Source organism: Dromiciops gliroides, chromosome 1 (assembly GCF_019393635.1).
Source record: "Dromiciops gliroides isolate mDroGli1 chromosome 1, mDroGli1.pri, whole genome shotgun sequence".
NCBI classification, from domain to species: Eukaryota; Metazoa; Chordata; class Mammalia; order Microbiotheria; family Microbiotheriidae; genus Dromiciops; species Dromiciops gliroides.
The window spans coordinates 350,783,131-351,071,488 of NC_057861.1; the positions used below are offsets into that span (position 1 = coordinate 350,783,131).

Genomic DNA, 288,358 nt, shown 5'->3' on the forward strand with positions numbered 1-288,358 from the left:
ACTGGCTCACTGACATGGATATGGTCAAAAATGAAAGAGTTGTAACAATACCTGAATCCTAATATGCTATTGTAGGATCTATGAATTATTCAAAATATTCTACTAAACAATTAGGAATTATCCAAGAAAAGTAACCAAAGCGTGTGTGTGTGTGTATGTATGTATGTATGTATGTATATATGTGTGTATGTATATATACATACACACACACACATATAACCTAGGCAGCCTTATTATTTTGTTTATATTCCAAAGAGGTGAATAATAGAAAGAAATATTCCAAATGTATCAAAATATCCATGGCAATAGTATTATTAGTGGGGTAAAAACAGGAAACAAATTATGAACTCAACTGAGGAATGACTGAGTAAATTGTGAAATGTGACTATAGTAGGATGCTACTGAATTATAAGGAATGACAAATATGAAGAAGAATTTGGAGAAACATTGCAAAATTTGTCTGAACTTATGCATATCTAAGAAATCAGAACCAAAACAACATGCAATACTTTCAGAATGGAAATGAAGATACAGTTCAAACACAATGAAATTCAAATCAAATTCAGTGGCTATTATCAGAACCTCTAAGACACAGGTTGATTCTTTTTTTTTTTTTTTTAGTGAGGCAATTGGGGTTAAGTGACTTGCGCAGGGTCACACAGCTAGTAAGTGTTAAGTGTCTGAGGCCGGATTTGAACTCAGGTACTCCTAACTTCAAGGCCGGTGCTCTATCCACTGTGCCACCTAGCTGCCCCTACAGGTTGATTCTTAGAGGAGGGTGTTGTTTGCTTGCTTTGATTAATAATATTGCCACATTGAGAAGTATAATCCTAATTAGTTTTTACATCAACTAGTTAGAATAAGTAACAGTAAATAGATTACTTTTGTGTAACATATGTCACACTGACTCCATCTCCAGCTGTAGTGGATGAGGGGGAAATAGTATTGAATGGAGAGAGGATAGGAGGAAATATGGTAGAGAGACTTTGATTTGAAAACTGGATCATAATAATGGTTGTGACTCTGGAGAGTCCACATGACTTCTCTGCACCTTAGTTTCCTTATCTCTTGAATGGGGAAGGAGATTCGTTTTTTCTTTTGCAAGATCTCTCTTACGAATATATTCAATAATGTTTAGAGATATAGATGGGGGTGGCACATCTCCAGTCATTCTGATACACACACACACACATATATATATATATATATATATGTATATGTATATATAATCTTTCCACTGGACCCAGATGGCTCTGGAGGAGAGATTGAGGCTGGTGACTTTGCACAGCCCTGCCTCCCTCAAATCCAATACACTGAAAGTCATGACATCACCCCAATGTCATGGTCCTCTTTGAGAATGAATGACAAACAACAACCAACGTTCTGTGAGTAACTGGGGAACCAAATGGTTAGCTACAGCTAGGCAATGCAGCTCCTTCCTTTCTTTTTTCCTTTTTCTTTTTTTCCTGCCTCCCTTCCCTTACCCTCTCCCCCCATAGGGAATGATATCCTTACCTGTGGGTGCTCAGCCCAAAGGAATAGAACTTTGCTGAAACCTTAGACCCAAATAATTATGGCTCTCATTGATTGGCCAACAATAGATTCCAGTCCATGCCTTATTTTGTCGTTGTTTGGTCTCTTGATGGCTCAGGGTGCCCTAAATAGCAATTATTTCTATTTTGGCCAGAAACCTCAGGATATCCCTCCTTCAATATATTTATTTATTTTCTTTTTGACTAGGTAAAAGAGGTCTTTCTTTGCCTCATTTCTTACCTAACCTTAATCACTGAGAGGGCATTGCTTCAGGCAAACTGAGTCCTGTGAAAGACCTTAGCTTAAAAGTCCAAGGTTTCCCTCTGCATTCTGATGTACATCTTGCTACAGGACCCTGATGGGTCCAGAGGAGAAAGTGAAGTTGGTTACTTTGCACAGCCCTCCCTCACTTAAATCCAATTCACTACAAGTCATGACATCACCTCCCTGATATTATGGTCCTCTTCAGGAAGGGAGGACAAACAACAACTATGCTGCTAACACAATACAGAATAAATCAATTAATGGGTATTTTATAAAGAGAAATGTCAAAGGGGCAGCTAGGTGGTGCAGTGGATAAAGCACTGGCCCTGGATTCAGGAGGACCTGAGTTCAAATCCGATCTCAGACACTTAACATTTACTAGCTGTGTGACCTTAGGCAAGTCACTTAACCCCAATTGCCTTACAAAAAAAAGAAGAGAGAGAGAGAGACAGAGAGAGAAATGTCGAAGTCCTTAGCAGGTACATTCTGGGTACGTGGTAAAAATTGACGAAGTAAAGTGTTCTAGTAGACTGACATATCAAAAGTGATCACAATCCTTATGTCTACAGTGGATTCTTTTTTTTGGTGAAGCATTTGGGGTTATGTGACTTGCCCAGGGTCACACAGCTAGTAAGTGTTAATTGTCTGAGGTCAGATTTGAACTCAGGTCCTCTTGAATCCTGGGCCGGTGCTCTATCCACTGCGACACCTAGCTGACACTGTCCTTATGTCTACAAAAAAATTGATCATGATATTTAGTTGATGTGGCTGGTAGCAATACCAATTTGGTGACTAAGAAGGAGAACCAAAGAGAAAGTAAAAGTTTCAATGTCACCCTGGACATTTAAGAAAGAACATGTAGATGCAGCATTGTGCAACTCTGTCATTGCTAAATGAATAAAGCATCTAACCAACCTTAGCAGATGTATTTTATATTTATTTTTCTAACTGTTAAGCTATGTTCATTTTATATATTATTTTGCATGTGCTAGAACCTATATAATGTGTTGTTGGTTTCAGAAATTGTACTTTTGTCTCTATGTAAATGATTACTTATTAATATAGTGGACCTATTAATATAATGGATATGTATTTTCTCTCTCTGAGTTATGGAAAAAGTTGTCTGGATTTTAAATCTGTGGCAAGAAATTGCATTCAGACTTAAACTTGGAAAAGGTCTATGCCTGAGATGATTTTCCTGCTGCTAAGAAAATAAAAAAGACTATCTTTTTAACCTTGCTATATCTCAGTGAAGAAAGTGAAATTTGGAATATGATAATAATTTGGAAGAAACCGCATTAAACAGTTCTAAAAATTATAAGTAAAAAAATGAACATCCACAGTAACAATAAATGATAAAATAGTTAGCACTTCCTTAATAATTAAAACCCCATAATTTCATCAATATAGAAATCCTTTGTCACCAATGGAAAATACTACTTCTACCTGAGTTGCTCTGGTGGGGGGGAAATTAATTCCATTGTGATGTATGTATGTATGCATATATATATATATATATAATATACTGACATAATACATACATATACAAAAGAGATGGGGGTGTGGGGAGAGAAAGGTAGGGAGGAAAATTAATGTTGGATTGTATTATTTATTACCAATATTTCTATAGGGATTCATCCATTTTCTCAGACCTAGATTTTGAAGGTCAGGCAGTTTCTGAAGGGCATAACTGAGTAAGGTATTTATTCACAACCACCAAGGCATCTTCTCTAGCTTGGGTGGGCCCCTTACTTCTGTTTACCCCATAAACAGAAACCAGCTTAAGCTAAGGCCCTCCCCAGGGGATGTCTTTGCTGAAGTAATAAGGAGCTGAGAGTTCTTAGCCTACCTCCTCATTAAAATGTCCACTAATAAAAATTGTCTTACAAATGATCCAAGTGATGATGTGATCCAAATGATGTACTGTCAGGCCAATCAGAAGGAAGACAGAAGGTCTTTTGGTACAATTGGAAGGTAGCCAATAAGACCCCTTTGTTACCAGGTTGCATACCCCTCTTAATAAAGAATATTTCACTTGGAGAAATGTTTCATTCTGGCGTTAGTTAAATTCTGCTTCTTAAGATAGATGGATGATAGGGGGCAGCTAGGTGGCCCAGTGGATAAAACACTGGCCCTGGATTCAGGGGGACCTGAGTTCAAATCCAGCCTCAGACACTTACTGGGTGTGTGACCCTGGGCTTAACCCATTGCCCTGGAAAAAAAAAAAGATAGATGGATGATAGATGATAGATAGGTAGGTAGGTAGGTAGGTAGATTGTAGATAGTATACATGTCTAAGGATGTATGTATATATGTGTATGTATATATGCATGTATGTGTGTGTGTGTGTGTGTAATGTGTCTATATATCTCCTACTATCTTTTATCTGCTCTTTTCAAACTGAGACTAGTTAGTTCTTGGACAACATGTTTTTTTGTTCAACACATACACAAAGTATTTCCAACTTGATTAGACTTAAACGGAGCTTATGCGACATTGATGTATAATGTTTGAGAACCCATTATAATCTCTATGCCACAACAATGAATTTAAGTAGTTATTTTATGGGGAAATTAACAATTTATGAAAAGCAGTGAAGATATTTCCTGCTTTAGAAAGAAAATGGCAGATCCTTCAAATTCTTTTTTGAGTTATTGGTTGGTTGTTTTGTTTGAACATTTTGGGGGGATTATTAAGTCCCTTGGTTTGAACCCAGTATTTCTCTAACAAACATTTTTAGTTAATTTTAAACTAGTCTAGAATAATTTCTCTTCTACACTTTTTTTCTATATGAGAGACTGCCTTTAAAGCTTCTTTTAAATGCAACAGATAAAGGCAACTGGATATTCTTTGCTTTGCCACATTTACTATACTTCTGAGATGGGCACAGGGAAGAGCTGGGGGCACAAACACACACACACAAACACGATGGAATCATTATGGTGTGAATTTTGGATATTTAAATGTCAATAGTCATTTGCTTTCTTAGAAAAAAATAATGGGACTCATTGCATTTGTACTCATGTTTAGCCAAAATCAAATTTTTTTATCTCATCAAAAAAGGCCTTTGCAAATTTGAATCAGAAGATAGACTTTAGCATAAAGGAAAGAATGCTGGGTTTTAATCTGAGTATTTTGGGTCAAATCCCCATTCCACCACTTACTACTTGCATGGCTTTTCACCAATTGTTTACCCTTTTGGACCTCAATTTCCTTATCTATGAATTAAGGAGGTTAGAATATATGTGACCTCTAAGTTCTCTTTCAGGTATAAATATGAGTGTAATATTGTGCCTAGTAATACCTCAGCCTGAGTATTACAGGATCTGTGCCAGCCTTTTTTATTCACTGCACTTCAGAAAAGAGAATTTGAAATCATTAATTATTCATTTATATAAAATTTTAAGGTTTACAAAGTCCTTTTATCAAAATCACTGTACCTTGCTCATAGTAGACACCAGTTAAATATTCATTTTATTGGTTGAACATGTACATGAGATTCATAAACCTCAAAATATTATGAATATTTAATCTCATTAATGTGGATCCCAACTACAATATCCTTCTTGGGCAGCTAGGTGGCACAATGGATAGAGCACCGGCCCTAGAGTCAGGAGTACCTGAGTTCAAATGCGACATCAGACACTTAACACATACTAGCTGTGTGACCCTGGGCAAGTCACTTAATCCCAATTGCCTCACTAAAAAAAAAAAAAAAAGAATATCCTTCTTGATTCTTTGTCAATTCTGCCCACCAGTAACTTTTCCTCAAAGGGCCTACCAAATATGCTAGGGGATTTTTTCACTATTTTTCAAATGACAAGTATACAAATAAAGCACAGTGAATGCCCATCATATATCTATCATTCACATCATTTTAGTCTGTCTTTTTGACCCATTTATTTCTTTGATGACATCCTTTTCACAAATCCTTCATAATTCCTGGTTCAGAATATATTTCAGGGGGCAGCTAGGTGGCGCAGTGTATACAGCACCAGCCCTGGATTCAGGAGGACCTGAGTTCAAATCCAACCTCAGACACTTAACACTTGCTAGCTGTTGTGACCCTGGGCAAGTCACTTAACCCCAATTGCCTCAACCCAAAAAAATTAAAAAAAAAAAAAAGAATATATTCCAACCAACTACGCAACTCTTCCTTATCCTTTGGACTGATCTTCCCTTTCAATTCTTTGGTGACAATAGTGTTCCATGCTTCACAGTTATACATCACTGAAAGAATATTGGTATTAAAATGATAGGTCTTTTGTTTCAGTTTGGGATCATTAAAAACATTTTGCAATATCCCAAAGGCAATCCAGTGCATTATTTTATTTCTATTTAATTCTAGGCTTAACTCATTGCCATTTTCAGTGTATGCTTTTGTAATGGATAAATTCAATAGTTTTTTCATGCAACTGCCTAGCATGATTTAACTGCTATGCATTCTTTATTCACTTGTTCTTTTTCCTGTGTGAATAGTTTAGCCAAATTCCATTAAGTGATTGTGTCTCTCATTTAGGAGAATGCATACTGTTCCAGGGCTTGACTCAATCAGTGAAATGTCATTGGTTAACTCACAGCGCATGTGGAGACTCTCAGCACCCACTAGGAAATACCTTCTCAACCTGAACTCTGAATTATATCTTCTCCATGACATTAGTGAATTTCATTATCATTGGCTAGAAATAAGAGCTAGAGGGAAATGACCTTCCAACTAGAGAATATCAATAGTGAAGAACTGCTAGAGGAACTACATTCACTTTGATTCTAAAGCTATTTAGTAAGAATCTATCCTTTTAAAAATAATAATAATAATAATAATACTGATGTACTGATGCCAGTACTATGGATTGGGCAACTGAGTCTTAGGAAGGTTAAGAAATTTATCCAAGGTTTCAGAGCTGGTAAATATTAGAGCTGAAATATAAACCCAGGTCTCCTGCCTCAAAGTGTATTTATCTTTTGATTGTGCCACAGCAACTAAAGAACAAATTGAATAAATAAATACAACTATAGTTAATAGGGTCATTCTTCTTATAGCTCCTTTGGCTATTCATCCCTTTTGATAACAGATAGGAAAACCCCTAATCTTCTCTAGGTGCCATTTTATGCCAAATCGAGTGGGATTGAGTTCAAGAACATTCATTTCTAATTATATTTTCACCTTTTGTTGTAATTGGTAAATTATTTCTTGTAATCTCCTGTGTTTGAAGTGAATATATGAGGCTTTTAATACCTACAATAGGTATCTAGTGGAAAGTAAAATGTAGCATTGAAATAACAGAATTACCTGTTCGCCAAATCTAAACTAATACAAAGTGTTGACTAATATTCCCTCAAGAAGAAGAAAGTTATAGTATGCAATTTAAAACAGAGTTTTGGAGTTATCAACCACTTAAAAAGTAATGACAGATAGGATACTTTAGACAAAAGAAAGTTCCTGATTTGAGCTTAAATAGACAGCAAATTAACCTGGAGTAAAGTTGTTGTTGTTTGTTTTCATCCCCTTTATCACTTTTTCTTCCTCCTTTAAAAGGGCTTATCTGCAAGTTAAAATATAATAGTTTCTTATTTTGACTTCAAGTGCTCTCATTAGATGTTCAGTAATCCAAAACATCTATCATGTTGCACACCCAAAAGCATCCTTGGTGAACAAACAAATATGAGAAAAGAACAAGCAGTCTTCCATAGATTTTCTGGTGCAGTCCACCTTCAGTCATGTTACCTACTGGGGTGTATGGAGATACAGGTCCCACTGTGTTAATAGTTTACTGCTTTAAAAAACGTACAATGTACTTTATGGACAAAATGCAGCCATTAAGATTTTTGTCAGGCAGGATGTCTCCCTCACATGACATAAAACTATATAATTTTCTATGACAGATGCAATTATAAACACACAGACCTTCTATGACCAAAGAAACATAAATTCATCTAGGTGATTCACCCAGAATAATGTAGAATGTCATTCACAGAATCCAAATAGAAGAAATATGCCCTACTGATCATGAGGTTCTCCAAAAAGATGGATTTCATTAATTTAATTGTGTCTCAAGACACTAAAGACTTAACTCAGGGGAATTCATATTAGGGAATCATAGAATCACATAATTTGAAGCAATTTTAGAGTCCATATAATAAAACCAATTTAGAAACATTTCAGAAACTCCTCTGTGTAACAAGTTAGTCTTTGGTGAATCTACCAGTCTCAGGATATTAGAGCCTTAGAAGAACCAAAATTGCTTAGAACTCAAGGGCAGTGGGAGACAAATAGACAAACTGTGGTAGGTTTAGAAAAAATAAAAAAATAAAATTATTAGCTGTGTGTAGAACAAAAGGCCTCCTAAGCTATAAATTTCCAACCCTAGTTATTATACTGATACTTGAATGAGTGAGTGTGTTAGACATCCAGGTGCTGGGTAGTTCTTAGGGAGTCTATGAGAAGGTGGATCTAGAATTATTAAGTGATTTGCAAAATGTATGGAAACAATGGGACTTAGTAGTTAACATGATTGTAAAGAAAGGAAGTGTTTTAATGAGTTTATGTTTGTGAGAAGGGTGTTCAGGCAATTTGATGATACAATTTGGACTTTTGGATATAGATAAAAACCAGTGCAGCTAACTCTCTTGACTGAATTTCCACTTTGGGAGCATGAGGATGGTTAAGAATTAAGGTTACTTGCAGAAGCAGGAACCACTAGCCACCAAGACTGAGAGAATACTGTACTTATGAATGAGTGAATGAATTAAGAAAAAATAAGTAATTAGTATATATAGGCAAAGTGCGAAGTACTGGGAATACCCATCCATAAAAGAGCCTGTCTCTACTTTCAAGGATCCTATGTTCTGAAAGGGGAAATAACGTATAAAGAGAAGCAATGGCCACAAAAGGGAACTTGGTCTAGTGATGTATCAGGCAGTCAATTGTCGTCATTTTTCCAAAAGCAATATTTTGGATTTACTGTTCCCAGAGCAAAACAGGCAACATGATATTGTATATAGAGTGTTCGACTTAAAGTCAAAAAGACATGGATTCAAATACCATATTAATCAATTAATTAACATTTATTAATCACCTACTATGTGCCAGGCACTGCACTAAGTGCTGGGGATACAAAAAGAATAAAACTATCTCAAGGAGCTTGCAATCTGATGGGAGAGACAACAAACCACACCATCTACATAAAAGCTATTGGACCCTGATCAAGTCACCTAACTTCTTGGAGCCTCTATTCCTCATCTATAAAACGAGGAGGCTGAATTAAATGGCCTCTAAAGTCCTTCCTGCAGCCCAAAGCAAAAGTTGGAAAGCAGAGGAAGTACTCATACAGATCACAGGCAGATGGCAAGATGACACAGATGGGTGGCAGGAAGCATGGTCTTGGGGCTGGGGACAAGCTGGTATGCACTCATTCAGTAATCAATCCCAGCAGACCCCCCCCCCCCAGCATATAAGTATTCCAAATGTCAGCAGATTAAGTTCTTCAAGAACTAGAGATATGGATTTTGTCAGTTCTGAGGTTCAGTACAGAAGATTCTTCCATATCTAGGGAGAAATTCTGATATTAAATGGAAGTGATTCCAATTGTGTTAGAACCACTCTGAAACTGTAATAGCTTTTCCATGGGAAGTCAGTAATCTGTGCGAAGGCTAAAAAAGTCAGAACCAACAAATCAATGCCTGAGTGGATTAGTGCCACATAATGTACATAACTGATCTGAAATATATAAATAATGACATGCCTGTGAAAAGTGTCATAAGAAGATGTGAATCAGCCAAAAAATATGGCAAGACTTAGGGGCAACAGATGGATAGTTTCAGTCAGGCATCGGTACCCCCCAAGACACTAAAAGAATTAAAGGAAGGCCAATAGTACATTGTTGTACACTCTAAGGGAGACTTATGGAAAGGAATAAAATAAAACCACATAGGAGAAGACCTGGATGGACTATTTGTATTGGTGAAGCAAAGAGTACTCACAAAGATGAGCTCATTGATCCATTGAAGTAACTCAGTAAATTGCAACCATGGATCAAAGTAATAATGATCCATATTGCAATGAGGGTACTTCCTCATGAAGTTCAAAGAATAAGGAAGCAAACAAATGTTCATGCCTCTGTTGTGTATAGAACTTTCAAGATATATCAGATTTTATCTTCATCTACATAGCATTCTACCTCCACAAGGCAGAAGTCTAAATTCCTTTATCTGACCATATTGTCTTCTTGTCTTTCCTTTTCAGTCTCTACTTCACCATAATATATAGATCAATCTCACCTAGGTCCTTAATGATGCATGCCAGTTCATTTGGACTCACATCTCAAATTTTCATTTACAAGCTTCAGAGTTTATCACAGATTATAAGAGAACAACGATTCTTCTTCATACTTTATAGCTTCTAGCCAAATTAATCCACTCATTAAGAACATTTCATCAACCATCTCTATGCATAGCCACTATCTTCCCTTCCCTTGTCCCATAGTCTAGAAATAATTCCTCAACTCTACTCCTTAAAATACTCATACAAGGCTCAGCTTGGATGCCACCACCTCTTCAATATTTGCTCTGATCCCTGTCTCTCCTCATGCCCCAAAGTTAATATTCTCTACATCTTCAAGTAACTTATATAGCTTATGCCACCTTCTCTTCACATGAAGAGTGTAAATTATTTGAGAATGGCATCTGTTTCCATTTTAACTTTGTATCCCCCAAGGCCTAGCACTATGTTTTGCACAAAGAAAAGCAAATAAAGTCAACAACTGTGTCATCATTCCTAGAAGTTTTGTCTCAAAAGGGACAAGAGATAGGACTCTAGCCAAGAAGGGCTGAGGGGTCAAGAGGAGGTTGTTGTTGTTATTGTTGATGTTTGAAGATGGGGATGTTTGTATGATATTTGAAGGAAGTAGAGAGAGAAAGATGGCAGATACATTAAATAGGAGGTACGGTTGATAGAAGATGATATTGTTCAGTCGTTTCAGTCACATCCAATTATTCATGACCCCCTTTAGGGTTTTCTTGGCAAAGTTACTGGAGAAGTTTTTCATTTCCTTCTACAGCTCATTTTACATATGAGGAAACTGAGGAAAACAATTAAGTGACTAGTGCAGGGTCTCACAGCTTATAAGCGTATAAGACCAGATCAGAACTCAGGTCTTCTTAACTCCAGACCCATCACTCTATTTAGCCATATAGCTGCCTTTGATAGAGTACAGTCATGGAAAATACATAAGGGGATAGAAGCAAGGGCAAAAGTAGAAAGAAATCTTTGTTTAGGAATAGGGAACAAGATTTTGAGCAGAAAAGGACTCAAATTATTTTGCCTTCTCTCTCATTTTTTTCTGAATACAGAAAGAGTAACAGACTTGCCCAAGGACATACAAACATTAAGTGGGAAAGCCAATATTTGAACCCAGACCAGTCAACTCCAAATCTAATGTACTTCCCATTGTACCATGTTGTTTTCTCACTGTATTTTGTAATGTTATTCAATTTTTGACTTGTATTTCTCTTGCTCTCTGAACTATATTTCAAGTTCCTAGAGTACACAACAATGAGAGACTCCTTGTTAGCTCCCTCATCTCTTTGCATAGCAGTTTGCATAGTATAAGGCCTCACTATGTGTTTGGTAAATGAATGAATGAATGAATGAATGAAATGGAATAGAGGTCTATTTTCATAGGGCAATGAATGTCCACTAGTTCTCCTGGGTCACTAATATGGGAAACCTCTCAGTATTATTTATCTTCAAGATTCACAGAGCATTCTGGCAGGGCTAAGATGCCGTAAATAGATTTCATAGTCCATAGCATTCTTTTCCTCTGGATAGCCTTAGAACATTTGCTACATTGCAACTTTAAAATCTGTTTACTTATGCAGCTTATTCGAGGAATGCTGCTAACTTGATTATAATCCTCAGGTTGGGAAACTAGTACATAACTGCACCAGGGACAACCGAATGACTTGCATATCTCCCATGTCCTATCACTGATGGCTGGGGAAAGGAAGGCAGCCAGTGAACGATGGCTTTCCCTACTTAATGCAGCTGTAAGCTTGAGCACCATAAAAGACATAGAGATTCAATTTCTATATCATCCCTGTGTTTGTTTAGCCCACCTGCTATCCATTTTATCTACATCTTTTCTCTGGCATCCCCAAGCTGGCTTGGTGTTCAAGCTACCAATCATTCAGCCCATGTATTCCCAAAGCCATTGAAAGAATGCAGAGCCATGTTTCTGTGTTAATTTGCAATTATCATACAGGGAAGGAATTTGTGCACTGCCAAAAGTTCCATAACGTATCCATAGCAAAACTGATTCTAAAATTGATTGCATCGTGTCATTTTCTTTCTCCTATCCCCTCAACATTTCCCATAGCAGAAACACATTTAAATTATACATTTTATGGACATATCTGAGCACCATGATAACACATTACTTCATTTCATTTAAAAATTGACTCCTCTGTAAGCCAGAGCACACACATTTTTATGATATGATAAAACATGAAGTTGACTTTTTAAGAATTACACTGTTAATAATGGTATAGGAATCACCTTGGCAACCATGGTGACTCTTGAGAACCTGACAAATCTCCATAATTCTCAGTTCCAAGTCTAGAGAACCAATAATTAGCAAAAGGGATAAACATAAAAACATTTTAAAAATCAATTTTCATTTCTTTCTCTGGTTCCTCTATTTCAACATCCATCCAGTGTGGCTCATCTGTTAACTCTGAGATTCATAGGCACAGCTTAATTATAAGAATAAAAAATATTGTGGAGAAAAATATACTCTGGTTCCTATGACCAGATTAATTATCAGAGCTTCAATAAGCAGCTTGTGAGAGATGTTGTGAAAATGCTTGTCAAAGCCTTATCACCATAAACCTGAATGTTCCTATTAAACTTGAAATAAAAACACAGGCCCCTGTAGAAATTTGTACCATCTCATTTAGCTGGAAACCCAAGTTTTCATGGCTGACAAAGAACAATAACTGAAAACAGGCCATACAGAGAAACAAACCAACTTTGCCATATTTTAATAGGAAATCTGACTGGACCATATACAAAGCAGGGCACAAAGATAGTAAGGCTTCTGGGAACACATTGTATGAGAAATGTTTAAGACCTAGAGGAGATTAACTTGCAAATACTGACAGTGAGAAAATACCGATGAGATATGATGGCTGGTACTCTCTTCAGCTCTTTGAGGAAGAGGATGCTATAGAAAGAGAAGCACAACACTAAAAGTGAGAAGACCTAGGTTCATGGACCTGATCAGGTACTTACTAGCCATGTGACTTTGGGAGTTATTTAACCCTTCTAATCCTCCTTTGAAATACTGGAATTGGAGTAAGAAGATATGTGTTTGAGACCTGGAGCTTATGAGCCAGGTGGATATGGAAAACATATTCAGTCTGAAGGAAACTGTTTCTAAATCTATTGATGGGGATAATAATGCTTATACTACTTACCTCTTGGGTTGTATAAAAATTGGAATGACACCACCTGCTGGAGACTTACCGTAGAAAAGCTCTGCCATGAGGAGAAGACCTCTGAGGTCAAGCCATGCGGTCAAGGTCCTTAGTGTCAGGAAGTGACTTTTGATCCTGGGTACTGTCTATCAAGGCTACCAGCCAATCAACTTGAGAAGCATCCCATTTCTGGGAGGAGGACATGAAGTGGGAGGCATACACGGGTGAAGGGGTTCTGTCTCTTTTGGTTCCTGACCTCACCATAGTGGGTCAGATGATAGGGTCTCTTAGAAATACTTAGACTTTTACCTTTCTCTCTGATCCTAATGCTCTGTAATAAATACTTAAACACTTAAATACTCTTGCTAAAGCTTATAATTTATTGGTGACCACTCATTAGATTTTTAGATGGTATAGATACAATTTTAGCCCCTTACAGTTGATATAGGGAAGACACTTTATATACACTTAAATTGCTATTCCTTATACTCATCTTCATCATCACTCCACTTTGCATCTTCTCCTCTGCCTGGTTTAAACTCCATAGAACAAGATGCCCCTTTTTGGAGTAGTGCCTTATGACCCCCTTTCCTGCCACTTTGCTGTGTTGTCTCCTCCATTAGGCTGTAAGCTTGTTAAGGGTAGACACTGGCTTTCTTTTTATTATTTCTTTTTATTGTATTTCAAGCACTTAGCACAGTGCCTGGAATGTTGTAGGTGCTTAATAAATGTTTATTATTACTTTTCATCTTATTTCATCTGCTATCTATTCTTAGGTAAATGAGTATACCAGATGAACCAGACTAGTCTATGAACCTGATACAGTGATCTTTAAAAATTTAGATGAATCGAGGGGCAGTTAGGAGGCATAGTAGATAAAGTACTGGTCCTGGATTCAGGAGGACTGGTGTTCAAATCCAGCCTCAGAAACTTGACACTTACTAGCTGTGTGACCTTGGGCAAGTTACTTAACCCTCATTGTCCCCCCACCCCCCAAAAAAAATTTAGATGAATCACCAGAGGTATAGCAGCCAAGCCTGGGAAGAAGCTACCTCTGAGAAGGGACCTGACTGACCCAGCCTTGTACAGCTACCTACAAAGCCATGATATTTTATAAGAGAGTGACTTATCCATTGACTATGCTGCATCCAGAAATGAACTTGTTGGTGGGAATGTGTGAGCAATCATGTTAAGTTTGAATCTGGTCTACTCAGAATCCAACATGGTAGAGGGGAAAGAGTACCCTTGTTTTGGGGGGCAGCTAAATGGCACAATGGATTGATTGTTGGTCCTAGAGTCAGGGAGACCTGAGTTCAAATGCAGTCTCAGATACTTCTTATATATGTGACCCTGAGAGAGTCACTTAACCTCTATTTGTCTCTGTTTCCTCATCTCTAAAATGAGGGTGATAATAGCACCTACTCCTCAGGGTTGTTGTGAGGATCAAATGAGATAATTACTTTAAAGCACTGTATATATTTCCTGGCTAAAGTGAACACTATGTAAGTGCTAGCTATTTTTATTAGCTATTATTCAAGGAGAATATGTTTTTGCTTTTGTTGCCATATTTTCCCAGTTAACTTTTTATAAAAGCAAAACATGAAGAAATAGATTCTGTGTTGATTCAGAGGACAGAATTAGAATCAATGAATTAAAGTCATAGGGAGGTAAATTTCAGTTCAAGACAAGGAAGTATTTCTTTCAAAGAGAACTTCCTATGATTGGATCTGGAAATAACAGTATCCTGAATTAAAAAGAAATGTAGAGGCTCCTAATTACCCATTAAATAAATATAAACTCATTTGCCTGGGTTCACTACAAATTTGTTACATAAACTCCAATAACTCTCATTGTTGCTAGTCAATCCTTTTATTCCATTGTTTGTTTTTTTTTTTCCAGTTGTGTCTGACTCCTCATTACCCTATCTGGGGTTTTCTAGACAAAGATACTGACTGGAGTGGCTTGCCATTTCTTTCTCAAGCTCATTTTAAAGATGAGGAAACTAAGGCAAAAAGAGTTAAGTGAGTTGCCCAGAGTCATACAGCTAGTAAGTGTCTGAGGCCAAATTTGAACTCAGGAAGACAAATCTTTCTGACTGCAAACGAAGTACTCTATCCACTGTACCACCTGGCTGCCCATAATCCTTTTATACCCCCTAAGTAACCCGCTGGCACATTTACCACATCGTCTCTTCCAAAACTTTTCTGTACTCCTCAAACCTCCTGTGGATGGATCCTCCTCCCATTATACTTCATACTTCACTATGGGGGACAAAAAAAGGCCATTCACTAGTAACTCCCTTTTCTCTCATCTTGCTCATCCCACATCATGCACATGACTTCTGGCATTTCTCCTCATTCAGCCCTATCTTACATGAAGAAGGGTTTGTTCTACTTGCCAAGACTAACCCCCGTATGGGTCCAAGTGATTCCATTCCATCTTGTCTCTTGCAGCAAATTGCCCCCTCCATCTATCATCCCCATTCTCTCACTTATCTTCAATCTCTCACAGGATATTGGCTGCTTTCCTGCTGCCTATAAACATCCCCATGTCTCCCCAAACTCCAAAAAAAAAATCTTCACTTGAAAAAAAGATAAAAAAGTAAATCTTCACTTGGTCCATCCATCAGCACTAATTACCATGTCATAGCTCTCCTGCCTTTTGTAACTAAACTTCTTGAGAAGGCTCTACAATACTTAGAGCCTATTGTCTACAACAGGTGACTCTACTTCCTTTTTCCTGTCACACTCAATTCTTTATAGTCTATATTCCAACTTCATCATTCAATCAAAACTACTTTCCCTCATATTTTCATTGATCACTTGTTTTCCAAATCTAACAGCCTTTTTTTTCAATGTTCATCTTTCTCAAGCTCTCAGCAGTCTTTGACACTGTAAATCACCCTTTTCTCTTTGATAATCTTTTCTCTCTAGCTTTCCAAGGTAGTATTCTATCCTTATTCTCCTTGTACTTGTTTCTTTTTCAGCCTCCCTTTCTTGATTTTCTTTCAGGTCATGTGCTATAACCATGGCTATTCTCCAATATTTTCCCCCTGTCCTGAACCATCTTCTCCCTCTATACTATTTCACAGTGACCTCATCAGGCCCATGGTTTCAATTATTGTCACTATGTTGATGATTCTCAGATCTGTGCATCCAACTTTAACTTCCAAACTTGTATCTCCAACTATATGACATATCTAATTGGATGACCTGTAGATATCTTACACACAAGAAGTCCCAAATGGAACCCATTATCTTTCCTCCCAAACTCTTATCTCTTCCAAATAATTATTGCCTACTACTTTTATTTTAAACAGGGTAACTCTTTTATTCTAGTACATTACAAGAGGAATAGTTACAAACACCTGGAAGCCAGAGGTGAGGGATACATAAACTTAAACATTTGTCTCTTTTTTTCCCCACACCACCCCCAAATGTCATATTATCATACCATTTATTTCCCATCCCACATGTCATGGATATATTTGGAGTCTCGGTGTCTTAAGCAAACAGGATCTCCCCAAAATTCACTAAATTAAACAAATACCCTGAAGAAGTTCACCAGACTAACTCTGAAGTTAGATAGGTTGCTATTTTTTAAATAAGCTATATCCCCCAAAATGACAATTTAGAAATGCACTTCTACTTAAGACAAATATCTGAGAAATAACAAAATTAACAGAATTACGTTAGACTACAATTTTTAAAATTTGGGATTTTTTTAAGTAGCTACCAATATATAGCGAAAAAAGAACAAACATTCATTCTCATCTTCAAAACGAGGTATTTTGCTGTCCTTTTGAGAATGCGTACTTTACATTCTAATTGCTAAAAGCAGACATTTTTATTAAAAGATAATATAAACAGACTTTTTTTTTTTCGTAGAAGCACAGAATTGCTTTCCATATATAGGCTCAAATCAATTCTTCCCTTCCTGGACTGGGTGACAGAAAATTGTAGAAGAAGGAATAGACGTGCTGGAGAAGGACGTGGCAAATGAGGAGGAGGCCTCTGGGGCTAAGTTAAGGCATCTCAAGCTCAGGATACTGCGCTGGTCCCAGCTCCAGGAGGGCGGTTGCCACGCCCCCTGTGACTCAGCGGGGGGGAGAGGGGCGGGCTGTGAGACTGGCCTGGGGGGCGGGGGGTTACACGTTTTCTCTCCCGTGCGCTCGCTTTCCAGACTCCTGTGAGGCCGGCTCAGGACAAGGTGCCCTCTCCCTGTAAACACGATGAGGGGGAAGCAAAGAGGCCGGCGCCCACGACTGGGCAGCCCGGTGTCCGCGGCCGTGCCCCTGCCGGACGTCTAGCGCCTCGGCGCCCCGCGCTCGCTGGGGAGCAGCTCCCCGAGGCAGAACTGCGCGAGCATCTCCCGGGCGTCGGCCGAGTGTCCCGCCGCTTCGAAGCTGTCGGTCGCGTCCCGACCCGCCTGTTCCAGCAGCACTTGTTCTCCCCCAGGGTGCTCGCCCAGGAAGCCGGTGATGTTGTACACTCGCCCGTGGATCACCAGCCACGCGTCCTTAGCCGAGTTGTGTTTCGCCACCTCCTCCAGCTGGTAGTAGGTAACCCCGGCCTCGGGCTCTTTGCCCGCCAGGCTGCCGCTGCCGCTGCCGCCTTGGGCCGTCATAGTGACCAGAGGCGCCCCCTTCCGGCAGTGAGACGGCTTTCGGGCTGCGGGCTTCGCCCCTTCGCCCTCCAGGCTTCCGTAAGTGGCGCCGCCTATTACTCTTGAGACCACTACCGTCATCCTCCGCGGCCATCGTCAGCATGTGTAGAGGGTTGAGCCTGCGCTTACTGAGGCTTGTCGGCCTGAGACCAGATATGGCTTCAGACTCATGCTAACTGCGTGACCTGGCGGGTCTCTTAATCCTGTTTGTCTCAGTTTCCCTCCCATCTTTGCCCCAAACCCACCAAATAGGGTTATGGGACCCAGCAACAAATACTACAAAATCATCCTCCCAGTCTGATCGGATCGCGTCAACATCAACTCCTTGCTCTCTTCCACCTCTGATCTATGGACGCGTCCTTTTGATTTTTCTTGTATATTTTCTAACCTTTTCTAACCTTGCCACCACCTTGGGTCGGGCCATCATCACTTGAACTATTGGAATAATGTGCCGGATAGTCTTCCTGCCTCAATCCATTGTTCACTCCAGGCCTCCATCCTTCCTTCAACTGTCAAATCCATCTCCCTAAAGCACAGATCTGACCTTGTCACTCCTCTACTCAATACCTCCAGTGGCTCCCCATCACCTCCAGGATCAATTATAAACTCCTCTGGTTGCCATTCAGACCCCAAAATCCTTTATAATCTGTTCCCATCCTATCGTTTAAATCTTACATTTTACTCTCCCTTCTCCCCATACTCTGTAATCCAGTGACAACCAGTCACCTTGATGTTCCTCCCACAAGACAATCACTTTCTGGCTTGAAACATTCTCCCCCCTCATCTCCACCTCCAGCTTTTCTTGGCTTCCTTTAAGTGGGCCAGGGAAGGCTTTCCCAATCCAGCATAATATTAGTGCCTTCCCTCTAAAACTACAACCAATTCATCCTCTTTACCTTGCTTGTACTGTACATAGTTATTTGCAAGTTGTCTCCACCATTAAACTATTAACTCTTTGAGAACGAGGATTATTACCTTTTTTTTTTTGGATCCAAAGAGCTTACCACTGTGCCTAACATTTAAGTGCTTATGAAATGCTTCTTGACATAGACTGAATGGCATTTAGGAACTTCCATATTCTGTCACATTATTTAATATGAATCAGACACATTATTTAATATAAATCATCTCTATAACCAATACTTAAGCTACACTCCACACTGCTCTTTTTTATGCCTAGCACTGTCCTGCCTTTCTACCTTTTCTTGTGCTATTCCCTTGTTTGAAATAGCTTCCCTCACTGTCTTCACCTATTGAATCCTTACTCATCTTGTAAAGTCCCAACAAAAATGCCGCCTCTTCTGTAAATACTTCACTGACTGCCCAGCCCTTAGTAGATAACAATTACCCCTCAGACCCCCAAATTGTATGTTTTTTCCACTCTCTAGTACAATATGTAATATTGTATAGAATACAACAAAACATATTACTATATTTATATACTGAAAACCAAAGTGGTATAGAGAGCTGTCTTTGGGTTCAGCGAAAAAGCATGCAATTGAGGATTTGAACCCAGGCCCTTCAAAGCCAGATTCAGGGCTTTTTCCCCTGTACATTCAAACCAAAAACTAGAAAGTTTCTATGGAGGGTATTCATGGGGTGATCTTTATCACTAATCTTCTATTTTCTAATTATCTATTTATTTATCTAACTATTTGTTTATTATGCCTGTGGCCCTTAATACAAGACTTGTATTTTGGCTGTCAGCAGATTAAAAAGTAGGTTCTTTGGTGGAGAGGAGTGAGATTTGTTTTTCTTTCTAAAGCATATAGGGTATTTCAGTTGTCCATCACAGGTTTAAATGAACTATGGTAACTGAAGGCCTTCAGATAATAGACATGCTTTTAAATAACTAACTCAACAATACTAAATTATATTCATTGAGAATATAACAAGAACAGCTCTAGCCCATCCTTAATTAAAATGCCATGTTTCCTACTAAGTAGGGATACTGATTCTAATGGGTTATCACCAATTAAACATGATAGATAAAGAGGTAGAAAAAAGAAAAGAAAGAAAAGAATGCTCCCAATTTGCAAATTGCAAATGTCCAATTTGCAAGTGGCACCAGATTTCCATCCTCCATGAATGTCAGTAGATAAAATTTAAACTATACAAACTGTAAGGTTTTTATATGTTCTTCTATTTCCTAGCTATTTATATTTGTTCTTATGTAAATATACTTACATCTTAAGACACATTACTAAAAAAAAAATAAAAGAGATAAGAAAAAGTAGTACAATTAAGAAATGAATAGGAGTAGAAAGGTGCCTCAGCAGAAATAATTCTAGTTCTTGAGAAAGAGCTCACTGATCACAACAATGAGGAAACAATAAATTTCCTTTTTGAGACCACTTGATTCTTAGTCTGGAAGGCCCTTGTTGATCATCTTTAAAATGTTACTTTTAATAAATGTTCTTTCCTTTTCATTGCTTTTTTGCTAGCTTCCCCTCCTCTAGGAAACATTGCCAAGAGCCCTCTGGACCCACTTGCCCCCCTCCCCCACTACCCATATATAGAGACAGAAATATCAACTATTTTATTCACAATAATGGGGAAGATCTGAGATTTCTTGTATGTAGGGAGATCTTTCTATTAATACAGACTTAGGAGTTGCTTAGAAGCAATTATGTGGCACAGTGACTAGAATGATGGTCTGGGAAGATTCATGTTCCTGAGTTCAAATCAGGCCTCAGATGTGTGACTCTGGGCAAGTCACTTAACCTTGTTTGCCTCAATTCTTCATCTCTAAAATGAGTCGAAAAAAAAAAATGAGTCGGAGAAGGAAATGGCAAACCAATCTGGTATCTTTGCCAAGGAAACCCCAAATGGAGTCATGCAACAGAAAATGACTGAACAACAACCAACAACGAATGTGGCCAATTAGAGCTTAATATACTTGTCCAGGGGTATAAATAACTAATATATGTTGCTGGGGAATTTTAAACCTAAGTCTTCATTACTAAAAACAAAACAAAACAAAGCAAAAACAAACAAAAAAACCTCTAACACTATATCTCTTCATCATACTACCTAACCTTAGTTCATAATAAATGATAATTCTGATTTTATTCAGGTATTGGACATGCGGCTGATCAAATACATTCAAGAAGACCATAAAGCCACAATGGGTTGAATGAATTTTAAGCAATCATAATATGTAGGTAGAGATGGTTAAAGGGAATGGGGTGGTTTCTGACCAGTTGATTACCCTTTCCCAAGTAATCAGAGTAATCACAGAAAGCAAGGTACAGAAACAGAGATAGTTATTAATGTGCTAATGAAGTACAAAGATATGTTAAGACTTTATCATTCCTTTTCAAAGAGTAAAAAAGTTTTCCTTCCTGGAGTACCTATTACACTCTATCATTCTTACTACCAAATTAGAAGGGGACCCAGGTTTTTGGCGAGACAAAGACAGGTCATGATCCTGAAGGCCTTTTTAAAGGCTGAACTTAGCCCCTCTGGAAGAAATCTAGTCAAAAGGCATAAGCTAAAGAACAAATTCTATGAGGGAAAAGATCATTCTTCTCTTGGGAAGAAAGGGATCTTTTTTCACTTTTCCTTTAGCTCAAATAATCATAATGTTTTGAAGCAGATATGTTCATCCATATAAATGCCTTTGGTTTGAAAGAATTGTGGTTTATTGGCTAAGATTTAAGGGGAAGCTCACTGTTTGGGGGATGACTCATGATTATAGACCCACAGATTGCCTCCTAGAACCTGGGAGAAGCAGCTCCCTTTGGGCCCTGTTCTTGAGAAGAAGTACAAGTTGATGGAACATACCAGGGTGGGTGCTACAATAATCATGACACTTGGATTAGACACAAAGGCATCCCAAGAATGAGGGAAGAGAGAAGCCTATTAACAACATGAAAAAAAAATGTATCTTATTATTTTTTAAGTGCCTGAAAAAGCATATGTAACTTTGGACACATATACCTATCTTTCCCATTTCTACAATATTATTTTTTATTTACTTTATTTATTTTGGGTTTTTTGCAGGGAAATAGGGGCTAAGTGACTTGCCCAGGGTCACACAGCTACTAAGTGTCAAGTGTCTGAGGCTGGATTTGAACTCAGGTACTCCTGAATCCAGGGCTGGTGCTTTAACCACTGTGCCACCTAGCTGCCTTCTACAATATTATTTTATGAATATAATCTTGTACTTGCAGTTAAGAAGACGTCTTCAAATCCCATTTCAGATACATACTATTTGTGGCACCTAGGCAAGACACTTAATCTCACTGGGACATAGTTTCCTCATCCATAAAATGAGGGGGTTGGGCTCTATGTACTGAAATGTCTTTTCCGGCTTTAAATCTCTAAATCTATGATCAATTCATGGATGTAAGGCAACTATGAAGAAGGTATGATGAGGGAACAAGTAGTCTTTCAAAAATGATATTCTACAGCAGACCATATTTTTATAATTTACAATTTTGTAAAATTGTAAAAAAATAATAATAATTAGAGAGCTATTGTACCAGGAGCCAAGGTGGCAGCATAAGCAGTAAATCACAGTAACTCTCCCATATTCAGCTCCAAACTACAATAAAATAGCACCCCAAAAAATCCTGAAACAACAGAAGCAGCTAAAAGACAGGGTGAAACCATTTTTTAGTCCAAGAAACTCGGAAGATTGGCAGGAGAGGTCTGTCTCATTGGTGTAAAAGGGGAGCACAGTCTGGGACAGAAAGCATCCCAACAAGCCAGTGGCAAACCTGATCTAAAGATACTAGTTGGAAATGCTGAGCCCCAGTGTAATGAAGCAGGACAACACCAACACCAACACCCCTCAAGTACCTCAGTATAGACAAGGGAATGAGCAGATTCCATCTCCAAGAACTGCCCATGCTTCAGGATAGCCCAGGTCAAACAGGCAACTTCCAGCAGCCAGGTGAAACATATACTTCAATATAGCCCCAAAGAAATGCAGAAACACTACACAAGCCTCAGCACATGCCAGACAGCAGCACTAGGACCCCAACTCAGCACCAGGTAAGGTTTCAGACACCCTATAGCCTCCAGCAGTGCCAAGCACCCCCCATCTTCTAACCCCTCAGTCAGCACCAGAGAAAAGGGTCTCCTGTGGGCTGCAAGGCAACATCTGCACAGCAGCAGTTAAATAGCCAGGGCCTGTAGCCCCTGGCACAAAAAGCCTGAGACAGTGCCCCTTCTACCTCTGGAGCAGAGCTCATATTTAAAGAGAAAGGCCAAAAAAAAAAAAAGATCAGCAAAAGAACAATAAGAATCTGACCATAGAAAGTTATGGTGACAGGAAAGATCAAAACACAAACTCAGAAGAGGACAATAATGCCAAAACATCTGTGGGTTTCCCCCCCAAAAAGTGGTCTCAAATGCAGAAAGAACTCATGGAAGAGTTCAAAAAGGAGCTTAAAATCATGTAAGAGTGGTAGAAGAAAAATTGGGAAAAGAAATGAGTGATACAAGATGATTATGTAAAAAGGGTCAACAACTTGGAAAAAGAAAACTTCCTCAAAAGTACAATTGGCCAAATGGAAAAGGAAGCACAAAAGCCAACTAAGAAAAATAACTCCTTAAAAATTAGAATTGGACAGTGACTCTGAGACATCAAGATTCAATCAAACATTATAGCCAAATTTCAGAACTATCAGGACAAGGAAAAATATCGCAAGTGGCCAGAAAGAAACATTTGAAATATCAGGGAGCCACAATTAGGATTATGCAGGATTTAGCAGCTGCAATATTAAAGGATCTGAGGTCATGAAACATGATATTCTGGAAGGCAAAGGAGCTAAGACTACAACCAAAAATCACCTACCCAGTGAAATTAAGCATAATACGTCTTCTTTTTTTCTTTTTCTTTTCTCTCTCTCTCTCTGACTCTCTCACTCTTTCTCTCTCTCTTTTTGGTGGGGCAATGAGGGTTAAGTGACTCGCCCAGGGTTACACAGCTAGTAAGAGTCAAGTGTCTGAGGCCAGATTTGAACTCAGTTCCTCCTGAGTCCAAGGCCAGTGCTTTATCCACTTTGCCACCTAGCTGCCCCAAAGGCATAATACTTCAAGGGAAAAAATGGCCATTCAATTAACTAGGATTTCAGGCTTTCATAAGGGGAAGACCAGAATCAAACAAAAAATTTGATCTCTAATATCAAGACACAATAGAAGCCTAAAAAGGGAAAAAGGGAAAAGAAAACATAAGGGATTCAATGCAGCTGAACTGTTTACATCCCTACATGGGAAGATGATACTTGTAATTCTTAAGAATTGTACCAATAATAGTGTGGTTAGCAGAAATGTGCATAGACAGAGGGTATAAGTATAAGGTTAATTTGATGGAATGACAAAAAATTAAGGGATGAGGAAGAGGAGTACATTGGGGGCAGAAGGAGGGGGGAAATAGGATGGGGTAAAAAATTTCACATGAAAAGGCATAAAAAGCCTATTACAGTGGAGGAAAAGATGGGAGAGTGAGCCATGTAAAACAGTTGAACCTTACTCTTGTCAGTATTGGCTCAAAGAATGAAAAATACATAAATTAATAGAATATAAGAATCTATCTTATACAACAGGAAAATTGGAGGGGAAGAGATTAAGTGGTGGGGCAAAGGGAGAAAATAGAAGAGATGGCAGACCAGGGGAGGCAGTAGCCAGAAGCAAAACACTGTGGAGTAGGGAAAGGGTGAAAGGATAGGACAAACAGGAGGAAAATAGAATAGAGGGAAATACATAGCAATCATAACCGTCAATGTGAATTGGGTGAACTCCCCCATAAAACAGAAGCAGATAGCAGAGTGGATCAAAAACCAGAATCCTACAATATCATGTTTACAAGAAACATACTTGAAGCATAGAAATACCCACAGAGTAAAGGTAAGGGACTGGAGCAGAATCTATTATGCTTCAACTGAAGTTAAAAAAAGCAGGGGTAGCAATCTTGATCTCAGACAAAGCAAAAGCAAATTTAGACCTAATTAAAAGAGATAAAGAAGGAAACTTCATCTTGCTAAAAGGTATCATATATAATGAAGTAACATGAAGAATAAACATATATGCACCAAGTGGTATAGCAACCAGATTATTAAAGGTGAAATTAAGTGAGTTATAGGAAGAAACAGGAAAACTATACTAATGTGGGAACTTCAACTGTCTCCTCTTAGAACTTGACAAATCCAATCAAGAAAGAAATTAGAGTGGTGAAGAAAATATTAGAACAATTGACAGACCTTTGGAGAAAACTGAATGGAAACAGAAAGGAATATATATATTTTTCTCAGTAGCATATGGGACCTGCACAAAAATTAACCATGTATTAGGGCATAAAAACCTTAAAATCAAATGTAGAAAAGCAGAAATAATAAATATATTATTTTTAATCATAATGCAATAAAATTAATTCAACAAAGGGCAGTGAAAAGATGGATTAAATATTAAGTGGAAATCAAAGAATCTAATCCTAAAGAATAAGTGGGTAAAATTATAGAAACAATAATTTCATTAAGGCGAATGATAACAGTGAGACAATATTCCAAAATTTATAGGATGTACCCAAAACCGTATTTAGGGGAAGATTTATTTTTCTAAATTCTTAAATCGACAAAATATAGAAAGAGCAGATCAATAAATTGAGCATGCGTCTAGAAAAACTAGAAAGAAGAACAAATAAAATACCCTCAATCGAATACCAAATCGGAAATTCTGAAATTCAAAATTGATATTAATAACATTGAAAATAATAAAAAAACTTGAGCTAATAAAACTAGAAACTGGTTTTATGAAAAAGTAATAAGATAGATAAGCTATTGGCTAATTTGACTTAAGAAAAAGGAAGAAAAAACTAAATATTTATTATCAAAAATGAAAAGGGTGAAATTACTGCCAATGGAGAACAAATTAAAGCAATCATTAGAAAATATTTTGCCCAATTATATGCCAATAAATCTGACAAGCTGAGTGAAATCAATGAATATTTGTAACAATGTAAATTACTGGATTAACAGATCAGGAACTAGAATTCCTAAATAACCCATTCTTAGTAAAATACATTGAACAAGCTATTAATGAGCTCCCTAAGAAAAAATTCCCAGGGCCAAATGGGTTTACAAGTGAATTCTACCAAACATTTTGAAAATAATTAATTTTAATACTATATAAACTCTTTGGAAAAATAGGCAAAGGAGTCCTATCAAACTCTTTTTATGACACAAATATTGTGGTGATACCTACACTAGGAAGAGCTAAAAACAAAGAAAATTATAGACAATTTTCTTTATGAATATAGGTACAAAAATGTAAATAAAATACTAACAAGGCAATTACAGAAAAATATGAAGGATTATATACATTATGACTAGGTGGAATTTATACCAGGAATGCAGGGTTGGTTCAATTTTAGGAAAAGTATCAATACAATCAACCATATCAATAATAAAACCAATAGAAATCATATGGTTATCTAAATAGATGATGAAAAAGCTTTTGATAAAATTAAGCACCCATTCCTATTAAAAATACTATAGAGCATAGGAATAGGGGGAGCATTCCTTAAAACAGTAATCAGTATTTATCTCTGTAGTGGGGATAGGCAAAAAGCCTTCCCAATAAGATCAGGAGTGAAGCAAGGATGCCCACTATCATCGCTATTATTCAAGTTGGTACTAGAAACATTAGCTCTAGCAATAAGAGAAGAAAAAGAAATTGAAGGAATTAGACTAAGCAATGAGGAAAAAAATATCACTCTTTGCAGGTGATATGATTCTATATTTAGAGAACTCTAGAGAATCAATTAAAAATCTACCTGAAATAGTTAACAACTTTAACAAAGTTGTAGGATATGAGATAAAACCACATAAATCATCAGCATTTCTTTCTATGTTCAACAAAGCACAGCAACAAGAAATAGAAAAAAACCATTAGAAATAATTGCAAATAATATTAAATGCTTGGGAAGCTACTTGCCAAGAAAAACCCAGGATCTATATGAACAAAATTACAAAATCACATAAGTAAAGTCAGATCTAAACAACTGGAAAAAATATAAATTGCTCATAGGTAGGTTGAGGCAATATAAGAAAAATTATATTTCTACCTAAGTTAATTTACTTATTCATTACCTTGCCAATCTAACTACCCAAAACTTATTTGATAGAGCTTTAAAAATAATAAGATCCATTTGGAAGTACAAAAGATCAAGAATATCAAGGAAATTAATGGAAAAATACAAATGAAGCTGGTATTGCAAGATGAGATATCAAACTATATTGTAAAGCAAAAATCATCAAAACAATCTGGTACTGGCTAAGAAATAGTCATGGATCAGTGGATTAGATTAGGTATCCAAGAGAGTAGTAAATGATCATAATAACCAAATATTTGCTAAACCCCCAAACCCCAGGACCTTTGGAAGAAGACACTATTTCACAAAATCTACTGTGAAAACTGGAAAAAATAGGGCACAAAATAGAAATAGATCAGTATCTCACACTATATACCAATAAGGTCAAAATGGTTACATGGTTTAGACATAAAGTATGACACCATAAGCAAATTAGAAGAACAAGGAATAGTCTACCTGTCAGATCTTTGGAGAAGGGAAGAATTCATGACCAAACAGGAAATATAGAGCATTACAAAATGTAAAATAGATGATTTTGATTATATCAAATTTTAAAAAAAGAAAACTTTTTCACAAACAAAACCAGTGCAACCACGATTAGAAGGAAAGCTGAGTCTTTACAGCAAGTGTCTCTGATAAAGGTTTCATTTCTCAAATATATAGAGAACTGAGTCAAATTTATAGGAATCCCAGCCATTTCCCAACTGATAAATGATAAAGCATATGAACAGACGGTTTTCAGATGAAGAAATCAAAGCTATCAAAAGACATATGAAGAAGTGTTCTAAATCACTTTTGATTAGAGAATTGTAAATTTAAGCAACTCTGAGGTACCATCTTACATTTATTAGATGGGTTAACATGACAAAAAAAGGAAAATGATAAATGTTAGAGACGATGTGGGAAAATTGGGACACTATTGTTCTGTTGATGGGGTTGTGAACTGGTACAACTATTGTGGAGAATAATTTGGAACTATGCCAAAAGGGCAATCAAACTGTGCATACCTTTGATCCAGCAATACCACTATTTGGTCTGTATCCCAAAGAGATAATAAAAAAGGGAAAAGGACCTACAGGTGCAAAACTGTTTATAGCACCCCTTTTTGAGGTGACAAAATATTGGAAATTGAAGCAATACCCATCAATTGAGGAAGGGCTGAATAAGCTATGGTACATGAATGTTATGGAATACTATTGTGCAATAAAAAAATGAATAGCCAGATTTCAGAAAAACCTGGAAAGACTTACATGAACTGATGAAAAGCAAAGTGAGCAAAACTGGGAGAACATTGCACAAAGTATCAGCAACATTGTTTGATGATGAACTATAAATGACTCAGTTCATCACAGAAAAACATCCAAGACAAAGGACTCCAGAAGAAAAATGCTATCCACATTCAGATAAAGAACTGATGCACTCTGAGTGCAGATAGAAGCATACTTTTTTCACTTTACTCTTTTGTTTGCTTTTTTCCCCTTTTGATCTGTTTTTATATTCTTTCACAACTATGACTAATTTGGAACTATGTTTTACATGATAGTACATGGATAACATATATCAAATTGTGTACCATTTTCAGAAGAGGGGAGGGGAGGGAGAAAGGGAGAAAAATTTGGAACTCAAAATCTTGGAAAAATTAATGCTAAAATTATCTAGACAAATAATTGAGGAAAAATAAAATACTGTTAAAATTTTTTAAAATGACTAGAACACATGCTATTTTAAAGGAATTTTGCTGACTTTGCTTTGAGAGAGAAGATGGACAATGCCAACTTACTTAAGGTTTCTGAATAGAAAATAAGACTCTGGGAAAAAGCTGACTTGAAAGGACCTAATAATCTTCATCATATCTTTATCCCCAGCTTCATATACTAGAAACTTTGAAAAAGTTTCCCTAGGCTGAGATTTGCGATCTTCTTTCTTGTTTGACCTTGGTTGGTTAACTCACTCCCAGTGAGATAGCTTCTTCACTCTGTGCTGTCTGGTATATATTCTCTTATGTATACTTTCTGATTCCTATTTTGCTATCATATTGGGAGGAAATGAGTTTCTTTGCTATGTTTGTTCATTGTCTAACTGGTCCCTATTAATGAACAGTGGTTAGAAGTTTATGCTGAATCTGAAAACCACATCCCTTAGACTAATAATATTGAAGGGAACTGGTAGATATAATTCTAGCCTTATCTTCCCTTACTCTGAGGACAACAGAGTGGCCAAGCTTCTGGTCTCAAACCTCTGCTTCCCCTCTTGGTGGGTGAGAAAGAAGAGCCTAGATGCCTCTCCCCTGATATATGTGAGGGAAAGCCTTTACTACATAATAATCATATAAGGTTACTTGAAATATGTACCAGAGTTTACTTTTTCTGATGACCCTCTGATTATTAAAAAAAAAAACAATTAGGTAAAAAACAAGGAGATGGGATATGTTCACCACTCCACTCTGCATCTGCTACTTTGTCTGGTTTCAACTCCACAGGACAAGATTCCTCTCCCAGATTAAGTTTACCACCTCTAATCTCAGGACTATGCTACCAACTCAAGGTTTGATTGAAATTCTCACTCATCCTTCTCTATTGGAAGGATGGAGAATAGAGTAGCAACTCCTCTTAATTCCTTCCTTTGTAGAGGACAGAAACTGGGCTTTTGGCTCATTCCATTCTGCATCTGCTACTCTGCTTGGGTTTCAATTATATGGAACAAGATGCTATTTGACACAGTACACCCTAGCCTTGCTCTTCCATTTCCTACCTCCTTTTGTGTGTCATCTCCCCCCATTAGATTGTAAAATCCTCAAGGGCAGAGATTGTCTTTTTATTAATGATGTTCCCATCACTTAGTACAGTGCTTGGAACATAGTAGGTGTTTAATAAATATTTATTGGATTAGAAAGGGATCTTCACTGTAAGGAGGAGATATCATACAATGGGATTTTCCTATACATGATGAGGACCTGCAGATGTTCCTGTCTGAGACACTGCGATAATAAGATCAAGTTCTAGAGTAATGTAGAACCCCCTAACTGAATTCTCTGATAACTCTAAAGAGTTTGATCTAAGTATTAGTATCAGAAAAACCAAGTGACTACAAAAAAAAGTGAATGAAAAAAGTATTTATTTCCCAGACTATGATATACAATTGAATAAATAACCTATAGAATTTATCCAGTATATCTTGGAGATAAACTGCATTAACAAGGCCCAGATCTGAAGAGGAGGTGGGAAGGGACTGAGCTGTCTTTGGAATGGTGCACAGTCCTTTTTTATGACCCCAGTATTCTCCCTTAATCTGAAGCCCTCATTTTTTATTATCTATTTTTCATTAAATTGTATTTTTTTTAAATTAAGAAGCATTTATTATCACTACCTCCTACCTCTCCCACCCACTGGAAAAAAGAAAAACAAAGACAAACTATGTGCAATTATTCCTAATCAAGGAAAACAAACTCCTTCATTGACCATATTCATATTTTTTACACCAAAAACTTTATATCGATGTTTTACATATGACTTCAAGCATGTCTCTGAAGACATGAGTTTTAGGATTGTCCATAGGGCAATGAATAGTCTATATTATGTTAAAAATGAGGAATTGTGTGATAAATACTGCTATAAAAGATGTGTTGCTTGGGGAAAATGGACTAAGTATACAGCAGCATTGAGAAAAAAACTCAGTCCTAGCTGAGGACATTTTCTCATCTCCTATGGCCTTCTCACACAGGAACATAACTCTACCCCTGCAGACTCTTTCTCCCCAATGTGGCTTTATCTCAAAACCTCCATTTTGAGGAAGAGCCAGGCACCCTGCATTCATCTCCTAGGTTTGCCTCTGCCTCTCCACCCTATGCTGGTATATCCCTCACCTGGGAAACTTCCTGCCTCAGTTGCCTTTTATATATTGTCTTCCCCAATAGAATGTAAGCTTCTTGGGGGCAGGAGCTGTCTTTCTTGTATACTTGTTTCCCTAATACTTAATATGGTGCCTAACACATAATAAGAGGTTTTTTTTTTTTAAATGCTTGTTAATTTGATAACTAACAAGGAGCCCAAGAGCTCTTTGATATGTTCCATTATAGCCAGAGAAATAGAGAAAAGCCACAATATTTTTAGTAGACACATAGGGTCCCAGATCTAGAATTGGTAAGGACCTCAGAATCTATCTGGTCGAAACCTTTCATTTAACTAATGAAGAAACTAAGGCCCAGGGAGATTAAATGATTTTCCTAAGTAAGTATCAGAAGCAGAATTTGCACCTAGATCTTTCGCCTCCAGAGCTAGTGCTCTTTCTGTTGTACCACCATTATACTCCACACTGTTCTATCACCCTGGTGTATTTAAAGGATGAGTCTCATAGGATGGAGAGGTCTAGATGATTGATCTCATTGGGAAAAAAAAACACCCAGATTTTGTTGTTATTCAGTCATGTCTGATTCTGTGACCCCACTGGGGTTTTCTTGGAAAAGTTACTAGAGAGTGGCTTTTTCCTTCTCCAGCTCATTTTATAGATGAGGAAACAGAAGCAAACAGGGTTAAGTGACTTGCCCAGGGTCACAAAGCTATTTTCTGAGGGTGAGTTAGAACTCAGGTTCCCCTGACTCCAGGGCCAGTGCTCTATCCATTGTGCCACCTAGCTCCCCACTCCAAATACATTGGAGGATTGCAATACTGGAGCTAGTTTTAAAGATCACTCTAAGATTTCCATAAACAATAGAGCAAGGAGAGCCCACTCCACCATCTCTAATGTCTTAGAATGTTTCAAGAGTAAATGGGGGCAGCTAGGTGGGCAGTGGATGGAGCACCAGTCCTGGAGTCAGGAGGACCTGAGTTCAGGTCCGGCTTCAAATACTTGACACCTATTGGCTGTGTGACCCTGGGCAAGTCACTTGGCCCCAATTGCCTCACAAAAAAAAGAGTAAACAAATAGTAACTCATTTCTGGTGGCTCAGTAGATAGAGCACTTGCCCTGGAATCAGGAGGATCTGAGTTTAAAGCTGAACTCAGACAGTTGACACGTACTAGGTGTGTGACCCTGAGTAAGTCACTTAACCCTGATTGCCTCATCAAAAAAAAAAAAGTAGTAACTCATTTCTATATTTTTTTATCTTTACATTGTCCTCCCTATCCACTTTCATAAATATGAGGAATATTCTCCCACCAACATAAGGGCAAATGAAATATGTTGAAAGAGAATAAATGCAGTAAGACTCCTGTCCAAATATAATAACCTGGAAAACAGAAACAGTATCAGTCTCCTTGAGTTCTGAATCAATCTTGCCAGATTGTCTCTTAACCATGAATGGTTGATGAATTCAAAGTGTTCCATTTGCCAAAACTCAATGGGATTTAAGGGAATTGTGATGCTGAGTAAAAGAATATCATTTTCCCAACTAAACCAAGACAAAGAAGTCACACCCCTTTGGGGAACAGATTGAATTGTGAGCAACTCTGACCTTGACAAAATCCCTTGTATATTTCTGGTTGGGAAAAAACTCAGGAGGCAATGTGGTGCAATGGAAGGAATTCTGAACTTGGAGTCACAGGGCCTCTGTTCATATCCCAGCTCTGCCATTTGATAAATTTGTGGCCTTTGGCAAGTCACTTCAACTCTCTTGGTTTTGATTTCCTCATCAATAAAAAGAAAGTATTGGACTACATGACCTCTAAGTCCCTTTATACCTCTATGACTTATGATCCAATGAAACTGGAAGTTGTCTGGTGAATCTAGCCTGAATTCAGATGAAGGTGGCTATCCTATTGTGCACGCCTCTTCTGGTACTCATTGTGATTCTATTCTGAGACTTCCATACAGCCCCTCATCCCTATCAACAACCTTCCCCTATGTATTGAAAGGACAGAAAAGTTATTAATCATCTTCTCTACAAAAGTTAACATATCTGTAACTGAATTGCTATGAAATCTGAAGGGAATGCAGAATACAACAGTGTGTCCTTGGAGCTCAGGAATAATAGTGACGGGTACCATTTGGCACCACATGGATAGCAGTAGCCATCCAACAGGGCTGTAATTGGGCTCAAAGAGGCATCAGCAACCTAGAATCAATAAGGGTCTCTTTAAAGGATTGAAACTCATTATGTATTTTCCATGCTCATTACTGATCAGCACTTCCAGCAGTGTCAAAATGAGCAGTAACAGATCCTGAAAGCTTGCCTCATGTGGGAGAGACAGCCCAGGATAATGGCCAATATAAGAGCCGAGGATTCAGGAAGTGATAATTCTAGTCCGGGTCTTGATTGGTAATCACCTAGTAAAGGCTGTTTAACTACTGAGCAGCTCTGCTTCTGCACCATTAAAACATGGAAATTTTATTTCCTCCTGCTTGGGAGGTTAATAATGGGATGTCTTTAAGACTATTTCTTCTATTCAAGGAAAAGTTTTACTGAAAAAAAGTATTTTCTTTCAATGCAGCCTATGTGCTTGACAGATTCCTAATGTAGGCCTGACATGACAACAGCTTTATTTACTGGGAGGCCTTTTGACAAAGTTATATATCCCAAAGTTAGAAAATGGAACCCCAAAGCATTCAGGTTGTGATGACTGAAAATGAAAATGATCTTAGTTCTTGAGGTGAAGTGCCACCATTTGGGAAACATTGGAAACTATCTGGGGGAAATACAGACAATAACAACTTCTTAGGCACTTGAGGAATCATGAGTCTATACATAGGATGGCAGAAATGTCATTTATCCCATTGAGTACATAGTAGTTTCCCCCCCAAAAAATCATCATTTAAAGAGTGAACAAAAGAATAGTGTTCTATCTGCAAAACAAACAAAAACCTTCAAATGTTTGGAAAAGCAGGATTTCTATCATTTAATCACAATATGATTTAACTGAGGGGGCAGCTAGGTAGCGCAGTGGATAAAGCACCAGCTCTGGATTCAGGAGGACCTGAGTTCAAATCTGACCTCAGACACTTGACACTTACTAGCTGTGTAACCCTGGGCAAGTCACTTAACCCTCATTGCCTTGCAAAAAAAACTCATATATATATATATATATATATATATATATATATATATATATATATATATATATATATACACACACATATACATACATATATATGTGTGTGTGTGTGTGTGTGTGTGTATGTGTGTATGATTTAATTGAAAGATAGTATAAGATGATAGAGAGACACCCTTGGAGTCAGGAAGGAAACAGTTCAAATCCTGTGTTAGAAAGACAGTAAGTAGTAAACAGATCTGTGTTCAGTTCTCACCTATGACCCTTCTTAGATATCATGTCTGAGGGCAAATCACTTACCCTCCCTAGTCTGTAGTTTCTTCATCCGTAAAATGAAGGGGTTGGACTGCATAGATTATATACCATCCTAGAGGATCCCTTCAGCTCTAAATCTGTGTTAGAAATCTCACTTAAACCATTAGTGCCTAGATAATTGTGTAAGACTCTGTGTTGCAAAATAGACATTGACATTGGTAGTTTCCTCCTTACTTGGTATTCTCTACTCCAATGAAATCACAGGTACATAAAAACTGCCCATCATATAATGATGGGCGTCTTGGAGATGGAAATTATTATACCAGTCAGGCACCATGGAGAATACTGATATATATAATATAGAATCTCTTGGGACAGCTAGATGGTACAGTGGATAGAGTACCAACCCTGGAGTCAGGAGGACTTGAGACCAAATCTGGTCTCAAACACTTACTAGCTGTGTGACCCTGGGCAAATAGCTTAACATTGATTGCTTCCAAAAAGAAAAGAAAACCTTTTTTTTTTCCTGCAAAGTGAACTCAATATAAATCTTATTCTGATCTCCAAGTCCCTTATCTATGATACGGAAAACACAGTTGAGGCTGTGTATCCATTGCTCACTAAGGTATCCATAAGACACATTGCAGGTGAAAAGTTACTCCTGACTTCAGCACAATTGACAAGAAAAAAGTACCAGATGTAGTAACAGGAGAAGTTAAAGATACAAATACATATCTCCATGGGGTGCTACAGTTTCCAGAATCCTGAGATGCAGACATCTGGATAATCATGGGAAACTAGATACCTATAGAGGCATGGCTGTTAATGCTTTTATTTATTTAACAACTAAGATAATAAGATGTTATTATTTAAAAGACCTCCTCTTCCATAACTCTTGATTTTCATCCAAAAAGGCCAGATCCAAAGAATTTCTTCCTGAGGATGGCCAATGATATACTTGGATATATAAACCCCATAATCATGATGTAGCCAATGGGGAATTTTCTCTATTAATTATTGAAAAGTGTACAGATTGTACTAACCTTGAATTGATTGAACTCCTTGAGTTATCCCTGATCTTTCCTGACTACTGAGTTTACATTCAAGTCTCAGTGGCATTTGAGATACTGAATGTTTTGTTGTTGTTGTTGTTGTGGTTGTTTTTTTGGCAGTTAAGTGGTGTAGTCCATAGCATTCTGGGCTTGAAGTCAGGAAGCCCCAATTTTAAATCCTGCCTCAGCCACTCACTAGCTGTGTGACCTTGAGTTAGTCACTTATTTGCCTCAGTTTCCTCAACTAAGTTGCTACAAGGATTAAATGAGATAATAATTGCAAAGTTCTGAGTGCAATGCTTGTCACATAAGCACTTTGTAGATGTTAATTATTATTACAATGTATTTATTATTATAGGAATGAAGTATATTAAGAATTATGGATAAACTTTTACCATTTAATGTTACTTATGATTTGTAAGAAAATTCTGAAATAATACATTTCAATTGATATGAAGAAGTTTTACCCTTCACTAAGGCCCTGCTCCATTGCCTCCATGTGATTTTAGAAATTACCCTGGGGGAAAAAAAAGAAATTACCCTGGGTCCTCAAATGGGTCAGAGGAAAAGTATAATGGCAGGGACTCAATGAACCTCCAGTGATTAAGACTGAAGTTGATCCACGCTTGCTTTTTCTGAGTAACTTTTATTCAGATCCTCTTGTGAGCTCTCCATGGAAAGTTTACTCAGCGAGGAAGACACTCTTCTTTCTCTTGATATCATGAGGGTACCAGTAATGTGCTTTGGTATTTTGATGTCATTCCTAATGACAAGAGCATCTTTTCTTCCTATGTATAATATGTTTATTTGTTGATGATGATACTAATATTTATCTAGTGCTTTTAAGTTTTGCAAAGTGCTTTGCATGTAGTATTCATTTGACCCTTACGACAATCCTATGAGGTAGGTGCTATCATTATACCCAACTGATAGATAAGGAAATTGAGGTTCCAATTTGGTTATACATTGTAACCTGAGCTTTCCCACCATGCACCTCTCCATCGCCCTCTGTATGCTATTCATTTTTTTAATTCTTCAGAGGCTTCCTTATAAGGCTACTGTGAAGATCAAGTGAGATCATATTTGTAAAGCACTTATAACAGTCCCTTGCTCATAGATGACACTTAGTAAATGCTTATTCCTTTCAAGTTTGGTGTCAGCCTGCAATAAGCCTGGAGATGAACTACATTGCATTCATCCAAGGATCAGAGTGCTTAATTTTGGTGAGGCCTTCAGTAGAGCCACTCATTAAATAGACTCTTGAAGACCATCTTCTAAGAAGTGAAGAGGATTTTGTGAAGGTAGAATTTTGAAGTATGAAAGTAAATATATAGATATATGTGGATATATAAACATATATGCACATGTACAAATAATTGTAAGTATACAAGATATGTGATAATATGATCAATAATGAGTTCAGAGCTATGCTCCATGCCAGGAATTCACTCTCTTCTCACACCTGTCTCATAGAAACTCTAATTTACTTCAAATATCATCTCTAGCTTATCCTGCAGTAGGGCCTTTCCTGATTCTATAGTTGCTAATGCATCAATCCTCCCCCAAAATAAAGTTCTAACAGTTCTACTTTAATGTATATAGAGAGAAAACAAGGAGTCACTTATAGAGAAGTGGCCTCAGAACTAGGAAGTCCTGGGTTCTACTCCTGCCTCTGAGATATTATGTGTGTGACATTAGTGAAGTCACACTTTTTAATATTACAGACCATTCTCTAAGATTATAAGCTAAAGAAGAGGAGTTTTCTCAACCAGTTCTTAGTATCAGTGAAATCACAGGTCCAGTTCCTAGATTTTGTTTTGTTTCTTTCATGGGTAGGAGTGGAAGCCAATTATATACTTATATATGTGTCTGTTGTCACCCTCAATAGAATGTAAGCTCTTCAAAGATAAAGACTTTCATTTTTATCTCAGAAACCCTGGCAATTAGCACAGTGTCTGTCAAACAGTAGGTCTTTCAGAAATGTTTAGTAATTTATTGATCAAGTGAGATAATGTGCATATATATATACATATATATATATACACCTTTTTTGTAAATTTTATAGGAATAATTTGTAACTTAAAATTGCTTTTTAGGGCTTACATTTAGTCCTCAGAGAACTCTTAGGATCAAAGGGTTTAAAAAGACAAAGTCAAAAATTCAGTCTTTAAACTGTACTTTGGACATAGAAGTTTTTATAATATGAAATCTTACATACTATATTCCTTGCAGTGAAAATTGGTCATCAACTGCCAGGAAGCTTTTGATTGTACATCAATGTGAGTACAGATGTTCACTGGTGCTATTGCTTTTTGTCCTAAATGAATTACTGCTATGAGGAGCCATTGACTATGATTTACATGAAGAGATAAACATTTCAAATCAAGTGTCTCAATAGCTTATAGAATTCTCTCTAGTTGAGGGGCTGCTGAGGTTTAGACTAAGATCATGTATGGTCTGGAGGCAAAATGTTACTTAATTCTGAATAGCCTAATAAAGTGAGATCCTTCCTTTTCAGGGAAGAAAATTACACCACCTCTCTAGAGTCAGTTGTGAATAGAATGTAGCTATATGGAACATTGTGCTGCTTACCTCTTACGATAGTATTATTTGGGGAGCTTCGTGGTGTTGTAGCCAAAAGGGATCTGGATGTTGTATGAAGGTTTGACTCCACAACTGATTCCTCACTCACAGTGTAGCTTGGGGTAAATCACTTAACCTCCCTCAGGTTCTGTTTCTCTATTTTTCACACCATATCTACTCATCTAACAGAGTTACTTATTATGAGGATCAAACACAATATATGAAGCAATTTCTAAGCACAAAACTCCATAATGATGGATAAGAGCTGTTAGTACTATAGAGCAAAATGATTGATATGATTGTTGTCATTGATCTGCTAATATTAACTGCAACTGGTGGGTTAAGGCATAGATTATTCTGAAACAGAATCTCCTAAATCTTTTACTAACCTCTGATAACCCAGGTATAAGTTTTGGAAGGAGGATCAATATAAACAGTAATAGATGTCATAACAAGGGCAGGGCTACAGGGCTTTATCCCAACACTCCATTATGGGGGTGAGAAATGAGCACATTTTCTACTTAATGTTGCTCCATTCAAGGAATGGTAGAGGATCAACAATCCAGGCTGTTATGGGTCAGCCCTGGGTAAAGAGTACAAAGGGATTGATTAAATACTTGAGAGAGATGTTGCTCCTTCAGTCCAAGTTCAGGCCCAGGCAAAATGGTAATAAGGCTACTTAGCAGAAAGGAGACAACTGGTGATCAAGCTGTATCCCCCCAGGACCATGTTCCACCCAAAAAGAGATGTCCCTTGAGGGACCTTACTGCACATTCTAGTCTGAGAGAGGGCAACAATTGTTGGGCTCCCCAGGGGTAAGTGGTTGTTTATGAAACAGAACTCACAAGCAGGATTCATTGAAAGAGTAGAAATAGTTTGGAAGCCTAACTCTTTTGAACAGATTTGTGCTATGGTAGAAAGAGGACTGGCTCTAGAATCAATGTACCTAGGTTTAAATCATCCTTCTGACATTTGCTATACGTGTGACTGGGTACATCTTTTAATCTCCATGTACTTTACTTTCCTTATCTATAGGGAAGATGACCTCTGGGAATCTTTCCAGCTCTTGTTCTATGATCTTATGACAAAGGCAATGGGTTCAGGAGGAGGAAGAGATTTCTTTGACGCAGGAGACTCTTCAGGCCCTGTCAACAGCTTTTGTCTTGGCCAAGACGGAATGTTTCATGGCCCTTGCCCTTCGTGGAACAGGAACTAGGCTACTTCAGGAAGGGAGCTCCACCTCTCTGCATGATTTAATCCTTTGAGATGAACAGAATAGGTATTCATTCCTCCCAGGACAAATAGCAAACTGCAAAGCAGTCACCCAAACCGAGGTCGTCTTCTTGTGGTGACTCTGCAGCTGACTTCAGCTAAATCAAGAAAGCTAGCATCAAAAGACAATACAACTAATAGCAAACACTAGGGACAATGTTGGCCTTTTCTAGGTTAAAGCACAGCCTTCAGTTCTTTCATCAATAAATTGCAACAGTCTAAGGGTACATGAACTCACTACAATTTTGTATGCTGCTATGCTTAATTATTTCTTGCATTTTGGGTGTTTTCTTTTTTGTCTTCGTGGTTTTCATTATTTTCTTTATGATAAGTTTTTGTTTGGCAGAAAATAAATATCATAGAAAGAATATTAAAGCTATTGTAAATGGAAGTAACTTTTGAACCACAAGGGTACCATGTAGTACACCCAAGGACTTAATAATAGCTCTGCTATTCATCCTTCATGGGCATCTAGGTGGTACAGTGGATAGAATGATGTACTGTGAGTCAGGAGGACCTGAATTCCAATTCAGCCCTAGATACTTACTAGCTAGGCAAGTCACTTAGCCTTGTTTGCCTCAGTTTCCTCGTGTATAAAATGAGTTGGAGAAGAAAATGGAAAACCACTCCAATAACTTTCCAGGAAAACCCCAAATGGGTTCACAAAGTGTCAGACATGACTGAAAAATGACTAAACAACATTCAGCCTGTGAACTAGGAACTTCTCAGTAACAGGACAAAAGAGAAACAAAAGTGGTTCCTTTGGGTAAGTTTCTAACTAGGTGAGATAAATAGGATTTGCATGTTTTCAAATGTCCAACTTATAGCTTAAGCCCCAGGAAAAATCAGTCCATTTTATCAGTTTAGGTAATTCTCTTTTCCTCTTCCAATTCCCCATTACTTTTCCAAAACTTATAACCAAATTTTTTTTGTGTCCATTTTCTTAATCTGTTGATTTTAATTATTTTATTCTAACTCAGGCTTACAGATGTTCTCAAAAAACCATTAAACAGGGGAAATCCTGTTGGGCCTAAAACAAATCCCACTGATGCTTGCTTTACTGACATACTCCTCTCCCTTATCATAGTTATTCTTATTCTTCTATGGAAAGCCAACTCTTCCAAGGCATTTTCTGATGTGTCCTAGTAACAGTAAATTCCCAAAATAACAAACCAAACCTATAGAACAAAGAAGTAATTACATTCATGCAGATTTGATTGTATTGTTATTGACTCACTGTGGTTTCTTTTACACCCTGCTTATGCTTCCCAACTATAAAAGAAAACTAGTCATGAAATGACCATTCCAAAAAAGTTTCTTTCTCTCATTTTTAATATATATTTAATCTCTTGTTACCTTAGATAACTATTTAAGCAAAGACAAAGGCTAACAATAAGTTTTATATACATACACCTTACCAAAAGAGAAGACTTGCAGCTAAAATATAGCTGGTACCCTTTACTTGACCTTTTCTGTATTTGGGCTTTTGCAGAAACTATTTGGTGCAATGGATAGTGTGCTGGACCTGGAGTCTGAAAGACTCAAATTCCTGAGTTCAAGTCTGGCCTCACAGACTTACTAGTTTTGTGACCCTGGGCAAGTCACTGAACCCTGTTTACCTCAGTTTTGTCATCTGGAAAATGTGCTGCAGAACAGAATGGCAAACCCTTCTACTATCTCTGCCAAGAAAACCCCAAATGGGATCTTGAAGAGTTGGCCATGACTGAAAATAAATTAACAACAAAAATGGCACACATAACCAGAGAGAATATTCAACTCTGTATTCTGCAATACTGTGTTGGATATAAAGTGACTGGCATAAACTTATACCTATTTCAGATATTTAAGTTCTTTACAGAAGGTCCTATGGCCCTGTATATTATATGAGTATATGTGTTATTGAGAATGTGTTTTTCTTCCTTCCATAACAAGTCTTCCTGGCTCATCACCAGTTGTCTTGACTTAAATATTTCTATTGACCTTCTGTGACTGAAGGAGAGAGTAAGACTGATGACTGCGGGGGGCAGCTGGGTGGTGCAGTGGATAGAGCACCGGCCCTGGATTCAGGAGGACCTGAGTTCAAATCCAGCCTCAGACACTTAACACTTACTAGCTGTGTGACCCTGGGCAAGTCACTTAACCCCAATTGCCTTGCCAAAAACAAACAAACAAACAAACAAAAAAAAAAAACACGAAAAAGACTGCATAACTCTGCCTCACTTAAATTGAATTCACTTGCAAGTCAAGACATCACCTGCCTGATGTCATTGGTCCTCTTAGAGAACAAAAGATGAACAACAAGCAAAGTGGAGTCATAACTAATATGAGGTTGAAAGGGACTTTCTCTCTGATTGCCAACATGAAAGAGGGTATATTTTCTCCTCATATTAACCACAATTTTAGTGTCTTATTCCACAATATCCACTTTCTTATACCATTTTGCAGAAACAAACACTCGTGATCAGACAGTCAGTAAACATTTGATTAATGACTACTATGTGTCAGGCACTGTGTTAAATGGTGGAGAAACAAAGAAGGATAAAAAATATATACTTGTTCTCAAGGAGCACAAGTATCTTTGGAGGGACAACATGCAAACAAGTTCCCTATGGGACATATTGTTAATCACTAAGAGAGAGAAGGCAACAGCAACAAAGGAGATTAGAAAAGTCTCCTTGTAAATGAAGGGATTTTATTTGGGATGTGAAGGAAGTCAGGGAAGCCAGAAGACAGAAATGAGGAGGGAGAGAATTAGAGGAATGGGGGACAGCCAGTGAAAATAAAGCCTCAATTAGGCTGTTGCCTTTTGTTCTACTGGGCCTTAACCCTCTTATCTCCAGGTCAAACTGTCTTCTGTGCCATCACATCCAAATAAATTTTCATCCTAGATGAAATAATTCCCTGTTAGATTAATAAAAAAGGATTGTAATAATTTAGAACCCCTGATAAAACCAGACACTTCCATTGTTCATGTCAGTATTTAGGGGATACCCCATCGCTCAAACATCCCTCTCCCTCTTGACATAAACTTATTTCAATACTTCAGTGGTCTGTGATTTCCTCAATGTGGACCACCAATATAGAGCACAACTTTTCTTTCTGTAAAAGGTCTTAAGGAGTTTTTGTGGTGAACAAATTCAAGACCCTGAGGCTAATCTGGTGTTGAGCTCCACTAAATCTGACTTGGCTGGTCCTTGGATGACAAACACACAGTCAATCATCAGGCTTATGTAAGCTTCTTAAATCAGCAGAATATCTCAGTGGGTTAAACAGCAGCCTGGGGAGGAAAGGCTGGAGAATTCTGATTTGTAAGATATTCCTGACTAACTGTGTGCCTTTGGGCAAATCACTCTTAATCTTTGTGTGCCTGAGTTTTCTCTTCCCTAAGCAATAGTAATCTACATAGCAAGACTGCAGTGAAAAATAACCAAGACAAATAAATACAAAATTCATGTCAAAGTTTTTGTGACAGGAGTTTTACTCAATCCTGCTGCCCCCTGTGTACCATGTACTACTACTGAATGCTCTCAAGCACAGAGAAGACTTTTCTTCATGGGCTCTCCACAAGGTTTCAGGGAACACAATCTTGGCTCACTGCTGACTCTTGAAAGATCCTAACTGTGACACATCTCTCTGTGCCTCCGACAGATTTACCAAGAAGTGATTAAGTGGGCTTTTATAACATTGGACCAATGTTGATGTAGCTAAGTGGCCCTGGATCTGTAATCAGGAAGTCTTCAATTCAAATCTGGTCCCAGACATTTACTAACTTAGTGACTCTTGGCAAACCACTAATCTTCTGTCTGCTTCAGTTTCCTCAATTATAAAAACAGGATAATAACACCTATTGTGCAAATTTGGGGATCAAATGAAATGCTTATAAAACGATTAGTACAAGGCCAAGGACATAGTGGGCATTTAATAAATGCTTGTCTCATTCCCCTTCTAAACAACCTGGTATAGGACACACCCTTTAAATGAGGTATCTTTGAAAGGGATTATATGAATATTATTTAAGCGTAACTGGGGGAAATGGGACTACTCTCACCCTATTCGGTATGAAACTGTAAGTATGTGTGGAGTGAAATGGATGAAGGGCCAATGAACCTAGTCCTTGCAAGCATGTGTGGAATGTTCAGCTGATATATTCCCACCTGGACTTTGGAGCACATGTACATATACTATCACTCATTCCTAGCTGTTAACCATCTAGTGAAGAGGAGCCTTTCATTGGCTGCTTAGCCAGAATGGGAAATACATTTAAATGATATCAGTCATCTGGAGCCTTGGCCCTCTTTTTGTCTGATTTCCTGCCTAGAGGCATTCCAATGAGAAAAGGCTGAAAATGCTAAAAGAAAAGAGGCCTTGTGCCCTCCCTATCAGAGGTTGAAGTGGACATTTGCACATGAATATGAGCTTTTATTTTTTGCCTTGGTTTTTGGTCTCTCTTTTAGGCTAAAGATATTGATTATTTTCAAAAGGTCAGGAAAGTTAGCTGAGATCCATGAGGACAGACCATACCTAATTTAGTAGCCCATCTGATTTTGAGGCTACAGGGAACAAGAAGTAATGCTGGGATCCAGTTCTGTAGTAGTTAAGATGAGGACTCATCTAGCACTAATGAGACATTTGGACATGAAACTGAATGGACAGATGATATCTAGAAATTGTGTTAAGTGCCCACTCTTCCAAGAGACCAATGCAGTATAGGAGAGGATGCCCCAAGGTGTTGAGGGGGGATGTGCTTGTATGATTGTATCTTAAAAGTACACTTTTTTTTTGATTAATTGGTTAGCTGGAACTAGGGATGCTAGTCACTGGTGAGTAACAGTGGAGGGATCATAATGGGAACTCAAGATGATGGTATTAGAGAAAAATACTTTCAGCCCCACAGGAGTATGCTCTGGAAGGGTGAACCCAAATAACTTGTTACATGGCCCACCCCAGCATATCACACACACACACACACACACACACACACACACACACACACACACACACACACATGTGTGTATGCATGTATGTGTGTATGTATGCATGTTATGTAGCTATGTGTGTATATGTATATTATGTGTGTACATATATGTTATGTAGCTGTATACGTACATGTATATTATGTATGCAGGTTGTGCTATATCCCCCAGGACCATGTTCTACCCAAAAGGAGAGGTCACTTTAGGAACCTCACTGTACAATATACACACTGACATATATGCACATATACACATGCAAATATCTGTATATGTATAATGTGATGTTTAAAATCTAATGTGTGCCCTTACCTACCCCCCCCCAGTTTTTTGGGGGAAACTGGTTAATATTACTAATAAATTCAGCAAGAGTTTAGGCTTTTAAGTATTTATTAAAGTGTATTAGAAGTTACTGAAGAGAGAGAGAGTGAGAACAGATCTCTTATAGAGTGGAAAACTCTAGCTTAGATCTATGCAGGGTATCCAGAGAGAAAACTTCCCTTTACCTAACATGAGAAGTTCTGCTAGCACACTGAAGTCCTGGACGAAAAGAGTGATCCCCTGCGGCTTCTCTCAGAAGCCATCTGTGAAACAGGAAGCAGGGCCATCCACAGACATAGCTCCAAGGTAATTGGCTGGTAGTTTTGATTGACATGACTACAGGAGGCTCTATAGATGTAACTTCCGGATGCCAAGTTACATGCTTTCTCTTCAGAGTGGAGCTGCCCTGGTTCTCACAATGTCTTTCTCAGCAGGGGATGGCTCCCTGATTCTCACACTAATATACACATATGTGTTCTATATGTATTGTGTATGTATGTATGTATGTATATACACACACAATAAACACATATCACACCCACGTTGTATATATAACAAATCCATGCACATGTGTATACACATATATTCATGTGTTTATATTTCAGTGCTTTTGTCATTGTTGTTTTGTGTGCATATAAACAAAATAATTATCTGCCACATTCAAGTCCTTTAAAAGCTAGATGGGGGGAGAACAGTAAATGCATCCTATATATTATACTATAAGCCCCTTTAGGGCAGGGGTTATCCTTCCTTGTATTATTGGTATCCCCAGCACTTAGCACAGTTCCGGGCACATAGAAGGTGCTTACTAAATTTTTTTATGGTATTGTATATATTTGGATCAATATGGATAGTGCATTTGTATCCACCAAATGGATCATTGCAACACAGAAAACTGTGCAGAGAGTTGCTCTATTAATTTAAGGTGAAAGATGAATTTTTTCCTTTTTCTTCTTTCTCTCTCTATTCTTCCAGCTATTGGTTTATGCTAACATCCTGACCTATAAGTCAGAAGACATGACTGAATATAATTTAAGGCTAAAAGATAGTAATTTGTAAGCTGAGCACATTGAACTCATAGGCTCTGCTGCCACCTTTCAAGAGCTGAACTGTTTAAAAAGCTACAGCCTAAATCCCCAACTGGGCATCTTGAGGCCACTCACCAGCTCTGATTGCTAGTATAAAGGCTCAAGGATAAAATCTGTAGGCTTAGAATGGTGGTAAAGGATAAAGAAAATCAAAGAGACTTAGGACTGGTGAAGTTCAAGAGCATTTGTAAAAGTTTAGCAAGGTCTGACCTTCCAGACCTCGTTTTTTTGTTTTGTTTTCCTATCAATATTTTTCACACTAGTCAATGCAAGGAAAAGGGCCTCATGAGAATATAGCAAGCCTTCTCCTGACCTAGATTGTATGACTCATTCATTTGTTACAAGGATTTTGTTAATATAGACCACCAAATGTTTGCCCTTTTTGCTTCTCTCTTCACATCTATTGTCTACTGTCTGATCCACCTTCATTTGGGACATGAAGGCATTCAATGCACAACTTGTAGAAGATCAAGTTGTTCTCAGGAGCCTTTCTTAATCAACAATTTGCTTTCAAATGTCCCTTTCCTGGAGCAGCTAGGTGGCACAATGGATAGAGCACCAGCCCTGGATTCAGGAGGACCTGAGTTCAAATCCAGCCTCAGACACTTGACACTAGCTGTGTGACCTCGGGCAAGTCACTTAACCTCATTACCACACCAAAAAAAAATAAAAATCAAATGTCCCTTTCCGCCCTCCAGGTTAGATTTTGGTTATAGGTTTATTAGATGTTAAAAAAAAAAACAACACTTTTGTCCTTTAAAAAAAAATTGTCCCTGCATGACAACTGTATACTCACTCAGTTCAGGCCAAAGCTTTTCCTTCCATTGTTACTATCATCATCTAATCCAATGTAAGAAAACAGACTCACACATCTCCTTACCCACAGACAGAGATAACAACTGGTATGATTTTAGCAAATTTATGAAATCCTTTTTCCCTAATTATTTTTTTCTTTAAAATCTCTTTTTCCATATACTTAATGATGACTGAACTTTTTCATTTAGAATCTAGCCTTTTGATTCAAGTTTCCTTGTACCTTGTTAAAATGTAAATATCCCCTAAAGGTAATAACAAATTAAACATTAGTAGGCATTTATACCTAATAATGTGTGAATAATTATATCAGGATTTGTTCAGATTTAGGTAAAGGGTTGAGTGGAGAGAACATGAGGACAACAAGCAACCAAGAGGAAAGGAACAGGGCCGCACTAGATGGCAAATGTCACATACTTCAAATCCATCCAATCTGAGCAATCTTTGAGCATGTGCAACCAGAATCTACCATTAGAATCAAATTTATGAGTCCCACATGTTTTGTTTCCTTTGCTCCCAGCAATGTCAAAACATATTATTTGCCCTTAAGCTAACCAGGTCAATAATGTGAGGTCTCCCTTACACTCTGATTCCAAATACTTTTCCCCTCAAATTCAGTTACATCTCCCTAGACACAGTCTTGTGCTGCATTATCATATCCTCAAACAAGCATATTCCTTATCTGCAACCTGAAAGAAAATTTCAATGTGGGTCAACATGCTCTAAATAAAGTCTTCCAAATTTTTGAAGCTAGAAAGTTTGAGAAAAAGCTGATAAAATCAGGAACTGAAAGGAAATATACCAATACCCTCAAAAAACACTCCAAATATGTGGCAGCTAGGTGGCACAGTGGATAGAGCACCGACTCTGAATTCAAGAGGACCTGAGTTCAAACCCAGGCTCAGACACTTGACACTTACTAGCTGTGTGACCCTGGGCAAGTCACTTAACCCCGATTGCCCCCCCCCACACACACACACACAAGAATCTTTAAAAGAAAAACACTCCAAGTAGCTAACAAATAAATAAAAATATAAAGAGGCCACTTGTGAAATATGATGACCCATTTTTATATCCAAAGCCATACAGTTTTACTAATCTGGTGTTTGCTAAACTGTCATTTGTCACAAAGGAGTTCTATCATGATTAGCGAAAATTCTTGATGTGGAAGAAGAAAGAGAAGAAACAAGTGTTATAGAAAGTAGACTGGAGTAAAGATCTGTTAGTGAGGGCATGAAAAGGTATAGATAATGCTTGATTCATGCATTCATTCATTTATTCACTCATTCACCAAATGTTGCTTGAATATTCACTATGGAGACGAACATAATATGGACTTAAAAAACAATAGGATGAAAGAAATCATTTGAGCCAAGAGATATTATTGTAAAAGAAAACTTAGAAATGGCTAATCAGATGCACAGCCTGTGCTGGAAATCCATTGTGGTTGTCCTTCCCCCATGCTTTCTTCTTCACTTCAATATTGACTGATAACAATTCATGTAACCTCTGAAATTCTCTTTCCCATCTATCAGGGAAGGATAAGAAGAGTTGTTTGGTAATCCCCCTCAAAAGGAAGTTGGAAGGATTAATGAAAAAAAAAGTCTCAGAGATCCAAGTACTTCAAAAAAAGATATCTAAATGTGCCATCCATTACCTTTGTGTCTTGTATGAACAATAATACCCTTAATATTTTTTACTTTCCTTGAATATAAGTTGTATTTTTTGTTCAGTATAAAGCCCTAATTTTCAATGTCATATAACTATATTTCTTCTTAGGAGACTTAATTTTTTTCAGGCAGCCATATACATGTCCCTGCTTTATCTATCCTAGGACCTTGACAAATGTATTATATGAATTTGTGATGAAATCAAAGGAAGCACTTTAAGTATAAAAAATTTGGAAATCATGCTGAGAGCATCATGCAGACATTATTTTAATATTCCCAAATCCATAGTTTTCATAAATTTCACCTATGGGTTAGTTTCCATGTCAGAATCTCAATGTCAAGTTGAATAGTGTATTCCCCATTCAGAGTCACTTCATCCAGTGTCATTCTTAATGATTCATTGAATGCTGTTGTTCAATTTATTTTCTCTTCTCAAGTCTAGATTACTCTATTTTCTAACTAATTTTTTGTGTTTTTATATATTTTATGCAGTTATTTCACAGATTTATAAAAGGCGTGAGCCTCTAATATTGACATTGATAAGTCTCAAAAATTTCAAAGGGATTTAGATATACTAGAGTTGGACAAAATCTGGCCAAAACCAACATTATTGTAATATGTCATGGTTCATTAAAGTATTCCACACTAGGTTTAAATGGATTGTCACAACCGGAGACCTATTGGGATAGAGCAGGTAAATGAAGATCAGGAACAGCAGGTTAGTACTAAGGACAGTAAAGCAATGCCTACAACCAATAAGCCCCTATCTCAGGGCAGAAAAATAGAGAATGCATGACATCTAAGAAATAGATATCGAGGGAATAAAAAAAGCAGTTTTTGTAAACTGGGGAGAGAGGAAGTGTCCTGATAGAATAGGAAATGAACCTGAATTGGAAAACCATGGAAACTATTTCAACAAAATATTCTGAACTCAAAGTCACAAGTCAAGAAATCAAATTGGACCCAGAAGACTTCTTAGTAGAGAAAACTGTGATGGTCAAAAGCAATTAAAGGCAACTTAGTAGTAGAAGATAAAAGTTTCTGATACACAGTCTGGGTCTCAAAAAGACCCACTACCTCTGATAATTCAAATATTCCTTTACATTGATCTGACAAATGCTTTAAAGGAGTTCATTAGTCTATATTCAACACAAGGATTAACTAACAAAAAAATTAGCTTTTCACAACTTGACATGCTCAATTCATTTCAATGGAGAGGGAATATGGTGCACTATAAAGCAACAGTTATAAGCACACAAAGATATGAGTTCAAATCCCAACTTTGATACTTAACCCCTTTGTAACCTTAGGCAATTCTCTGATTTTAAAAAATATATATATATATATATATAATCAATTCATTGAACAAAACAAGCATGGCCATAACAGTACAATAAAAATGATGATTGCACAGGAAACTGCAAATCTATCATATACAACTTGTTATTCCTCCCAAATATACAACGGAAATAATCATGTAATTTCTTTTTTTCCTTTTTATCTTCCTTTCCTACCTAGAGAGGACTACTGTTTAGACAGGTATGTAGATATATGTGAGTATTATATAGTGTACATATTAAGTTTTCTATACATCTATTAGGTCTTTCTCTGGATGCAGATAGAATCTTTCTTGATTTGTTCTGTTATTTCAATTTTCATATGCCTGAACCTAACCAGAGGTCAAAATGGATAGTCTCTCAAAGTCATTTTAATAGTGCTATTACTGATATATAAATATTCTCTTGGTCTGCCTCACTTTGGCTCTTTATCATTGCTTAATTCTCTTAACTTCATTGGGTTTTGGTTCCTCATTTATAGAAGGAGGGAGTTAGACCAGATGGTGCTCCCAGGTCCTTCCAGCTATAGGCGATGATTACCATGAACAAGTATTATAAGCCTTACTATGTGCTTGAGCACTAGGCTAACAAATCAGATATTAAAACAAAAAATGAAAACAGCCCTACATATTCTGTGGTACCTTCTCCATGAAACCTATCCAGATTCCCAATGATAATGTCCCTCCCCATCATTTACCTTGCATTCATTTAGGTGTTTTTTAAATAAATTTCTATGTCTATACCCTTTCTCCCTTGATAGAATATAACTTCCTTGAAAGCAGGGATTGTTTCCATTTTATCTTTGTACCCCAATCCCAGTGTAGTGCCTGACATATAACAGATGCTTAATAAATATATGTTAGTTACTTGATTTATTTTACAATCTGAAAGACACTTTTGTTTAAATGTGTTTGTATAAAATAACTTTGTTCTTATAAGTCTTGTCATTAAGTGACTTGCCCAGGATTGTCTGTGGCAGAATTTGAACTGAGATCTTCCTTACTCTGAGTCCAATACTTTACTCAATGAGCCATGTGCTTCCTCTGTGACCCTTGGCAAGTCACAACCCCAGTTGCCTTAGATATCTAGGGCCATCTCCAGTCATCCTGATGTATACCTTGCCCATAGACCCAGATGGCTCTGGAGAAGAGAGTGAGATTGGTGACCTTGCACAGCCCATCCTAACCTAAATCCAAGTCATGACATCACCCCATGTCATGGTCTTCTTCGAGAATGAAGGACAAACAACAAGTCTTGCCAGGTTTTTTAAATAATACCCTTTACATTCTTGCAGCATGAAAATATTCCATTAAATGCATATTCTGTTATTTGTTCAGTTATTCCTCAATTGATGAGTATCCCCTCAGTTTCCAACGCAAAAAGAGGTATTATAAGTATTTTATGCATATGGATCCTTTTGAACTTTTCCCATGATCTCCTTGGAGTAGTGATATATCTGAGTCAAAGGGTAAGCATAGTTTAATAGATTTAGGGGTTTACTTCCAAAGTACTTTCTAGAATGTTGGATTTGTTCATGGTTACACCAACAGTGGATCAGTGCACCTATTTTCCCATAGACCTTTCAGAATTTCTCATTTTCCTTTTTTGTCACTTATGCCAATTTTGTGGGTGTGAAGTAGAAACTCAGTTGTTTAATTTGTCTCTAATTATTAGTGATTCAGAAAAAAATGTACATGGCTATTGATAGCTTGGATTTCTTCATCTGAAAATTGTCTCTTCAAATCCTTTGACAATTATGTATTAGGAAATGACTCTTACTCTTGTGATTTGGCTCAATTACTTGCATGTCTTAGAAATAAGACCTGATGCAAAAGGAAGTAAGTAAAACTACAATAATTCATGCAATAATAGCAATATTGTAAAGATAATCAAGTTTGAAAAACTTAGTAACTCTGACCAATGCAAGGATCAACCATAATTCCAAAGGACTCATGATGAAACATGTTATCCACCTCCACATAGAGAACTGATGGTTTCAGAGTGCAGAGTGAAGCATATTTTCTTCTGTTTCTTTCTTTTTAATTGTTTATGTCTAATGTGGAAATTTGTTTTGCATACATAATTGTAATGGATTTTCTTTTTCTTGTCTTAATCAGTTGGGGAAGGGAAAGTAGCAAGAGAGAATTTGAAAAAAAATATTTAAAAGATTTTTTTTTATTTAAATATTTAAATAAATAGATGAAATGGTTTCATAAATTGTCAATTCTGTAGTAGCACTAATATCTTTAACACAGTCAACATTTTTTTTCCCATTCTCCTTCTAACTTATTAGTAATTTGACCAATTTTAAGTACAAGGTTAAACAAAGTGCTATCTATTCAAATAGCATCAATTTTTAAAAGTTATTGTGTATAAATTTTAAAAAGAGGCATATTCTGATGATGAATAGAAGACATATTACATCTCCTGTAAGAATATTATTTAAAATACTAAACACTTTTAAAGACTTGATTAGTATCTATCTTTATAAAATTAATCTATTAACAAGGTTGTTCGGGTTTATTTGAAGAGAAAAAGAATTAGAGAATTAAAAATAAGATCTTATCCATAGTAAGTTATCTGTACTGATTATCAAGTGAGAAAGTAGAGAAGAAGAGCAGAATATTTCAATTACATTATAATCTTCATTTAATATATTCCCATACCATCAATGTCCCAGCTCCGTACCTTCCTCAGCAGGGAAAAAGTGCTATCTCTTAATATTACTTCCTGCTTCTCCTAAGCTGTAGCTTGAAATGAGTTCCCCATATGACATTTGTCTATTTTTTTCTGTCTAACCCCTTATCAGGCTTTGTTGATATCATTTGGAAACATGGCTGACATCTGTGGGACAATCAAATGAATGGTCAATTTAATTTTTAAATCTGAGCTATGATAGTCTCTGCAAAAATCCAGATATTGCCAAAGTTTCATCCTCTTTAAAAAAAAAAAACATACCAGAATTGCTCATTGTATAGGCCCAAGAAAACTCATTTTGATTACTTTGGGGTAATAACTATCTGTAATATTTGCCTTCTTAGAAACAACTGTGTATCAGAGTTTTTTTCATTTCTGTTTGCCAAATTTCCAACTATTTCTGGGTAGACAACAACTGAATCATATACTTAAGCAACCCTCCATGGTCTGAACCAGAATACTGTATGAATAATGAGTCTAAATACTTATAGACTGAATATGGTGGAAAAGGAGGAAAATAATTGTGCTCTTGTCTCCCTAATCAGAAATAGAGATATTCTCTATGTAGTCTTGTAGAGCTGTCCAAAAGCGGTACATAGTTCATGATAGTAGAAAAATAATGGGATGGAGATGCACATCATATTTACAAAGAAATATTTCTCAAGAATTTTATTTATGTTGACTTGCTACAAGAAAACATTTAATTCAATAATAATTTCATAAGTGTTTGGCTATGTCCCAGGCTCTGTGATAGTCAAAAGGGATACAGAATTGGATTGATGGCTCCTGCACACAATCTACCAGGAAAACTAAGATATTTACACATTTATATATATATATATATATATATATATATATATATATATATATATATGTGTGTATATATATATATGTATGTATGTATGTGCATGTATGTATATATGTATATATATGTGTGTATATATACATACACATATATATACAACCTATACCTATATCTATATATCTATACTATAAATGAGGCTCTTATAAGTGCACAAATTAAGTCCAAACAAAGTGCTACATAGGAGCCAACAAGGAAGATATTGTTTCCAGCTAAGGGGAATAAGAAACACATCAGAAAGAAGTTCTTACTTATGTGGAACCAGAAAAAAAATGGGAAGTTTTTCAAAAGGAATAGAGCCAGACCAGGAATAGACTGGACACCTACAAGAACTCAAATTTAGCTAGAATTTTCAGCTGTTAAAGAAAATGAGTGATACGATTTAAGGATCGAGAGATAATCAGGAATTATGTCCTTCTATACGAAGACATATAGTTCCCAGAAATGGAAAGGTGATATTTGCCTATGCATTGGAGGGAAGGCAAAACGTAAGGGACTTTGCAGCTCTCCAGACCTTCTTAAGTAGGCCATATACTATGTGCAATAATTTTCAAAAGGTAGTGGGGGCTCAAAAATTCTAAACTGTGGTAGCTAGATAAAGTAGTAGATAGATGGCTGGACTTAGAGAGAGGGAAACCTCAATTTCTATCCTGTCCCAGACACATACTACCTCTATTACTAACCTAAGTAAGTCATGTATCCTCTCTCAGATTTGGTTTTCTCATCTGTTAAATGAAGATAATATTAGCAGCTACTTCACAGGATTATTATGAAGATCAAATGAGATAAAGCAATCATATTAACTGTTATTATTTCTGTATCAAATTATTCCTTTCTCATTTTGTAGGAAATAAAACCATTTTCAGTTATAGGAATTCTGTTACAACTAAGTTATGTAATGAGCAGAAATTTTAAAAATACTCTAGTTTATCATAATCCTCACCTTTAGTTCATAGTCTTCAAGGACCTGTAGGAGACAAGGTATGTACTGAGCTGATGCTTGCTATTTTATGCCTTTGATGTCTTTCTTCAATGCATTTAAGCTCTGTGTAAAGGACAAGAATGGCATCCAAGGAAGGCATGGCTCGAGTGTTTACAGAGGGGAGTAGCCCACTCTTATCTATCACAGGATGTTTCATAAATGATTGCTGCTATTTGAAGGCTTATTCACACTCAGTGCTCCATCAAGCTAAAGGCTTTTCTGCTACTGTTGTAAGAAGGAACTATTATCTTCAATAAAAGAGTCATTACAAATAGGTCCCAATGTAAGCAAATAACGAATCCAGTGAAGTAGTCATATTATTCACATGCATTCTGCATATTTTCATTGGGCTAGAAACAAAACATATAGTATATTTTCCATGATTTTAGCTTTGTGTAGGGCAAATTTAAATATATACAACCATTTTACAAGATTCATTATCTATACACTGATCCCAGGTGTAACACTGTGCTTATATTTATTTATTCATTCAAATAATTATCTACTGCATGCCTACTATGTGCAATGTACCATACCAAGTGGTGTGGTGGATAAAATTACACATATACATATATATATATATATACGTGTGTGTGTATGTATATGTATATATACATACATGTATGCATATTAAATAATGTCACATACAACAGAACCAGGAACATCACAAGTACAAATTAATTGAGTTTTGTTCTTGTCCGGTCCTGATCAACTCTTCATGACCCTATTTGGGGGTTTTCTTGGTAAATAAACTAGTATGATTTGTCATTTCCTCTTCAGTTCATTTGTAGATGAGGAATGGAGGAAATTAGGGTTGTGACTTCTAGGTCACACTACGTGGTGTGTGGCCAGAGTTTAATTCAGGAAGAGGGCTTCTTGATGTCCAAGCCTGTGAACACTATCCACTGCACCACCTGGCTGGCTGGCCAATTAATTTAGGTTATGTTTAACAGTACAAGCCAGTGAGTTCAAAGAGGAGAAAACGCCTTCTGGGCGGTATGGGGATCAGAAAGATTTAGTGGATGGAAGCAGCACTTAAGTTGAGCCTTATAGATTTCTCCTTATACTGCTTAGCATTTCATTCTATTCCTATTGCCATCACCTTGGGGTTGAGCTTCTCATTTACATTATACCTGCACTATTAGCATCCCCTCCTGAAATGTATCTTTATCCTCGAACTCTGCTATTATCAATTTATCTTGTGTATCACTACCAATTTAATCTTATCAAACAAGTAACATGACCTGGTGATTGATTAACAGTGGGGGTGATTCTGGAGCAATGCCCAAATGGGGGATGAGAATCTTACTTCAAGGTACTATGGCTTCACACAAGTACCACTAGAATGTGGGTAGATAGACTCTCAAATCAATTGCCAATCCCAGGCAGCACCCATTATAGTTCCCCAATTATCCCACTTTTCCCTTTTTTTTTGGCATACAAGTTTCCAAGTTCTCCTTTTCTGAGGCAGGTGTCAGCACCCCAGGGCAGTTATAACCTAACGATTAGGAATGGTAATAAGATGGCAGAGTGGAAGGAAGAAGTACAGCCTAGCTCACAACCACTTCCCCTCAACTATTCCAAAAAAGATCAAAGATCTGAGTAGTAATTGGGAACTCACTACTGGACCAGACCAATAGTGATTGGGAAGTATAAGGACAAACTGTAACCATACATTCTGGCCCAAACAGGATCACAAGTCTGACCTGTATGCAAGTAGTGGCCAGAGCCTATAGAATAATGGCAGGTCTTGGTCATTGAGTTGGCCTTCAGGGCTTCTAACAGAGCAGGAAGTGGACTCAGGTCTAGGCCTAGACTATGTTCTGTGTTTAGCCAAAGGGTTGAGATGGCTAACTAAGGACCTGGGGCACTGAAAAGGCAATATTCCACAATACCTAGAGCAGGTTGAATACTGAAATCCTGGCCAAAAAGAGAACTATTTCAGCAGGTCAAATTACCCAGACAAGACTGGGAGCTAAACCTAGGTCTAAAAATGAGCATGGCCAATAGCATGACTAGGTCACAGAGCATATAGAAGGGAAAACCCTAGGCTCAGACCAGCAGCCTGGGGTCTCTCAAAAGGGCCAGATCTGGGAATCAATACCCCCAGGGCTCCAAGAAAAATATAAAAAGTAAATAGAAGTGAGCAATTAAAAGAGGTTGGAAGTAATGGGACACCAGGTGTGACAATGAAATAAAAATAATTGTATATTTATTCTTGAATGTATTCTTTATATAATAAAACAGCCATTCAAATGATTACAAGTGAGCTGACATGTTACTTGGCTCAGCTTCTACTACTGACTGAAAGTAGTGGCCCTGAACATTATAGTTTTGACCCAGTCAAATTATATTTCTTATCTTATCTCATACTACTTATAATACATTACACTTACCAAATAAGGAGGCTGTTGCATCAGCAGGGAATTCTGTGATGCTATTCAGGACACAGAGCACTAGCTGGCACAGCCTTAAGAATAATTATCTTATATACTACAGTAGCATAAATCAATGAATAACCACAATGAAAAATAGATCAATAAGGATTAGCCATTATAACACAGACTAGCATAAAGGCTTCTTAATCTTATTAGAGGAATCAGGTATTATTACAACTATTTGTATAAGCACACAAAAATTCAGAAAAAGGAATCTTAGCATGGAATAGTTTAAATAAATCTCCATGGTCTATTCTAAACAGGGTTTCTTGACTTTTACAGTAGAGTTTTGCCAAATTATGGAGGTTCTTTAATGACAAAGGAGTTTGACGTTGATGTGGTAAGCAATAGAAAGTTACTGAAGTTTTTGAGCAGAGCAATAACATGGATGAATCAAATATATTTATTAATTGCTTACTATTTGCTAAGCACTAAAGATAAAAATACAAAATCAAGACAGCCCCCACCCTCAAAGTCTTATATTCTATTGGAAGAAACAACACTCTAGGGAAGCAGTCAGGATCACAATCTAGACAATCAGTAGGTCATTCTTTTAATGTTAGTGTTGATTTGATTAAAGTTCTCAGAGAAATTGTTGGAAAGGGGTATTTGGCCCAACAAAAATCTTAAGCCAGGAGGCAGAGCCAAGGATGGGCAGAGGAAAGGGAGTGACTTTGCCTGAGCTCTCCCCAAGAGCTCTCCAAATACCTTCCAATAATGCCTTAAGCGACAATTCCTAGGCAGAGAACCCACAAAAAGACAGAGAGAAATTGATTTTCAGCCAAAGATAACTTAGAAGGTGGTATGAAAGGTCTGTAGTACCAGGGAGAGAGTGGAGTGCAGCACCAGCTAAGACCTAGCTCCAAGGCAGACGCAGGCCATACCCACAGCAAACGAGGCCTTGGGAGCGTCTGAATCAGCAGTAGCCAACAACTGCTTTAGGTCTCAGGGCTCAGATTGGTAATCTGGTGAACAATTGGTCAGAAGGAGATTATTGCAGATCTCTTGCGAGCACTGGGTAGGACTCTGGTGTTTGCCCATAATCAGGGATCTAGGGTCATAGTCTTGGGTGGTGTGCCCAGGTGGGGAGGAGCAAAAAGCCACAGAGCTTGCAGCTACAGTGGAGCTGGATTCTGTCCATAGTTCCAGTGCAGAAAAGGCAGGCATTGTGGTTGCTTGAAGACCAAAGGATAGGCCAGAGAAAAGTAAACACAAACCTTTCTTAAATCATACAACCTTGGAAGAACTAAAAACTTAAAAATTCCTAGAAGTATTTATGAAAACAGCTTCACAAACTCCCTGAATTTTGGACAGTGCACCCGCCACCCTGGAAGCAGGTTCCACTTTAACAGAAATCCTATATCCTAAGCTTCCAAGAAAAATATGAATTGGTCTCCAGCCATAGCAGCACTCAAAAAGGACTTTGAAAATAAAGTAAGAGAGGTAGAGGAAAAAAATAGAGAAATGAGAGTTATGCAAGAAAATCGTGAAAAAAAAAAGTGAACAGCTTGGTAAAGGAGATACAAAAATATACTGAAGAAAATAACACCTTAAAAAACAAATTGGGCCAAATGGTAAAAAAAAAAAAAAAAGGTACAAAAAAAGCCAATGAGGAAAAGGATTCCTTGAAAAGCCAAATTGGCCAAATGGAAAAGGAGGTACAGAAGCTCTAAGAAGAAAATAACTCCTTAAAAATTATGATCGAAAAAACAAATAAATAAATAAAAATTATGAGTGAGGGGGCAGCTAATGGCACACTGGATAGAGCACCACCCTGAAGTCAGGAGGGCCTGAGTCAAATCCAGCTTCAGACACTTAACACTAGTGTTGTGACCCTGGGCTAGTCACTTAACCCCAATTGCCTCACCAAATATATATATATATATATATATATATATATATATGATTGAGAAATGGAAGGTAATGACTTTACAGAAATCAAGAAACAATAAAGCAAAACAAAAAGAATGGAAAAAAATAAAAGGCAAATGTGAAATATCTCCTTGGAAAAAACAACTGACTTGGAAAATAGATCGTAGGGGGCAGCAAGGTGGTGCAGTGGATAAAGCACTGGCCCTGGATTCATGAGGACCTGAGTTCAAATCCGGCCTCAGACACTTGACACTTACTAGCTGTATGACCCTGGGCAAGTCACTTAACCCTCATTGCCCTGGAAAAAAAAGAAAAAAAGAAAATAGATCCAGGAGAGATAATTTGAAAATTATTGGACTACCTAACAGCCATATCAAAAAGAGCCTAGACATAATCTTCTAAGAAATTGTCAGGAGAAATTGCCCTGATATGCTAGAAGCAGAAGGTAAAATAGAAATTGAAAGAATCCACCAATCACTTCCTGAAAGAGATCCCAAAATTAAAGCTCTCAGGAATATTATAGTCAAATTCCAGAGCTCCCAGGTCAAGGAGAAAATATTGCAAGCGGCTAGAAGTAAACAATTCAAGTATTGTGGAGCTACAGTCAGGATAACACAATTTAGTAGCTTTCTACATTAAAGGAACAGAGTGTTTGGAATATGATATTCTGGAGGGCAAAGGAACTGGAATTAGAAACAAGCATCACCTACCCAGCAAAACTGACTATAATCCTTCAGGGGGAAAAAATGGGAATTAGATGAAAGAGAGAACTTTCAGGCATTCTTGATGAAAAGACCTGAGCTGAATAGAAAATTTGACTTTCAGATACAAGACTCTAGAGAAGCATAACAAGGTAAACAGGAAAAAGAAACCATAGGGGATATCCAAAAAGAGATAAAAAACAAAAGGGAAAAGGACCTATATGTACAAAAATATTTATGGCAACTCTTTTCTGGTGCAAAGAATCTAAAATTAAGAAGATGTCCATCAATTGGGGAATGGCTGAACAAATTGTGGGGTGAGATTATGATAGAACATTATCATGCTATAAGAAATGATGAATAGGATGTTCTCAGAAAAACCTGGAAAGACTTATATGAGCTGATGCAAAGTGAAATATACTGTAGACAAAGTAACAGCAATATTGTAAGGTGATCAACTGTGAATGACTTAGCTATTTTCAGCAAAACAATGATCCAAGGCAACTCTGAAGGACTTATGAAAAATGAAATCCATCTCCAGAAAAAGAATTGATGATGTCTAAATATAGATTTAAGCATATTTTATGTCTTTTTAAAAGTATTTTTGTCAGTTTTATTTTACAACCTAATATGGAAATGTTTTGCATGACTACACATGTATAACTTATATTGAATTGCTTGAGTTCTTAAGGGGAGGGTAGGGGAGAGGAAGGAAGAAGATTTGGAACAAAGTTTTTAAAATGGACGTTAAAATTGTTTTTTATATGTAATTTGGGAAAAATAAAATTCTAAATTAAAAAAAGGAGTATTTTCAGTGAAAGGGATTGTAAAGTGGAAAATGACAGAAGTCAAGACAGATGGTCCCAAGTAGTGTAGAACTAAATGGTTCAACTCTTCTATGGCAACCAATATCATTAGATTGATATGTGAAAATGATTATAGGAGCATAGTATAAGGACAGATTAGAGTGAGGAGAAAGCAGAGGCAGGAAGATTTCCTAGAAGTCTATTAAAATAGTCCAGAACTGTATTAGGGTGGTGGTACTAGAAAGAGAATTAAAGAGTTAGATATAAAAGGCATTATAGGGAATTTATCATTATGATTGAGTGATGAGTGATGTGCTGGACAGGAGCTCCATGGTTATTTAGATCTAATCTTCCCATTTTGCAGATTGTATGGACTTCCTGAATGTATTTGGCTGTTCTCGTCAGCCTCCATCAGAAAGATGAAGAGCCCAGAGAGGAATAATGTCACACAGGAAGTGGAAACATCAGATCTACAGCCATATCATCTGATGTTTAGATCCATTTTTTTGTTTGTTTTTGTGTTCCCAGTGCAATACATTAGATATGGAAAGTGTGAAGGAAGCAACAAAAAATGTGGAGATTTCAAATCTGGTAACCTGGGTTAATGGTGGTGCCATAGAGACAAATATTTAGTTAAAGGAAGAACGGGTTCATGGAAAAAGATTTTGTTTTAATACCTATTTTAAACACTGATTTTATGGAACAGGTTGGCAATTATGAGTATTAATCCAAAATTTGCCTTACATGCCCAATTATCATGTATTTCTTTGGATATATTTTATTTCTCTTACATATGCACATATTTTGTCTCCTTCTAGAAGGGAAACTGCTTAAGGGAAGAGAATGTTTCATGCCTGTCTTTGTATCACCATCAGTAGTTCCATACCTTGAGTATACTAGTGCTTAATAAACACTTCTTAATCAGTTGGTTGATAGGTGAGATGTACTAAAACCTAAGAACAATGGTGTGGTGGTTCAAAATAAGTCAGGCTATAAATACACACTTAAATAATCTACACTGAAGTCATGAAGGTGAAGAATGCTAAGGGAAAGAATGTAGAAAAGAAAGACAGGCCAAGGATAGACTCAGAGTTAAAAGGCAAATCAAAGGCTACCTAGTAACTTAGACCACCTAGAAACTTCCTCTAGAGATCCCCTCTACATCAACAATCAGTAGTCATCTAGCCTTCACTTGAAGAAGTCTGATGAGAAAAAAATCTGTGACTTAAGAAACAGCCTATTCCACTCTATATTACTCTAAATGTTAGGAAGTTTTGCAAATATAATTGGACCCATTCCTTCTAATTTTGCCCCTGATACCAATAAAACAAATTTTAATCTATTTTCTATACATTATCTCTTTGATTACTTAAAGATAACTCTCAGGCAAGCCCCTAATCTTTTTTATTCCTTTTGTTTAAACAACCAAAATAGCAACAACTCACATTTTTATAGAAGGTAGAAGCAATTTTCAATTATTATTCTCATTTAACAAGTAAGAAAATTGTGCCTAAAAGATGTGTAGTAGCTTGACTAGGAGCACATGGCTCTGAAGGATAGTATTGCAAACTATATAAGGATATTGGAAAGAAGATTAAGTTGATAAAGTCATATTAATGCATATTGCTTAAAGTCATAATGGAAGGTACTTGCCAAGTACAGGAGTATTATGTTAGCTTGGGATTCAATTTTACACCAATGAATCAGGAATTTTTTTAATAGATTAGGGTGAGTACATTCAATACATTGTAATGTTTAACTGGCCAGTGGTCAATACCAGAGGTTCTTAACCTGGTGTCCATGGATTTCCAAAGGGTCCAGGAAAGATTTCAGGGGACCATTATCCTGGATGGAAAATAAATCTTTTATTTTTAGTAACCTCCAACTGAAATGTAGATTTTTCTTTCAATTATTAAAAAAAATATCATTCTTGCAGTCCAAAAGTTTTTTTATCAGACTGCCAAAGGGGTCTATGACAAACACGTGTAAGAAGGTTAAGAACTCCTAGTCTGAACAAATAAGAGAAGCATATTGGTCTTCAATTCTAAGAAATACTAAACTGCAAACCCTTAGATGACCCTCATTTAAAAGCCAAAATCATATGCAGATGAAGGGTAGTATCAAAGACTATAGGTAGCTACAAAAAGCTGCCATACTGATACGATACTTACTAGTCCTCTTATGGACAATATGGTCATATTGAAACATTTGGCCTCAAAAGTTTCTTGAATGTAGAGGTGCTATACTCTCCATTTCACCAAAAAGCTCTCATACCCCGTCTTCTGGCCTGCTAACAATCATAATCCAGGTGAAACAAGGGATCTTTGAAACCACTGTCTTTGACTGACTGAGTTATCATTTCCTCTACAGTGGTTCTTGGTGCCTAGAGGTCCAAAACCACCCTAGCAGCTTTTAGACGGAAATGTTCCAACAGTTGACCTAATATGTTACTTGATCAATGTAAAAACAAATGGTAACATGCTGGCTTCTTGGATGTCTAAACCTTGTAGTGTTATGGGCTTGTTAGAGATAATGGCAAGACCCAAGAATAATTGAGGGGACTAATTTCTTACCCCTTCTAAGAGGAATGCTAGGCACTAGTTTTAACTTCTTTGTTGACATAAAAATTATAACTCAAGGGGGAAATGCCATTTTGTAACATCTACCATTTAAAACAATGATTTTCTTTCTTTCTTTACTTCCACTTTGAATTTAGGCATTGTGAGCTAGCAACATCATCTCGAGGTGTTCTAGAGAAATTTCTCTCATGTTTTGATCTTTTCTGGCTTATCATTTGGAAGAAGTGAAATGTGTGGTAGGTAATTATATTTTGAAATAGAAATACCCTCATATTAGTTAACGAACCAAGAGAAATCTTCAGGGTTTTGGTAGTTGCAGGTCAAACATAAATGAGCAAGAAGCATTCATTCGATATTACTAAGAAGCCATATTTAGCTCAGTTCTTGGTTACCTTGGAGATCACCTCTTACCACCCACCCACACACATACACACACACACACACACACACACACACACTAGTGGCAATTAAGATGAACTGTCGTGTCTTGATTAATGCTTGCTAGATAAGACTCACAGGCAACCAGCCTCAGGGGAAATTATGCTGAGAAATGCATATTCTAACATTTGGTTGCTCTCCTTGTCTAACAGAGCTCCCTTTTGTTAACATCAGAGCCCAGTGTCCAGCTTCTATTGTGCAGATTCCCCCAACCAGTAAAATTCCCTGATAATATGTATAACTATCATTCATTATAATATGTGTCTCAGAAAAGGCATAGCAGGTTGACTTTTCTATAGTGGGCATAGAGAAATAATAAATAGCACCTAGGTCACATCTCTATGCCCTGTGTATATATACACAGGCATATCTTATATGTGTGCATATCACACAGGGCATATAGAGATATAACTGAGGCTTATCATTCAATAGATATTTATTTATTGACTGTCTATCACATATGAGACACTGTACTAGGTGATGTAAGAAATACAAAGCAATCTCTACATAAATTGTGTTTGCTGTTATTCAGTCATTTCAGTCGTGTATGACTTGTTGTGACTCCATTTTGACTTTTCTTGGCAAAAGACATTGGAGTGATTTGCCATTTCCTTCCCAATAACTTATGTGGAATTATGACAGATGCAAGAATCACTGTAATACATAGTGGGTATGTGGCAAGTGAAATAGAGTAGCTGAAATATTGGGATTGTGATTGGAAGGATGTAGATGTATATTTTAATAGCTGTGTCAACATGGTGGATACCAGAGGCACTTTTGGAAAAACATTGACCCATAGTTATCCAACAGATGTGGCAATAACAAAGCTGTCTTGAAGGAACTTTAAAAAAAATTATTTAGAATTTTCCACAAGTTAAATGTTAAAAAAATTATAAAACATTTTTTTTCACATTGATTTTTTTTAGAACTTTGCCTTTTGAATTTTCTTCCTCTCTCCCTCCTCAACCCTCCCTATGAAATCAAGTAATTCAATACTTCATACATGTGCCATTATGCAAAACATCTTCACATTAGTCAGGTTGTGAAAGAAAATAGACAAAATAAATTTAGAAAGAGGAGCTAACAAATATAATTATACTTCAGTCTGTATTCAGATACCATCAGAAGCAATGCATCCAGAATTAGAAGGGAGACAGAAAACTGGGAAACAATTTTTATAGCCAGTATTTCTGATAAAGCCTCTGCCATTCAAGTAAGCCCACTGCTTCAGAACCTGTGTGCTTCACCCCAACTCAAGCAGAGCCCACAACCACTTCACCCCAGCCAACCACTAAAGCCCCTCACTGGTCTGTGAGCTGAGCCTCAGAAGAAGCCGCTGGCACTGAATACTCTGAGGCCCTGTCCTGGGCTTTGTCTGCACCACATGCTGAGTTCTTCTCTCAGCCCAGTGAGCAGGTGGTCCCAGTCATCCAATTAAGCTGTCTTTGGCTGGAAAATAGTCTCACTCTGTTCTTTTGTGGGTTGGGCTGTTCTGGGTGTTGTCCTATGGCATTATTTTTGGAAATGTCTGGACAGGTTGTTGGGAGCTTGGGGGAGTTACAGCCTTTCCTCGGCCATCTTGGCTCCACCCCCTTGAAGGGACTTCTTTGGGGAGCCACTGAAACCTACCTTCCTCTTTCTGTGTTAACATTGCTATTCATAGAACATCGGCATATACTATTTCCCTATTCCTTTTTCACCTGTTGGGAATTAGTGTTCCTGATAAAGTATGCCTTGATCAGACATGAGAATGAACCTTTTTTTTAATCTTTCCATCACAGCTTGGTACACATCACTTTTCCTCTGGGAGATTGTATGTAAAGTTCATAGAAAAGAAATTGGCCTAGACTAGAATGTAAATTCAAATGTATGAAGGGGAGTATCAGGAAATCATCCTGATAACATATCCTAGAATTATATGGTGAGGAGTTCTAAAGACCAAGTTAATAGCTTTGTATTTTCGTTTAGAATAAATGGGGAGCTACTGAAGGATCTTGAGTAAAGGACAAGGGGCACCCAAGCTTTCAGAAAATTATTTTGATCATTTTCTAAAGGACTGATCAAAAAAGAGAAAGACTGGATGTTATGAATGTACTTAAGGGGCTGTTGTAAAAGTCCAGGTTAGGGTAGATGAAAGTTGGAACAATGGCCATGTGAGTAGAGTAGGTACAGAACTAGCATAACTAGCTCAAGGCAGATTAAAATATAATTGAGAGGGGCAGCTAGATGGCACAGTGGATAGAGCACCGGCCCTGGATTCAGGAGTACCTGAGTTCAAATCCGGCCTCAGACACTTAACACTTACTAGCTGTGTGACCCTGGGCAAGTCACTTAACCCCAATTGCCCCTCAAAACAAAACAAAAACAAGACAGGATAGACTAGTAGGACATGTGCTCTCTTAGAGACAAAATATAATTGAGAAATATTTTTAAAATAAATAAAATATACAATATAACATAGATAATGTTAATTTGTGTCTTTCTTAGTCAATATATGGCCAGCAGGACTCCTTTTCTGTTTTACTTTGAAGCCATTAGAGTAGAGGATGCTTGGAAGACATATTGTGAAGGTAGATTCTAAATAATAATGAGAAGAATGTTTAGTACTAGGGGCAGCTTGGTGGCACAGTGGATAAAGCACCAGCCCTGGATTCAGGAGTACCTGAGTTCAAATCCAGCCTCAAACACTTGATACTTACTAGTTGTGTGACCCTGGGCAAGTCATTTAACCCTCAAACTTAGCCCTCATTGCCCAGCCCCCCCCCCAAAAAAAAAAACAACTTTAGGACAGTACCGGACACATGAAAGGCACTTAATAAAAATTTGTTGATTAATGATGATGATGATGATAATTGTATTCCCTAACACCTATTCGTACACATTGAAGAGGATACAGCAAGAAATATCTTTTGGAGTTAAGTTAATCAGGGAAAGTTTTATGGACAAAATATTATTTGAAGTGCATATTGAAGAGCAGGTAGATTTTCATTAGGTTGAAATAAGTGAGGGAAAATTCCAGTCCAAGGCAACAGCATGCATAAAAATGATAAAGCCAAGGTTAAATATGAGATTATGGGACTATTGCAAGGTAGTTGGTGTGCACTAGAATGCTATGATGGTACTTGCAATTGCTCTAGGATTTCTAGTAGAGTAGTCTCCCTAAAACAATCGTCCACCCTCATTGATTCTACTGCCTCACCACCTGCTCAATTGGTATACCTTTCTAAGCTGGTTTCCATTCCCATCCCTGTTCTGGAGCCACTTTTTCCAGATTCTGCAATGACTTCCCAAATACCAAAATCAGGGGCCTTTTCTAGTCCTCTTCATTGTTTATTTTTGCCACATTTGACAATGTTGACCATTTCTCCCTCTTTGCTTTCTTGGCTACTATGACATTTTCCTTTCAAGATCCTTCCCTGAGGGAAAAAAGGGGGCAGCTAGGTGGCACAGTGGTAAAGCACCAGCCCTGGATTCAGGTGGTCCTGAGTTCAAGTCTGGCCTCAGACACTTGACACTTACTAGCTGTATGACCCTGGGCACGTCACTTAACCCTCATTGGCCCACAACAACAATAACAAAAACAAAAACAAAAACAAAAAGATGCTGCCCTGGGGTAGCTAGGTGGTGCAGTGGATAAAGCAGCGGCCCAGATTCAGGAGTACCTGAGTTCAAATCCGGCCTCAGACACTTGACACTTACTAGCTGTGTGACCCTGGGCAAGTCACTTAACCCTCATTGGCCCACAACAACAATAACAAAAACAAAAACAAAAACAAAAAGATGCTGCCCTGGGGTAGCTAGGTGGTGCAGTGGATAAAGCAGCGGCCCAGATTCAGGAGTACCTGAGTTCAAATCCGGCCTCAGACACTTGACACTTACTAGCTATGTGACCCTGGGAAAGTCAGTTAACCCTCATTGCCCAGCTTAAAGAAAATAAATGTTTCTGCCCCTACTTCTCTGAGACCTCCTCAGTTTCCTCCCTTGTTTCTTAATCCTCCTTCTGTACCCTACATGTGTGCATTTCCCAATACTCTGTGTCTTCTCTCTCAAAATCCTTTCCCTAAGTCATATAATCTCATTCTTAGGCTCCTTTCTTGATTTTGCACAAGTCAACCTCAATACATGGAAAAAGGCCTCTCAATATCTCAGTCAAAATTATTTTCTTCCTTCAAGTTTCATCTCAGTTACCATCCATTCCATGAAAGCTTTTTTGATCCTTCCTGAGTGATCTTTTCCTCATTTATCTCATCCCTCTCTGATCTGCCCTATGTACTTAGAACATTCCATTACTATAAGATGCTCAATCTTATAAGATTAATTAGTTCCTAGAGATACTCTGCATCCATGAGCCCCCCCCACCCACACCCAATATCTGTAGGCCACAAAGAGAATCCTTATGACAGTTTCATATTCCTATGGAAAGCGCTGTTAAATAGACAACACATTTGAATTATTGGGGTCTCAATTTCCACATTTGAACCAAGGTTACTTTTAACTCTAGAATTCTATAATCTATATGCCAAATCCAAACTTTTAACTTCCATAGGGTCAAGTAAGATGCCATGAACCCTATGAAAATTCCATGGCTATAAGACCAAAATGCAATTAGTCGTTATGACTCCCCATAAAAATAATATTTCTGTCTGTGACAATTATCAAATTCTTTATAAAGCAATTTGGGAATTTACATAGTGGAAAGAGCTCATTTAAATGTGCCCCTGGACTTGTAAGCTCAAAGATGGGAACTGGTAGTCTTGTGTTCCTTATGCAGATTGGTTCTGTGGTGGCACTAGATGTAGTATCAGGTTTTGCTCTATTTTTGCAATTCTGGCTGGTGATATAAGCCAGAAAAGTCTATGGAACTTGTAACATTGCCTCATAGGAGCATGATAAGGCCAATTTTCCCCTTTGTGATTTTATCTTATTATGTTTGACATTCTGTGTCTGAGCTCTGTTATTAGCTAACAGCTCATGGCTGTGAACTGGGTGGATGATATTCAGCACAGCACACATGCACAACAAAAGATACATGAAAAATTAAAATGACAAGGTTCATTTAACACAGCTGCTTGTTATGAGGATACATTAATGATGAAAGTATTTGTCTTATAATGCTGCCTTTCACCTGAGGCTCTGAAAGCAATTTATTAACTCACCAAGAGAAAAACATCATAGCCATTTAACAGATGGGGAAAACTGATGCTTGGAATTATTTCCAATCACACTGCATTTCAATTATTTTATGGTACTTAGGAAATGGAAATGAAATTACTAACAATTTTTATGTGGATAAGTAGAGATTCTACTAATGAGAATATCTTCTGGTTGCTGTCAGTCTGGGATTACTTTGAATTTGAAAATCCCATTTGAAAGTCCTCAGTGCCAAGACAAGTCTTTCAAACAGTAAGCAGACCATCTTCCTGTATCCTTTCTAATGCATTTTTTCCCTATCTTTTCCCATGGTTTACGCATTCTAAAGTAGATCAAAGAAATACTAAACATGCCTCCACTAAACTTCTGAATAACAACTCCATCAGTAGCAGAAACTGTATTACCTTTATTCTCTTTGTGCTGAGGATATTAGAAGGTGTTCAGGTAACCCCATTGCCTTCAGAGCTAAAGAAAGTCATGGCATAAGCATGATAACTGAAAATGTATTTTTCGCCTCTACCTAGCTTTGGTAGGGCATATTGGTTCTGTAGAATTGTGAGGCTGGAATAGCAAAAGATGAAAAAAAATGTTCCTGTTTAATCTAGTCTAAGCCGATGTGTGTGTGTGTGTGTGTGTGTAAAAACCAAGGCATAAATCTGAAAATGTGATGTAACATAGTAAAACAAAGGGATAATAATGATGGATGGGCCAAGGTGCTGAAGGCAAAGCATTAAAAGTTCTTACTAGTTAAAGGAGTCTTCAGATTAAAAGCCAATGAGTAATTTATTTTCCCCTATCTCTTGTGTATCCTTTGTCATCACTCACACACTCCCCTCTACTGCCCTGGTTCAGACCCTCATCATCCTCACCTGGACTACTGAAATAGCTTTCCCCTGATCTGTCTGCCTCAAATCTCCCCGTACTACAATGCACAGCCTCCACTTAGCTGCAGAAGAGATTTCCTTAAACCTCAGTTCTGACCATGTAACATCCCACACACATCCACATACATAAAAACTTACTCAATAAATTCTAATGGCTCCCTATTAACAAATATAAATTCCTTTGGCATTTAAGGCACTTTACAACTTGAGTCTTGTTAAGTTTTCTTACATGTTTAGTTTTCTTACACATTATACCTTCCCAAACATATTATAACCCAGTCATATTGGTCTACTTTTTCATCAAACAGGACATGCTACCTCCTATTTCCATGTTTTTCCACTGGTTGTTTCCCATGCCTAGGATTCTCTCCTTCCCCACTATTTCCTCTTAGAATCCCTGGCTTCCTAGAGGACTCAGATCAAAGATCACATTCTACAGGAAGCCTTTCTCAGTCCCTTCATCAGTTACTGTCTTCCCTTATGAATTTACCTTCCACTTACTCTGTATGTACCTCTAAGTTTATCTCTGCAGGACTCATTTTGATTATCTGTAACAAAATGGAGTGAGATGAGGTAAACTCTCAAGTCCCCTTCAGCTCTAAATCCCACTCAATGTGAGAGGGAGAAAGGGAGAGTGGTTATGACTGGTATGAAGATCTGAGAAGACAAGATATTGTAGGCCTAACAAATAGAGAGCCAGCCTCATAGTCAGGTCATCCTGGGTTTCTATCCAGTCTCTGCCACATTCCTGTCTTTGTGGCACCAAACAATTTCTTCAACCCCTAATTGGAGGGACAGAGAAGGTAACAACCAATTATGTAGTGCCTACTATGTTCCAGGAACTGTGCTAAGTGCTTTTTGGAAACCTTATCCCATTTGATCTCACAATAACCTGGCAAGGTAGGTGCTATTATTATCCCCTTTATACAGTTCAGGTAACCAAGGCAAACAGAGGTTAAGTGAGTTTTCCAGCATTATACAGCTAAAAATCTAAAGCCAAGTTTGAATTTAGATGTTCCTAACTTGAGGAACGGTTGCTCTATGAACAGCATACACAGGCAGACCACTCTCTACGAATATAAATTGCTGAACATTGCCAATCTTCATTGATAGAGGGGTCTTCTCATGAAAATTTCCCTTTATTAATAAAATCACAAGTCTGATCTCTCCCCACAAAAATCAACAAAAATATGGATATCATTGTGTACCTACCATATCAAAAATAGTTTCAAATACTTTGTGTGAGTATTTTTGATGTTATCAAATGGGATAAGGCCATTGGTCCTTGTCCAGTATCAGCTGCTCTCCTTGGGGGCATTTTAAGGAACGTAGCTTTGTAGAGTTAGTCAGAAAAATAAAAGTAGGTACAGAAAAAGTAGATATAGAAAAGTAGATGTAGAAAATAAGTACATACAAAAAAAGTAGTTACAGAAAAAGAAAAGTAGATACAGAAGACCATGCAACAAACTTCCCAGCTTGCCAAGACTATCTTGAAGCTTTACTGACCCCCCTGTTTGGCTGAATTCCAAATGGATCACCTAATGAACATATCTGCACTAGCCCTTTACTTGTTCCCTGTTTCAGAAGAACTAATCCTTGGCTCCATTCTGTGCTTCCTCAGATTCTTAATTCCACTCACCCACCTCCCACTGGGCCCAGGATTTTGTTGGTATAGGGAGTTCCGGTGCAAAAACAAACAAACTCTATTTTGATCTTTCCTCAGCAATTGTTCTGCAATTTGTATTCTTAGTGAGTTGCCAGGGACATTAAGAGGTTAAGTGCTTTATCCCTGTCTGTGACAAAGATAGGACTGAGACCTAGGTATGACTGACTCTGAGTGTAGTTTTCTGTTCTGTGATGAAATAATGGGATTTAGCAGATACTCAAAAACCCACCTGGAGATTAATCAAGACTGATTGAATCAAGTGAGAGTAATTGACTGCTGATTAAACCTACTTCAAGTTAATTGGCTTGTAATCACACCTGGCTATCCCTTAAGAAGGTATTGTTCTCAGAAACTAGACTGTGAACTCAACTTGAGAACACCTTCAAAGCCAATGGATTTGGATGACCCAACCAATCACCTTGAAGCAGTGTGTAAGGACCGCCTCTGTTCCAGATCTATAAAATAGCTTCCACAAACAGCTTGCTAAGGAGTTCCTGATTAAAACAGGCTAGTTGAGGAGTTCCTGATTAAAGCAGGCTTGTGGAGGAGGACTTGAGGAAGAACCCAACCAAGCTGCAACTCTAGGCTAGGTAGGACTTCTTTTTCATAACCTTCTGAACTCTTTGTAAATATCTGTATACTCTAATAAATGTTTAAACTGGTACTGAAGCCTTTTAATTTTTGTCGACCACAATTAAGATTTTAAACATCACAGTTCATTACTGATTTCACCATGCTACCTTGCCCACCTCATTCTCTCCCTTTGGCAAGACTTTGGCTTTGAATCAGTGCACATCTTCTACTTGGCCCACTCATCTTTTATGCCATCAAAGCCAGCCTAGTCAAAAGCAGTCCAATGCCCATATTTTCTGGAGGGGGCAAGGAAATGGCTGGAAATTTACTGATTGCTTTGAATGTTTTCAGGTAGGGGACTGTTAGAATCCTAAATCAGTGACAGAATGGGGAACCTGCTTTATATCCTAGCACACCTTTGAGGATAACCCCAAAAGGACAGGGGACATAACACAAAATCAATGAAATTCATCAGACTGTTATGTTTCTGTATTATAATCAAAGAAAGAGCAAAATGGGCAAGGGAAATGCAGCTTTTGCTCTCTTGAAGTTAACAATTTGATATCTACTTTAATAGAGTTCCCTTCCAGTCAAACTTTGGTTAAAAGAAAGTACTGAGATGTGATACAATAACCCAACTCCCCAGTATACCTGAAAGGTAAATTAGTAGCAGAGAGTTTTAGAACTGGATGGTATCAATTCCAGACCTGATGAAACCTCAGATTTTTAAATTGAGCCCTAGAATTGCAATCAAAAGACCTATAAGAATTGACCTTGAAAATATGACTCATCCTCTCTGGACTTTCTTATAAAAAGTATGGGTTGGGACTACATGCCATTAAGATCCTCAAAATCTCTTATACAGTGAGGTCTGAGGGTAGTGATAGCCAAGTTGGGAGCCCCAAAACACAATTTCATGCTCATAGAAATGTCAAGGGGCAATCAGTTTCTGTTGTTGCTCCCTGACTACTTACCTATAGTTCTCTGTTCCACCTTATTTCTCATTCTGACCCAGATTGATGGTTTGGGGCTTTTTTGTCTTTTCATTATCTTGTTCTTCAGCTGTCTCTCAGGATCCATGGATCTTAGTGTCCTTACTTCATTTTGGCTCTAGAAATTTTGTGTTTCTATCCCCTGCTCCTCTTGAGTTCAACTTCTGGAATATATGATTACTACTTTTTGACTATGGTTTCCCCATGACTGTAGGCACCCTACACCTGTGAGCATCTCAACTCTACAGCCTCTTGGCCATATTGGTGCTGACAAAAACTCAAAGTCACAAAGTGATCCAGCATAGGTCAGGTTAACCCAGTATATCATAAAGTCCCACGTTGGTCTGAAATATCACATCACAGGTATCAAAGTAGTAAATTTAGCAAAAAAGGAAAATATTGGATGTTGGAAGGGTTGTGTAAAAGCTGGGATGCTAATCCACTGTTGTTGGAATTGTGAAAAAATCCAACCATTCTCGAGAGCAATTTGGAAACTTTGATCCATCAAGACCACTGCTACATTTATATCCCCCAGACATCCCCAAAAAGAGAGAAAGACCTATTTGTACAAAAATATTTATAGCATGTCTTTCTTTGGTGGCTAAGAATTGGAGATCAAAGGAATGCCCATCAATTGGGTAATGACTAAACAAGCTGTGGTATATGATGGTACTCACTTCACTATCCATCAGTTAATATGTCTTTCCAGGACTTTCTGAAATCATCTTGCTTATCATTTCTTATAGCACAGTAATAGTGAAGTGAGCAGAACCAAGAGAACATTGTGCACAGAGACAGCAATATTGTTTGATGAAACACTGTGAATTACTTAAGTATTCTCAGCAATACAATGATCCAAGACAATCCCAAAAGACTATTGATGAAACATACTATCCACCTCCAAAGAAATAACTGATATTGATTGAACACAGACTGAAGCATGCTATTTTTCACTTTCATTCTTTTTTCTCTTATTCAAGTTTTCTTGTACAAAATGACTAATATGGTAATGTTTCACATAATTGCACATGTATAACCCACATCTGTTGGCTTACCACTTCAGGGAAGGGATAGGGGAGGGAAGGAAGGAAGCATAAAATTTGGAACTCAAAGCTATAAATAAAAATGTTTATTACAAAAACAGTTCCATGTTGGGTTATCAAAGAAGGGACAATAGAGCTCAGCTAGTTCTCATGCACTTATCTACCCATTTTCAGATGTGCACTTCTTATTTCCCCTTAGTAAGAGCAAGGAATCTTTCATTTGTGTCTTTATAGCTTGTGTCTATTATAGTGCATAATGCATTGTAGAGACTTTAAAAGCTTACTGCTTCATGCATTGATTGAAAAAATGGTTGATAAAAATTATTCACATTCATATTCTATCCTTCATGCTACAACTCACATCATGCTTCAAAGATTAATATGTATTATTGATGCCTTTTTTCAATTGAGGAAACTGAGGTGCACATATGGTCACAGAAATGACAAATATTGGAGTCATGATATAAATTTAGGTCTTGAATGGTCTGGAGCCATGAGTATCACTTCTATTTTTCTCTCTCATTCCCATTCCTCATTCAGCCTGAGGCAAACAGCCCTGGAAGGCCACTGGAGTTGAGGCCAGAGAAAGCTTTTACCCTAAAACTTTCCTGCCAATGGCCCTTTCCCCATTCCATTTGAATAATGATCTTCTCATCTCTACTCCCTCAAGAAGAAACCTAGAATCCCACTTTACTCTAAAGCTCAAGCCTATTCCCTACTTCCCATCAGTTATAGGCCAAAACCCTCCAATCTTCCCTCCCCAAACCACTGCAAAGTGGACAAGGCTACATAATACTTAGATAAGCCGAGCATAACTGAATGCAAATGCTTCTGTAAGATGAAGGATCCCTTTACATTGACATAGAACCTGAAACTATACTCTCCAGATTCCAAGATGTTTCTAACCAACCTTGTAATGCATTCTAAGAACTTCTGGGCATAGTCATCCAACCAATACTTAGCATAGTGCATGGAAGATGTTTAATAAATTCTGTTGTTGTTGTTGTTGTTGATCAAGCTTAAAGATGAACTTTTCTTTATATTTGTCTTGAAACATAAAGAAATATTAGCTTCTTGATCGCAGTGATGGTTTCATTTTATTATCTATATTCCCAAAGCTTAGCATAGTACTTGGCACACACTATGTGCTTAATACATTATATACTTATTTATTCATTTATGAAAGCACACATGCATGCACGCATGCACGCATGCATCCCTAACCTTGAGTTCTGGACTCTTTCCATCATATCGCACTGCAGAAATGTAGAAATAGTGCCCACTGCATATTCATTTTTTTCTTAATAAATCATCTTTCCTATCCTGTCATTCCACAAAGAATAGCCTTGTCTCTTATAGTTACAGTCAATAAATCCTACTCAGGTCTTAAATATTTTAAACAGTGATCTTAAACAAGTGTTTATTTATATCTTATTACAATAAACTTTTACTCTGATGCTTCATTGTGGTGAGAAGGTGACTATGGTTCCCAAAGGCTTTGACAAGGAGACCCAAATTATGACAAGTTCTACTCTACTGGAGAGTTGCTCAGTATAGGTCTAGTGAAGGGTTATATGTCTATAGCACTAGTAACAGTTTAGCTGCATTTCAGGAGACTATTTATAAAATATTTGGAAAACAAATTAGTTTTTAATCCAAGAAATTTGTAAAGATTGTATATTCAGAAATGTAGGTTCTTTACAGGTTGGCAGAAAAGAGGCAGAGGAAATACACTATTATAATTACAGATCCCTGAAGAATTACAGTGATTTTTTTTTAACCTGAGCTCACACAATTTATTTGGAATGTATGTGGGCTTCTTCTGGAGTAAAAAATGGGTCAAAATTTGTCAGTCTTAAGGGAGAAAGGGGGACTTTATCTCCATTAAATTTGCAAAGCAAACAATTCAAATTCAAGAAATAGTTGTAGAATATGAGAACATACTTGGCCTCCCCATGGGAGGAAAAATGAATTTTCCGGCTGAGTTTAATGACGTTAGCTACTTAGTAAAAATATAAATGCCTGAAAGAAACTCCTGAAAGGTCACCTTTCTAATTTCTTTCTTTTGTTCAAAAGCATATAACTTCTTTGATGTGAGGTAGGATTTTTTAATTCAAACAACAACTCCATCAGTCAGGATATGACAGCGATAGGTGTCTAGAGAGCATGTACAAAGATTTTAAAGCTTACGGACTGGAGAAAAATTAAGACAATAAAAGAGAACTAAAGTTGAAATGTTTGAATTTCCACAATGATAGTCTGAATGGACAAGAGGGATAGCTTTCTTTGAGCAATTGGAAGAGAGGTGACAATCCTTCCTCCCCGATTCCTCCCAATCCCACCTTGCCTTTCTCAAAAAGTATAGCTAACACACTGCTTCAAGAAATACATTTTTGAAAATGTTTAATGTTGGAGGGTATGTGCAAAAACTGGGATGCTAATCCATTGTTGGAGAGCAGTTTGGAACTATGCCCAAAAGGCCATAAAACTGTGCATACTCTTTGATCCAGCAAGACCACTGCTAGGTTTATATCCCAAAGACATCCCCAAAAAGAGAAAAAAAAACCTAATTTGTACAAAAACATTTATAGCAGCTCTTTTTGTGTTGGTTAAGAATTGGAAATCAAAGGAATGTCTATCAAATGGGGAATGGCTAAAGAAGCTGTGATATATGATTGTAATGGAATATTATTGTGTTATAAGAAGTGACAAACAGGGTGATTTCAGGAAGGCTTGGAAAGACATATTAACTGATGTATATTGAACCAGGAGAATGTTGTGCATAGTGACAGTAATATTGTTTGATGAAGAACTGTGAATGACAACTATTCTCAGCAATGCAATGATCCAAGACAATCCCAAAGAACAAATGAACACAGACTGAAACATGCTATTTTTCACTTTCTTTCTTTTGTTTTTTCTTGTATTTGAATCTTCTTCTACAAAATGACTAATATGGCAATGTTTTATATAATTGTACATATATAACCTATAACTGATTGCTTGCTACCTCGGGGAGGGGGCAGGGGAAGGTGGGAGGAAGGAATAGAATTTGGAACTCAAAACTGTAAATAAAAATATTTATTAAAAGACAAAAAAAGGGGGCAGCTATGTGGCACAGTGGATAAAGCACTGGCCTTGGATTCAGGAGGCCCTGAGTTCAAATCCAGCCTCAGGGGGACAGCTAGATGGCGCAGTGGATAGAGCACCAGCCCTGGATTCAGGAGTACCTGAGTTCAAATCTGGCCTCAGACACTTAACACTTACTAGCTGTGTGACCCTGGGCAAGTCACTTAACCCCAATTGCCTTACTAAAAAAAAAAATCCAGCCTCTGACACTTGACACTTAACTAGCTGTGTGATCCTGGGCAAGTCACTTAACCCCAATTTCCTCACTAAAAAAATAAATAAAATAAAAGACAAAAAAAAAGAAATATACTTTTCTCTTTGAGGTAAAGGAAAGAATGTTTGCTCCCTCAGGGTCCCTGGCCCTCATGGCCTCATGGCCTCCAAAACAGAGCCCTAGTGTAGGAATGGTATAAACTGTTACTTTTTGACCTGGAACAAAAATAACTATTTTGGTATTAAAGGATTCATGACAGTCTGTCTTCTTGGGCTTTTTCCATGAAAAGGGAGACTCTTGTTCTTGTTCCTGTAGGGATTAGGGGGAAGAATATGGAGGAAGAGGAAGTGGTAGTGGCTATGTCACTAGGCCATGAGCCAGGTGCGAGAGAAAGCAGATATTAAGGAAAAAGTGCTCCCTTCTCCAGGAGGAAACAGCATACCCCACTTCTAGATGTCAGTACCCTGGATTACTTAATCCATTCTAGGTCTAGTGCTAGTCTAGGGTAATAGGGTGGAGGAGATAACAGCACCAGTAAGGAATTGGCCAGTCATTACAATATTAATGTGCTTCAGGAAAATGAATGAAAACAAAATGGAATGGCGAAAGATGAGAGAAAAGTTCTAAAATTGAAGCCATTGAAACCTCTCAGAGAGTGAAGTAGCTAACCAACCACATGAGGAAAAGAAACCTGAAGTCTAAAGAAAGAAAATAATATAGGCAAGAAAGAAAAAGATCTTTTTTATGCAGAGATCCAGAAACCAAATGGAAGACTTTTTCAGTTTTTAAACTTGCCCCACTACCGCAGTGTAATACACTATTTCCCAAATTAGATACAGCCAGGTAAAGCAGCAGAAAAAGGTAGTTAGGCATAGAGTCAGAAAGACCTGATTACAAAATCTGGTCTCAGATATTTACTAGTTGTGTGACTTTAGTCAAGTCTACCTTAATTTTCTCAGTTACTAAAAAAAAAGATCATAATAGAATCTACCTCATAAGGCTGTTGTGAGGATCACATGAGATAGTATTTGTAGTGTTTAGCCCAATGATAGTATATATTAGGTGCTAAATAAATGCTTCTTTCCTTTTCTTCCCCCCTTCTTACCTTAACACATATTGGTCACCAGAAAGTACAATGAGGGAGACCAGAGGGTGAGACTAGGGGAGAAAATAGTGTTTATAAAAGCCTTGAGGATCCCCTGAGAATAAATACTGAGAAATCAATTCTAGGAAGGCTGAGAATTTTAACATTGTGTGAATCACTTAAATAATGAAAGCAAAACATTGATAGTTGCAAGTTTTGAAAGAATTATGGGAAGACCTGAAAAAATATTATTTTCTATAAAGACATGGGTAAGAGTTACACATCTGGATTATGATTTGCATTGGTGAGAGTAGCACCATGTTGAAATTATGAGTCTAGAAAATGATGTTCCCCAATAGAACTTATTGCTAACACCTATTTAAAATACTCTAAAGACTTCTATAATAATTTCATTGAAAGAGGAAAGAAAAATGGAAATAGTCCAGTTTTGGTTCAGTAGGATGGTCCGGAATCCCAGGTCATTAAGAAAAGACACATGAAATACTTAAAAGCAGAAGGTTCTATTTTGGGTCAAATGATCAGCAAATAGGCAAAGTAATTGTTACCAACAGAATAACTTTAAAATAAAAGAAAACTTTTAAAATTGTATATATTATCATAGCTCTATGACCAGGGAGAAATGAAAAACATATCTGCTTAAAGTAAACCCTTGTACAATAACATCAGAGGACAAATTATGTAAACTCCAATTAATAGAGAAAGTGAAAAAACTGTTCTTTAGTCTTCACTCTCTCTTCACTTAGTTCTCTCTCTCTCTCTCTCTCTCTCTCTCTCTCTCTCTCTCTCTGAACATATATAACAATTTCCACTATGTTTCCTCTAGAAATGTCTTCAATTACTGTGCTGATATTAGTTATTAAATCTTTACAGTTGATTATCTTTACTGTTACTGTACACAATGTTCTCCTGGTTCTGATGACTTCGCTTCATATCATCAGTTCATGTAAGACTTCCCAGGTTTTTCTAAAAACCATCCCACTCACTATTTCTTAGAGCACAATAGTAATCCATCACAGTCATATAAGACAATTTGTTCAATCATTCCCAAATTGATGGATGTTCCTTCAATTTCTAATAATTGACACTACAAAAAGAGCTAACATAAATTAAATAGATAGATGATAGATAGATAACATAAATTAGATAGATAGATAGATAGATAGATAGATAGATAGATAGATAGATAGATAGATAGATAGATAGATAGATAGATAGTACAAGTAGGCCTTTTTTCCCTTTTGGCTAATCTCTTTGTGGCACAGATCTGATAATAGTCAAAGAAAGGGTAGACACAGTTTTGTAGTCCTTTAGGCACAGTTCCAAATTGTTTTCAAAAATGGTTGGTGCAGTTCACAACATGCATTGGTGTCCCAATTTTTCCACATCCCTTTCAACTGTGGGGACCAATTTTTAATTGGGGAGTGTTAGCTAAGCGGCTCGCTGCAATATTGGGGCAAGGAAGGAGACTGGCAGCTTCCCTCAAAACAGAACAGGATTTATTTTAACAAGAACGAACTTAAGAAAAAACAAACCAGGATCAGTAGGATCAAGGGAAAGGAAATAAAATGAGGAAAGGGAAATTATACAACCTGAAAAATACCACCACCCATGAATTAGTTGAGAATACACAGCAGAGCTCCTGTCACCTTCCAGCTTCTAGCCAGAACAGCGAAAATCTCCTCATTCCCAGAAACCCCACACAGCCCCCAACCAATTGTCTGGCCTCTCTGACAGTCACATGACTGCCCTCACTGGGCTTCCAATCATTATAATTTTGCCAGGCCCATGTAGGCATCAGTGAGTGGTGATGACATGAGGTGCCAGTGCCATGGCAACGGCTACAACCAGTGGATGGAGCACCATGTGGTTTTCGGAGCCACAGGCCAGTGGGCTCAAGGCATAAAAACCTCAAATAGCAATTAATTCTTTACGCAACATTTGTCATTTTTCTTTTCTGTCATGTTAGCCAGTCTGATAGGTGTGAGGTAAGACCTCAAAGTGGTTTAATTTGCATTTCCCTAATCAAAGGTAATTTAAAGCATTTTAAAATGTGATTATTGATAGCTTTTAGTTTTCCTTTCAAAAACTATCTATATCCTTCTACCATTCAACATTTGAAAGATAGGTCTTATTTCTCTAAATTTGACTCAGTTCTATATATATTTAAGAAAGGCCTTTTTCAGAATAAATTGCGGCATCTACCCCTACCCCACCATTTTCTTACTTTCCTTCTAATTGTGGCTGTATTAGTTGTGGTTGCATAAAACCTCTTTTTTATTGAAATTAAGATTACCTATTTTACTTCCCATGATCCTATCTTGTTTTTGTCATAATCTCTTTTCTTATCCATAGATCTGACAGGTCATTTTTTATGGGTAAATTAGTTCTATTCACATTCACAGTAATGATTATTAACTGTGTTATTTCCCTCCATTCTATTTTCTTGTTTTTATGCTTCTCTCTCTTTTAATCCTATCCCTTTGTCTAATATCTGTTTTGCTTTGGACCCCTGCCTTGCTTTATCTGCCTGCCCTTTTATTCTCCATCCCCACTTTTCTTATCCCTTTTACCTTCTGCTTCCCTACTTGAGTAAGATATTTTCATACCCAATTGACTGTGTATATGCACATGTGTATACACACATGTATGCATATATGAATGCATGTTTTATGCATGTATTATGTATTCTTTTGTATTTGAACCAATTTTGATGAGAATGATGTTCAAGTATTGCCTTCCTCCACCCTCTATATGTTTCCCTCCACTGTAAATGCTCTTCCTTGGGTGCCTCTTTGGTGTGAGGTAGTTTTCCTCATTCTTCCTATCCCTTCCCTTTCTCCCTTTGTATTCCTCTTTCTTGGTTTTATACATACACATACATACATACATCTGTATACATATATGTGTATGTATGTATGTATGTGTGTATGTATGTATGTATGAATGAACCAATCATAATTGACTCACTTCAGTGCTTTTTATACATGTAGAATCCTTCTAACTACTCTAATAGTGATAAAGTTCTTAGAAGTTACATGTATCATCTTCCCACATAGGAATGTAAACAGTTTAGCCTTATTAAGTCTCTTATGATTTCTATTTCATGTATGCTTTTTATGCTTCTCTTGAATATTATATTTAAAAGTCTTCTTTAAAAAATCATCTGTTTTTTTCAGCAGTAGTTCTTGAAAATTTTCCATTTCATTCAATGTCTATTTCTTGTTGCATAGGTTATCTTTGCTTGTGATCCTAGCACCTTTGCCTTCCAGAATATCAACACCCTATGCTCCTTTAAGCTGGTATTTGCTAAATCTTATATGATCATGACTGTGGCTCAATACTTGCAATGGGTTTCTTTCTGCACCCACCTTAAATCAATTTTCTCTTTAACCTGCGAGTTCTGGAATTTGGCTATAATATTGCTAGGAGTTTTTATTTTGGAATCTCTTTCAGGAGGAAATCTGCATATTCTTTCATTTTCCATTTTCCATTCTTTTTCTAGGATACTATAGCAGCTTTCTTGTATAATTTCTTTAAATATGCTATCTAGGGGCAGGTAGGTGGCTCAGTGGATAGAGCACCAGCCCTCAGGAGGACCTGAGTTCAAATCTGGCCTCAGACCCTTGACACTGTGTGACCCTGGGCAAGTCATTTAACCCCAATTGCCTCACAAAAAAAAATGCTATCTAGGCTTTTATTCATGGCTTTTAGGTAGTCCAATAATTTGTAAATTATTTCTCCTCAATATATTTTCCATGTCAGTTGTTTTTTTAAATGGCATATTTCATATTTTCCTCTACTTTCTCCAATCATTTGACTTTGTTTTATTGGTGTTTTTTTATATCTCATGGAGTCGTTAGATGTTACTGGCCAATTCTAATTTTTAAGGAATTATTTCCTTCACTGAGATTTTGCACCTCTTTTTCCTATTAGCCAATTTTGCTTTTTAAGGAATTATATTTAGTTCTTAAGTACCACCTCAAATCTATCAGAAATGATAAATGCTGGAAGGATAAAAAAATAGGTACACTAATGAACTCTTGGTGGAGTTGCTAACTGCCCCCAAACATTATGGAGAAAAATTTAGAATTATGGTTACAGGGATATAAATCTATACCCTTTGATTCAGAAATATTACTAAGTCTGTACCCTAAAGAGATCAAATAAAAGGAAAAGGACCTCTTTGTATAAAATTTTTATAGCAACTCTTTTTGTGGTGGCGAAGAATTAGAAATTAAGGGATGTTCATCAATCAGGGAATCACTGGACAAGTCATGGTATATGATTGTGATGAGTTCTATTGTTTTATAAGAAATGTTGAGGGGTTTGTTTTTTAAAAACATGGGAGGGCTTATATGAACTGATGCAAAGTGAAATGAACAGTACCAGAAGATTGTTTTACACAATAACAGCAATATTTAATGATGACCACCTGTGAAAGACTTAGCTACTCTGATCAATACAATGATTCAAGAAATTTCCAAAGCACTCATAATGAAAAATTCTGTCTACCTCCAGAGAAAGAACTGATGAATTCTGAGTGCATATTGAAGTATAGATTTTAACCTGCTTTATTTTTCTTACTTTTGGGGTTCAAAATAGGGCTGAACTGAAAACATATTTTGCATGATTTTACATGCATAATTGATAATCATATCACTTGCCTTCTCAGTGGTTGCAAAATGGGTGAGAGGGATGGAGAACATTTGGAACTCAAATTTTTATTTATGTGTAAAAAAAAGATAATAAATATTTTAAAAGAAATAAAAGCAGTTATTTTCTTCAGTGAAGTTAATACCTCTTTTTTCCATTTGGACAATTCTGGTTTTTAAGGTGCTATTTTCTTTGGTATTTTTTGTTCCTTTTTTACCAATCAATTTTTTTTCATAATTTTCTTTCTTTGCTCCCATTTCTTTTCACATTTTTCCCCTAGCACTCTGATTTTGAAAATCATTTTTAGCTCTTCCAGCGATTCTTGTTGGGCTTGTGTCCAATTCACTTGTTGTTGCTGTTTTTTTTTTTTCATTTGAGTCTTTGCTTTTAACTATTTTGATACCATTGTCTTTTGCATTTATATCTTCAAGTACCCTGTCACTGTAGTAGCTTTTTATGGTCAAATCACTGTTGTTGTTATTTGTTCATTTTTCTAGACTATTTCTTGATTTTGAACTTCATATTAAAGCTTGGATCCTGTGACTGGCATGTCTCAAACTTCAGGCTTTTTTCATGCTGTTTTCAGAGTAATTCTGGGAGTTTGTAAGTTTTCAGTTCTTTCAAGGTGGTGTGACCTGGGAAGAGGTCTAGTTATTTCTTCCTGGTCTGGTTCATGATCCTTACCCTAGGACCATAAAATTGACAATAGCTTCTCAGGGCCCCTGCTCTCAGGTGACTGAAAGACTTTCTCTCCTTCCTTCCAACTGTGACCCAGTAAGTAGTTATAGTCAATGGGCTTGCCAAACAACTTCCAATCCTATTCCCAGTGCTAGCAAACAAACCCCTCATAACCACTTTGTGAGCAGCTTCTCAATCCCCTTACCATTTCTGGCTTGAGAGGTCTCAAAACTACTGCTGCTGCTGCTGCTGCTGCTGCTGCTGCTGCTACTGCAACCACTGCCAAGTCCCACCATTGGCACTGCATCACTGTGGGCTCTGGGTCATCCTCTGCCCCTATGTCCCAGATCTCTACTTTTGACCTCCTAAGTTGTTTTGGGCTAGAAGAATGTCTGATCCTGACCTTTTCCCCCCTACTATTCCAGAATTCAAATAATCATTTTAAAGTTATTTGGAGGGGGATATCGGTAGAGTTCAGTTGTAATGCTATCTCTACTGTCATCTTGGTTCTACCCCAGAAGTCCCAGGGTTATATCTTTAACTTTGACTTTGTTGGCTTCCCTGATCCCTCTGATGCTGTGATTTATTCTAAAACTTCCCACCTATATCCCAAAATAGGAATATATTGATCATTCCCAGTCACATTATACAAGTATGGTCTAACTCTTTTGGGGGGGGTGGTTAAGGTACAAGGGGGTAGAGATAGCATTGGTCAGTTAGAAAGAGAGGAAGGAGGAAGCTAGGTGGCTCAGTGGCTCAGTGGATAAAGCACCAGCTCTGGAGTCAGGAGGACCTGAGTTCAAATCCAGCCTCAGACACTTGACATTTACTAGCTGTGTGACCCTGGGCAAGTCACTTAAACCCAATTGCCTCACCAAAAAAAAAAAAGGAAAAGAGAGAGAGAGAGAGAGAGAGAGAGGAAGGACAAGGAGGAGGAGGAGGAGGAGAAGAAGAAGAAGAAGCTTCCTTACATGAAGGTTAACTGTAAATAAATGTAATTCTGGTAAGTTCTATCCTAAGGGATTTATATAGGGCCAGGGCCCATCCAAGACCCCACACTTCCCATCCCTGGCAGACTAAAAGTAAATATAGAATGTTCACACATTCTAGAAATGAAAGGCTGAGAAGTTGAACAGAGATGATGAAAGCAAAAGATAAATTACAAAGAATAGAATAAAAAGACTAAAATATGGATCCCCTTGTTGGCAGTTAGGGAGACTGTTAAGAAGATGACTGGGGAGGATGGGGTGAATTGAAGCATAGCTGGTGCCTCCCAAGTGAAAGCATTCCCCAAACAGGATAGCAGGGCCTTAGGGCAGAAATTCTGAAGATTAACCAGATGAAAAGAATAAATCAAATAAAAATATCATTTAAAAAGCATAATAAGTAAAAAATGAAAATAAGAATTTGGAGGAGATGAGAAAGGAAGACTTTTGAAATAACAACTTACCTGAATGGGGAAAGAGAAAGGACAAAAGAGGTCAGAAAGTTATTTGTATAAATAAAATCATTCAATTAAAACTCAAGAAGTAGTGTAAAGGTAGGGAAATAGGAGTCAGGTTGGGGAAAAGATGTAGGAATTATTAGAAGTACTTTAAGAAAAATTGTCATGAAAAATACTGATTTGAAAAGGATGAGGACTTTCTATTTATTATTTATTTTATAAACATTTTTATTTATAGTGTGGGGTTCCAATTTTTATCCTTCTTTCCCTCCCTCCCATCCCCCAACCCTGAAGCAGCAAACAATAAGATATGGGTTATATATGTATGATTTTGCAAAACATTACCGTATTTGTCATTTTATACGAGGAAATTTAATTTTAAAAAAAGAAAAAAAAGTAAAAACTAGCATGCTTCAGTCTGTGTTCCATTAATATCAGTTCTTTCTTTGGAGGTGGCTCCTATGTTTTATCAATAGTCCTTTGGGATTGTCTTGGATCATTGTATTGTTGTGATAGTCAAGTCATTTACATCTCATCATCAAACAATATTTGCTGTCTCTGTGTACAATATTCTCTTGGTTCTGCTCACTTCTACAATACATCATTGTCATACATGTCTTTCCAGGCCTTTCTGAAGTCATATTTCTTGTCATTTCTTATAGCACAATAATATTTCATCACCATCATATAACACAAGTCATTCCCCAATTGATGGTCATTCCTTTGATTTCCAATTCTTAGCCACTACAAAAAGAGCTGCTATAAATATTTTTGTACAAATAGGTCTTTCTTCTCTTTTGGGGGGATGTCTTTGGGATATAAACTTAGCAGTTGTATTGCTGGATCAAAGGGTATGCACAGTTCTATAACCCTTGGGACCATAGTTCCAAACTGCTTTCCAGAATGATTGGATCCTTTTCATTGGTGGATTAGCATTCCAGTTTTCCCACATCCTCTTAATATTTTCCATTTTTCTTATATTTGCCATTCTGATAGGTGTGAGGTGATACTTCAGATTTGTTTTAATTTGTATTTCTCTGATCAGTAACGATCTAGAGCATTTTTTCATATGATTATATATAGTTTTGATTTCTTTGTCTGAAAATTGCCTGTTTATATCCTTTGACCATTTATCAATTGGGGAATGACTGAAGAGGATTTTTTTAAAAAAGCAAAATGGAGGAAAACACAAGCTTTTACACTCAAGTTTAGATGGGGAATGGACTAAATGATACAATAATGTTCAGAGAGTGACAAATGCATAAGAAATAGAATGTAAAATATATTGTATAAAGAAGAGCATCTAAAAGTAAAATAATATATTCAGAATTAAAATGAGAAGAAAGTAAAAGTTAATATGCATCAGGTAAATACAAAAAAGCAGGGATTTCAGGTATGTTATTAAATAAAGAAAGCAAAGATAGAAATTCATGATATCAATAGTGATAAACAAGAAAACTATATTATCTTTCAAGAAAGCATCAACAATCTACTAATATCAATACTAGAAATATATGCAACAACTGGCACAGAACCTGAATTGATAAAAGTTAAATGATTATGCAAAGTGATATAGTGACAATAATAACTTGAAATTTTAGAAATTCCTCTTGAAGAGCTAGACAAATAGAATAGAATGATAAGAGATGGAAATATAGAATTGAATAACTGTTGGAGGAATTGGAGCAGAAAGAGTTGAGATATCTTCTGAATGTCAATATAAAGTACTACATACATATGTGTGTACATATAGACATATATATTAGCACCACATGTCACTTACAAAAATAGACCATGTGCTAGAGAATAGTTAAATTATAGATAAAGGTTTAATACTATTAAATATATCTTTTATAACCCATAATATATTAAAAATACTAATTCAGGAAACGTATACAAAAGACAAAGACCTAAATGAAGACAATAATAACAGTTTTGACAATCATTGGGTTAAGAACAAATCATGCAAATAACATGAGAGAGTTTGATAACAGTGTGAAAACCTACCAAAATTTGTGGAATACAGCTCACCTAGTATTCATTAGAAAAATAAAATTATTCCTGAGAACATACACCAATAAAACAGAAGACATCAGAACTGATAAACTGAATATGCAATTTAAAAAATTAAAAAAAAAAACACTGCAAACCCCAAATAATCTTAAAAGAAAAAAATGAAAATTTACAGAGAAATTGATAAATTCACTTATAAGATTATAGAAAAGATAAACCAAACAAACATAATAAAATATCAATACATTAGCCTGGCACATAGTAAGTGTTGTATAAATGGTAGTTGCTTATTATTATTATCTTTATTATACCATCATAATCATTATCATTATTTAACTAACCCATTTAAATGAGAAAAATATAAATTAATAGATAAAACCTTTAAAAGAAATAAAAAGAACTTTCATAAAATTCAATGCAATTATATGCCAGAAAAAATGAGAAATTCAACAAAATAAAGGAATCTACAATAAAAAAAAACCTATCCAAATTAACAGGAAATCAGAGATCTAAACAGTCATATTTCAGAAAATGAAATTGAATTTAACAAATTTGGGGAGAGGATTCTGGGAAGATGGTGAAGTAGATCAGAAAATTTTCTACTCTCCAAATTTTCTCCACAAAAAAAGATAAAATATCACCTCAGAGCAGCAGAAATAAGCACAGGGAAAATCAAATATTTCCTAAGACAATTTCAGAAGATCCTAGGAAAGACCTGACCTTCAGGGGCAGAGATTTGGCCTGAGTGAAGTGCTAACAATTCCAGGCTGACTCAGGCAGAATCAACAAACAACAATGTCTGGGGACTGCTTGGTTGAGAGACAGCCTTAGAAACTCTCATCTCACAGACTGGGGGGGGGGGGGGGGGGGTGTTGCAGGGGGCACTGACAGCTGAGTGCGAGAAAATCAAAGGACCTTCCATTGTCAAGGGACACCAAGCACAGCTGTGCTGACCAGATGCATGACAGGCTGTGGCTGCAGGGGAGAAGGAGCTAGTAGATACCTCGTGAGTACAGTAGCAGATGGATGGGGACCCTGCTGGCTGTGGGTACTTGAAGGAGAGCAGAGACCTTGGTTTTTGTTCTAAGGCAGAGAGGACAGAGGGACCACAGGGAATGAGATAATTTTCTGGACAGTGTAGCTAGGGGTCTTGCTGTGTCATAGGACTGAAGAAGAGAACTTAGGGTTGGTTCCTGAGACAGACCTCAGAAAATAACTGCTAAAAATTAAAAACTAATTAAACAAATAAATAAGCAAGAAAACAAATAAATGAATGAATAAGTAAATAAATAAAGATGGGTAACCAAAGGAGAAAGAACCCAACCATAGATAGTTGCTATGGGAAAAGAGAAGATCTGGGTTCATATTCATAAGAAGATATGGAGCTATAAAAAGCTGCTCTTTTTTCAATGAGAAATGTCAAATGGTCACAAGAACAAAAAGAGTTCTTGGAAGAACTTTTAAAAAGACTTTAGAAAACAAATAAGATTGAGAAAAAAATAGAAAAAAAATTAGTGATCTAAGAAAATCAAGAAAATTGTGAAAAGAAAGTCAACCAAATTGAAATAGAGAACCAAAAACTTAAGTAAGAAAATAATTCCTTGAAAACTAGAATTTGGAAAAGGGAAGATAATGTTCTTCTAAGAAAACAAGAAATTATAAAACAAAACCAAAAGAAAGAAAAAATAGAAAGTGAAACATCTCATAAGAAAAAACAATTTGATCCAGAGAACAGATTGAGGAGAAATAATATAAGAATAATTCAGGGCAGCTAGGTAGTGCAGTGAGTAGAGCACTGGCCCTGGAGTCAGGAGTACCTGAGTTCAAATCCAGCCTCAGACTCTTGACACTTACTAGCTGTGTAACCCTGGGCAAGTCACTGAACCCCAATTGCCTCACCAAAAACAAAACAAAACAAAAACAAAAACAAAAACAAGAATAATTGGACTACCTGAAAATTACAATAAAAATTTAACATATAACACCCAGGGGAAATATAAGGTAAAAATTAAAAATTGATTAAACAGACTCAATAAGACAAAGTGTTTACTTTTTCATTTTGGGATCTCTTTCAGGGGAGGATTGGTGGATTCTTTCATTTCCTATTTTGCCTTCTGCTTCTAGAGTATCAGGGCAATTTTCCCTGACAGTCTCTTGTAAGATGATGACTAAGCTCTTATTTTGATCATGGTTTTCAGGTAGTCCAATAATTTTCAAATTATCTCTCCTGGATCTGCGTTCCAGGTCAGCAGTTTTTCCAAGAAGATATTTCACATTGCCCTCTATTTTTTTTATTCATTTGGATTTGCTTTATTGTGTCTTGGTTTCTCAGAAAGTCACTAGCTTCCATTTGTTCAATCCTAATTCTTAGGCAATTATTTTCTTCAGAGAGCTTTTCCATTTGGCTTTTCAAGCTGTTGACTTTTTTCTCATGACTTTCCTGCATCACTCTCATTTCTCTTTCCATTTTTTCCTCCACCTCTCTTACTTCAAAGTCCATTTTGAGTGCCTCTATGGTCCAATTCATATTTTTCTTGGAAGCTTTGGATGTAGGAGCCCTGATGTTGCTTTCCTCTTCTGAGGGTGCACCTAGATCTCCTTTGTCACTAAAGAAACTTTCTGTGGTCCACACCTTTCTCTGTCTGCTCCTCTTGCCTGCCTATTTCTTGACATTTAACTCCTTCTTAAAGTGGGCCACTGCTTTCAGGCTGCACTATCCCAAGCTTCAAGGGGTCCCAGGTGGTATGATTTAAGGAGGGGCAGGTTCTTCACTCATCTGGCCTATGCTCTGTTCTGTAAATAACCCCAGTCCAACTTGCTAATTAACAAAATTTTGTTTGCTGTTGTTGTTAGTTCTGAGGAGCATGTGCCCCTCCCCCACCTGGGCCTCCCACCATTCAAGATTTCTTCCTGGTTCCCCACTGAGGTAGAACAACCAAATTCCATATCAGTTCCCACAGGAACCCCTGTAATCTCTCCCCTGGTCAGTCGTTCAGCCCTCTCACCAGACCATGAGCTTAGTTCCAGAAGACGCCAGCCCTGCAGCTGATTCGGAGGCTCAGGGGTAAATTTCTCTGGCACAATTTGGCAGGGACTGGATCTGTGTCAGTGTGACCATGGGTTTGGGCTCCATTCCCACTCTGGAACAGCAGCCCCCTCCTGCTGAACTTCTGGAAAATGATCTCATGCCATCTTTTTGTGGGTTCTGCTACTCTAAGCATTGTCTTATGGTTGTTTGTGGAGTTTTTTGGAGTAATTATGTTGCGTCTACTTTTTATATAGCAGTACTTTAATGACTGTAATTATTGTTTAGGTGATTTGATAGACCTTGGCTGACCTGAATATGATGAGGTGATTCTAAAAAAATAAAACTGTTGGGGGAGATAAAAATGAGTAATTAGTTCATACAAATGAGGCAGAAAAGGAAACTTTGATACAGAAGAAGCTAGTAGGAGGGAATGTAACTCTTATCAGGAATGATTTAAAAGATGATAGGGAGGGAGGAGAAGATAAGGAAAGGACTATTAAAGGGATGGGTGGGATAAGGAATAGGAGGGCAGGGTAGAAAGAAATAAAGTAGAGGTGGAATGAGGAATAGGGTAAATAGGATAAGAAGGGTAGTGAGGGAAAATAGACAAGTAATTGTAGCTTAGCATGTATATTGGATGAATTTACTCATAAAATGGAAATGGATAGCAGAATAAAAACTTGAATTTAATGATATGTTACTTTCGGGAAACATTATAAAGATGAGAGATACACACAAAAATAAAATAAAGGGCAGGAGTAGACTTTATTGCATACAAAAAACCAGGGATAGTAATCATAATGTCAGACAAAGTTAAAGTTGAAATAGATTTAATCAAAACAGAAAAGTAGAGAAACTACATTGTGCCAACAATAGTATTCAATATCATCTTATACTATTTAAAGTAACTAGACAGTGTAAAATACCTGAACATATACCTACCAAAACAAAGGAACTATTTGAACATAATCATATAACACTTTTTATGCAAATAAACTCAGAGCCAAATAATTGAAGTAATATTTACTGTTCATGGGTAGGTAAAGCCAAAATGATTCTTTAAATGACAATTTTACCTAACTAATCCATGGACTCAATGTTACCTCAATTAAATTAAAATTTTTATTTTACTGAGTTAGAAAAAAAAAGCAAAATTCATTTGGAAAAACAGAAGGTCAGGAATTTAAAAGAAACCAGAAAAAAAAAAGTTATAAAGAAAATAGTTTCTGTAGTATCAGACTTTAAACTATATTATAAGGTGAGAGCATTGTTGAAGTGAAAAATGGATAATTTCAATTAATTTCAATTATTTTTTTCTTGTAAAAATATATCCTATGTGGCCAAGAATAGAAGGAATGCAGAAAATTGGGGGGGAAATCCTTTCATGGTCAATCTTTCATACATGATATGTTTGGGTTGTAATATTGTTGTAGTATAGGAGATGATGAGTTATTGACTTGGAAAGGCATGGAAAAATTTATACTTATGAAGGAAAATGCTATTCACCTTCAGAGAAACATATGAGTGGAAATAAACATAGTACAGTCTTATTTATGCATGTGTATATATACATACATATATACACCTATACAAATGTATATACATGCATACACACATTCATACACATATATGTATATGTGTATGTGCATGTGTAAAGTAGACTGCAATTAATAGTAAATTAAACAGCAGAGAACAAACGAAAACTGATAAGGAAACAAAGACAAGCTAAGAAGACTTGAAAACAATGTGTAGTATTGATTATATAAGTTTTCTTGGAATGGAAATTTATTGTTTTATATTGAATCCTCTATTGTATTTGGTTGTGTACTTGACATTTTTTTTCTTTTCTCATTTTGTATTTGTCTAAAATAGAAAAGTAACAAAAAAGATTTTAACCAAACTACAAAAATGAGAAGGAAACACCCTGTTCCATACATATTAAAGCAGAATTCTATAAACGTTTAAGCAACAATTAGTAACTGTATTACTTTGAATTGTGCTTTGCATATAACAGGCACTTAATAAACTTTTTTTGAAATTTAAATTGTCCAAAATTACACAAAAAAGTAAGTAGAGGAACTGGGATTCTAACCTGTATCTTCTGATTTCAAAATGAATGTTCTTCCATTACAGATTCTTTAAGACCTATTTCAAATGTCATCGCCTTCATAATTACTCCATGAAAAACTGATTCACACATTCCTCCAAACTTGTATTGCACTTAGCTGGTGTTCTTATGATGCTAAGTGCTGATATCCATCTCCTTTGTGGTCGCAAATGAGGAGTTGCAGCTGTGATGTTCTGAATCAACCATTGTGAGAAAATTATTAATAATAAAGCTGGGCTTGACCTTTCTTAAGGTCAGCCCAGAGTCAGGAAGTTACCTCACTTAAACCCCACTTACCTGAAAGCCTTGTTCCCGCCAGAGGACCTGAACTCTGACCTCAGCACATTCTACTCATGGACTGCCCTCAAATCCAGTGAACCAATGGATTTTGTTGATGCTGGACAATTACCTTAGAGCAGTATGTAGGGACTTCCTCTCTTCTGGACCCACAGGTAGCTTCCACTCTCACAGGCACAGGAACTTCCTCTTTTTGGTGGAAGACTTGTAGGTAAAGGCACCTTTTTCTCTTCTCTCTCCCATAGATCCTAGCTAGGCTTTCCTATCTTTCAGAGACATGTATGCTCTCTTAACTAATATTTGATATACTTTAATAAATGCTTAATCTCCCAAACCTGGTGAAGTAGCCTCCAATTTCTAAGTAACAGATCTATGATAAACCCCAGCTAATTTTCCCGACACTTGGAACAGTAATAGGGAGAACACATATAGTTTTACTCGTCACACCAGGACACATGCTTTATTAGAAGTTTAATAATCTGCTGCAACAGATACATGAAAGTCAGGAACAGGAGAGGTCAGAGTTACTAGAGTTGGGGAGCAGGTAAGAATAAAAAAAGACAGCCCAATTCACTATAAAATAAAGTCAAGAAACATTAAATATGACAAAAATCATGTCTTTCTTTGCATTCAGAAAGTCATACTCAACTAGACTCTGAGGGAGTCAAATCATGCTGTGTTCTTGTATTATAGGTATTTATGCACATCTTCTTCCTTATTTGATTCTATGTTTCTTGAGGATGGCAATCAATTAGTCAACAAAACTTTACAAAGTATCTACTATGTTCCAAACACTGTGTTTAATGCTGTGGATAAGAAACAAAATGAAAGTGCCCTTGACCAGTGCAAAGGCACCAAGGGTCATGTGTGACTTTCAGCAGGGACGTTGACTTGTGGACCATATAGAGAAGTGTATAAGGTTTTTTGTTAAGGCAGGACGAGTCCAAGTTCTGGAGGTTAAATGCCAAAAACGGGAGTTTACATTTTACTCTAAAAGTCATAGAAATTCACCACAAAAATGTGTTGAGTAATGTTAAGATATGATAATAACTCTGTTCTAGGAAAATGAGATTGACAGCATTGTGCAGTATGGATGGGAGTAATTTGAGAACTAAAACTGGGAGACCAACAAAGGGATCTACTACACTAGTCTTGGAGAGAGCCCAAAAGAGTCTGACCTAGGGTTCAATAACTTCATGCATTTGTACCTTCTATACCAAAAGTAGCAAAATTAAGGCTTGTGGACCAAACCAGAGTAAACTATAATTGGGAAATATTTAACAAAATAATTAAATATGCAAAATAATTAAAAATGCAACCCAATACAGATAATGTTAACTTGTGATTTTCTAAGGCAACACATGGCCTTCAGGGATCCCCTTGTCTTTGAATTTGACACCATTGCTCTACACCTAGGAGAAAGTCTGACTGAGATGTGTGCTCAATAAATGTTTGTTTAATGAATAAAAAATCATTTGCATGAGTGGGGTTAAAACAAGCCTAGGTCCACTTTTGCTTTGATACCTTAATTAGGTCAATAAATCAATCACCCATGGATCTTAGACAGAGTGAAATGTCTTTGAAAGTCATTTTATGAAATTAAATAACTTCAGACAAAAGGTCAGTTCCAACTCACCAAAAGATTTTGTTTTGCCCTCTGGTTCTTGCATAAAAACATTAAGTTTGATTTGGGGGAAAAACCCCCCAAATTTAAGTGAACAAGGGTGAAATTCTAAGTGAGGGCAGAGGAAGGAATGACCCCATCTTCTCCCTGCCACTTTTGAGTGGAGGGGAGCCTTCTATCTTTAAAGGGTCCTGAGAATTGTGGATTTTCCATGATTCTATGTGCCCTAGCAGTTTTGCTGGTTTATCAGGTTCTTCAGATGTGAGGAGGCAAAGATAGATGGATGAAGAGTAATCATACTTAAGAGAAACTTCTTATGTACTTCATACATGGGAGAACAGAACTTTTAGCAACTAGGAAACATGAGTTCCTCCCTTTACATATGCTTTCTAAGCTTTAGCTCACTTTACCTGGACTCTCTGTGTACTTTTATGAGAGTCACACAGTTTGAGGGGGGGATATTTTATACTAACTGTTATTTATTGTTCAACCTTACTAAATACCCATTTCTAAAAGTTAGGGGAAGCATACCAGTGGAGAACTTAACCAATTATCTTAGAGAATTACCCACGAATTTTTAGGATTAACCTTAGAATTATGAAGGGGAGATAGATGTAGCCAAGATCTGGGGGGGCTAACTCATCAGAGTTTATATAGGCTACAAATATAGATAGATGACAGATAGATACATACATACACATATACATACATACTTGCATGCATATATATATATATATACACATAGATGAATATGGATATGGACATAGAGATATTGAGATAGAGATATAGAGACAGAGATAGAGATATATTTATTTCTAATTATCAGAAGTTATATGTATATATATGTATATATATATATACTTGTCTGTTTTAAATTATTAATGATTTAATTTTCTATTCTGTCCAAAAAGGTCTCTACATAAATGCTTGAACTAAGTAGAGTTGTATTTTAGAACTTATGAGAGTAAAACAAAATGCAGAGTGTACAGTATCTAAACCAAAGAAGATGAAGTAGGACATACGATTTTATTCAAGTCAAAAGGTGGAAGAGGAATTCAGAGTTTAGAATATCTTTATTTGTTTATTCCATCCTAGCTGTAGAGCTTTTTCATTGTGTTTGTTCAATATTTGAGAATTGTCCATGCTGGGAAGACAGACTAAGGGACTCTAATATCTCTGGGGGGTGTCACTCTCTTTCCACTCTGTACTTTTGTGTCTGTAGATAAAAAGTCTATCAGCTGGTAGTTCTGGGAAGGTGAAGTGAGATCAACTATAATATTCATTTCCCCTTTGCCCAGTAATGCCTGAACTAGGTAGATTTTTCAGGCTTTAAAGAATTAAAATTGCCATTTTATCTCAACCACTTCAATTCCTTTGATCTTTTTTTTTTACTTTTTCTTTCTTTATTTCTTTCTTTTTTCCTTCCATCCTCCCCCCCCTCTCTTTTTAGGCACTATTTTACAAAATGTGGCATTTCATAAAAAATAAAAATGCATTTACTGCACATATGTAAAAGTAATAATAAGGGGATTTTTCACACCTCTTCTTGGAGCATAAATCATAACTAATTCAATTTAAGCATTAAGGACTAACTTTGAAGATCAATGGATGTCCCTTTAAATGAAAAAAAGTTAGCTGTGAATCAAGGGATCTTACCCTGTTAACAATAGAAAATTGATTTCTCAAATAAATCATGATGGGACCTCTTTTTCTAAGATTTATTGCTCTTGCCAGGGTTCTCTTTGAGATGGTCAAATTATTATTTTCCCCATTTCAATAAGTTAGAAATTTCTTGGTTTCAGCTGTTACTCTATTGCTAAAAATGACTAACTATGCTTCTATCATTTATTTCTGAAAATTGTTAGTGTTGCTTCAAAACATGCAAGAGGGTAAGCATGTAAAACCTCATTAATTCACTCTAATTGGAAAAAAGTCAGTCTAAAGGTAAAAAGTTTGAAATATATGATATTTGAAGGGATTGCCTTGTAAATTAATGTTCAAGTTCTGGTAGTTAAACTACTGACAAGATCTGGGGTTTGTTTTGGGGAGGAGCTGGGCTGCATGTTATAGGGCATCTTCTAGTTTAATAAATAGACACTGATTATTTATAATTCCCATGTTAGTAGTTTGACTATGAAGTCTATTAAAAAGAGGTCTTGAAAGCATTTGTTAGACCTCCTTCTCATTTAGAGTAGATATTTATACTATTATCAACATTTGCAGACATTTGGAAAATTTCAGAGTACTATATTTCTATTGGGCAGCTAGGTTGTGCAATCGATAGAGCACTGGACCTGAGTTAAATTTCAGTGTCAGGCACTTACTAGCTGTGTGACCCTGGGCAAATAATTTCTTCCTATTTGCCCCAGTTTCTTCATCTGCAAAATGAGCCAGAGAAGAAAATGGCAAATCATTTCATTATTTTTGCAAAGAAAACCCCAAATAGAATCACAAAGAGTTGGACATGATTGATATGACTGAACAATATAATATATGAACTATTACAAATTCCAAAATAGTGGAATTTTAATGAGTGACATACGAATTGATAGATAGATGATAGATAGATAGATAGATGATAGATAGATAGATAGATGATAGATAGATAGACAGATAGAAGTAGATGTGGATACAAACACACATGTGCACATGTGTATACAGGGAGCTTACCTGCAGAGAAACTCAATACCAGTCTTTGGCATTTTAAAGTTGTTGCTGTTTTAATTTTCACCTTGTAGATTGTTTTAAATAGCTTGTTTACTTAACATAAAAGATCACAAGAGAATATTAAACAAATTCTTAATTGTCACTCACTAGCTGTAGTAGTAGTAGTAGTAGTAGTAGTAGTAGTAGTAGTAGTAGTAGTAGTAGTAGTAGTAGTAGTAGTAGCAGCAGCAGTAGTAGTAGTAGTAGTAGTAGGCCTCCACCAGTCGAGGATGATCATGGATCAGCACCTTGAAGAGCCACAGGCCACAGTGTGGCTGTGCAGTCCGATGTGGGAGCCGCAGTTCCTGAGTGACTTATAACCGGTAACTGCCACATCCCGTGATGTATCTATCGCATGAGGAGTAGCTAGAGTATCCTCTCCAGGGCGCTGGCCTGGGCGGATCAATATGGAAAACAAGCTGTTGCCCATGCAGCAGGTTTTCCCCTCTCTGTGACATTGGTGGATCCAAAGGAGAGGCAGAGCCAATACAATTTGGCACCAGTGCCACTGCAGGAGTTTCCAGAGGGATGTGATGTCCAACATCCAACCACCTAAGGGACTCCGACTCCTGATTTTTCCTCGGGGTTAACTCCCAAAGCCTTTCCCATATATGGGCAGAGCCGCAAGGCAGCGGAGGTTTAAAATCAGGGTTCCTTCCTTTAGGCGGGTTGCCTGCCAAGGCTAACGAGCCCCACCTGCCCGAAGCGACTGGTTTTAAGGCGCCAGTGACTCGCCTTCCCCCCTTCTCCTTTTAGGGGAAATAGTTCCTCCATGAGAAGACCAGGAGTTGGGCTTCGGTTGTCAGAGGCTATTTGAGACACACGCCATCAGAGCATTTTATAGAGAGTGGGAGCTAGTAGTGCAAAAATCATATAATCTCTCCAGACTGCAATAGCCTGATCTGTAGAAACATGGAGTTGAACTAGGTGATCTCTAAGGTCAATTTCAGCTGTAAATCTAGGATCCCAGTATAAAACTCAATCAAATCCAGGTATTCCCTACTCCCAAGAAAGAGTTTATATATGATAATAAAAATGATGGTGTTGTCCAAACTCTAGGAAAATGAATCTGAAGAAGAATGATGAAAAGATGATGAAAAGAGATTCATGAGGGGGGAAACAGCTGAATAGAGTTGTCTAAGATTACAAAAGAAATAAGGATATAATCATAGAATTCCAGGAACAATAGTTGAATATCTACCACATCATTAACAAAAAGGGAAAGAAAGAATAGCCATTAGGAGATTTTAGAGGCAGTTAATATAATGCCAAGCAGAGACAGAAAGATTGATGGAAAGATTATTCTGGATATGGTATGAGTCCAGAACAGGTCACACTTCCAAATCCCTGAAAAACATGACATTAAGAATGGGTCTCTGGCCTTTTTGGCTTTCAGAGCAGGATCATGGCAGTGGGCAAGAACAAGCGCCTCACCAAAGGCAGCAAAAAAGGAGCCAATAAGAAAGTGGTTGATCCATTTTCAAAGAAGGATTGGTATGATTAAAAGCACCATCTATGTTCAACATTCGCAATATTGGCAAGGCACTGGTTACAAGGACTCAAGGAACAAAAAATGCCTCTGAAGGTCTCAAGGGTTGAGTTTTTGAAGTGAGCCTTGCTGATCTGCAGAATCATGATGTTGCTTTTTGTAAGTTCAAGTTAATTACTGAAGATGTTCAGGGTAAAAATTGTCTAACTAATTTCCATGGAATGGATCTTACCCGGGACAAGTTGTGCTCCATGGTCAAAAAGTGGCAGACCATGATTGAAGCCCATGTTGATGTCAGAACTACTGATGGCTACTTGCTCCACCTCTTTTGTGTCGGTTTTACCAAAAAAATGCAACAACCAGATCCCTAAGACCTCTTATGCCCAGCACCAACAGGTCCGTCAAATTCATAAGAAAATGATAGAAATCATGACCCAGGAGGTGCAGACAAATGACTTGAAAGAAGTTGTCAATAAACTAATTCCAGACAGCATTGGAAAAGACATAGAAAAGGCTTGCCAGTCCATTTACCCTCTCCATGATGTATTTGTTCGAAAAGTCAAGATGCTCAAGAAGCCCAAATTTGAATTGGGAAAGCTGATGGAACTGCATGGTGAAGGTGGTAGTTCTAGAAAACCTTCAGGAAATAAAACAGGAACAAAAGTAGAAAGGGCTCATGGCTATGAACCACCAGTTCAAGAATCTGTCTAAAATAACTTTTAAAGGCTGAAAAATAAAAATTTATCATTGTGAAAAAAAGAAAAGAATGGGTCTCTGAAGGGGACTATAGAATCTCTGTTTTGGGAGTGTTTTACCACTGTACTTTTAGTTAGGTACACATAAAGCCCATGTGCTTAAGAAGATGGTTGGTTCTTGGCTGCCCAGGGTACCATACAATAGATACAGAAAATATAGAATTAATAAAAGTTCTGATTTCTAAAACACACATTAAATCACATAAGCAGCCTACTGAAAACTCTTTAGGTATTCCCTTTGTTTGTACAATAAATGAATCTCAGACTAAATGGCATTCTAGATATACCACAAGCTGATGCATTTTACCTTTCCAGCCTCATATTCTGGGATTTCCTATACGCTCAATTCCAGCTAGCTTCATCTACCCAACCATCACCCATTCTATTTTTTGTCTATAAAAATCTTTCCTCTATTTGAAGGCCCAGCTCAAGCCATACTCTTCCAAAAATCCTCTGCTGATCACATAATTAATTTCTATGCAATTACTTTAATTGGGAGTGATTGCTTGGTCCCTCTAATGTATTTCATACAGGACTTTTCTATACACACTCAACATATAATAAGTTGTGCAATGATTTTTTTTTTAATATCTGTATCTTATCTTCCCTAATTTAAGTGTAGGGTCTGAGGTAACAGATGTATTTATTCCCTTGCCCTCACCAATCCTAACATATTACTTTTGCACTGAATAGTTCTATAATAAATTATTGTTGATGAAAGATTAATGAATGATGTGATAAAACTTTTTGTTTGTTGGTCTAAAATAGCTACTATTTATGTAGAACATAGAAATGTTAACTAGTATATTTTCACAGGTTTTCTCTCTATTTCAATAGCACAATTTGGTCTTCCTAGGAGGTTACAAGAGGAGACCAGAAAAAAAAGGAGTCTCTGTTCAGGGATAAAATGAAGGCAATGGTTTGGATAAATTATTAAGTTCTTTTCAGCAGTAGATACAATGATTTCCATGAGTAAAGAGGAAACTTGTGCATACGGAGTCAATGGACTGGTTCAGCCATGAAGAAACATACATCAGCCTAACAAGACTCAAAAACCTACATTCTACTTCATTCATTTTCTTAGTTTTTTACTTCATTGTCCCAACAACATCCCACACCTGTTTGATACTATATGTGCCCCTTGTACTGAAGAATCTGCTTAATATGATGTAATACTTGTTTAGAAGTCAGAACAATTCACCCTAGGTTCATATCTGCTATTAGTTAATTGAGTGAACTATAGGTGTACAAATCATTTATTTATGATTTGGTTTACTTCTCTGTAAAGTGAAAGAGTTGGGTGAGATATTCTCTAAGAACCCTTACAGATTTAACATTCTGAATGTTTGAAGAAGTTATTTGCCTCTTTTGGGGCCTCATTTTCGAGATTTTTTTTTTTTGCAGGGCAATTGGGGTTAAGTGACTTGCCCAGGGTCACACAGCTAGTAAGTGTTAAGTGTCTGAGGCCGGATTTGAACTCAGGTACTCCTGACTCCAGGGCCGGAAAATTTTTGCCTCCTAAGCAGATCTCTCAATGTTGGTCTTTAAAACTGATGTGTGTTACCTTATGACAACATTTAATGATGTTCCAAGCCTAGCAGGGTGACAAGATCCTTTCTTTCATTGTCCCCAGCTGTGAATACTAAACAAATCCTCTCAGACATCAATCAGCATTAAATCCTCAGTATCTATCCACAAGCTCCAGGGTGCCAGAAGCCTTATTTGTTGTTTGTTTCCTTTCTTAAATTGACACTGAAATTCCTCAGATGGCTACAGGTTGTTCCCACAGCAGGACAAGGAATGTAATTGCTAATTATAAGAATAAAAGTATGAATTTTCCCAAATCACATATAAGGCAGTAAATGCCTTCCATTTTCTGGAGAGAAAGGAATGAGAAAGCTGAGGAGATAAATGAGCTCACAAACAAAAATATAGGCCATCAAGGGGTAAGTATAATTGTACCTTTTTTTAAAAGAGAAAATCTTTTTATTTCTGCTACCAGAGGACAGACTAGTCATTTGATATGAGTATTATTAAGAACATATATTTACAAAATGAAAAAGTAAGGCATGAGGGAGCAAAAACATCAGAAAATACTTTGCATGCTAGGTGAGATCAGTTAGTTTTTTTTAGATCAGTTAGTTTTGATGTAAATATTATTTTATTTTAAATACCTTATAATGATCTATGTATTTAAGAATCCATTCAATATTACTATGTATCAAACTTGAAAAATGCTTATAGAGATTCATGGCATCTACTCAATTATCTACTAAATATATACAATATTATAAAAAGTAACCAATACAGGATACACAAAGAAAGTATACAGAACAAGGTGGAATTTTAATAACAGTTGAAACAATGAATGACTCAAAGAAAAAGCCACAGAAACATTAACTATGTGAAAGAAATTTTATGGATGAGTTCACCCCATTCACATTCACAGTTATGGTCACTGTGTATTTTCCTCCATTCTATTTTTTTCTTTTTATACTTTGCTCCTTTTTTTAACCATCCTCAAAAGTCTTTTTTGATTTTGACCATTGCCCCCCTTAATCTGCCATTCATTTCCTCTCCTCACTCTCCCTTCTCTTACTCCCTTCCTTTCCTAGTTCCTTATCCTGGTAGCATAGATTTCTATACTTAATTGAGTGTATGTGGGGGTGTGTATGTGAGTATGTGTATTCTTCCCTCTTTCTTTCTTTTTTTTTTTGTGGGGCAATGGGGCTTAAGTGACTTGCCCAAGGTCACACAGCTAGTAAGTGTCAAGTGTTGGAGGCCAGATTTGAACTCAGGAACTCCTGAATCTAGGGCCAGTGCTTTATCCACTGCTCCACCTAGCTGCCCCCTTTTCTTTGAACCAAGTAAGATGAGACTGAGTTTCAAGCATTGCCCACCATCAACCCCCCCATTTCCCCTCTACTGTAAAATGTCTTCCTTGTGCCCTTCTTTTATGTGAGATAATTTCCTCCACTCTTCCTCTCCTTTTCCAATACTCCCATTGCATCCCTCTTTCTCACCCCCCTTTTTAAAAATTCATCCCAATAAAATTGACTCACACCCTTGTCCTTTATCTATGGAGAATCCTTCTAACTGCCCTTATAATGATAAAGTTCTTAGGAGTTACATGTAATTCCCATGTAAGAAGGTAAACAGTTAAACTTTATTAATCTCCTTAGGATTTCTTTTTCATGTTTACTTTTATATGCTTCTCTTAAATGTTATGTTTGAATATCAGATTTTCTATTTACCTCTGGTCTTTTCATCAGGAATGGTTGAAAACCCTGTATTTCATTAAGTCTATTTTTCCCCTGAAAGATTATACTTGGTTTTTCTGGTAAGTTTTTATAGGATGTAATTTTAGTTCTTTTGCTGTTCTGAATATCAAATTCCAAGTCCTCTGCTCCTTTAATATGATATTTACTAAATCTTGTCTGATCTTGACTGTGGCTCTATGGCATCTAAATGGTTTCTTTCTGGCTGCTTCCAACAATGTGAGTGCAATAACTAGAGTGCTGGACCTGGACTCAGGAAGACCTTAGTTCAAATCTTGTCTCAGACTCATGCTGTCTGTGTGATTCTGGGCAAGTCTCTTAACCCTGTTTGTCTCAGTTTCCTCATCTGTAAAATTAGCTGGAGAAGAAAATGGCCAACTGCTCCAGTATCTGCCAAGAAAACCCCAAATGGGGTCATAAAGAATCAGACAACTGAACAACAACATTTTTTCCTTGACATTGGAGCTCTGGACTTGGCTATACTCTTCCCAAGAGTTTTCATTTTGGGATTTCTTTCAGGAGGTAGTTGGTGAATTATTTCAATTTCTCTTTTACCTGCTGGTTCTAGGATAGATAGTAAGACAGTTTTTTTTTTCCTTCATAATTTCTTGAAATATGAAATATATGCATTTTTATTGTAGCTTTCAGGTACTCCAATAATTCTTTTGGGTTTTTTTTGTAAATTTATTTATTTTAAGCTTAAGTACAAAAGGAGAAAAAATATTGACATGCACATAGCACACAGCATAACAGAAGAGAGAATTTAATATAAAACACTAAATTTCCATTTGAAGAAAACCTATATAATAAACACTACTCATTGTTTTCAAAGCTGTCCAACTTTGCTTCCTTGGAGGTTTTCTTTTGTTCTCTGATCTACACTTTTTATTTAATTTTTTCTTCCCTTCCCCCCCACCCTAAAGAAGGCTACAATTAACATAAATATAAAGAAATGATAGATAGATAAGATACATACATACACATACATACATACATATGCAGATATCTAGAGGGCAGCTAGATGGCACAGTAGATAGAGCAGTGGCCCAGAAGTTGGGAGGATCTGAGTTTGTATTATATTGCAGACACTTACTAGCTGTGTGACCCTGGGCAAGTCATTTAACCCCAATTGCTTTAAACATCCAGGGCTATCTCCAGTCATTCTGATCACATATGTGTGTGTGTATGTATGTATGTGTGCATGTATTTTTATATATGTATGTATATATGTACGTGTGTGTGTGTGTGTATATATATATATATATATATATATAGCGAGAGAGAGAGAGAGAGAGAGAGAGAGAGAGAGAGAGAGAGAGAGAATCAGAATGACTGTAGATATAGATATTTTGCTACTAGACCCAAATGGCTCTGAAGGAGAGAGTGAGTTTGGTGACTTTGCATAGCCCTCTCTCCCTTAAATCCAATTCACTGCAAGTTGACTATGATATCACCCTGATGTCATGGTCCTCTTCAAGATCAAAGGACAAACAACAATATAGATATCTATAAATGTATACACATATATGTAACACTGAACCATGCTTATTTTCACTTGTCATTTGTTTTTCTGAAGGTGGACAGCATTTTTCTTTTTAAGTCATAGTCTTTCCTTGTTTTTCTAAATCAACCTGCTCATCATTTCCTACACCATAGCACTATTCCAACCCACTCACATCCTATGAAAGTTTCTTTCCCCCCATTTTTCTGCATTCCTTCTATTCTTGGCTTTATGGGTTTAATTTATACAATAAAATAGTAATATAAAATAATTGAAATTATCCATTTTACACTTCAACAATGCTGTCACCTTATCATATAGTTTAAGGTAGGATTTTTAAAAAATTGTTGGATCTGCTTCCTTTACATCTTTTTTTCTTATAGTTTCTTTGAGATTTCTTGTTATTATTTTTCCCAATTCAATAAAGTAATTTTAATGTAATTTAATTGGGATGGCATTAAATAAATAGGTGTTAGGTAAAATTGTCATTTTTATTATATTGGTTTTACCTACCTTAAAATAAAGATTACTTCAATAATTACATTTGACTTTATTTGTATTAAAAAGTGTTTTATGCTTATGTTCATATAGCTTCTATGCCTGTTTTGGCAGGAATACTCTCAGATATTTTATATTGTCTAGTTATTTTATATGGTCTAAAATAATATTGAATAATATTATTGACACATGATGTAGTTTTCCTATTTTTCTCTTTTGATTAAATTTATTTTAGCTTTAACTTTGTTTGAGAGCATGATTACTACCCCCTTTGGTTTTTTTACATAATAAATTCTACTCCAGCCCTTTATTTTATCTTTGTGTGCAGCTCTTGTTTTTATAGCATTTCCTGAAGTAATGTATTATTGAACTCAAATTTTTATTCTGCTTTCAGTTTTCATTTTATGGGTAAATTAATTCCATTCACATTCTAAGCTGTAATTACTTATTGTAATATAATTACTTGTTATTTCCATTTTTCCTCACTATCATTCTCACTCTATTCCTATTCCTTTTCACTCCTCTGCGTTACCTCTACATTTTACCTTGGCTTCCTTTTCATAAGCCACCCGCTCCTCCAAGTTTCCTGGTCCTATCCCCTTGCTCTCATTTCTTTTTTTATTCCCTTCTAGAAATATAACTAGTTCCCTGTTCAACTCATTCCAGATGAGAGTAAGATTTTAGTACTATCCACCCTCCTCTCTACTAGCTTCTTCTGTTTCATTTTTTTCCTTTTATTACTCACTTGTATGAGATAACTACTCCTTTATATCTCTCCCTACAGAGTTTTATTTGTTTTAGTATCACACCATCACATGCAACTTAGGCCAACCATTTCTTTCAAACTACCCAAATAATGACAACAGTCATAAGAGTAGTGATAATATTTTCACATATAAGAAGTAAATAATTTGACCTCATTGGGTCCCTTATAATTGGTCTTTAATGTTTACCTTATATTTCTCCTGGATGTTATATGTTAATTTTCCCTTAAATTCTGCCATTTTATAACAAATACTTAAAAGTCTTTCAGTTGATTAAATGTCCATTTTTTTTCATTCAGGATTATATTTAGCTTTTCTGGGTAAGTTTTGGGAAAGCTATTTCAACCATGGCTAAGCTTGCCAAGCTGTCTGGGCAAACAGTAAACTGACAAGACAAACCAAATTTGCTGTCTATAGAGCATGCGTCCCGAGTACCTTACTGTATGGCAGTGAAACATGGACTACATATACTAGACAAGAGGAGAAGCTTAACAGCTTCCACATGCACTGCCTTCAGCACATCCTTGGCATATCTTGGTCAGATAGGATCACCAACACAGAAGTACTCCAACCCGCGCAACTTCCGAGCATCTACACCCTACTGAAACAAAGATGGCTCTGCTGGCTCGGTCATGTGCACTGCATGCAAGACAGGTACATTCCTAAAGACCTACTCTACAGTGAGTTAGCCTCAGACCAAAGACCTGCTGGACACCCCCAGCTTCACTACAGAGATGTATGCAAGCAAGACTTGAGGACTCTGGGAATAGACATTGGCAGCTGGGAGGAGGTGGCCAAGGACCCTGCCTGATGGAGTTCAGTACTCAGGGGCAGCTTGTGCACAGCTGAGATGGGCCTTCAACCTCGAGAGGAAGAAAAACAAATGAGACACAGGAACTAACGGACAATGGAGAGCGCAGTTTTCAGATGTCCTCATTGCAGCAGGAGCTGCGTTTCCTGTATCGGACTGCACAGCCACACTGTGGCTTGTGGCTCTTCAAGGCACTGATCCATGGTCATCCATGACTGGTGGAAGCCCACTACTCTTGGTTGTAACCCCAAATCTTTTGCACTATGAAATACAGTATTCCAAGACCTATGGTCCTTCAATGTAGTAACTTCTAGGTCTTATGTAATCCTTATTTTAAGTCTCTGATAAATAAATTGCTTTTTTTCCTCGTTGCTTCCAATATTTTCTCCTTAGCCTGGTAGATTTGAGACTTGACTATAAAATTTCTGTAAGTTTTCTTCCTGTGATCTCTTTCAGATGCTAATAAGTAGACTTTTTTTCTATTTCTTCTTTGCTTCTTTTAGAACTTTAAGGCAATTTTTCTTAATGATTTTTTGTAATATTGCATCAAGATTTTTTAAATCACAATTTTCAGGTAATCCAACTATTCTTAGATGATTTCTCCTCAATGTAGTCTCCAGATCAGTTGTTTTCCTCATGAGATGTTATGTATTCTCTTCTATTTTTCATTCTTTTAATTTTGCTTTATTTCTTGGTGTCTTGGAACCTCTTTAGCTTACTTTTGCCCACTTCTAGTTTTCAAGGAATTATTTTGGTCCCTAAGTTTTTGATTCTGTATTTCAACTTGGTTGACTTTCTTTTCATAATTTTTTTTTTATTTTCTTGGATTCCTCTTATTTTTTTCTAATTTTTCCTCTCTATTCTGATTTTCAAAGTCCTTTTACAGTTCTTCCAAAAACTCTTTTTTTTATTTTGAACTTTTGACATCTTATTTAAAAAGTGTGGGGTTTTTAGCTCCATTATCTTTCTCTGAATATGAACCCAGATCTTCTTTAGCCCCATAGTAGCTATCTACTTTGTTTACTCATTTTTTTAGCATCTATTAGTCTAATCAAATTCTAGTCCTGTGGTATGGGGAATGATGCCCCAAGCCTCAGATCCTTCTTACTGCACTGAGGTCTGTCCCAGAGCTCAAAGTTGGGCTCTCCTCTCCATTCTTAAGCCATAGCTAGGCCCCAGCCACACTGTCCAGCAAATGATCTTGCTCTCTAAGGTCCCTCTGGTGGCTGTAAACTACAGCTGTCCTCTCTGCCCTGGAACAGAAAGCAGGGACTCTGCTCTCCTGCAAGTGTCCACAGTCAACAGGATCCCCACCCATTTTGCTTTTTAAGGAGTTCTTTTCTTCTATAGATTTTTGTGCTTCTATTACTGTTTGCCCAATTCTGTTTTTAAGACATTGGTTACTTCTCAGCAGTACAATGATTCAAGACATTCCCAAAGGACTATTGATGAAACATGCTATCTTCCTCCAAAGAAGGAACCGATATTTATGGGAGAGACTGAAGCCTGCTATCTTTTACTTTCTTTCATTTTTTTTCTTTTAATAAAATTTTCTTTTACAAAATGACTAATATGGTAAAGTTTTATATAATCATACATGTATAACCCATATATAATTGCTTGCCACTTCGGGGAGGGGACAGGGGAGGGAGGAAAAGAGGGATAAAAATTAGAACTCAAAACTATAAATTAAAATGTTTATTGCATTTCTAAAAAGACATTAGTTGGGGTAGCTAGGTGGCACATTGGATAGAGCACTGGCCCTGGAGTCAGGAGGACCTGAGTTCAAATCTGGCCTCAAACACTTGACCGTAGGCAAGTCACTTACCAAAATTGCCTCACCAAAAAAAAAAAAAAAAAAAGACATTAGTTAGTTCAGGGGTTTTTTGCATCTTTTACCAAAATGTTCCTTCTCTTTTATAATTTTCTTTCATCATTCTCATTTCTTTTCTCAATTTTCCTTCTACCACTCATCTCTTTCTTTAGCTCTTCCAGGAATTCTTGGTTAGCTTATTCACATGCTTTTTCCTTCTTGAAGCTTGTCGTTTAGCTGTTTTCACATTGTCTTCTTAGTTTGTGTCTTCATCTTCCCTATCACTATAGTAGCTTTTTATGATCAGATTCTTTTTTGTTATTGTTGTATCCTTTTTTTGGGGGGGAGCTATTTCTTGACCTTGAATTTTATGTAAAGTTGGGTATTGTTCCTAGGAGGAGGGTAAGCAACTTCTTAAGTTTCAGACTTTTTGGTGCTGCTGTTTTCAAAGATAATTCTGTGAGTGTGTAATTTTTTAGTGCTTCCAAATTTTTGCAATACAGGGAGGGATATGGTCACTGTTCTCTGGTCTTTATTAGGAAGGTGCCCTGTTCCCCTGTAGTTACAAGTGTCAGTACTCCTCAGGGCCCTATAACTGTAACCAGGTCCCCTGAAACTTCAAACACTAGCCTTCCTTTTTGTCAATGAGCTGCATCCTGGAACTACATGTGAACAATGCAACAGGGTCCAACATACAGTGCTAGCGCAGGATACCCTGAATTCTCTTTCTGATCACTTACTTGACCCTTTTATCATCTCTGAATTTAGACTTCCCAAATATGCTGCTGCTGCTGCTATAACAACCACCTCCAATGCTCACTACTGATGCTAGCCCAAGATATATTCCAGCTGACCCAGACTCCAGTGTTACAGACCTTTTTTGCTCAAATATTATGGGGCTGGAAAATGTCTCATTTGGACCTTTTGTGGCTCTGCCCCTCCAAAAAATTTTTTGAGGAATTATTTTAGAGTTGTTTGAAGAGGAATATTAAAAAAAAAATTGTCCTCATTGTTGCTTCTAATTTGCCTTCTTAGCTCTGCCCCACCCACAGCTGACTTTGCTGTCATGTGTGCCCTGGACTAGCTCCTACCATAATGCCACTAACCTTTTCTTCCAATGTCCTAAATTGTTGAGCTGGAAAAACGTCTCACCCTGACCATTTTTGTCTCTGCTGCTCCAAAATTCAATTAGAGGCATTATTTTAAATGTGTTTGCCAGGGGATGTTGGGAGAGCTCAAATATAGTGCTTCTTACACTCTACCATCTTGGCTCTACTCCCTATCAAATCATTCATTATGAAGTATAAATCATTGCATTTTATAGGTACATTCAATGCTCATCTGTTGTTTTTATTGTTAAATAAGGGAAGGGGAACAGGTATCTGGATTTAAATGTAATGACGCTAGGAAGGGAGAACAGAGAGGAAACTCTGAAAGACTAGGCTCATCTCTAAGCATTTTAGTAGCATACCTAAGGTTCCATTTGATCTGAATTCTTTCTGCTGACCCTAGAGTATTTTTTTCTCAGATGACATCCTTTCAAGTCCCTCAGATACAGTGTCCTTCCACTGGGGTCTTTTTCTCTTCAGCAGATCAAATGGTTTCTTTCCTGCAAGAGATTCCAAATTAAAGATCATGGAGGCCACAAGTGGCCTGAAAAGAGAGATAATGATGCAGATAAAAGCGAGATTTTCTGTTTACACAAAATGTTCATTTATAAGTCTCAAAATATTCAAGCATTCTCTAACTAATCTCATAGGTTTTAAAATTTTTATCTTATTAAAACTTTTGCTGACTGACATAAAAATTAAGGTAACCTTAAAAATAATTTAAAATATACTAGCTACTATACTGATTTTCAGCCTTTGCTTTAGGCAATATAGCTTTTCAAAATGCTTTTTTATTCAATTAAATAGCATTCTATTATGTGTTCCCATTTACATATTGGAAAAATTTGAAATAAAGTCACTTCCTTTGTAATGTAATACAATCATATTGCTTTTAGATTGTAAAATCATTCACCATAACAAAATTGTGAGATCTACAACTAGTCACTATTCAAATAGCAGTTCCTGTCTTGAAGTAGTATCTATGAAACAAGAGGATTAAGTTAGAGGAGCCACAAGGGCCCTTTTCACTTTAGCATTCTGTAAGCTTATGAATATCTAATCAAAGAATGTCCAGGTATATCTTACATTGTATTCTAGACATATTCCTGAAAAATTGTGTGGAAATTGATGTATTATTAAGAAACTTATATTTTAAATACAGAAAGCAGAACCTACCATTCAAGGAAAGTCATTTTGCATAATAACTAAGAATAGCCTAATTTATAAATTTTAAAAATCAGGATATTCTTATACATGATGCACTTACATTAACATATGCCTTTAAAATGCTTTTTTAAATATGAAATGGTTGGTTACTAGATGGATTTTAAGTTTATAGTTTATAGTTATAGTTTAAGTTTTAGTTCCATTTTTCAGAAATTATAGACCATACCCATTCTCTTCTAAACTTCTTGACTCCTCCAGACACTAATGGATTCTTGTTTCTGTTCCGTTGTTTACCTCATCTGTCATTTTTCTCCCCTCCCTTTCTCCCTCTTTGTCCGATAATTAATTTAAACAGCATATATTATTTCAGATTCCCTCTTGGTTGAAGTATTCTTTAACCTCCTTTGCTGATGAAAACCATTCTCTCCTCTGATCTCCCTTGATGCAGTGTTAGCACCATTTACAAAATACATGTTTCCTTGTTCTTTTGGTTACCTTTTCAGGTATGGGTATCCCCTTCTCCTCCATATATTGAGAATTATTGCAAAGAATTCTAAACTTGTGTTTCATGAACATAATTATATATTTATATAATGCACACACCTATATATATATATATATATATATATATATATGTAACTGTATTTCAAATTGTTGTTCTTTTGTAAGCCTCTGTATTTTATTTTATGCATTTAAATATTATTCTGAGGAGGCTTTGATAGGCTTCATTGGAATGTCAAATGGGTCCATGATGAAATTAAAATTTATTTAGTCTTTTTTCACAATGTCTACATATAATTAGAAATAAAGGATTTGGACAAGGGTTAAGGATGTTGAAGTAAATTATCAGAAGAGATCGCTCACTGGAAAGTACTTTTAATATAATTATGGGATACTCCAGATAAGACCTGTGGAGAAATAATTTCTATGTCATATTTACTGGGCAAGAAAATCTGGATTACTATAGACTTTATAGAGAGTTTATTTCAACATAATAGGTGTCCAAAAATATTGGTTAATTGATGTATTATACACTGGGTAGAGTACTGAACATTACATCAGAAAACCTAGATATAAATCTGGGTTCTGTCACAAACTCACTGTGTGATCTTGAGAAAGTCATGTCATCTCTATGTGCCTTTGTTTCCTCTTCTATAAAAGGAAGTTGAACTCTGTTAACTATTAGGACTTTTTCTATCGTGATATTCATTAATTCATAGGATTGTGAGAGCTATAACTAGAACTGGAATGGACCTCAGAGTAAAAATCCCTCATTTTACTGGAATTTTCTGGAAGGAAACCAAGGTCCATAGAGGTCAAGTGTTTCATTATTCTAAAGAATATATGTGTCCCTCATAGTACCTTGCATAGCTATAGATGAATAATGGATAATTCATAAATATATACTGATCTAGTTTCAGTGCTGAGTATGGATGACTTGTAATAAACAACTCTTATTTTCTACCAATAGACAAGCCCTAAGGAATGAATTCAAGAGGCAATAAAGGGGGAACAGCTAGCAACAGCCTCCAACAATGAAAATAATGGATGTGGTAATAAAGAGAGTAATGCAAAAAATGATAGAGAAGATAGAAGCAGGCATGTGTGGGAGATAGCTAGAACAGACTATCTCCAGACCCTCTGGAGAGCTGATTGTAAAACTTTCCATTTTAGTCTTTACTCCCTGGTAACTGGCAAACACTATGAAATCAGAGCTTGATGTATTTTTCATTAAAAGTTAAAATGGGGGCAGCTAGGTGGTGCAGTGGATAGAGCACTGGCCCTGGAGTCAGGAGTACCTGAGTTCAAAGCCGGCCTCAGACACTTAACACTTACTAGCTGTGTGACCCTGGGCAAGTCACTTAACCACAATTGCCTCACTAAAAAAAAAAAAAGTTAAAATGGTTGGGGCAGCCAGGTGGTGCAGTGGATAAAGCACCAGCCGTGGATTCAAGAGTACCTAAGTTCAAATCTGGCTTCAGACACTTGACACTTACTAGCTGTGTGACCCTGGGCAAGTCACTTAACCTCCATAGCCCTCCCCCCCCCAAAAAAGTTAAAATGGTGTAATGGTGTTGCCCATTTTCAGAGAAATAGTTGTTAAACATTTTCCTCCTGGCAAATAATTTTAACCTTAATCTACATTGTTAGCACTTTCTACATCATTTTATGCCTACATAATCAAGAAAATGATTTTGTTATTTTGATAGTATATGTCATAACCAGTCACGAAGACTCCTCAGTTGTCAATAAAAACATAGTTTAACAGCCTCTCCTATTAGAAAGAGAAAGTAGGGCAGCTATTTGGCACAGTGGAGAAAGCACCAGATCTGGATCCAGGAGGACCTGAGTTTAAATCCGGCCTCAGACACTTGACTTACTTACTAGCTGTGTGACCCTGGGCAAGTCACTTAACCTCCATAGCCCTCCCCCCCCAAAAAAAGTTAAAATGGTGTAATGGTGTTGCCCATTTTCAGAGAAATAGTTGTTAAACATTTTCCTCCTGGCAAATAATTTTAACCTTAATCTACATTGTTAGCACTTTCTACATCATTTTATGCCTACATAATCAAGAAAATGATTTTGTTATTTTGATAGTATATGTCATAACCAGTCACGAAGACTCCTCAGTTGTCAATAAAAACATAGTTTAACAGCCTCTCCTATTAGAAAGAGAAAGTAGGGCAGCTATTTGGCACAGTGGAGAAAGCACCAGATCTGGATCCAGGAGGACCTGAGTTTAAATCCGGCCTCAGACACTTGACTTACTTACTAGCTGTGTGACCCTGGGCAAGCCACTTAACCCTCATTGCCCCTCCACACACACACACACACACAAAAAGGAATCTGAAAGTCGGATTTGTATGCCCTTGGTGTCATCCCTCAAGAAAAAAAATTAGTCTGTGGTATTAGAGGTTTGGGCTAAAATGGAGCTTTTTGAAATATCAATTATTAATGTCCAAGAGAATGGATGGTCAAGAGCAAACTGACTGACTCTAATGGCTGTCCGGCCCTGATTTGTTACTATTAATCCTCTTCTGAGTTAAAAGAGGAAGGGAGAAAAAGTGGTTGGATATCAGGGAGAGGAAGCTACTGGAAATCCTGCTGACACCTTCTCCCAGGCAAGGAGCAGTGAATCCATCTCTAGCAACACAGGGGACAAATCACAAAGTTTGAAGCCAGCCAAGGCAGAAAATGTTCCAACTGACCCTCCTTGCAGAAGTTCAATCAAATTCATCCAACCTGAATTCAAACCTACAAAGGAGCTCCCTAGACAGGTTTATGACCCTTCACTGTTACAAATGAGAATTAGGCTGATTGTTTCTAATTAATCTGGTACTATAGTCCAAGAAAGCAAAGGGGCTCCATGGAGTAATACTGGGAAGCTGGGACTGAATAGGAGACTTGGTCCCAGGCAGTAATTTGCCTTTTAATTAAAGACAAGTTGATTACTTAACCTCTTTGTGCTTCCATTTCCATCTTGCTTCTTTTGCAGCTTTTAGAAAGAACAGGACATAGTTACTAGGCTTATGATTCATTGTATAGCTAACTCCTAAAATGAGGAAATTCCTCCTACCAATGAAAGTCATTACTTTCTATGCAACTCAAAATCTATTGCCTAGAGCTCTGAAAAAGTAAGTGCTTTAGCCAAGGTCATAGAGTTAGGATGGATCACAGTTAGGATTTGAACCCAAGTCTTCCTGCCTCCAAGATCATCCCTCCACCCACTATGCCAGACTACTTTTCTAAATGTTGAAATCACTAATTAAAGTTATAACTGTGTTTTTTAAATTTTTGTTTCCCTTACAGCACCATTAATAGTTAAGTCAGCAGGTAATATTCTGGAGTTATTTTTTTTTCCTTTCTGAAGCTCTTTACACAATTTGAGAGCAGGCTTGAGCCCCGTCACCCCTAAAGCAGGTAAACCAATTGGTATCAGAAGTATCAGTATAAGCTTCTTTCAGAAGTGCTTTGGTAAAGCTCCTTGAAATGATTCTTTAAACCTTGACTTCTGAATCCTTTGGATTCCGTCTGGTCAAATCCTAAGCAGCCCATTCTTCTAGTGTACGTCTTCCTAAAGTCATCTCTGGGATCTCTAAATCTGCACAGAGAGGCCTGGTGCAGGACTCATTTTTATGATCCTGTCTACAGTATTTGATTTAGTAAACTATAAGTCACTCCACTCTAACCTCAAGACTATCAGACTTAGTATCACTATAAAATCGATGTCATTTTCCTCCAGAGAACGTAAAAGGAAAGATAAACACAAGACTACCAAGTAGGAGCCACCGGAGTGTATTGTCAAACCCCTTCAATCTCCCCTTTCTTTTATTTTTTTAGTGATATAGTGGAAAGTAGGTTGAACTTAGGAGTCCATGGAGGCCCAGGATGGATTCTACCTTCAAACACACAAGTTCTATGAGAAGAGAGAAGTCCCTTTGCTGTCTTAGTTGCTTCCACTCTGAAATGTAGTAATACATATGTGGATATAGAGCACAGATTGACTTTACCTGGGTATATCTGTTCTATGTACACCTATGTCTGTCTTACAGAGTTATTGTGAGGATCTAATTAGATACCATGAATTTTGTAACCCCTACGCTACCAACGGAAATGTCAGCTATTATCTTAGGTTCCTAAGTTTAAGAGCTGGAGGAGCTTTAGAGATCATTTGGTCCAAACCCTTCTTTGGCAAAAGGAGGTCTGGAGAGTGAAGAGACTTTTCTTAAGGTTCAGAGGAATTAAGTGGTGAGGCTGGAACTCAGAACTAAATTGTCTCACTAGTCTTTTTTTTAAAAACCCATCATGTCGCCTTCATTAGTTTCCTCTCTTCCTCAGATAGGTACAGATGATAGCAGGTTTGTTAATTGTTCCTCCTCATTTTCACAGAAAAAATTACCCTTTCACATCAAGACTGGACTATTGCAATAGCCTCCTGATTGGTCTGCCTCCCTTAAGTCTCTCCCTATTTCAGTCTATCCTCCATTCAGCTATCAAATTGATATTTTTAAAATAAAGTTCTAACCATTGTCACCCTGCTCTCTTCCATCCCCTTGGTCGTTTGCAGTGGCTCCCTATTACTTTCAGTATCAAATATATATTTCTCTGGTTAGTTTTTGAAGCCTTCCATAGTCTGTTCTTGCCCTGCTTCCCACCTTCCCGTCTTATATTTTATTATTGCTCCCCGCCAATACGCAGATACTTTGACACCCAATGACATTGGCCTCCTCCCATGCCTAAAATTTCTTCCTTCCTCATCCTTCATTCCCTAGCTTCTCTCAAATGCCAGTTAAAATCCTACTTTCTGCCAGTCCTTAATCTTACTGCCTTCTCTCTTAGAATAACTCCAATTTAGCCTTGTTTGCGTATGTATTTATGTTTGTATGTATGTATGTATGCGTGTCTATATATACATATATACACAATATATACATGCACAATATGTATGTATATATGTATGTGTATATATAGATAGAGACAGAGACAGAGACAGAGACAGAGACAGAGACAGAGACAGAGATAGAGACAGAGATAGAGATAGAGATAGAGATAGAGATAGAGATAGAGATAGAGATAGAGATAGAGATAGATAGTTATTTGAATGTTGTTTCCTAGGTAGCTACTAGAGGCACTTGGTGGTGAAGTGGATAGATCACTGGGCCTGGCATCAGGAAGACAAGCATTCAGATCCATCCTTAGGCACTCACTGGCCAAGTCATTTAATTTTGGTTTGTATCAGTTTCCTCAGTTCTAAAGTGGGGATGATAATGGTAGCACATACCTTGAAGGGTTGGTGTGGATATCATATGAGATAATAATTGTAAAAAAAATAATTACTTATCACAATGCCTGGCACATTGTGGATAATCAATAAATGTTAGTTGATAAATGAAAAATAAAATAAAATTTACCCTTTTGAGTTAAAAAAATATCCCCAGGAGGTTAGTAGCAAAAAAGATAACCCTTTCTAATTAAAGGAACTATCCACTAATAATAATATTAATATTAATAATACTAATAACTATAATAGCTAGTATTTATACAACTCTTTAATGTTTGCGAAGCAATTTACAATTATCTCATTTGATCTTGGAACAACAAACCTGAGACAAAGGTATTTCCATTACCCCCATTTTACAAATAAACAAACTGAGGCGGACAGAGGTTAAATGACTTGTCCAAGGTCCCTTAACTAATTATGATTTAAAGCTGTATTTTAATTCACATATTCTTAATATCAGATCAAATCCTCTATCCACTGAGGCAACAATTTATAACAAATGAATATCTGGTATTTATGTAGCCATCTACCCATTTTATCTCATTTTTTATGCTTTTTTTGTGGGGCAATGAGGGTTAAGTGACTTACACAGGGTTACACAGCTAGTATGTGTCAAGTGTCTGAGGCCAGATTTAAACTCGGATCCTCCTGAATCCAGGGCTGGTGCTTAATCCACTGCACTTCCTAGCTGCCCCCCCCCCCCATTTTTATCTCATTTGATCCTCACAGCAGTTCTATGAGGTGGGTAACATGAGAATTACAAAACCCTACATTTTACAAATGAAGAAACTGAGGCTCAGGGAATTTAAATCTGGAGATCACAGAGCTAGTAAACATGGAGAATATATTTAAAGGGGCTGGAGGAGAGTAAAGGAACAAATATTAAGCACCTAATATATGCCAGGAACTGTGCTAAGGGCTTCACAAATATTATCTCTTTTGATCCTCATCAGCAGAATAGATACCTGATGACTGTGGGCTAAAAATATCATTATCTGGAATTTATATAGATCTTTAATGTTTGCAAAGTGCTTCACATTAATTATCTCATATGCGCCTCATAGCACTCTTGCATGCTGTCCCCTCTCATTAACACAACCATCATCTTAATTCAGGTATTTGTTACCTCTTTTCAATCAATTAATATTAATTAAATGCCAACACTGAACCAGGTATTGTGCTAGAGAGACAATTAGAAAATGAAAACATTATCTGCCTTCAGAGAGCTTACATCCTAATGATGGAGACAATATATAATTGTTAATATGGAAAACACTAAGGAAATAATCTTGACAGTATGGAGAAGGCACTTGTCCCAGCAAGAGTATGGGGAGGAGAGGGGCAGCTGAATGGAGCAGTGGATAGAGCACTAGCCCTGGAGTCAGGAGAACCTGAGTTCAAATCCAGCCTCAGATACTTGACACTTACTAGCTGTGTGACCCTGGGCAAGTGACTTAACCCCCATTGCCCCACAAAAAAAAAAAAAAAAAGAGTATGGGAAAGAGAAGCCAGGAAAAAATCATGGAAGGATCATCAGGATCTCAACATTTCCCACAAGAAAGAAATGAATTATGTTCCATTTGGACTGCCATTATCCTTGGCCTAGCATTATTCCCTCTTCTTTCAGTAATGGCAAGCACCTCCTAATTTTTCTCTCTTCCTTCAATTTCCTATCCATCCAGCATATTCTATATGGCTAGGTAACCTAAAACACGAATTTTGCTATATTTCCCTCCTGTTTAAAAACCTCTAATGGTCACCCATTATTTACATGTTAATGTTCAAACTTTTAAACTTAATATTAAAGACCTTACATAATCTTACCCATTATCTTTCAAATTTCATCTCCCACTTAGAATTTAGTGTCTGAGTCAAACTGGGCTACCCATTCTCATTTGAACATTGTCTCTTGGCTCAGCTACCTGCCTTTCATTTCATCACTCCCTTAAAGTTCCTTCTCTTTTCTTATCTATATGCCAGGCACTATACGAATATCTCTATCTATCTTTCTGTCTGTCCATCTATCTATCTGTATGCATGTATGCATCTATATAGAATATAAAGTATATGTTTTATATAATATACATTGTATAATATATATGTATTGCATATTATGTATTATAGATATTCTATACATGCATGTCAAGTATTATACCAATACATATTATATATTACAAAGTATTCTGTTATATAGTATTACATATTATATATGCATATATTAACACAGTGCCTGATGTATTATAATGAGGTGCTTAATAAATGCTTACTGACTGACTGATGTATGTACCAATCCTAATACTCCTCAAGTCCTAGATTAAATTCTACCTTCCCTTGAAGACTTCCTGAACCCTCTAGCCTTTGTCTGCAGAACCATAGAAGCACTTAATATTTGTAATATACATGTACTATTGTGTTTCCCTATGCTTCTTCTCATATGATTATCTTATATATTCTCCTGTTTATGAACTTTATGTTCCTACATTTTGTTTTTGTTTTCTCCATGGTACCTGATATCCAATAAATTTCTTGACTATACATACAAATTCTCTCTCTTCTGTCTTACCATTCCCTGCTTCCCATCTCTTCCTTCCTGTTGTTCATATGAACTTAATCAGGGCTTCTCTCTTTCTATGCTCACCTTGAACCTTCTCCAGAAGAAATGGATTAAAATAGTCACTTCTCTTATTATTCATTCTTATCTAAGATGGTATTTATTATTACCTTTCCTAAAATTCAAGGAGAAATAGAGAACTTGTCTAAAATTAAACTCATACTGTTATCATAGAATCATAGATATAGAGGTATAAAGATTTTAAATGTTATCCAGTCCAACCCTCATTTTACAGAAAAGGAAATTGAAATCCAGAGAGGTCGTCTTACTGACCCTTTGCCACAGAGAGGGAGAGAGAGGTCTCAATCTCAGATTCTCTAATACAAAAAGAAAAGTGATTTTCCTTGTGACGTGCTACTGCTTTTTGTAAATTTGAAGTACTTTAAATAAAAGTCATTTCAAAAAAGACTGTCCTTTTAGTTTCAAAAGTCCTTTTTACAAGTCACAAATTCTTAAACAAAGGACTGGAAAAACCAAAGGTATATAGTACCTACCTATTCTCTTGCAGGGGTACCTATCCCTATATTGTTACTCTGCAATAGGGTAGCTAGAGGACACAGTATTAAGACTGTGGATAGGCACAGCAGATAGAGTGTTTGCTGAATTTAGCCCATCTAATTCTTAGTTTCCTTATATATAAAATGGGGGCAATAATAACACCTAACTCACAGGATTGTTGTGAGGATGAAATGACATAACATGTGTAAATAGCTTAGGATGCACTATGCAAAATCTCTTATTATGTACTTAAGGCAATGCTATTTACATGAAGAAGGCTGTTCGTCTGAGTGACTAAAAGGGATTTGATTTTCTTCAGTTGTTTTTTTTTTTTTTCTCATAAGCAAGTAAGACTAGGAACATAATGAATTCCATGTATTTCCACTTCCACATGCAAGTCAACCCCGAACAACTCACCACAGAAAAACAAACTGATTTTAAATACAATCATAAGGAATTGCAACCAACTAAATTAAATTCTTTGGGGAACACAAAACAATCACATTATTAGCTTAGCCTTTGCATTTTACTTTAGTCTTTCTATTATCAATGTTCAGCTAATAATTTTTTTTTTGAAGAAATTATGTCCCTGGGGCAGCCAGGTGGCACAGTGGATAAAGCACCAGCCCTGGAGTCAGGAGTACCTGAGTTCAAATCTGGTCTCAGACACATGACACTTACTAGCTGTGTGACCCTGGGCAAGTCACTTAACCCCCGTTGTCCTGCAAAAACAAAACAAAACAAGAAAAGAAATTATGTCCCTGGTAAATTGTAAAAGATTTAATAAGAAAATAAATTGGTATAAGTTGATTTTTGTAATTTGGCTCATTAAAATGAGCCATTCTAGGTACACTTGCCAGTGTGTCATATAAAGCATTATACTGTGATCTTCCTTTTGCAGTGCAGACTGAACATTCCTTAGGCTCTGAGGAGAGAATCATATGTAGCTGTGGACATTAGCCCCTACCTACCCCCTTTCCATTCATAGTACACATTCAGATATTAGAGCCAGAAGACTGGGTGTTCTTTAAATTGACTTCCTCACTTTACAGATGAGAGAACTGAGACTGAGAGGAGTGAAGTGATTGCTCCAGGGTCTTGTAGCTGTTAGGTTTTAGAGACAATTTGAATCCACATATTCAACTATAAATGCAGTACTTATGTTACTAAAAATGTTGCCTCTCTGCTCCTTTAAGTTTCATGTACACAGTGCTATTCCTTAACTGGAGCACATGTATGGCATAAGAATGTGCACTCTAATTGGTGAGCTATGCCCCCCTCAAACTTTTTAGGCTCCAAAATCCAACAGTACCTATATCTTGTGTTCAAGGATGAAAAAAATAAAACTTTTTCATATGAATTCACAGGGCACAGAAATGTGATCATTATCTTCACCATCACTCATAAATAGCAAGACAGCTAGGTCCCAATTGACATAAATAATGAATCCCATGGAGAAATTGCATTATTTGAATTTGCACTATTTGAAGTTATAATTATGTGTAAAATATGGTAATTTGTTACAGGCCAATGGAATTATGCAGTGTGAATTTGATTGGGCTGTAAATATGCAGTGCAAATTCAAATAATATGACCACTTTATGGAAATCTGTCATTCACACTAATTGGGATCTAATTGTACACAAGTGGTAATTTTGAGTATGAATAAATTGTGCTGAATAGTCCCAGTTTTTCAATGGAGGGAAAGGCCAAGCCATCATGCTGGTATCTTCTTAAAATAAATCACTGAAAAAATATTTGGGTCTGCATACTTCTCCATTTTAAATGATCACTGCAAAGCAAGTGGAAAAGTAGATTCTGCACCTCTTCTTATATCATTGAAGTCAGTATGTGATGGGTATTTTTGACAAACAAACAAACCCACTATTAAAAATGACCCTTCTACACTGGTAGAATAATGGGGAAATAAGAGAGAAAAAATTCACCAATAAGATATAGGGTGTTAATGCTTCAAAAGAAAACACAAGAAATAAAGTGATACTGAATTTCTATCTATTCCTTTTGAATGCCATGGTGTATATGCAATTGGTTTTTCCTAGTTAACTTAAAGAAGAAATAGAATCATGGATCTGAGATGTTTTGAATCTCTGTCATATTAAGCCCTTCTAAAGAATAGGTAAGTAAAAGGAAATGGGAAAATGGTAAAACCTTGGCTGTTACTTTTTGTTTGTTTAAGCTAGTTTGTTTTCTTTTTTTAAAAAATGTACATTTTATTTCTATATTCAATTCCAAATTCTCTAATATCATTGATTCCCTTACCCACTCTTTGAGAAAGCAATAAATATTATTTCCATTATACATTTGAATTTATGCAAAACATATTTCCATATGAGCCATAGTCTAGTGGGGCAGGAGGGGAGGGTGTGCAGCAAGAAAAATAGAGAAAGGAGAAAATGTTTGCAAGAAAAGAAAAGAAAGGAGAAAAACTGCCTCAATCTGTAATGAGAGTTCCTTAGTTCTTTCTCTGGAGGTAGATATGTTTTTCATCATTAATTCTTTGGCATCGTGTCAGATTATTGTATTGATCAGAGTTGCTAAGTCTTTCACAATTGACTACCTTTACTGAGAATAGTATTCCCCTGGTTCTGCTCAATTTGCATAAATTCATATAATTTTTCTCAAGTTCCCCACCCCACCCAAAAGCATTCTGCTCATCATTTCTTATACCACCATAGTATTCCAGTACAATCATATACGACAACTTGTTCAGCCCTTCCCCAATGGATGGGCATGCCATCAGTTTCCAATTCTTTACCACCACCAATTTTTGGACCTATGAGTCCTTTTCATTTTCCTTTTTTCTTCAGGTATGGACCTAGGAACAGTATTTCTGGGTCAAAGAGTATGTACAGTTTAAAAGCCCTTTGGACACAATTCCAAATCATTCTCCACAATGGTTGGAAAAGTTCACCGCTGCAACAGTCTAATTTCTGCCAGACTGTTTTCCAGTTTTCCAAGGAAATAGTATATTCTGTGTGTGTGTGTGTGTGTGTGTGTGTGTGTGTGTGAAATAGTATATTCTTACATCAATATCATGGATCTTTGGGCTTATTAACAGTAGATTATTATTCTCATTTGCTTCTGTATATTGTGAACCTAGTCTCTTTCATTGCACAACCTCTCCAATTCTTTTTTACTACCAAATTATTTTGATGATTAGCACTTTTTAATGTAGTTCAAAATATGATACTGGTAGACCACTTTCCTTTTAATTTTTTATTGATTCACAAATTTTATTTCTTTCTAGCTCTATAATAATAACTATTTGGTTGTATTTTTTGGTATGGCACTGAATAAGATAATTAATTTTAGGCAATATTGCCAGTTTTATTACATTGGCTCAGCTTACACACGAACAATTAATAGTTCTCTAATTATGTAGATTGATCTTTACTTGTGTGGAGTATTTGGATACTGTATTATTTTGGTTCCTTAGTGTCTTGTCAAGTAGATTTCCAAGTATTTATACTGCTTTCAATTATTTTAAATTGAATTTCTCTATCTCTTCCTGTGGGGTTTTGTTGGTAGTATACAGAAATGTTGATGATTTGTGTGGGTTTATTTATATCTTGCAGGTTTGCTAAAGTTTTTAATTGTTTCAACCAATTTTTAAGTTAACTCTTGTTGATTATGTTTCAAAACCTGCCCTCCGGAAAAACAAACAAACAAACAAAAACAAAAAACAGGTCAGAGAACTGCTAGGGAAAGACAGTGCCAGTTTATTTGTCCCATGAACAAGAGGGCATCAATCATGCAGAGACTCTTTCCAAAGGAGGAGCTCAAGGACTCCCTCTTTCTGAGGGTATTTAAGGTTTTCTTTGCCCACTGGTTACAGGGGGTTATCAGTTTCATTAGCATGATACAAATCAACCTAAAGCAAATATAAATCAGTTAAACAACACACATCAGTTTAACAGTTCAATTTAAAGCAAATGCTATGATTAGATTATGTGGAACCAGGAAGGTTTTATCAAAGACAAGGAAGCCTAGATAGTTGATAGGGAGAACAATAAGATCTATTTACTCTCTTTGGGAAAGAAAATAGTGAATGGGGACTTCAAAGTTGCATTTAAATTTGTTTATTCTCTTGGGGAAAGTGAATAGGGACTATCTAGCTTCAGTCTGAAGTTTTTGTCAAAGGGCATTTTGCCTATTAATCCAGGGTCTCATAAAATCCATTTGGATAATACAGGAGCACCATCAAATCTAGGTGATTTAAATACTAATTAACCGTCCCAGTTGACTCTAGATTATTAAATTTAGCATAACACTCTCTATGGTGCTCTAAGTATATACCATCATATCATCTTCAAAGAGTGATTATCTCCTCTTTGTTATACTTATTCCTTCAATTCCTTTTTCTTGTCATAGCTATAAATAGGAATAGAATGGTTTCAAGTTCAATATTGAATAGTAGTATTAAACCTATGTTCTTATTAAGAAGATTTCTAGGTTATCCTCATTACAGATAATACTTGCTCTTGGCTTTACATAAATATTACTTATCAATTTAAGACAAACTCTACTCGTGCCTTCCGGTGTTTTTAATAAGAGTAGGTGTTATACTTACCAAAAGCTTTTTCTGCATCTATTGATTATAATCATATGGGTTTGTTGTTGTTGTTGTTGTTGTTGTTGTTGTTGTTGTTGTTGTTAATGATATGGTCAATTATGCTCAGTTTTCCTAATATTCAACGTCTTCTGCATTTCCAGTCTAAATCCAGGTTGGTCATCGTGTATGATCTTTTTCATATATTCTTGTAATGTCCTTGCTAAGATTTTAATTAAACATTTTTCATCAATAGTCATTAGGACAATTGACCTCTAGTTTCCTTTCCCTTTTTATGCATGAAAACCATCTCTGTATCTTGGAAGGAATTTGTTAAGACTACTTTTCCTACATTTTTTCTCAAACAGTTTATAAAATATTGAAATTATTCTTTAATTGTTGGATAGATTCTACCTGAAAAACCAGCTGATCCTGGGTTTATTTTTTCTTAGGGAGGTAATTTATGGTTCATTTGATGTTTTTTGTTTTGTTTTGTTTTTCCTGAGCTAAACTTATTTAAGTATTCTATTTCCTCTTCTATTATTCTGGGCAAATTTATATATGATATTTTTTCTTTAATCTCAGAATTCTTGAATTTGGAGTGTTTATTTTGAAATTTCTTTCAGGAGTTGATCGACAGATTCTTTCAATTTCTACTTTGCCCTATTGATCGATGTGATTTTCCTTTCAAGTTTCCTAAAATACGATGTATAGGCTCTTTGAAAAATGTTTTAGGGGCAGCTAGGTGGCACAGTGGATTCAGGAGGACCTGAGTTCAAATCCAGCCTCAGACACTTAACACTTACTAGCTATGTGACCCTGGGCAAGTCACTTAACCCTCATTGCCCTGCAAAAAACAAAAACAAAAACAAAACAAACAAACAAAAAACCAAAAATGATTTAGTAGACTCTGATTTTAAAGAGTTATTTTTTCAGCATTTTATGTATCTTTTACCAAATTTTTAATTCTCTTTTCATAATTTTCTTGCACTGCTCTCATTTCTTTTTCTAGTTTTTTCTACCACTCTTATTTGATTTTTAAAATCTTTTATTTTGCTCTTTAAAAAAATCTGCTTACTTAGTTCTTTTAAGAATTCTTATTAGATTTGTGTCTATCTAATCTAAATTTTCCTTGAGGCTTTGTTTTTAGATGTTTGCAAGCCTTTTCTTATTCTGAGGGGTGTGTGTGTGTGTGTGTGTGTGTGTGTGTGTGTGTGTGTGTGTGTGTGTGTTTTGTTTGTTTCTTTGAGCCTTCCTGTCACCATAGTAGCTATTTATGGTCAGTGTCTTTTGTTGTGGTTGTTGTGATTGTTGTTTGCTCATTTGTTTTCAACCTATTTCTTGACTTTGGAGTTTATATTAGAGTTGGTCTCTGCTCATCTCTGGGGATAGGGGGATGTTTTGCCTGATCTTCTGATTTTTAGGTCTTGTTACTTTCTCAGATATGTCTGGGGGCTTTAAGTTCTTAGTAGTTCCAGAATGGTATGATCCAGGAAGAATTCTATTCACTGGCTCCTTGTCTAATTTCTGGCACTTACACAGGTAGTGTCCCTGCTTCCTTAATATTGAAGCCACTCCTTTCTACTGTGAGCAAATAATGTGATATGGCTTTACTAGTCACACTACCCATGAACCATGCCCCAAAACCAGATAATGCGTGATGGAGTATCCATAGAGTATTTGATCCTGCACCTCATGCTAGCACAGGCATCTCCTGTAATCTATTTCTTACCAGGTCTTTAGTCCCTGTACTGCCCATATAGGCTGGGTAATACCAGTGCCACTGCCCCTGTTGTCACTGCCTACCATTGTTCCTTCTTCCTTACCACACTCCTGGTCATTCCCTCTACCACAATGTCCATAGACTTCTCTTTGGTCCTCCTAAATTGTCATGGGAAAAAAAAATGACTCACTATGAATTTTTGTTGGTTATCCAGTTAAAAATTCAGTTTAACACTTTAAAGAATTGTTTAGAGGGCTATGTTAGCTCAGTAAAAAAAAAAAAAAGTTTACTTCCTGCCACTATCTTGACTCCAGAAGTTTCAGGTGTTCTTTTGGCCTTTTATTTCTATATCTGTGCCTGTGTGCCCTTAGGCCAGTTGAAATATCTCTCTGTTCCCTAAATTCTTTGATGAGCTAATTTATTCAAGTACTGTCTATATGCATGCACAATATTTAGAGCAAGGATCAGAAAAGAGCAAAGTTTTATGTTTTCAAGTATCTTTATATCTATATGCATCCTTTAATTTACTTAGTTCTAATTTTATAATACTTTCACTAATCCATTATACTTAAATGCCACCAGAATTTGTAGAAATCTGCTGAAACTTAAAATATTACATTTGTCTTCATAGTGTGGTAAAAAGTGAAAGCTTTTAACAGTCAGTATTTTAAATCTCACAATAGCTGTTGTTATTGTATCATTGATATTTCTGGAGAGACCTTCCTTACTATCCCTTCCTGATTGAACTCATTCCTGTAACAAAGAAAAACATAAAATAAGCACCACTCAATAAAAAAAATAACGTGACAAAGGATACAGCATTCTTTCCTAGGTAACCATCATTTAATTTCCATAAAGGGGGAAGGGTACCTTAGTATCTATTTTCAAGAATTATCATTGGTTTTTCACTTATTCAATTCTTTGTAGTGATATCTTTACTTACATTGCTTTAATCATTTCATTGTGTGTATTCTTGGTTCTGCTTATTTCATCCTGCATGAGCTAATACGAATATCCCTATGTTGCTTTGAATTCTGCTGTCACCATTTTTACTGAATCATAGTATTCCAATATATTCATGTATCAACATTTAAAACCATTCCCCAACTGATAAGCCCTCAAATTTTATTCTTTTCTACCCTTCAAAGAGTGCTGCTATGAAAGTTTGGGTATATATTGGACCTTTTGTTTCTGAATTCTTGGGAGTATTTGCCCAATGATGTGACTGATGGATATTACTACCATGGAATAGTAAATTTAGAGGTGGAAGAGACCTTCTAAATTGCCTAATCAATCCTAGTATTTTACAAATGAGAGAACTCAATCCAAGAAAGTTTCATTGATTTACCCAAAGATACCAAGGTAAAAAGTGACAGGGCCAAGATATGAATCCATGTCTTCTGTCTACAAATCCAGTGTGCTTTACACTATGTCACATTGCTTCTCTAAACTGTGTTGTCTCCAGTCTATCCCTAAAAGGGTAACTTGTCAATGTCATGATGGGACAGGCAATAATGACTAAATGAACAATAGTAGTAATCTCATGAAAATAGATTCTAAGCCAAAGACATAGATATTGGAATGTGGGTATAACATCAGAGATTGACTGTACAAACTCGTCAATTTATCAACCTTAAATATTATCATATTTGGCTGATATTTAAAACACTATATTATTTTAAGATTCATTCTTTTGTTTCTAATCTCTCTCTCACACACACATACACACACCAACCACAACCCTCTTTTATACAAGGCATTGGATTTATGAAGAATTTTACATACTTTATTTCAGCAAATATCTTTACAAGAAGTAACTCATTAAATCTTGTTACTCATCTACATTATAACGTACATGGAAGAATTGTTTTTTTGGTATCTATGTTGTTCTGAAGTGACTCCCACATTCACTGACTTGGGAAGGGGGAGGTTAAGAAAGAGACAACTTCCTGCCCCCCCTCCAAATGTGTTCTTCACAACAGCAGAGAAATGCATACATGTTTGAGTATTTCCTGTGTGTATATATGTAAACAAACATATGGGTATGTTTGTATGTACATATATACATACATACACACTTATGTTATATGATTCTATGGTCCTCAGTTTCCTTATCTATAAAATGATGGGGTTTGGGAAATCTTAAATGTTTCTTCAAGCATGTGTGCTTTCTCTGTTTCTGTCTCTGTATTTCTATTTCTGTCGCTGTCAATGTGTCTGTCTGTGTTTGTCTCTCTGTGTCTGTTTCTGTCTCTCTTTGTCTCTCTGTCTTTCTCACTCACTCATTCTCCTCTCTTCTCTCTTTCAAGCCCATACATAACTTTGTCCTCTAAAGAAAAGAACTGGTACACTAAAAGGAAACATTTTGATGAAATGTTGTCTCTGGCTAAACCAATTCTGCTATTATGACCCTACCACCCACAACTAAGTTCTCTAGTTTATTTTCTGTCAAAACATTTTTGCCATTATGAATACATAACCTTTATTGCAGAAATTGGTGACATTTTTTACTTATTGGAAAAGAACAAAAGAAATGTTCTTTTAATGAATTTCAAACTGTGGACTCCATGTAGAAAATGAGAATGAAAATTGCCCAATTTAAAGATATTCCTATCGACATTTATCTTAGAACAACTAAATTTATTCTGAGTGCTGGAGGAGAATATTATTATGGAAAAATTTATAGGGTGGTTAAAGCCATCATCCCTGTAGCAGGTATTTGCTAGCAGCAATCAAAGACTTCAGACCCATGAATTCTGTCATTTACAATTTAGCAAATGCTAGAAGTCTTGGTATAGTACAACAAAATCAAAGTTTAGGTTAGACAGGGATAATGTATCTCAAAATACATTATAAGTCAATGGGTGACAGATGTGTTAACTCATTCTAGTAATTGAAGAGCAGCACTATTTTAGGGAGAATACAGTAACAGACATTTCTCATAGTTGAGAAAAAAGGAAAGGTATCATTTGGTATTATGGTATTAATGATTTAATAGGAATCTGGAATATTCTGACATCATAGGACTGACATTTATAACTTGCTATAAATTCTGAATGTAATACACTCAAATAGATATGCAGCATTGGGATCTTTGCAATTTAATACAAATCTTGAATACAAGGCCCTGAGATGTTTGAAAATGGGTAATAGGACACATATCTGCATCATGGTATCAAGGGCTAAGGAGCTGTGCAATGAGACATTTTTACATCCCTCCTTTATAAGTCAAGCAGAGGCTAACCTGGATTGATTGGTATTTTTCTCTCTAAATTTCCAGTATCTTGCACATAGTAGGTGGTTAACCAATGATTTTTTAAATCGGATTGTTGATTAAACAGAAAGGCTATTACTAAAATCATGAATGAGGATTGTGAGAAAATAATGGGTTTTGGGACTCCCAGAGGCCCCATTTCAAAGGACTGAAATCACACCTACCTGAGAGCCTGGGCCTCAGGGGGTCTATTCTCTGAACCTCAGGGACATTCTGCTCATGGACTGCCCTCAAGTCCAGTGAACCAATGGATTCATTCGGGTGATGCTAGCCAATTAGCTTGAAGCAGTGTGTAAGGACTGCCTCTTGTTGGGACCTGCAGGAAGCTTCTGGTCACACAGGGAGAGAGACTTCCTTTTTTGGCCTAAGACTCATAGGTGAAGGCACCTTTTTCTCTTCTTCTTCCCTAGATCCTAGCTAGGCTTTCCTAATTTTCGGGCCAATGTGCGCTATCATTACTAATACATATGTAATTATTGGAATGATGCCACCTACTGGAGACTTACTATAGGAAAGCTCCACCATGAGGAAAATGCCTCAGAGGGCAAGGCCATGTGGCTTTTCCTTGGTGTCAGGAAGTGACGTTTGCTCATGGGTGCTGTCTATCAAGGCTACCAGCCAATCAACTTAAGAAGCCTCCTATTTTCTGGGAGGAGACAGGAAGGAGGAAAGAGGGCCTGCACGGAGAGCTCTCTCTCTTTTTGGGTTCCTGACTTGATGGTGGTGGTGGTGGCAGAGGACTTCACAGGAAATTTGAGGAAAGATAGGAATGCCAGGCTGTTGGAATTCTGTTCTCAATCTTTCTCTTTCTATTTTTCAATAAACCCTTAAAAACCTAAACTTGTTTTATCAGTGATTTTAGTCAGTTTCCCCCAAAACTGGGGGAACAGATTAGAATCCACATTTAGAATCTTAAATTACACACCTAATATGCTTTAATAAATGTTTAATGCCCCCAAACTGGTGCAGTAGCTTCTAATTTCTAAGTAATAAATATATGATAAATCCCAGCTAATTTTCCCTAAACGTGGAACAGAAATAAGGCAACCACATTTAATTTTACTCACACAAGATGAAGTCTCAAAGAATAAAAAATTAAAAGGGGGATCTGGAAAGTGGGCAAATAAGGATGTGCTAGACCATGGAAGGGGAAAAATTTGATATAAGAACTTAAATAACCTGAAGTTTCATTTTAATGCTGTTCTCAGAATTCATCCCAAGTGAATACAAAAGGATTTGATGCTTCAGTAACTAAATGCTCTTCAATGGAGCCTGTTATGGATTAGTTTTATACTAAATTCTCTTTTATTTCAATTTATATTAACATAGTACTAGAGGGTAGAACGGCACAGGCTCATGGGAACATGCTCCTCCCACATGTGTCGGCATCACGCTATCTTGGCATGATGGGTGGATCTTTTGTTTGAACTGGCTCTTATAGGTCTAAAATTTAGTGACTTTAAAGTTTATAGTCTGTAGGACAATGCACAGCAGTATTTGATTGAATTTCTGTATCTGAGGTGGCAAGAGAAAGATTGAAACTACATAATACCAAGCTGTTCTGATGCCTTCGCTCTGTTATTTCCTATTTATTCTGTATTTAGCCTTTTTGTTCAGTAATTTTTCTGACATGTCTAACTCTTTGTGACCCCATTTGGAGTTTTCTTGGCAAAGATACTCATTGGTTTGCAATTCCATTCTCCATCTTGTTTCAAAGATAAGGAAACTGAGGCAAACAGGGTTAAGTGATTTGTGCAGTGTCACAAGTTAGTGAGTGTCTGAGTCCAGATTTGAATTCATTAAGATATATTTCCCTGATTCTAAGCCCAGTGTTCTATTCACTGCATCACTTAACTACCCCTATATAGCCTGCTTTGAATTTGTTTGCATTTTATCTTCCCCATTATAAGAGTGTCTTTTGCTTCCTTTTGTATCCTTAGTACTTAATGTAGTACTTGGCACATAGTAGGTCCTTAATAAATGGTTATTTATTGAAATGGTTGATACTATTTGAGGTGCTGAGCAGTCTGAAGGTACTCTAACTGCATATAGTCTAGTTCTAGGCATAACTATCCTATATGTGTTGTTCTCCCATTATAACTTAGGTTGCTTGAGAGAAGGACTCACTTTCTTATGTTTGCATTCCCAGAATTGACACAATATCTAACATATAATAAGTGTTTAATAAATGATTTTTCATCCATTTATTCATATTATATCCTGGAGTGCTAGAAGGGCAAAATATAGTCCTATAGTGTAGTTGGATCATTCTGCAAGACCAACCAACCAATCCCAAGCACCTATTAGGATGAGTAAAAGACAGGCTACATTGTGAGTGTATAGATTGTGAGTGGGCATGTAGAAGAAGATGGTGTCATGGGCCCAGTTAACCACAGTTCACACACCCATAATGTTCTTCCTTTGCAAAGCAAAGGATATATTAGTTACAAGTGTGAGAAAATTATTAATAATAGGGTGTTTTGGGGACTCAGAGGACCCCCCCCCCACATACACACAGGAACTCTGGCTAGTTTTGCAGGGCCAGCCCAAAGTCAGGAGAATTTCAAAGGAAATGTAGATCGACCTTCATAACTAACTAAAGGAAGTTAACTAATCTAAGACCACCCTCAAGTCATGTCAATCAATGGACTTGAATGTTACTGTCCAATTAGCTTGGATCAAGGTGGAGTGACCCACCTCTACCTGAGACAGGTTAAAAACCCTCGAGAGGGGTCTCTCTCTCTCTCTCTCTCTCTCTCTCTCTCTCTCTCTCTCTCTCTCTCTCTCTCTCTCTCTCTCTCCTCTATCCTAGGTATGTAGAGCTTCTGATCTTTCGAAGCCATGTGCTCTCTCTTTACTAATATTTAATATGTCTTAATAAATGCTTTATGCCCAAAACTGGTGCAGTAGCCTCTAATTTCTAAGTAACAAATTCATTATAAACCCCAGCTAATTTTCCCTAAAACTTGGGACAGAAATAGGGCAGCCCCATATAATTTTATATGCCACACAAGCAAATCCTTTTCAACAGTCATAGGAGACAGAAGGCTTATATTCCCACTTCTCTTAGGTAGAAACACATTCTAAAGCAAAAGCAATTAACCACCATATAAATATGCTCAGTGCTTCAATGATTCCATATATATCCCTACAGGTTCCTGGTTAATTTGATGGAGCTGAGAGCCAGGGTACAGAATGAGCATGCATATAGTGCCTACTATGTAACAGGCACTCTACAAAGTGCCTTACAAATATATTTTGATTCTTACTACAACCCTGAGAGGTAGATGTTATTATTATTCCCATTCTATGGTTAAGGAAACTAAGTTAGAAAGATGTTATGTGACTTGCCCAGAGCTATATATCTAGTATGTTTCTGATGCTGGATTTGAACTCAGGTATTCTTGACTCTAGGTCTAGTGCTCTCACCACCATGCAACCTAGATGCCTCTTGAAGGAAAGGTGGTGGGACCATTATAATATATGCTATGACAAAAAAAAAGAAACCATATGCACATATGGCAGAATAAATATAAGAATTTGGTAAAATGAACAACTAAAATAATTAATGATTAAAGGGTATGGCCAGGTTTCTCTATATTAGGGCAGGGGTATTCCATACCAAGTCTAGAGTGTGTTCAGAAGCAGCTGGTAAAATTTATTTTTTTTTCCAATTCTCCTGGTGTTTCCAATGAGTTGGCTTTTGACAATCTCATATCTAAGAGGGTTGTCATAATTCTCCTTGATCTCCTGAAAGAAGCTCCTTAGATCATGGAAGAGTAATCTCTTGTTTTATAAAGTGTGATGTTGCCTCAATTGATTGAAGGTAAAGAACAACTTAGCCTGATTCAGGGGACCAAAGTCCTCCAACAACTTTGATAGGATGTTCTTTTGTGGCTCCGCAAAATAGTCCACAAGATCCATGGTACTGCTGGCACACAGGGCTTCTGTCTGTCTCTCATTTCTAGAGGCAGGCACTTGCTTGTTCCCATTTTCAAATGTGTTTCAAAGTATATCCAGATATCCAGGGGTGTATTCCAATTGTTGTAGCTTCAAGATCTTGGAAAACTATTTTTTGGTCCTTGCCAATCATATGCCTGGAGCGCCAAGTCAGAAGTTTCTCCCCTTCATTTTCCAATACTTATGATCATAAATGACGAGGTCAGAAGTTCATCATAAGTAATAATTTTAATGGGATTATAAATAGAGATGAAATACTACTTTTTTTTTTTTTTTTTAGTGAGGCAGTTGGGGTTAAGTGACTTGCCCAGGGTCACACAGCTAGTAAGTGTTAAGTGTCTGAGGCCGGATTTGAACTCAGGTACTCCTGACTCCAGGGCTGGTGCTCTATCCACTGTGCCACCTAGCTGCCCCGATGATATACTACTTTGCTTATCTCATTTTACAGGATGTTCTCAGGTCTCAATTGAAAACAGTACTTTCTATGAACCCACAGCAGCAGGGAAAATCAGGAGACAGTATGAACGATGACATTGCAATATTAGTTTGTAAAGTCCTCAGACATGACAGCACAAAATGATATTGGAAATTTCAGATGCAAGGACCATTAGATAACAGGTATTAGCTAATAATCACCATTCCTTTTTCTCTATTGAACTTTCAATAGTAGAGTATGCTGTACCCTTCCTCTATAATAAAGATACAAGTGTTTGTTTCCTATATCAAACTGAAGTTGAGTAATGAGATCCTAATGGATTCTCCAGAAACTATGATGTTTTAAGTTTTATTTTAAATTAACTTTTTATCTTTATTGATCAGTTTCATTATTGTTTATATTTATATTTATTTTACAATAATTTAGTCTATCTTTCACTGCATTCATTGAACAATTTAAAAAGAAAAAAAGCCCAAAGCCCTCATAACAAATACACATAGTCCAACAAACAAATTTGGGCATTAGTCATATCCAAAAATGTTTGTTTCATTCTGCATTTCAAGATAATCATCCCTCTGGTAGTATGTGGGTGGTATGTGTCATCTTCAGTTCTCTGGAATCATAGTTTATCATTACATTGATTAGAGTTCTACAGTTTTTCAAAATTGTTTTTCTTTATAATGTCATTATCTAAATTGTTCTGCTAGTTCTGCCTATTTCATCCTGCATTAGGTCTTCCTAGTTTACTCTGAAACTGTTCATTTTATCATTTCTTAGACAATATATTATTCCATTACATTTTTATATATCAATTTGTTTGCCTATTCATAAATAGGAGAAATTCTCCTCTTCCCCTCCACGTAATTTTTAGTTTTGGGCTACCATTTAAAGAGCTGCTACATTTTACAAATGTTTTTTTCAGATGCTGGCTGTCTGACGTTCTGTTTTCTGCTCAGCTGCTTTTTGATGTTTCACAAGTCGGCTTACCTTCTGCTACCATCTTTTTTCTATTTTCTCCAAATGATCTAGTTCTCTAGCCTGGTTAGTTGTCTGTGATGTTTCTCTCTCTTGAAAGGTAGGTTATTTTTTCTGTTTCCAAAATGACCTATTTGTCATTTCCCAAACTTGGCCTTCCATTTTTTTTGCCCTCCCTCCTCTCTCTGTCTCTCTGCATGTTTCTGTTTCTGTATCTTTCTATCTCTACACACACACACACACACACAAATGCACACACAACTTATCCCTGTGCCTTAAATGTTCTCATTCCTTGTCCACATCTCTCAGAATTTTAGTTTCCCTCAGGGTTCAGCTTATGTGTCATCTCCTTTCTTGATCCCCTTATGTTTTCTCCTTTTTTCATCAAATTTTCAAATATAATTAATTCTTCTCTGTGTATACGTTTTATCCCTTTAGCTGAATATAAGCTCCTTGAGGGCAATCACTGTTTTATTTTTTCTTTTCATTTTTGCCATTTTCATTTCCCCAACACCTATTATGATGCCTTGCCCATAGATGATCGAACTGGCAACATTTTTAATTGTTTAAGCTTCTTTTGGTGCCAGAGTCAATTTATTTTATTTTATTTTTATTTATTTATTTTTTTTTTAGTGAGGAAATTGGGGTTAAGTGACTTGCCCAGGGTCACACAGCTAGTTAAGTGTTAAGTGTCTGAGGCCGGATTTGAACTCAGGTACTCCTGACTCCAGGGCCGGTGCTCTATCCACTGCGCCACCTAGCTGCCCCTGCCAGAGTCAATTTAAAAAATTATCCATTCCCATTTTTCAAAGATGATAACTCTATAGATGATAGATCAAAACTCTTGTAATTGCAAGAAGTGTCTCATTCTTATCTACCCTGCCCCTTTAATTTGTTGCTTACCTTTGTTCTAGCTTGTCACCTAATGATTACACACAAAACTGATTCTAAGATATCATTTCCTATCTACTTAGAGATATCAATTTCCCTTAGAAAATGTTTTATATTGGATGTTATGTTCAATGGCTTCTGAATCTCTTCCTGAAAGAAGTATTAATGATTTATTGTTATTAAGCTTTTGGATCCCCACTTTTAATCAAAGGATAAACCTTTGATTTCTTTAATTTGTTGATCTCAAATTCTATTTGCTATCATCTCATGTGTCTATTTTCACCTTTAAATTGTTAAGTATGAAGATCTGTTTCCTTAGATTCAAGGAACCTGTTTAAGTTCTACACAAAACTTCTCTATTTCTTTATCCTCTGTGTCAGATGATGGGACATTAACAGTTATGTTCTTAGTGGTCTGTGTTCTTACACTTATCCTGAATATTGCAAAGTAAGATGACCAATGAAATATTTTTGTTCCCTTTGATCACATACTGAAAACATATCTCCTATTGTACCCATCAATAAGCATTTAATAAGTGTCTATGAAATACCAGAGACTATGCTAGGGGCAGCTAGATGCTATAGTGGATAGCTTGCTAGGCCTAGAGTCAGGAATACCTGAGATCAAATCCTATCTTAGACACTTACCAGCTGTGTGACCTTGGACATTTTACTTAACCTCCATCTGCCTCAGTTTTCTCTCCTGTGAACCTGGAATAATAATAGCACACAGTTGCTATGAGGATCAAATGAGAAAACATTTATGGAACACAACACAGTGCCTGGCAATAGCCAGTAATAGAAAGTTATAAAATTATATGTGTTATATAATGTCATTATTATTATTATTATAGTATTAAGGAATTAAAATACAAAAGTGAAATAGTCACTTAGGGAGTTCAAATATGCAGTTATAAAAAATAGACACAAGGTAAATTTACGGTAAAAGGCACTAACTATTGGGGAGGGGAAGAGTCAGGGAAGACTTCACATAAAAGAAGGAGTTTGAGCCTAGTTCTTACTGAAACTAAATGGTCTAAGAGATGGTGGTTGTAGGGAAGGAGTCAGTTTCAGGTATGGGGTCAACCAATTAAGTCAAGAGGTGGTATATAGTGTGTCATGAGCAAGGAATAACAAGGAAAGTTGGCTGATTATCTATGTGAAGTAGAGCAAAGAGACTCTGAGACATACATTTACTATAAGTTCTTTGTCTCTGGTTTTCTTTACAGCAAGAATGTCAATGTGGTTTCATTCCACCAGTAATGTATCAAATAATTAGTCACTAGACAAAGAAAAATCTCTTTTTGAGTTCCAGCAGATAGATTAATGTTTTTAGACAGTCCAAGAGCTGTATGAATCTTAGCAACCTCCAGATGATAATAGGGCTTGAAATAGCTTGATGGACTGTACTGCATTTTTCATTTTAGTCATGTAGACATGGTCCAAAACAATAAATTTCCCTTCATGTTTAAACACTGTGGCATTGCTAGTCTTATTTCCTGAACAAAACTCAAATCAACAGGACCTGGGACTGACATGGCTAAACCATTGAGAGCTTATTCTCTCCTATCCATAAATCTTCCTGCCACTCTGAGCCCTATTAGCATATAGAGCAAGCAGAGAGAATTAAATACAGAAGCACAAAAAAAAATTTCCTTAAGAAGATGTTGAAGTCAAATCCCTGAGAGCTATGAGGTTTTTTTTTTTTTAAGTGTGCTTTGGTTTATAATTAAGATATTCATGGAAAAATCCAATCTATGGTCATAACTCAAACCTAACCTATATTGAACTATAACATTTCAGTTGGTAATCCACAATATCTGTTCTAACACTTGATATTGAAAATGAAATTACATTCTTTAATCGTTGGGACCCATGATTCATTTATGCTGAAAGGGTTATCAAATATGTTTAACCTGGCAAATATAATCCTAATGATAAAATGAATTTCTTTAAGACAGATGCTTGATTATTATCCAGAATTAATGGACAGATTAAAATATTGAGGTAATGATTATACAGAGGAACCAGGATAATAAGGAAAAGCTTAGGAATGCAGAAATTCCATTGTTTTCCTTACTTATATATATTTTTAATTGTATATTATTTTGGGAAAAAAACAACTAGATGATGACTTTAAACTTTCTGTGCCTCAGTTCCCTAAACTATAAAACAAGGGATTTGTACTTGACTTTTAAGTACTTCTCTAGTTCTAGATCCCATGATAATCCCATTATTCATGTGAGTATATCTTCTCATATGCAAAATCATGCACTTTAATAATAATAGCTTAGAGTCTATTAAGATAGCATTCTAAAATGTGTAAATCACTTTACAAATATCATCTCATTTGTTCCTGACAATAACCCATTGAGGTAGGTGTTATTATGATCCCCATTTCACAGATGAAGAAACTGAGGCTCAGAGAGTTTAAGTTACTTACCAATGGTCATACGCATAGTGTCAGAGGTTGGATTTTTTGTGTGTGTGAGGCAACTGGGGTTAAGTGACTTGCCCAGGTTCACACAGCTAGTAAGTGTTAAGTGTCTGAGGCCAGATTTGAACTCAGGTACTCCCGACTCCAGGGCCGGTGCTCTATCCACTGCACCACCTAGCTGCCCCCAGAGGTTGGATTTGAACTTAGATGATATCAACTCCAAGTCTAGAACTATATCTGCTTTGCCATCTGGCTATTTTATCTAGGTTAAATATGCTATATAATTTTCTTTGCCTATTTTGATTTTTAAAAAATGTTTCTAATACTATTTATTCCCAATAATAATAGAAGCATAGAAGGGTACAAGTAGACTTCTCAGGGACAGGGGTACCTTTCTCAGACAACTATATGCATTGTCAGACTGTCATCTGGAACATTGCTGTTGTTTATCTCTCTCCTCTTACACATACCTCTTGGAGTTATCCAATGTACTACCATTTGTCTTTCTAGGCTGGTATTCATGTCGTCATGTACATGTTACCACTTCTCCCCAAAATCTTTACTATACCTCCCCTGACTCAGATGAAACAACCTCTATCTATAGCTTTACCCTTTCTTCTTTCCTAGGACATCTATCTTCCTGCAATCAGACAACCTGTTCAGAACCTACCCTTTCCCCATCCCATCATAAATGAGTCCCTGACATGGAATTAAAGTCTAAAAGAGTTAAGGTCCTTTCCAAAAGGAAATTCTTTGAGTATAGGTTCTAGTTGAGATGTCAGCTTAAAAGATCTTAAGATCGGGCAAATCCTAAGGAAAAAAAAACTTTTTGGTACCTCTGTAAGATAGAAAAGAATTAAAGACCCAAAGGAATGATGTTCAACACTTAACACAATACTTGGCACATAGTGAGCATTTAATAAATGATTATTGAATTGAATTAGTTGAAATGAGACTGAATGCTATTGTCATTTAGGGTCAGAGGGGCTACCAGGAACCGCTACATAAGAAGCTGCCCACCAGTAAGGTCAGGCATACAGTTATGTATAACTGAGGGAATAAAATTGCAACATGAGAAAAAAATGGCATGACATACCAAGAACCATTCCATAAGGAAAAGGCTGACATGATACAGAAGCCAGGCTAGTGGTGCTTTATCATATAATGTTTAAAAGTACCAGTATTTCAATGGAGCCCTGATCTCATTGAAAGCTACTCCATTCCAAGCAGACTTTGGACAGCATCTAAAATCATACCTGACAAGTTCATGCCAAAATATTTCTTTTCTTGGCCAAAGAGTATACTCATTTCAAAAACAAAAACAAGGAGACTAAGAAAATAAACAACAGGAAATAATTCATCCTCCCTCCACATAGAATTGTACTTTTGCATGTACTATATGGTGAGCAAGAGAGAGGATAAATGTTGGGAACATGCATGAAAGGGACAAATTGATAGAAAACATGCTGGCCAAGGAACTCCCACACCTGGCCAAATTCTTTCTCTGCCTCCAATAATGTTCCCTCAAAGAATTATCGGTATCCTTTGATACAGTTACCTACTTGAGCCCTGGCAAATCATTGCAGGAACAAGTCTTAAATGGGCTAGTTGGAAGCATCCTGTGGAAATTCCTTACACCCCTTCCTGTACCATAAGGCTCCTGGTCTTTAACCTCAGTCCATGCAAAGCACCTTCAGAGCAAGAAGAAAAGAGGTTGCGTAAGGGGCAGCTAGGTGGCACAGTGGATAAAGCACTGGCCTTGGATTCAGGAGGACCTGAGTTCAAATCCAGCCTCAGACACTTGACACTTAACTAGCTGTGTGACCCTGGGCAAGTCACTTAACCCTCATTGCCCTGCAAAAAAAAGAAAAAAGAAAAGAGGTTGGGTAGAGCTAACAACCCCCCTTCCACCCAGCACCTGAATTCTTTACATTATTTATTGATTATGGCTACAACCAAACAAGCTATAGTACTAGAGGTTTCTTCATACTTGGCAAATATCAGAGTATAGACAGTTCTGCTATGGTATATCCAAGTCAACTGAAGGGATTAGTTATTAATTATTATGTTATTTTTCTACTATGCAGATTCAATGTCAGTTTTATGAGTGTTTTAGAATAGTCTGAGTCAGATGTTTTCTTAGAATACTATAATTTTCTCATGTTTCACAACTTTGATCATGATATTCCTGTTCAAATATCTTCAGTTGTTGTATACCATCTACAGAAGAAAAACCACAGTCTATAGGACATTTTAGCTGACATTCAAGGCCCCAAATGAACTGGCCCCATGATACTGATCAAATCTTATCTTTCATTTCTTTTCCTTATATATCCATCACACTTGCTCTTGGTTCTATCATTCTATTTACCATTCCTTAAAGATATCTTAGACTTTTCCATCTCTGGGCTTTTGTTGATGTCATTCCTCTTCTTAAAATGCTCTATCGAATTTGCCTCCAGCAAAATACTGCCAGGGTATTTAATTGTCACCTCAATTCAATTCAACAAATTCAATTTCCTTCATGAGAATTGAATCTATTGATTTTACGAATCTGCATATTGTTTCTTTGTATCTTTCTTATAAAGTCTTTCCAATATAATCTATATTTTTCTAATATAAGGTCAAGGTATAAAATGTAATAAGGCACTGTGGATCCTAAAATATTTTAAAACCAATTGTACATAATAAGGAGCAAAAGAATCCATTTAAAAAATACAAGGTTAAAAATTAAATATTACTTAGTTTCCTCTCCAGAGTCAGCACAGCAGACAATCCATCAATTCAGGAAGGCCCCATGAGCTTAGAAATTTCTGCCACCATCTCCACTTGAAGTAGGCCTTTTATACCTTAGATACAAATGAAGCCAAATGGCTTCCTTGCCCTCCCAAAAAAGACCATATAGCCTACTTAAAACAAGTGTTGCTCCTACCATAGGGCTCCTGATTTAAATTCTATCTATGCAGCAAAGAATGGGTAGTTTAAAACCAATTTAGTTAGGGTCAGCCAGGTGGCACAGTGGATAGAGCACTAGCCCTGGAGTCAGGAGGACCTGAGTTCAAATCCAGCCTGAAACACTTAACACTTAGTAGCTGTGTGACCCTGGGCAAGTCACTTAACCCCAATTGCCTCACCCAAAAGAAAAAAAAAACAATTTAGTTCTATATAAACATATATATGTATAATGAATGCATACATACATGCGTATATGCATACATACACACATATAAATTATACATACCTATTTATTATTCATCAAGAACAGTGATTTAACTGGTGAAAGAAATCGAATACTAATGAGAACATGATCTTACTAATTGTAAATTGGCAACTCATCTGTAACTTAGAGTCTTAGAGAATTGTTTGGGGGTTAATAGAAGTTAAGACACTTGACCAGGGTTATACAGTTAATATGTAGCAAAGGTATATTCTCTGGACTCCAAGATGCTATCCACTAGGTCATGCTTGCACTCAAATAAGTGGTATTAATTGTAGAGATTAAAAAGTAGCCTTTTGAGTAAAAGAAATAAAGATGAATTTTACTTAATTTTTTGCTCATCTAATAGCACATGTTGTATACAAATAAAAAGCAATGGACTCATACATTGTCAGGTTATTTTTCTCTTTTTTTCCCTTTGAATGTTGTCAAAATTCAATAATTGCATTTTAAATTGTGAGGGACCATGATCATTCCAAGAACAAAGCTTATTAATGTTTTTTTGAGTCGAACAAGGAAGGACCTTTAGACAAATTGTGGGTAAATACAAATTCATGACTTTTGCAATTTCTTAAAGGAAAGAGAAATTAAAATTCCAACCTATACAAAGTAATCATTGTTATCTCTGTTCAATAAGACAAATACTCTGAAATGCAACCTTTGGCAATAAGAATGCCCAACCATGCTGTGAGTGTACACATTTTAGTAGGAAGATATGTTCTAGTTTACAAACTTAATTGCAAAACTAATTTCATTTGAAGTCTATTTCCAAAAGGAAGGACAAAATGTTTTCATCGATTATGCCAATCATTTGTTTCAGAAGACAAATAACACTGATTTAGAATTAGGGAGTATTAAGTTGATTTTATCTTTGACACTAAAACTTTTCCTTAAAAAATAGAGAAAATGAAGCTAGAAATGACAAATACCATACTGACATTAGTGTCCTTGATATTTAGAAGTTCCCTACCTAATAATGATTTAGGTATAATTATAAAATACATTTCTTTTTTAATCAGTGTGGTAAAATGGCCTTATGAAGGAAACAACACATTGTTCTCTCAGTGAAAGTTCAGAATGCCAGAAGGTATGAGTAACAAATTAATTTTTGAAAAATTAAATGAGTTTTAACAGGGAAACAGCTCAAACTATGAAAATCCTGTCTTAAATAATTTAAACTAAGACAGAGACAAGGTCACAGCATTGCATTTTGTGGATAAAGGAAGTTCACATCAATATCCCATGGGTCAAAGGTAATAACCAGCCTTGGAAATGCCATCAATCAGAGCCATGGATCAAAAATGACAAAAACAAATGGAGGCACGTCCTTGGTTTATATCAAGTAGAACCTGTACTTTTTCCCAGTGTAGTGCTAAAAATATTTTTGAAGATATGTAAATAAATAAGGTTTTTATCAGTGGTAACTGGAATGGGAGGTGGGGAAGGAAGAACAGTTTTCAGAACTAAAGTTCAGAGGCATTCAATTACCCATAACTGAAATAAAAAAGATATTTAGATTGCTGTCAATAAAGGTCTGTTGTCAAAAAAGAATTGAGGGGCCAGCTAGGTGGCACAGTGGATAAAGCACTGGCCCTGGATTCAGGAGGACCTGAGTTCAAATCTGGCCTCAGACACTTGTCACTTACTAGCTGTGTGACCCTGGGCAAGTCACTTAGCCCTCATTGTTCCCCCAAAAGAAAAAAAAAGACCTAAAGCTTCTACTTAGGTGAGAAGTAGGTATATATATGGAGGAATGGTCAGGTGGGGTGGAGAGGAAAACCAGTGAGCAATACTTATAAGAACACATAGACATCTAGGTGGTACAATAGATGCAGCACCAGGTTTCAAGTCAGGAAACCTGAGTTTAAATCCAGTCTTAGATACATAATAGCTCTGTGACCCTCGGCAAGTCACTTGACTTCTATTTGCCTCAGTTTCCTCTTCTGTAACATGGGAATAATAATAGCATCTATTTCCCAGTGTTGTTGTGAGGCTCAAATAAGATAATAATTATAAAGTGCCTGTTACATAGTAGGTGCTATATAAATGTCAGCTATTAATAGGATAATTTGGTGTCAGAAACTGGGATCGAATCTCATGTGGCCTTGAGTAAGTTTGGCTTTTAGTTTTAGGGAATATTTTGAGATCATCAAAAACTGCATAATTTTCCAAATATAGTCCAACTAGCTCTCTTCCTCCTATCTAATTCTTGACCCAGGCCATTGTTCATTTTCGGAGACTTTTCAAGATATATTCTGTGTTACTAATGGAATAACTCAATGAGGCTTACCATCTAATTGCACACCATTACATGGACAATGGGCAATCTTCATGTATTTGGCTCTCCACCCCCCACTTATGGATTGTTAGCTTAAATCCTTTTGACTAGTTATGGGTCTCGGTGAGGAAATTCTTTAGTATTCTGGGGCTTCATGCAAATTGTACAACATCATGGGAAAACACAAATAACTGGAATTTCTCTTTCATTTGCACTTTGTGCTGCACATATTCAATGACGGGGGTGAACACATTTGGTGAGCATATATCTCTATTTTTTTTCAACTGATGTACAGAATACTCTCCTATTCTTAAGACTGTGACTACTGTATTAGTCTTTAGACACTTCATTAGTCTCTACATACCAAAAATATTCAGAAGCTGTCTAAATGGTAACTACTGAAAAATCATAACCATGCCTTTAAAATTTCTTTTTAAATTTTATAATAAAATATTTTATTGTAATAAAATGTTGGGAAATATGAGGAAGGGAAAACTGCCTCAAGAATTCCAGAAAGAAGTAATTTTTGACTAAAGGTAATAGGTCAATAGGCTAATATTTTCTATGAGTACCTTGTGCTGTCTGTCTCAGTGTGGGTACAGCATATCCCCAGAAGAAATGCTGTTTGGAACTAGGTTAGAGTTTTCCACCTATCCAAGGACCTCATAGTCAGTTGACTCACCACATGCTTGTGTTTCTTGCCTTTTATTTCCTTCACAAAGCAACTTCCACCTCCTGCTGACAGCCAGTCTCCCAACTGGGATGTGGAGAACTGCTGGAGCAAAAAAAGAACAACTCTTCCTTTGACTTCAGGGCTCCCTTTTCTCTCTGAGCCCGTCCTTTGAGGGTAGAAGAGTAGCACCCTCTACTCAGTGATGAACATTCTTCCATCTGGTTATGTCCTTTACATCCTAGTAATTCTGAACTCCTGAAGATGATCATTTAAACCCTATTCCACACCACCTACCACATCATTCCTTGTTCCCATCCCCCTCAATCCTTCCACACAAAGTTTCTACCTAACTTCCTCCAGACCTTAAGCTGTGCCCTCTGGAATGTCTATTTCATAAGCAACTAACTTCTCTTCATCTTAAATCATTCTCTTTACCACTCCTTCCATCTACTAGCTACTACATGCTACTGAAACCTGGCCTGCCATGAAAATACAGCCTCCCTTCGCCACCTTTTCCAGTACTAACTGCACCTTTACTCATTTTCCTTAGCTCACTGATGCAGGGGACTTAGAATATTCCTTGCTTGGGGCAGCTAGGTGGCACAGTGGATAGAGCACCGGCCCTAGATTCAGGAGGACCTGAGTTCAAATCTGGCCTCAGACACTTAACACTAGCTGTGTGACCCTTGGCAAGTCACTTAACCCACTTAACCACAATTGCCCCGCTATATATATATATATATATATATATATATTCCTTGCTCCCCATTGTCACTTTCAGGTTCTTCGTCTTTCTCCATGATTCAATAACGTTTCTTCCTTTCATGTCCATGCTTTTTATATCTATCCTCCATCAAAATTCTGGTAGCTGTTGTCTACAGATCTCTAGTTCCTTCTCCAGTGAATTCCATACATGCCTCACAATTTTTCACTCCTTTCCAATTCTTGACCTCCCACTAGGGGACTTCAACGACCATATTGTTTCTCCCTTAAATGAACTAACCATTCATTTCCTCAAATTATTCACTTCCCATGAGCTGTTCCTCCATCCCACCTGAGTCACATAAAAGACAGTCATACCCTTAATATTGCCATTACCCACAAATCTACCACCTCTATGTTCAAGTGAAATCTCCTTATCAGATCATTATCCACCGACTTTTTTCCTCTCCCTCTGATTTCCCTTTTATTTTATTTTATTTTTGCGGGGCAATTGGTGTTAAGTGACTTGCCAAGGGTCACACAGCTAGTAAGTGTTAAGTGTCTGAGGCCGGATTTGAACTCAGGTCCTCCTGAATCCAGGGCCGGTGCTCTATCCACTGTGCCACCTAGCTGCCCCTGCTTTTCCTTTTAAAACTCTATTCTTTGTTCACACTGTGACCTTTGTTCCCTTGACCTCTCAATTCTCTCCCAGGCTATCTCTAGCTTCTCTCTCCTCTTCTTGCCATCTACACTCCTTGGTGAATCAATTCGCCATGTCTTCCTCTCTAGAATCCCTAGCTCCTTACTAAATTACCAATTATGCTCAGTCAAGTATCAGCCTTTGATCACTCTCATCACTTGTCATCTTTGCTCCTAACACACATGCTGCTAAATGTGAGTGAAGAAAGTCACAAAACTGGTCTAACTGAGTCCACTATAAATTTATGCTATATAATTTCAACTAGGCCTTCACATCTACTAGCCAATACTATAATACCTCTCTTTGTAGAAGCTCTTCCAAACCATTTCATCCCTCCTAAAACTTGCCATGGCTCCCCTTCTCCCCAATCTCTCAGTTTAGAGCTTCTTCATCTTCTATGGTGCAGTTGACTTCTGCCACTTTCTCCTCCTTCACCGCTATCTCACATGATGAAGTGGCTTTACTCCTTAACAAGGAATTGGAATTTGAGGGGCTGGCCATCAATTGGGGAATGACTGAACAAGTTGTGGTATACGAATGTAATGGAATACTATTGTACTGTAAGAAATGATGAGCAGGTGGATTTCAGAGAAACCTGGAAGGACTTGCACGAACAGATGATGAGTAAGAGGAGCAGAACCAGACGAACATTGTACATAGTATCATCAACATTATGTGTTGATCAACTGTGATAGACTTGATTCTTCTCAGTAATGCAATAGTACAAAATAGTTCCAAAGGACTTATGATGGAAAAGGCCCTCCAAATCCAGAAAAAAAAAGAACTGTGGCATCTAGATGCAGATTGAACCATACTATTTCTTTTGTTTCTTGTGCTGTTGTTTTTCTTTTTTGAGGTTTTTCCTTTTTGCTCTGATTCTTCTGTCATAATTTGACTACTGCAGAAATGTGTTTAATGTTATTATACATATATAACCTATATCACATTACTTGCTGTCTTGGGGAGGGGGGGAGGGATAGAGAAAAATTTGAAACTAGAAATCTTATAAAAACAAATGCTGAAAACTATCTCTACATATAACTGGAAAATAATAAAATACTTTTATAATTAAAAATAAATTAATGTAAAATCTAAATTAAATAATATTTTAAAGAAATATAGCTTTGCCACTACAAATACAGTAGAGATATAGATATGTATGTATGTATGTATTCCCTTCCGACAAGTCTATAAGCTATTCAGGGAAGGGATTTGTCATTTCCTTCCTATGTTTTCCCTTAGATTTAAAGTCAACAATTCGATAAATGTGGATTAAGTAAATTCTTATTTTGTACAAAGCATTGGACACACAAAGATTAATATAGACAGAGTGCTTGCTCTTAATATGCTTGTAACCTAATAGGAAAGAGAAAATGCATATGAAAGTAACTATAAAACACAGTAGAAAATAAATTGCAAATAAGTTGATAAAAAAAGGCAAGGAGTCTTGGTGTTAATGAGAGAATGCAGAAGAATTCTACCAGAAACCTTATTTCATTATAATAGCTGGCATTTAATAGCTAGCTTTTTATAGCATTTTAAGGTTTACAAACTTCTTTGAAAATATTATCTCATTTCATCCTCTCAACAACCATGGGATGTAGGTACTAGTATCATCAGCATTTTCAGATGAGGAAAGTGAGACAAGAAGAACTTAAGTGACTTGGCCAGGGCCACTCAGCCAATAAATATTTTAGGCCAGATTTAACTTGTTTTATTTTTTTTTCTGACTCCAGGACTGGTGTTCTATCCCCTGGGCTTCCTAGAAGTCCCAATATCCATAAATCTCTTTATTTCACTTTTTGGGTGCATAGCTGTGAGGGAGAGTATTAATTAACCACTTCTAAATTCACTTAGCTATACAAACATCCAAGAAACACCTCTCCCATGTTGTCCACAAAGATATACCACCATTTGCCTGATTTCTAGCTTTAGGAGGTCTCCCAAATGAAGGAGGAGTAAAAAATGATTAGCATTGAGAAAAGTCTATTGAATGAAGGAATTAGCTATTCAGGAATGACTTTCAAAATTAGTTCCCATGAAGTGGCAGAATAAGAAGACAGATTACAGTGGATAGGGAGCAAGTCATCCCCAGGTAATTGAAAGCAGTGCATGAAGGCTAATTCTTGTGCAAGTTTGAAAATTAAAGGGAAAAGAAGAGAAATAAGAGTAGCAAGAAGAGTTTTGTTTTTGTTTTTGTGAGGATATTAGGGATATGGCTATATGTCATTTCTACGTACATGTTTGTTTTATTCCTTGGATCAGTAATAGAATGTAAACTTCTTAAGGGTAGGAATCATTTCACTTTTGCCTTTTTATTTCTATCCTGTAGAACAGTTCTTGAAACACAGTAGATGTTTAATAAATATAAATTGAGACCATTAATGTGGAAGGATCTAAGATATAAAAGGGGATGTGATTTGTGGAAAGAGTTCCCAGAGATGAGGATCAAAGACAGACAGATTATCCTTGGCTAGAAGAACTTAAAGGTGGTTGTTGTTATTGTTAATCCTTTGTTTTTGAAGAGGACCAGTGACATCCTCTTCTAAATGTATCTTCTGAAAAAGGCAAAAAGCTGGGCAGCATGGTCAAAAGTTTAGAAAGCTTTTGTTGTATAGAGAAAGGAAGTTGAAGGAGCTCAGCTATGACAGCCTTGATCTCTGCAATTAAGAAGTGAACTGATTTTCTTAGAATGAGGTGTTGACAATGGTGGTGATTATTGGAAAATTCTGAGTGTTTATTAAAAATAGCTTTTAATGATCCATTTCCTGATAGGCAATAATATTATCATCTACTTGAGTATGTAGAGATGGCAAAAATCTGAATAGCCTGGAGAAATCAATGATAATTTGAAAATTAAGTGTATGTTTTGCTGAGCTATGGGGTTCTCAAATGTTTGTGTAAATCAGTCATAATATCCACTAGAACAAAAAGGGGGATTCTATGTAGGAAAATGGTAGAGAGGTATGCCATGCCATAAAAAGCATGAAATTTAAAATATAGGTGCTAAATACACATCTCCATCCCATTCCTATTCCTTATGAGAAAGCCAAAAAGGGGTGGGAGGGGATTGGATAAGTTACTTTGTGGCTTTCAGCTTCATCCTGAGTTGGACTAAATAGTCTCCAGAATCCATTTTAGATTTAAATCCCATGATCCTTTGACTTTTGTATAAGAATATACAAGAAACAATAAACTGCTGTTTCCCTCAATAAAACTACTGTATTAATCTAGAAATTGAAGTCCCATTTCATAAGGGTTAGGTTTTATATCTGTTATATAATTAAATGCTTCATGATTATGCTTGAGCAGTAATGCCATCTTACTCTTAATCTGTCATTGTTCTTTTCTCTTGAAGGAAATAGAGGTGTCATCTAAATGAATTACCCTGCATCATTATGTTCCTTTTGCAGAAATGTTCATATTTCAATCCCTTTATAATTTATTCCACTTTCTCCCCATTTTCTTTTTATGGTATCTCTCCTGCTATTTGTCAGGATGTATCAGATTTTCCAGGGCTCTTAACTGTCTTGCTTGATAGGAACATAGTTGTGCTGAAAATTAATTCCTTGAAAAATTTTAAAGATAGATTTTTAGACCATCAGAGATACATTTAAATAAATTAACCTAATAAGAACATACTTTGATACTGCTTTTGACAATCAATGCTCCTCTTAGAGAGCTGTCACCAAACTTAAATCAAAGAAATTTTGTCTTGGGGAGGGAGGAAGAATGTAAAGGTCACAATTAAATAGAATTCTAGTAGAATATAAGCTCTTTGAGAGCAGGACTATCTTTCAGTTTGCCACTATAACCTCAATGCCTAACACAGAACTTTGCACATAGTTGGTGCTTAATAAATAGACAAGACATTTATTAAACATTTACTATGTGCCAGGCACTGTGTAAGCACTGAGGACTGTCCTTTCCCTGGATGAGCATATAACATTAAAAAAGAGAGTTGTGGGGCAGCTAGATGGTGCAGTGGATAAAGCACCGGCCCTGGATTCAGGAGTACCTGAGTTCAAATCCGGCCTCAGACACTTGACACTTATTAGCTGTGTGAACTTGGGCAAGTCACTTAACCCCCATTGCCCCACAAAAAAAAAATTAAAAAAAGAGAGAGTTGCAAATTATGGTAGGGAGGAGAGTATTCACCCCTGGGCAAGGCTGCTGGCTGCAAATAAAAAAAAAATACAGACAAATCTTGGAATGAATTAAGCATCTCCTGAGCAGCCCATTGAATTATGTTGGGTGCCACAGACTCACCAATCCCAAAAGAGATGTGCAAGGAGAAAGTGTCTCCAGGGTACAGAGGTAGAAATATCCTCTAAAACCTATTGTATAAATGAAAAAAAAAAAGCTAGGTATAAAGACTTTCCATATTGCTACTTTTCTTTACTTCTTTGTTATTAAAAACTACTAAAGTTGTTCTGATTCAAATTGAGCCCTTCTTTATTGTTACTTCTAATGAAATGCTGGAAGAATATAACAGGAAGTTGGAGGGAGAGGCAGAATACATGTCTGTTATCATGAGGACATCATCTATAATTCCCCATTCTGTGGATGATTATCTCAAAGTAAATGTTTTCATATAATCCTTTCTTTTCAGCTTAGCTAGAGATTGATTCTTCTTATGATGCATCTTTCATTCACCAGAGGACATATAAAAATAACTTACATTTCATTCCATTACATCAATAATAATAATGTCAGTACTTTCCTTCCATTTCACTTGTACTAAAGATATTATATATCAATAAATCTATACCAAGTCATCTAATAATAATAATAATAATCAGTATTGTTAGATGTATGCATCAAGTCTCATCTCAGGATCTTAAAATGTGATCAAAGCAATAAATAACTAAAATTAATAAATAATGAAAAGTCCACCTCAAAGGAATAAGTGATTTTTTCCTCTAAAATAATATTTTGGCCAGACACCAAGTCATGAGTAATCTATTTGCAGACAGAAGCCCTCCAAAAGTTTATGTGTAAGGGAAAACATATTTATCCCAGACCTGCAGAACATGACTATTTCTATCCATGGTAGCTAGACTTTTTCATTCCATGAGTTATGTAGGCAGCCATCTACTCCTACTCATATCCCACTCAATTTCAGTGTGGGTGGGATGCCAATACTATTATTCTGGGTACCTGTTCTATACACAAAGGGAAATATGAAAAGCAATTGGAAGCTTGCTCAAGTATGATGATCTTCTTCATACATCCCTGTTTATGACCTTCTCAGGTTTATAGAATATTACATTCTCTATCAATACTTGTTCTGGCAACAAAATTTAATATAGTTTTTATTCATAGTCCCCCGAGTTTCTTACTGAAAAAACACAGGTATAAGAGATTATGGCAAGGATAGAGTGCCAGATCTGGAGTCAGAAAGACTTGTCTTACTTAGTTCAAATCTGGCCTCAGACATTTACTAGTTGTGTGACTCTGGGAAAGTCATTTAATCTTGTTTGCCTCTGTTTCCTCATTGGTAAAATGAGCTGGAGAAGGAAATGACAAGCCACTTTAGTATCTTTGCCAAGAAAACTCCAAATGAGGTCACACAACATCAGACACAACTGAAATGACTGAACCACAACTTTAAACATTTTGTTTCCAACAAAAATAGTAATTCTATTCTTTACTTTTCACTAATGTCTGCAATGTGACTTCCTGAAATGAGCACATCAATATATTGATGTAAACTGACCACAACAGGGCACTGACTTGGATATTCTCTTCTCTGGTACAGGTTACTATAACTACATATCACCTGATTCTGTGTGATTTTCATGAATGTCTTTTTAGTAGATGCTTTTGCCAACTGAAATAACCGCTGTCTTGGGGCAGTTAGGTGACACAGTGGATAAAGCACCGGCTCAGAATTCAGGAGGACCTGAGTTCAAATTCAGCCTCAGATGCTTGACACTTACCAGCTGTGACCCTGGGCAAGTCACTTAACCCTCATTGCCCCACCAAAAATAAATAAATAAATAAAATAACCACCATTCTAGTTCAAGTTCCCATTACCTCTCTTCTGTACTAATAAGAATAACTTATTTGGACTTCCTATCCCAATAATCCACTCTTTCCAATTCACCCTCCCCAGAGCTGCCAGTCCTCCAAAAGCACAGATCTGATCCTGTTCCTCTTTAACTCAGTAAATTTAGAAACTCCCTCATAGTTTTAGTATGACATGTTTCAGGAATACTCCTCCATTTGACTTTTACAACTCTTCAAAATGAATAAAGGGAACAGACCCATATCTGCAAAATTTTTTATACCATCTCTTCTTGCAGTGTCAAAGAACTGGAAATTGAGGAGATGACCATTAATTAAAGAATGACTGAACAATTTGTGGTATGTGATTGTGATGGAATGCTATTGAAATCTGAAAGGAAATGATTTCCAAAAAAAAGCCTGAGAAAGCTATTTGAACCAATGCAAAGTGAAGTGAGCACATTGTACACAGTAAAAGCAGTATTGTAATGATAATCAACTAACAAAGACTTAACTTCTCTGATTGATACAATGAACTCTGATAATTCCAAAGGATGAAAAATATTATCCATCTCTTGAAAGAGAGAACTTATGATCTCTGAGTATAGTTTGAAGCATAGTGTTTTTCACCTTATTTTTCATAAAAGTATTTTATTATTTTCCAGTTACATGTAGAAATAGTTTTCAACATTTGTTTTTATAAGATTTATAGTTTTAAATTTTTCTCCTTCCCTCCCCTCCCTCCGCCCTTCCCAAGACAGCAAGCAATCTGATATAAGTTATATATGTACAATGACATTAAACATATTTCCGCATTAGTCATGGTGTGAAAGAAGAATCAGAACAAAAAGTAAAAAAAACTCATAAAAGAAAAACAAAAAAATAGAAATAGTATGGTTCAATCTGCATTCTAGATGTTACAGTTCTTTTTTTCTGGATTTGGAGAGCATTTTCCATCATGAGTCCTTTGGAACTATCTTGGACCATTGTATTGCTTAGAAGAGTCAAGTCTATCAAAGTTGATGAACACATAATGTTGTTGATACTGTGTACAATGTCCTCCTGGTTCTGCTTATCTCACTCAGCATCAGTTCATGTAAGGCCTTCCAGGTTTCTCTGAAATCCACCTGCTCATCATTTCTTACAGCACAATAGTGTTCCATTACATTCATATACCACAACTTGTTCAGTCATTCCCCAATTGATGGGCATCCCCTCAATTTCCTATTCCTTGCCACCATAAAAAGATCAGCTATAAATATTTTTGTACATGTGGGTCCGTTTCCCTTTTTATGATCTCTTTGGCAAAAAGGCCCAATAGTGGTATTGCTGGGTCAAAGGGTATGCACAGCTTTATAGCCCTTTGGGCATAGTTCCAAATTGCTCTCCAGAATGGTTGGATCAGTTGGAACTGAGTTTTTTTAAATTAAAAAAATAAAATAAAGTTTAAAATAACACCAAAATAAAAGAGTAAACAATGCTGAAAAAATCTTTACAAAATGACCTCTTCCTACCTATAATAAATAACAATTCATTCTACTCCTTATACAGTACTGTTATGATCTGGAAAAAAAAATGTCTTCTTCATGTTCCTCATTTAAGATACTTCCTCTCCTCAGTTCCTTTAAACTGGCTATCCTACAAGTTTATAATATATTCCAACCTACTCTCTGCCTCTTTAATCCCTTGTATCCTCCAAGATTTTCCTTAAACCCTATTTCTTCTAATAGGCTTTTCCAGAGCATGGAACATTGTTTTGTAGTTGCTTTGTATTTACTTATCTTTTCACATGTTGTATCCTCCCAATATAATAGAAGCTCCTTGAATTAGGAACTTCTCTTGCGTCTTTATCCTCAGTGCCTAGGAAACCAGACAAATAATAGCCACTCAATAAATGACTAGTGATTTGAAATTAATTGAAATGAATTTCCTCCAGTGTCTTGTTAGTTTTCTCTTAGCTACCCTGTCCTCTTAAAGTTCATTGAAGGGCAGACAATACTAAAGCATAGCACAATCTTTTATGAATAATATCAAAAGAAGTAAGCTGCAAAAGGGGCATATTTTGTTGGTTTCTATATTTTAAGCGATCTTGGGGGAAATGTAGAAACAAAGAAAGGAGAAAATAAAAGTTCTATGTAGATAAGACAGAACTACTCAAAGTTAATGTCTTCTTTCTCTAACAAGGAGAATACATTTGCAACAAAAAATAAACATAAGAAAAATATTTCATAAGAGTTAAAATTTAAGATTAGTAAGGAAATGGTAAGAAACCACCTAGCTATATCTCTGCTATGCAGATTCTCCCAGAGGAAAAGCCCAAATGCAGGCTGATTCCTCACCCCAGTTCCCAGGGTACAAAACCCCCTTCTCTACTAGTCATTACTGTACTGTTGGATCTCCCCACCCTCTACAGTTACTCATGCTTTCCACACAGTGGTCAGCCAAATTCAATACTTCCTCCTATTGAGGGGTGAGGGTGGAGATAAAATAAAATCAATGAGGAGAGGGTAAAGATGGACCCACTATAGATAATTTGTAAAATGTATGTCAGATCAATTCTAAGGAGTGCAAGGTAGACTGGGAGTAGCTAAGGGAAATGAGTTTTTCATGAAGTACAATTCTTTGCTATTATTTCAAAGGATTGTATAGATATGTTTCCCATCTTCTTATCTTGCTATAATATCAGTGATTATATATTTTGCAAATTTTTGTTATTTCAAGGTAGTAGGGTATGGAAGTTAAGTAAAGCAATACTTGACCCCTCATAAAGCTGTTCTTGTAGTTTACCACATTACAGGAAACATGCTATCTTTATGTACTTAAATGAGTTGATATAGAAGCATTTAGGGGGCTTTAGACTTGGAAAATGGTCACTAGTGGAGATCCCCACTAGTGGTTTGTTGTAGACCTTCTGCTTTTTAATGTTGATCAGTGAACCTGATAATTGCATAAATATTGTGCTGATCAAATTAAGAAAAAAAACACAAAACCAAAGCTGTGGAACAGAGGTATGTTAATATGCTGTCTTCAGTTCAAGCCAATCCAATTAATCAAAGCACTTATTAAATATCTACTATGTGTTTGCCTCGATGATAGGTTTTTAGAATAAAAAGGCAAAATACGAGACAGCTCTTGTCCTCGAGGAACGTATACTCTCTGGAGGTGGAGGGGAAATATAGTATCTATACATAGTGGCAAATACAAGGAAATGAAAGGCATAAACAATAGCAAGGAAGAAATAAAATTACTCTTATTTGCAGAAGACATGATAGTGCACATAGAAAGCTTAATAAAATCAGCAGAGAAACTAAATGAGATAATTAATAACTTTAGTAAAATAGCTGGATACAGAATAAAACCAGAAACATAATTATCATTGCTATGAAATATTAACAAACAGAAAAAATAATAAGAGCAATTACACTGAAAATAACCACATAATATATAAAGTATATGAAAGTAAACATGTCAGATATATGCCAGATTTATATAAATACAAGTTAAACCACTTTTTATAGAAATAAAGGAAGACAAGTAATTGGTGAGATATTAATTTTTATATAATTGGGGCATGGTAATATAATAACATGACTATGCTACCTAAATAAATTTATTATTATGCCAATAAAATTATCTTGAGGATAATTTATAGAATCAGACAAGACAATAATAAAATTCAATTGAAAGGTGAAAAAATTTAGGATGTCAAAGAAAATAATGAAAAAAAATTACAAATTAAGGTGTCATATTATTACCAGATCTCAAAATGCCAGGCCTGGAGTCAGGAAGAATTATCTTTCTCTGTCTGTCTCTGTCTCTGTCTCTATGTTTCTCAGTCTCTGTCTCTCAGAGAATTTTTCAGGATTGTTCATAATTTTAATTTCTTTCTTTGAAAATTGTTTGTGTCCTTTAACAATTTATCTACAGAATAGTTCTTGGTCTTAAAATTTTGAATCAGTTCCTTATATAGCTTATATATGAAACCCTAGTCAAAGAACCTTGTTGCAATTTTCCCCCCAAAGTTACCTTTCTAACTTTTACTATATTAGATTTATCTTGGCAAAATCTTTTCAATTTTAAACAAAGTTACCTGTTTTTTTCTCATGATAAATAATATGAAGCAATTTCTTTATTGCTCCTTTAATTTGTTTATTTTATGACTTTATATCTAGATTCTATAACAATTTGAAGATTATCTTAGTTTATGGAATAAGGTTTTCTTCTAAACCTCATATCTGCCAGACTACTGAACTGCTGTCTAGTTTTCCCAATAGTGTCAAATAGTATTTACCCCAGTAAACTAGAGACTTTGGATTTAACAAACACTATGAAAATGTGATTGCATCCATTTTCATGTACTTAACATGTTTCATTGATCAGCCTCTATTCTCTCTCTGTCTCTCTTTCCTCTCTTTCTCTCTCTTCATCTGTCCCTGTCCCTGTCTCTCACTCTTTTAAACCATTGACAAATTATTTTAATGCTTTACAGCACTGTTTGAGATATCAAAAAGACTTCCTTCCCTCCCACTTCTTTCATTATCAGTATTGAAATTATGAATCTTTTTTTATTCCATAAGATTTCCATTATTTTCTTCTTCTTTTTATTACTATTACCATAACTATTATTATTATTATTATAGATTGGTTGATACAGCATTAAATACACTCATTAATTTAAGTAGTGTTATTATTTAAAAAATATTGATGTGACCTGGGCCAGGAGCAATAAATATTTCTCCAAATATTCACATCTGTGTTTATTTCTGCAAAACAGTATTTCAAAGGTAGAGTCATTTAGTGACTGACTGAATCTTAGTAGATGAATTCTCAAATATGCTATACCTTCTGTTGTTATCTTGAATAAAATTTCTCTTTCTAACTCATCCTACTGGTTATACATACAGATGCTGATTTTATGTGTGTGTGTGTGTCTGTCTGTGTCTGTGTCTGTGTCTGTGTCTGTGTAGATTTATCTTCTGTGGTAAAATTATTAGAATTTGGCTGACTCATTTGGGAGGGGCCACATCTGGCCTGCCCTGAAGTTATGTATGCTACTGAGGTCAGAAGGAGAAACCTCTCTCCATAGGCAGTTTTTGAGGGACCTTCTCTTTTGGGGGAGGAAAATTAGATGCTTGCTGAGGGGAATCTGAGTCTCTTCCAGAGCTCTCTCTTCTTTTTCTCTTCTTCCCTTCCTTCCGGTGTTTGTGAATAGCTAGAGCCAGGTAGTGAGTTAACAAAAAAGCCCTACTTTCTTTTGAATTAGCTTAACTGGAAGCAAGTTGGGGATTGTATAGACTTAGGTTAGAGCTAGGGGGATTATCCATATTTCTTTTTCCCTATTCCCTTATCTTTGACTTTATTAATTTCATCTTTGCTTTTTACATTATTCTCCCTAATAAAGCATCTGTGGAACAGAGGCTGTAAGGCTCTTTTCTTATTGGCCTGGGAGAAATATCTAAAAAGGCAGTTTCTGAAGGGAGAGAGCTTTAAACCTAGAGGTCCCTCATTATCTCTGGGACCCCAATATTTAGGCGAGCCACCCAATTAACTCTTCATATATTAAATTTGGCCACCACACTTACATCCTTCAAGTTTGCTCAAATTGTGTTATTTTAATTAAATTTTATTTGAATGTTTAGGTTTTTCTAAGAAAATCATCATATAAGGAAAATATAATAATTTGCTTCATTTTTTTGTATCTGCTTATTCTCTTATTCTTCTGGTCTTATTGCCATAACTAGCATTTCTAGAACAATGTTATATAGTACTTTTAATAATGCATTATTTTCTGTTCTCATTTGGGAATTGACAAATGTCATCTCCAGTTTGTTTTTTATAAAGTTCTATTGTCCATTTTTTCTTATTAATCATTTGTTTAAATTTGTAGATGTTTTAAATGGATATATCAAGGCCCTCCACTTATCTATTTGTTTCTCCCTCCATTTCTATTTTTTTCTTGTAATATTTAGATATTATGCTATTAGGTGCATATATTAGTTCCTTGGTTTGCTAATGTGGGTGTTGGTAGATGAAGGTGACCATACTTGGATGAAGTTCTGCAACTAAATGGCATGGGAAGTACCTGCATATTTCTAATTACAGTGGGTATAGATTAAGTCCTTTCTTCAAAGAACTCTGGGGCTATACTTGCACTGGGACTTACCTGGGATTATTTAACCTGGATTTTTGGCTAAGAGATTACTCTCATGCTGGGCTTTTTTTTTTTTTTGTGAGGCAATTGGGGTTAAGTGACTTGCCCAGGGTCACACAGCTAGTAAGTGTTAAGTGTCTAAGTCCGGATTTGAACTCAGGTCCTCCTGACTCCAGGGCCAGTGCTCCATCCACTGCACCATCTAGCTGCCCCGTGCTGGGCTTTTTAAGACAAGTTTTTAAAATGCACAAGTTGGATTTTGCCTAGGATTTTCTCCCATGGTTTGACTTAGACAACTGGTACCCAGGGAAACTTGATTATTGTTGTTCAGTCATTCAGTCATGTCTGACTTTTCATGATTCCATGGACGAAAGAACACCAGACCCTTCTATTCCTTCACTGTCTCTTAAAGTCTTTCTAAGTTCATGTTCAATGTTTCTATGACACTATCTATCTCAACCTCTACCATTGCCTTTTCCTTTTGCTTTCATTTTTTCCAACATTATTTATTTACAATGAGTACCATCTTCTTGTCGTATGGCAAAAGTATTTAAACTTAAGCTTCAGTATTTGACCTTCCAGTAAATAGCCTGAATTAATTTCTTTAAGTATTGACTGATTTGATTTCCTTGATAAGGCAGTCTCAAAATTCTTCTCCAGAACTATAATTTAAAAGCATTGATTCTGTAATGCTGAGCTTCCCTTATAGTCCAACTTTTATAGCCATATGTTCCTAGTAGAAAAACCATTGCTTTTACTATATGGACCTTTATTAACAAGGAAATATCTCTGCTTTTTTAGTATGCTGTCCAGATTTGCCATAGAATTCCTTCCAAAAAGCTAGTGTCATTTATTTTCATGGCTTCAGTTGCCATCTACAGTGATCTTTGAGCCCAAGGATATAAAATCTGACACTGCTTCAATTTCTTCTCCCTCTATTTGCCAGGAAGTTATGGGACCATTTGCTAAGATCTTAGTTTTTAGGATGGTAAGCTTCAAGCCAGCTTTTACACTCTCATATTTTACCCTCATCAAGAGGCTTCTTAATTCTTCACATTCTGTCATCAGAGTGATATCATTTGCATTTATGAAATTGTTCATATTTTTCTGAGCAACCTTAATATCAGTTTTTGATAAACCCAGCCAGCATTTTGTATAATATATTATGCATATAAGTTAAATACATAAGGTGACAATATACAGCCTTGTAATACTCCTTTTCTAATCTTAAAACAACTTATTATTCCATGTTTGGTTCTAACTAAACACTTTGAGGACTTGCCACATTTTATTTTGATCCACACAGTCAAAGTCTTCAGCTTGATCAGTGAAAGAGAAGTAGATTTTTTATTTTAATTTTTTCCTATCTAGAACTCCTTTGCTTTCTTTTCAAAATCCAAGAAATGTTGGCAATTTGGTTTCTAGTTCCTCTGTCTCTTCACAAAAAACAACCTGCTCTTCTAGTAATTCACAGTTCACATATTGCAAAAAATTGCCTTTGCTGGTATGTGAAATGAGCTCAGTTGTTTAGTAATTTGAACATTCCTTGTCATCACCTTCTTTAAAATTGGGACATAAACTAATTTTTTTTTCCCAATTCAGTGGTTACTGTTGTGTCTTCCAAATTTGCTGGTCTATTGTGTGCAACACTTTAACAGCATCATGTTTTAGGATTTTAAATATCTCAGCTGCAATTCCATCATGTCCACTAGCCTTATGTTTAGCAATGCTTCCTAAGGCCTACTTGACTTCATTCTCCAAGATGTCTGGCTCTAGATCAATAACTATACCATCATGTTTATTGGTGATGTTGAGATTTTTCTTGTATAATTCTCTTGTGTATTCTTTCCACCGCTTCTTAATCTATTAAATATTGACCATTTTTGTATTTTTTTTGTCCATTTTTGCATGAAACATTCTCTTGATATCTCTAATTTTCATGAAGAGATCTCTTGTCTTTTCCATTCCGCTATTTTCTTCTATTTCTTTGCATTGCTTATTTAAGAAAACCTTATCTCATTGCTGTACTCTGTAATTGATTCACTTGGGAATATCTTTTCCTTTCTCCTTTACATTTTACTTTCCTTCTTTCTTCAGCTATTTACAAAGCCTCGTTAGACAGCCATTTTGCTTTCTTGCTCTTCTTTTACTTTGGAATGTTTTTGTTGCTGTCTCCTTTACAATATAGTGAACTTTTGTCCATAGTTCTTTAGTTCTTCAGACACTGTATCTATCAGATCTAATCCCTCAACTTAATTAATCACCTCAATTTTATACTCATAGGGGCTATTATTTAGGCCATACTTATACAGTCTGATGGTTTTCCTTACTTTCTTTTTTGTTGGGTTTTTTGGGTTTTTTTTTGTTTTTGCTGAGACAATTGGGGTTAAGTGACTTGCCCAGGGTCACACAGCTAGTAAGTGTTAAGTGTCTGAGGCTGGATTTGAACTCAGGTCCTCCTGACTCCAGGGCCAGTGCTCTATCCACTGCACCACCCTTTTCCTTACTTTCTTTAATTTGAGTCTCAATTTTGCAATAAGAAGCTCATGATCTAAGCCACAGTCTGCTCCAGGTCTTGTTTCAACTGTATAGAGCTTCTCCACCTTTGCCTGGAAAGTATATAATCAATCCGTTTTCTTTATTGACCATCTGATGATGTCCAAGTGTAGATTGCCTTTTAGGCTGTTGAAAAAGACTTTGTTGTGATCAGCAACCTATCTTGAAAAAATAACTATTATTTTCTACCCTACTTTATTTTGTTCTCCAAAGCCAAACTTGCTTACTATTCTAGTTATCTGTTTATTTCCTACTTTAGCATTTCAACCTCCTATGATCCTATGATAAATGTGACGTCTTTTTTGGTGTTATTTTTAGTAGATGATATGTCTTCATAGAACTGATCAACTTTGGCCTCTTTGGCATAAGTGGTTGGAGCAGAGACTTGTATTACTGCCATGTTAAATGTTAAATATCATTCAGTTGTTTTGAGATTATATCCCAGTACTACTTTTCTCATTGTTTTACTGACTATGAAAGTAGGATATGCAGTAACCATCTAAATTAAAGGAATCTGTTACTATCCATTTAAGTTCACTGACACCCAGGATATTGATGTTTAATCTTTTTATCTCCTAATTAAGACATCCTGCTTAACTTGATTCATAGATCTTACATTCCAGCTTCCTATGCAAATGTTGATCTTTACAACATCAAACTTGTCTTTCATCACCAGATGCATTGCAGCTGAGCTTTCTTTCAACTTGGGCTCAAGTGCTTCATTAGTACTGGATCAACCTATAGTTGTCATTTGTTCTTCTCCAGTAGCATATTGGAAATCTTCTGACTTCAGGGGTTCATCTACCAATGTCATTTCTTTTTAACATTTTAGTACCATCGATAGGGTTTTCTTGGCAAACAACCTGGAGTGGTTTGCTACTTTCCTTCTTCATCATTTGTTAGAACTCTCCACTATCACCTGTCCATCTCAGGTAACCCTGTATAACATATAGTTTCACTACACATTCCCCTCCACCATGACGATGCAGTGATCCAGTGGGGCAGGGACTCACCTGAGACAATTTGATGTTGCTGTTTCTGTTAAGTTAGGGCTAGGTTTGGGCATAGTAAGGATTGGGCCATCCTCAGCCTAGGAGTGCATGGTGTATGTTTGATGTATGTCTCTCTGCTCCTAATTATATATATTGTTTACGAATGGTCTAGTTTTTCCAAAAATATAGTTAATGGAGAGACAGACTGACAGACAGAAACAGTGAAACTGAGAGAGAGAGAGAGAGAGAGAGAGAGAGAGAGAGAGAGAGAGAGACTGACTCCTTCCCCAAGAATAATTTTTGAAATAGAATCCCCCAAACTACACTGCCTGACTAATCTCTCTGCTGGTCTGACTGTTATTTTTACACATAGGCCCATAAGTACATCAACAAATCACAAGAAATTCCCTGTGTGGTCTCATCTGTTTTCATGTAATAGTCAAAGCACACTAATCCTTTCAAATTGATGAATGAATCATTCACACTTATTTTTGATTAACTGATCATTCAATCCATGTGTCTGAAACTTCTGAATATTTGGAATTGAGGTGGAATCTACCTTTTCACTAGGATACATGAATAAATCAGGGAAGGAATCAGCATTCCTCTTATGTATGAGTTGAACTAGGTAACTACTGAAGTAGCTTCCAACTCTCATACGCTATAATTGTGTGACATGTCTTTTGGCACTTTATTAAGAGAAAAAAAGAAAACTGCTGAGGAAATCTCAGTGACTAGAGCTAACAGCAGGACTTACAATTTGGTGAGGAGTTTCCAATTAGCTTCTCCTAGGTGATAGGTTGCTATAACTAGGCAAGACCTTAAGATGAAATTATTTGTTCTGATGCTTGAAATTGTACTGATCTATAAAAGTGAGATGACAAATCTATTTAGCATTTTTTTCTGGTGGGATACATATTTTGGTCATCTGTATTTCTTCTGTTATACATGGAAACTGAGAGAAACTGGGTTCTGGCAAGGGGTGTCATGGAAATCTGCATGTCCACAGTGCCCTTTTAAGAACCATGGTTCATTTGAGTTGGAAGTACATTAGACCTGCATGTTTTACCACAATCCCCAAGAGGTGGCAGCAGCTAGGACAATGATGGAATATTCTTGAAAAGTTTATAAAAATATATGTGGTTACCTCCTATATGGTCCCAGAGGACAGTTCATGAACAATGTTCTTGAACCTCAGACTCTTGTGTAGAAGGACAAAGGAAGTTTTATAATTATCGATGTGTTATTATGTTGACAGACCTAGAGTTCTAAACAATAAGGGGAGATTTATTTGGCAGCACTATCTTTGGAGTTTGCTTTATGAGCAACCCCACATTTGAAAGTTTGTGATTGTGATTTTTAGAGAGAGGATTTCTTGAATGGTTGGGAAGGAGGAGAGAGACAAAGATCTCTCATTCCCACCCTAGGGGCTGGAGGATCATTTAAAAAAAGCTTCAACCGTGACATGAATGAAAAAGAGATTGAGATATTGCCGTAGATTTGTTCTCCACACTATTACTGTGAAGTATTATAGAGGAATTGTTCTGAAGTAACTTCCAAGTTTAAAATGTGTTTAACTTCTAAGTCGAGTCCAAATTATAGGGTAGTACTATGACTCCAGGAGAGATAAAATTAATAAATTGGCAACAAAGATTACTTTTAAGACTTTGAAGGAAACCTAGGGGGAAAGGCATTTTATCAGAAGGTGGGGATATTGCCCCACTGACAGTTCACTTTCAAGAATAGGTTATAGGATTCTCAAAATATTTTGTATGATTTTTATATGTGTCTATTGAACCCTGTGACTAATTTGTACTATCTGCATTTTCTGGAGGATAGAGTAATGGCTATCCTCTACCCAATATACATTTATTACTCAGAGTGTTTGTGCAAAAATTGGGGGCCTTGTTACCCATGTTTGTAGAAATGTAAAATGAGGCATACGTGAATTAGTTAACAATTTCCTATACTAAAATCTGGGTCATGGGAGAATAATCTAAAGACATATTTTTTTTTAATTATCATCTCCCCAAAAATAAAATCTAGTTCATGTGACCACAAAGGTTTGAGCATCTTGAGCCACAGGTTATATGCAGGTCTTTCTATATCTGACATTCTGTATCTGATACTCATTCCTTTGACTATCATCAACTTTTGGATGATATGGTTACTTATCCTATCACATCCTCCACCAAACAGTTCTTCCTTTCAGGTCAGAACTGAATCAGAATGGTATTTCTTTCCCCTAGCCTGTGTGTCCATAACTTCTACTTTCTGGGATATGAAACTGTTTAAACAAACAACGCTTTTATCCTTTTTTTTCACTACCAAAAAATATAAGTATTTGTGACAAATGTGTCTTTGAGTTAAAAACCAAGGTTCTCCAATAACTTTATTCCCTTTAGATCAATCTGAGTCCATTTGATAAAACCAGCCAAGAGCTTGGCATAAGGCCAGGGTGGAGACTGTTTAACTCTGTTTCATTTATAATGCTACAAATGTGTAGAGTGCCAACAAACCTGATTTGTAAGCCAAAACATACCCTTTTAAAAGAAAAGATAAAATATTAAACCGCATGAGGACAGAGATATAAGATCATACTATAACTCTGGTATATTGCTGCATAAATAAGGTAAGCAATACAGTGCTGATCACTCAATGAAGGAAAAACCCCACCCTGAACGCTACCTGGAGGGCACCAGTTTCTCTGTTCTCACATGCCCTTCCAGTGTACAAGGTTTCTGCCAAAAATTTCATCGCCATCAAAATTCTCAATGTTTTCCATTCCTCTTTATCACTGTTGCTCCCATTCTTGCCCTCTCTTCTCTTTAGAACTCCCCATAAACCACAAGATCATAAAATGGCTTGTAGAAGCCTTCAAAGGTTCATAATAACATAAAGACTTTGCACTTCTCTTCTGCTAAATATTCCAACAAACTGTACCTCACCTGGACACTTCTGAGCTTCATATGGGAGCAGTACCTATATATTGCAAATGAAATTATTCTCTCATAGAGATTGACACAAAGATAAATTTTCAATGCCTTGCCCTATCCTGTGATACCTCAACTATACCAACTTGATTACAACAAAGTGGGAGAGTCAGGCAAGTCTCCAAATTCCTGAGCCTAATGCTGGTATACAACATAGAATTTACATGCCCTTCAAAATACAGGAAAGTCATGCTCTCCATGTGGTTGAATCAATGTTTAATGCTGGCAAATTCTGACTTCCAACCAGGAATATTTCTTTTTTTTCTTTTTTTTTTGTGAGGCAATTGGGAGGAATATTTCAAAGAGATATAAACTCAAAAATAAGGAAAGAAATGCTCAGGTCTGTTCAAGTCACCTAGGCATAAAATAAAATTTAAGTTTCTGTTATAAAGAAGCTTTAATCAATACCTTCACTGGGTAGGAATGCATTTAATGTTCTTTCCTTTTCTTAGTGAAAAATACTATCTGTATTAGTCAATACTTATGACACCTTCCACACTTTTACATTTACCCATAAAAAATAAGACTAACATTGATCATAGGATCACATTAACCAAAAAAAAAAAAAAAAAGACAAAGACAAAAGGAAGAAAGAAAAAAAAAAGCTGTTGGCAGTACAGACTTTTTTTTTTTTTTACAGAAAGTCTAGGAAAGCTTATCTAAAGGTGATTACTTAGCCCCATCAAATCTCAGAGTTCAAAAGAGTTTCAGAATTCATCTACTCCAGCCAGTTCCTCAGCAGTACCTCCTTCTACAATATTCTCAGCAAATAATTCTACAGACTTCACTTGTAGACATCAAGTCTGAAATAGGCCATTAGACTTTTGGAAAGCTCTAATTGTTTGGAACTTTTGTCATATGTTGTACCAAAATCTGCCTCTCCATAACTTTCATTAGCTTCTATTTATTCTTCCTATAAGAATTTTATTCTAGGACTAAGTAAGACGTAGCAAATTTTTCCTTTCACATGTAACACATGTGAAATATAACATGTAATATATATTGATATATTCTTTCCTAGTGAGACTGTAGATATGATATATTTATATCTTTAAGAAGGCATAGACTCTTGAGATACTATGAAGTGTACAAACTAGAGAGAGACTTTGAGAGAACAAAAGAGAAAGGATGGAGAGAACTTCTTTCCTTAGAGAACTTTTCCTTCTGATCTTATGAAAAAAACATTAGGGGGTGGCTAGGTGGATAAAGCACCGGCCCTGGAGTCAGGAGGACCTGAGTTCAAATATGGCCTCAGACACTTGACATTTACTAGCTGTGTGACCCTGGGCAAGTCACTTAACCCCCATTGCCCTGCAAAAAAAAAAGCAAAAAAAAAAAACAAAACCCCAAAACATTATGACATGAATTCTTGAGAAGAGCATTTTATTGGCATCCTGAGAGAAGTGAATGGTATGATTTTTTTTCCCAGAATTTAGGAGAAGGCAGCAGAAGTAGTGGTGGCTCTGTCTCTCTCTCTCTCTCTCTCTCTCTCTCTCTCTCTCTCTCTCTCTCTCTCTCTCTAAAAGCAAAACACTTTCAAGGAAGATGAAGAAGTTCTCATTACTGCACAAGTATGACATATTGAATTGCTTGATCTCATAGGGAGGGTTGAGGAGGGAGGGAGGAAGAAAAATTTAGAACACAAAATTAGCTCAGAGACCTTGATCTCATCAGAGTGGGCTCATGGAGGGAAGAGCATTCATACCCAATTGGGAGGAGCAATCTATTTAACCCTGCAGGAAAGTAGGAGGGGAGGAGGATAAGGAAGGAAGGGTGAAAAAAGGGAATGCAGAGTGGGGTAGAGGATAGTCAGAAGCAAAGCAATTTTGAGGAGTAATAGGTAAAAAGAAGATAGAGTAAATGCCATGGGAAGGGAGTGGGATGGAGGGAAATAGTTATGATGATTGATTATAATGGCAAAATGTATGGTACCTACTTTGCTGGGCTATTATGAAGAAAATTCTCTGTTAATCTTAAGGTACTATATACAGGTTATGATGAACAGGATACTGTCAGAAAAACCTGGAAAGACCTAGATGAACTGAAGCAGAGTGAAATGTACTGTATACAAAATAACAGCAATAGTGTGGGATGATATGCTGGGAAGCATGTGGTTATTTTCAGCAAGGCAATGATCCAATATGACCCTGAAGTATTTATGAAGATTGCAGCCCATCTGCATAGAAAGAACTGATAGTATCTGAAAACAGATGGAAACACATTTTTAATTTTTTTTGCTTTTCCTCTTTGACAATTCCTTAATGTGAAGTTTGGGTTTTTTTTTTTACTGTTTTCTCTTACAACTAGCTAATATGGGAATGTTTTCCATGACTACTCATATATAATCATCAAATCGCTGACATTACTGTTACAGGATCATATCATTCTTTTATGATTACCCTTAATTACTTGCCCTTGTTTCCATCTTTTACAAAATCTGAATCGATCAAATATTTTTGACCACATCAATTCTTTTTTTTCATGGAACTATTTTATTATTTTCCAGTTACATATAGAGATAGTTTTCAATATTTGTTTTTATAAGATTTCTAGTTTTAAATTTTTCTCCCTCCCTCCCCTACCTTTTCCTTCCCCAAGACAGCAAGCAACGTCATATAGGCTATATATGTACAATCACATTAAGCATATTTCTGCATTAGTCATGCTAAGAAATAAGAATAAGAGCAAATAGGAAAACAAACCTCAAAAAAGGAAAACAAAAAATAGTAATAGTATGGTTTGATCTGCATCTAGATTCCATAGTTCTTTTTTTTCCTGGATTTGGAGAGCATTTTCCATCATGAGTCCTTTGGAACTATCTTGAACCATTGTATTGCTGAGAAGAGTCAAGTCCATCACAGTTGATCAACACAAAATGTGGTTGATACTGGACCACATCAATTCTTAATTGAATTGTTTGTTTCTGTCTTTGGTATTTTATTCTTCCCTTGTAGAACCTTAAGCCATTGACTTTCCTCTACCCTTTAACTGAACTCTTAAAATCTTCTCTCCAAAGTCTTGTCACAATATGCCTCTTGCTTTCTACAAACTTTACAATAGCCCCGACTTCCAATATTTTTGTCATTTCTTTTACCATGGCCAATAGTTCTCCATTTGGTAATAATCATTTTCATGTTAGCATTTTTCTGTCATCACTTTTTTTCTCCCTTCTGAAATTGTTATCAAGTCAACAGTTTGTCAGCTCCTTTGATTTTAGTAGAGAACTATGACTACTGTGTCATACTTACCTCTTCTCAATTTAGGCCATCCAACTATAGGCTTTGTGAAAAACTCTCATCTACTTGCTGCTCTTCTGAAATTGAAGTCCTGGAGTAAGCTTCAACTTTTAAAACCTAATTCATTTGGAAGTGAAAAAAATGAGAAATTTTGTAATTTTGTTCTTAGACTCTTTGGTCTGTTTGGACAGTTTTGTCCTTTAAGTTCGTGTAAAACTTTATCCCTTTAATACAATATAACATTAGAAAAGTTTTTGACCAAATGAATGAGAGTATCATAGTAGAATAAATAGATAATTTTATTATATAAAATTGTAAAAGAAATCCAGCAAAACAAAATCAATGCACTTAAAATTAGAAGGGAAATATTAATAGAAAAACATTTCAGCAAGTTTCTGAGTCTTATTTTAAAAATATAAAAGGAACTGTGATATCTATATCATCATCATCCCCTCTCTCTCCACACACACACACACATATATGTATGTATGTATGTATATATATATATATATTACACACACATACTCATATACCTTTGGTCATTTTTATATTGGGATGTGACATTAGTGTATAGATAGAATAGTCCATCTCAAACGAAGAAAAATGAGCTATCAATTAGGATTAGCAAAAGTGCCCCAGAGCAATAATTAGAGCAACTCTATGATACCACCTAACAAACATCAGATTGAAAAAGATTAAACAATTATTGAAGGGGATAGAGAGAAACTGGCACAGTAATCCATTGTTAATAGAACTATAAATTGGCATAGCCATTCAGGAAAGCAATTTGAAAATATACTCCCTTCAAAGAGAAAGGAGAAGGTGGAAAGAGGAAGGAAGGAAGGAAGGAAGGAAGGAAGGAAGGAAGGAAGGAAGGAAGGAAGGAAGGAAGGAAGGAAGGAAGGAAGAAAAGAAAGTGAAAGGGGGAGAAGGAAGGATGGAAAAAGGAAGGAAGGAAGGAAGGAAGGAAGGAAGGAAGGAAGGAAGGAAGGAAGGAAGGAAGGAAGGAAGGAAGGAAGGAAGGAAGGAAGGAAGGAAGGAAGGAAGGAAGGAAGGAAGGAAGGAAGGAAGGGAAAAGAAAGGAGGGGAAGGAGGGAGGGAGGAAACGAAGAAAAGAAAATGAAAGGGAGAGAAGGAAGGATGGAAAGGAGGAAGGAAAGGAGGAAAGATGAAAGAACAAAGGAAGAAAAGAAAGGAAGGGAAAAAGAAAGGCAGGAGAAAAGAAGAGGAAGGGAAGAAAGAAGGAAGGAAGAAGGAGAGATGGAGGAAAGAAAGAAGAAAAGGAAAGAAGGAACAATGAAAGAGAAAGGATAAGAGAATCAATGAAGCATTAAAATGAATAGAAGGAGCTTTAGAGAGAAACAGAAAAGCAAGACAGACTTTGAACCAATGGACTCAATTTATTTCACATTAAAACAATAGCAACAACAGCCTATAATTGATGGAGTAGCCCTCCTTTTCTATTCTTTGTGTATAGAAATGAACATATTTGCTGGTGTTTGCCCAATTTAGAATAACAGAATCCTAGAAGGCACTGACTTCCTTCTTCCCCCTAAGAGTGATTGGGTTCATAAAACCAGGGGATAAAAAGGAAGGGAAATAATAATTCACATTTATAGAGCACTTTAAGATTTACAAGTCACTTTCCACACAACAACCCTGCCAGATATGTATAGGGAGCATTACCCCTATTTTATAGATGAGGAAACTAGGGCTTGGAGTGGTTAAGTGTCTTGCCCAAGGTCACACAGTAAGTGCTGGGACAAAGAGTTTTGGCTCTATTGCTCTTTCCACTATGCTGCCTCTCAAGACCATACTCCCAAGGAACAAGCCATATTCTTTATCTGCCACACTTTCTAGTTTCCTCATTTTCACTTATCTAGCGAACACAAGGAGTAAACCTATTAAGGTGGTGGGAGAGGGCTGTAGATAGATGATAGATAGATAAGTGATAGAAACATGATAGATGGATAGATGATAGATATATGGGTAGATAGATGGAAATTTAAAATATATATTTTAATGGAAAAGTGATTGAAGTTTAATGATGGGGTATTCATTTTGCTGTTTAATAGTATGAACTCAGTGATAAGAGGCTGTCTCTGCTTCAGGTTTTCAAAGCAGTGAGACTTTTCCTTTTACTAGAAATTATTATTTTAAAAAATTAAAACTGAATATTTTTTATTTAAAGTTTTGAGTTCCCTCCCCCCTTTCTGAGTTGGTAAGCAGATATAGATTATACATGTGCAATTATGTAAAACATTTCCATAATTAGTCATTTTGTATAAGAAAACTTGAGTAAAAGAAAAATGAGAGAAAATGAAAATAGCATGCTTCAATCTGTGTTCAGTCAATATTATTTCTCTCTCTGGAGGTGGATAGTATGCTTCATCATTAGTCCTTTGGGATTGTCTTGGATTATTGTATTGCTGAGAATAGTTAAGTCGTTCACAGTTCTTTATCAAACAATATTGCTGTCACTATGCACAACGTTCTCCTGGTTCTGCTCACTTTACTATACATCAGTTCATATAAGTCTTTCTAGTCCTTAGAAATGATTATTGCTAAGGATGAGTCTCTAGGACTGTGGCAGAATCAACCCTGACATAAGGAGTGTGTTATTAAAAATGAGGAATAATAGAACAATTTTAAATTATTCTAACCAATCTTCCCAATAGCTATGTCCATTCAATTCTAAGAGTGGTAAAAATTTGTCAATTCTCCAACAGTGATGATCAAGATCTACTGCCAAACTAGCTTATTCAGGCCAAAATAATTCCTATTTCAAGTCTAAATTATCTGTGTTCACTGATCCTTGCAATTTGACAATAACATTACATAATAGAAAATAATTTGGTCTATTCACATCAATAGCTAACTAATCAAGTTCTGTGTAAACTTGGCCTTAATACAGATTTCCTTGGTAAATATTGATGTTATTTAAACTAATTGTTTAAAAAGAGAATAAAGAACAAAATGAGCTATTTTCTCATAATGACATCATATCGTGATGTCCCATGGCACTATGACACCCAATGACTATTTTTATCAGTGAATATCAGGAAAAAAAGATGATTTGTGACCTTGTATATAAATACCTAGTTTAAACAGTAACTTCTTGAAACTTTTCTGTGTGGAGTCATTTCCATATCACCATTGTTTAAGATTATATGGATAATCCAGGAATAGAAATGTCTCCCAATGTACCAAACAAGGCCTGCCCTACTTCTGAAAGAAGAGTTTCAAAATTAATCTCAGACCCAATCAACACAAGCTCCAATCCAAACTCTGTTCTTACAATGCAAAGTGCTCCTTTAGGTGAATGGGGAAAAAAGTAGATTGGATTCATTCTTGTTTACGGTTTCTACCCTAATTTCATTTCTAAACTCTAAACGTGTTCTAAAAATGTCAAGTCCTTCTCTTCTCTCTGTTCTCTGTCTCCATCTCTCTCTGTCTCTGATTCACACACACACACACACACACACACACACACACACACACACACAAACACACACACACACACACACACACCAATGCTGCTCTCACAACAAGAAGAGACTTGATTTGGTGAGGACAGGGAACTGGGTCAATGTGAGGATATGGAGTAACTGGAGACTTAAAGCAAGCAGCACTAGCAGGCCAGGAGGTGGGAGAGTAATATAAAAAGGTGAATGGCTATGTGCCAAGACAAAAAACATCTATGTCTAAATTTTGCTTAGGATTGGCCCTGTACCCCAGGAAAGGAGGAAGAAACTCCTCTTCCTTCTATCCTCTTTCCTCCTACACCACTTGATCCTGGTATTAGTAATTCATTATATTATTAGAGTTTGATTACATTATCAGTTAAGTAGACTTTCACGAGCTGGGTTGAGAGCTTGATCATTTTAAATATTATTTTTATAAGAAAATGCTTTCCCACTCCCAAATCATTATGTTACAGATACATTTTAGAACATGACCAATTCTGAAGTGAGGGACTGCTTTTATACCTGTATTTTCTCCCTGATTTTCTTCTATCGTTTCCTCCCTTCTGATCTTCTATAGGAGTCTATTTCATCAAGGAGAAAAGGAGCTGAACTGGGAAGAAGCATCAGATCTGGTTTCTAGTCCTCCATCTTGTAGAAAGGAACTAACTGCACAAGTTGCTTATGTCTCCCAAAACTACTTTTCTTCTATAATGTGAGAAGATTAGGCTAAATAGACTCTAAGGTTTCTTTCATTGTTTAATACTTTATAAGTGCCTTTAAAAGAAAAGGCACAGGGGGCAGCTAGGTAGCACAGTGGATAAAGCACCGGCCCTGGATTCAGGAGTACCTGAGTTCAAATCCGGCCTCAGATACTTACTAGCTGTGTGACTTTGGGCAAGTCAATTAACCCCCATTGCCCCGCAAAAGAAAAAAAAAAGGCACAGAATTTAGAGCTAGAAGGGGTCTTTTGAGAGAGCCTAGCCACTGGATCAGAGACCTGGAATGGGAAGGGTACAAAGAAGCCATCTAGTGCAAGCAGCAAACCATCAACCCCACCCCAGCCCAACATCATGCCCAGGATACCAGTGCCCAAGAAAATTAAATGACTTCCCCAAATTCACATAGGTAGTAAGTATAAGGGCAGGATTTAAATTCAATTCCTTTGACCATTAGTACTCCGTCAAATTCAGATAGAAACAGGGGCCACTAAATTGTAACTAAGTCTCCCTGCCAGCCATATTAGAAAAACACTTTAATGTGATCTATGTTCTATTGTATTTTGTTTATTTTGTTAAATATTTCCCAATGACATTTTAATGACTCATTATAATATTTAGATCAAATTAGTATATTTGTTACAAGGGTTTCTTTTTATCTTTTTCAAATATTGTAAGTCGTAAGAAAAAGAAAAAATTGATTTCTGTTCATTAAAAAGAAATAAAATCTAATTATAAAAATAGAGAAATACAGTCTCTAACCTCAAGGAGGTTACATTCTGGGGGAGGAGCAGGAGAGATAGCATATAAAAGGCAAATTAAGAGTTATTGGAAGAGGGCAAGGAATATGGAGAAGCTATTTAGGGCAAAGCTTCTTAAACTGTGGGTTGTGACCCTATATGGTATCATGTAACTGAATATGTGGGTCATGAAACATTTGGCAGTAAATGCTTGATTTGCATGCCTATTTTATATACTTAGATACCTGGGGGTCACGTAAAAGTTTCTCTGGCAAAAAGGGGTCATGAGTAGAAAAAGTTTAAGAAGTCCTGATCTAGGACATCGTGGGCTTGTCTGGATTTAAAGTAAACATGATGGCTGATGTGGATGCTTTCTAAAATGGAATTTTGGAGGAAATTCTTCCAATCACAGGAGGAGGGCATGGGGTGGAGGTTTTGCCAGAATGAAAAGGAGACTGCTGGGGCAGAAGTGGAGAGGTGTTCTGGGGCCCCCTGAGCTTGTCCAGGTTTGAACAGAACATAATGGTTGAGTAGTCAGGGACAACATCATGTAGAAGGTCACATCTGAGTGAGACTTTAAAATATGAATCCAAATTCATCAGGTACAGGGGGCAGCTAAGTGGTACAGTGGATAAAGCACCAGCCCTGGATTCAGGAGGACCTGAGTTCAAATCCGGCCTCAGACACTTGACACTTACTAGCTGTGTGACCCTGGGCAAGTCACTTAACCTCATTGCCCCGCAAATAAAATAAAATAAAAATTCATCAGGTACAGAGGGAGAAAAAAGTTCCTTCGAGTACAGGGAACAGCTTGAGGCAAGGGATCAAAGTGAGCAAGCCCAGAGACTGCATGGTGCAATGAAAAGATGCCTGGCTCTGGAATCCAGAGATCTGAGTTCAGATCCTATCTCTGCCAAAAAGTAGCCACAGGATCTCACTGAGAAGTCATTCTTTAGGCCTTCATTTCCTCACCTGTACAATGCAGCAGTTGGACTAGATGGCCTCTCAAGACTTTTCCAGTCCTAGTTCCATGATCTCTATGAGCAGAAAATAATGCAGCTTGACTGGAGCATGAGATGTATAGAAGGAAGCAATATAAGGGAAAACTATAAAAGGCAATGGGAAAGTTAAGGGCACATAGGAAGAGACAGAGACGGGATATTAACCCAGTTCTTCAGACTAAAAGTGCAGTTTTCTTTCCACTGTTCCACATTGCTTTCCTTTGAACGTAATCACTTGCTAATTTGAATGAAGATATTTGCTTACATTGGCATCTTCTGGGCATGAAAGCCCTGAAGGGAAGAATCAAAGATCTGCTCAGAGTAATACAAGTAGGAGGGTACAGAACCAGGATCTGAACCCAGTTCTCCTGCTTCTAGTCCCTGTGCACAACTGCTTCTTAAGTTTTAAAAAAAGAGTGAGTAATGACACCATTAAAGCATTTTTTTTGGTGAGGCAATTGGGGTTAAATGACTTGCCCAGGGTCACACAGCTAGTAAGTGTCAAGTGTCTGAGGCCAGATTTGAACTCAGGTCCTCCTGAATCCAGGGCCAGTGCTTTATCCACCTGTGCCCCCTAGCTGCCCACTCATTAAAGCATTTTTAATGTTCATTTTAACCCCTCCCAGATAAAAGCATGCCTTTTACTATATTTACTAAAGTACTAAGCATGACATTATATTTACTAAGAGTCAACACAGAGTTACCAAAGAATACTTTGCAGTGAGTTGCTTGAACTAATCCTGGAAATTAAATAATCAGTGTTCTGCTTTTAGTCAACTTCTCTTACATGAACTACATGTATTTTCATGCTTTCCTTGATTTTTCCCTGAGGGATTAGTTGTACATGTTCTTTAATTAAGAAGGGAGAAGGCCCTCCTGCTCTTCCCCTACCCTCCATCTCTCCCATCTTTCCTAGAGTAGAATGTGTACTTAACTCTAATACAGATATTCTCTGTGGCTACCTTAAACAGTTTACAAGTCATTCTCTGAAAAATACAAAGATGTATAGAACTAGACAATCTAATGATATGTTTGGATGCTTAGGAAAACAGTGTTCTAGGATTATTGACTTACATTTGGAATGAAACTTAGAGGTTATCTACTCTAACCCCCTAATTGTTTTTTTTTTTTTTTTTTTGGTGAGGCAGTTGGGGTTAAGTGACTTGCCCAGGGTCACACAGCCAGTAAGTGTCAAGTGTCTGAGGCTGGATTTGAACTCAGATCCTCCTGAATCCAGGGCCAGTGCTCTATCTACTGCGCTATCTAGCTGCCCCAAACCCCCTAATTTTTACTAATGAGGAAACTGAATCCCAGAGTCATGACTTGAAACCAGGTCTTCTGACTCCAAACCCAGCCTTCTTTCTACCATGTCATAACGCCAGCTGACCTAGACACTCACATGCAAAGATCCAACACCCTTAGCATTTTATAGGGGCAGAGAGGTCATGAGGAAGTCACTTGCAAATTGAAAAGTTGAAAAATCCACATGGTTCATGGAGATTTTTTTTTTCCTCTCAGCAGGTTTGTGCTAGTCTGAATCCAGCTCTGTATTTAGAGAATCAGGCTAAGATTATTTTCATGTTAACTAGTTTGGCTCAGTTTTTTACATTGAACCTTCTTATCTTTGTGTTTTTCAACTATTTAGTCTGTTTGAATATTTGTTTCTTTGTTTTTAAAGATAATCTCCTAGGAACATGTTGGATTCATTTGTTCTCTCCCCAAACTGAGCAGACTTTCCCCATATAACTCTCCTTTCTATAGGACTCTTCTGATATGATTAGTTCAGATTGCCTCTGCAGTCTATAGGCTACAAACTACCAGAGACAGAAACTCACCAAAAATAAAATGGCATTTTTCCTTCTTGTGGAGTCAGGAAACCTTGAACTTAGTTTACTGGGGCATTCTCTCCCTTTCTCTATTTCATGGTGTGAATAAATTCATCATAAAATCTAGAGCTTGAAGGGACCTTAGAAATAATTTATTATATTCCTGTCATTTGTTAGTATGTAGACCTCTAGAACATTCACAATTTCTTTTCTGTATAATGAAAAGAGTTTGGATATTCTGATGCCTTCTGGAATGGTCTGTCAGATGTAGTTGGGAATGACAGATAATTGCTAGGACTTATTTGTATATTTTTTCCCATACTCAGTGGAGACAATTGTTGATGAAAAACTATCAATGGTTTTCAGCTAGTTTATCCAAAAGAATTGTTTATCTGTGTATGTGTGTATGTGTGTGTTACAACATGGATGTGTAGTAGACACTTCACAAATTTATACGTCTTGAAGTAAATTGAGTTGCAAAGATAAGAGATTCAAAGTATAGTGGCTCTTATCATTGCTTGGATGCAATCAAATTGGAAATGCACTTCCTTGTTTGAGCTCAAACTCATTTGAATACCTGGTTTCTTGCTTCATCTAAGACTATATTTTCCTGTTTTGACTATAGGATCTTGGAGTTGCCACTTGAAGGGGAAAGGAAGAGAACAATAATGTATTAAGTACCTACCACATGCTACCACATTCTTTGAAAATATCATCTCATTTGATCCTCACAACAATACTGCAAGGTAAGTGCTAGAATTAGAAAATTGAGGAAACCGAGGCAGACAGAGATTAAGTGATTTATCTAGAGTCACACAACTAATAAGTGTCTGATGCCAGGTTTTAACTCAGATCTTCCTGACTTCAGACCCTGTGCATTATCCATTGCAACCCCTACCCTTATTCTCAGTTGTCTGGGCAAACAGGAACACGACATAACTAAACACAATATAATTCTCTATTACAGGATTTCTTCATCTTCTACCTCTTCTTGCTTGTATAACCCAAATCCCAAAACTCATTGGCATGGGACTCTCTCCTCATAGATGGAGATCCCTGTCCTGTATCTGTGTGAGGAGTGAGGCAGAGTTGGTGAGAGCAAGAGAGAAGAGAGCTTTGAATCACTTCAGACCTTTCTGTCTGGCTTCCAGCTTCCAGACAGAGGTAGATAATGCCAATCCTAGTTCTTATCCTCCCAAGACTCTGGAATAAGACTCTGAGAAGAAGCCAACATGAGAAGAGCTACCAGTGTCTATCATGCATGTCCTTATTCCCAGATAACTACACTAAAATTTTCAGGGATTTCCCCTTGTGTGAGATCTGGAACTTTCTCTTGGTTGTTGAGTTATCACAATCCCAATGGGAGAGCTCTTTCACATTGTATTGCTTAACATATATGGTGCTATGTATACTTTCTCTGATTTCTATTTTGCTATCAATTTAGATAAATTTTTTGTGTGTGTTTTTGCCACTTGCTACATATATTCACTGTGCATGTGGTATTGGTTGAGGAAGGAATCAGGCCTTAGATATAAATCTTGGGTCCTTTTTCCCCATTAGTGAATGGTAATTGGAAGTTTAGCTTGAACTTGAAAACAATATCCTCTAGACTATAATACTTAATGGAGAAGAAAGAAATAATTCTAGTCTTCTACTTTCTCTCTCTAAGGAAAACAGAATGGTCAAGTTTCTGACCCCAACCTCTTATTTCCTCTCTTGGCAGGAAATAAAGTCTCCCTTGGAGGACAGGGGTGGAGAAGTGGCTAGCAACGTCTATACAATATCCCTATGCTTTATGTGGAAGGATAGCCTTGCTGTACTTGTGATCTTCAATTAGCTAGGCTATTAGTTCACCTATTTGCTTCCATCGACCCATTTTTGGTTTGGGACCACTCACTTCCTAGGCCATAGCAGATTACTTTACCAGATCCAGCCTACCATGAAACTAGTTATATCTAAAGAAGACCTTCTGCTACAATCCTTAGGTAGGCTTACATGGTCTGCCCTCTACACAAAAATGTTAACTAGTTTTAGAGCTTCTTAAGAAAATGACCTAGCATAAATAAAAAGCAATAGGATTTTTTGTTGTTGTTTCTGTTGGAGTTTGGGGAATGAGGGTGGAGAGAGATGGCAGTGATGGTGTAAGGAATTAATTGTGATATGGGGTTTCTATGACCCCATCTTTGGCTAAATTAGAAACCCCGGCGTGCACCCATGCAAGCTGACCTCACACTGGACACCCACACGCCTACATGGGCCTGGCCAAATTGTACTGTAGGGAAGCCCCACCATGATGAGAAGCCTGGTGAGGACAAGTCATGTGGTCTTCAGCATCCGGAAGCTGGCTGGCTTGCATTTGTAAAGCTGTCTGTTAGTTCTGTCAATCAGGGCTTCCAGACAATTAGCTTGGGCCTGTGTATGTGGATGGCCCTGTTTCCTGTGGGAGAGGGGGCATCTGGGAGAGAGAAGGGAGGAGAGGACTGACTCCTACATACCAGAGAGAGGGAGAGAGATGCTGGTGTGGTGGTGAGTTTGTCTATCCCCTTTTTTATTGTCCCTAGCTCTATTAACTTCACCTGTGCTGTAGATTTGTTCCCATTAATAAAATCTGTTTTTTTTAAAAAGGTTGTTAATCTCCTTTCTTACCCCAATATTACAGTGAGCTGCCCAATTAACTCTCCCCATACTAAATTTGGCCCTTACAGAGGTGAAGAAAAGTTTAGATCTATGATTTTATCTGTATAGGGAACTCACTTGAAAGGTATTATTGACCAATCATCTCTAATAGTCTTATAGATTTTCCTGGGTCTCTAAAAATTAAAGTATTCACAAGCAAGGACATGTCAAAGGTAGAACTTGATCCCAGGTCTTCCTAATGCCATGAAGGGCCCTCTCTCTACCTCTTAACACGTTTTTAAAGGTTAAGAATAAGTAATGTTTCTCCTTATTACATAGTCATCCTCATTTCCCCCATGTTTCTAAAAGAAATGAATCAAGAACTAATGAAATGAGCTTCTCCCCCCCACCCCCAAGTTAAGACTTATCTATCTGATAATATCATCACTGTCTTATGTGCATCTCAGATGTATCCTTTGTTTGGTATATTGTGTGTTTTGAGTTTGTATTCAATACAGGCCAGTTCTGAAATCTTCATTTTCCCAACTCTAATTCCTTATTCTTAGACCTATTAAATTCACTAAATCCCAGATAAGGAAGAAACATTGACTAGTAGAATAATTTTTAATTCTAGCTACCCTCTTGAGAGACCACCCACTGATAAGCACAGTAATTTAACAAATTTACCAGTTGTGAATTACTGTCACTAAATTGCCAACTTTAAAAGCAATGATCATAACCACCTCAAATGTTTTGTTTTGTTTTTCCTCTTATGGGTAAAATAGGAGGCAGTACATATCTTAGATTAAGCTGATGTCAATGTGGGGTATTCTGTGAGCCAAGTCTGGGATGAGGGGGAGGATGGTTGGCTGTGGACCAGTGACAGGTGGTTCAGTCAGCCTAAAATGGAATGTAAGAAGAGGGAAGTTCTAAAGAAGGCACAGTTTGAATGTAGGTGGACAGAAGTGTGGGAGACAGGGAAGATGAGATAATACCCCTGGTGAAAACGGTAATGAACTAGTGAAGTACTCAAGTTAGTGTTAAAGAAAGCAGAAAGCAATGAACTTATTTCAGGCCCTCATCATTTCTGTCCTGAACTATTACAATAGCTTCTTAATTAGTCTCCCTTTCTCACATCTCTCCCCTGTTCTCTCCATCTTCCACAGAGCTACCAAAGTGATTTTCCTAAAAAACAGGTCACTCCCTTACTTAATGAACTCCAAGAGTTCCCTATTGTCTCTAGGATCAAATATAAACTATTCCCTCTGGAACTTAAATTCCTTCACAAACTGACTCCAATCTACCTTTCCAGCATTATTATACACTGCCCCCTTTCATGTACTCTATGGTCCAGGTAAACTGGATTTTTTGTTGTTCCTTAAATGTGGCTCTCCATTTCCCATCTCCATCTTTCTTTATTGACTATTGTCTATGCCTGGAGTGAATTACCTTCTGACCTCTGACCCTTTCAATCCTTTTTTTCTTCAAAATGTGTTCTAAATGTCACCTTCTTGCTGAAGACTATCTTGACAACAAGATAGTTCACAATTTGTTCACTACCTTTACCTCAGAACCCTAAAGATATTTTTAAAATACTATTTTTCACAGTGACTCCTATAGTAGTAGCAAGAAGGGTTTTAATGGGAAGGGGGAGGAGGAAGAAGAAAATGGTGACAATCATTTCTGTGTGAGGACTGCCTGCCTATATTCAGAGGATATTCCTTTAACAATTCTTATAGGGAAAACCCCACAAATGGGCCTAGAAGAGCTTCTATTTAAAGTAGCTACTTACATATATATTCAGAAATAATCATTTTCTCCTTGATATTCATTGATAAAGTAGGTTAAACAAGTTTCATTGGGCACTGTGGTGACAGGCAAATTTCCTTTTAATATAGTTATAAGAAAATAGATACTTTTCTCTGTTTTAAAATAATGATTATAGGTAATATCAATATTTTTCAAGGCAATTCATATCTGGACCAAAACTAGATAAAATAGACTCCTAGTAATTAACCTCCTGAAGTATCTCTACCTATATGGAGGTAGGGCATGGAGAACCAACAAGGCTGAGAATTACTAAAGGCCTTTGCTCTAACAATTTCCATATGCCTAGTAACAAGCAAATAGGGAAACATCATTCACTACTGCTCACATGAGGAAGGGCTTAACAAGTCCATTATATTCAATCAGGTAGTCAATCAATAAGAATTAATTAAGTACCTACTATATATCAGGCAATGTGCTAATCATTGGAGTTAGAAAGAAAGGTAAAAGTCCACACTCTAAAGGAAAACATGGTTTAATGAAGGAGAAAATATGCAAACAACTATGTAAAAAAAAAGACAAATTGGAAATAATCAATAGAGAGAAGGAATTGGAAATAAAGAGAATCAAGAAAAGCTTCTTACAGAGAGTGAGATTTTAGTGAGGATTTAAAGGAAGCCAAGAAAGCCAGAAGGCAAAGATGAGGAGGGAGAACATTTCAGGCAGGAGTCAGTTAATGGAATGTCAATCTCACCAGATTACAGAGATTGTGGGGGAATTTGGGAGAAGGGCGCAAAATGTTATAAGACTGGAAAATTGTTGGGGAGGAAGGTTATGAAGGACTTTGAATGCTCAACAGAGGTTTTTATTTTTGATTCTGGAGGCAATAGGGAGCCACTGGAATGGGAAAGTAGGGGTGATGTTGATGACATAGTCAGACTTATGATTTAGGAAGGTCAATTTGATAGCTATGGGGAGGATGAAATAGAGTGGTAAGAGACTTGAGCAGGAAGAATAGCCAGGAGGCTATTGCAGTAGTTTAAATGTGGGGTGATTAGGGCCTGCATGAGGAAGGTGGTGCTGTTAGAGAAGAAACACGTGAGCATATGAGAGATGTTATGAACATAGAAGTGGTAAGAGTTGGTGGCTGATTAGATATGGGGAGTGGAGGTTGAGAGAGAGAGAGTAAGAAATTGAAGATGGTATCTAGGTTTCAAAGGTGGGTGACTAGGAGGGTCCCAGATGAGTCTACTGAGGTAGAAAGTCTTCAACTTCAGAAAGGTAAAAAAATGCTATTAAATGGTTCCATGTTGTTTTCATGGAGCTGTTTAATTATGAAACCCAGGTTGCAATTCATAGATACTGTTTATTCCCAGCTTGAAATGTTGAGTACAATCAAGTGGAAATAGCCATAGGGGACACGGATAGCTTCTGATTGGAGACATTGCCTACAAGGTATACACATTCATATAGTCATTCAAATATAATCTGACTAGGTGTCACCATTATCATATGCAAAGTTATCACTATCACTGAAAGAAATATCACAAGTCTTGAGGAGGACAAACATTGTTCCCTTCATTGAAAAGAGAGTGGAGAGATAATGCTGAAAAGTATAGGCCCCGTTCATTTAAATTCCATACCTAGAAAAGCAGTGAAATCTGTCATCCAAAAATCAATTTGTAAGCACCTAAAAAAAGCAGAGTAGTCAGCAGAAGACCAACAGGGTTTTGGGAAGAATAAATCTGTCAATCACAACTAATTTCCTTCTACAACCAGAGTGATCAACCTGGCAGATCAAGGGAAAAGAGTTGAGAGAGGGCAAACTCTATTGTAAACAGCCTCTACTCTTCTATACATCTAAAGTGAAGCCCTGGGGATGTTAGAAAAGAAATAAAACCTAAATGTGATGGTTAACAACACTATGAATTAATAGTCAAAGAAGGTACTAGTAAGCTGGATCCTAACTGATCCTCAAATAAAATGCATGGTAAAATGCCATTATTATATTTTGTGGCAAGGTCCAGATATAAGTAGTTTGACAGAAAGAGTTGCATGGTAGTCAGAGGATAAACCCCAGTTCCAAGAGACCTATAGCTTAGAAGGAAAGAAATTTGGGGAGTCCTCAAATTATAGATGGATTGTAAGTCAAAAGTACTTTTGTAAACTTGCTGCTTAGAATTTAGACTTCATTTTCCCATAGAAATGATGTTATAAAGGGTGGTTAGGTTTCCAGGTCATTGTACAAAGGCCTTTTTAAGTCAAAGTCAACATTACCACCCTTTGAAACAGCTTATCTCTTGAAACAGTTACAAATAGGAACAGTCATAACAATATCAAAATTGCCACTCAATCAGGACTTCCTCTTCTCCTCTGGCTCTTATCCACTGATGAGTGGGAAGGGGATAAAGAAATTCACCAGTGGATTTTCTGGAATTGGGGTGAGATATGACACTGGAGTTTCATGGAGATAGAAAGGAGTAGAGATTATGGAAACTGAAAGTAGGCTAGGGAGGGCACCAGAGAGAGTCTTCAGTTTCTATGGATATCAACAAAAGTGTTAAAAGGAAAGGACCAGATGCAAGAATGGTTTATGTATACTTTCAGAAGTCTTTCAGAAATCAAATGTATATAAATAGAAGATTTCTTTTTCAATCAATAACCATTTATTAAGCACCTACTATATGTCAGGCACTTTGCTAAGTGCTGGGGATCCAAAGAAAGGTGAAAGACAGTGCATGATCTCAAAGAGCTCTCTACATCCAAAACAATATAAATATGATAAGCCTAAACACAGACAAAACATAGTCTACCGCAGAGCAGCACAGTATATTGGTAAAGTGTTGTATCTGGAGTCAAGAAGAACTGCAAGCACATACTAGTTTACAGACTTACTAACTGTGTGATCCTGAGCAAGTCACATCTCTCTGATCCTCAGTTTCCCATCTGTCCAATAAGGAGGTTGGACTTTATGACCTCTAATGACTCTTCTAGCTCTAGATCAGTGGTCGTGTGACCTAATGAACCTAAAGAGAGACAATTAGCTCTTGGGAGCACTTCTAGCAGAGAGAAGCAAAGAGGTAGGAAGGAATGTCACTACACCTCCTCCACAGTAAAGCAATTTTATCTCACAGAAGAAGTACAAGGCCATAGGAGATTCAATGCCTTGAAAAGAGCAGAACCTGAATCTCCAACTATGGAGCAGCCCCAGATCTGAGACTGTTTTTGGTCCCAAAAAATAGATTATGATTCTTTCCAATTTAGTATGGAAATGCCTTTGGTCAGGACCCAAAGCTAGAGATAGGAAAGAGCACTGCCAAGCATCTCCTGGTCCTGGGACATAGGTTCTGGTTTAGGATCGGCTTTTTCTTTTACCTCCTTTGCTAAGTGAAATCACCAGTGCTTCTGGGGCTCACATCCAAGATTTTTCCTTTTTATACCGATGATGACCGAGTGTGGAATATAGTAGCCCCCTCAAACCAAGAAATAAAGAAGTCCAAGAGAAGCTCAAAAATCCCTGAGGCATCCTTTAATTACAGAGATCTGGAGGAACTGCTTTCTACTGTTACCTTTTCCAGTTGGATGAGAGTTTTAATATGAAGAGCTACCAATTCCGTAGATGTTTTTCCCACCCTTGGCATGAGTCAGCTCCAATCCTAATCCTAGACCGACACACCCCAGGTTGGAGTTCCCCACTCCCTGCCCACAATATCTGGTCCTATTTGGTCCAAATAAGAGCCCTGTAAAACTCCACATGCTTCCCTCATGTTAGTTGCTAAGTCCATATAAGTTTCCTTTCATCCATTTTCCCTGACTGTCCCTTCATTTTGTGAATTTCTCCTTCTATAAACCTTGCTTGCTTAATTCACTTTTTTCTCTATTGGCTCCCATCTTGTGTAGCATTTTGTCTGATGGTACCCTGTCCTCCAGACACAAATTCTTTCCTTAAAAGTGTAAGCCATCTGTAAGAAACGATGAGCAGGAGGAGTTCAGAGAAACCTGGAGGGTCTTGCGTGGGCTTATGATGAGTGAGATGAGCAGAACCAGAAGAACCTTGTACACAGTATCATCAATATCGTGTATTGATCTACTGTGATGGACTATATTCTTCTCACCAATGCAATGGTACAGAAGAGTTCCAGGGAACTCATGATAGAAGAGGATCTCCAAATCCAAGGGGAAAAAAAAGAACTGTGGAGTAAAGATGCTGAATGAACCATACTATTTCTTTTGTTTTTGGTGCTGTTGTTTTTTCTATTTTGAGGTTTTTCATCATTGCTCTGGTTTTTCTCTTATAACATGACTAATGCAGAAATAGGATTAATGTTATTATGTGTGTGTATATATATATATATATAAATAACCTATATCAGATTACCTGCTGTCTAGGGGAGGGGGGAGGGAGGGAAGGGAGGGAGAAAAATCTGAAATTGGAAAGCTTGTATAAACAAAAGTTGAGAACTATCTTTACATGTAAAGGGGAAAAAATAAAATACTTTATTAATTTTTTAAAAAACAAACAAACAAAAAAGTGTAAGCCATCACTGAAGACTATGACCAGGTACAACTAGGGAGGGAATATATAATGCAAGGAGCAGATAGTGAACTGAAAAAGCACCATTCCTCTCCTTCTTGGCACCAGGTCTGTGACTAAGGGTCTTGCTTCCATCCATACATGCTCCTCAGGCTTTTCTCCTGCTAAGATAAGTGAAAGATAAAGGGATTGCCACTTTTTTCTTCCTTGGCATTCTAAAGTTTACTAATCTGCATTAAAATAAATTCACACCAAACATACTGAATGGGCTATTAGCAGCTATCCTCACTGTTTTTTGTTTTTGTTTTTGGGGGTTTTTCCTTTGTTTTTTCCCTGCTTTAGACTCTTCTTGGTAACAAAAATGACCTAAGTTTGAGAGATTCCCTTCAGATTGTATTAAAATTCCAGGTGTCTAGATGTTTATTATTAGAACTTTCTACATCATTTTCCCCTGCACATAATACATTGGTCTTTCACTATTCTCTTTCTTATTTTACTCTTAGAGAGCAGAATCATGGAATTCTAGCTAATGTTACTCTTGATTCTGATAATGTGAACCTTTGAAGAGTATATTTAGAGAAAATCTTTAAGAAGAATTGGCTTTTGGAATATAGAGGTGATAGTGATCTCCAGAATATGATGTGAATAGTGTCTAATAGACTCTTCCTCATATATCCTAAGGTATCCCTCCCTAGTATTCACAATGCTTACAATTCCAGCAATTAAAGATTTATTTCTTTGTGTTCAGCATTATCCTCCCCATTAGTGATTTTCAGATTAAATGCAAATATTCCAGGCAGGTAGGGCAAATTAAAATCACACCTTTGTGTGAGTTAGTTCATTAAATCCATTTCTTTGGGACTAAGAAAGAAGTAATTAGTCTTGTGAAATGGAAAGAAGGGTTGAGAGGAAAAAGCACTGGAAGAAATGTTAGAGGTAACAAAAAGGAGAGGCAGGGTAAGGGTTATGACCAACCTATATCTATCTCAGTTTTATTTATGGCCAACACTAATTTGGGGAATTTTTCCAGTTTACAAGTATGCAGAAAATCCTCCCCACAATATGTGGTCTGGAATTAGGGCCTAAAAGGAAGTTTGAAGATTCTCTTTCTTCCCCAACATCCTGGCAGTATAAAGAACACTTCATACAGTGCTTAATAACAGTACCTGACACATAGTAGGTACTTAATAAATGTTGATTGATTGATGATTCTTTAACTAGCCCAACCTCTGATCCATAGATGAGGAAATTGCATTTTTTTTTATCAGTAGGGTTAAAACAGTATCTTTCTTTTAATAGAGATGTACGTTCACTTCTTCAGGTCCTTTTAAGATAAGGCAGGGTCCTGTAGTATATCTAGAGGAATTCTAGGACTATTGAAGATTGTCTTTGGTCAGCCTTAGGAGATTGGGTAGGAATCTAAGTTCTGTCCTTTAAGGATGAATGAATAAACTCCTCTTATCTCAACTTTAATACCTTCTTAGGTGCCATTATCTCCAAGATTCTATAATTCCTGTGCGTTTGAAAGGTTCTCTGTCTTTAAGAGTGCCTTATAAAACTGTAAATGAGTTTGATAGTTACTAGGGAGAGAGCTCAGCCTTGTGAGTTTAATAATGTAAACACCTTAAATCTAACACCTTGATTGATCGGGTAGCACCCAGACAAGTGAGTAGTAGAAAATAGGAAGTGAATTTGAGAAACAGTAGTAGAAGTTCTAGAAGCTAAAGTGGAAACTAAAAGAAACTCCCTGTAATCTTTCTGTTTATCTAAGACTGACCTGGGAATCATGACCTATAAAATTGAAGGGATCAGCTAGGGTGGATCTCCAGATGGCTAAGAGCTTTGGCTGTGATAATTTTGCAGCTCAATAGCTAAACTGTTATTAGTCTCTGCCATTTAAGCCTTTCACAATCTGGATCCAGCCTATCTTTCCAGACTTATTTCACAAAATTCCCTTTCACTGAATTCTATGTTCCAAACAAACTGCGGTACTTTGCTATTCTCCATATAAGGTATCCTATCTCCTACCTCCATGTCTTTCCAAAGAGTATTCCCAAGGTTGAAGTATTCTCCTTTTCCACCTCTAGCCTCTCCTAATCCTTAATTAGTTAGTTAGTTAGTTAGTTTTCCAAAGCTCAGCTGGGGTTAAGCTAACGTCCTATACAAGGTCCTTCCTGACCCCTTCCCCTCACATTGCTCTCCCCAAGTTACTTTGCATTGATTTATATTTAGGGATATATTTAATGTATGCTACTTACCTCCCCCAATTAAAATAGAAGCACCTTTCATTGTACCCCCCACCCCAGTTCCTATCATAATAATACTTGTTGAACTGAATTGACTAAAGCTGCTGAATTTGCTGCAAAGACAGGCATGGTCCTCTTATTGACTCCAACTCTTATTTCAGGTGGCTTCATTAAGTTATCCACAGATTCATAATTCCATAGAATATTTGTGATTTAATGGACTTTTGCAATTATCTAGTCAGATACCCTTCATTTTACAGATGAGGAAACTGAGGCCAAGAGAATTTAAGAGACTGTCAAAAAGACCCAGTAAGAATGTGGAATCCAGGTGTCTGGTTGCCAGTCAAGTGGTTTTCCTAAATTAATTGTACTATACATTGGACTTCCCATGCACATACAATTAGGAAAGCTGTTATCAGGCTCCTTCTTTGATATAACTCATATTTCCTTCCACTTCAAGTCTCAGTCTTCCCATTTATAGTCTATTCTTTGTTCAGCATGTTACTTTTTACCTCAGATTAATCTATAAGAAGTTAAATAGAACTAGATATTTCACTGGGCACAGTGGCAGTCACTCCACACATTCTGGCCTTGTTGCCAAGCATCATTACACTTCTTTTATGATCCTTCCATTGGTTTTTGATCCATGTGACAACCTTGCCATCCACACCAATTCGAATGAATGCTGCAAGTTATGAAACATTCTTTATTTTAGTGGAATTCAAATGTGTCACATCTTTTCCTTGTCCTCCTTCCACTGCTTTTGTGATTATGGATGGGGAAAAAAGGGGTTCGACTGGAACAGGTTTTCTTTATAAATCTTAAAGGCTACCTAATGCTCTTTAGATGCTAATGGAGAGTCATCCCAAGGATTTTTTCTTTTCTTTTTAGTTACAACTGACATCTAAACTCACTGATCATTTTCATGTTCACTTCATGTCTTTCCTTTGGGGAAACTTGATTCCACATTTTTAAAAAAATTCTAAATTATTTATTGGTTAAGTAAATTTTAAAATGCCTTACAGATATGTGAACTTGAACTGGAATGTGTGAAGAAAACTAAAGAACATTAACAGGGACAACTCAATTTTCACCCAAGTGCCCTATCATATATTTAGAGAAGAACCTTCTTCAAGAATAAACTTTTAATTTGCTTAAGGTGTCTCATATGATCCCTCCACCCACACTCACACCTGAGGGAATAAGGACCTCATTCCCCAAATGCCTATCTGCCTGCCTGCCTACCTAAGAGGCATGCAGCCTTGACATTTATATTCTAGGATTGGTTTTTATGATAACTAGGCTAATGATAGTTATTGTCAACCAGACTAATAATAGTCATTATTATTAAAGTTATTTTATTCTGATGCTTCGTTGCATCATGGAGTTGACCACAGGTCCTCAAAAGTTATGTCAGTGGGTCCCATCTGGACTCTGAAAGGCTGGCCCTACCATGCTGAAAAGACCTGGAGCACAGACTAGTCATGGAGACATTTGTGGTTCTCTCATTTGAGAAACAGTCTCCCTAAATTCAGGCAGGCTTGGCACCCACAGGCTGGATAGTAAGGGAAGATTTTGTTTTTGGCCACTATAGCTCATGAAAGGTGCGCAGAGAGGCTGCCATTAGTAGAAGTTTAGGAACTATCCATATAGAGGAAATAAATGTTATTATTAATAATGATCATAATAACATAATCATTAACATTTATATCATCCTTTTAGGTTTGCAGAGTGTTTTATATATATACATATATACCATTCCATTTGGTCCTCACAACAACTCCATGAAGTAGGAGCTAGCCTCATTTTACAAATGAGGAAATGGAAGGAGTTAAGGGACTTATCCAGGGTCACACAGCTAATAAATGAATAGGGGATAAACTCAGAACTTTATTTTCCTAGTCCATCTCTCTATCAACAGCTCCAAACTACCTCTATTACTGATCTTTTGAAGAAATGAAAAAGAAAATAATCAACCTATAAATAAGAATTTATTGAGCACCTGTTGTGATACTAATGTTCTAGCTACTTAGCATATCCCTTGGAACCAAAGAGCATGAAATTTGAAAGATAGGTGAGACCTTAATATTTTCTAGTGCAACTGCTCCATTGTATTGCTAAGGAAACTTAGGCCAAAGAGGAAATCTAATTTAATGAAACAAATATTTACTGAGCTAGACAGGGGTCATCTCAGCTTCATTTAAGAAACTGGCAAAGCTTATACAAAACTAAAGAGGACTCCTTTAGCAAATGAGGAAGGCTTTATTACGAAGAGTAATTAAAATGGACACTAAATCCGTAGAAGGGAGAAAGAGGCTCTCCAGATATAGGAAATATGATCAAAGACATGAAAGTCAGAATGAATGATAATATCTGATACTAGTTTTGTGTTTCACTTTGTAAAACTCTTTCATATATATTCTCTGCATTGGTACTCAAAACAATTATGTGAGACATGCAGGGGAGTAATTAATAAATATTCTCTTTGAAGATGAAGAAATTAAGACACAAATATATATATAAGAAACTTGAGCAAGTTTACATAGTTAATGATGGAACTGCTTTTAAAATCTGTGGATTTTCAACTTACTCTGCTGATCTAGCCTTACTTCACAGCTCTAGGCTTTCCCTCTCTTGTATGGCAAAAAAGATGGGCTATCAATTACCACCAAGGTGCCATACATTATAGAAAGGATAGGACAATTTTCATCCTCCCAAATTTTCACTCTGCCCAAAATAAGTAGGATGAATTGGGCACATGAATAAACCTTTGCTTCAGCTTAATATGCACTACAAATGGAAAAACTGTTCAGCATTGGCTTGGCCTTTTGTCATTTAGTCATTAAATGATATAATAAAAATAAACAAATGATTTACCTTTGAGATATAACTACATTGTTCTGATTTTTCCCCCAAAAGATAATTCTTTTTCAACACCTTCAAACCAGAGACCAATCAATCAGCCATTGTTTTTGTTACAATTAGTATTTCTGACCTTTCACCCTGATTATGATAATAAAATTACAACAATAGCTAGATTTTTATATAGGACTTTAAGGTTTGCAAAACACTTTACAAGTATCTAGTGTTATCCTTACAACAACCCTGGAAGATGGTTTCCTTTATCTTCATTTTACACATAAAATAACTGAGGCAGACAGAAATGCAGTGACTTGTCCAGGTTAAGGCAACTAGTGCCTGAGGTTAGATTTAAATTTGGGATTTCTTAACTCCACATATAGCACTCCATCCAGCACACCATATAGCTCCTGTTAGTGAGTAATCTGTGTACAGGTATCACATAAGAATAAAGGCCAACCATCTTATTTTTAAACTCTTAGTCATGCTTATTGTGTCAGCTAAAGAACCCAAATTAACAGAAGAGTCACATTTAGCAGAAATCCACTATATCTTATAATCAGTGTTCTATGAAGAAGTCCCTCACAACCCTCACTCTCATTTGTATTGTAAACTGAACGCTTAAGATTTTCCCTTTTGTTTATCATCTGCTCTTTAAGATGGGGCTCTTAAAGAAGATACATTGAAACAAAACAAAAACAAATACACTCAATTTTCCACATATATCATGCATATGAAGCTTTACAACTCATCCCATGGCCTTTGGAGATAATGGCAATGTGTTCAGCCACCATTTTTTCAGTCCTTGGTGGTTTTATATGAAAAGAACGAACTTCTAACTATCCGTAATAGCTCTTCTAATTTCTATCCCCACTACCCCTCAGTCCTTCTGCCTGCCATATGCTGTCCAAATCTAGCCCCTGATTAATTTAGAGAATCTCTAACCTTTTATACTTCATCTCTTTAGAGTTTATTCACGTTCTAATTCCTCAACCACTATAGCTCAGAAAAACAAGCCTGATTTAAGACCTTCCCTCCAACCTTTTCTTTCATTAGGACAGATGACAAGTAAATGTAAACCATAGCTGTTCTCTCCTGATCGTTTGCTTCTGGATCTCTTGCTATCATTATTTAATAGAGGGCATCTTCCTTCCAGCATGTGTTTGCTACTTAACATTATGTAAATGAATTGCAGTCATTTCAAATGCTCAAGGCTTCTCACTACAGGTTTTCATTAAGATGGTTATATTTATTGGCTGGTAGTGATGTGGGAAGAGTACCTTTTTATATGGTTTTATATATTCTTCCAAGGTCTATTTTTGTACCAGTCTGTGCTGGTTGGGACTATTTATGAAAACAAACAAACTACAAATATAAATCAAAGCTATAACTTCTGTGTTCATAAATAGGCAGACTCAAATAAACACATGCACATTTATGTCTCTATACCAATCTCCTCCTTATAGGCTAATATAAAATATATGTGTCTATGTTTAGATTTTAAGTGGTAGATGTGGAGGTAAAGAGACACAGACAGAAAAATAAATAGATACAAGATATAGAGACATGGAGAGTCAGTGTGGTAGCCTAAAGCTGGGTCTATTCCCATGACAAGGCAGGGAGAAATCTCTGGGAAGCAAAGGGGAAGCTTAGGGAGTGAAGTGAATAGAATTATCAACCCTGGCAGCATTCCGGGATGTTGCTGAGCAGTGAACTCTGCCACAGAAGAAGCTAAAGCCTAAAGGTCTCTAGCACCAATTTGACAAATACTTATTATATTATATTGGATTGGATTGCATAATACTGGCTTGGCACCTATTAGGTGTTTCACCCAGTAATCTGATAAATTACTTCACGTGAAGGCATTAAAATGTTAATGTCTTCCTTGGTCTCCATGCACATACTCTAGCAAGAAGTGAGTGCTGCCTCTTCCAAAAGCCAACAGCTTGCTGGGCCTCTCATGTACTTATAACATTTTACTTTCTATTATAATTGCAAATGTATTATTTCTCTTTACTGCAGTATGTGGTCCAAGACTTGCCACCCATCTTTCTAAACCTTTCAATATCTAACACAGGTAGTGCAGTGGATAAAGCTCAGGGCCCGAAGTCAGAAAGACTTCAGCAAAAAAGTCAACCTCAAACACATATTAGCTGTGTAACCCTGGGAACTACCTAAACCTCTGTCTGCCTCAGTTTCCTCAACTGTAAAATGGGGGAAATTAATAGTACCTACCTTCCAGGACTGTTATAAGGATCAAATGAGATAATAACTGTATAGCACTTAGTACAGTAAATGGCATATAATAAGTTCTAAATAAATGTTTCTTGTTGTCATCTGTGGATAGACACACTCATGTGATCAAATATATAGAAACATCATGAAGATAGTTATGGATATATCTGTTTCTTCGTTTCTACTCCTCCTTTTTATGAACAAATTGATGTCAATAGAGACATTCAATAATTAGCACCATGTCATTCCACCTCTTTGCCAAGGTTACTAACAAGTGCAATTTTTGTTCTATGGCTTGCAAAGCAGTAGTAGGAATACCATTACTCTTGTTACTAGTCTACCTTTGGCAATAGCTATGTTTCTTCGCATAAGTTAGTCTCAAATTTCTTGCTAACTCCCTGACTTCTCTGAGGTTATGTAGATTAGATTTCTTCACTTGAGCTGTCAAAAATACATTTTCTAGTCAATAACATGAGATGTAGGCTATTTCAGAGGAGACATCAGGGGGTAAATTTTTAGTACTGTGCTAGAATAAGCATTCCTATGGGTTCTGCTAAGGCCAATTTAGTTTTACTATATCATAATTTACTAGAAACAGTGAAATAAAAATCAGAACTAGCTGAACACCTTGGGGTACATTATGAAGGTGATGTATATGGAGTTAAACACAAGATACTGTTATTATTAGTAGGGACTGAGCATTTAATTCCCTAATCCATAGGATAAAAAATTTTCCCTGTTGCCTAATAGTTTGGTTCCCAATTTGACTAATTACTTTATTATCTTCAATGTGGGAAGAAGCCTGCATTTTCTCTCAGCAACCCCATTAGTTTTATGCAGTTCACTGTCATATAATTAAATCCCTCCTTGATCAATGAGCTAACATTTTCTCTGACCCTTTATGTTCACAAGTTTTCTACCACTCATTTTCTCTTGATGACCTAAACCCAGACATTTTTCTTTTAATTAAAAAGAACATCTGAAGGTCAAATAAGATAATCACCACCATAGTATTTATTTACAAAAGATGTCATGTAGTCTGCACTTCTCTACTTTAATGGAGAATTCATTTCTACCTCCTTTGCATAGAGAATATAAGAGGTGGGGTTTTTTAAATTTTAAAATGGGGAAGCATTTTACTACCTGAAATATAGTAAGGGAAGTAATTGAATGTCCAGGTTCATCAGAAATAATATTTCTTGTGGGTTTGGTTTTGTTTTGTTTTTTTGAGAATGTAGAATTACAGTCATTACTGGCGGTGATGCATTTGGAAAAGAAAGCCCCTTTGAGGTGGCAAGAAACAGCTGTCACCATTAAGCCTCCAAACAAATAAATCCAAATCTCACAATATAAAGGAAGATTCTTCTTTCTCTCTTCTAACTTAGGGAGAGATTCTATACTGCTATCAGTCTGACTGAAGTACCAAGCAAATCTGCCTATTGCTTCTGGAGTCAAGAGAACCCCATTTCCTTTGAAATTCAATTAATATAAGATTGGAGTTAAATAGCTTTACTAGGGAATTAAAGAAAAACATATTTAAATCTAAATAAAGTAGCAAAACATAGAACCGTTCGATATTTTTCAGTAGCACTATAACTAGGGTGAGGCAATTGATACTTTGGCCTAGGGCAACACAATGTAGAAGATGTCAAAACCACCTTCCTGAGTTGTTCTTTTTTCTCCAATAAGCAAGACCTTTCCCTCCCTCCGTCTATCTGAACTTTTGATTTTCTCAATGTAGATTAATTCTTCAACCATGCTGAAACCTCTCAGTAGCCCCAAATGCCCTTCATTCCCTTGGCCATTGAACACCAGATGAGCTTAATTTCAAAATCCCTTTGACTCAGGTGCAAAATTGTTATTTATGACTCTGGGTTTTATAGTTTACCCTTATATGATTCTGATATAAAACCTCATGATAAATCCACTTGCTTTTTGCTTGACTCTTATCCCCCTTCACCTTCAAAATGAAATAAGCAATAGGGCAAAGAAAGTTAATTCTGTCCAATTTGGAGAGACAATGGATAGTTTAGTGTGAATTATACTTTATTTAGAAATAAAGTAGACTTTCATCCCCATAGAAAAGCATAGTTACATATCTACCATTACTATTTCTATGTTCTGGCTCATATTTTAAATAAATGTAAAAAAATTATTACTTATGGGAATATAAATGTTTGATGCTTTCAAAACACTGTTTATACCATAGTCCAGAAAGGGAAAAATGGATTTTACTAGTTGATCCTTTTTCTGTCCAACAGGATGTCTAATTTATAGCCCTACTCCCTCCTGCTCCTTCTCTGCAAGAAGCTCTCTCCTCAACTTCTAGAAACCTGTGTCCTCCTACTTTCCTACATAATTGGTGTCTTCTTCCCTGTGAACTCAGCAATGGGAAATGAATCAGATAGGCCTCCTGAGCCATTCTGATTGTATAGGAGCTGAGATGCCATAGCTGAACCATTTGCCCTGATTTTGAAGTGTCTGAGATACCCTGAAGTATGCATCCAGGTGGTCAAGACCATTGTGGAAACAATCAGCCAAAGTATGGCTCTTTCACTGAGACTTTTGGTGACCCTGGTGACATTTCCCTTCACCTTCCTTCCCATCCCCACCTTAGAGCTGTCAGTTCTGGTCCAGTATGAAAAAGAATTAATAATAATAATAATAATAATAATATAACATTTATATAATGCTAACATTTACATATGATGTGCCATTCATTGTTCTAAACACTCTACAATTATTATATCATTTGATCTGGAAGAAAGCTAGTGAAGAGTCATTATATTAGGTAAGGTAGGAATAGGCAGGTGGTCTCTAAACTCATGTTGCTGTGTTCTGTCTCCTTCAGTAAACATTTCTCTTCCACTTTCCAAATTCTTCTTTAAGATTGTCAGTGGGACTGATCCATCCATTCTGGAGAACAATTTTGAACTATGCCCAAAGGGCTATAGAACTGTGGCTACCCTTTGATTCAGCAATACCACTACTAGGTCTGTATCCCAACAAGATCATAAAAAAGGGAAAAGGACCCATATGTACAAAAAATTTATAGCAGCTCTTTTTGTGGTGGCAAAGAATTGGGAACTGAGGGAATGCCCATCAATTGGGGAATGACTGAACAATTTGTAGCATATGAATATAATGGAATACTATTGTGCTATAAGAAACAATGAGCAGAAGGATCTCAGAAAAATCTGGAAAGACTTACATGAACTGATTCTGAGTGAAATGGGCAGAACCAGGAGAACATTGTACACAGTAACAGCAACATTGTGTGATGATCAACTATGATAGACTTAGTTCTTCTCAGCAATACAATGATCCAAAACAATTCCAAAAGACTCATGATAGAAAATGCTATCCACATCCAGAGAAAGAACTATGGATTCTGAATGCAGATTGAAACACAGTATTTATACTTTGTTTCTTTGTTTTTTCTCATGGTTTTTCCCTTTCATTTTGATTCTTCTTTCACAACATGACTAATGTGAAAATTTGTTTAACATGATTGTACATGTAAACTACCAGAAGATTTAATGTCCATAATGTCCATATATTAGAAAGCTTCTCCTTGCTTGAATAGCTGGGAACAGTGGAAAAGAAAAGGAGTGGGAAGGTTTCAGAGATTTGGTGGATAGCACCATATTTCTCATTTGGGCCAGAAAACTTACAAACATCAAAATTGGTTTGATAAAAATGATGGAGAAATTCAAAAGCTGCTAAACAACAACAACAACAAAATGAGAACTCCACAGGGTTTACCAGCAGGATACTTGATCTGTGTCTAAGAAGGTAGCATTTAACTCCATCAAAAGTAAGGTACACACAAAGTTTAGAGATTCAGCATACTTCACTCAGCAAAAGAGCAGATAAAATTTAGTTTTATGCTGATATTAACAATCCAAAGTGTTTTTATGATGCCCTGAAGGCTATTTATGGGCCAATGACCTATGGTGCATCTCAACTACCACTGCTGATGGAACCACATTGATTGGTGATAGGGACATGATCTTGGTGTGATAGGCTAAACACTTCCATAATATTCTCAATAGACTGTCATCAACCAATGCTGAAGCCATTGACTGTATACTTTGGATTGAAGTCAATTCCTCTCTAGCTGAACTTTCAGCTGAAGAAGTTTTGAATGTGATTAGGCTCCTATCATGTGCCAAAGTGCCTGGTACTGATTCTATTCCAACTGATATTTACAAGGCAGATACTCCACTGCTTACAAAAAAGCTGACTGAAATCTCCCAGGTTATATGGCATGAGGAGGTTATCCCCCAGGAGTCCATATCTATAAAGGAAAAGGAAATAGGTCATCTTGTGACAATCATGGAGGGGGAGGGGTGTCTCTCTTATTTATTGATGGCAAGATTCTTTCCAGAGTCCTCCTTAATATGCCAAATCTTCACCTGGAAGATTGTCATCCACCTGAGAGCCAGTGTGGCTTCAGAAAGGGAGAGGAACAGTTGATATGGTGTTTGCAGTCTGACAACTCTGGGAAAAATGCCAGGAGCTGAACATCTGTACCCAACATTTGTCAACCTAACCAAGGCCCTTAATATTGTTAGTTGTGAGAGCTGGTGGAAAATCATGGCACAATTTGGTTGTAGACATTCATCTGTAATGCGTGCCAGTTTCATTAGAGCATGCTTGCCCAGGTTCTGGATAATGGATGATGCTCTCAAACTTCCCCAGTCACCAATAGAGTGAAGCAGGACTATACTCTTTCTCCCATGCTTTTTTTAGCTTGATGTTGTCACACACCTTCCATGAGGATGGAAGCGGAGGGAAAGTTAGTGTTTGACTTTTGTTCACCGATGATTATGTACTCAATACAGCCTCTGAGGCTGTGGTGAAATAGAGTATGTATGGATTCTCTGCCCCTTTTGCTAATTTTGGCCTGACAATTAGCACCAAGAAAAGAGAGGTTCTCCACCAGTCAGCACCACACCATTCACACGTGGAACTGTTGGTTACAGCAAATGGAGAATTTTTCAATACTGTGGGTAAGTATATTTACCTTGGCAGTATACTTTCCAAGGATGAATACATTGATATGTGTACTGCTAGAACAAGCTCAGTGTTTGGGAGACTCTGAAGAAAATTATGGGAGAGAAGGGATATTAGGCTGTCTACCAAACTGAAGGTCTACAGAATCATCGTGCTTATCTCATTACTGTATGCCTGTGAATCCTGGACAGTCTATCAGGACTATGCCAGGAAAATAAATCACTTCCATTTGAATTGTCTTAGGAAGATTCTGAAGATCACCTGGCAATATAAAGTACAGGACACTCAGGTCATTTCTCAAACAAAACTGCCAGGCATTCAGAGAGTACAACTCTGATGGGTTGGCCACATTGTTCGAATGCCTAAAAGACTGTTTTATGGAAAACTGACACAAGGTAAGAGCTCACACTCAGTCAGAAGAACTGATATAAGGACACTTTCAAGGTCTCTCTGAAGAACTTTGAAACCAGTTGTGAGTTATAAGACACTGACAGAGGACCACACAGCATGGTGTGTCCACATCAAAAAAGGCACTGTGCTATATGAGCAAAGAATTGTAGTAGCTCAAAAGAAACAGGAGATATTAAAATTTAGAGACATCTTCACTCCAAATCTTTATACAGATTATTTGTGCCTGACCAATGGCAAAGCCTTATAAGCTTGTATTGGTCTGATCAGCCACTGTCAGACACACTGTACCTTGACCCTGACAGAATGATGTATTTTTGATTCTCCTTGAGGATGAAGGCCAACAACCATTGTGAGAAGGCTAGGGTTAAGCTGATGGAGGAAAAACAAAGGACAAGAAAACTCTTCTGCACTTCAAATAACATTGTTCATCCTCAAGCTCTTTTATCAATTCACTCTCATAAACCATCTTATTTAAGTATAATCCTTTTCAGAGGAGTGTGGTGGTACTCAAGTTCCCACAACTTTGTACTTGTGTGACAGTGGAGCAGGCTGCCTGTGGACTTGAGGGTGATCCCAGGTGACATATAAGTACTAAGAGCAACCTATAGGCTTCTTCTGTTCAGTTTTCTGCAGATCAACAAAAGCCAAAGCCACATCACTTAAGTTATTGACCAGCAAGAGAATAACGCTCCAGTGACACTCAACCAAGTGTTTTCATCCCATGGATCCAGTCCAAGTTCATTGGCATCCTCAGTGACTGCAGTACTTTCATTGCTCACCAGAAGGCACTCAGCATTCAAATTCTTACCCTCTTCTCCCTCCCTCCACCCTTAAATTTCCCTGTTCCTGTTTGAGTGGACACTGACCCAGATTCTACACTAATTTAGGGATAAAACCAGAAAATATTATATTGCTCTAAAATATTATCTAAAGTATGGAAATCTCAAACCTCTACACTGATATTGCACAGACAATCCAAACTATGGCCATGTGGTTTATTAAAATATAGTTAAGTGGGGCAGCTAGGTGGCACAGTGGATAAAGCACCGGCCCTGGAGTCAGGAGTACCTGAGTTCAAATCCGGCCTCAGACACTTAACACTAGCTGTGTGACCCTGGGCAAGTCACTTAACCCCAATTGCCTCACTAAAAAAAAAAAGTCTAAAAAAAAATATATATATATATATATATAGTTAAGTAAAATGACAGGTCAAACCTCACACCTATCAGATTGGCTAATATGACAAAAAAAGGAAAATAATAAATGCTGGAGAAGCTGTGGAAAAATTGGAACACTAATGCATTGTTGGTGAAGCTGAAGTGATCCAACCGTTCTGGAGAGCAATTTGGAACTATGCCCAAAGGGCTATGGGACTGTTCTTACCCTTTGACCCAGTTGTACCACTGCTAGGTCTGTATCCCAAAGAGACCATAGAAAAGGGAAAAAGACCTACATGTACAAAAATATTTATAGCAGCTCTCTTTGTGGTGACAAAGAATTGGAAATCAAGGGAATGCCCATCAATAGGGGAATGACTGAACAAGTTGTGGTCTATGAATGTAATAGAATACTATTGTGCTATAAGAAAGGATGAGCAGGAGGAGTTTAGAGAAACCTAGAAGGACTTACATGAACTGGGAGGAGCAGAACTAGGAGAACATTGTACACAGTAACAGCAACATTGTGTGATGAACAGTGGGGATAGACTTGGCTCTTCTCAGCAGTGCAACAATCCAAAACAGTTTCAAAGAACTCATGATAGAAAATGTTCTCAACATCCAGAAAAAAGAACTGTGAATTATTAATGCATTTTGAACCATACTGTTTCTACTTTTGGGCTGTTTTTTTTTCCTTCTTGTTTGAGGTTTTTCCTTTGTGCTCTGATTCTTCTTTCACAAGATGACTAATGTAGAAATATGTTTATTGTGATTCTACATGCACAACCTATATCAGACTGCTTTCCATCTTGGGGAGGAGGGAGGGAAGGGAGAGGGTGAGAAAAAAAAATTGGAACTAAAAATCCAGTGAAAACAAATGTTGAAAACTATCCTCATATGTAATATGCAACTGGAAAATAATAAAATTATTTTTAAAAAATTTAAAAAATGACACCTCCCTGTTAAAAAAAATGACAAGTCAAGTGTTAAGCCCTTAATTCTCAAAGAATATTTCACCCAGTTATTTCCCTAAACCTCTTCCTAAACTATAGATCCTTGGAAAAATCAAGGGAAGGAATTTTCTATTGAGAAAAGACTTTATAAACAAGAAAAATAGCAGAGACTCTCCATGCTAGACCTGGTTCCCTAGAAAGATTTTTAATAGTTGTTGAAGTTCCAAAGTCCTGCTTTATAGCTCTCTGCCTCTCTTCAATGGTCTGCTTTCAGAACTCTGCTGCTAAATGTTTAACAACTGGTTTTGTGAAAAAATATGACACACTTTTAAATTTAGTCTTCATTATTAACAGTATATTCATCACTTTCTTAATTCTAGACAATCAACAAAACAATAAATCCACCCCTGATTTGTGGTATTGTTGATCTTCCAAGTGCAAATACACTGAAAATTTAACAATAAGCTCCTAGAGCCAGGTAGAACTGGATCTAGTACAAACTTATCTATCTTGATTGCATCATATCTTGATCCTATCTCTGTATCTGCTTCTGCAGGTTTCTTACGTCCTGTTCCAGCTCCACCTTTGCTACTCATATATTAAGCTGCAGCAATAAGAAGAAAGTGCTGAGAGGTGTCCAGGCACCTGGTCAATAACTTTCCATTTCTGCTAATTAATATTTGGCCAGAAGTCTATTTAAGGGCATAAAAATAGAGAACATTGATATCTGTATACCTGTATACAGCTCCCTCTGTTCCTGGATGAATCATGTACATATTTCCCCTCATCAGAACTTCTGGCCTGAGGCAAAGGGGAGGGCACAGCTTGTACTAGGATGAAATGTTTGACTCATAAAGTAGAATCTAACTACATTCATGTAAAACAGAATACATTATATCACAAAACAAGTTATTTTAAGATTTCATGATTGTAGAGTGTTTTAAGGTTTGTAAAACACTTTTAATTAAAAAGAATGTTTTACTGATTCCTTCTGTTTTTTATACCAGTCATTTCTTTACACCATACACGCACACACCCCATAACACTCCTTTCCACCACCATTGAACTTTCTACCACAACTTATAACAAAGAAAAATATAGCCAAAGAACACATTGACATCTGACAATACCCATTTAGCTCATTTATTTAGTTCCCCACTTCTTTACCAAAAAGGAGGAAGTTATGTTTTATCATCTATTCTCTGAGAATAAGATTGGTCATTGTAACTAATTATATTATGATAAAGGTAGGTTATATTAAATAATTAACAAAACTGTCTTTTGGTATAGTTTTCATTTATATTATTCTATTAATTGTTTATTTTGTTCTTCAGCTTGTCTAATTGTGTATCACTCACATATCTAAGATCAAATATAAACTCCTTGGGATTTAAAGCTCTTCATAACTTGACCCTTTCATTCATTTCTAATTTTAATACACATTACAAGCCACATAGGCCAACTTGCTGTTCTTCACATTCAACACAACACCTCTCTCCATATCTTTCATTACCTGTGTCACATACTTGAAATATTGTTCCTTCTTACCTCCACCTTCTAAAATGCTTGACTTCCTTCAAGACTCAGATCAAGCTCCACCTTCTTGCATGAAGTCTTTTCCTGTTACTTTCAGTTACTAGTGTCTCCCCATACCACAAGCTACCTTGTACCTGCTTTGTAGGTGTTTTACACACCTATATATGTGTACATTCTCTTACCCTAAAACTATAAGTTTTTGTATCTTTGTATCTCTATGTCTAATATAGTACCTGGCACACAGTAGGAACTTTTTTTGATGAGGTTAAGTGACTTGCCCAGGGTCACACAGCTAGTAAGTATTAAGTGTCTGAGGTCGGATTTGAACTCAGGTACTCCTGACTCCAGGGTCAGTGCTCTATCCACTGTGCCACCTCCTCAATTAAATCATATTGTTTGTTGATTGATTTGCTGTATCAGTTCATATAAATCTTCCCATGTTTCTCTGAAGCTCCCAAATTTTAATCTGCAAAGTACTTTCTTCAAAGCAACCCCATGGGATAAATGTATTATTACTCTTCCAATTTTACAAAGGAAGACTACGTTTTGAGATGTTAAGTGACTTTCCCATGGCCATTCTGCTAGTATGCATCTGAAGCAGTAGTTGAACTTGATTCCAAGGTTGGCATTCATTCCAATGTGACGTTTAAAATCTAATGTGTGTTCTCCTTACCTGCCCCTTCCCCTAGTGTGGGGGGTGGGGGAACTAGCTAAGATTTACTGATAAATTTGGCAACAGTTTAGGCTTCTAAGTATTTATTAAAGTATATTAGAAGTTAGTGAAGAGAGAGAGTGAGCACAGGTCTCTGAAAGAATGGAAAAACCTAGCTCAGATCTATGCAGGATAGATAGAGAGAAAAACTGGCCTTCACCTAGTAGCTCACACTTCCAAAAAGAGACAGAGTCTCTTCTGGTTCTCCTGGAAGCCCCCTGTGGAACTGGAAGAGGGGTGGTCCCCATACACAGTTCCAAGTTAATTGGCTGGTAGCATTCAAGTCCATTGATTGACATGACTTGAAGGAAGTCCATGAATGGTGATGTGACTTCCTGATGCTGGGGAAACCTTAGGATAGTCACCTCATGTCTTTCTTGGCAGGGAGTGGTGCCCTGGTTCTCACACCAACATGCCACAATATAGAAATATAACTGATAGCATCACATAATATACATTTCACAGTGAAGCCTCAAAAGATAAAATTTCCAAGGAGAATAGAAGACCCAAGGTCTGCTCAGATCAGACTGAATTAGTCACCCTCAACTATTTCACTTTATGCATCTGTTTAATTCATCACAAATATCTTCACCCAATGCTAAGGTCATAGGAAAAGATACCAAAGGTTCAACTCCATAATTTACAGATAAGGAAACTGAGTTCAAGAGAGGTTAAGGAACTCCCTTAGTGTTACATAAGGAGTAAATCCAGACTTGAATTTATCTCCTCTGACTAAGAAGTCAGCACTCTTTCTATTGTATCATGCCATCTCTAGGAAGAAATATCTCTAAGTACAGCTAAAATTCATGAGATGAAAGTATCTATTTTTAATAAGTTTTTAATTATTTTATAGTTATCCCTTCTCCTCCCATGACAGAAAGCCATTACATAAAACAAATAGTATTTTTAGAAAAGGCAAAAAAATAAGCACAATTGATCAATAAATTAAAAAAATCCAAAAATATGTGTCATGTTTAGCACCTGTGCACCTTGAAAGTTGAAAAGGGCTAGCTTGAAAGAGTCTTCTTATATCTCTTCATTATAGTCCTGCTATATATTTATAATTTTGTTCCATTTACTTTTGTGTGTGAGTTCTTTCCATTTACATTGTTGCTGTTACAGTGTATGTTATTTTCTTGGCACTTCTTACTTCACTCTGCATCAGTTCATATAGACCTTTCCATACTTATCTGTATTCATCACACACATTGTATCCTACAGCACAGTAATATTCTATTACATTCTTGTACCACAATTTGTTTACAAATTCCCTAATTCATAAGCATCTGCATTTCTTCCCCAATTCTTGGCATAAAAATGTTGCTATAAATTTTTAGCCGTATATGGGGACTTTCTTCTTATTGATGGCTTCCTTGAAGAATAAGCCCAGCAGTGGAATCCCTGATTCAATGAAGTATCTATTAAACACTACCACATAGGATGGGAGCAGCTTTCTTCCCTCATGTGAATGATGAGAAAACAAAGACTTTAAAACAGTCATCGAGTCATGCTTAACTGAAAAAGATATGAAGGACATATCTTAAAGGAGGGGGCTATGGATCTTTATTCTTTCTTTATTCCTATAGCTGGCAAATTACAGTGCATCAAATACTCTGAAGCAGTCCTTTGTAAGTCAAAGAAAAATTCCGCAAGGAAAAGAAAAGGCTATTTTTTGTTGTAACATACTTGTGTGCACTGAAGACACTCAGCTTTCTGCTTTATTGACAAAAATACACTAGACCCAGCCTATACTTTTTTTGTTTGTTCATTTGCCGCATTTTTAATTTTAACCCGCCCCCCTCAATTATCTCTAGCAAATGCAGATTGACATCAACAGAGGCATTGCCAGTACCAAGAAGATAAATGCATTAACATCACTACTTAATTCAGGCAAAAGATTTAGCTTGACTTTAGGGAGTAGGTATGAGAAGGAAGATGGTGCCAATCTGCCAGTCTCTTCCCTTTCTCTGATTAATGAGCTTCTCTAGCTTCACAGAATTCCAGACACGTAAGCCAATTTGCATGATATCAGAGATGGGGCACTGGACTTGGCTACAGAAAGACCTAGGTTAAAATTCTGCCTTGGACATTTATTAGCTATGTGACTGATCCCTAAGCAAATCACTTCACCTCTCTGTGCCTCATTTTAGGCATTTGTAAAATGAGGGGGTTGGACTTGACGGCCTCCTAAGTCCCTTTTCACTCTAAATCTGTGTGTTATGATCCATACTGACAAGAGAAGCCAGGTAGAATGCCTGAGCTTGCCTGGGGTGACAACAACAAGCTCACCTAAAAAACACATACTCAGGCCCAAATACAAAAAATAAGCTCCTCTGATGCAACTGCTCAGTTTCCCTATGTCTGTGTTACAAAGAAAATACTCATAGGATCTTAATGCTCAGATAGGATAAATCCCTGGCTCCACCATTAACTAGCTATGTGACCTTAGACCAATTATGTAACCTCACTGGGCTTCATCTGTGTGTGTGGTAAACTTAATGAACTCTGTGGTATGTGGTGAACTTAATGAACTCTTCTAGCTTGAAAATTCTACAATTCTTCAAATGTAAGGAGTTAGAGATCAATGCAGGTCTATTGCAGGTCAAGGAAACAGGTAGTATAGTTGTGTATATATAGACACACACACACATGGATGTGTGTGTGCACATATACATGCATGCATGCATAGCCACTAGGTGATGCAGTAGATAGAATGCTTGGCCTAGAGTCAGGAAGATTCATCTCCCTGTGTTCAAATCTGGCTTCAGTCACTTGCTAACAGTGTGACTCTGCGCAAGTCACTTCACCCTATTTGCCTCAGTTTCTTCATTTGTAAAATGAAGTGGAGAAGGAAATGGCAAACCACTCTGGTATGTTTTCCAAGTATTTTTCCAAGAAAATGCCAAATGGAGTCACAAAGAGATGAATGTGACTGAAAAAAAAAATGACTGGACACCTGTGTGTGTGTGTGTGTGTGTGTGTGTGTGTGTGTGTAGTAACTATTTCTGGTGAGGAAGAAGGAATGATTTTTTTTCAGCTGCCAGCAGTTTCCTGTGATTGAGGAGCATCATGGTGATAGTAAATGACAGTATTACAGTGAAGGAACACAAAAGCAGACTGTGTCTACAGTGTTTCTAGTTTTCTCCACAGTTCACAAAAGCCAGGGCAGCTCCTATTCTTAAAAGGAAGAAGAAAAGAACTTTTCACTACTTCTCTGCAACCCACAACAGGGCTGGTGTTTCAGGGAGTTTGGTATCTCATATGATATATACAGATATTTTGCAAGGAGAGGGAAGGATTTCAAGTTCAAGTCAATTGTATTACCTCTGACACCAAAAGAAATATACAAGATGAAAGAAAATAGAGGAAATGTAACATTAGGAAATGATCTAGTCATACTTTATCATGTTAAAATATAAAATCTTTTATTTTAATGATTTTGATGTGGATTATATTTTTTCCTCTCAAGATCATGAAATGCCTTGTCAGCTAGTGTCATCCCCTCAATTCCTGACTTCTACTCCCTGGAATTAATATCTTTCCTTGCTAGATGGAATTCCTACTACCTATATAACTATACATTCAGGAAAAGGCTTTATAGCTACTAAGGATCCTAAAGATAATTGAATCAGAACTCTAGAACAAGCAGGGACTTCAGGAGTCATCTAGTCTGATATCTCATTTTCTAGATGATGAAAGTAATCCCTAGAAAGTTAAATAAATTGCCTAGAGACACACAGGTAGTAAGCATCAGAGGTGATATTTTAACTCAGGTTCATTGAATCCAGAGGTGTTTTTATCTGTGGGGTTTTTTGTTGTTGTTGTTGTTTTTTTCAAGTTTATATTGTCAAAAATAAGTTCTGTCACTGAGGTATTCTGTAAGATTCAGCATTTCAATTTATCATTGGATAACAAAAATAGATTTGGCAAATGAAGCAAATAGAAAATCATCTATGATAAATAAATGTTTTTACATTCTAACATTTATTTTTAAACTGAAGGCCTAAAACATCTTAGGTTAGATGATGATGCTGATATATGTGCCTTGACACAGTGTAAATATCTACAGAGAGTGAAATTGAGGAAAATATCAAAACCCTAAGTTTTTTTTAGATTTAAGGAAGACCAGCTTTAAAAAAATGTAGCAAAAAAAATACTGCTTTTCTAATAAACATGGAGAAAGACTCTTAACCTGAATCTCAATATCACAACTATAGTTTACCAGAATTGTGCAAGTTGATAATTTACCTGGGTCTGAATTGAAACTATTTTAGAAATGAATTTGAAATTTACTGCAATGGGTAAATAAATGCAATTTTCATCTTAGCTTGTGATTTACTTCTAGAATGATGTAAGTAAAACTGAAATTTTCAAATAACAAGGAGAAATAGCTAAAATTCTCCCTCCACAAACATATAATATGGGATTGAGCCTTGGACCCATGTCAATTACTATTTTTATACAATGTAGGTGGTTAATATGTATTAAAACAGAAACATAGAGGTAATGTTTGTCACTTTCAGAAAATCTCAGAAATCACATAAATTCTTAAGTTTACAAATGAAACCTGGGTCTAGATCTCATGTCCTTTCCATTCTAGTTCACTGACACCATTTTGTTTAGATGCAAAGATTAGAATGTTTCCCTCCAAAATTTTCTCTTCTCACTCATTCATTTATTCAACAAATTTTCTACTGAATATTTATTCTATTTAAAGCAGGGTTCTATGATTTATAAAGGGTAGAGTGGTGGCCAAGATACAGTTACAAACTCACTTAATAATAGTTGACTTAATATAGCACATTAAGGCCTGCAAAGCAATTCACATAGCTTCATTTGAGCTTCACAATAGTCCTATGAGGTAAATAGTACACATTTTATAGTCTCCAGTTTTATAGTTAAGGAAATTAAAAGAAAGATGAAGTGACTTGTCCAAAGTCCTACAGGTAATAAAGACCTAGAACTGGAACCCAGCTCTTTCTGATCCAACACCAGCATTTTGCCCACTGTCTACCCTTCTATAGCTTATGGCCTAATAGAGAAAAAAGCCTAATACACATAGAACCATAATACAAGTGAGGAGTTGATAAATAGTATATGACAGGTAAAGATAACATGTTATTAGACTTCAAAGGAATATAGAATTTTTGATTGGGTTCATTGGGAAATGTTTCCTAAATGAGAGAAGGAATTTGAACTAGATTTTGAAGCACTAGTAGGATACAACTTGTTCAAACCAGGATAGAAAGAAAGAATAGGGGTGACATTCAGGCAGAGGCAATAGTCTTATCAAAGAACCAGAGGAGGGAAAGCTCAATGAATATTTAAGAAATGTTGAATCACCCATGCTGTCTGGAACATGGAGTTAATTTTCAGGAATAGGAAAAGGTAAGTCTGGAAAGTTAGATACAAGTGAGGTAGTACTAGAGTTTAAATTCCAGCCTAACAAACTGGGACAACTAGTCAGTAGGCAGTCATGTTAGAATTTTAAACAAAGGGATATTTGAGGTAGTTTAGCCTGGAAGCACTAGGAAAGGTAGATTGAAGGGAGAATGAGACTAGAGCCAAAGAGAGTAATTAAGAAGTCTTGGGAATAAGTGAGATGAAAAAGTTCTCTACTAGGGCTGTATCAATATGAAATGGAAAGGAAGGGACCTATGTCAGCAAAAAGAATCAAAAATACTTAGTAACAAATCTGGGAGAGCAACAAAGGAGAGCGAGAAGTTGAAGATGATGTTGAAATTTCTTGCAAGCTGACTGGGATAATGATGATACTCATAATAGCAATTTTTTTCCTTTCCTCCTACCTTTTTTCCAGTACCTTATTCTTTTGCAGAACCTCAAATATAATGTGCCTCAAAGTTCCATGCTTAGACTTTATTCTCTCTACACTTGAAAATCTCATCTGCACTATATGTGCATGTACACACATATATATGTGTGTGTGTGTACACACATATACATATACCTACATACAAATATGTGTGTATGTATATGTGTATGTGTATATATACATATATTTATATATACATATATGTATGTGTGTACACAGATACACACACAGAGAAAATCTTATTTGATCCTCATAATAACCTTGCAAAGTAGGTGCTATTACTGTCCTCATTTTACAGTTAAGGAAATTGAAGTTGAGGGGTTAAATATCTTGTACAGGGACACAGAGTGAAGTATTTGAGGCTAGAATAGAACCTAGGTCTTCCTTTCTTTCAGTTCAGCACTCAAGATACTCACTAGGTCATCACAATTGAGCAACAGGAGTACCACACAATTTCCATGGCATACGACTTTATACAGAAATGAATTCAGTATGACTTTCCCAAGAACTGATTTGTGGAGTAGAAAAACAAGGTCTTGATTGTATTCACATATAATTTGCACATGTCTGCAAAGATTATGCAGAAGTAGTCTCAGACAATTTTCAAGTTAAAGTTTAATTATTGCTTCCCTGAAGGTTGTCATTTCTGGTGTGTTTTTTTTCCTTTCAATTTTTTCTCAACTCTTCACTCTAAATGACCCACATCCCCACAACAGAAACTATATAGCAAAAAAAATTAGAAGACGAGGGCAAGGAAATAAGGATTGTGGTGAGGAATGAGGTAATACCCTGAATCTGGGAAGAACTTCTATACCTGAACCCCAAGACTTCAGACCTAAAGCTTTTATATTTTGTTCTTATGCCATTGCTACCCCCCTTCATTAGGCACCCAAAGGAAATTTGAAACCCCAAACTCCATACCAGTTCTTTGGATTCATGATTTAGACCTATATTCCCTTCATTAAATATAGATAAAGATTTAAAGGCATTACAAAGTGTGGTGTTTAAAATAATATGGGGTTGCTCTATGTTTGTCCCAAGTTTTAGGGAAAATTAGCTAGAGTTCTAATATATTGCTACTTAGAAATTAGAGGCTACTGCACCAGTTTGGGGGTCTTAAGCCTTTATTAAAGCATATTAAATATTAGTAAAGATAGAGCACATGGCTCAGAAAGTTAAGAAGGAGAGATAGTGAAGAGCAAGAGTGGGCTGTGTCTGCTCCCTCCAAGTTTCAAAACCAAGAGAGTGTGTTAGAGCAGAAGCCTTCTGTGGGTCCGGAGGAGAGATGGCCCATCCACACTGCTCAAAGCTAATTGAATAGCATCATTCAAATCTATTGGTTTATTGGACTTGAGGAGGGTGGTCCATGAGTTAACTTCCTTTAGGTTGTCAGGATGTTCAATCTACATTTCCTTTGAAATTCTCCTGATTCTGGGATGACCTTAAGAAAGGTCAGCTAGGCTCTCTGGGTCTCATAGAAACCTGTTATTTTCTCATAAAAGAAATTTCAGGGGAAAATACAAAATTTTGTACAGGAGCACAGAATCATTGAATTATCTTGAATTAAGAAGATTTCTTCAAGTAAATTTCTGATCCTAACTATGTCAGTTCCTTTTGATAAATATAAAATCATATCCTTTCCAAACTTTTCATTACCTCTCCCCCTTTCTCACTCAGAGGGTCATCAGTAGGATTGGTCCATCTGCATGAACAACCAACTAGTCACCCAGAAATAAAACAAACTTTTATATAAATCAAAGAAGATATTTGCATTTCAAACAGCACTGCAGACATGCAGAGTACTCTTTCTAGCCAGTTGAATTAGAATCAAAGAATAATGAGAGAAGAAAAATAAAACATGCCTAAGACATAGCTGTCAATCTCACATTATGATAGTTGACCTTTACAAAACACTTTAAGGCTTATTAAACTACTCAGACATATTGTCTCATTTGAACCTCACAAAAACCACTCAAGGTAGTTTCTATAGATCTTATCTCCAGGTTTTTTTTCTTTTTTTTTTTTTTAGTGAGTCAATTGGGGTTAAGTGACTTGCCCAGGGTCACATAGCTAGTAAGTATTAAGTGTCTGAGGCTGGATTTGAACTCAAATACTCCTGACTCCAGGGCCGTTGATCTATCCACGGTGCCACCTAGCTGCCCTTATCTCCAGTTTTTATACAGAAACTGAAAACAAGAAAAGGGACTTGCCCAAAGTCAAATAGATAAAAGTATAAGAATTAGAACTTCAGGTTGTTTGAGTAGAAAGAAGGTGAAAGATATAAGAGATGATTTGGTAGAAATGATAGGATTTGGCAATTGATTGACAATATGGAGGAGGAAAAGTCAGGAGTATAGCTTAATACTAAGTCTGCAACCTTTTGTGGGTGGAAGGATAGTACTACCCTCAGAAGAAAAAGGGAAGGCCAATAGAGAAGTTTGGAGCAACTAATTATGAGTTCAGTTTTGAATATCTTGAGTTTAAGATACCTTTGTGATGTCTAGTTTGAAGTATATGATCAATAGTTGGAGGTGCATGATTGGTAGGAGAAAATAGGACTGTCTGTCTAAATGTGTGAGTCTTCTGTATGGAAGAAAAGAAGGAAGGAAGGAAGGAAGGAAGGAAGGAAGGAAGGAAGGAAGGAAGGAAGGAAGGAAGGAAGGAAGGAAGGAAGGAAGGAAGAAAGAAAGGACAGTTTGCTGTAGATGAAGTAACTTCTTCCTTGATTATGAATTGATGTAATGTCATAGGGCAATGCTTTTAGAGCTAAAAGAGACATTAGGAATCACTAGATGGCTTCTTGTTCCCTGTTTGATATTTTTCAACACTCTCTTCAACCTTAATCTTTCCTGTTCATAACAGAAATTAGAAAGAAAAGACCATGCTGCTGAAACTCCATCTCTTCAGAATTTCTTTCATCTAAGCCATGTGATTATTTCCACTGAGAATAGTTACCTGGGATATTATAATTGTTCTCCTCTCTGCCTTGCTCTTGCTTTCCCCTCCTTTCTAAGGAATGGGTCATTGACATTAAAAAGAACAAATTTACAAAGCAAAGATTTCAGTAGTTTTTACACCTGGGTTCCTGATGACAGAACTTATTTTTAAAATATTATTCTTAAGGATGGGTGGGAAGAATATCTTTCCCAATGAAAAATGTTAACGCATTTTGAACACAACTGAACAGTTTTTAAATGTAATTCTTCACTGTGGTTACTGCACAAGGGCACAAAATGATCTTTAGACTCGTGTCTTTATTTTGTTTCATGCTATTTTAATTCTCAAATATCTTTTTTTAAACTTAATTTAACATGATTAAATTACATCTTTTAATGTAATGACCTAGAATAAGGAATCAGTCTTACCAACTAATTAAGAGTGTTGCTATAGTGATGATCATTTAAAAAGAAAGATGTGAACCACTATTATGTGGCAGGATATAGATTCTGCATTGCAACTTGGTGAGTCTGCCAAGCAACTCCATCCAGGTAGTCCTGTCAAGGGAAAATCACTTACAGCTGAACTGTATTTACAGATGGTTTGGCAGCAATTGGTCTGGGTTTCAGTTAACAAGGAATAGAGATGTCTAGTGTTTACATTTATACAGCATTTGATAGTTACCAGAGCTTTAAATGTATTATCTCAATTGATCGTTTGAGGACAATCCTCTGAGACATGCCTAATTCACAGATAAGGCTAAGAAGCTCAAATCTAACTTAGAGAAGCGAATGCAACTGAAACTAGCACTTGAATAGTTAAAAACCTCATCATTGGAGCATGGACATGGGCAAGAGGTGGGGTGGGGATAGAATTGAGTCACAAAGTATTGAAAAGATGTAGGAGAGCTTGAATAAGTACTAAACATTGGGTCTTTGTTCCTTATTTATATAGAGTCACTGAATCTCAGAGTTGGAAATGAAGATTATCTGAACTCATACCTGAAAAGGAATTTTTTTTCTACCTTGAACACAACAAGAGGTCCCACACTGAATACACTATTGCTTCCCAAACTATTTCATCCTACTTTGAGACAGTCAGAATTGTCAAGAAGTTTTTCCTTTATATCAAGCCCAAATCTGCTTCTTCAACTCTTCAAATATTTTGCAGCATCCATTATATATGGAAGTTATTGCAGCTTCTCCCCATTACTCCTGGTACTGCCCTCCAGCATTAAAGAAATAAGGCAGTCTTTAAAGCCAAGGAGAAGGGTGGGGAACCTGGTTCAAGTCACACTTTAAAAAAAATTACTTTTCTTTAATTTGTGGAATAAAACAAGCATTTCCATAACATAGTATAATAATTTTAAAAAGATGATTGCACTTGAAACTACAAATCTATTATGTACAACTTGCTATTCCTTTTAAATATGTAATAAAATTATCAAGTAATTTCCCCCCTTTTTTCTCTCCCTGCCCCACTGTACCCTAGGGATGAGTAACATTAGACACAGACAGGTATATAAGTAAAGTTATTCTATACATACTTCTATTTATCTGACACATACTGGCTGTATGTACCTGGGCAAATCACCTAGTAGTCCCAGAGTTCTAGGCAATCTCCAAGACAACAAATTGCAGAAAGATGCCAACTTATATAAGTAGAGAGAGTTTCCTTACCTGAGAATTTCCACAGATCCATTCCCTAGTCTTATACTGTTTCTCCTGAATTTTCTGTTCTCCAGAGTAAGCATCCCTAGCTCCTTCGACTAACCTTTGCATGGCATGGTTTCAAGACCCTTCACCTTCCTCTTGGCTCTCCACCAGATACTCTGTTTTGATATTTTTCCCCAAAACTGTGATTCCCAGAACTGAACATCATACTGTTAGGTGTGATTTGACTAGGACAGATCATAGCAGGACCTTCACCTCACTTGAACAAAGATTATATTTCTCAATAAAACTTATATTTCTCTAACACATTATGTAGCATTTTTCAATATCATAAGTGAAAATAGCTGTAGAAAATTGAATGAATAATGTTATAATGCCCATGTGAAGCATCCTTGTGACCATTTTTATGTATGTATACACATATATGTATGTTAGGTATATAACTGTACATTTTGCCCATGAAGGTTATATTCTAAATGCAATTCACAAGAAGCCAAGATTAGAAATCCCTGGAATTTTACCTAATAGATCTTCAGAAAATTTGATTCCTGCCTAAAGGGGAGCAGAAATTGGGGCCATGAGGCTGGACATGGAGCCAGCCACTCTGCTCTCCTTAGAGAGTGAGTATCGAACTAAAATTATATCTCTCTGGCACATTAACTGTTGTTAGAATAAGAAAAAAATAATTTCATTCTTACATTCAGGGTCCTTTTCTAGTCTAGACATTCCTTATTGGAATATCTGAAGACTTGATTCCCTTCCCAGCAAGCGTTATTCACAATAGTTAATAAATTAATTTTTCCAAGCAGATGTTAAAAGACTTAATCCTGATGAATAAGGAAAACTCAAAAAGAGAAAATTAAAAGGAGTTTATTCAGCATACCGAGGCACTAAGTATTGGGTGGGTCAGCTTCCATTCAAACTGTGAGCTGCTTTTTTATCAACAGGAGCAATTGATTGCCATATAAGGGTAAAGGTATTTTGATGGGAGCATAGTCATAAAAAGATGGGGTTAGTGCCACCTTAGCATCTCGATAAGTGTTTTGATTGGAATAATTAATTATGAGGAGATGGGATTAGGGAGCATGTTCACCCTCACCATCTCATTCAGGCTAGCTGCCACATACTCAAAGTTTTAAACGAAGTTTTAAAATAGAATCATCCACACTGACACAGCACAAATACCTAACCTTGCACAGTCCCCTCTTTGGTGCTAACCCTACTCATGCTGCAGCACCACAATACCACCTATGTTGCTCTTCTATCATCACCTGTATTATCATAATCTCTGCTATTTGTGCCCAATCAATTTTAATAAGCATTCGTGGCAATGAGCTAGGGAACTTAAATTTTCAATAAGAAACAAGTATAATAAGGCCATGAGTATTACAAAATTAATAATTCCATGTTTTTTTCAATTTCATAAATGTTGAACAAAGTTAAGCAGTCATAATCTCATATATCCCTTAAAGAGACAAACCTTGTTAAATAGATTCTATAAGTAAACTAAGTCAGGTTACAGATTAAATTTCTCAGAAGACTCACCAGAGACTAATTTGAAAGGCGAGGTTTGCATATCACCAAGATAACCAAGAAATTTAGTGTCAAGGAAATCATCTCTTATACAGTTAACTAGAATAATAACTAAATCATTTTGGGATGCTTCAGACATTTCTTTGGCTTCCACCTGAGGAATATCTAAAATTTAGCATTATCCATAAGTCAAGTTTTGGTCAGATGAGTTTAATAGAAACAGAAACCTTTCAGTTGACCAAGAAGTTGCAAGGATGAGTGGCCCTGATTCCAAACAATAAATAAAAGGGAATAGTGCATACCTCTCTTCTAGGCTAATGTAAAAGCCAAGAAATGAAAGCCAAAGTAATATAATAATGATCATCAATATTAAGTAACCTTGTAACCTGGTAACCCACTCTCAATGTTCATTTAATCTGCACATTTCATCTTGAGTCCCAGATGTTCCATGTAGTTATATGGTCTTTGGAAACTGCTTCCCTTGGATATTCTGGAATAGGCCTCATTCTTAGAGAAACTCTGAAGAGAGCTCCTCCTAGTAGATCCACTTCTCTGGTTCCAAGTCACTTTCAGAGATTGCTAGATAATTCTTCTAAATTTTTTTAGTAACAAGACAACATAATTTAGTACAACCTCCTAAATTTGCTTTTCCAGTAACTAGTTTATGTGGTGAAAATTAACTCAAACCTTATGGATCTATTAACAAGAGAGCTATAAGAAGAACAGAAGAACAACAAACTGGAAACCAATAATTCACCTGAAATTTCAGAGAATTTCAGTTTTTACTGGGGCCTGACAAAATCTTTACTTCCTTCATCTGTAATTTTGTCCCTACAAAAAATGGTTTCTTAGGAGTGCCATGATCTTTGTCTTTGAGAAATATGAATTGTATTGACATGATAATGATGGCCAGTTTTTAAAGTCTTGCAAACAGCATCACAATCCATTTTCCCTAGGTTCTTTTTTTTCAAGTGTGATTTTTAGCATGAGTAGCTGACAATAATCAAAGGTCCTGTATTTATTTGGCCAAATTTGTCTCCCACAATTATAGACCTCTATTACCAAGGCCAGATGGAACTGACCTCTACCACTCACGCTTAATGGTCAGTTTCCCTTATCCCATGCTTTTAACAGCTTGCTTAATGGGGCAGAAATATCACTGTGCTAATCCCATTTTGATACATGCATCTCCTTGCTCATCTGTTCTTTGGCCATCTAATATTGGCCTCTTCCTTGTTCACATGCACTACTTTTTATCATAAAAATGAGAAATAATCCATTTGGGTTTGGGATCTATTTCTCCTTATTCTTACTGAATTTGAGGAGTTAAATTATCTGAACACTTCATGACTGACTGACTGCTGGGTGAGTCCACTCCCACAGGGTATTGGCTAAGGGTCTGAGTGCCAGCTATGGGGTAGAGCATATTTGCCCAGTGATAATCAGTGGGTGAAGGACCCTTCCTGGTTAAGTAAGGAAAAAAATATTTCTTCTGTCTTTGGGCTGATTAATAAGACAAATTCAGGAACAGAAATCTAAAAGGAATTAATTCAGCACACCAAGCTGGCAAACACTGGATAAAGCAGGCTCTATTCAAGCTATGTGCTACTTTTTATAGACAGGAGTAAGCAATTTCTATTTAAGGGCAAAGGTATTTAATTATAATCATGAGAAGATGGGATTACAGAGCATTCACACCCCCACCATCTTATGCAGGCTTGCTGCTACATACTCAAAGTTTTTAAAAAGGTTTTAAAATGGAGTCACCCAGATTGACTCAGCAAAAATAACTGACATACAGACAGCAAACAGAAACCAATACAGTTAGACTATAACAGACAATACATATAGTGAATGAGCATCCCAATGGGAACAAAATACCTCAGTTCATCTAAGTGAGAGACAAAGTTCCTAATATCATCCAAAGGGAAAATGCTCTAAAGTCTCAAGGGAGGCAAGTTGGAAAGCAGGTTCATGATGAGGGGCAGTTCCTTTACACGTCTCTGCTGCTTCCCAAAGGCTTTTCTCTTTTTCTAGGGGTTTCTCCCTGATGACAGCCTAAAATCTCATGTATCCTCTCTTGAAGGTGGAAGGAGAAAAAAAAAGTCTTTTTCTTTCCCAGGCTTTTGCTAACTCCACCCTCAAACAGTCAAGAAGGGTCAAGGAGTGATTCTCTCCACCCTTAAGTAGAATCCTATTCATAGGGCAGCTAGGTGGCATAGCTGGGTGAAACAGTAGATAGAGTTCTACCCTAGAGTCAGGAAGACCTGAGTTTGAATTTAGGCTCAGACACTTACTAGCAGTGTCCCTGGGCAAGTCACTTAAGCCTGTTTGCCTGAGTTTACTTATCTGTAAAATGTGATGGAGAAGGAAATGCAAGATACTATAGTATCTTTGCCAAGAAAACCCCAAATGGAGTCAAAAAGTGTTAGACACAATGTAAATGATAAGAATGAAGATGTACCCCAGCATTGAATGATGCATATACCCCCTTTCTCTCTCTCTCTCCCTGTGTGTGTGTGTGTGTGTGTGTAAAATCTATATCTAAACCATATTTCAAATGTGACAGGTAGTGTGATATAGTAGATAATAGAGAATGAGCCTTAGTACTAACTAGGAAGGACTGGATTCTAGTACTGCCTCTGACTGATTCTAACTCTGTAACACAGGACAAAACATCTATAGTGCACCCAGACAAATCTTTAAGACTGTAAGTTAGGAACATTTGCAAATCTTCATTGACAAATGGAATTTCCTTAATAGAAGTTTCCTACACCAATCCAAGCACAGGTCTGAACAACAAAACAAAGATTTCCCATATGCAGTAGGGGCCTTGGATATATGCAGTATATTTCATTGGAGTATGTGTCCCTATGAAATTTTCTTTCTTTTTAAACTTTAAGGAGAATACTTATTTAATAATCTTACAGGTCATTATTTTTATTCATCAAACTAAAGATAATAAAATGGCAAAATATTTTTTATTTAAAAAGTACATTTTATTTTCAAAATATAAACTTAAAGAATGAGACACAAAATACATTGTTTTTGATATATGATGGAATTCCTAGGTACTCCTGGTACACTGTATGTAAATACACCTGTGGTAGGAACTATTGTTATTTTGAAAATCTATCTACATTTTAAAACTACAGACTTTAGGTCACCTTTTTATTATCTTGCATTTTCCCTGTCAACAGATAGTAAGAGTACAACTACTACTGTGTGTCTGTTGGGGGGATGGGGAGCCGGGGATATATAATTTCTTTTAATGATCCTTGTACTCAACAAGGTTAAGAAACCATGACACATCTAAATTTATTGCTCTTTTCTTTACACCATGTTCTGTTTCCTCATCCTCCAAGTTGTTCTTGCCTTGAGGGTCCTTCCAGGTAAAGTAGTATCCCACTGATCTCTTGTTAGAAATAATTCATATCTAGATTTAGGGTGTGGTAGTAAAGAAAGCCCTGGACTGGGAGACAGAAAAGCCAGATTTATGATGAAAAATTAAGGAAATATAAGGAAATGCTCTTGTTTTCCTTGTATAATTTCTTTGATCATTTTTGAAATAAATTGCAGGTGAATTATTTTAATATTGAGGATTTTCAAAATTACATGATCACAAAGGCAAAAAGTAGTACACTCAGAATATGAAAGTGTTTTTCCTGACTCCAAATCTAGTATTCTTTTCACCTATAGCAGTTTCTTTGGATGTTTTATTCATTTTAAAAAAATTTTTCTCTTACATCACTGCCACTTCTCCCCACCAACCCTCATCACAAATAAGTACCATCAAGTAAAATGAGTTAACAAAGTGGTCATATCTAATGTGTCTCATACTGGACCTATAAGTCACCCTGTCTCTGGTGATAAGAGAAAGGCATGCTAAAATCTTTTTCAGCCAGTCCCTCAAATGATGAAACCCACCTTCCTTCTGATTCTTTGCTGCAGTTTTCTGTTTGTCATATGAATGTACAAATAGCCTAAATAAATATGTAGCAAATCATGTCCCATATATTTTACACAGATATACAATATGGAAATTTCCCCTCTGGCTTTGTTGATTAATGCCTATGGGATTATCTATTAATTATTAATTATTGATGGGACCTTTCTACCAGTCTTTGGTCTCCTAGGAATACCTGCCAAGTAGTGCTATTGCTGGGCCAAAGTGCTTGTATAGCTGCTGGTACAATGGAAAAGATGCTGACTCTAGAAGTATAGGACCTGGGTTTGAATATCAGCTTCTTACCACCCATGTGACCTTAGGCAAGTCTCTGTACCTCTCTTGGCTTTAGTTCTCTCCTTTCTAGAATAAAAGATTTGGACTAGATAACCTCTCTCATCACTCCCAACTCTAAATATATGATATGATAATTTATGATTTTTTTTTTTTTAGTGAGACAATTGGGGTTAAGTGATTTGGCCAGGGTCACACAGCTAGTAAGTGTTAAGTGTCTGAGGCCGGATTTGAACTCAGGTACTCCTGACTCCAGGGCCGGTGCTCTATCCACTGCACCACCTAGCTGCCCCATAATTTATGATATTTTTATAGAATAATTCCAAAACAATTCATCCTAGATTTGAAGAATCCCAAAAAATTCATTCAGAAAAAAATAGTATTTGAGATTTGAGGAATTCCTTCTCTTTCTTCCTATTCCCAATCCCTAACTAGAGAAATGTATTCAAACTCTTGTGATGCAGGCAAATCCCAGGTGTCTTTTAATCCCCTTAGCCTGAAGAGATATCACTCCTTCAAGATCATACATCAATCTGACTAAAAAGGCTATTATTTCATTCCTTGATCAGAGACTAAAAGTGAAGGACTCAAGGGAGAGACTATAGAATATACTTATTTCCAGGGACAGTGAAAGTATTTCACTGAGTAGAAGTGAAGGCTTTACTGAACAGAAGAAACTAGACTATTATTTTCAACTGAATTCATTGATTTCATAATGAGTATGCAACATTCACTTAGAAAATTATGTAGTATAATTTATAGCCAGATTTTTCTTGGCATTAAAGTAACTCATAATGGTGAACTGATTTTATGATGACTGTCATAGGGATGGGTTTTTCAAGTTAATGAGTTTTATAGTGATATTAAATGCACTTAATAATTTGAAATACTTCTTTAATATCCCACTTAATGAACTTGTTGGTAATGAGTTGTTTTGGAATTGTCCTGTGCATTAGGGAACATGCTCAAAATATAATTCATCCTTCAAACTCTCTGACCCAACATCTTTAATTAGCCTCAGACTGAGGATTGATTACACATAGGGCCATTCAAGGGCAGAGAACAACCAATTGAAAGAGAAGAGTTGACAGACCAATGCTGACACAGCCAGCCTTGGGATTCTCTCACTTGAAAGGGGGCAAATTCAGCTTCCAGTTCAGTTGAAGCATCTATACTTTCAAACACTCGAAGCCAATTACTATATGGCATTATATAATAGTGCTTAAGGATTTTCAAGATGGAAGAGACATCATTTTACAGGTACATCTATACTCCTGGTCTCTATCATTATTTGATTTATTGTTACCAAATATAGCAGAATTCCTAAGTAATACTGGGATGCCAGCTAACTAGCATACCAGCTAACTGTTATTCTATGTACAGGCATACCACATTTTATTGTGTTTCACTTTATTGAACTTCACAGAGTTTATTGAACTTCACATTGTGTTTTTTCTTTTGTTTGTTTGTTTTAATATAAATTGAAGGTTTGTGGCAACCCTATGTTGAGCAAGTCTATTGTTGCTATTTCCCCAACAGCACATGCTGATATTGTGTCTCTGTGCCACATTTCGGTAATTCTCACGATATTTCCAACCTTTTTATTACTATTATAGTTCTTATGGTGATCTGTGACCAGTGATCTTTGATGTAACTATTATAATTGTTTTGAGGTGCCATGAACTGTGCCCATGTAAGACAGTTAACTTAACAAATGTTGTATATGTTCCTATGCCCAAAGGACTATAGAACTGTGCATACCCTTTGACTCAGCAATACCACTGCTAGATTTATATCCCAAAGACATCCCCCCAAAAGAGAAAAAGATCTATTTGTACACAAATATTTATAGCAGTTCTTTTTGTGGTGGCTAAGAATTGGAAATCAAAGGAATGTCCATCAATTGGAGAATAGCTAAACAAACTATGGTATATGATGGTGATGGTATATTATTGTGCTATAAGAAATGACAAGCAGAATGACTTCAGAAAGGCCTGGAAAGACATATATGAAATGTTGTATAGTGGAGTGAGCAGAACCAACAGAACATTGTGCACAGAGACAACAATATTGTTTGAGGAAGAACTGTGAATGACTTGACTATTTTCAACAATACAGCGATCCAAGACAATCCCAAAGAACAATTGATGAAGCATACTATCCACCTCCAAAGAAAGAACTGATATTTATGGAACAGACTGAAACATGCTATTTTTCACTTTCTTTCATTTCTTTCTTCTTATAATCAAGTTTTCTTGTACAAAATGACAAAATGGTAATGTTTTACATTAAATAAATGTCGTACATATTCCAACTATTCTACTGACTGGCTATTCCCCATGTCTTTCCATCTCCTCAGGCCTCCATATTCCCTGAGATACTATAATATTTAAATTGGTTAAATTAATAGCCCAACAGTGGATTCTAAGTATTAAATTGAAAGGATGAATCAATTGATGGGGCAAATTTCATAGTTTTCTTATTTTAAGAAATTGCCACAGCCACCACAATCAACCACCATTATCATCAGTAAGCAGCCATAGACCTTGAGGCAGGAAAAAGATTACAACTCACTGAATGATCAGGTAATAGAATTTTTAAGGAATAAAATACTTTTAAATTAAGGTATGTAAATTTTTAGACATAATCCTATTTCACAGTTAATTGACTATAATTTTATATGAACGTGGAAACCAAAAAATTCATGCACCTTGCTTTCTTGTGACATTCACTTTATTGCAGTGGTCTGGGACCAAACTTGCAACATCTTCAAGGTATGCTTATAATTGTTCAGAGATATACTTTGGTTTAAGTTAGTTCTCCTCTCCTTCTGGACCAAGACAGGGGACTGTGGGTTTGAAAAAGCCATGGAATTCTACTTTGGTGTAAATGGGATTAGGGAGGGAAGTAGACTAATGATGCCCAGAACTCAAGTATAATACTACTACTACTAATAATGCTAATAGCTTACTTTTATATAACATTGAAGTTGATAAAGTGTGTATGTGTAATTAGATTTCTAATTTTTCAGGCAATCAGTGAAAAAAGGGCTTCAGTTTTGGAGATAATTTTCAGAGATTTCCTTAACTCTCTTCAAATCTTTGAGGGAATTTCTGGCCAGGTAGGATGGACTAGATGACACATGAGATTCTCTCATCTATGAGGTCCTGTAATTCACAGATTCATTCTCAGAGTGGTAGAGTCCTCTGCGATCATCAAATACAAACTGTACCTGATCCAGAATGTCTTATATAGGATTCCTAACATATGACCAGTGCCTTTTACTTTTGGATAGTTCTAATTGTTAGGAATTGTTTTCTTCTTTCAAACCTGTAGCTTTCCTAACAATTGCTCTCAATCCCTTACTTTAGGGACAAACCAAACAAGCATCTCTTTTACCTTTTTTCATTAAGAAATACATTTATTAAGTGCCTATAGAGCACTGACTACTGTATAAAATATATAAAAGATTCAGCTCATGTTCTTTTGGAGGTTAACCCAAGTTTATTTGATTATGCTCAGTTCATAACATGGAGGCACCCTTGGGGGGAAGGGGGAGCTTTTGGAGCATGTCTAGATTACCTAATATGGAAGGCCTCTTGTCCTTTACCATATGGATGAGGGTAGCCTCTTTTGATTGGCTCTGCATCTTTAAAACTGGCAATTTACTCTTCTATCCAAGGTACTCTATTTGGCCATTTTCTTCTGTATCCAGAGGGTGAAGATCTCAGTTCATCCATAGCAGGGTACCATGAGAAGAAAGACTTTCCTTCCCTTGCTTCCCTCTATTTAGCCTTCTCTCCTGAGAAATGAGTCTAGGGATGTTTGTTTCTGTTTTATGTTGTTTGTCCTCCCCAGGTGAACATGATGTCCTTCAAGCCAGGATCCCATGCAAGGGAACATAGCCATCAAGATGCACAGAAGCCCTGAAAAGATACAGTATTCAGAAATCAAGCCCAAAGGGCATTTTGGACTTGGATATGGGAATGTGCTCTATAGGAACTTAACAAAGCTATGAAGCTAAACTTCTTCTCTTTTTCAGAGACTGAGGTAGTTTGTAGAAGAGGATTAAGCCTCCCAGGTTTGGGGGGAGTAAGTTTGTATATTTATAATTCTGCTTTTTTTTTCTTTTTCTTTTTTTCTTTTTTTTGCAGGGCAATGAGGGTTAAGTGACTTGCCCAGAGTCACACAGCTAGTAAGTATCAGGTGTCTGAGGACAATTTGAACTCAGGCCCTCCTGAATCTAGGGTCGGTGCTTTATCCACTAATTATGCTCTTTTACATAAATATTTCTTCAAAGTTAATCAGACAGTATCATGGAAATTCTTGTTTAGTTTTGTGAATTGAAAGTAAAATATATTTTTTTGAAAACTTAATCACATTGTTATTGAATGAATAGAACTGGGGAACCCTACTTTTGGGGGGACATATCCCATGATTTGCAAAAAGCCTATACCCCCACAAATCTCCTTAAGAGTACCAGACAACCCTGGGAGAACAGGTGAAATAAAACCTACCAGTCCTTTAGGCAGCAGGATGGCTTATGTTACATGTGGGAAGACTCTTGAGCCTCAAGGATCAATATAATCCACAGTACTCAGCCTCCTCAGGCTCCAAGTCTTCTGGAGTATAGCTACATGAGCAAAGTGTGACAACATCTCATCTGAGCAATTAACACAGCTGGATGCTAATTGATAATTCCATATTGTCTGTAGTAAGATTACTTTTAGCTTCCCTTCTACCAGGAAAATGTGGAAACAATATTATATGAAAATAGCGATTCAAGTTGTTTTTATTAAATTTTCAGATAAAAGCAATTTATAAGCATCCATAGTGCCCAGTATAAAAGAGTGAGATCAGGAAATCTCAGAGCTTTTAAAAGTTTCATATATGTAATTAATGGCCAGATATAGCCACCATTCTTCCTACTGTGTCTTGTGACATTTTGTAAAAAAAAAATAAAAACTCCTCCCAAAACCAAACAACCCTCTCTCTCTCTTTCCTTCCTTTCCTCCACCCTCGTTCTCCCTCCCCTTCTCTCTCTCCTAGTAAAAAAGTTTCCAATATTCATTTTTATAAGATTTTGTGTTCCAAATTTTTCTCCCTCCCTCCCCAAGATGGCAAGCCATCTGAGATATATATATACACACACACACACACACACACACACACACACACACACACACACACACACATGCACGCACATATATATATAAAATCACATTAAACTTATTTCCACATTGGTCACGTTGTGAAAGAAAAATCAGAACAAAAGGGAAAACTTCAACAAATGAAAAACAAAAAAAGTAAAAATAGTATGGTTCAATCTGCATTCAGATTCCACAGTTCTTTTTCTGGATGTGGTCTCTCTCCTTTTTTTTCTCCCTCTTTTTCTCTCCTCCTCCCTCCCTCTAACTCCCCTCTTCTCCTTACTTCTCTGGGCCTTTACTCTCTTCCTCACTGTCCTTTCCCTTTCTCTCTCTCTCCCTCTACTCTTTCTTCCCTTTTCCTGTTGCTCTCTATTTCTCTATCTCTCCCTCTCTCCCTTTGCCTTTATTTCTTTGTTTCTCTTTTCCTCCCTCTCTCTTACCACAGAGTTTATAATTGTACTTTTTGTAACCAAAGCATGTGTTGTTTATTGGATGTGATTCTAAGCTCAGGAGGCCATTTTCCAATTAACTCCAAATCCCAATGTTTCTATGAGGATTATCACAAGTGTAGGAGCAGGGAGATTGGCTTCCTTGAGCCACCTGGCAGCATTTCTGAGCTTTTTCTGCAGCTCTCTCCTTTTAAAGTTTATCAAGTTATGCAAAGACCACAGTTTTGCTTTCCTTTCAAAACCCCTTCTCAATGGAATTAGCTGTTAATTAAATTGAACAAAAAGAAATCTACATTTTGGAATAATGAATTTACTTCTAAAAGGCCTAGGCACTATGCCTCTATTCCTGAGACTAGTAGATGGAACAGGAAGAAAAATTGAATGGTGTTAGTAGAATATATAAAAAAATATAATATATTCCCACAAAATAGTTATTCAAAAAAATATTACAACCATAATGGTCCTCAGAGAATATCTGACAATCCTTTCCCCCTTCTCCATGTTATGGATAAGAAAAGGATGAGCAAATGTAGTAAAAAAGAAAACAAAACTTTTCATTAGAAGACGTAGACTTGAATGCTGATTCTCTTGGCTACTTGCTGTATGACAGAATATTTCACATTTCTGGGCCTCAGATCCCTCATCTATAAATGGAGGCTATTGGACCACATCAAGGTTCCTTAAACTGTAGGTTGTGACCTCATATGGTTTCCTGTAACTGAATTTGGGCGTCATGAAATATTTGGCAATACATGTTTGATTTGTGTACCTGTTTTATATGCCTCTATACCCGGGGCCATGTAAAAATTTCTCAGGTGAAAAGGGGTTATGAGTGGAAAAAAGTTTAAGAAGCCTTGGATTAGATGGTCCCTAAGGTACTTGACTCCAGCTCTGAAATTCTAGAATTCTATTAACTGAGGCCCAGTGATGGCAGCTTAACAGAAGCATTATGTTAGTGGCAAATCTAAGACTAGAAAACAGAACTCTTGACTTCTGTTCCATTAGTCTTATTTTCCCCCTCTCTGTGCTTCAACCCCAACCCCAGATAATATAGACCCCTAAATGATCCTGGTCCCTTAAAGAAGGAATGCAGGTTTCCTGGGAGTGAATAAGAATAGGATACTGGAACTGCACTTGAAGAAAGCACTATTTTCTCTGGTTTTAAATAAGGCCCAAATATGGAATTTCAAGCTTACACAACTGATAGAAGAGAACATCCATTTATTTTATAGAACCTAAAGTCTTTAATTTAAGACATTTTGAGGCTATAGTACATCATGTCCTTGACAGCATCAGCGGCACCTGAAGTCTAGCCCTCTAAAGGCCAAGAAAAAGAGAAGAGAGAAGTAAAATTCCAGGAATTCTAAGTGTAGAGTCAGAAAAATGTAAGAAGTGTCCCACTGTGGGGGCCTCACCCAAGCATAGTCCTTTAGCTTTGTTGAGTCTCTCACAATGGCTCCGAGGGGGATTTTGTAGGAGGTTATTGCAAGCAGATGGGGGTGGGGGCGGCAGGAGAAACTATAACAAATATACTTTACTGAATCAAGCTACAAACATTTAGGTTACTGTAACACCTAATTTTAAGTTTTGTAAGTTTCAAATTGGGGCTTGTATTTTCTTTCTTAAAAGCTAAAAGGGGCAGCATGTGTTCTATACTTTAGTAAGCTCCAAGTAAATGCACAACATAAATACAAAGAATTTGGGAAGCCCATCTAAATGAAAACAACATATACTCTGATACATGTTAATTTCAACGCAAAGGAGGGAAAATGTATAGATGGTGAGGAATATGTGAGAAAACAATGTAAAATACAATGAATGTATTCTAATAGACAAGAAATGATTTATCACTAATGGAGGAATCATTCCTAACTCAGCGATCCTCCAAAAGTCGGACCACCAACTAGTTAGAGCAAAGAACAAAATTAGCACAAAGTTTTAAGAAAGAATGAAAATGAGACAAACAATAGGGCGAGTAATTAAAACCAGCCGAATCTGACTATTTTAACAAGTTTCCATGCTGAAAACATCAGGATATTGCATTGAGTAGGAAAATGATAAATAAATCATGCAGCTTGAATGTGATTGACTAATACTCTGCCATAGGACATAATAAATAAGAAAAATTAAGAGTAACCTGGGCAGATGTCTATGGAGAAATTCAGAATAGGCAATTCTAGTAAAGCATTTCCATTTATTCTTTGATTATTTAATGTGTCAGAAGAAATACAAAGTTTATTTGTTTCAGGAAATAAAAAATAATAATAATAAAAGAGTGTCTTCTATTCCACATTCATAGGCTTGTCTAACCTTAGTCACATGAAAAGAGGTATTTCATTCCATTTCCTAATCTTTCATTGTTCTCTGAGCATGGTTTACCTTCCTATGTTTGTTCAGTTTACATACTGAATAGTCTCTCAATTCTAGGTTCTTTTGAAGGGATGTTTCAAATTCTTCCCCTATGTTGAATTCCTAATCCTTTTCCCCCTGATATTTAGACTTAGTTTTGAAGGATATTATTTTAGGGTGTAAACAAACCTTCTATGCCTTTCAAAATATTATATTCTAGGGGCAGCTAGGTTGCGCAGTGGATAGAGCACCAGCCCTGGATTCAGGAGGACCTGAGTTCAAATCCGACGTCAGACACTTAACACTTACTAGGTGTGTGACCCTGGGCAAGTCACTTAACCCCAATTGCCCCCCCTAAAAAATATAATATTCTAGTTGTTCCTTTTTATTTATTGTAAACAAGGAATAATCCTGTGCTGTTTTTTTGATTGTTCATGAAATGTAAAAATCCCTCCCTCCCATTACCTGCAAAAGTTTTTTTTATTGTAACTTTTGAGGGTCTCTTGACAAGTAGAGCTATCAGTTCATGACCTAATAAACCGAGAGAGCCCTTCAAAAACATCTTAGGGAAACAGAGCTGCCATTTAAGGAGTTGATTCCATAGCTACAGATCAGAGAAAGAGGTTTGGTGAGAAAGCAGGGAACCAGAAAGCTGCTCTGAGTTAGGGCCTCTTTTCTGGAATAGGACACATCTTTTCACCTTCATTTCCACTAAAATTGTTCTTTACCAAAGATGATTTATAAGCTTGAGTTCTATTACATTGCTTTCAGGTGACTTGATTGTTGAGGCAATGCAGCTCTTTAGTGAAGGGGGGAGGACCCCAAACGCTTTGTTGCAGTATTCACAAGTGAAAATTTTGAGCTGAGTGGGACCTAACCTGCTTGATTTCATTGGCTGCTCATATGGTGTTTGTTGGATAGCATATTCCTGGTACCCTCTCTGGTGAGCTAGGTCTGGGATGGTGGCCTTGGTATTGGCTGCTTCTGTATACACACACACACACACACACACACACACACATACACACACACACACACACATATGTGTGAAATTATATATGCATTGTGTACATATGTCTATACACACATACATATATTAGAGATAGTTAGATACAGTAGAATGATTTTTGGATTTATAGTCAGAGGACTTAATTTCAAAATCTTCCTCTGTAATGTGATACCACTCCTCATTTAACCTAGCTCAGCATCAGTTTCTTCAATTTCAAAATGAATTCATTGAAAAGATGAGTCTAAAAACCACTTTTTGGCTTTATATCTAAGATCCTTCACTATTTCCTAGGAGAATTTAACCCATGTAATCAATCAGCACAACAAGGAGATCAACAGAATCAAGAAAATTCATCAGCTAGCAATTATGACAGCCAAGGTTAAAAGCACCCAAGTACATAGTGGGAGGAGGAAAATAATGTTATTTTCACTAGAATGGGTGATCAGTAGCTAGTAATCCATATGAGTCCTTTCTCAGTCTAAAAATAAAATATGAATACACATACACTCATATACTTGATAAAGGCACAAGAAGGGAAAAGGCAGGTAGGTTATGTAAACTATATTCTGTATCACATACTCAAAGTCATATAATGAATTTAAAGATGTAGAAAATATATAATCCTAGAGTGATAATTAATTATTATCTTTAGAAAAAAGGTTTGGGTATAACAAATTAATATTTTAAAGTCTCTTTTTAAAAAATGGATTCCCATGGCATGTGTTTTAAAATGTACAAGATTTCTTAGATAGAAGCAACAGAAAACTTTGTTCATATTGCTAACATCATTAATATTATTAATGCATTAAACAGGAGGACATGTTTGCTAATACTATTTGTCACTATAGTGGATGTCCAATTCATGGTCTAAACGGAAGAAAAATTTCCCTATGGATGCTAAAGTCTTCCAGATGATCCCATTTATAGACAGCATTGAATCAAGCCCAAGATCACTGAAAAAATCTATTAAATGAAATCCAAAATCACTTAAGATACTATCTCACTATTCACCCAAGAAAAATTAAGTGGATAAGAATGACAAGACTAAAACATACATTTAATTTTTCTATCCATAAAGCTGGTCTATGAACAAATATATTTTGAATAGACATTACAGATAAATAATGAACTTTCCCCAAAAATGTGAACAGAAGGAAGAGATCAGGATGGATTGAATTTGGGAAAATTTCCAGTGCTTTTAATGACTCCAAGATTCTCCCTGAAACTATGAAATTGATATTGATTTTTTTTTGAGGGGCAATGGGGGTTAAGTGACTTGCCCAGGGTCACACAGCTAGTAAGTGTCAAGTATCTGAGGTAGGATTTGAACTCAGGACCTCCTGAATCCAGGGCGGGTGTTTTATCCACTGTACCACCTAGCCGCCCCCACATTGATTTTTAATTCTATTAAGACTTACTGGAGTATACATTTAAGATTCTCCTTCTCTGTTGGAGTCTAAATTCCTTATCCCTTCCAAATAACCTCATTTCACCTAGTCATGATTTTATTCCTGTGACTTTTACTTCCACCCTTCACCAGCCAAGTACATTTTGGAGAAACTTGTCTAGAAGTCAATCTCATCAATCTCAACTATTGTAGCAACTTCCATTGTCTCTAGACTAATCTTATCACCTGAGAGCTACTCCCATTACCTTCTAGGAGGACTGATCTCATCCTCCAATAATATAATGGGGAGGAGTTGAGATAACATTTATCCCACCTACTCAATGAAACATCTAGTCAATCAGAATATATACTTAGGTTGCTTGAAATTTTACTCAGTCATTTTGTTAATCACTATAAAAGATTATATCTGGGCGGCTAGGTGGTGCAGTGGATAAAGCACCAGCCCTGGATTCAGGAATACCTGAGTTCAAATCCGGCCTCAGACACTTAACACTTACTAGCTGTGTGACCCTGGGCAAGTCACTTAACCCCAATTGCCTCACTTAAAAAAAAAAAAAAGATTATATTTTTCCTAACTCAGGGTTTTGGGCTACTAAAAATACCTTGATTCCTTTTAGTGGCATATGGTTGTCTTGCTAATAATGGGAACATTCTCAGATCTTTATTGCCTTGGTTTACCTCAATTTTTATTTTGACAGTTGGTGACCACAAAGAAATAGAAAAGGTTTATTGGAATGTGAAAAATGTTAACAGGAATCTTTGAAAAAAAAGTCAAATTGATAACAATAAGCTTTAAAATGCTGATATCTAATGGCCTGTGTAAGTTACCATTTCAAATGGTATCATTTGAGATTTTAAAACCAGAGGTTATTTAACTTAATTAATATTTATCATAAAACTAACTTAAGCTGCTATGCTCCCCATTAGAGTAATTGTGGTATATTAGAACTCAGTACAAACTGCAATTACTATTTGGTATGAAGGAATTTATTGGTTCTGTGACCTTAGGCACATTATATCATCTCTGTTTATTTAAATTTATTAACTTATAAAGTAGATAAAAATAGCACGTACACCTCAGGATTGTTGGGAGGACTAAATATTATGATTATGATGTGCTTAACATAATGTCCAATATAAATATGATAAATCATTGTATTAGTAATATTGTTAGATGTCTAGGGATGGATGTGGGTTTAGGGCCTCCTGGGTCCAGGGCTCGTGCTTTGTCCACCGTGTCACCTAGCTGACCCATGATGATATCTTCAAAATAAAGTTAAGGGATAAAAGGAATGCACTGGAAGAAAGGGAAAGGGAGAGGCAGTTTGGGGAAAAGTAGTTCACATAAAAGATATAAGAAAAAGCTTATGGAGAAGATAGGGAAGGAGCTGGGGAGGGAGTGAGCCTAACTCTCATCAGAATTGGCTCAAAGAGGGAATAATTTACATACTCAAGAGGGAATAGTATTATATCTTGCCCTGTGGGAAAGTGGGAGGGGAAAGGGATGGGGGGGGGGAGAGGCAATGGAAGGAAGAGCAGATTGGGGGAGGGAGCAGTAAGAAGCAAAACACTTTCCAGGAGGGATAGGGTGAAGGAAGATAGATAATAGAGTAAATATCAAGAGGAGGGATTAAGATAGAGGGTAATACAGTTAACAATAGTAACCATGAAAGAAATGATGAGCAGGATGCTATCAGAAGGATGTATGAAAAATGCAAACCATCAACAGAGATAGAACTGATGGTATCTGAATACAGATTGAAGTATTATTTTATTTGTTAGCTCCTCTTTCAAAAGGTATTTTGTCTGTTTTCTTTCACAACCTGACTAATGAGAAAAAGGTTTTGCATAACTGCACATTTATGACTTATATTGAATTGTTGGATTTCATAGGGAGGGATGCGGAGGGAGGGAAGAAGACAATTTAGAACACAAAGTTTTAAAAAATCAATATAAAAAGTAATGATGAGCAGGGGAGGTTCAGAAAGACCTGGAAGGACTTACATGGAATGATGCTGACTGAGAGGAAAAGAACCAGGAGAACATTGTATACAGTAACAGCAGCATTGTGTGATGAACAATAGTGACAGACTTGGCTCTTTCTAGCAATGCTATAGTTCAAAACAATTTCAAAGAACTTCATAACAGAAAATGTTCTCAACATCCAGAAAAAAGAACTATGGTTTAGGAATGCAGATTGAACCTTACTGTTTCTACTTATGGACTTTTTAAAAATTATTCTTTTTTGAAGTATTTCCCTTGTGCTCTGACTCTCCTGTCACAATATGACTAATGCAGAAATATGTTTAATGTGATTGTACATATATAAACTATATTAGATTGCTTTCTGTCTTGGGGAGGATGGAGGGAAGAGAGGGTGGGAGAGAAATTTGGAACTGAAAATCCTATGAAAAATGTTGAAAACCATCCTTGTATATAACTGGAAAATAATAAAATACTGAACAACAAAAAAGAAATATTGTTAGAAAAGTAAATTTTATTTTAATCTGGATTTACTTGAATTATAGATTCAACTATTAAAAGAATGGAGTAAAAATGTTTGAAACTTTATTTAGAAATATAATAGATAATGGTAATAAATTTCTGTAAATTTTATATAGCAAAGATTTCTTAAGGTGCCTTTTTCTGTGAAATTAAAAGGTCTAAGATCTTACCAACCCTGGTAATATTTTAAATTAAGTTTGAGAAATACTACAGGAATCTTGCAGCATATTGTCAACTGGGCAAAACTTCAGTACTTTAAGATTTTAAGAACTAGGTCGGAGCAGCTAGGTGGTGCAAGTGGATAGAGCACTGGCCCTGGAGTCAGGAGTACCTGAGTTCAAATCCGGCCTCAGACACTTTACACTTACTAGCTGTGTGACCCTGGGCAAGTCACTTAACCCTAATTGCCTCACAAAAAAAAAAAAAAAAAAAAAAAAAAAAAAAGAACTAGGTCCATACCCATAACTAAAGTGTAGTTATTTAATTTTAGTTGGGAATTATAACAATACATTTATAGCTTCCCACACTCATAAAATCATAGGTCTATCTAAAATCACAAAGATTAACATTGCTCTAAGAGTCATAAAACCTTAATTTCTAATTATAATATGTAACTTCTAAGATTAAAAAACTACAGGGTAAACTTTGTTAATTTGTGGAAGAAAGTATTTAGAATATTTGACATTTAAGCCTACTGATCTCATTAGTAAAAGTAGAAGAAATTCTGATGAAAGAACATATAGAAAACAATGAGTAGTCTTCATGCTTCTAGTTTATTTCTAAGAAGTACCTTTTAACCTTAATTAGAATTTTGTATAGAAGAAACTTCACAATGTGATTTAAATTGATTTGCTAACATGAGATAAATAATAAAGTTACCAATTATACCCTAGCCCTAAAATGTTACAATGATTTTTCTGAGAAACTAAGTGAGAACTTACAAGTTTGCTTAGAGTATAAAAGTGACTATTTGAATATTTCTGATTATGAAAAAAGGTAGCCCTATTCTGTGACCACTGAAACTGTGCCATTTAAATCTCATAGGATTTTAATTTAATATTGTTTTAAATTCTAATTTCAGGAATCATGGTCTACATTTCTGTGAACCCAATAGTCCCCTACTCTGCAAAGGATTAAATGTCAATGCTGTTCAAAGGGAGTATAGTCTGAGAACTGCCATGGGTGAGTGTCTGTTCCTGGAAGAGCTGAGGGGATGACCTTGTGATGGTGAAGGCAGGGTCCTTTTGACTCAGCTTCCCATTGTGATGTTTCCTCTTTGGACATGAATTTTCCCATCTGGTTATTCAGAGCCTGACTTTGATGCTCTGTGAATACTGTGAAACTTGGCTGCATGATTGACTCTCAGATATGATTCTTTCCTGGATTCAAACATAACTGGGAAGAGTATTTTTCCCCTGCTGGAATGATCTCTTTCCTTTCTTCCTTTTATAGCAAACTTCTATGTCAGAGTGAATGAACACTAATGTACTTATGTTACTGCAGGCTCATATTAAAAACACTGAGATGCCAGTAGGTAATATCAATTTCATATCCTAACCAACTAAATAAAAGAATTTTTTTAGCTTTTCTTCCCCTTAAGAATTGTGTGTTCATGTATGAGAAAATATTTTTTTTAATATCACATTCTTTCAAGCTGACATAGTGATAATATTCTCCTAAGGGAGAAATTAGATTTAGCTAAAATGTAATGTAAAAAATTTTCAAAATTGAATGGAGTGGACAATTTATTTTTAAAGCTTAACTTAAGAGTTTCAGAGCCCTGTCTCCTGTGATTTTAAAATGTTTTGTTTTTTATTTATCAACAGCATGAAAACAGGCTAACATATCACAAGGCAATTATAAGTTGTAAAACTGAAGGTTTTCTTTTTATGCACCCTAGCTTACATGCCTAACTTGTTAAATATTAATCTCTACACAAAAAGGCACATCTTATAAGTTGGGCCTTCACTGATTTCTTTTTAAGATTCTCCCTTTTAGCCTGTTAATAACAGTGTCCATATCAGGTACAAGATTTAGGTAACAATAAGTGAAATGTAAAAATTTAAATTCCCTGAAGTATGGGGTGAATTATGGGTTCTTGATACTTGAACTAGTTATTGGAATACCAGATTTAAGAGGGTATACCAAATGGCATTGAAGTCTGTTTGGCAAAAATATATATATATATATACACACATATAAAATATATATACATACATATACACACATATAAAATATATATACATACATATACACATATAATATATACACATACATATACACACATATAATATATACACATACATATACACACATATAAAATATATACACATACATATACACACATATAAAATATATACATATATACATACATATACACACATATAAAATATATATATAATATATTTTTTTAATATATATATGTATATCAGAAACATCTAAGAATCTCAGCAAATAACCTGAACTAGAGAAGCAAATCTTCTAGAAGTCCCTCCCTTCAGAGTTACCCTGAGGACAGACTTATTCAATAATGGCCAAGAAGAGATGTTTTCAAAAACTAGATGATTGTATGAGACTCCACCTGAGCCTTAAGTTATGATGTTTTCATGAAATAGACATTGAAAATGGTTACTAGAAAGGAAACTTAATGTTCAAATTTCCCTTTGCTACCTTCCCAGTGCACTGTCTCTATGATGCCTATTTATCAAAAAGGACTGCCTCGGGGCAGCTAGATGGCGCAGTGGTTAAAGCACCGGCCCTGAATTCAGGAGTACCTGAGTTCAAATCCGGCCTCAGACACTTGACACTTACTAGCTGTGTGACCCTGGGCAAGTCACTTAACCCCCATTGCCTGCAAAAAAAAAAAAAAAAAAAAAAAAAAAGGACTGCCTCTAAGTCTGTCAAAGTGTTTGTCTCAGGTGGCCTCAAAGAAAAATAGCGGGATTGTTATAAGATTAAACCTGATGGTTTGGAGGTCATCCCCTCTCAAATAAATCCTGTTAAAGTAGAACATATGGGATAAAATTTCTTTAGTTACTATTTCCATATATTGGGCTTACTGAATTAGGACAAGCAGAGATACTAGTCCAACTGATACAAAGAAGTCCATTAAGGGGCGTCTGCCATTTCAAAGGGCTCTACTAGCCCGAGGTCTCATAATTGCCTTTTGGATTTGATAAATTTATTTCTAAGAAACTCATGGTAGTTCATGATGAGTCAAATGTTTATTAACAAAATTTTTGCTTCTATAATCATTATTTCACATTTAGTAAACACGGAGTGATAGACATACATGATTTTTTTTGGTGAGGCAGTTGGAGTTAAGTGACTTGCCCAGGGTCACACAGCTAGTAAGTGTCAAGTGTCTGAGGCCAGATTTGAACTCATGTCCTCCTGACCCCATGGCAGGTGCTCTATCCAGTATGCCACCTAGCTGCCCCCATACATGATTTTTAATGTACTTTAATTTGTGCAAGCTAAATAATTTTTGGTAGGTGTGGCATCCCAAGAATCAAAGGGGGAAATTTTGAAGGTGAAAATTGATTTAATTCTATTTGTTAAGACTAAATCAAACCAAAATAGATTTAATATTTTCCTTCCCTATGTGAGTCTAAATCCCTTATCCCTACAAGTATACTGGGGTGACCACAAGTCACTTGGATCATGATTCTATTCTTGTGAATTATACCTATACCCTGGTAACTTCATCCACAACCCACATTTTAGAGAAATTTGCCTGAAGGTCAATATTATCTATCTAAACTCATGATCTTTAACTACTGAGGATATATTGGCCTCTTTTATTGGCAAATAATGGCATTGCTACTAAAAGGAACATTCTCATAACTTTATTGCCTTAATTTCTCTCATGAAAAAAATCAAGGTCATTTTAATAAATTATACAAAATAAATTTGTTAGGGAATGAAGGAGAATGAACAACCTAAGAAACTAAAAAAAAAAATCTCTTTAAAGAGGTGGCACATAAACTGAGGCTTGAAGGAACCAAAGATTCTAAGTGAAAATGAAAGTATTCCAAGCATGGAAAACTGCTTAGATAAAGGCATGGATGTGGGAAATGGAATGTGTTGTATAAGAAGTAACAATTTGGGGGGCAGCTAGGTGGCACAGTGGATAAGGCACCAGCCTTGGATTCAAGAGGACCCGAGTTCAAATCCGACCTCAGACACTTGACACTTACTAGCTGTGTAACCTTGGGCAAATCACTTAACCTTCATTGCCCTAAAATAAATAAATAAATAAAATGGGAGCAACTAGGTGGTGCAGTGAATAAAGCACCAGGCCTGGATTCAGGAGGACCTTAGTTCAAATCCGACTTCAGACACTTGACACTTACTAGCTGTGTGACCCTGGTCAAGTCACTTAACCCTCATTGCCCCACAAAAAAAAAAGAAAGAAAGAAAAGAAAAACTAGCAATTTGATTTAATTATATCCTACATTAGGGGGAGAAATGAATTATTAGAAGATCATTTAGAGCCAAATTATGAAGGGTTTTATATGCCAAACAGAAGATTATATCTAATCCTAAAAGGGATGAGGAGTCATGGAAATTCCTGAAGGGAGAGGTACTAGGATCAGACTTTTGCTTTGAGAAGAAAAATGCAGTAAAATCTCTGAAAAATTAAAGTTGTGAGTTATCAAATGGGAAATTGTGAGCTCATTAAGCGTATGAATTGGCTAGAGCATGTTAATAATTAACATTTATGCATTACATAAGAAACCATGTATCGTTAAATTGATATTTGATCAATAGTGTATTGGTTATGTAGTAAAACCAAAGAACAAAAAGGTATATACATGTGCCTCAATGCCCAATTCTAATTTCAAAGGAATTATTTCTTTCAGTGAGGTTTTGTAACTCCATTTCCATTTGGTCAATTCTTCATTTTAAGGAGTTCTTTTCTTTAGTGAATTTTTGTATTTCATTTTCCATTTGGCCTATTCTTATTTTTAAGTTCTTCTCTTCTGTAGATTTTTGTTCTTCTTTTACCATTTGGCCTATTCTATTTTTCTAAACTGTATTTTTGTTGTGCCTCCTTTACCAAGCTGTTGACTTTTCCGGTGATTTTCTTGTATCACTCTCCCTTCTTTTTTTTACAATTTTTCTCTACCTGTCTTGTTTGATTCTTAAAATTATCTTTGAGCAGCTCTTCCAGGAATTCTTTTGGGGTCTAAGTCCAAATCATATTTTTCTTTGAGGCTTTGGAAATAGCAGTTTTGACTTTATTGTCTTCTGAGTTTATATTTTGATTTTTTTCTAGCACCACAGTAACTTTCTATAGTCAGGTCACTTTTTCCAGCCTATTTCATGACTTTTAATTTGATGTTAATGGTGAGCTCTGCTACAGGTAGAAATTGGCATTGTCTTAATCTCTAGGTTTTTATGCAGCTGTTTTCAGAGCTAGTTATGGGGATCTGTAAGTTTTCAGTTCTTCTCAGGTGGTATGGTATAAAGAAAGGTGTATTCACTGCTCTCCTGCCCTACAAACTGGTATATGAGTAACCACAAACATTCTTTTCTGCCCTAAAACTGTGACCAGGGTCCTTGCTTCCCTGCAGCTGCGAACTCTGGTGTGCTAGTGCTCCTCCTCATCTTGGGATTATGATCCAAGAGTAAAACGCTAATCTAACTATGGGCAATGTAACAGAGTGCTTTGCCCAGTGCAATAAAGGGACCTCGGTAATTTTCTTCTGACAGTGGTCTGATCCTCTTACCATCTGTGGGTGCTACTGACATTGATTCAGTCATCCTAAAGGTTGAGAGTACAAAGTACCCTGTGTGAAGGTGTAAAGGCAGAAGATTAATTAATAAGCATGAGATATACTTACATTTTGGCTGGGACATAGACATATGTATCCATGAGTACTCAAGAGAAATTATCATTCTTAGTTTATCTAAATATAGCACCTCACCTTTGGACTACTATTTTATATTTCCACTTGTTCCTGGTGAGATGAGTTCTCAGCATGTGTCTACTACTGTAAGTTTCCTGGGGTTACCACAAGGGATTGTATTCTTAACATCATTACCGGGGCAGCTAGGTGGTGTAGTGGATAAGGCACCGGCCCTGGATTCAGGAGTACCTGAGTTCAAATCCAGCCTCAGACACTTGACACTTACTAGCTGTGTGACCCTGGGCATGTCATGTAACTCCCATTGCCCAGCAAAAAAACAAACAAACAAACAAAACCACATCATTACCCACAGCTTCTTATTATTTTTGCTTCCTATTCTCACTCAACTAAAGACACGAGCTCAAAATAAAGGCTCTTTATATGTCACAGTAATAATAGTGGCTACAAAACTTTCTTCCCATAAACTCGGATCACATTTTCCCACAAATGCACACAGAAGTTATGCAAATAAAGTGAGAATAAATTTAGAGTACAATGGAAGTAAGACATAGGTGTAGGGAAAACATTGAACAAGGCAACTTACCTCTCTGGTACCATCAGGCTTCAAAGTCCTTCTCTTTTCTCTATAGTCCAATTCTTAAATGGCAGGAGTATCTTACTCTCTTGAGTCTCTCTCTTTGCTGCCAGTAATCATACTCTTATTATCTTACTCTCTTGAGTCTCTCTCTTTGCTGCCAGTAATCATACTCTTTGAAACTTTTTCTGACCTTGTGACTATATTTTTATAAACAGGTCCATATGGAGAATGGGTTTTCTTCAATTGTGCCTTGAGCTCTCTCTGACTCTACAACTGATGGATGGCGGTGTTTTATTTGGGGAAAGGAACTCTATTATTAGACTCCAGAATCAGTGCCTATGGGAGGAAGGAGAAATTGGGTTCTTTCATGACTTCTATCTCCTTTCTCTAGTGATAAAAACTAAATGGATAATACCTTTTAAGGATCAATGGAAGGTATGTCCAATCATTTTAGACAATGACATTGGTTCCCTCTGACAATGTAAAAAAAAGTGTTTATTCTATTAGCTTATAAGTTCCTGGAGGGGAGTATAGAGGCCAAATTTATTATGGGGAGTTAATTGGGTGGCTCGCCGTAATATTGGGGTTCAGAAAATAATGAGAGACTTCTAGGTCCAAAGTTTCCTCCCTTCCAAACTGCCTTTTTTAGTTATTTCTCCAAGGCTAATAAGAAAAGAGATTAACAGTCTCTTTTCCAAAACAAACCAGGTTTTATTAATGGGAATAAAATTTACAACAAAGGTGAAGTTAATAAAGCCAGGGACAAGGGAATAGGGGAAGAGAAAAACAGATAAGCTCCCTGGCTCTAGCAAAGACTGACTTAAGCCCCAAACTTGCTTCCAGCTCGGCTAATTCAAAGAGCTGGCCTCGCTTCTAATAACTCACCACCTGGGGTCCTTAGTTTCAATGGGAGTCAGCTGTGCAGTCCCTCTCTGGTATGCTCCTGAAGCTCACCAAAAAGAAAGAGACCTTCCCAGAGCCAGCGTTCTCCCTCTTACTTTCTCTCTCTCTCCTTCCCTCCCCTCAAAGGGGAGGTCCTTAAAGCTGGTTGGCTGAAAGTGATCCCCTGCTTACATAAGTAGTACACCAACACATCACTCAGGGCTGGCCAGGTGTAGCTACAATCTAATTGTCCCAAAGTAGGTACTTAGTTTCTCATTCTCACCCAATTCAAAGAATACTAAGTCAATCAGGTGAGACCCCTGGGTGTCTACTAAATTCCATTATTTTGTCACAGGAGATATTCTCTTTTGCTTCTTTGTATGCCTAGCTTAGCATAGTGCCTGGAACACAGTAGTCACTTAATAAATGTTTATTGATTAATTATTGATTGATCATATTTTCTGATGGAATAACAGTATGTTATCCATAATTTACTGTAAGAAAACCTCATCTGTGATTATATTCTATGACTACATCAATTTAGCTGGGTGGTAAGGAAGGAAGAAACTTTTGGCATATAATGAAGTGATTTTTTTTCTATACAGTCCTGAGATTATCTAATTTATTATTTTCAGCTGAATAAACCTGAGAATACACTGATTTAATTAGAGGTTATTGAATATTAACTTCTGAAGACTACTATTATACTATAGAATGATCTGGTTCATTAATTCTCCCACAGGCCCTGGAGTATCTAATAGATACTCAAGAAATATTGATCTTCTCCAATGCCACATATCCACTGCAACTGGAATAATATTGTTCATGAAAGACTCCTGTTCTAGAAATGCAAAGCCTGTGATCTCATTTTCCCTTGCAAAAACAAATCAATTAATCATTCAAAACTGCAGAAAAGAGGCAGAGTGGTAGAAAGGGGTTATAAAAAAGGATTCTATTTGCCTATTTGAATCAAAACGCCTGGAGAGTTCACAGGCAGACCTTGTTCCTGGAGTCACTGAAATGAAAATATTATAAAAGGAATTTCTGTTACTTTTACATTGTGTGCAGTCTTAATGGCATGGGGCATTTTTTTCCATAAAGGGTATACACCCTTTTTATGTTTTTTATTTTATATTTCTACTTTAAATTTTGTGCTTTGGTTTTGTTTTGTTTTTTAAGAATGAGGATATCTATGAGATTAATAGTCAAATGTTAGGACAAAAAATGTTTATCTTTTGGATAACATAAGGGTGAACCCATTCTTGGGCACACTATCTAAGTACTTGTTCATGTGTGATTTTATTTCTTTTTAATATTTGGTCTTTGTTTCCCAAACACAGAAGTAAACAGGACTAGATGCAATCCTTCACAGAGAGTTTCAGTATTTTAAAAGAGCTTCAATTCCATCTGCATAGGTATTCTATTCACCAAAACAGAAACGATGTTTTTAGCTTCTCTTTGCATTCCTAGTGCTTAGCACAGTACCTGATACATGGTAAGCAATTAAGTAACTTACTGGACATTCTACATAAATGGAATTTTCATAAACTGGAATTATAGAATAGGCATGAATTTATTGCATGAGGAAGAAAGAAAAGATAATCTTGTAAAAAGGAAACAGTTTCTGAGACTTGATGATTTGATCAGTGGGATTTGTGGGGACCACAAGATAAAAGGAAATCCATTCCTGGGTTTGAGGAAAAAAAAAAAGAGTTATTGGTGTGGTCTCCAACTTCCTTTAGAGAGTTTCAGAAGTGATAATAGATGGACCTTTCATGACAATTGTTTTCTGCTTCCATGGGGCTTATATTTAGGTTATTCCATAGAGCCTCCCAAAACTTATCAAGTCTCATTACTACTCCCAACTTCAGATTATTCTTGTTGGGAGAGGTAATATCAGAAGAAACATGAAAGAATATCCCAGACAGGAAGCAAATGGATTGGGGGAAATGGAGAGTGTTTTCATAACCAATTCAAAGCAAAGGTGTAAATGTTAGAAAAGCAAGGAAACTAGAAGTGAACAGCTGACCGAGAAGATTGTGCCAAAGAACAATATTTTGCTTCTAATTTATGGTTAAAGATAAAGGAATCTTAGCTAATGCTAGGATGGGGCAGGAATAATTTTTTCTAGGAAACTTGCTGAATTGACCAGAAGGGTTTTAAGCTGAAAATTAAGGAGGAGAAAAGAAATTCTTCAAGTAAAATTACTGAACCCACTATTCTGAGAGAAACAAATATGACAGAAAGAATATGGCCACGATGCTGCCTGAATAGATGGCAGAAAACTCAACTCACAAATTTACTTTAGCAAAAACTTAAAAATCACACATTATGAAATAATGATAAAGAAATCCAAGAAGCCTATTGGTGATACAAAAGAGAATAGACAGTAAAAATAGTCACAGTGAAGGTAAACAAGATGGGAACCTCCTATCACAACTTGAGACTAGCCAGAGACACGTTTAGTTTATATGATTCTATATCTAGAAGTGATCACCATCATCATGATAACAATATCTACAGAGTGCTTACTAGATTCCATATGCTTTATGAGTATTATTTCTTTTGATGCTCACAACAATCCTGGGAGGTATGTACTATTATTATCCCATTACATAGATAAGGAAAACAAGTTCAAGTAACTTACCCAGGTTTACAAAGCTAGTGTCTGAGGCTGAATATGAACTTGGGTCTTCCTGATTATACGTCCAGTATTCTCTCTACTGTGTCACTTAACTGCAAGAAAAGAGGGCTCCCTTGAGAAGGCTCCAAGTGGTCAGAAATGAAAAGAATTGCACACCCAGAGATAAGGAACATTTAACCTAACAGGAAAATCTAACTCCATAATAACTGTAAACAAAGACTCAGATGCAAAAAAAAAAAAAAAAAGGAATTTCCACAAAGATTACATGAATATCTAAAAGAAAATAATTAAGACATTAAAAAGAACCCAAACACACTTACTAATTGTGTGATGCTGGGAAAGTCACTTAACCCTCATTGCCCCACAAAAAACAAAACTAAAAAAAATTAATAATAATAAGATAAAAGGAGGCAGCTAGGTGGCACAGTGTATAAAGCACCAGCCCTAGATTCAGGAGGACCTGAGTTCAAATCTGGCCTCAGACACTTGACACTTACTAGCTGTGTGACCCTGGACAAGTCACAACCCTCATTGCCCTACAAAACAAACAAAACAAAACAAAAAAATAATAAAAGTTCTGTAGAACAGATATCTTAGATAAGAAAGTGGTTAAGTTTACTAGTGATGTGTCCTTGAAAATTAGAATAGACAAAACTAAAAAAAAATTACTCCATGAGACAGTAAGAAATATTTCTATAAAAATCAAAAGATCAAAAAATATTATTTTAAAATTTGTAAGGACACTGCTATGAAAAACAGATTAAGTAAAGAAAATTTAAAAATCATTGGACATCCTTAAAAATCTATTTTTTAGGGGCAGCTAGGTGGTGCAGTGGATAGAGCACCATCCCTGGAGTCACAAGTACCTGAGTTCAAATCCGGCTTCAGACACTTAACACTTACTAGCTGTGTGACCCTGGGCAAGTCACTTAACCCCAATTGCCTCACTAAAAAATAAAATCTATTTTCTAATTAATATCATGGAAATTATATTTCAAGAAGTCATAAATTTAAATTAAATATATTTCAGAGAATCCTAGGAATTATAAACTGTTACAGAGTGAAGTGAGAAGAATCAACATAACAATTCATACAAAACAAACACCATAGTTTAAAAGAACAATTTTTAAAGATTTACAAAATCTAGATCTTATCAAACTAGAAGGCTAAATGAATACAAAAATAATCCTACAATCATCTCTTGAAAGAAATCTCAAAAGTCAAAGTCCAGGGAACATCATAGGCAAAATCTGAAGCTCCTTTATAATACAAAAATTCTTGATAAATTCTTTAACTATTTATATAGTTATTTTAAAATAAATTGGTTTTGTTCTGAGTTTGAGGAGAAAGATGATGGAGGATAAAAGGGAGAAGGAACCGAACTTGATATTTTGTGTAATTGAGGAATGACTTTGAAAAATGGAAGAGGAAATGTAGGGGGTGAGCAACATAGGAGCCTCACTCTTATCTGAACTAAACATACAACCAAGATTACAAACACATAAATTATAAGAGTGTGGTATGGAAACAGATTAAACTCAAAAGGGAAATAGACAGGATTGGGGTGGAGGGAGGAGTAAGTAGGATCAGGGGAGAATAATACCAGTTATGTAATAATCATAAGCAATCCTTAAAGGGAATTGTAAGTGGGGTGGGAGAAAAGAATTAGAAATTAAGGGGTGCTTGACAACTGTAGAATAACTGAGGAAACTGATATATGATTCTAATGGAAAATCATGTCATAAGAAACTCTGAAAGAGAATTTCAGAGAATCCTAGGAAATGTGAACTGATGCTGAGTAAAGTGAGAAGAACCTATAAAATAATCCATAAAAAGCAGTAACATAGGTTAAAACAACAATTTTTTATTTGTTTGTTTTTTTGTGGGGGGGGGGGCAATGAGGATTAAGTGACTTGTCCAGGGTCACATAGCTAGTAAGTGTCAAGTGTCTGAGGTCAGATTTGAACTCAGGTTCTCCTGAATCCAGAGCCAGTGCTTTATCCGCTGCACCACCTAGCTGCCTCAAAACAACAATTTTAAAAGACTTTAAGAAATATGACCAAAACAATTATATTTTAGAGGATTTCTGAAGAATCATGTTACTCATCCTCTGACAGAAAGATGATGTACTCAAGGTACAGATAGAGATGTTTTTCTTTTTTAGTAATAAATATTTTATTTATAGTTTTAAGTTCCAATTTTTATCCCTCCTTCCCTCCATCCCCTCCCCCTTCCCGGAGGTGGAAAGCAATCAGACATGGACTATACATGTACAATTATGTAAAACATTACCATATTATTCATGTTTTACAAGAAAACTTGAATAAGAGAAAAAATAAAAGAAAATGAAAAATAACATGCATGCTTCAATCTGTGTTCCATCAATATCACTTCTTTCTTTGGAGGTAGATAGTATGTTTAATCAATAGTCCTTTGGGATTGTCTTGGATAATTGTATTGTTGAGAATAATTAAGTCATTCACAATTCTTCATCAAACAATATTTCTGTCTCTGCACAATGTTCTCTTGGTTCTGCTCACTTCACTATACACAAGTTCATACAAGTCCTTCCAGGCCTTTCTGAAATCATTCTGCTTGTCATTTCTTACAGCACAATAATATTCCATCACCATCATACACCTCAGCTTGTTTAGCCCTTCCCCAATTGATGGGCATACCTTTGATTTCCAATTCTTAGTCACCACGAAAAGAGCTGCTATAAATATATTTTTGTTGTTGTTGTTGTTGTTGTTGTTGTTTTTAGTGAGGCAATTGGGGTTAAGTGATTTGCACAGGGTCACACAGCTAGTAATTGTTAAGTGTCTGAGGCCGGATTTGAACTCAGGTCCTCCTGACTCCAGGGCCGGTGCTCTATCCACTGTGTCATCTAGCTGCCCCTATAAATATTTTTGTACAAATTAGTCTTTTTCTCTTTTTGGGGACATCTTTGGGATATAACCTTAGCAGTGGTACTGCTGAATCAAAGGGTATGCACAGTTCTATAGCCCTTTGGGCATAGTTCCAAATTGTTCTCCAGAATGTTTGGATCTTTTCATAACTCCACCCACAGTGGACTAGCATCCCAGCTTTCCCACATCCCCTCCAACATACAATATTTTCCATTTTTGTTATATTTGCCACTCCGATAGATATGAGTTGATACCTCAAAGTTGTTTTAATTTGTATTTCTCTAATCAATAGTGATCTAGAGACATCTATTTTTAAACATGGACACTGCCATTAAAGCCACATCATATTCAAAGGGATGATCAGGTTGAAAGGAGAGTTCAGACCACCAACAATGCCCTAAAATAGATTGTTAAAGGACATTGGACAGCGATATATAATAGAAATAAGTAATGGCTTGGTCTCTTTGAGACTTGTTTATGCCACCTTCATCCAGAATTATTTCAGGATTTTTTTTTATCATGTAAAATATTTCCATATTAGTTACTTTGTACAGAAAGACGTGAATAAAAGAAAAAAAATGGAAGAAAGGAAGTGAAAAATAGCATGCTCCAGTCTGTATTCAAACAATATTAGTTCTTTTCTGTGAAGCTGGATGTATGCTTCATCATTAGTCCTTTGGGAATGTCTTGGATCATTGTATTGCTGAGAATAGCCAAGTCATTCATAATTCTTCATTGACCAATATTGCTGCTACATTCTGGTTCTATTCACTTCACTTTGCGTAAGTTCCTGTTACAGGTTTGTTCTTTCTTTTCTGAAATCCTGTTTGTCATTTTTTATAACACAGTAATATTCCATTACAATAATATACCACAGTTTGATGAGCATCCCTTCAATTTCCAATACTTAGCCACCTCCCCCAAAAAATCTGCTACAAATATTTTTTTACAAATAGGTCCTTTTCACTTTTTTTATGTCTTTCGGATACTGACCTAGCAGTGGTACTGCTGGATCAAAGGGTATGAAAAGTTTTATAACCCTTTGGTTAAAGTTCCAAATTGCTCTCCAGAATGGTTGGATCAGTTCAGAAGTCCACCAATAATGTCATTCCTAAACTGATGGGCATTCCCTTGATTTCCAATTCTTAGCCACCACAAAGAGTAAATATATTTTGTACATTTTTTTTCTTTTTTCTTTTTCACAGTTACTATCATTAACTGTTTCCTTCCATCCTATTCACTTTCCCATGATATATTTACTCTATCTTCTTTCACTCTATAACTCCTTAAAAGGGATTTGTTTCTGACTGCCCCTTCCCCATTTTGCCCTGCCCTCATTCACCCCTCCCTCCTTATCCTCTTTCCCTCCTACTTTCCTGCAGAGTTAGATAGATTACTCCACCAAATTGAGTGTGTATGTTAATCCCTCCTTGAGCTAACTGTAATGGGATTAAGGTTTTTGAGCCGATTCTAATGAGTGTAAGGCTCATTCACTGCCTTGCTCCTCCCCCATCTCTCCCCCTACTCCATATGCCCTTTCCTGTTTCTTTTATGTGGGATTTCACCTCATTCTACCTCTCCCCTTCTCCACCCCCCAGTGCAGTCTTCTTACCCCTCAATTTTACCCTAAAGATGTCATCATGGGTCAGCTAGGTTACACAGTAGATGAAGCACCCACCCTGGACCCAGGAGGACCCAAGCCCAAATCCAACCCCAGTCACAAGACACTCACCCACTGCTTATTCCCAGGCATGTCACCTAACTCCAACCACCCCACAAAAAAAAGATAAACAAAAAAATAAATGCTGTACATATATCATCCCTTCATAATAAATTCTCATCTGTGTCCTCTGTCTTAATTTATTTCTTTCATCTGCCCCAATACTGAGAAATTTCTTATGAATTAGACATATCATCTTCCCATATAAGAATGCAAGAGGCTTAACCTTTTAACATCCCTCTTAATTTCTTTTTCCTGTTTAGATTCTCTAGGGTCTTATATCTGAAAGTCAAAATTTCCATTCAGTTCAGAACTTTTTATCATGAATACCTGAAAGTCCTCTTTTACATTGAAATCCCACTTTTTCCCCTGAAAGATTATACACAGTTTTGCTGGATAGGTGATTCTTGGTTTTAATCCCAAATCCTTTGCCCTCTGGAATATCATATTCCATGTCCTCCATTTCTTTAATGTAGAAGCTGCTAGATCTTGTGCCATCCTGACTGGGGTTCCACAGTACTTGAATTTTTTCCTTTTGGCAGCTTGCAATATTATCTCCTTGACCTGGCAGATCTGGAATTTGTCTGTGATATTCCTGGGAGTTTTCATCTTGGGATCTCTTTTAGGAGGTGATATATTGATTCGTTCAATTACTATTTTACCTTCTGCTTCTAGAATATCTGTGCAATTTCCCCTGATAATTTCCTGGAAGATGATGTCTAAGTTCTTATTTTGATCATGGTTTTCAGGTAGTCCAATAATTTTAAATTATCTCTCTTGGATATATTCTCCAGGTCAGCTGTTTTTCCAATGAGATATTTCACATTGCCCTCTATTTTTCTATTCATTTGGATTTGTTTTATTGTGTCTTAATTTCTCATAAATTTGTTTGCTTCTATTTGCTCAATCCTAATTTTTAAGCAATAATTTTCTTCAGAGAGTATTTGTAATTCCTTTTCCATTTGGCTTATTTGGCTTTCCAAGCTGTTGACTTTTTTTATGACCCTTCTTCATCACTCTCATTTCTCTTTCCATTTTTTCCTCTACTTCTCTTTATTCTCAAAGTTCTTTTTGAGTGCTTCTATGGCCTGAGACTAATTCATATTTTTCTTGAAAGCTTTGGATGTAGGAGCCCTGACATTGCTATCATCTTCTGAGGATGTACCTCGATTGTCCTTGTCACTAAAGAAACTTTCTATGGTCCTCATTTTTCTCTGTCTGCTCATCTTGACAGTCTTTTAGTTGACTTTTAACTCCTTCTTACAGTGGGGCACTACTCCCAGGATGTACTGTCCCAAGCCTCAGGGGGTGGTGTTAAAGGAGGGGCAGGTTCTTCACTCACCTGGCCTATTTTCTGGTCCATAGATAACCCCTGGCCAACTTGCTAATTAACCAGGCAGCAAAACTTTGTGTGCTGTTGTTGTTAGCTCTGACAAGCCTGCTTACGTCTGCCACCTGGGCCACTGCCAATCAAGCCTAATTCCTGTTTCCCAGCAGGAGTGAAACACCCAAGTTGTGCCTCAGTGCCAACAGAGATCCCTGTAATCTCCTCCCAACCAACTGCTCATCTCTCTCATCAGACCGTGAGCTTAGTTACAGAAGACACTGGCACTGCACCTTATTCAGAGTCTCCAGAGGTCTCTTTCTCTGGCAAGGCCTGCCTGGGACTGGATCTGTGTCAGGGTTGGGCTCTACTATTGCCCTGGCACAAAAGCATGATCCTGCCAATCTTCTAAGCTGTCTTTGGCTGGAAAATAATCTCAGCCCATTCTTTTGTGGGCTCTGCTGCTCCAGGAATTGTCTTATGGCATTATTTGGAGGTTTTTTGGAGCGATCATGTTGTGAATTTTGAGAGCTTGTTGCCTTTCCCTCAATAATTCTTAAATTATCTCTCCTAAATCTATTTTCTAAGCCAATTGTTTTTCTAATAGGAAATTTCACATTTTCTTCTAGGTTTTTTTTAATCTTTTAAATTTTGTTTTACCACATCTTGATATCTCATGGACTAATTAGCTTCAATTTGCTCAATTCTCTAAAAATTAATTTACTTCAGTGAGCTATTTTACTTCCTTTTCCATATGCCAAATTCTATTTTTTAAGAAGTGATGTTCTGAAGTGAATTTTTTGTAAATCTTTTTTCTATGCATTGACTTTTTTTTCTACTTTTTGAATCTGCTTGTTTAAAATCTTCCAGGAGTTCTTTTTTTGACCTGACACCAATTTACATTTTTCTTTGAGGCTTCATATTAAGCCATTAGGACACTATTATCCTCTTCTAAGTCTGGGCCTTGAGCCTCCCTGTCACCATAGTAACATTCTATACTAAATTTATTTTTTGTTGTTGTTGTTTTTTGTTCACTTTTGTTTCTATGTATTTAGTGACTCAGTGTTTTTATGTAAGAATTGGGCTCTGGGCCTGTACTATCTCAAGTTGTTGGGGGGTTTTTGTTTGTTTATTTGGTTGGTTGGTTATTTTCTTTTTGTTTTTGTTTTCTTTTTTCTTTTCAAGCTCAGGGTTTTACTTCTTTTCACTGGGATTCAGGAGTTAGTTTCCACTAGAGGGCATGCTTCCTTTCTGGCTTGTACTAGGAGGTATGACTACCTATTGACCTTCCCAGAGTGTGGGGTTTCTCTACTGGCCTGGTCCAGGGACTGGGTCTCTCTGCTGGATTACTAAGGAAACAATCTTTTTTGCTGTCCCTAGGGGAGGGATCTTGTTCTTGGTTTGCCTTTTTCCCTGGATTGCTATGGAAACAGGCATTCTTTGTGGAAGGTCCTGGAGGAGCAGGGTCTTATTGTTGCCCAGTCCCAGGGTGGAGCCTCACCACTGGTCAACAAAAGAGTCAAGGCCTAGCCAGTGACTTGTGTTGAGGGCGAGGCCCCTGGGCTAGGCTCTTGCTGTGCTTTAGAATTGCTGACTTGCCTAGGGGTCTACTGATTTGCAGGAGGGTGGGGACTCACTGGTGAATTGCCCCAGTTTCAGAGCCCTGCTTCATACTTCTTGCTGTCAGGCTGGCTGTTACTGCTTTTGGACCTTGCTCCCCTTCTACTCCAATGAGAAAGACCTTTTTCCTACCATGATGGTAAACTGCTTCCCTGCTCCTAGATCAATTCTGAAATAGTTTTCAAGTTGTTTGGAGGGGCTTTTGGAATGGCTTCTGAGGGTTCCTTCCCTACTCTGTCATCATGGCACTGAAAGTTTATTTCAGGATTTATATGATGAATCAAAACATATTCTAGATTGTTGCTCTGCCTTTACTTACACTGCTCAGTTTTACCACAAAATGTAGTATTTGCTATAAAATATGGACTCAGGCCCAGGTAGGTTATTGTTAATATAAATGAGATAATTTCTGACAAATATGTGTGTGTGTATACACACACACATACACACACACACACACATATATATAATGTATGTATGTATGTGTGTATATATATATATATATATATATATGGTCCATAGTACAAATGGACTTATGACATAACAACGTCATTCATATCTAGGTGAATGAACAACAAAGTCATTGAAGTTATTTCCTTGGGGACTATGTGGTCTTGATTTTGCTTGGGAGAACTCCCTGGAGTTTCCATAATAATTTGTCTTTAACTCCTCTAACTGCTGAAATGAAGTTGCCTGTCAATTCTACATTCACTAATAAAACACAGATACAGATGTCAAATAGAATAAAATATTATATTATCTCAAGGGGTGAGGGTTTGTCATGTATGTAAGGTATACTGTGGGTAGCACAACTATGTTTATTTCTTCTGTGTTTCTTTATTTTTATGCTGCAGTGATTTGGGGAATGAGGTTTACCAAGAATAGGTTTTGTAACATGCAATTACTGTCATTTTGAAGGCCCGATTGTGTTGTTGACTGTTTTTAGTGATACCTGACAATTCACTTCATAAATGTATTTGTCAAATTTAGAGTGTAGGCTAACTCTGCCTCCACATGCTTATTCATTCCTAAGTTCTATTATGCTGTTCCTGCTGCTGTTGTTCTTGGTCTCATTGTACTTTTCAATTTTGTTATTTTTCATAATCTAGCATGGCTTGGAAAGTGAGAAGTTATGAAGAGGAAACCTGTAAGAAATTAACTGGCCCTAATTGAAAACATAGAGCAGCTAGGCATTGCAGCAGACTAGAAGAGCACTGAGCCTGGAATCAAGAATACTCATGCTCATGAGTTCAAATCTGGCCTCAGACACTTACTAGACTGTGGGTAAATTGTTTAACTCTGCCACAGATAATCCTAGGAAATATGAACTGTGGCAGAGCTAAGTGAGAAGAACTAAGAGAACAATTCATACAAAAAAACATCATAATTTAAAACAACAAATTTTAAGGAATTAATAAATCTAGATCTTATCAAATTAGATAAAATGATTCAATTAGAATCAAATTAGATAAAATCAATCATCTGAAAGAAATCTCAAAAGTCAAAGCCCAAGGAACATCATAGACAAAATCTGACATTTCTACATAATATAAAAATATTTGATGAATGTTTTAATTATCTATATAAGTAGTTATCTAGAGGTAAATTGGTTTTTTTCTGAGGTTGAGGGGAAAGATGATGGAGGATAAAAGGGAGAAGGGAACATAACTTGCTATTTTGCATAATTGGGCAATATTGAAAAATGGAATAGGGAACGTAGTGGGTGAGCAATAGAGGAGCCTCACCCTTACCTGAATTAAACCAAGGAAGGTTGAACACACAAACACACACATACACACAAGTTTACACATAAGTATGTAAGAGTGAAGTATTGAAATATATCAAACTCAAGAGGGAAACAGACTGGAATGATGTAAAATCATCTCTAAAATGAGCTGGAGAAAGAAATGGCAAACCACACCAGTATCTTTACCAAGAAAACCCCAAATGGGGTCATGAAGAGTTGGATACAACTGAAATGATTAAACAAGAACAAACATACTGTACACACAGACACACACAGACACACACATACACACAAAATCATCTCAGTAAAAAGTTAATCTATACTTCTGGGCAACCTTATCACTAGATTCTTTAAGTTGTTGGTGTTCCTTTACATCACCAAATAGGTCACCGCCCCCCTTGCCACTGAAGATTATGGGAAAGCTTGGTCATTGAGTCAGTTATTTCTGTAACACTTGTGTGAAGCTAAACTAGTATTGGCATAGCAGATGGTCAAATTGAAAGGAAGATTTGATGCCAATTATAAGAGTTTTAGGTGAAGTTAAACATGAGAATTGTATACTTGTTTTAGTATTGAAAGCTATGTTCATAAATTTTCATTGGTTACTTAAACTATGTCTATACATGTCTCCCTTTTCCTAGGCTAGCCAGTTTGTATCACCTTGTTTCTCTGGATAAATCTATCCAGTAACTCTACCCTCCCCATCCTATACTTCCTACTCCAAACTTTAGGTATAGAACATTTAACAAGGTTCACCCCATCTGTGTCATATAGACATTTTTTTTACTATTTTGACATGACTGCATCCAAATAAAAAATTATTGCAAAACCAGGGTTCAAATATGAATATGAATAGGGTCCTAAAATAATGCTTTTTAAAATTTATTAAACTTTTTGTGTGAGTTCTAAATATTTTATTTCCCTATGTATCTTTTTTAATAATGTTTTACTATGACTTTCAAGCACCTCATATTTCACTTGAGAGGCCTTCCACGGCAGTATTGAATGGAGGTGCATTAGAAATCAAAATGGGTATTACGGTTAGTTTATGAATTGTGATGGATGTGATTTCCAGACATGGTGCAGTTCAGCTAGATGAAAAATAATGAACTCACCTCCTTGAATTGCTTGACTGCTTTTCCTGGGAAGCCTGACATCTTTTAGCAAGGGCAGGTTTAAACTAGTTGTGAAAATGCCTTTCTTTTTCTTTCTTGCTTGCTTTTTTTTTTTTTTTCTGCAGCATTACCAGCTATGCCTAAAGAAGGGGACAGCACATTTTCACCCTGATCAAATAATGCAGTCCATGGCATGTCATTTAGCACCATATCTACTTGTCTGCATTGATTTCCTCATTATTTATCCTCCCTGCCAAGGTGAAAACTCTTGCAATTAGGTAAAAAGCCCCATTGGATTTCCTTTGGTCTTAAAGTAGCTTATTATTTCACCGTTCAATATGAGTTCATTGCCTCCAGAAAACAGAGCTCACTAAATTTGAAAGACTGGAAAGTAAGGACTCTGAGCATTCTCATTTTAACTTTGCTTCATTCTCTCCTGTCCATTCATTTCCCTTTATCCAACTCTTTTTTTTTTCCTCCCTTGCTTGCTATCTACAACTTCTCTGTGTCCAGGCAATGAGAGGAAAGAATAAATCTTCACCATCAGAGTAAATGCCAGGCCCAGCCACCTCCAAAAAGTAAAAATTTACAGTTTCTACTTTGCCACATTTCTTCCTAAGTGGTACAATCGATCTTGGATAACAGTGAATCCCGTTCCCATCAGAGTGATCTGGGTTCCAAGGAGCTAGGGATGCAATTCACATGGCTGAGGAGCTGGATGTGTGTTTTAAGAAATTCAAAACTGAGGTTTCATGTTTGTGTTCACTGCATGTTCTGCAATAAGGGCAAGTTATTGCAGCCTCTCTGATAGCATGAGGTTTGGGCTCTTAGCAACTTTAGCGCTTTTAAACTGAAAGACTTGGTTTGCAAGTAAGTAGCTGGACTCAAAGGGATACTAGGGACTGACTAGGAGAGAGTATCATTTAGTATTGTCTTTAAACAGACATTTACTGGTTCTTCATGAATATGCCGTTTTTGGATTAATCTCTCTTTTTTTCACCTTTCTTCCAAATAGGGTCATGAAAAATTGATAACGTATTTTTCAAGGTATGGGCAACATAATTTTCATTTAGAAAGGGAAATTCAACAAAGTGGACTATAATTGTTAATGTATGAATCAATCATTTGTGCAAGATTAATATTTCTGAATTTTTGGCAATATCTCCCTAGACATGATTAATTGTTGTAATTTATTTTTATCTTTTCATACTCACTTTTCTACATTAAAAAAATGGAAGGTATTTAACCCTTTCTCTCTAGTTATCCTGCTACTTTGATCTGCCACACAAATATAGGCACTTGTCCCATTTCAAAAACTTAGACAATCAGTAGACAAGCATTTAGTTAGCACTTACAGTGTTCCCCTCATTGGGTTAAGGACCGAGGATATAAAGCCAGGCAAAATAGTCCTTACCCTTAAGAAGTTCACATTCTAGGGGGCAGCTAGGTGGTGCATTGGATAAAGCACCAGCCCTGGATTCAGGAGGACCTGGGTTCAAATCCAACCTCAGAAGGTTGACATGTACTAGCTGTGTCACCCTGGCAAATCACTTAACCCTCATTGCCCCATCCCCCACCCCCACCCCCCCAAAAAAAAGAAAGAAAAGAAAAGAAGAAGAAGCAGCCAAGAAATCTAAGTTTAGTGGTGTGGACAGAGAGCATTCCAGGAATGGGAGAAAGCCAATGCAAAGTTGATAATAAGAGATATGGATGATGGGAGATGGAATACCATATGAGTAATACCATGAAGGCCAGTGTAGCTGGATAATGGAGTGTGTTGTTGTTATTGCTGAGTCCTTTTCTTCAGTCATATCTAACTCTTCACAGCCCCATTTCTTGGCAAAGATACTGGGTGTTTTGCCATTTCCTTCTCCAGCTCATTTTACAGATGAGGAAACTGAGGCAGGCAGTGTTATGTGACTTGCCCAGTCACACAGCTAGTATCTGAGGCTGGATTTTAACTTATGAAGAGGTATTCCTGATTCCAGGCCTAGCTGCCCTATGGAGTCAGTGGAAGGGAGCTAAGTGGAAGATTCATTAGGAAGAAGCCAGATTATGAAGAGTTTAATATACCAGCAGTCATATTTGATCCTGGAAGTAAAAGATAGCTACTATAGTTTATTGAGCAGGGAGAAGGAATTTCTCTCTGCCTTCATTCATTCACAGAAGTCTTACCTGTCTTCTAAATTTCTCTATGCTTCCAGTAAAACAAGGGATAATGAAGTGAATAAGGTCTGAAATGTTGTTCTACAGTATTATATCAGGATATATAACCCTGCTTTGGAATCTCAATAAGCAGATAACAGTCCTGAATAGCTCAGATTTCTTCTTCTTTGTTCTTCTTTTCCTTTTCTTCACCCTTCTTGTTCTTGCTTTTCTTTTATAGCTAACATTTATATAGTGCCTATTATGTGCCACACAATATGATAAACCATTTACAATTATAATTTCATCTGATCCTCGCAATAACACTGAAATGTTATTTTACAAAAGAGGAAACTTAGACAAACAGGATAAATGACTTGTCCAGAGTCACAGAGCTAGTAAATTTCTGAGGCTGGATTTGAACCCAGGTCTTCCTGACTCCAGGTCCAGTACTCTATCCACTGTACCACCACACACATGCACACACACATGCCATACACACCATACACATACATACCATACACACACTATACACATAACATACATATATTATTATATAATATATGCATGTGTATATATGTACATATGTGGTATATATATTTTTTAAAACCTAAAGGGACCAATTTTTAATAAAAAAATTTTTTTTAATTTACCTTATTTTCATTTCCAAATATATCCATCCATCTCTCTCTCTCTTGTCTCTCTCTATTCTATCTAATATAGCTCCTCTATCCAGTGAGTCATTTCTAAAAACAAAAAAAATAAGAGTAAAAGTATTAAAACAAAATAAACAAAACATCATTTGAATCTGATAATGCATGTAGTATTCCACATCCACAGTCTCCCACATCTTTGCAAAGTAGGGAAAGGAACAAATGTTTCTAAACTCTTTTCTAAGGCCCAATATTTTGGTTATTTTGATTATACAACATTCTATTATCCAACATCCTTTATCTCTTCTGCTCTTAGTGGCAAAACACCTTGAAAAGGCCATTTACAATAGGTTCCTCCATTTTTCTCCTTGAATTGTGTTCTTACTCCCATCATTTTGTAGAAATTGCTCTCTCCAAACTTACCCTTTCCCAATTATTATTCCCCTTGACATCTCTGCAGCTTTTGAAACTGTTGATCACTATCTCTTCCTTAATACTGTCTTCTCACTGCTGGTTCTCCCTGCCCCAACCCCAATCTGACCACTTCTCAGATTTTTATCCAATAATGCCCTCTAACTATAGGTATCCCACACAGCTCTGTTCCGGGTCCTCTTCTCTTCTACCTTTGTAGTAGGTGATCTCACCAGCTCCTATGGATTTAATTATTGTCTCTATACTGATGATTCTCATATATGTACCTATTCTGTCCTAACCTCTCTGCCAACCTACAGCCTCACATCTCCAAGTGACTTTCAGAAATATTGACCTGAATGTCCAGTAGACATTTTAAACTCAACATGTCCAAAACCAAACCTGTTATCTTTCTCCCTGAAGCATCCCTTCCTCCGACTTTCCCTATCACTATTTAATGCTATTTTGTACCTCTGGTACCTCAGGCTTACAACCTGGATATCATCCTCTGTTCTTCATGATCTCTCATCCCTGCATCCAATCTGATGATTTCTGTCAAGTTTACATTTGCCATATCTCAAATGCATCCCCTTCTCTCCTCACCTTATACCTGGACTATTCCAGCTCTGATTTCCTCAAGTCTCTTTCCACTCTAATCCATCTGCCATTCAGCCACCAAAGAGATTTCCCTGAAGCATAGGTCCAATCATTTAAATACTTATTCAATAAACTCCAGCAACTCACTATTGCCTCTAAAATCAAATGTAAACTCCCCTGATTGGCATTCAAAGCCCTTCATAACCTCAACCCCTCCTACCTTTCTAGCCTTCTTCTACTTTATTTCCCTTCAGATTCTTCAGTCCAGTGACACTGGCCTCCTTGCTGTTCAAGGAACAAGCCCTCCATTTCTGGGCTTCAAGCATTTTCTCTGGATGTCCTCCATACCTAGAGTGCTCACCCTCCTTATCTCTGCCTACTGTCTTCCCTGCCTTCCTTTAAATCCCAAGGCTTTCCCAGCCTTTATCAATTCTGGTGTCTTCCATCTCTTAACTATTTCCTATTTATCCTGTGTATAGCTTGTTTCTATATATTTGTTTATTTGTTATCTCACTGATTAGATTAAGAGCAGCTCCTTGAGGACAGGAACTATCTTTTGTCTTTTTTTTTTTCTATCCATAATTAGCATAGTGTTTGGCAGGTAGTAGACTTAATAAATGTTTATTGACTGTCTGGCTGATTGACATTAAGTTTTGGGTTCTTCCCATTTACATTATTCTAGTACTGTGTCTGGTCTGCTTACTTCACTCTGCATTACTTCATATAAAGTATTCCTATGCCCTAAATTTTAAATATTTATTGTTTCTTAGGGAAAAATGATACTCATTTAATCCTTCAGTGCCTCAGCTTCCCTATCTCTAAATGGAGGATAATAATAATTGCAGTATTAACTTTGATTGGGTGCAGATCTTAAAGCATGATGTAAATGAGTTATTATCATTATTTGTAGAACAGAAGGGGAACTGGACTTCAAAGACCTGCATTCAACTCTAGCCTCTGGCATCTCATAGATCCAGGATTATGATGCAGTCAAGTAGCTTCCTTAGACCTGGTTTTTCATACATATATATGTATGTATATGTGTATATATGTGTGTATATGTATATGTATATGTGTGTATACATACATATGTATATGTGTGTATATGTATGTGTGTGTATATATATCTCACAAAGGGTTGTTGTGAGGATTAAATTATTATCACCTTACATGAAAGGGATTTTTAAACTGTAAAAGAACTATATAGGACAACTTGAAGGAAATATGATTTCCTCAGTGATAAGACTTCACTGTCTATGATTTCCTCAACTAAGGAATCCCTTCCACAAACTCTTCAGTGACTTCATAGATAAGTTTTTGAGAGATGCTTTAGGCACTTTCAATTTTAGTGACTTACACAGTCATGTCCCCAGAAAGTGTCAGCATTTGAACAATAACTGAGGTACTTCTGTTCCCAAGTCTAGTCCTTTAACCACTGTAAAATATTATCTTAATATAAGGAATTTTATATAATTGTAATATATATTTACAAATATTAAAGCAAAATTTTTCATTACTCTTAACCACATCTACAGTTTTGAAACTAAATGATTCTTGTTAAAATATTCCCCTCTCAAAACATTATATATAGGACTTTTTCCATGACTACTCATGTATAACTTATTTTAAATTGCTCAAGTTATTGTGGGTGGGGGTGGGAATGGAGGGAGGAAGAGAAGTTGGAACACAAAGTTTTAAAAAATTGATGTTAAAATTTGTTTTTACATATATTTTGGAAAATAAAATTCTATTCAAAGCAAAAAAACCCCCAATAATTAGAGGTTAAGTCTGAGATCAATATGTAAGGAATATAAATGCAATTATATACAATTTTGAAAGTCATGAGCCCCAACCTTTGGTTTTGCCACAGACCCGCTCCCAGATATGCTTCTGTCATTCATTCTTCATGGATGGTTTATACAATGACTATATCTAATTATTCCTAGGCCTATCCAGTCCTCTCTCCATCACTCTTGCCCCTGCTATTAATTTTATCACCTGGAACGATATCCCCCAGATTAGACCTAGAGAGAATATGATACCCCACCCTGAGGGAGTTCTCAGCTTTGGGATTTTGCCCAGGGACTGAGTTGTGTCAAATAAATGAGACTTTATAAATTCTTCTAGCCCCAAATGTGATATTGCTGGCTCCAGTCAATGCTTTACATTCCATCTAATAATATACCTTGATTTATTCACACATATTGCCATTCACCCTACCACCGTATTAGTATTTTCCCTTCATGTCACTCCTATTCCCTTACTTGCTTTTGCTCTGGGAACAGTAATTGAATCAATGTTACTATTAGTACTGGGATGGATAGTGACAATCATGCAGCTCTAGTCAAAATTATTATAACTCCCTATACCCCTGTGACCTCTCTTTCAACCACTCCTTTCTTTGTGTTGCATCCCAGTTTACAGTAGAATTTAAATTTCTCAAATGCAGTTTATCTCACTTTTGCATTTGCTTCTCCAGTGCCTAGACAAGGTATGTACTTGATAAATGTATTTTTTCCATTAATTTACTCATTCAAAGTAAAGTCTGGTTTATAAGAAAAGTTGTAAAATTCCCTACCTTGCCTTAAGCACATATTTTTTGCTACTAGTCACCTTTAACCTTCTTATGCCTGAATAAAAATACAGCTTTTACTATTTATCAATTTGCAACCCTGTAAAGCAAAAAACAAAACAAAACAAAAAAACCCAAACAAACAAAAAACAACACTGAGAATCTAAACCAATATGGTGGATTTTCAAAGACTTAAATATATGATATTTGTATTTCTGCCACAGCCTATGAACTGCTATGTATATCCTAAATTTAGGCTGCTCAGATTCTAAAAATAGAAGATGAAGGGATTTGAGAAAAAAATGTCTTCACACTCATACTTCTGTGGGACAATGCAGTGTTCCTAAAAACAACAATAAAACAGAAACAGTCTTTCAGTGAAGGGGAGAAGGGGAATCTGACATGGTTGAGGGGAAACATGCCTTTATTTTTCAGGATTTTGAAGAGTAGAGGAATGTCACACAGCCAAGGGAGGGGCAGAAAAGGACAATTGTAGATCTGAGGTTAAAAATAGGTTAGTGATTTTGCCAGAAGAGAAGGAAACAGATTGTCTTGAAGAAAATTCAGCTGCTTGTCTCCCAAAGAATGACAAAATAAAGCCACAGAAAAGTAAGAGGTTATCTAGTAATGGTCAGAAAAAGAAAAGAAAGGAGTAATTGTAGTTGGTGATTCTCTACTTATGGAAACCAACACAGCTATTCATCAACCAGGTAGCAGCATGAGATAGGTATACTCTTTTCCTGTGGCATACATTTAGAACATGAGAGATAATCCCCCAGGATTTATGAAAAACAATGACTACTAATCAATCCTGTTCATTTATATGGGAAAAAATAATACTTCTGGACACAAACAACGTTATTGCAGAAGCTCTTTTGCAAAAAAACAGAGGACCGGGGCAGCTAGGTGGCGCAGTGGATTAAGCACCGGCCCTGGATTCAGGAGTACCTGAGTTCAAATCCGGCCTCAGACACTTGACACTTACTAGCTGTGTGACCCTGGGCAAGTCACTTAACCCCCATTGCCCCACGCAAAAAAAAACAAACAAACAAACAAACAAAAAACACAGAGGACCACAGGGGCACGCATTGCATTTTCTTTACTGCTGTCCATTGGAGACAAAGGAAGCAAAAACTAAAAAAAAAATCACTCGGCACTGGACAGCTGGATAAGGTGATATCTAAGACAGGGATTTGGATTTATGGACGACTGCTTCAAATATAAGGATTACATATTCCTGCACAGGGCTGCAGTGTGTTTAACTTTTCATAGAATCATAGACCTAATGATGGAAGGGACTTTAAAAGTTATCTCATCCAACTCCACCATATGACATTTGAGGAGACAGAAGCATAGCTCTTCTTTGCTCTCACATCAGCCAGGAAGTATCTGGTAACTCGGGTAGCAGTATAAAGATGACCAATTCTTAGAACCATATCACTTACAACCATTACTTAAATATGGCAAGAAATGGCATCAAGAAACCCAAACAGAAATATGAATGAAATGAATTCACTCAAAGTTCCTTAGAACATGTATTTTGCTAAGAAGCACATAAAGAAGGGACTTAAAAAGATGCAGACCAACATTGTCAAAGCTAACTGTGCATAAGCAGAAGACATTAATGCCCTTAGCACAAAGTTTCCCAAGTCTGAGCACCTTAGGCCAAAGGTCCCCAAGCCCATAGGCTCTAAGGCCAACATCAAATGTACCAACCATATGACAATCACTAAATGTCTAGGTCCCAAAGTCATTAATTAACATCCAGGCCCCAAGATCACTAAGCCTGATTTTAGGGTTGTTAGAACAACTTACCCTAAGGTTGCCAAGTCCATTCAACCTAAGATTTTTCAAAGCTACTAAGGGTATTAAGTCTACTGACTCCAAAGTCTACAAATCTGATCCCTAAGCCACCAAATTTGATGCCAATGTCACTAAGACCAAAGCCAAGTTTGCTGACTCTACCTCTAAGGTCATCAAGCCCAGTGATTTTAAGCCTTCTTATTCTGCTGACTAGAATCATGGTCCACTAAGCCTGAGGCAGGCAAACCTTAAACTGTCAGCGCTGAGGCCTTTGGGGCTAAGGTTCTAAGCCACGATATCATCAATGATCCAACTCCTCCTCTTCCTCCTCATCATTATCACTAAGGTTTAGGGTTTTCAAAGTTTCAACTCCTTTTAGTTAGTAGATGCTTAAGGACAGAAGGATTATTGAAACCCTGAGTTACTTTTTTGTCTCAGCCAGGGAAGGTCCATTCATCTTTTTGATAAACAAAGGAAATGTAACAAAGTAAAAATAGGAAAGAAATAGTGATACGGAGATACTGAGGGACTTTTCCAACACCTCTAGAAGTGATGAGTGTCAGGGCCAGTATTTAAAACCATGTCCTTTAGCTGCAACTCTGGGCATTTTTTTTTTCTTCTGTCATGTGCTTCTGATAAGAATTTATTTGTTTGGTGTCTTGCAAGTGTAACTAAAAGGAGTGTTAAACTAAAAAGAATGAGAGAGAAGGATGAAATGTATATGCAACAAATTGGATCCCAGAGAAAGTAGCTTCAATGAAAGAAGAAAAATAGCAGCTAAATCATGCAGAAGATGATAGGAAATCAAATTCAAGCTAGCCAGTGGTTTAAAAATATATGGCCTAAAGTGTATATACCTGAGTACTCAAATTCTAGGCAACATACAAGAGGCAGAATAACATATAAGGAGGAGAATGTGAACTCAAAAGTATGACTGAGTCTTAGTGAAATATAATTCATGATTTTGTTATAAAATGGATGTATATAACTTATTCAAAATAAACAGCATTGGTAAAGGGTAAGGAAGTGGGGACGGTCTATGGAAAAAAGCATTTTATATTAAGAAAGTACATTCATGCTTATAAGAAAATCCTGGAACCAGAAAACAGAAGCAATTGGGTAAAAATCGATGAAGGGAGAAAAGTAGTGATTCTTTTTTGTCTTTAGGGTATACTGTACATCACTTGCACAAAAAGAAAAAAAAAAGATGAGGAATTCAGGAACAGATCACAAGTCTGACACAGAGGAATGATATAGTAATAATGGAAAACTTCTAGGAGAGCAGATACATGTGAGCTGCCAAGGATAGTTGAATCAGGTGAAGGTTTTAAAAGGATGAGGGAGACATGGATATGTTGGTAGCAGGAAAGGAGGCAATAGATAGATAGAGACTGAAGATCATAGTAGGGATGATCTGTTGAGAAAGATGAGAGGGAATGGCACCAAGGGTACATATAAAGGAGCTGGCCTTTGTAAGGAGAAGGGCCACATCTTCATCAAAAACCAGTATTAGCTGTTTAATAAATGCTAAGTGAAAGCTTACATAAGTGAAAAGAAAGGGGAGCCCAAACTAGGTGACCCAGCCAATGTCTCACTGTCAGTGTTTGGGACTACAATTGACAAGCCAAGGCTATTTCTACCACGTTACAGTGTTTGAACTCATCTTCTCCTCCATTGCCTTATTTATTTTTCCTCTGGTTTTTGTGTCCTAGCTGCAGAATTCAGTGCTGCTTTGCACAAAACTGACCACAAGAAAGTCAGAGAGAGGTAGACTTAATAGCAAAAGTGAGTTTACTACCTTTCTGAGGATTCTTGTCTGGACCCCTTGTTGGGAAGCAATTAACAATTATTAATAGTTCTATTATATTGAAGCCCCCCAAATCTGCCAATAAATATAATTCTTGGATTCTGTATAAAACCTCTATGACCACCCATTAATAGTAATGTGGATAAAGTAGAACATACCTTAAAGTAGTCTTAGTAACTAACTAAGGTTTAGAACCCCCAATCAATGTTCATCTGGAACATTTTAACCTCCTGTATTTTTCTTGGTTAAAAAGCTGAGGCATGGGGCAGCTAGGTGGCGTAGTGGATAAAGCACCGGCCCTGGATTCAGAAGGACCTGAGTTAAAATCTGTCCTCAGACACTTGACACTAGCTGTGTGACCCTGGGCAAGTCACTTGACCCTCATTGCCCTGCAAAAAAAAAAAAATCTAGGTTTTGGGGCAGCTAGATGGCACAGTGGATAGAGCATCAGCCTTGGAGTCAGGAGTACCTGAGTTCAAATCCAGCCTCAGACATTTAACACTTACTAGCTATGTGACCCTGTGGGCAAGTCACTTGGCCCCAATTGCCTCACTAAAAAAAACCCCAAAAAACAAAAAGCTAAGGCATGCTCAAAAAATTCATTAAGAAGTTCTATTTTTTTTTTCAGGATCCAAGAGTACAGAAATGTGTTTGAAGTCTGGATTTGGATGCTGGGAATATTTTTATTGTTAAACATATGTCACTGATTGGCTGTCTTTGCAAGAAAGTAATAATATGCATTTCCTTGTAAAGTGCTTTCATCTTTCCCAGAATCCATTTGGAAAATGTTTTTTCAGTGCATCCATACTACCTTTATTGAGTGATAGCTGCTTTTAAATTTACTTGCCTCTGATGAGTCTGTTATAGCAGAGGGCTCTTATAGAATAAGCAGTGGGCCTGAAAAGAATTCTGTCTATCACATGTTGAAAAAAATCAGCAAGATGTTCAAATTCTTGCATAGCTCAAGCTTAAAATAAAGAAAAGATGAGGTGAAATTCATTCTTCACATTTTATTGTATACCTTTGCAGACAATTCTGGTGCTCTGAGACTTTTCATTTTTGGCGGGGTTTTTTTGTTTGTTTTGTTTTGTTTTGTTTTGTTTTGTTTTCCCCAAAGCATTCAGGGACTTTGAATCCAAATACAATCAGTATTTCCATAAGCACTAGGTTCACATATGTAACTGATAATATTGCAGCTAAAAATCTAAGCCATTATTTGGGTAATAGAGAACAGACTTTGAAACTAGTTTAATCGCATACAGCATTTGGTATAGATAAAAAGACAGCTAGAGACTAGTGGTTGTTGACTATTGCCAGAGTCAGTGGAAAGCCCTACCCGAAAGAATGACCTATGCTCTATCAACATCACTACAAGACCTAGAGTGTACTAGTCCTTACAGTTTGTTAATAACTAACTGGCTCTCAGAACTTGCTTATTATGTCTGTTAACCAGGTGGGCCTCCCTTTGCCCTCACACATGGGCTTTGTCTCATTTGCACTCTGAACTGAGTTCAAACTCAAGGTAGGAAAACTTAGAAGAATCATTGCTACACCAGGGTTGGCATAATATGGATGATGTTATTCCTGCTTTCACTTCCCTCTTCTAGCTTCCTAGACTCTAAAATAGGAATCTGGGGTCTATGAACTTTTAAAAATTTATTATTTGGGTAAAAACATTTTAATATAATTGTGATCCTGTATATTTTATATTAGGAATTTAAACACATTACTCTGAGAAAGTGTCTCTGTAGGCTTTACCGGATTGCCAAAGAGGACCCAAAAGTTGAAGGACCCCTGATCTACAAAGACTGGGTGTGGGTTTTGATCTCTATTAGATAATTCCCCATCTTCCTGTTTCCAGTCCAGTTTTTAAAACTCCTTAACACTAGGGAAAGGTTTTTGGTTTTTGTGTGTTTTTTTCATATTGCTTTTGTATTCCTACCTCTTAATGATAGATCTGCTGGTTGGATTGCATTAAATTCCAAGAGAAGGAAAGTATGAAGACTTCTCCCTAACACCTTCATTCCTAGGTTAGAAATTTAAAAGTTGTCCTTTTAAAGATCTGGTTTTTTTGGATTGTGAAAATATTGTTTAAATATAATTATGAGCATGTAGAAAGAGTAGTCAAGCTAGATATTCAAGCAAGGTCACATTCAGTATCTGCTTGTTGAGGATATCACCATGGGTTCACTATTTGATCCTTAGCTTTGTTGAGATTTAAGAATTCAACTTTATCAGTTTAAATTGAAGTAAGCAGGCCCTTGGGAATTCATTCATACTAACCAAAAGCACAAGATACTGAGAGGAAAAAATAAAAACTGGAAAACCAATTGATTTCCCATGGGAACTTTATATCTGGTGGAGTAGCAGATTTGCACAGGGTACTCTTTCCAATTAAAAAGATCCACTGAAGACACCAAAATACAGGTCAGTAATACAATGAAAGAAAGAGGAATAGGTCTTTTATATAAAAACAGCAAGAATTTATAGTAGCTTTTGTTTTGGTGACAAAGATTTGGAAATTGAGGGGATGCCCATCAATTAGGGAATGGCTAAATAAATTATTATGGTATTTGAATTTGATGTAATAATATTGTGCTATAAGAAATGATGAAAGAGATGGTTTCAGAAAAACCTAGGAAGACTTTGTATGAACTGATGCAAAGTAATTGAGCAGAAAAATTTATAAAGTAGCAGCAATAACATAAAGATGATTAGCTGAAAGATTTAGTAACCCAGATAAATATGATCACCAAAATTCAAAATTACTCAGGATGGTATATGCTATCCACCTCCTGTTAGAGAGTTAATAAATTCAGAATGCAGATTGAAGCATTTTTTTCTCCTCTTTTTTTTTTTTTTGGAGTGGGGCAGGGAAATGGCTAATATGGAAATTTGTTTTATTTTCTTTCCTTTTCATTGGATGGAAGACATGACAATTTGGAACAGAAAAAAAAAGTCTGTTTTTAAAAATAATTACATAAAAATAAATTTTTTGAAAAATGCTTAATTAGTTTAACATGAGGACACAGGAAAGAATATATTTTTAAGTAATATTTCTATCCTCTTTAAGTTAGTTGGATAAATTGCCCTTACCCACTGATGGGATACTGATCTTTAGGATCAGAGAACATTCTTTCTTGAACAGTGCTGGCTGGGACACAATGGCAAATGCTTGCTCTGGCAGTGTTTTCTAAAAGACCATGAAGAGCTCCAGTCTTCTGTTATCATAACTCATATTTCTTGTAAGTGATGCTTTAAAGTTTGTTTACAAAAGTACTTTTCTCACAACAACTCTATGAGTCAACCTGGCTGGTCCTGTCATCACCATTTACAATTTGGGAAAGTGCGTCTCTCCTCAGAATGATCTAAGGTCATAAAGATGTTAAGTTTCAGAGCAAGAATTGGAACCCAAGACTTCCAGATTTAAATCTAGTGTTCTCTTAATGGAACCACTAGTCAATTTCATCTTTATTATATTGATCCATAGTTATTTCGATTTCAAATGCTGGTATTATCTTGTTCCCATATTCTTGGAAAGCATCCTATTTGGATCTGGTTGACCCCTAGACCTAAGGTTACAGCTTGAACCTAGGCTCACAGAATGCCTTGGGGTCATTTCATAATTATTTTTCTTTCTTCATTGTTCCCAATTGTTATGGAGGAAATAGGTGGGGGGGTTGGGATAGGGATTCTCAGGAATTCCACTTTAAAGAACTATACCCTCTTGCACACAAATCCAACTAAAATAAAATAACAGTTTATTTAGGTGCTAGGGAAAGGAAACCAAGAGAGAATTCCTTGGACTTCTCATGGGGAGAAGGCATAGCATAGAGATGTAGCTCTCTGAGATACCTTTCCCCATCAAGCAGGAGACAGGGAAATCCTTTTATAGAGGACTGGTGATCATCTGATTGTGGAAAGTTCCCCTTATTGGGGGAGGACCATCCCCCACTGGTGGTGGCAGGGGGAAGTTGATTGAGGGATCTCTCAAGCCATCTTTGTCCTCCTCATGCCTCAAAGGCAGCAGCCATGCCTAATCTTATCTCCCAGAGGGGTGGGGGAGACTGGAATGAAGGGTGGTGGTCCTGGAGCTAGCTAGGTTCTGATCTGTGTCCCTAGTCTCTTTAGGTGTATCTGTCCTCTGGTTTAGGAGAAGGTTCTTTGATTTACCCCAGAAAACTTCTGAAGTACCCTGGGGCCCCATAACAAAATGATTTATTTATTTTTTCCCTTTCAACATTTCCTTAGGAACAGTGGGACAAGTTAAGACACTTAAATATGTATTTGGACCTGAAGTCAAAGAAATGAAAGGTCTCTTGTCTTTTCCACATTTGGATAACAATTCTCTATCAGTTTTAATTGTCCTTGAGGATCTTTCTGAAGGAGTGTACTTTGCAAGTTCCGAAAATACATCAAAAACCTAACCAGGGGACATTGTGTTATTTAAAACCGGCTATAATTTCAATTACCTGGAGAAATTTTTGTTTTCTGAAAAATTTCTAGAAGACACACCATGTTCACTGTGAATTTAGAAGTTTAATTTCTTGGAAGATAATCAGGTTTATGATATGCTTTCTAAGTTGGTGGGAACTCACTTTCTCACACCATGATCTCTGACTATTACAATTTGTCACTTGCTGACTCACCAGTGGGATACCCTTTTTGCCTCTAATAGAGGATAATGGGGTCTCTGCCCAAAGGGCTTTTCACAGTCACATTCTAATCATCATTATCATCTCTCTATCTTTCTAGCTCTGTAATTTCAGAAATCTCTTCACGTGGTTGTTCTTTATTGTCTCAGTAACAATGAATGAGTCTGATTTTAGGGTTTTATTTCTTTCTGAGTTAAGTGCCCTGACTTGAAGGGATAAATTAGGGCAAAGTGATAAAGAGTTTGGTTCATTGGTGCAAAAAAGGAGGAACACTGAGTTTCCTGATCTTACTCCTTATTGGATTGTAAAACCATAGATCTTAAGTGGAAGTGACTTCAGAGACCACCTATTTAAATCTCTTCATTTTACAGATGAGTAAACTGAGGACCAGGGAGGTTAAGTGACTTGTGAAGGTCATATAAGTCATACACCTCACAGATACACTTTAACAGAGATCTTACTCTTCTGTGCTCAGTGTATTTTTGACTATATTTTGTTTTATTTAAAATTATTTTATTTTCAATTATAAATTCTCTCTCCCCCTCCACACCAAGAAATATGATACCCATTACACATATAATGTCTTGCAAAACATATTTGTGCATTAACTATGTTATGGAAAAAAAGCAAGGAAAATAAAGGGGAAAAATGCTTCAATCTGCACTCTGAGTCCACCAGTTCTCCTTCTGGAGGTAAATAGCATTTTACTTCATGAGTCCTTTGGAATTGTGCTTTGCCACCTTATCATTAAGGATTTGTCACAAATCCTTTCAATTTCATTCTTTAATGTATTTCCAATCTGTTTCTACCTGCCCATCCCTAGTATGTACACAATACTCCAGGCTGTCATTACCTTCAAACTGAATGACTGCAGTAGCCTCTTTATTTGGATCCTTCTCTAAAGACTCTTCTTGAGCTGGTTCTCCATACACATTTGTGGCTAAAATCATTTTCCTGAAGCACTGCTTTTCACCAAGTCATTTGCTCCAATCCAAAGGCCTTATAACATCAAGTTCAAAAACCTCACCCTAATATTCAAAGCTCTCTGAAACCTGCCCTTACTTTTCCAAGCAAATCTCTCTACTGCCCAGCATGTATCCTCTATTCCACTTAGACTTAACTACTTATCGCCTCAGACTTATCCCCACTCCTCGCCCCCTACTTACACCATCAAACTCTTTTTTCATTCTCATCAAACTTCATATTTTTTCTCAGGTCATAGTTTAATTCTATCTCTTCCATGAATCATTAGCAATTCAATTCAATTCAATTCAGCAACCATCTATTTATCCGCTGCTATACACAATGTGTTCATACCAATAAAAAACAAAACAAAACAAAACATAGCAATGTGTTTGGATGTTGGTGAGGGAGGAATACAGAGATTTAAGACAACATTCCTCTTGGGAGAGGGGGACACAAATTCGATGTAGAACTGGACAAAGACACAACAGAGAGCCAGACTAAATGGGACTAGGAAGAAGGAGGAAACTGTCCTTAGCTATTGAGCCTATGCTCTATTATCCCATCTCCCAAATTACACTGTTTAGCATTTCCATTTAATGGAAATGCTAGCACATACACAGAATACCAGGTATAGCATTTCCCAATCTGAAGATGCTAAAAGGATTACTTTCAGGAGAGTCAAGATGATGTGGGATGTGGCTTTGGAAAGCCTTTGAAGCAGGGGCCAGCTCTCTACTCTGCCTTGTTGTCTTCAGGTGGGCTCTTTTGAGGTCTTGATAACTCTGTCAGTCAAGGAGGATGGTAGCAGAAGATGCTGTAAGGAGAAAGGCCTTGGGTCCTTCTCTCTTCTGAGGCCATATAACCCTGTATAAAAGCCCTTTGTTCTTTGTTCTTTTCTGCTCTAGGTGAAAGAGATATAGAGGTCAGGCAAACTAGCCAAAGAAATCTGGGAATTGAAGTCTGTAAGGCCTCTCTAGCCCAGGGGTGGATGGAACAAAGACTTACGTGATCCTGGACATGACCTTGGTGTGAGCAATGCTATGTAGGAACTGTTAATATGAATGTATAGATCACTTGAATTTGATGGAGCTGCTTTATTATCCAAATGGATTTTATGAGACCCTGGATTAATAGGAGCAAAATACCCTTTGCTCAAAGACTTCAAACTGAATCTAGACAGTCCCTATTTACTTTCCCCAAGAGAATAAACAAATTTAAATGCCCCCTTTGAAATTCTTATTCACTACCTTCTTTCCCAAGAAAGTGAATAGATCTTATTGTTCTCCTGATCAACTATCTAGACCTTCTTGTCTTTGATAATACCCCTCCTGTCACCAGTAATCTAACCCTAGCTTCTGCTTTAAATTAAGGTGTTAAACTGATTTGTATTGTTTGCCTGATTTACATTTGGAAAGGAAGTTATTCTGTAACCTGTGAGCCAAGAAACCTTAAAAACCCTTAGAAAGAAGGGGAGCACTGAGCTCCCTTCTGAGGAAGGGAGTCTCCAGCATGATCATGCTATATTTCTTCTTGGGACAAAATTAAATTGGTATTAGGATTTTTTTCTGTCTCTCTCTGATCTGTTTCTCAGATCTGGTTTTGGTAGGAAATTTATGTTTTCTCTGATCTGGATTTTTGTAGGAGGACAGGTATGGAAACAAATTGTAGGCAATATTATAAGATATTATAATTTCTCTGATCTGTTTATTAATTTTGTAGGAGAGATTAAAGATTAATTTCTCTGATCTGTTTGTAGGAAACAGGCAGTTTAAACTATATGTTTTAATTTTCTACAGAACTGATCTAAATTGAGCCTAATCTCTCTTTTCCTCCACTTCCCGGAGATTGAGGAGGAGAATATGCTCTCAGGGAATGCAGTAAATGCTCCCCCAGAAAACCCCTGGGGTACCCCAGGTCCATAACAGGGAGATTGAATTGGATGGCCTATGATATCCCATCTACTTCTCCCATTTCCCAGATGAAGAAGCTGAGGGCTGGAGGGAAGTGGCTCATCCAAGAGCCTGTATCAGGTTATCTCTGTAATATCTTACAAGACATCAAGCTGCTCCTGTGCTAATAACATTTAAGAACCATTCAACCTATTAGGTGCTGTCACTACAAGTCCATATACTTTTTCATAAGTGTAGATGGAGACTTGATTTGCCAGAAAAGCCACCGCTTACTTGCTTGCTTAAGGTTATAGGACAGGATAGCTACATATTCAGTATTATATATCGATCAAGGTCCAGGCAATTCCAGAGTGTTGAGTTTTGTCAAATAATATCTTTTCCCAACCCATTCAACAGCCTCTTTACAACCCACCCTTCTGTTTCCAGTAAGGAGGCATTTGAATAGAGTCAGTGCTGATATATTTGGCAGGCAGCCTTCATTTTGTAAAAGTGGGGAAATTGTTGGGGAGGTGTTATGTATGAATGGAGAATAGAGTAAAAGAAAGGGGGAAGAAAGAGATAAAGAGAGAAGATAGAGAAAATGATAGAGAAAGAAGAACAGGAGAAAGGAGAAAGACACCAAGAGACAGAAACACAGGGAGAATAAGACAAAGAAAGAAAGAAGGTTAGAATGATGAAAAAGGAAATGGGGAGGAGATAGAGAAGAACAGAGAATGGGAGAGGAGGAAAGAGGAGAGAGGGAGGAAGATAGAGGAAGGAAGAGGAAGAAGGGGGAGAAAAACAGTGAGGCAATTGTAGAGAGAGTCCTGACATAAGTAGTCTTTAATAAATGCAAAACAAAACTTATTACAGGTGATGGTTAAACTTACTAAAGTATCTCCTTGTGGTTTTTGTGCTCATCCTTGACAATGCAGACATGTCTCATAAGGTCTACATTTCAAGGAGTTTTCTTCAAAACTTCACCTCTATAAAGTAACTGATAGTATATAAAAGTTTATAAAAAGTGGCCAAGGATCAAATTTCCTCCTCACTTTCATTTCCATAACATGTGTAGATAGGTCCAGTGGTTATACAGTGCTTTTTTTATTTTTTATTTAATTAATTAATTAATTTATTTATTTGTTTGTTTGTTTGTTTACTTATTTATTTTTGCAGGGCAATGAGGGTTAAGTGACTTGCCCAGGGTCACACAGCTAGTTAAGTGTCAAGTGTCTGAGACTGGATTTGAACTCAGGTCCTCCTGAATCTAGGGCCAGTGCTTTATCCACTGTGCCACCTCACTGCCCCCAGTACTTTGTTTTTAACCCTTACAACATTTTCCTATCTGTAAGTCTTTTAGTTTTAAAACCTAGGGCCTAATGCCCAGTAAATTCTGATGTGGCTCACTTTCTTGGCAAAGGAGGGAAGGGGATAAAGTATTTGTAGGGAGCAAGGAGACGGATTTGGTTTTTGGAATATGTAGCCAACTTTGAGATTTGAAGGACCTTGAAGTATCCTACTAACTCAAAAAATCTCCCTCCCTTAACAGCTTGACAATGCTCCTGATTTCTCCACCATTTCTTATTCCTTATGGTTACTTTTTTTTTTTTAATTTTTGCAGGGCAATGAAGGTTAAGTGACTTGCCCAGGATCACACAGCTAGTAAGTGTCAAGTGTCTGAGGTCAGATTTGAACTCAGGTACTCCTGAATCCAGGGCCAGTGCTTTATCCACTGCGCCACCTAGCTGCCCCCATTTCTTATTCCTTTTGAAGAGCTTATGGGATCTGAAGTATTGTGGAACATGGAGACCCAGCTGGTGAGGGCAGATATGATTCTATAAAACAGGATGAAGAACTCCGAGGAAAGGGTATAATGAACTGCAAGGTACATTGTAGAGGAATACAGAAAAATATATATTTCTCTTTTACATTTTTGTTAGGATATGGCTTGCTGGAGAAATAGTTCAGATACTAACTGTGTTACATTGGGCAAGTCACTCAACTTCTCTGTTTCCTAGATTCCTCCTCTATGAAACGTAGGGATTGGCTCCTAAAGTCCCTTTCTGGCTGTAAAGCCATGATCCTACAATTCTAGATTAGAAAAGACATCATTTGATTCATGGTCCAGAATTGTTTCCACTATCTCATCCTGCATTTTTAGATTAGAACTTCATCACCTGAATAATGGAACAATCTCCTACTGGGCCATTTTGCTACCAGTCTTTCCTCTCTCCAGTGTGTTCATCCCAATTCTGCCAGAATTCCACACCCTTCCCCACCATGAGCTAATAAATGTGACCACATAACTTCCTGGCTATTAAACAAACAAACAAACAAAAACCTTAAGTGGCTTTTGTTCTTTAACAGTAATATAACAAAGTATTTAATTAAAATTATTCCTGAAGGCATTCATTTAAAAAAAATAAGGAACACCTGCTTCAATAATTTTCTTTTAAGCTGTTATCACATGAAGGAGATTTGAAACCTCTACCCTGAATCATTAAAACAAGTTTATGTTAAATGAGCAAGATGGTGTTTTGAAAATTGTCAATTATAATATATAGCTTTCTGATTGAATATATTAATAGTCTCCTGTTGCTGGTGGCTGTGGGGCTTGGGAAAGGGCAATGAAATATTTTCATACCTAATATGTGAAGCAGCTAATCCTCATACTATAGGGCTCTCTAGAAAAACACACACACACACACACACACACATTTGTTTGGGAGGATTAACTAGGGATAGGTAAGGATACATGTTTACAGTTGCTGGCATTTTGAAGAGATTTTCTTTTTCCATTACTGTCAAACCTTAGCCCTCCTATGATTAACTTGGCAAAGGCTGTTCTCCAGCTTTGTCAGTTTATATGGTCCAAATCCCAAAAAATGCCTTCAGATATATTGTGTGAATCAATCTTGTAGCCCTCAGTCCCACAAGCACTTCCTTTTTATTTTCTGTTTTTATCAAATCATCATTTGGAAACTTTGGGACCTCACCAGACCCACCTTTTGTTGTGTTTTTCACCCTGCTCTCCTCTCCTGATTTCCATAGGACATTTGACAAGAAAAGCAAGGACAAAGAAAAATCAAAAAGAATCATCCAAGGAAGGTATTTGTAAGCTGGTCAGAAACTGTCTTCCTTGGCAGTTATTTCTAGTGCACTCTTGTGTAACATGGGTTGTTTTGATGATGACCTCAGTCTCAGGTTTCTGAGGTAAAATTCAGATCTTAGATAGGAATTCTTCCAATCCCTTTGGGCTCTCCTCAGTGTTTCTCCTGTGCCAGAAGGAAAACAAAATAGAGAAACTACTTGGCTTTTACAACTCTTCTCAGATGTTTTAGACTGCAGGATCTGCATTTTTTTTTTTGGTTGTCTTGGGAGTAGGGAGTGCAAAGGCAATGAAAAAAGCCAAGTATTAATAATAGAAGCTCACATTTAGCTAGTGCTTTATGGTTTGTGTTATATAATGCATCTCATTTAATCCTCACCCTACCACTAGAAATTAAATTCTACAGAATTATTATCCCCATTTTATAAATAAAGAAGCTAAGGCTGAAGTAGTGTAAGTGACTTGCCCTGTAATACAAAGCTAAGTGTCTGAGGAAGGATTCAGGTTCTGGTTGTTTTGCCACCAGGTCCATTAATCACTGTATTTACTCTACACTACCTCTCAATTATTAGACACTGAATACCTCTGTCTTTGGAAATTCTTCAGAGAATCTTGAGTTTACATTTGTATCTTGAGGTACACCTGATATTAATAGCAAGAATATCACTCTGGATATAAATAATCTTTCCTTTTAAGAGCTCAGAATCATATTTTCAGGAAAATCTATGATAATATATATTTTAAAGGTAAGAAGCAACTCCATTCTAACTGATTACTCACAATTGCATACATCAGAGGAAAAAAAAGGTTAACATTTCACAGCGCCTATCACAAAAACTCAAAACGGATACAGGATCTGAATATTAATTACAATTTATACACACATGCAAATATTTTTTAAGAAATACTGAATCAGACAAGGCAATTAATTCTTGACCCAAAATGGTATTTTAATGAAATGAAATTGTAAAGATTTTACATGAACAAAATATATGTAACTAGGATAAAAATGGAACTGGTCAACTGGGAAAATATCTTTCTATTTCTATTAAACCTCTCCAAGGGGGTTCTGTTACATGGAATAAACATGCAAAAAATAGAAATACATCACATCAAAAGTCATTCCTCAAGAGATAGGCTGTCTTAATATATGAACAAATAAGCTTTTTAAAATTATAAATAATCAATAAACATATGAACAAATTCCCTAGTGACTAATATAAAGAGAAATACCCATTAAAGGACTCCCATTTCACTTAATACTCAGCAAATTGTCAAAAATGATAAAAGATGGGAATAATGAATGTTGGAGGAGTTGTGATAAGAAGGTCACATTAATTAACTGCTGGTTGACTTATAAATTAGTCTAATCATTCTAATTTAATTTTTATTTTTATGGGGCAATGAGGGTTAAGTGACTTGCCCAGGGTCACACAGCTAGTAAGTGGCAAGTGTCTGAGGCCGGATTTGAACTCAGGTCCTCCTGAATCTAGGGCCAGTGTTTTATCCACTATACCACCTAGCTGCTCTCTAATCATTCTATATAATAATTTTGAATTGTGCAAAGTAACTGATTAAGATTTTTTAACCCAGATATGCCACTACTAGGCATATACCCTATGAAAGTCAATAATTAAAAGGTCCAATATATGACAAATAATTTATAGCAAAGCTTTTTATAAAAATGATTAAGAAAACAACCCATTAATTGAGGGAAAAACTAAACAAATTGTGATAAATGAATGTAATGGACTATTGCCATGCTGTAAGAAATGATATGTGTGATAAATACAGAGAAGCATAGAAAAATCTACATGAATGAATGTAAAGTAAATAGGGCCAAGAAAAAAATATATACGACTACAACAATGGAAATGGAAAGAACAAAAGCCTCAGGACAATAAAATGAATGTTGCAAAGAACAAGCTTGGCCCCCTAGAAGAGATATGAGAAGAAACTATTTTTTCTTTGCTTTGAACAACTTTTTTTTTTGAAATAAGGGATTACCATCTGAGAGGAAGGGAATATTGGTAAATGTATGTAATATAAAAACAAAGTATATTAATAAAATGATTTTTTAAAAAAGAAAGTTAAGGTCAATTGGTGTCCTTTTATACCAGCCATCTTTGATGCATCATTATCATAATGACCAAAATCATAATCATTTTGTTTTCTTCATTATAATTTTTGAATCCCAAATAATTTGTCTTTGATACAGAAAATTGTTTTCTCAGCCACCAGCACATTTCTGTCTAATGTTTTAAGTCATTCTTCCTTTTATGAAATGCTATTTTTTACTTTCCCTATTTATGTTGTTGTAGTCATTGTGTTTATCCGTTTCCTGGTTCTGCTTCCTATACTCTGTTCAGTTCATATCAGTCTTACCATCTTATCTTCTGTCACATTTTCTTTTACACTAAATCTCATCCTGATTCTTTCTCACCCCTCTCCACATGAAGTTCTCGAGAGCACACAAGGTCATTGAACAAAAAAATCAAACACATTAGTCTTTAATATTTAGAGATGAAAGGTAATTTAGAGGCCATCTAGTGTAAACTAGTTTTACATATGAGAAAAACAAGGGACAGAAATTATAAGTTATTTGCACAATATCTCATACCTGCTAAATGTGGAAAGAAGTATTTGAACCCACATCCTCCTGATTCCAGTTCCAACATCTTATCCACATAATACAAATTTTAAATATAGAGTTTTAAATATTCATGTTTGCACATGAGTAAAAGTGATTGAATGAGATTTTGCAAATGAATACTTTGAAACCTCAAATTCATTCAGTCCTTAAGAATTTTTTTTAAGTGCCTAACATATGTCACTTACTCTTCTAAGCACTGAGGATACAAAGAAAGGCAAAAGACATCCCTGATCTCAAAGAGCTCATAGTTTGACGAGGGAGACAACATACAAATAAGTATTTGCAAACAAACTATTACAGTATAGTCATTTCCAGTTGTATCTGACTCTTCATGACCCTATTTGGGTTTTTCTTAGCAAAGATACTAGAGTAGTTTACCATTTCTTTCTCCAGCTTATTTTATAGATGAGGAAACTAAGACAAACAGGGTTAAGTTGCTACCCAAGGTTACATAACTAGTAAGTGTCTGAGGCCAGATTTGAACTCAGGAAGATGAGTCTTCCTCCCTCCCACTTCAATATTTGATTCTAAAGTCATCCACTGCATTCCGAACTATCACCAGTCATTCTGGCTTTTGTGTTACCACAGAATTTTTATGACTATGGAAAAAAAAAATAAGTGAGGCTGACAACTTTGTGCAACTCTGTCTCACTTGAATCCAATTCATGTAAAAGTCAAGATATTACCCTGTAAAGCCATTAGTCCTCTTAGAACATGAAAGATGAACAACATACAGGATAAATATGAAACAATCAGCAGAAAAAATGTCTAGAATTAAAGGGGGTTTAATTTAATGAATGAAAGGCTTCTTGTAGAAAATGGACTTTAGCTGGAACTTGTTGAAGAAGTCAAGGAAGTCAGGAGGTTGAGATGAGGAAGAAGAATATGGGGAACAGTCAGTGAGAATACACAGAACTGGAAGATGGAGTATCTGGTGGGAGGAAAAACAGAGGCCAGTGTCACTGTATCAAAAACAAACAAACAAAAAAACCACATGGAGGATTGGAAGTAAATCATAGAAAACCTAGAAAAGTAGTAGGAAGCTAGGTTAGGAAAAGCCTTGAATGAGAAGCGGGAGATTTTATATTTGATCCTGTAGTAAATAGGGAGTTACTATATTGAATGTGGGTGAAGGAAGGGAAGATGACAGCTAAGTGAAGGACAGACTGGCATGAAGAAAGATGAAGCAATGAGGCCAACCAAAATGCCACTGCAATGGCTCAGATGTGAAGTCATGTGGGCTTATACCAGAGTGTTGGCAGTGTTTGAGGAGAGAAGGGAGGCATATATGAAAGATGTTCCAAAGGTAAAATCAACAGGACTTGGTGACAGATTAGATTCCAGGGGGTGAGAAAGAGTGAGGCGTCAAGGATGACAAATATGTTGGTAACCTATGTAACTAAAAGGATTGTAGTGCTCTTTGTAGTAAAAGGGAAATTCCGAAGGGGGAGGGGGGGCTAAATCACTGAACTCTTTGAATTTTTCCTTAGTGACAAAGTGGCAAGAAATAGTAATTATTTTCTTAACTTGCATAGTTGTTATCATGATAAGAGAAATAAAAATTTTGAAAGGATTTGAGATTTTTGAAAAGATACTATTTGGGGGAAATGTTTTTTGACATGTTTTCCTTCAAATTCATTTGCAAATATAACACTACCACTCCTCTTGCACAACAATCCTTCCTTTTTAACAAGAATTTAAAAATTAAAAAACATTAATTCTGACAAAAATGCAATATTCCATACCTATAGTCTATATCTCTCTAATAAAGTGAGGGAAGTACATTTTCACAACTTTTCTCCAGAATAAAGCTTCTTCATCATAAGTAAAAGCATTCAGTTTCATTTTGTTGTTCTTTCCTTTTACATTATTGTAGTTATTGCCATTTTCTTAGCTCTGCTCATTTCACCCTGTTTCAATTCATGTCTTCCCAATTTCTATGAATTCTTCACATTTGCCATTTCATTAATGGCCCCATTCAGAAGACTCCAGACCTAATTTTTCTCCTAATTTGTTCGACTTTGTGTTCCTTTTTTGTTTCTCTTTTATGTTAGATTTGTATAGTTCTGAGAGATGAAGATTAAAGTATCCTTAGAATAATTATATCCTAGGTTTTTGTTTTTTGTTTTGTTTTGATTTTTCCTTTTGTTTAACAATTTCCTCATGTGTTTAGATGCTATCTTATTCAGTACATATACATTAAGAATTCATATTTTTCATGTTTATGATTATCCTTTGGGAAAATATATAGAATTTTTGCTTATCTGCCAAAGTATTGTGAATTTGTATTTTTTTATATGATAGTATAATTGAAATTCTTGGTTTCTAAAATATTTTGTGCAATTTGTGCTTTTTAAAGTTTGGTCTATCTTTTAATATTTTAATTGACATTTTTAAAAATTATCTTCATTTAAAATGTATATTCTATGTTTCCCTCTAACCAGAGGACTATTTCCTTTAACAGGTAATAGGGAAAAAAAAGAAAAATACTTTCAGCAAAACTAACTGACATATCAGTGAAGACTGACTGTATTTACTATGTTCCATGCCCTTAGTCACTCACCTTCACTGAAAAGGAGATTTTTCTCATCTCTTCTCTAACATCAAACATCATCTAACATCAAATTTAATCATAATAATTGCAAATCATTCAGTTTCATTTTTGTTCTTTTTCCCATTTATACTGCCATAGTCATTGTGCATAGTGTTTTACTGGTTACATTTGCTTAACTTTACATCTTTATAGACATTTTCCTATTCTTCTCTGAATTCTTCATATTCATTGTTCCTTAGAATGTTTTTATGCATGTCAAGTGATTTGGTTCTGAACCTTCTTAATTAGCACGTACTTTGGGTCTAGCTTTCTGCTACCAGAAAACTGCTGCTATTAATGTTTTGGCGCATATTTGACTGAAATAGGAGACTTATTTGTCTTTGAACTCCTAAAGGTATTATGTTTAGCAGTGGGATCCATGAATAAAAGGTTACAAATATTTAACCACATTTTTAGTATAATTACAAAAGGCTTTCCAGGATGTTTAGACAAATTCAAAGCTCAACCAATACTGTTTTAGTATGATTGTATTTTAATAGTACAGAGGTACTATCAAAACATTATTAACTGAATTATTAATTAGATATTAATTATTGTTAATATTAGAGAATATTAATTTTTCCAATTTTTTGTCATTTTTATTAATTTGTGGGGAGCAACTTATTTCTTAAAAAAACACTATCTGATGTATAATACATTTAATTTTTGTTTCTCATTTTAAAACTGTATATGTTTTTTATTTTAGAATTTTTCCTCAGTAAATTGTTAGATTTCTTTTTCTTTCCATTTTTCCATTCTTTCATTTTATTGGATTACTCTACTGAGTCATATTAAGGTTGTGATTGATGGGGCTGAGTATTTTTCTACTTAAATCTTCTGTAGATAAGTAGCACCATGAATAAAGTACTGAGCCTGGAGTGAGAAGGACCTAAGCTCAAAATCCAGTTCCAAAATATATTGGTTGTATGACACAGGGCAAGTCGCTTAACCTCTATCTGCCTCAGTTTCATCACTTATAAAATGGAGACAATAATACCACTGACCTCTCTAGGCTATTGAGAGGATAAAATGAGACAATGTTCCATGTAAATGCCATATTATTATTATTATTATTATTAACTATCAGTATTATGTTCCTTTTCAAAAAAAAAAAAGAACTTTGTTCCTGGGGTTTTGTTGCTTTGGTGTTAGTTCATTTCTACAGATTCTTTTGCCTCCTTCTCCCTGCTCCTATTTACCATTCCTTTTCCAAGTTCCATGAATTCCTATAACTTGCTCATTTTATTTTCTTTTTATATGAATCTTTTCCTCCCATCCTTTTGTCTTCTATTACTAGCTATAAACATGGTTCAGAATCTTTTCTTCTCCCCCATCAATACTTTAGTTTTAGTAACATTCTTTTGTGACAATTCCTTCCAAGAAATTTTCATTTACTTCTTCCCCACTGTTATTTTACTCTTTTATTTTACTATGAATTGTATTCTCCAATCCATGGACTTTGCATTGATATGTAGCTTTATTTCTGTTGATTATACATTTAGAGTATTCAATTTCTCCTACTACTTCTATCTCATTTCATTGTTACTTTGCTTGTAGGTGTTTGTCCATGTTTCCACGGGCAAAATATGAATTAATGAAGTAAGCAAAGTTAAATGAAAGGTGTATCAAGTTTGAAATCATTCTGTAGCCTAAGTTTTTAAAAAATAGTTAATATATAACAAACTAAACTTTTAATCATCTTCATATGTGGAATGTTTAAAGTCTGAAAAATTTAGCTTTTATGTTTTTTATCCACAAAATTGACAATTTTAGGTATGGTAATTTAGTTATTGATCTACACTGGAGGAGAGAGTTTGCATATGATTCCCCTATACCCATGAGATCATAGGTTTTGACAAATACAAAAAATAAATAAATAAATAAAAACCATTAAAAACTTTGGCCAGTATCTGAGAAACTTCAGATATGCTTGTATTTTCATCAGTCATTTCCATGGCCTTGTAGAAACAATTTGTTTTAAAGGAATATGTATAAAGAAAATCCATAATTCATGATTTCTTGTCAGATTTTCTGAGGGTTAGACCTTTTCTCCATGTGATTCTATTCTTATCACAGTCTAATGTCTTCCTTCTATCTTTGACCATTGATACACATTGCTTGGACACCTCTATTATGCTCTCCAAAATAATGCCTAGATCTTTTCTGAGAGGTTAAAGTAATTCAATATGCATACACTTAAACTGTTCTCATCTGCATTAATTTGAACTTGTCCATAGTGAATTACGTCCCTTATTCTTTTCCTCAATTAACCCAGTTTGCTTTCATTTGGTCTTTCTACAGTGTCTAGCAATATATTCGTTGGCTTAAATTGTCTTGGATCATCATCAGGTTTTGTCATCTTATGATGAATCTCTACTTCTAGTTAAAAAAATATTGCATTTGATACCCCTGGTTGTGCTCATCACAGACAGTTCCAACTATTAACATTTTCTACACTAAGAATTGTCATTTGTTTGGACATTTGTTTCCTTTCTCATAACCCTTTCTGGGGGTTTGTTTGTTTGTTTTTTATTAATGATAGTTCTTGTATATCATTTCCACAGATAAATACTTCTTTAATCATCTCATATGAAGGATTAATCTAAAGGTCTTTGAATCTCTAACATGTTTAATGTCTAATTAAATTCTATTGAGCAGGCTTCTTTTAGACACGGCCCTAGTAAGTCACACACTTCAATATTACACTCATTTTAGAATATCATCCATGCTATACTATTCTCCTTTAATTTCAATTTTGTTAGTGGCTCATGCGTTTTCTCTTTAATTTAGCATCTTAGAAAATCATATGTCAATGTCATCATGTCAACAGAATACATGTTAATTTCTTACAGTCCTTTCTTTTAAACATTTATTCTGTCAAAACTGTACTTCTAGGGGCAACTAGGTGGCGCAGTGGATAAAGCACCAGCCCTGGAGTCAGGAGTACTTGAGTTCAAAACCGGCCTCAGACACTTAACACTTACTAGGTGTGTGACACTGGGCAAGTCACTTAACCCCAATTGCCTCACTAAAAAAAAAAAAAATACAACCAACCAAAAAAAAAACCCCTGTACTTCTGCAAGGTGCATCTTTGGATGTCCTTCACACTATCTACAGAGAAATTATGAAGAAGTTCATATGGATCTTTACAGCTCATTCATAAGTGAACACCTGCACTCGAAATGGACATCTTGTCACCCTAGGCATCCACAAAATGGGGTGTTTTACAGCCTTGCTCTTAAGGTTGATTGCATCTGCAGTAATGAAGAACACTTCTAGGGGGAAATTAGAGAACCTACCTCTCCATTTCTTATTCCAGGATATGAACTGCACATTATACCAAGGAAAATGAAGAACTATGGGTTACTAGATTATAAAATCTCCATTAACCGAAGCTAAAATTAAATTCTCTTCATAGCTACTTGTCATGCAAGAACATCCAGCTATCAATATGTTTTCACCTGCAGCTGCCCATTAGGATAACGAGTGATGGCATGTCCTTTGATAAGCTCAGTCTCTGACTCTGACCACATTAGCATACTTGATTAGTACTTATATCACACTTAGAAAAGACTTAGGGAAAGAAAGAAGACAATACAAAAGCATTACCAGGCAGAGCTTGTATGGTACAGTGAAAACAGCTCTGAGTTTGAAGTACGAGGACCTTGAATCAAAACCTACCTCTGTCAGTTTCTGTGGGACTCTGAGCCTTTGTTACATAGTTTGTAAAATGAAAGGGTTGGGATAAATAATTTCTAAGGTTCTTCAAGCAGTTTGTATATGATCTGGTAATTTATAAACTGAAGTAGATGAGCTACAGTAGGAGTCTGATAACAGAGTTAGAAAAGCTAGGTTAAATACCCATCCAAGCGAGTTTGTAATATTGCATCTAAATACAAAAAAAAGGGGGGTATGCTCCTAATCATAATTAATCTACATGATGTCTACACTTCTTAGCATAGCTCATATCCAGATGAATTGGGACTCGATTGGCTAATGAACACATGTACCCTGTGGGCTATATGCGTTTGGGGGTAAGGGATGGTCTTCTGTGGAACCTTTGCAAGTGTAAGGGCCAAATTTAGTATGAGATGAGTTAATGAGGTAGCTCGCCTTAATATTGGGGTGAGAAAAGAAACAGCCTCTTTCAAAAACACAAAACACAGGTTGATTAATGGTAACAAGTATAAAACACAAGTGAGATTAATAGAACTAGGAACAATGTATAAATCTCTGGGGTAAAAAGGCCCCAGGCACCTGAACATGCCTCCACCCCAGCCAGCTCCAAAGAGCTCTGCCTAAAAAAACCACAAACTCACCAATACCCAAAATCTGTAGCTATTAGCTATAGTCTCTTGTGTTTTTGTCTGAAGGTCAAACACCAGCAGCTCCTCTAACTGTCCCTGCCTTCCTTCCTTCCTTCCCCATTTCCCTCAGAACCCTCTCTAAACACCTCTTTAACTGAATCTAATTGACTCCTCCACAGGAAGGGGAGGGGCAGTTCTTAGCCATGATGAGTCTCCAATTGGCTCAGCCCACCCACACGGGCTGTCCCCATTATAATCTGGCCAGACCCTGTGGGCATGGGGGAGCTATTAGAGGAGCTATTAGTTACTTAGTTTCAATAAATGTTCCATGTGTACAGAGTTCCTCTTGTTTGTTCAATTATCTCTCAAAGTACACATGCATCTTCTCTTAGGTTTTTAAGCTTACAATTTTTCAGTCCGACCATAATAAATCAAAGATAGGGTTATAGAAAACCCCAAATCACAATTAATTCCTTACACAAGTAAACTATTTGCTTTTGTTTTTGTAGTATTTGATATCCTTAATTGCTTCAACAGAAGCATTATGTTATATAGATAACCCTAAGAGGAGATTTTTTTTTTTTGCAGGGCAATGAGGGTTAAGTGACTTGCCCAGGGTCACACAGCTAATAAGTATCAAGTGTCTGAGGCCAGATTTGAATTCAGGTACTCCTGAATCCAGGACTGGCACTTTATCCACTGTGCCACCTAGCTGCCCCAAGAAGATTCTTTCAAAAGTGCCTTCTTTCCTTCACACAGTTTCTCCATGACACAGCTCATGGTAACAGCTAACTATATCTTGTCCTTCGTCATGTTTATATAAAATTTAGGTTCCAGCCATACCAGCAAATCAAGGACACTTTGTTATGGCTAACTAATTCATTTTTGGATGAATTTAGACAAGGAAAGAAAGATTCAAAGATTCGAGATCAAATGTAAATTTCTGTTAAGCTCTTTTTCCGTTATTGGTTTGTTTGGGGTTTTTTTGGGGGGGCGGGGGGAAGGTGAGGGACAGAGGTGGGCATATTTCAATTCTTTCTCAATTTCTCCCTAGTCTAGGTCTCTGAAAGGTAGAGCTACATTAGAGGCCCAAAACTATTTTAAGTGGACAAAGTGTGACCTAAAGTTTCTTGTACCACATCAGATTTTTAGCACTGACTTAAACCTAATCCCCAAAAATAGTCTCAGACCCCGGACTACTCTGTGTGGTCCCTCTAGTGTCTTACTTGACTTTCAGAGACCACACCAATTTCATCATGTTGAGTATGAAACACCTGGTCAGTCAGAAAAAAATTAGTTGCAGTGAGGGTTCGTTGTCTAGATCATTAAATTAATGAAATAATACTGCTTTTTGTGGGGTGTCCCTCAAAAGGCTTTCAATCTAGGACATGAGTTCCATAATGTTGAAAAGATGAAATTTAAAAATGTCTTTAATATACTAAAACAGAAACTTTAGGTCAAATGGAAGTATTTATAAATGTCTTAGAATTACTCGCTTCTATATCTGGAAGAAATCCATGTCTCTTTTTTACATATTTCTGTAATTGGCAGACTATTTTTCATAGCATTTTTTTTACAGTGTACTTGTGTTATTTAGAATGCTAGAGGGGAAAAATACAATGAAGCAGTGTTTTTCCATAGCTTGGCTTATGAGGAGAGATGGCAAATGAAGTAAGAAATATATTATTCCCATGTGTGAACATTGTACAGATATATCTAATTAATTAGAGTTTATTTTGCTGTGTTGTGTGATTTTTGGAACTGGAAGGTAGAGTGTCATAAAAATCATAGATTTTTTAATTGCTTGAATTTGGGGAGAGTTCACAAATTAAAAACATAGTACTTTCAAAAGGAAGATTCAAACAAAATTACAGAAATTAAATATTAGCCCTATTTAATTCTATTTCAACACAATAAAAGCCTAGATGTCACTAGCCCTTGAGGACCTAACCTCATACTGTCCATGTTTCTTTCATAAAAAAGGTGGGAAAGAACTAGATTTCAATCCTGCCCTTGACACCAATGAACTCTGTAATCTTGGGCAAGCCACTGGATATTTTTGGGCCTTCTTACCACATTTGTACAATTAGGAAGTGGTCAAACTGGATTATTTCTAATGTCCTCTGTAGCTCTAAGACTGTGTAATACAGAATATGGTTTATGAGCAGTTCACTTCAAGCCCTATGGAATACAAAAAATTGGCAATGTGAACTCCTTCAAGTGAGGAATATTGAGAAGACCTAAGTTTTTACTGTGTGAATGTAGATACCCAAAGCTCATTGTGATGTCCAGTGCGTTCTCATTCATTAATCATAGAAAGCCAATTGTGCATGAGCCATCAGTTAGAAAAAGGACAAAATTTCCTTACTTCAGTGTACAAGTGTATGTAGTATCTCACATCTCTCACACAGGGCATGTGAACACCAAATCACTCTCTATTCTAGTTCCCTCCTTCCAACCTGCTCTTACACTGGCAAGGCCCGGTTCCAGAGAAGTAATGATACCATATAACTATGTTCAAATCCTCTCAGGGTCCTAGTGGTTACTTTGTTGATAACATTTTCCTGATTCAGCAGCTGAGCCCTTGAGAACCACCATAGACTTAAGTTACAAAATCCAGCCACTTATAATAGTGATATATTTAGATTTTAAATATCATCATTTGCTTAGTAATAAGGCAAAATTAGTAATAACATCTCAGATATTATATATATATATGTTTGTGTGTGTGTACATATATACTTATAAAGGAAATACATTCATAATAAGTGCATCACAATCCCCATATAAAGGTTGGCCATTTATTAGCTGTGGGGGAAATATGGGCCTGCATTTTGTTTAATGGGAGACTTTTCAGATTCTTCACTTCCAACCTATTCTTCTGCTGAGCAGCATACATTCCTCAACTGCAACTGTCATATCCACCATTTTCAGCATCGACCTTACTTAACACAGTTCTGAAATTTGCTCTTTCTAATCTTTTGTCTTTATGGGTTTAGATACTAGGTATTTTCTATGAACAATCCCATCTCCCCTTAAGGTTAGTAACTAAATTATCATCTTTTGTACTGTAACGATTAGAATGACGCCACCTGCTGGATACTTACTGTAGAAGAGTTCTGCCCATGAAGCGAAGGTCTTTGAGGGCAAGACCAGGCATCAGGAAGTGACGCAGACTAGTGGGAGGAGGAAGGAAGAGACTGGCGCTCAGGCTCGCGCTCTTTCCTCTGGACTCTGGCGGAGAAGGGAGCTAGAAATGCGCTCTCCCTTTAATAGATAGGAATCTAGACCTTTCTCTCTCTCTTTACCAAATTCTTATTCTCCTTAATAAATGCTTAAAAGTCTAACTCTTGCTAAAGCTTATAATTTATTGGCGACCACTCATTAAATATTTTAGACAGACTAGCTAGAATTTTAGCCCCTTACAGATGGCTGACCACGAAGAGGAAAGCTAAACCTCAGTCTTCTGATCTTCTGGTTGGGTAAGAAATTTCCCCTCCCTTTCCCTTTAACTGCTAAGTACTGGTGTACTGGCTGTGTTTTTCCTTTGAATTTTTTCGAATGGACCTTTTAAACTCCCTAATTACCCTATTTTTGATTTTGGTCTGTTTAACCAGACAAATGGGAGATAAGATCATGTTAATGCTTTGTTTTTGTGGATTTTCTATTTTTCTTTTTATTTTTGTTAAAAGAGCCAGCAACTTACTCACACAAGGAAATATCTCTCCCTCTCCCAACCATGCTTTTTCAGAGAAACCTGAAGAGATTCCCGCAGCTTTTCCCAGTTCTAACACTAATTGTTGCTTTAATTTTGCATGCCTGGAGGCAATGACCCACCCTCTAGAAGCTTTTAATCCCCTAGCACCTGGAGGCAAAGTGGGGGAAGAGGAATCCAGGCCTGAGTTCAAAATCAAGTCTGATTCAAATTGCTCTGGTCCCTCCCCTCCTCTCCAGACCCCACCCTCTACTCCTCCTATGGCCAAGCCCATTGCTTCCCCTGCCTGGGAAGTCCAGAGATCTGATGCACATGCTCAACTTTTTCTACCTGCATTTGCAGCTTCAGGCTCAGCCCTTCCCCGGCCTGGCTGTGCTTTTGAGACAATCTTAGAAAACTCTTTAAATTCCAGATATGCTCGTTTTGTTCATAATTTTGCTAACCTGCTTTTGTCTTTAATTAGTAATCTTATAAAGCATTTGTATGGTGAAAAGACTGACGGACAATATAGAGGGGTTAAAGAAGAAAAACTTAAGCTGAATAAGAATGACAATCAACATAGTTCAAGACTCTGCCTCTTTTGCCATGGAAGGGTATATATTTTACAGAAATGTAGAAGTAAGCAGCAAGGTATTGATATGAGTATTGGGGATTTTAGATATCGGAATCAAGAGTGTTCTGAATTCACTCAGATTATTGTCAGTTCAGAGGTTACATAGGATTTCTATGCTATTACATATACATTTTGGAATTAATGGTATAGGTTTATTTTCATAGAGATTTTAATGTTTTTGAGATTGTGTCTTATACTTAGTTTCTAAAACAAGGAGAATATTTGTAAAAGCTTTTTATAGTCATGCAATCAAGTTTATATTTTGTAATACTCTTATTAATATTAAGTTCATATTCATTTAGATTTCCCTAGTTTGAATTTCATTGTCTTTTATTATTCCACGTGTATTTTCTTCTATTCATTCATCTATCTAATTTTGAAACATGGTTTTGATTTCATAATACAATGTTAATTCTAGGAGTATTGTGCTCCCATATTCTGAGTTATTTGTTTTTGCTATTTTTTCTCAACTGATTATTTGATCAAACTCTTTAAAGCATTTCCCTGGCAAATTGTTTGCCATGGCAAGTGTAAATTGATTCTAGAAGTATTATTTTTGATAAGCATATTCCAAAAAAAAAAAAGAGAGGAACATTTGTAAAAGTTGTCTTTGAGATTGTGTTGTGCTTTAACTTGTATTTAAATATGTTCTGATTTTTCACAAAAGTAATTGTATACTAAGTAAAAAAAAGATATTATTTGAAATTGTTGCATAACTATATATTGTGTTCTGAGTCAAGATGTATTCACATTTTTTGCAATCATTTATTATCCTCAATTTTTAAATCCATATGAGACTTGGATTATGGGAACTTATCATTTAAGACATTAATTGCCTTTATTCTGAGTTACTGTATGCCAGTTGGCCAAGATGCCATCCAATCACAAGAGGAATACATGCAAGAGCAGACACTGAACTGTCACATGAGGGGAGACATGCATGAAGTCAAGGTATGGCCGAGGGAACGGCTTTTGACTAATGTTGAGGTTGGATTCTCTTGGTTTAATATTTTATTTTATTTTTCCCCACAATATTGTACAGATGGCTGGAAGTATTCATCCCACCCATCTCACTTCTACACCTGGCTTCTATGCTCCCTCCTATATGCCTGATGCCATGGACATCTCAATCCCATGCATCTGATTAAGTCTGACTCAGTTTCTTCCAATATGTTCGGTGGCATGGACATATATTCCATCCACCTATTTTAAGCCTGGCATACTGTATGGGCAGTACATATTGCTCAAGTGTGGGAATGCTCATATCCCATCATTTCTCTGTTCTTTTATGGTAACCCCCATAATTATCTCAGGTGTCATGATAAATACAGTGTTGAATTTGGCCTTGACACCTGTTACCAATTATATTAGATTTTTTAATTTCTCATAATGGCATGAGGATAATTAGGCAGATGATGCAAAAAGTGATGAAACAAAGATAAAAAATTATTTTTAATAATTAATATCGCAGCAATTGTCTTCTCAGTTACCCTCCATAAGGGGGGGACTATAGTAATATTATAATTTTAAAGAATGGTTCAATTTTTGTTTTATTATATGTTTCATGTGTAACAACTAAGATTCTGAATTCCCTTAGACATGTTTTTGAGAACTTTCATTGTTTGATTTGATTATTGACAAAGCTATTTTAAAGTTGTGTTAAGCTCAATTTTGTAGGAAATTTTCCTGGCTGATTACCAGCATCCACACATCAACCCCTGAAAAGACTTCCATTCCACGACTACACCTAGAGGACATCTGAGAAAAGACTTTCAGAGACTTTAAATGAACAGTTTTGATTTGTTGTTTTTGTTGTTTTTTTTCTCTTTCTGTTATAATATACACCATCTGTAACATGTATTCTCTGCAGAGGCCCTCCCTTTGCAAGACCAATGTCAAAGCGTCGGTTCATGAGGACAAAAAAAATCGCCCCTCTGGACAAAACTTTCCTCTCTTCCTTTTCTATATTGTTGTTCACATATTATTAGTTAGCAATAGTTATTATATTGTTTTTACTGTTCCGTCAAGGAAACATTTTGTTTCTTGAGGAACAACAGGGGGGACTATAACGATTGGAATGACGCCACCTGCTGGATACTTACTGTAGAAGAGTTCTGCCCATGAAGGGAAGGTCTTTGAGGGCAAGACCAGGCATCAGGAAGTGACGCAGACTAGTGGGAGGAGGAAGGAAGAGACTGGCGCTCAGGCTCGCGCTCTTTCCTCTGGACTCTGGCGGAGAAGGGAGCTAGAAATGCGCTCTCCCTTTAATAGATAGGAATCTAGACCTTTCTCTCTCTCTTTACCAAATTCTTATTCTCCTTAATAAATGCTTAAAAGTCTAACTCTTGCTAAAGCTTATAATTTATTGGCGACCACTCATTAAATATTTTAGACAGACTAGCTAGAATTTTAGCCCCTTACAGTACATAATCAGAAAAATTACATTTCCTCATAATTATAAAACAGTTCTGGTTTCCTTATTGTTCCTGTATATTATAGTATATCACATTCAAAATAAGCAATCACTACTCAGCACTTTGAGTCAGAATAACTGTTTCACTCAGAAATGTGAGCAGCCCAATACCCAGAGAAGTCAGCTTCCAAGGCAGATTTAACTCAATAATTGTTATTTTGCAGAAGCAGCCTTGAACCCCATATAATTGAAGTCTCCTAAAGGAGCAATCTTATACATACATACATGCATGCATGCATACATAGACACATACATAACTATATATGTATTAAAGCATGCATTATAAAATATATGTGTGTATGTAGATATAGATAATCTAACTATATCCTTATGTATAACTGTGTGTGTTTGTTTGTATCAACAGCTGAGGCCAACCTTTTCCATTAAGGAGCCTGAACTCTGGCTCAAAAGGGTTCAGTTCTTGGGAATTCTGAACTCTAAAAGGGAGGATTCATGATTTCTGGTTATTTATGTCTCAACCTTGTAACCTTAGGAGAAATTCTTTAAAGGAAAGTTTTGGTTCATGTGTAAGGTTCTTGAAAAGCATATAGAAAGACACTCAATGTAAAATATAGATTAAATAGGGGGCAGTTATCTATATTCTCTATACAAAAGAAATGTTAAAAAAAAACCAAATAACAACAACAAAAATTCTTAAGCAGGTATTGACAAAATTTGAAATATGAAATACTTATATTATATAATAGATAAATGTAATATACATATGTATGAATAGTTATCTATCACTCATATATATATATATTTATCTATCTATCTATATATACATATATATTTATCTATCTATCTATTTTTTTCCCTTGCCTGGAGCAATGAGGGTTAAGTGACTTGCCCAGGGTCACACAGCTAGTAAGTGTCAAGTGTCTGAGGCCAAATTTGAACTCAGGTTCTCCTGAATCCAGGGCCTGTGCTCTATCCACTGTGCCACCTAGCTGCCCCACTTCTATTATATTCTAACAAGAGATTGGTACTTAAAATAGCTGTTCCTTTCTAAATTTTCTTCTTCTTTCTTCTTTATATTAAAAAAATCAAACTCTTTTCTTTACCTTTTCATTTTTTCGTTTTTCTTTGTTTTTCATTTTTTTACCATTTTCATCTTCTCCCCAAAAGACTTCCTTTGTAACAAATACTTATAGCAAAATCAAATAAAACAACACATTACCTATGTCTGAAAAAATGTTTTATTCTGAACCTTTATTCCATCATCTCTCTGTCAGATTGAGGGAGGTGTGATTCAGTCTCCTGAAGTCATGATTGGTACCTGAACTGATCTGTCATTCTAGAATTTTTCGGAGTTGCTTTCCATTACATTATTGTGTAAATGATTCACAATTCACTACTTTTGAACACTTCAATCTTCATGATTTTATAAGAATTTCCTCAGCTTTCTCTGAAACTATCCCTACATATTTCTTATAAGACAATAATATCCCATTTCATTCGTATACCATAATTTGTTCAGCCATTTGCAAATTGATGGGAGTCCCCTTTTTCCAGTTAGGAGTTTTCTTTCATTCTGATGGGGATATAGCATATAAACAAAGATGTGGATACAAGAAAATTTGAGGAGGATGTGAGACTCTAACTGGGGGAGGGATCAAAGGATTTCTACAGGAAATAGGACCTAAACTAACTTTGAATAAAGCAGAGGATTCTACAAGGTGGAAATGAGAAGTCAATTGGCATTGTAAAATTAGAGGGATGAGAGATAAAATGTCATGTGCAAGGAACATGAGGTGGGCAGGCATGCCCTTTTAGTTGGGAGACGGAGTGCATTAAAGGGAGTAATGTGAAATAACTGTGGCTAGTAGGTTGTAACCAGATTGTACTAAAATAACCGGGTTTTGCTTATAAACTCCAAGAATATTACAGTCCACCAGGAATGAGAATATGTGTCCAAAAAGTATAATGAAACTATGTATAATAGCATAGTAAAATAATAAAAATGCTACAAAAGGCATAATAAAATTGCATTATGATAAAACAGTTGTCCTTTCTGAGAGCATTTGCCAGTCAAGATACATTCATTTATCACTTACTGTGTGCAAGGCACATAGAAACAGAAATGAGGCTGGTTGTCATTGGATCACTAAATACATAGACTGGAAAGATAGGGAAAGCCTAGGGGAAGTGCTGCAGATCTGTATGAACTTTATTAGATGGGATTTGTAATTAA

The 288,358-nt window shown here is 36.5% G+C and overlaps 1 protein-coding gene and 1 pseudogene across 1 annotated transcript; one reads left to right on the forward strand and one right to left on the reverse strand.

The window, feature by feature from the left end:
* Positions 1-17,574: 17,574 nt before the first annotated feature.
* On the reverse strand, positions 17,575-17,895 carry LOC122749083 (cytochrome b5 type B-like). Its single transcript, XM_043995261.1, has one exon. The coding sequence runs from the start codon at positions 17,893-17,895 to the stop codon at positions 17,575-17,577; it is 321 nt and encodes a 106-aa protein (XP_043851196.1).
* Positions 17,896-97,465: 79,570 nt separating this feature from the next.
* On the forward strand, positions 97,466-98,272 carry LOC122735232 (annotated as a pseudogene).
* The last annotated feature ends 190,086 nt before the right edge of the window (positions 98,273-288,358 follow it).

What these genes read in the sequence shown, in the direction of transcription:
- LOC122749083 (XM_043995261.1), bottom strand. Translation starts at nt 17,895, where the DNA reads ATGACGGCCCAAGGCGGCAGCGGCAGCGGCAGCCTGGCGGGCAAAGAG.